This window comes from Tauraco erythrolophus, chromosome 15 (genome assembly GCF_009769465.1).
Source record: "Tauraco erythrolophus isolate bTauEry1 chromosome 15, bTauEry1.pri, whole genome shotgun sequence".
NCBI lineage: Eukaryota > Metazoa > Chordata > Aves > Musophagiformes > Musophagidae > Tauraco > Tauraco erythrolophus.
In genome coordinates this window covers 17,688,703-17,942,486 of record NC_141479.1, presented here as the reverse complement: position 1 = coordinate 17,942,486, position 253,784 = coordinate 17,688,703, and the positions used below count along the sequence as shown (strand labels likewise).

The following is a 253,784-nucleotide window of genomic DNA, read 5'->3' as shown; positions in this document are numbered from 1 at the left end:
GATTTGAATCACACTCAAAATCTTTCTACTGTCTCAGGATATTTTTTTTTACTATTCCCAAGGCTATCTTCAGATAATCAAAATGAACTGCAGGTTTGTTCTCCTTCTTGCTCTGTATTACTAAAGAAGCATCAATTTGCTGTCTGAAGAGACCTCTGAATTCTGAGAAGCCTCAAAGGCTCTGCAGCCAGCGTTGCTGTCTTCTTGCTATAAGATCAAGGAGATCACATTAGGAGGAGCCAAGTGCAGATGGTCAAAGCCTAACAATCCAACGACAAGATAACACAAGAAATGATGACATCAGCTTACATAAACTCTTACGCACTGACCTATACAAGAATTTAAACCAGCTAACTGTCTTTCTGTGAGCTGTAAAGAAAGTGAGGGGAAAATATGAGTAAACACAAATACTGAAACAAACGTTGGCTATGTCTAAAAAGTCTCAGTTTATGCACTTTTAAAACTTCATGGCTGTGTTTCTCCTACACAGTCTACTTTTCCTTACTCACACATCAGGTGGCAGGTATTTATGCACACACACTCAGGACACATCTTGGCACAAAACAGCCAAAAGAGATGCACAGACAGCAACTCTCACAAATATTAGCAAGTTTATGTGCATCAAACAGTTAATTACAAGCTTGATTACTCCTCAGCAAGATTATATACCAACAGGATGCCCTGGAACCTGCTTTTTCATCCATGTGCAAAGAAGGAATTATACCATTTTCATACAAGTAGCAAGAGCTGCTGCCACGCAATTCCAAACCTTTCCCCTTAACCACATCCCTGAGCAGGACAGGTTTAAACAATCTCTGGGCACATGCAGCCACCAGCCACAGCATCTCCTCTGGTTCTCTTCCTCTCTCGTCAGTCCACTACTCTCCATCACGAGCAGTTTCAGTTTCCGTGTTGATAGCTAATTCGACCATGTCACTTCTCGCTTCCCCTTCGTAACTTCTTCCAACCCTCCTCCCCCTCACCCCATGCCACTATCTCCTGACCTGCTCTTCACTGAAGAGCGTTCTTTTCTGCTCTCTCTCATTAATACCACAAAGCTGTCTTTCAACATTGTGTCACTAACTGCTTTCGGTGCAACCTGCCTGACTTTAGAGCTGTCTGGTGCAATCTTTCCAATCCCTTTTTAAATTCTACCACTGCAATAAAAACTTTTTTTCCTTTTTTTTTTTTTTTAAGGTAACAGAGAAGCAAACAACAGTCCCTTTTTACCTGCAGGGTGGGCTCTTCTGCATTGCCCACAGTGAACATGAGGTGCTCTAGAGCAGGAACCATGTCTCATTCCATGCATTACACAGATTATATGGTGTTTCATATCTATAAGCTTGTTATTGTAGTAAGAAAATGGAGCACCCTTTCCTTATAATACTGAAATATATATACACACACATACGGACACCCCAATCCTACAACCGAGAGGGAGCAGACAACTTTTAAGTGTAGTAAGCAACGGCAGATTTTAGCTGGAGCATAAGTGATCCTTTTTGACTCCCTGGAACTAATCAGATAATCATTTGAATTATTACAGGCTAGCATCTGACAAGGTAGCCATAGTCTTGTCTTAGAATCATAGAATCGTTAGGGCTGGAAGGGACCTTCAAAGGTCATCTAGTCCAACCAAGTCTAGTCTTGCTACAATGACTTGTAATAACAGAAATTAAAGGAAGGGAAAATAAAAAAATTAAATTAAATTACAACCTTTATACAGTGTCTGGTTTTCCGACAAAAAAAAAAAAAAAAGAAATCCTATCTTCTCACTTTGCTCTTTTCATTAAGAATTGTAATAAAATGCACATGCCATGATTTGGAACAAGGTTTAACCATTCTAGCAACACTTCACTGCAGTAATAAAAACCTCAACTTTTAAATGAGTGCAGTTTTTCCGGAGACTGTAACAAAACATACATCTGTTCTGCCTTTTACAGTACAAGGTGTAGCCGTAAAATGAAATATGACTTAGAAGAACATAAAAAGGAGCTTCTAGATATAGCTATTTAATAAAAGGCAATGCAGCAGGTTTTTTGAGAGATTAGCCCCTTATTACAAAGGAATCGCCTCTCAGAGGTGGCTTCTTAAACAGTTTCCGCTGAACACAAAATACTGAACTTCCCCTTTTAAAGTAGCTCTTTCTTCCAAAAACAGAGCGAACGGTGTTTTTAGTCTAAATCCTAAGTCATAAGGCAAATTTTTCACTTACTAGGAAACAATTCTGTAGCTGAGGATATCTACTTCATCAGTAAAAGGTGGAAAGAATATTGTAATATTTGATCAATCTAACTGACTGCTCCTACACTGTTTTGGCTACCTGCTCCAGTTTAAGAACAACGTCACAGAGAGCTTCCTAACAGTAAAACACATTACGCTCCTCAAAGAACTAATAGAAGCCCTTGATATTCGACTTAATCTTTTTAATACTAAGAGTCTCCTTACACCTAGCCGCAGGTGTCCCTCAGCCTTCTAACACCCATCACTGCACAACTATTCGAATCAACAATGTTTCTACCCATTCATGCAGCACAACTCCGTAATGACCTTCATTATCCCATTATCTGGATACCTCCAAACCAGCGGGGTATGAGCTACAAAACACCCTTCCCTGCAATAGAAGCACCGCTGCTTTCTGATCAAGAGTTATCAAAGTTTAAAGTAGAAAGGTCCAGCATCACTTACATCATTCAACAAGCAAGCTAATAGTCACAGAAGCATATCATAAGCTCTAGTTTAGACACAGACACCAATACATGACTCTTTCCCCTTGACTGTAGGCACTACAGGAGCAAAACTTTGATGGTGTCCTGTACCACATGCAGAATTGGGACCACTTGTTACTGTTTGTGTAAGAGCAGTTTCTATATATTTTTTTTATTGAAGACCCTGACTAATTGGGATTAAAAAGTCAGAAAGACTCACTACAAGTAACCAAGTGAACACCGACACAGAAAAAAAAACCCTACTTAGTCTATCCAAAAACCTGTATATTTAGTTTTACTTCATTTCAGTAATTCAGAGTTTCAAAAACAAACTCTTCTTATCTGAAGATCAGTCTACAACTCTTAAATCTCTTTGTGATAAAAACAAAGAAAGAGAGGAAAAACTGTAGCAAAGGCAAAATATAAAGGTACCAGCCAGCAAAGAACATGTAAGACTCTCTTGTAACTTCACTCACATGACACAGCAGGTGCTTTCCAGGCACACAAGGTCGACCAAGAAGTTCAATCCAAAGTTTGACTCTAGTCAATTTCTAAGTTTTCCCATGTGCTGCAGGCACCGAACCCTGCACTTAGGCAAAAGCGTTGTTGCATCCTCTTCCCCCACCTCTGCCTTTGGATGCATTTAGGACATCACCTCACCCAAGCACAGCGCTGCCACTATGGATATCCACCAGCAACACCAGTTCATTACCACGACACTAATAATTAATAACAATCAACACACAGCTCCTTGCGCAGAGCTCTGCGACACAGCTGCTGCCCTCGGAGTCCTGTGGTCCGGTGAAGGCAGGGAAGAGGAACCGCAGCAGGGCGGCTGCCCACCTGCCGCAGCCCGGCAGGGACTGAAGCCCGGCACCGGGGGAGGCCCTCACCCCCGGGCAGGGTCGTGCCCGGCACGGGGCAGCTGTCAGGTGCACGTCGACGCGGTGACGGCTTCTTTCCTTCTTCTCCGGCAGCCTGGCATGGTGCGGGGTCCCCTCAGGGAAGCGCCCCGGCTCCCTCGAGCCGACAGCCCTCACGCCTGGCCCTCTGCCCCTTCACCAGACCCTCCCTCACGCCCAGCATTCCTGCCAGGGCCAGGCCAGAACCGCGCAGCAGCCGGCTGCCCCGCCCCAGCCCCGCGGCACCTGCTGCCCGCCGGGGCCCGAGCAGAGCGGGCAGGCCGGGGCTGCCGCCGCCCCTCACCGCCGCGGGGAGCGTCCCGCCGTCGGGCCACCCCGCGCCCCCGGGGACGCCGCCCTCACCTGCGCAGCCACAGGGAGCTGCCTCCTGCGGCGACGTCGTGCCGGCGGCAGCTGCTGGTGGCGGTGCCGGTGCCTCAACTGCCCGCGTCCCGCCGCGCCTCTCCGCGGCTCCGACTTCTGCTTCTGCCGTCAGCGGGAAGGGGCGGGGTCACGTGACCCCCCGTGGCCACCTCCTGGCGCGCGGGGCCGGCCGGGCCGGGCCGGCCGTCGGTGTGCGGGCGCCGCTCCGCCGCTCGCCCGTCCCTCCTTGAGCGGGGAAGCGGGGCCGGGAACTCCCGAGGGTTCCTCGCCCCGTCCCTCCGCCCGCCCCGGGGCTGGTTCGAGGCGAGCTTCCTGCTGCCGCTGTCCCTGAGCGCCCCGGGCGCGGTCCCTCGCCCCTCGCAGCCGTCCCGCGGCGGGAGGGAGAGGCGCGGTGACCCCTTTGCCATGGCGGGCGGCACGGTTGCTGTCCAGGCTTTTGATAGGTTCTGCTGCTCATCTGAAGAGGAAATTTCACGAGTTTGGCTGGAATCGCTGAATGATTGAACAGTACCTTCAGGGAGTGAGTTTAGAAAAAGGCTTTGAAACTCATTTATGGGATCCGTTACGAAGTCCATTACATCAGAACCACCTCAGCTTACAACTGGCAATACTAGAAATATTTCCTCGTTTGGGATTTGGACACGACATGACAAGCTGTTTTCAAGTCAAGCCCACATACCGCCATGAAATCTGAGGTATCGGTCTTGTCCCAGACCTACTTGATAAATCTGAGGAAAATTCCTACATCCATAAGCAGAATATCAAAGTCATCACAAGGAACAAGTCATGCCAATTCAGAAGACTACAAAACAAATGCCTAGAAACCAAAGCTGGGGATGGTACAGTGTCTGCAAGGAACATTTGCCTGTTGCAGAGGACGCTCGTGGCCGTTTCTGCAAGGGCTGCTCCACCTTACAACAGCAGAACCCATGTTCCAAACGGAACGTGGTTCCCCAACACTGAGGTTAAGTCTGGGAGAGAGAGCTCTTCTAGCTCTTCATCTCCTCCCAACACTAGTAGCTGGCACAAAGGAGCGAAAAGGACATGTCTTTGAACAGACTAGACTCTAATCTAATCTATTCAGAGGAAAAAAGTTTTCCATAATTTCAGTCATCTTTATAAATTGTTGAACAAGTAGTCAAACATCACTTTTGATTAATACTTTTACCCTATACATGCAGAAACTACTGAAACAAAATATCTAGAATGGGGTAGTGACAAGAAGTTCTACAACAACCACCACCAGCAATACCTAGATGCTTAGATCAGAACGAGAAGAAAAAGTCCATTGTATCCAGCAAAAGCTATAGGCGCGATTTGGGAAACTCTTCCCAAAAGCAAACTAACAAGCCCTTACCATGGCTGAAAGCACCGAAGAGATTCAAATGAGTATGACTTACCAGGAACAGAACTGAGGAGTGCATTCAAAGTCTACCACCACAAAAGGAAAAAAGCCTAAACCCCAATACCTGTGAAAGGTGTGAATCATTTTAAATGCAAAATAAAAAGATGGCAATTACAATCTCATCTCTGTTCACTGTTTCATGAACCGTCTTGCTAAAGACTTTTCATATTTTTTCTAGATGCCAAACCTGGGAAAAATTTCCCTCTTTATAATGTGTGACGCAGTTACTAATTCACAGAGCAACATCTTACAGAAGACATGACAGTAAAAGAATGAGAATAGCAGAATATGTATCAATCACATCAAGGTGTCACTCCCATACTCTATTTTTAGCTCTTCATCTTTAAAGCCTTCGATGTTTCATGGTGAAGCTGCCTTTGAAATTACACAGATGGTGACAGAATGCTAGCGCCAAGTAGCCAACTCCCCCAGCTGCAAAAGCTAACACCAAAACATTCATAAGGTCAAAGCCACAAGGTACACACCGCACATCACAGAGAGCTGAAGGGTGCAGGTCATCCTGAGCATTTTACAAGCAGGAGATAACAGTATTCTCTGAATCCCAGCTGTCAGATCCAGGAGTCATCTGGGTATGTTGACAGTGAATCTAAGTTCCAGCAAATACCAGCCTCAGCCGCCCCTCCTGGTTCTGCTTCACTAGGCCGGGTACCAACAGTCTCCTCACCACTCATATGGCATAGCTTAAGCACAGGAACCACCCTTGAACAATCTGCAAGCCGCACAGGCACAGAGTTGACCATCTTTATGATATTCAGAGACTGCTACGGAAGTTGAGCACTGCTGCAAAGTATACCTACTGGACACTTTGGTCTAGACACTTCAGTGTTGTTGTGCCTCAGTAGTGTCCTGGAAGGAATCATAGAATCTACCAGCCACCAACATTCCCTGTACAAGCTTAGGCTTACCTGATAAAACTCTCTCTCTTAAAGCTGAAGAGTCATTATATAGTCAAAGAAAATATGTACATGGAGGGAAATCATAGCTGCTTTGGGGATCATAACACTGAATTCCGTAAATTGCTGGATGGAACAAAATCCTTAACAGCAAATCCGTAAAATAGTAACTTTTAGAAACACTCAGCACGTCACTACACCAGGAATAAGAATACTCAGACCCCCTCGCAATCACAATAGAAGATTCAAATTTACTGTCAGAATCAGCAACTCCTGCCATCCAACTTTCAAACCTCAAAAGGGGACCCAGGCAGACAACAGAATTTCCTGTAGAGTATGGACCTCATAGTCACAGATAATTACCAGGTGACATGTTAAGTCTTTCTTTTTTGAAGAAAGAAAAATAAAATATGTGTGCTGAGGAGAGATGTAGGAAAATTAGTTCTCTGAGTTGAAGAATCTGGCCCCACAAAGCCTGTGTGTTTAAAGAGAAGAAGGTTAGCCACAAGAATAAAATCTTCCTTTTTTCTTTTTTTTTAGCTTAACTTTCTTCTTATAATTTTGAAAGGCTCTTTGAATTGTTAAAAAATATAATTACAATTCATACTATAAGATCTGAAAAGAGAGTTTCGCAGCTGGGAGTACATTTTTACATTTCATAAACCCCTCAGAAAATGAATGTGTAGTGTTGACACTAATACTTCTTAATTACAGCATTGGAAACTTCAACCCTGTCTTATTGTCGTAGTTGGTAATGAAGTGTTGATTACTTCCCCTGAAGAATAAAGCAATGCATGAAAGAGAACCACAGAACGGGCTAGATGGCCTCATGGTTATAATAAATCATGGTCACAAAACTCTAGCCACTTCCTCACAGGGGCTACAAAGAAGATACAGCTTTTTGTAGAAGAAAAAAGCCAAAAGCATTTTGTCCAGAGAGTATTGTCCAGCCGTAGCAGCACAACCCAAGTAACGTACTTTACAGGGGACCCACCTTCAAACACGATCATATCGTGTGGCAGGTCCGACACCCTCAGTATGTCTCAGCATAACGGAGTTCAGGCTCCTTGCAAAGTGTATTCCTTGTAAAAAGTGTTCTAGTGTATACTTGGCTCCATTCTTATCAGAGTTTCATTTTAATCTGGGTAAATTATTGTCACTTAATCATAATATTTAAAGTAAATATTGATTTAAAGTAAACTACTTAAGTCACTAGTGGAAAATCTGACATGAAGGAAGGGAGGTTGCACTTTTAAGTAGCTGGCCTGTTGCCTGCTGCAATGTTTGTCTGAGTCCTAAAACCTTCAGCTGCTCCTCACCCTGTCCCTTGTTATTTGCAAGCACCGCATTTAAAAAAAAATTATGAGAAGTTACTGCCATCTGTCCTCATACACAAAATACAGTACTATCCCTTACAATTTCTGTAACAATTTTCATGTGTATATGTCAAAACAATTTAAAAAAAAAAAAAGAATGGAAGTCATTATTTCACATTTTCAAAGGCACCAGGCCCCAGGAGTGAGGAGGTTTGCCAGAGATCTCACAGCAGTAGCACACCTTTGGAAGAACATGTCTTCCAGGTTTTATCCTAGTGTCCTGACTTAGGAATGGTATTTCCTCATAGCAAAGAGAGCTATAACAGGAGAAAACATTTCATTTGTCAGAATTAGTTTTTTTTAAAGTTTCAGCTGAGCAGAAACTCTGCTGTGTGATTTGAGATGATCAATAAAAATCTAAAAATACATTTGAGGACATTCAAACTAAGTGTTAAAGTGTGTTTTTGTATATACGCCCTAATTAACTAGCTATTTACTCAGTGTCTTGGGCCAGTTTTGCTGGCTGCACAAGCACCAGTATATTTACAGGGCCTGCAATCACACCTTCAGATGAAAAGTTAAATACTGCAGCCACTGCATCCACAGTGATAAAATGCCAGCAGCTCGTTACCAGTACCATCGAGAGTGAGAAATTCAACATTACCAAGGCCTCAGCAGAACAGGAAAACTGCAGGAGGCTCTGCAGGGAACCAGATAAACTTTCTCCTGTGCTTTTTAAGCCAATAAAATGACGATCTTTCATAGAAATGGTGTGATTGCAGGTGGGCAGCACCGGGGGAAAAAAAAAAGGGCATTTGACAATAGTTTTGAATGAAGTGAGTTGCAACTCAACAAGAAGTAGTCCCGATCTCCCCCCTAGTTACCTTTTAGCCTTTCATTTCTTTCCCACTACAGAATAGCACCGCAGGCGAGTTTAGGAGAGAAAAGTGCTCTGTTACCATCTGCTTTAGCTACTTGCTCTCATTTGTTATCCCTGTGAGCTCGGAGAGGCATAAAGAAGGATAAGCTAAGGCAGGCTGGGCACAGCGATGAGCAAGGCTGAACTGGAGCATTTAGCCACTGCTCTGAGCTCATCACGGGAGCCCCGGTGCGATCTTACGGCGCGCCGCACTGCCAGGAAGAGCACACACCGAGCGTTGCTGCAACCTGCTCTCTCGCTGGTTGTTTCCAGTTTTCATCCCATTCTGCTGAAGTCGTCTTAACACTGACTTTGCTACTGCTGGTGGAAGATCTTCTGGGACTACTAAACAGACATAGCCCAGGTCTTTCTCTACTTTATACATGGCTGATTGCAGGGATTTGTTACTGTCTAAGGCCTCCCCTCAGGGCGCACAGGAAGGGAGGAGAAGTTCCTTGCATCTGTGCTCACTCATGCAAAAATCAGCTTTAATCCGTCACATGCTACATCAGAAAAGTTTAGAAAAGCCCTTTAGCTAATCAGAGCACTAGAATTAGCTGGGGATGGAGAGAGCGCACTGGTCCTAATACAGATAAGCATGTAATCATGTAAAAACACATGTCAAAAATCTCACTCAAATCAAAATACGATTGAAAAATTAATGATGTACTTGAGTGATATTTTCTGAATAGAGACAGAATGAGAGACACTCTTCTGGGATGCGCATTGCAGATGCGTGTGCCTTGGAAGTGGGTCCATCTGGTGTATCTCTAGGATCAGCATATTTGTATAGAATGCAAATCGTTATTGCAACTGCTGTTATCTTTATGCACTGTAGTCATAACTGAATGAGTCACTTAAAAAGGTCAAAACCTTCTGTTCTACTTTTTGTGATAAGCATCTTTTTAACATACAGTGTTAGAGACCCTGTGCGTCAACAGAGCAAGGTAGGAGTTGGTATTGGGTGAAGTACGACAGACCTTGGCACAGGGACCCTCTTATTAACATATTTGTTAACAATTTAAAAGAGTGAATAAATGAAGGAGAGAAAATTTAGATAATATATCTACTAATGGCTAAAATCCTGAATAAATTAGGTATTTGGGATAGGCGGCTTAAGTTTTCTAGTCTCTCAAACTGCCTTCTAGCTTGCACAACAAATCAGAGCAGCTGTGTTAGAGGCTGCTGGGTACTCCACTCCGGGGCTGGCGAGTGGAGATGTGATACTGCAACCTGTGCAAATTCCCTGAAGCCCATGGTCTATAACAATGGTCTTCTGAGTACCATGTGGAGCAAATTTAACTTTGCAGGTTCAGAAGAACCTCTGTTGGCAGAGAACCATTTTTCAGAAATTCAGGGAGATTCCAGCCACCACATGACATGCTCTATTCATCAAATATATGTTGTTATATGCAGGTAGAGTCGTATTATTTCACTTATCATATTAAAAAGCTTATATAAGAAGACTTTTGCAGGTCCCAACAGATTTTATTTGTGCTACAAAATCCAGAAACTTTGCAATATGTTTGTAAGTACCAGCTACCAACACCTTTTAATCAGTAATAACTGACTGAAAATCTGAACTTATACCCTGCACGAGCTGTTTTAAAAACATTAAACCTGAACTTTTCCAACAGAGAGAAAAACATAAAAAACAGCCAACTTACTTTCAAAGGAAAATTTCTAACATTTCTCTCATTTAACAGACAACAATGTCTAGAATGAAGAAAGAACTAGCAATGTGAATTTGCAAATGCTTAATTACCCTGATCTCCAGATTGGAGCAAATTAAAAATAGCTCGGTTATCTTCAGCTGAGCATCCAGGCCTTATTTGTGTGTGTTCCTAATGACATTACAAATTTCACTCACACATCCACAAAAATTGTTTCCTCCACATTTTTTCTAGATTGGATGAGTAATTTTAAGACACCATTCCCTCTTTCAAAGAAAATTATTTTTACATTTGCTTTGTGATTAAGAAATCCTCTTATGCTAGAGCTAAGCCACAGAATACTTTATTTTACAGGAGCGAAGACAAAAACTAGAATACAGAAGGCTCTGCCAGGTAATTTAAACTCAACTGTCTTCTCTCCAGAACCTTTCTGCCATACATCAGGAATTATTTAACCCCATTTCTGCAAAGAATAGCTGCCCTGCTGAGTCTCAAAGGCAGCAACACAGAGCTTACCTTTAATCCTGTGCAGAATAATGAATGATATACTGCTGAGATTAGCGAGTCAGTGTCAAACGGAGGTTTCTTCCTCTTTGTACTCTGATTCCACCTGGGCAAAAGCACACTGTTGAGACCCCTTAAGCATACAAAATTTCTAATCAAGTTTTCAGCACCCTGGGCCTTTTAGTTAATTTAAAATTTAAAAAAAAAAAACCCTGTCACCTTTGATGATACTCTCTTCTCCTTCACAAGGACAGATTTTGTTACAGTTGTTGCTAACAGGAGGGAGAAAAAAAAAAGGAAGTCATAAGAAAGAAAGTGGAACACTAATTGTGAAATGTGTCACTTCCAACCAGCAAGACTCTCTCCTCCTCTGCCGTCTTTATGGGCTGAGCTCTTTTTATGCTGTGTCCCTTGCATCCCACATTAATAATGTAGTCACTCATTAATAATGCCCCCACCTGAGACCAACGCAACAATTGCTAACAGTTTCTGGTTTGTCTTAGGCAAATTTTGAACCTTTGCTTTCTCCTTTCTAAACCTTTGGGATGCATTCTCTTCCTGTTTTTAAGTTTTCTCTGTAACCAGTGGAGTTCATAATTTACTTTTTTAACAAACATGAAGAGTCTTATGGACTCTGCTGATTCCAGCAGCTGGGCTTTAAGGAAAACATCTAATATCTTTACTCTGTAGAAAAAAACAACCAACAAAAAAACCCGAACAAACGTGAGAATTGAAAGTATTCATTTCTGTTTCAAGATATGCATTTATAATACATATATGCAGCTTGTGTTCAGCCACGTGCTGTCAGGACAAAAATGGCTTACATACGGAGCCGAGGATTTGAAAGTCAGACCAGAAGACAACTCCTGTTCATTATCTCAAAGGGAAATAGATTAAAAGAAGGTTCCCTTTGTCAGCAGCTGATAATTTGTGCTACTTTTATTTTTTGCTTTAAAAATAATGAAAATGCCGAAGCTAAATAATACCAGTTTTCTTTCGATCTATACTCAAATAATAATCATAATTTATAAATAGATCTATAGATAAATCTATTTATAAATAAGTGTCCTTTTTAACAGATTAAAACAAAATCCAAGTATTTATATAAAACCAGTGTTCAAACATGGCAAAACAGAGTTCATTTCTCCAGGTATTTTATGAAAACAAAACAAAACATGACACCATTTGACCAAAAAGAAAGCATACAAAACAAAACCCTTTCCCCTCCAAAAAAAAACCATGCAGAAATATAACTGGACATGTGGTTTGTTGTAGGACCTCTAAAGAAAATTAAGAAAAACCTGCTCCCTGTACGTGACAGGCACCAAGTTCCACTGGTCTGGCAGCACAGATGGAGGTAACACGCAGAGCTGCTGACTTGCTGACAGAAGTCTTCAGCGGGACGAGGAGACCTCACCTACTCCTGTGGAAGGAAAGCCTCAGCTACAAAGCAAAGACAAGAGCTAAAGTTGCTTTTTGGTGTTTTCTGTAGTCTAACAATAGTCAGACTTTAGCACTTGACGTTGCAATAGCAATATTGTTGCAGAAAGGGTATATTTTGCTAAGAAAATAGCCAAATTAAAAAAGCAGCAAAAGAAAAGCCTTGCTAACACAGAAAAACAAAAGGTTTTCAGCCTCCTCCTACAGTGGACATCAGTAAGGTGCTTTGATGTCAGGGGGGAGATCAGTCAACAGAATCAGAAAAGACCAGGGCTGGAGAAGCAGATGTCTCAAACCCTTCTCATCATGCATCACACATGTGCTCTGCTCTGTGTCTTTAGCTTACCTTCTTGTGAAGAGCAGCTTGCTGCCCCCAGAAGATAAGTGATAAAGTCAATGGGAAAGTAAGGCATTGCCAGACTGTGGCTATTTTTTACTTTTTTTTTTTAATCAAAGAGAGGAAATAATGTGTGCAGAGCAGCAGTGGTTCATACTGGGTCAGTCAGGAAGTGTGGGGCTGGGTATTTAAAAGACAGGTATTTTTGTTTCTGTTTCTCTCAGAGAACAAAAGCATACAAGAAAACTTTTTTTTTAGCTACAAAATGCAAAGTTTGAGTTCACCTATAGTTAGCTAAGTTACCAATGGATGTGGTGTTTTGCTCAAGAACGCCACTTCAAGTGGAATGCTTGGCATCTGTGTCTGCAATTACTATAGAAATGCAATTCTAGCTAAAACCAGTGCTCCTCCAGATCATAACACAGATAATAGCAGAAGACAGGACAGGAAAACCATGAGACATTATGAACTCTTTTCCCACAGGTGAAGAGCTGAGACATAATTGGTTTAAAGTTGAAGTTTCACTTACCTCTTCATCTAACGCTTATAATGAAAAAAGGCAGTCCCTGCTTCTGCTGTCCTTGTCTGCCTCTTGCCCATGTAGGGAAGAAAGAAGAGGGCTAAGGCATCTGAAAACACAAATCCAAAACTGACATTATGAAAATTGCAAGTAATGGGAAAGAGAGAATGAGCTGGAGGTATGTCTCTTTAAATTACAAAACAGCTTTTAAAAGAAACACCAAGTTTTGTGAAAACCTCCGTGATGATTAAAAAGAAATCCACGCTAACAATTTCTCTTGAAATATTCAAGCAGAAAAGTGGAGAGTAGAGCTGCCTTGGAAAAGCTATTTCTTGTTGACGTAACTTCTACAAATTTTTTTAGACCTTCAAACATCATGGCTTTATTTATGTGTGTGCTGACAACAAATTTGCTGCCTTCCCAGGCCAGTTCAAAAATGGTGTTTAATCATTCTATCAAAAATCAGGCTTTGCAGAAAAGTTTGGATCAGCTGAAGATAAAACAAGCTGAAATTGCTTCTCAGTGTGTGTGGAGCTCCTGCGTCATGCTGGTTTAACTGTACCTTCTTTTCATTTTTACTGTTCAAAGGAAAGATGAATGTTTAGGGGATAGGCTGGTTCTACCAGTGCAATGAAGATGTTTTCTCATTAGTCTCCCCTCGAAGCAGAGAAGACCAGCAGTCTTTCTGGATATATTTTAGTTGAGAAAAGACAAGGAAAAAATGGCCGTACTTCTTGTACGGAAGTGCTGGGTTACTGCAGAGGGAAAAGAAAGCCCAGGCAGGGTGACAATCCTAGTTGATTTTACAGGAAATGTTTTTTTTTAAGAAATTACAGACACATTTTTAGCAACTGATTTGCAACAACTTGTTCAAAAAAATACCCTAAAATCCCAAACACGGGCACTCTTTATTTCTGTAGGGTTTGCTACATGCCCTTGTGAACAGAGAGTGTAATAATAAAACAAAGGACATAACTGAGGCTGCGCTGTGGTTTTGTAGCATCAGGTCACATTTCAGACACCACTTTCTGATGTGCTGCCCTTGTGTGACCACTGTTGGGACATTTAAATTCGCATGAGAACGGTGGCAGCTCATTTGCTTGTTCATACTGCTATAGGCGGAAGTCAGAGTGGGGCTAAACAAAACTCTTGCAAAGTATCCAGGAGAAACCAGTGAACATTATGAAAAGCAGCTGGGAGTTCATTTTCTTTCCTTATTTGACCTCAGATTGGACAGCAAATATGATGGAGGTGAAGACAGGGTGAAGAGGACAGGGACATCTTTCTGCAGAAAGCGCTGCGTAGGCATCCTGAGACAACAGCAGCACTCGACTGTGAGCTTTTTTCAAGGGACTCGAAATGTCTCATTGCCACGTGGTCTTCCCAGTCACCTCACCAGAGCCCCTGCATGGGTGCAGGTGGTCTGCACAGCGTGTTTTGCGTGTTAGGACAGATTTCCTCTTGGGATCACAGCCGCAGCTGCATTCTTCTCTCCCCAGCTCTACAACTGCTCCTTGGTGACTTTGGGCAAGCCACTCTGTGCCTTAGATTCCCCAACTGTAAAATGGAGAAGAGGATACTTCTCTTTGCTGACATCTTCTTCCTTCAGGGGTACAGGAGACAGTATTTGTGAATACAGTATTTATCAGCAAGACAACACCACTACTGCTAGCATTATCTTTACAATTAACATGGCTATTATTTTACTGCTGGAATGGAATCTATGCTAACAAAAACTATGTTGCTGTATTTAGAAACTAGATCTGCATGAATGTAGCACTGAAAAAAACCAAGTTGTAGTTCTGAGGCCAATATGCCAACTATAGTTATCCATATTTCTATTTTCTCAGCCGCCATATGATAAAATCATGTTGGCAAAAAAAAAAGTAGTGTATTTTAAAACATCACTTGTTTATGGCAACTTTAACACCTTGTTTACTGGTTTGCTGAAGGCAAAGGATTATGTAATAGAAAGAACGTCAATATTACAGCACTGAGGTTTGAAATTAACATGATAGATCATATTTTAAAACAATACTGGCCCTATCATATATTTACAGACAATAAAACATAAGAAAACGGATAATTTATAGGTGCTGCCACTGAGAACATAACAAAAGAGGAGACTGCCACAGTAATATTCCTATTCATATATGTCACATTACATTTATGTGCTCCTTCTGTTGCATTTCCTCGCTGTGGAAGGCTATGGCAAACTTGCCCCAGCTCCAGTTCCACTCCTCCTGCCTAGAGCTCTCAGTTGTGATAAATCAACAAGCCTTCCTTCAGCTCCTGGCTGCCACAGTCTCAAACCAGTGACCCAGAAACACCAGTGAGCATCTTTGTGTTATCCAGATCCCTGAAGTTCTCTTCTCCCAGGAGGTTAAAATACTATCTATGCTATTTGTGAGCACTCTGATATTTGCTTTGTTCCACATATCAGGATTCATGCCCTTTCTTCTAGTACCATCTGTGCCATCCTCCCTTTTAATGATAAACTAGTAATGGCGCAATGAGCCCAAACGCACCAGGTGTTCCCATCATCAAGATCTGTTATTTATGCTGTGCGCTTCTACGAGCCACAAAGGCGGCACATCAGTTCACAGGGCACAGGAGAGACATGGCTGCTTTTCTTATCACTGGGCACTGCAAGGCAGAGACAAAGGAGCAACACGAGCTCTGCTGGCAGATGACTGGCAGTGTGTGCAGCTTATCATGCCTGGGCATGCGAACAGGACACTGAAATACAGGTAGGCTCCCCAGCCTCAGCATAACTCCTCCTCAGCCTCTCATCTGTCTCTGCTGTGTCTTTTCTCGGGTTTTTGCTCTGCTGCTTCTTCTGTGATACCACGATGCCACTCACTGACTGCATCCAGTATTAGCAGACTTTCTGCTCGGGATGCATTTGATAGGAATGTTGATACTTCAGCAAAAGTGTACGAGTTTCTGGCTTGGCTCCTAAGCGCCTTTCTTCATGCAGCGCACTCACTGCATCTTTCTGGCTGGTCTCTTTCAAAGGGGAAACATAATTGAGCAGCTAAATCTAACTGTATCAGCAAAGTCACCTCCAGACACCCGAACAGCCACCAGCACAAGGTCTACTCCAGCCCTCTGACAGCTATAAAACCTTACAACAACCAGAAAAGACGCTTTCTTCCTGTCTGTGCCACAGTCCTTCATTCATCTGTAGAAATGAAATTGCATAACAAAACCAAACACATCCATCCCACCTTCACCAGTTACATCTCCTCTTCCCAAGGATGCTCTGGTAAAACAGATCAAGGAACTAATCCAGAGTTACACCAATCGTATTTTGTTTGCCTGGCACCAAGAAAAGAGGGCTTCCTTTCTTCTGCCTCACACTTTATACAATTATGCCATTACAGTAGTTTTCAGGCTTCAAAATTTTGACTTTCTCAGTTTCTCAGTGATTTTTTCAGGTTTTATCACTTGACTCATCCGTGCAGGCTACTTAGTCCCTGAGCGATCACTTTCTAGATAGTTTACAACAAAGATGGATTAAAGATCAACTTAGCCATTAGCTCAGCTGTTTCAGTCTGCCAGCTTGACTTTCTCCCAGAGACAGGCCAGTTTAGCAGCTTATCTTCTCAAATCTGCTCTTGCACACGTGACCTATATTTGAATATGGCACGTATCCGTGATACGGCGGTTTTAGTCCTTTGCATGCTGTACATTAGTAGCCATTGCAGAACAAGCTTTCTCTCATTTTAGTAATTGCTACAAGAGTGTGCACACGGTTGTGCATCATATTGCAAATGTTATCTTGGGATTTAAGAACAGGGAGTTGAACAGTAAGAAAAACCTTGTAGTAAAATTAAGCTTAAATAAAGTGAAAGCAAAGGTCTACTAAGTTACAACTAGACATGGATGTGGGATACCATACTGACTACATTCACAGTACCAGAGTTTCTCATAGCTGAGAAGCAGACTGAATTCAGACTCTCTTTACAGTTTGATCTATAATTTGATACTTTTATAAAATACAATGTTTACTAGTAACAGCAGGAAGAAGATTCTAATGCAAACAAAATTTTTACTGTCACCATCAGGTTGGAACATCCTTCTTTTATATCTAGTCAAAGCAGGGCTCAAGGCTGTGTTTGGTCTTCAGGATGAGTAATATTTTCCTAGGTAATGTACTCTTGAGAGGTCTAGTGATTAACATTCTGATAACCTTGGCTAGAGAGCATTAGTGAAGAGCAAAATGACATTATAAAGGAAAAAAAATGCTTACCAAAGAGCAGACAAGGACTCCATGCCTGTGCAAGCGCAGATTGATAGATTGGTTTGTTAGATATGTATTTCAAGACCTTTCTTCCTGAAGCTCAGATTTATTACTGACCATGGCTTTGAACGTGTCGAAGTCCAGCGAGGATCGATTTTCCATATTACTGCGGAAAGGTAGCTGCAGGCAGTTTGGCAAGTGCTGATGTGAGTCTGTATTAACATGCACAAAGGAAAGATGCCCTGTTCAAACCATGCCTTTGCATTTGCTCCCAACAGGCTCATTGTCTTTCCCAGCCGTGCCGTGCGAGGGCAGCAGAGACTGTGGAACGGGGAGCTGCTGTGCGGGGGCTCTGCGGGGACAGCGGTGGCCCCGACCGGGGGGTGTCCCCGGCCACCCCGGCTGCCTTCGTGGCTGCTGGGAACAAGCTGTTGAGGGGACTCCTGCCACCTGTGCTGGACATCTCACAGGATGCAGAGGCCCATGAGGGACCAGAACCGGCATCCGGAGAATCAGACAGTAAGTAAGTCTCTACTGAGGCCAAAACATTTTAAACTTTTGATGTTTTTGATTTAGTTCTGATGGAAATGGCAAGAAGCACGCACAACGTACGGCCCTGCCTCAAGCCAGCAAATGTCATGTTCCCGAGCTGAAACATTAACACAAAAGCAGTTGAAACGGAAAATAATAACGTTTGAAAGCCTGTTTTAGAACAGGTGCATGTTTGCGACCCTCTCATCCTGGTTCCACAAACAATTAGTTTACTTTAGCAGCAAGTTTCTCCAAAGCAGGTACTGGGCCTGCAAATTTTAGGCCTCCCAAAAATTTGTAAACAAATATATGAAAACAGAGTAGAATAATGGGAAGTACTGGGTGGCCTTTGCGGTGGGCAGCACTACTCACCCCGCCTATAACAGAGAAGGGAAACAACACCGAGCAGCCAAAGCCTGCGCGCATCTTTCATGCCTTGAGTAGAAAAAGCTCAGCATCAATATTTTGGCTGCACCTGACCCTAATTTCCAGAGTCTTGGTTAAGTCTAGTTGACTTGGTGACACTCGGCAATTATTTTGCGGAGAAAGAAACGGTGTTATTCATCACCCCGTGAGGCCAAACCACAGCTCCAACCCTTTCCTTGCATATTTGTGCAGTTGCCATGAGGTGGAGCCATCCACCAAATCCCAACCACCACTAAACGGCTACCAAGAGCTTTTAGCTCTTTTTTTTTTTTCCACTTCAGCCAGGCTGAGCCTAAGCCTCCATCCAAGGTCAGCTGATTGTTGACAAGCACCGATAAATCAAGCAGAAAGCGCTGATGATAATGCTGCTCGTTATTGATCGAGTGCTATAGGTGATACTCAGGGGAGGGTTAGCTGTTCACACCAGTCACTAGGTAACGGGGTTGCCTCGGGATGCAGTCAGCCACCCAGAACAGAGCTGATGAGATAATGTTCTGGGTTTCTGTTTCAGTGGCTGTGTTGTGCTGTCCTGATTACCCTTGGAAAGGCCACTTTATTCTGCGGCTCAAAGAGGGCCATAGAAGTTTGAGTGGATAAACCCCAACATGGAGAGGCAGCTACAGGTACTTTTCTCTAAACTGCCTCTCGACTCTATAATCTTCTATTCCCCTATAAACCAAAATCTTTACCTTTTCTTACAAGACTACAGCGTGCTTCCTTTTACCTCTGTGCCCAAAGGACGCTGCATTTGCTGGCTGCCAGGCTGGATTGCATTGCTCCACCCAGAAGATGACTACGAGTGCCTTGGGAAGTGCCTTGTTTGCAGAAACTGGTGGGACAAAACATTTGAACTTAAATCCCATACGTGTGACGGCAGCACAGACAAGGATAGGTGGATATTTTATCTGCTCCAAGCCAAGCACCGTGATTTGGTTTCACTTGGACCACTCCACCTTGAAATAGCTATTCTATTCCTGGTGTAATTTTCTTGAAGGAAAATTGAAATCTGCAAGATTTTAATTTTGCAGGAACACTATTTTCCACTGAAAAACAAACCTCTTCAAAAAATTCCCAAGAAGGTCTGAACAACACGGCTGTGATATTGACGGATGTAAACCCTGCAATTGTGTGTCTTTCCATGCCTGGGATCTGTTTAAGCTATAAATCCCATCTGTTATGCACAAGGATGACTACTGAACATCCTGATAAGAGAGGTGCAATTTGTCTGGAAATATATCGTACAATAATGTTTTCTAATATTTGGTGTAATAAAGGAAATATTGTCATCAGTTACCTCACTGATATGTAACTTTCTGTTGGCAAATCTTTCACAGTAAGGTTATAATAACATCACTCTGGCATCTCTGCCAGATACTCAACTCTTTATTTTCTGTTCTGTCATATAAGCTGAGTAATTTATATGCCTGTTCAATACAAAAGGTGGTTATTATATGTTTGAAGAAAGAGATTTGACAATACCTGCCTTGTAAGAAATACCAACTGAGTCGTAGAGAGGAAAGGCAAAGGAAAATGCTGTAAATCAAAAGGTGACAAGGCAGTTTTCAGATGGAAGATTAGAAGATTGTTCAGGGTTCCACAAACAAATATGTTGAATTATAGACAAAAAGCCACTTTCCAGCATTTGTCCCCTGTTTCTGCAGTCCTTTTAGGGACATAAATCCCACTGAAGTCAAATCATGTCTATAAACTAAATTCCAAAATTAATCCATAAGTAGAGTCTGTCATGGAAATGCGTATTATTAGTTTCATTTGTACAAGATGTATAGATATGATTTCAAATAAAAGCAACATTATGGAAAAAATTACGTCAATTGCAGTTTTGTCTGAATAAGGAGTGCACAGCATGAATGCTCTCCCAAAATAACACATCTGCAGTGATCTAAGCGAAGCTTAGCTAACATTCCCTGCACTGTATTTTTACACAGGTAATTTTGTGTGACTGCTGAACCACAGCTCTAAAATGGCATCGATCTCCAAGCTCTGACAAACGCATAGCAAGGTTGCTCTACCCAGCGAGAAGGAGCAGTGATGGACTCTGGCCAGATGCCAGCGCTGCTCTTCAGTCCCTGTAAAGATGTGAGAAGATGTATTTTAGCTGATGGAGTGAAAACACTTTGCCGTTTGCAATGGCACGGAAAGGTGCCATCACAGGTCTGCCTCCTGCCGCACAGGCCAGCAGCCGGGCACGCAACTCGGAGAGCTTCAATAAGGCAAGAGCAGGAGGTGACAGAAAGCCCCTTTGGGTGTGGGACTGAGTGGCAACTCAGCTGCAAGGGAGCTGCAGAAAGCTGCCTGGCTCTGCTTTCCTGCAGATGACCAGGCTTGTTAACCCCAGCCCAGGATTCAGGGCACGGAACATCAGAGCTGGTACGTTGGGTGCCAAGAACTGATCATGTGAACTGCCTTAATCCCCCTGAGCAAGGAAAGGAGAATGCCTGAGCACCGTGGGAAAGAGCAGCTCGTCGTGACAAACATCCAACGTTGTCAATCTAATGCTGAACTCTTCTTAAGAGGCTGACAGGAGAAGCCCACCCTGCTTGTGCTGGTCCTTATTGTCCTGCTTTCTAGGGCAGTGCTGCTCTACCAGCAGCCAGCTCCTGGGCTGTCTCCATGGGGACTATCCTGTTGTCTCTGGGCTCTGGCCATCACTGTGCAGTCCAGTGGCCCTCGTCAGCTGCAGGGAGCGCTTTCACAATATCACAGAGGAATGGCAGCCCAAGGCACGGGAGGAGAAATTCATCCTCCGTTCAGCTTACCCTTGCAGCAGAGATGTTTCCCACTCTGAGACTGGAAGTCCAGACCTCAATTCAGGGAGCAAGGTGACCTTATTGTTAGCTTTCAGTTAAAACAGGAAGATCATTGCCCCTGAAGATGGAAGGGGACATTCCCTGTCTCAGAGCAGTCCACTTGGAAAAGGAAAAGCACTCTTACATTGCACAGGGGAGAAGAACGCGGGTCGCGGCTCTTTAGAAGAGGTGGCTGGGGCAGGAGCTGGTGGCAATGGAGGTAATCCTTCCTCTAGAGAACCTGCTGAAGCGTGAACACGCAGAAGTGGATTTCCAAGCCGAGCAATACCTGCTGTCTGGAGTGACCTACTTTTTTGCACGCTACGTGAATAGGGCCAGGCAATAGTTAATTCAGTGCTGAAAAATAAAACTGTTGGGCAGCAACAATTATCACATGTCTGGTGAACCTCATGAAAAACCTCACTGTCCCCTGACAGTGGTTACTGGACGGTATCTCATTTCAGACCTGTGTTGTGGGTACATATCTAGCGGAACACAGCCATTTTCTAAATGGAGCATAATCATTCAAGTTTGCTTATCAGATCGAACAGAAGTTTTTCTTATTACTATGCACAGTAATTTACCAAATGCAGAGTTTTTAATGTCATCTCATAAATCACAAAAAGATAAAAGGCATTTTCATGCTGAGGGTCCGAGCAGTCCAGTGCCTCTGGATGAGAAAGGCTGAGTGAGCGAAGCTCTCAGCAGGATAGAGCACACCATCAAATCCAGCTTTTCCAGCGGCCTTGCCGCATATCCCAAATCGCACCGGCTATGAAACCCTACCTGACATCAGGCATCACTCTTCACCTGGCCCTGTGCTCGCAGGTCTCCCACGCCTCTCCCCTGCCATTATTTTGTCTCATCTCAGCCACCAAACGCTCAGCTAAATCTGTACTGAACCGTCGCCAGCTGAGTTTTCGCTGAGATGTTAAATGTTTGTCACCCGTACGGGGAAGGGAACTAAACTAACAAGCTAATCACTCTTTCGGACTTTGAATTAGTTTCTAATGCCTGTGCTGAATGCCTAACAACTGTTTCAAAAGTTGGGCTTTGGTATGATATTTGCTGATACTTTGACTCTATATAGATTTTTATTTTGGAACAAAATCCCATTTCTTGATACATTGGCCAATTAAACTAAACAGCTCTCGTCAAAATGACCCCCAGTTACCAGCAAGAAACTTAACCCTGATGGTTGCATTTCGAAAGCCTGGTATGTTTTATCTCCCTTTTTTCCCTCGAATGAGATCCTGGCACCCTAATTCGCAGGCACCGGAGCCGATCTCCGCAGAGAGTCGCAATCAAGTCGACTCTTTCTTTTCAGCACAAAGGAAATCACATTTCTTTGAAACGCCGAGGAAATCTGAATGTGTGTTCCTGTTTAGCATGATTAAGGTGTCACATAGCACTCCCACGCACCCCGACACAGAGAACTTCTTGCCGGCTGCTGATGTCAAAGCAAATCAGCTGAAACACGGAGGGATTCTGAGAAACACAACTAGGACACGCCAGGCAGGCTGCCAACGAGGCACCCAGTGTCATACAGGCCTCCGTGCAGGGGATGGGGACAGCACAGTCATGTCCCCTGCCCCCCCAGCAGGTTTGAAATGCAGGCATGGGGCACACGTCTTTCACCAGGTAGGAATTCCTGCATGTGAGCTCCTTGTTGCTGGTTATAAAACCTTGATAGGTAACAGCAGAGGTACCTGTAGCATTTGGGAACATCTCCGAGGGGTGCAGTTCTTTGCTTTTGGATTTGCCTAAAACTTTCTTTGCTTGTGCTCTGTTTTGGTCTCGGCCACCTGGGACATCTCTCTCTATCCCAGTTCTGTCTCTCATTGCCCTGATGGTCCCAGCTGCATTCCTCTTGCTTTTCTTCAGCTCTTTCTTCTGCGTATTTTTGCCTGTGTCCTGTGGTTTGTCCGCTATTAACGTTAATAATTTAGGGAATTGTCTGCTTCTGCTGAAATCAATTCCTGTGCAACTTCTGCTAAGTGCTGGGCCTGTGCCCAAGGACCACTATGATGGGGCCCAAACGAGGCAAGCGAAATGAAATGAAAGCAGAGGAAAACAGAGGCTTCATCCTTCACCACCCTGTGGTGATGCCCACCCGTTGGGGATGCCCAACGCCTAAGAAACACGAGCCCCAGATTCCAGTTGAAATCCCTTCCTTTTCAAAGCTCTCCCACGTACATCACTCTGTGCCTCTGCAGGTGTTTGCCTAATGAAAATTGTAATGGATCAAAGTGCTTGCGCTAAGCTATTGATCCAAGTGCTGCTTTCTAAACCCCCTCTTACACCTCCAACCCACTGCTAGGAACCATCTCCAAGAGCTACACCAACCTTATGCAGAAGACCTTCTTTTTAGGCCATTTACCGTCTGGATGGTCACCCATTTCCTTGTGAGTGGCAGAGGAAGAAAAGCACCTCCTGTCTCAAGACTTAAGCCAGTGTGGACCAGGTTCTCCTTATTTCCTTCTCTGGCATCACACAACTAGACTGCTGAGGGCCAGATGCAGGGAAACTGTCAGCAGCAGAAGACATGGACTTTGTCTTGGAGAGACATTTTATGTTCTTAAGCCCAGGGCTTTAATAGCTCTGTGAGTGAGGCAGAATAAATAACAAGACAACATAGACAATGATTTAGAGACCAGGTATGCAGACAGTTTGACTAAGGCTGAGAGGATAAGTTCATCTGATATAACGTCACTGAAGTTCAACTCTCATCCGTGTTGTTGAGCCATACAGCTGGGCTTCTCTGTCCTTCCTTGAGCAGCATTTTAGCAGAAGAAGAATTTCTTAATTTTTTTTTTAAGCGGCTGGACTGAGACACCACCCCCAAAAACACACAGGCTGTGGCTCTCCCCTGACAACAGCAGACGTTGGCTGGTCAGGGGAGGACTTGTGCAAGGTCTGGAGCTTGGCTCCCACCAGGAGCTGCCAGCACCCCGCAAAGGCACCCAGCCCCAGCCCACTGTGCAGCCTGGCTCTTCCCACACCCCGGGGCCAGGAGGATTACCGGGAGCACAATGAGGATGCCAGCGTGCAAATCCCAGCCTGGGGAACAGACACACAGAGGAGGGTGTGAACACCCAACACTTCCACTTACCTCCTCCTCAAGGGCTTGGCTGAAGTCCCCCTGGGACCATAGGCTTGGATGATGGAGACCCAGCGCTTCACTCACCGAGCCATCAGCTGCCAGGCTTCAAGTTGTTCATTTACTCCAGCATTTGCTAATCGCTTGCAGCACCCGATAGGCAGAGATGTCAGGACACACTTCCCGTACCCAACACTTCCCCTACCCACCGGCGTGTGAAGTACTTGGAGGCTGGGCAGGAATGCGGTGCCTGTTGCGGTGGGTTATGGACAGAAGCCAGAGCAGCGTACCATGGTCACGTAATTAAATAACAAGAACAGATTAGGCAATCTCTGTGCTTCATGTTGACAAGCCTGAAGGAAAGAACAGAACATGTAATCAAAAGAAGGGGGTTTCTTTCTTTCTTTCTTCTGAAAACCAGACAATATTACAGCAATATAGGAGGTGGCATAGCATGCACTAATGCTGCTGCCCTGGGTATTTCTCCCTTGCAGGTTTGAGGATAAGACTGAGATCTTTATTGAAGTCCAAGGGAGCAAAGAACTGGAGGAGCTGGCACACGTTGGAAATTAAACACTGGACTGATTTAATGCTTATTCAATGGCTTTTGGCCCTCTGTTTGGCTCACCTGCACAAGGACACGTGTGGCTTTCTCACATCAGCAACTTGCAATCAAAAATCACCCGTAATGCCAGCTTCCTCCAGGAACAGACGGCTATCTTTGTGGTCTTCTTAATGACAGATCGGGCTAAAGAAAAAGCACAAATTCACAGCCTGCTTATCAGGAAACATTTCAGGCTTCCTTCTTTTGATGATTTCTGCAGAGATATTCCTGCTGAGTCACTGGGTTTGCAGTGTCATGTGCCAGCGGGAGCTGCAAGAGCTGCCCCCGGGGAAGGGGCTGCCTGCTGCGGCTGCCTGCCGTAGCCGTGGTAGGGGGCGAACGGGAGATGTGAGGAGCACCCAGGTGCATCCTTTGGGCTTCCTTGGCCAAAGCTGCAAGCCAGGATTGGAGTGAAATTGAACTGAAGAAATCATCTGACCTGTACATGGGGCTTTTTAGCTGAATTGCTTCACTGGCTTAACAGGCAACTAGACACCTTGTTATCCTGCTACCCACTTCCCTGACGCAAGGATGTAGTTTAGTGACTCGCCACCGTTCAGGTACCAGTAATGACAGCTGCAGTTTTTCCCCAAACAACTGATTTCAGATATGCAATTTGTTTAGATCCCATTAAAATAACCTGCTCCTCATTTTGTCTCTATGGTGCTAAAAACATCAATACCAAGTAACGCTTCTGCAGCAGTGACCTGGCTTACCCTGCTTTTGGGAATCATCCAGACAAACATGGCTCTTTGCTTTTTTCAATCACCCTTCTGAAGTGATCAGCAGAGACAGCCTGAAAAGTGACAACCCCAGATTGCTAATAAATGTCCCCAGGCTTTAGCAAAGCTGCTACAAAGCTCCCTAAAATTAGCCCAGCATCTTTCTTTTAGTAAAGACCTCCCGCGACGAGCGAGGCTGCAGGTATCCTGGGCTGCAACGAGACTCCCAGTATACGTGCAAAGAGATGTTTTGCCCTATTTAGGAAATTGCTGGCTAACTTATAGGTGACACTGTTCACTGGTGGTGTCAGTCGCCCCGACACCTTTCCGGTGAGAAGGCAGCTTGTCGCAGCCGCCATGTGTGTGGAGTTGCCTTATTTACTCTCCTGGGGTGGCATGAATCAGAGTTGAAAAGTGCAGTATGTTGAAGCCAGCCCCTATTCCCATGATGTGCGAGCGTGAGTCACTCAGCGGGGAGATTCTGCCAGGGTCCCTCCTGGGCGACCCAGCTCTGCTAAACGCGCTGGAAAATCCACGGATAAAAACAGCCCCGGTGACGCACGGGAGCCAAGCAGCCTCCGTGCCTTTTTGGGGAAGCTTCTGAACTGCCGCCGTTTCCTCTTGATCAATAACCCGGCTGGCAGGGCAGGGCTTTGAAGCAATCCAGAAGACACGGCTCGCTGCTCGCGCCGTCACCGCTGTTTCTCTCCGGGAAGGTGACAGGCTGGGTGGCTCCAGGCACAGGCAGGGGAAGGATTTCTCTTCCATGTGTATTTAAAGCCAGATTCTCCTGTGAGAGCTCTTGCTTAACAGAAAAGGTAACGCATGATGTGAAAGGGCTTTCTGTGGCATGTGCAAAAAAAATACTTTTTTTAAAAAAAAAAGTCCCATCTCAAGGTCCCACAGCTCACTTCTTTCTCTCTCGTCATCTCCTTTCTCCACCCTCTCTCCAGTAAATACCGCTTGTGGGGTTACCGTGGGAATTAGGGAGCAAACCAGGCTGCCTTCTGCAGCTAGTTGGCCTGAATATTCAAAACATTTTTTTTGGCCTTAAAACCCATCACTCAGCTGATCCTGTGCTTACTGGAGCTGATCCTCCAGTCCCTGCGACCCTCACAGTGAGGGCACCGCTGTCCTCAGCAATGGTTTCCACGCTATCATCCCGACTTGGGCTACAAAGAAAAGCCACTAATATTTCCAGATAAATATCTCATTAATTTCAACCACAGGCAGCCGTGAGTCACTTCCCTTTGACTACATTCCTCTCTTGTGACCAGAAATCAAGTAGTGAAGATCTGGTACTGTGTAAAATTCATAATTATTTTGAAAGGATATCAATAATTAGTCTCAAAAATTCAGACCTAAAAAAATCCTTCATTTTTTCCAGAGATTTGCTACTAGTTAATCGCCTTTGCTCCTACCACAGCTGCATAATAAGACAGAATAATTTTACCACAGAACTGTTAGATTTTTTTTTTAAAGCATCTTTCAAAGTTCAAGCAGCAGGTTGGGCTTTCCTTCTGTCTCTTGGTAAATCATCTCTTTTCCCCAAAAAACAAAACCAGTGTAAGGCAACGCTCATGCTCAGGCAGATGTTTCTCTTTTGCATGGATCGGTTCCCCATGAGAAGTAGTGCAGTGGCATCATTTGCCACAATAAATCACAGGAGCCTTTAAGCCTGTACTCGATATCCACTTAAAAAAAAAAAAACAAAAACCAAACAAAAATCCCCAGACTGCTTAATAATCACTCAGGCCTGTCTTAAAATATGCTAAAAAAGAACCTTTTCAATCAACTTTGGTGGGATTGCACCGAGCACGGCACTGAAATCAGGGCTTTATTCAGACCCAAACCTCTTGCCAAACATGTTGCTCACTTCAATCACTGCTCATTAGCCCACGGGTTCACCCTGGTGACTAATGACTGCTCATAGCTGGAATCAGTGCATTATGGGGGAATAACCAAACTTTAGGAGGAGTTTCTCGTTTGTACTGATGAAGGCGGGGGAGAAAGTGGGGAGGGGGATAAACACCGTTACTTCATCTCATGAACTCCCCTAATCTCTCTCAAAGGTAGTCCCCAATGCTGAGGGCTTTTAACCTGAATCACAGGAAAAAAATGACATGGAACTGGCCCGTGCTGTGCTGACACAGCCTCTGGGCAAAGAAACAGCTGCAGAAGAGTTTGCTTTGTGCTGTGTCTCAAGCCACAGGGGAATGCAAAACGTCCCACCTGCCTACTCCTCCATGGGTCGCCCCTCCAGCCACTCGCTGCCCTGGGGATGGGGCCGCACCACTGCGCCTTGCGGCGGGTGCTCCCCTGGGAAAGGAAGGGATACCACGCCAGGCCGGGCTCCTTGCAGTCCCTGATCCCAGCATCAGCCCCAACCAGGCCCCAAAAACCAAAGTAACTTCGCTCATGAGCTGATGGAGGCCAAGAGCTTTGTTTGAGCCTCTATGAAGATGTTGGAGTCCATCAACAGACATGAGGTGACTTGTGATGCCAGCAATGGCCGGGCACAGAGCCGCTGTGTACCCATGTCCCTACTGATAGCAGTTCTCCCTTGTCGTCCCCGGGATGCGCTGGCACTGCCAGCACAGCCGCAGGGACAAAAAGTGACCAAGTAACTTGCAGGAGGGACAGGGAGAAGGGTGCAGCCCAGAGCCCCTCAGGCAGCGGAGCAGGAGGAGGAGAAGAAGAAGGAGGAGGAGGAGGTAGGAGGAAGGCCCCGGGGCCACAGCGATAGCTGCGTGCTGGAGCTCGGGCGGGTTTCCTTGGCAGCCGCAAGCTGAGGGCGCTCACCATACCTAAGTGAAGATTTTGTCGCCATGGCAACATTGATGTCATCGGCTCTGCGGCGGAGAGCAGCGTTAACCTCAAGTGCGACTTTTTTTTCTTTTTTTCCCCCTTGGTTTGGGGTTTTTGCTTATTGATTTGTTTATTTCTCTCCGGAGGTGGCCCTGTCACTGGGGCTGGCAGCAGTGTCCATGGATGTCCACCAGCCCCAGACCCCTCCTCACGTCATTCGGGAGTGGCACGGAGCCCCAGCACTGGGAGCGGTGGGATGGGGCTGTATTTTTGAAATGGAGCTCTCAGCCCCACGCTCTGCCCTGCACGCACTGACTCCTTTCCCCAGCTGTTGCAAACCGACAGTACTTCCAAGGAAGATAGTTTGGATGTTCCCGAAACGTGAAGGAGGTGAGGGAGGCAGAGGCTTCACACCCGAGGAGATGCCTCCGTGCTCTCACCACGCAGGAAGGCACCAGCCTGCTGTCAAACCACGTTACGGCAGAGCCGCCGCCGCTCATGCTCCCGTCAGGAGGAGTCCGACGGACCCGCCGAGACAGAAATTCCACAGCTCTGTAGGGGACACAATGCCCGATGTGAGCATCCGACGGCTGCGCACCGGAGGCCGAGCTCTGCCCTTGGTGCCGGTGCGGCGTCACCCCAGCCCTGAACCAAAAATCTCTCTTCGGACAATGCCCGGCAAGTGGTTTGAAGAAAAGATTCATGAGGGAGTGAGACCTGGCTTATTCACCAACCTCTGTGAGCCTCGGCTCCAGGGATGGTTACCATCCCGATGGACAAATCCTCGATCCCCCTGGAGCCTCCTTTCACTTCCACGTATCACGGCTACTGCCATTAACAGTGGACCGTGGCAGAAGTCTGGGTCAGGCTGTTCCAGCCAAAAATATTCTACGTGTTACCCAGTTCACTGCAACGTTAAAAGCAGCATTTCACCTAACTGACAGGGCAGGAGTAACGGTACAGCTGAGCTCGGCTTCCCTGGCTGCCTACACAGCCCTCCTCCCTGACTCATGGGGAATTTTTGGTTTAACTGTGACTGGGTTTCTTATAAAGATTTGATTTTTTTTTTTTTTGGTTACATTGAACAAATCCTGCTTCTACACCAGCTCATTGTGCAGACAGAGTGGGATGTGCTCTCTTCTTACCAGGAAGGAGGTTGTGATGAGCCTCATCTGCCCATCTCCGGGTTTGGGGACGCTCACCCAGCCTCATCACTGTACGTCAGGGCTGGAGAAAGCACCATGTGGAAGGGAGATGGCTGGTAAAACAGGATCAGAGCACAACATAAAATCCTAGCCAATAAACTAGTTTAACAATATTTTTCTCTCTTGTGTAAATAAACAACGAGCAACCCAAACTTGCATCTTTCTAACACTATGATGCTTAACATGAAACACAAAGCATTCCTGATAAATGTGTTTCTGCAACCTTCAAGGTTCACGACTTTGCCTCTTAGTGCAGCAACAAATAACAAAATCCAGTTCCAAGATCTCAAAGCACCTGGCAAATGAGTCAGTAAAATCCGTTATCCTTAATGTCACCATAACTGGTAAAATATGGACAGAAAAGTAACCCTAAGCCAAGGTTTCTGTATGTGAAATATAATGAGGTATACTGCATACCAAAGTCACTAGCAACACTTTGTGAGACAGTCAGCAGGCCTCTGACCCCATACTCAAAGCAAACTTTTCAAAAGAACTTCATGTAATTTAATTCAAAGGCACTGATTTTATAATAAAGCCATATGTAAGGATGGGAGATTCTGGGTGGGGGAGACTCTGCTGAGATTTAGAAGTATCTCAGCTACGGCGAGCAATTCGACTTCAAATGTATGCTGCGTTAAAATTAAAAGATTAATGTTTGAAATTATATCCCAGCTGGAACAAAAATTAAGAAGAAACTGGTTACTATATCAACTGCCAGATCTGTGAAGAAAACTGGTTAATTTAGGTGTTGAGACCAATTCAGTGCTAGTACTGAACTGAACATGAGCTGTGAGCTATATTCTGATACACAGACCTTTCTTTTGATCTTGGTAGAGATTTGTAGAAAAAAAGGACATGTATTTACATCAGCAGTGCTATACTGACGAGGTTCTTGCACAACCACTGGGTCACTGTGAGATTTGTGTACATATATATTTAAAATCTGATAGGGTCTATTTTAAAAGTGAAAATATATTACAGCACTTGTTCTGGCTGGTTGGTGAAAATCATGAAAGTGTGACTGCCTAAAAAAAATAGTAATAATAAAAAAGCAGGTACCAGGCTAGCAGGAAAAATACCTGCATGTTTAATATTACTGGCAAAAAGGATATTCCAAGGTCTGTTATTAATAAAAACAGCTTACCGCAAATATTTACTTAAGATGTTCCCCAGTCAATAGAAAAGAGAATGGAAAAAAACCTGGATGGTAACATCCACTTGAAACAAATATCTTGATGCGTGTATGCTATTTAGTTGGAAAAAATCATTAAAAATTCACGACGCAGCGATGCAGTTGACTGGCGTGTTCTGATGGGCACAGCTGGCTGGACTTGCAGAGGCTGGGAGAGGTCAGCGCTGCCTTCAGCGTGAGAATGATGGAAACACTACGCTCTTACTGCTCATAGACGCGTAGGAAGTTTCAAGCAGCTCTTTTCCAGATCAGAAATCCTTGTACATATGAGACAAGAGGTCACTCCCACTCCCAGACATCAGAGGAGTGGAAATCCCAAAGTTGGGAACAGTCCCAGCTCCTGCTGTTGTCCGGAAGATAGCAGTCTTGAGCGCAGCTGGCGTCCATGCGGTGCGTTTGAGCCCATCGTTGCTTATGTCATACCTTCACCGCATTTAGGGATTGCTAGTCCAGAGTCCAGGTCCCACACAGATCTACCAACGAGGTCTTTCTGCTCACTCCAAAGACCTTCCCGCTGTATTTCCAAGAGGACTTTACCTGAACAGAGGCTCGCTGCTCTCTGGGAAGCATACGGAGTGAAGAATATCAGACACTTTGTGCTCAGTGCTGAGGCTCAGAGATGGAGCTTCTCCCTTGCTTGGCATGGGTGACCCTGACATGAGGACAAGGCCTGCTGAAAGCCCGTTGACACGGCTTGCCTGCTCTGGGGACACGCAGCCGGCTCGCAGGAGATCAGGGCACCCATAGACTTCAAGAGAACACTAAGCAACCTGCAGACCTGCCCTGAAGACAGCCCAGATGCTCCACACCTGCCCTGGTGCCACCATCTACCACATCTCCCCTCCCAGAACCAGGGTTAGGCAGATAGCCTCAGGTCCTCACGGACAGGGCTTGTTGGTAACCCAGGCTCCACCTTGCGTGAAAGGACCATGTGAACATGACATACCAAGCTCTTACCTGGTAAAAACATGAGCAGACAACTCTTCAGGTCAGCAGCTGTTTCAGCACTCCTCTCCAAGCAAACCCACGCTTAATTGTCAGGATCTTAGGCGTGTATTTTACTCTCTGAGCAACAAGCTGTACCCACCACCCACTGGAGGCAATCGGTACTTTGTGAGGTTCATGTCTGCGTTTGGTCTTCTGAAACTCAAAACATTATCTGTGAGCAGTGCAGGAAGCAATAGGAAGGTAGGACAACATTGGGTTTTAACAAGGACATGAGAAAATTGCTCCTGAAACATGGCAGTGCCGTGGCTTTGTGCTCTTTGGACTTGCATCAAAGCTATTGGGTTGAAAGCCAAGAGCTGTAGGTTAGACAAACCTCTAGTATTCACCGTCCCTGGGAAGAGGGGCTGCAGGAACCTCCCAGATGACATTGGGCAGCTTTTTAATATTTCTGGCTATTTAGGTCCAGAAAGGCTTTGTGAAGACCCTGCCACTGCTGAGGGGGATGGCCCATACGCAGCAGTGATGGCTCAAGGAGAAACAACTCAAAAAGCCCGACAGCCTCCGTCCGCTACAGCCGTCTTGCTTCAGCGGGGAAAAAAGGAAGGCACGGTTCATTCTCTCCATCGAGGGCCATCCTGCGAGCACTTCTTACCTTGGCTGGAAACACAGTACAAACACTCGTGTTTCTCCACGTCCTAAAGTCTGTTTTGTGGAACAGGACAGAAATAGAGATAAAAATGAGAGTACAGGAGCCAGGTAATGTAGGTGATGAATGCGACTCTTGGAACATCTGCGGGAACTGATTTCAAGTGGGGCCCATTTGTTTAAAAGCTAAAGAAGTTTAGCAAATGTCTAGACGACCGAAGCAGAGTTGTGAAGCTCCAGCTGGATTTTCTGCTGGCGTCCAGCCCACCCACCGGCGTGCTTTATCAAGGACAGCGAGCAGAATGCAAACGCAGCAGATCCCTCCATTTGGATGCTGCTCTGAAACACACCTTAATATACAGAAACCTCTTGTAGAGTCTGGAAATGCCCCACCATTTCCAGTACTCCCTACTTCAGGCAACCAGTGCAAAACCAACCCCATCAATGCAACTCTTTTGATGGCCCATGCGAGAACTCCATGAGCCTGCAAAGGACTAGGAACGGTGCAGAGACAAACGGTCTCAGGGAGAGATGCAAGAACCAAATGTGCAGAGACTCAGCTCTCCTCCTCTTCGTCCCTTCTAGGTGACGGTACCTCAACACCTGGTGACTGGTGGCAAACACCCACGAGTGCTGCCCGCTGGGCGCCACTTTGCCAACAAGGAAAGGGGCAGCGCCGAGGCACCGGAGCAGCACACAGAGCGAGCTGCGAGCGCGCGGCTCTTCGAGACACCGTCCTCCGTCAGCCGTCGTCCTCCGGCTCTGGCGTCTCTGCACCTCCCACAGCATCCTCACATCATCGGGGCGGTGAGAGCTTCCTTCATAGAAAACACGAAGCACGCAGCTAAAAGATATTCACTTACAGTTTATTTTTGCCTGAAATTATTTCACATCTCTTTGTACACAGCTACAGAACAGTAGTAGTAAACCATTGGTAAAAGCAACAGTGCTAAGGAAAATGTTGGCATAATTTTTCTGTTTTTTTTGTTTGTTTGTTTTGTGGTTTTGTTTGTGGTTTTTTTTCTTCTTTCTTCCCATACTGCATCCTCACACAGTTTGGGATTTGAAGGGGAAAAAAAACCTGGCACACTACATGAGACTCAATTTCTGTTTCATTTATTTAAAAAAAAAAAAAAGAAAGAAAAAAGAACATGATTTGGGTAGGGGTTGTCTACATAGCAACAAAGTTTAAAAAAACAAAACAACCCAAAACAAAAACAAACGCTTGGCTTCCATTGAATAAGATTAAATATATATATATTTATATATAAAAAATTACATTGGCTGTATGTGAAACCTTGAGGTGCTGAAGAATAAAATAAAGGTGTTAAACAGAGGCAAAACTTCTTTTTGGTGTTTTTTTTTGTTTGTTTGTTTGTTTTAAATAAGCAGCTCTGTACAATGAAGGCTCATTATGAAAAAAAAAGTCAACAGCATAGTTATAAAAGAAACCACAATTTTTAAAAAATTATCTTCTAAGCAATTGTGGAATTTGAAAAATGTAGCAGTCACATTTACAGACAGGTCAGAGCTATCGGATCAGCAACAACGCTATTTTTTCAGTCTCCCCAGAGGAACATGCAGAACGATGTGTGCCCAGAACAGGTACGGGGAGGGAGGGCGGAGAAGAGGAAGAGGGGGGAATAGAAAAAGCTGATGCACAAAACGGAGGGAGAGCTTTTTTTCCTCTTTTTGAAATACCGGACGTAAACAGAAAACAACCGAGGCGACTTGTAAAATCTACAGCGTTCTGCGAACAGCCCATTGGCAAAATAAACGACTTTTCCCCATCTCCCACGTTTAAACCTGACATGGTTTGAAAGACTAAAGAAAGTTTTCAGACTTGGGAAGGAAACGTGACTTTTATTAACCCCTGCGCCCCCGCCCCCCCACAACCATACCCCCCGTGATAGATATTTTCCTTCCTATTTGATAACGTTTGAGGCATTTTGAAATCAGAAAGACAACGCGATGAAGATTGTAACAGAGAGGGAGTATAATACAGTATGCGTTACTAAAAAGCAATTTTCAAGAAGGACATTTCCTTTTAAAAAAAATAATAATAACAACAAGACAGCAAACTATTTTATACAGTACTATACGCAAAAAAAAGGGTAAAAGAATTAACAATTCATAAATAAAAGACAGGTCCCAGACCTGTTATTTGTGAACCATTTTCTTAAATAGGTGCATTATGTAAATCTTATGTACAACAAAATTACTTTGCATAACAACTGCAAGGACACGGGGGGGAGGTGAAAATCATATTGGTTTTGGTTTTCTTCTCTTGAGATTTTTTCTAAGTTTGATTTTCTGGAGCGAAACTGGTGAAAGAGGAGTTCTGACTGGAGGGGTGCCAGCCAAGGAAACCCAGGTAAATAATGACAAATGAATTATTTTTTTTTCTCCACACAGCATAAAACACAAAGGCAAATAAAATCCACAAAGGTGTTTTTTTCCTCTTTATAATCCTCTTGCTGCTACAAAGTCCTTTTTTTTTTTCTTTTTTTTTGTTTGTTTTCTCCTTTTCAATTTAAATTATGTCGATTCCGAAATCACAAAGCTGAAAGAATCCGGCCGGGTCCAGGCTTGCCCCGTCCCCCCCGACACACGCAACGCCACTCCTCTACCCCACAACCACGACTCCTACCACCAAGTCCCAGGACTCACTGCTCTACAGGTATTAGCCAAAAGTTATTCTCCGGTTTGTTTTCCTCTGGTTGTTTTAAAAATCTTTTCCTTCTCACAAGAAGGAAAAGAGAAGAGTCAGAGCAGGGAGAGTTCACCATGCTTCAGTGTAGCGGACGTCCACTTCTTTCAGATTGGGTAGCTTAGCCTGTGCGGGAGGGAAGGAAAAGGTCAGAATTAATGATGTGTTCAGGATTCAGGAAAAAAAAGCTCCCATCAAATCGGTACCGTTGGCAAACCGGGAGGATTGATATATCTGCCACAAACCGCGGGAAGACGCGCTATGACCTCGGCCGTGCAGCAGTGAGCTGGAACATACAGGTGTTAATGAGGGAACAAGGTGCTGAGCCTTGATGGACACACAGCACTGAGTCACACCTGCGGCAAAAACGAGCGGCCTCTAGAAAAAACAGGCTAGATCAGGTCTGGATCAGACCCTGATCTTTACTTTTTATACAAACGCTTGGCGAAATTTGATTGTCTAACTCCAGCCATGAAGGCAGTGGGCTCAAACTGCAGCAACCGGTCCCTTCTCCAGCCTCCACACTAAGTCATTGCTTGATCTTTCCCCCCACGCATTAAAACAATTTGGAGAGCGTTAGCAACTCTTGGTGTCTTCATGGTCTCCCTTCCGTAATTCCACTACATTTGGATGCATTGTTCTTGAATGACCCTGCATGGGGCAGATGGGAATCGGCTGTTTGCACTGTTCCTACTTGTCCATCCCGTTTCCATGCTCTCTGACCATAATTGCATGGCTAATTCTCTCAAAACAAATAAACACGTTTAATTAGGCTGGGGCATAATTGAGGAGTTGGAAGTTTCTGGGAGTCATTATTACCTCACTCCTTGATTTATGTGCACGCATATTTTGATAAGAGCTAGTCATAATCCTACAGACAGTGCCAGCAAATAATTTTTCAGTTAGGCAATAATGACTTCAGTAGTGGGTGTTTATTTATTGTCTGGTTCAGCCTGCCTGGTACATACGTGGGTGTCTGTGTGTGTGCAAGCGTGTTTGGCGGGGAGGGGGATGGAGCCGAGAGGAAATGTCGTCACTGCCTTGTGCCCCAAATGCTCTCGCAGACCAAGGGGAGAAGGAAAGATTTGTATCAAAAATACGTTCTTTGAAGTCTGAGCTGTTCTCAACAGACCTACAACCATGTGCCCCAGGGAAAGAAACTATTACCCTCCCTCTGAACACACACAGGGCTCTGAAAAAAATGGCCACGAAGATAAATCTCAGCGAAAGAGGTGAGAGGGGAAAAAGTGACGCGCGCCTGTTTTCTCAGCTTTTTTAATTCTCTGCAATCATCAGGACTTTGCTCGCAGCCAGTTTTGCTGTTTGCCCTGGCAAGCTGCTTTCTTGCATTGCTGCTAAAGACTCTCAGTGCAATACCAGAGCGGAGGGAACCGGTTAGGAAAATACGAGTTGCGGCCTGACGTTAGTGGCAAAGGGGCTGAGAAGCAGGGGTAAGGCTGGAGGAGCCTTTCCATAGGCTCGATTTCGGAGCCCTGGGCAAAATATAGCATTGACCTTGATTGTCTGTAAATCAGACAATTGTCTGATATTTAAATTGCTTGGGGCCTGATACAAGCTCCATTGTGTGAACCCAGCTGCAAGCCAGCTGTTAACTCCAAGGACAACTTCTTTGCATATACAATTGTGACACAAGTTTTGAAAACTTTCATGCTAGCAGCATTGCAACTGAGTCCCTGGGGGAGCCCTGGCTCCACAGCCAGAACCGAAGACACGCGTTTGCAGTGAATTTTGAAAGCAGAGCCGTTTCAAGACTTGCCTCAAGTTTGAAACTCAACCCAAGGCTGCGACCTTTTTGAGTAAAGCTAGCACAACCTAAGGCTTCAACACACAAGACAACACATTGTGGAGTTTCATCTCGAGCGCTTGGGTACGCAAGGTAAGGCTTTGGGAGATGCGACTCACGCAACACCAGAGTGAAGAAAAAGTCCACGTGAAGTCATGAAAGCCAACGCATCTCAAGCAGTCCTTGTCTGAAACCACTTGGGGCCGTTCCCCTCCCACAGTGACATTCTAGTTCTTTACACCATTTTGCCAAAGCGGTTGTAAATCCGCAGTACAAATGGTAGCACCAGTATCTTACATGTCAAACTTGGGAACTGGGCATTTGTGCGGGTGTTTCTGCTTAAAGCCCAGTTCCAGTCCAAGAGGTGTCAAGATAAACTTGCACCTTCCTCAATGCTTTTAATTCTCCCTTTGCATTCTGAATCAAAGCTCCGTAGCGCTGTTCACCCACACTACTTTTGGTCCTGTTAACAGTACAGGACATGGCTTTGGATGTGTGCACTAGATTTTACCTGTCTGCATATCCTCATTGGAAATCAACAATATTCTCCTATTTATGAAACCTTTAGTTGATAGCACTGGCAAAAAGATTCAGTTTCAGTTCCATCTCATACTCATCCATTCAGCATATTAAACGTTTCCTGAGTGCAACAAAGCCAGCAACCTCAGAACGCTGTTTTCAGTCATTATCTCCCCCAAATAATCCACTTCACCCTCTTCAGGTGACTTTCATGCTACCCACCCCATGGGGCCAGTTGTCTCTGCACTATGCACTACCACCATGCACTTGCTCAATCTGCAAGTTCTCCTGGCCCAGCTACTTCTCATCTTTAGGGGATGCAATTCAGAAATACCTTGAGATCTTCGTAGGTATCTGCTGAAAGTTTGGTACTGTTCATATTTAAACTACACAGGCTCTTCATGGCTAAAAGAGAAAACACACAGATATTTATGATCATGCTGCATTTTCTTAAAATATCAAGCTTACAGTAGGTCAGAGCATAAACAAGACATGACTATGTGCAGCACTCCCAGGAAAAAGCTGAATAGTGTAAAATATAGAAGTACAAATGGATAAACAGCTGTTTGGGCCCTCATCCAGGAAAATGTCCCTATTTAGGAAGGACCATTAAGGATATGCTTAAGATCGCTGACTTCAAAGGAGTTCAGGCAACTTTTCATAATCAGTTTCCTGCACGTTATTCTCAATAGTGCCCATTCTCAGTGCTCTGCATGGTGCATGCAGAGGCCACGCTGATCTAGCAGTCCTCCCTCTCCCCTCCCTCCCCCTCATTTCCATTTTGGGCTCCAGTACTTAGCAGAATAGTTTCCTAAGATGAGCCATAACTACTGGCCTGTCTGGCACGTCTGTGTAGGATCAAGCCTATTAAAGGAACCCTTTAAACGTAACAGGCGAGGTTTATAATACGCTACTAGACGGAGGAAAGGGTCTTATTCTGGCATGTTGAGCTGCTCTCAGAGCACAGGGGAATCCTGAATGCTGCTTAGATGGCCCCACTCTGCCTTGCCCCACTTAAATAAGAATAGCGAGAGTTTCGCCTCCCCAAAAAAGAAGGAACAAAAAACACCAGAGAGAGCATGAAAACAGCCGTGCACGGTTGCTAAACTCACTGGTGAGTTGCTACACGACTTTGCAATCTTCCCCTCCTGCACCACAAGGTCAGGCTCCTACCCAGAGGAGACACCCACAGCAGGGTGTGAAAAAAGCCAGGAAGTCCCAGGGCAACAGGTCACCACATGCGATGGAGACAAGTGCCATCGGTAAAGTCGGAGGCAAGAGCCAGAGTACCGTCTGGGAGGACGAAGCCCACACGAGGCCACCAAACGTCGGCAGGTTCAGATCACCGTCCCGCTTCCCCTGCCTGCAGCTGAACGGCCCCTTGGGCGGGCAGGGAGGAGGGAAGTTTAAACCCAAACACAACCACAGCCTGCCCTAAATCCCTGCAGAAGCAGCGCTGCGGCAGCCGAGAAATCAATCTTCTGTCCGAACCCACGTGAAGTCCTCTGAACCCACATAAAACTTTCCTCCGTAGCTTATTTCGGTCACTTACAGCTAAGTGCCAGCAGCCCAGCGTCCGTGACGGGAGTCTCGCACAGGTTGAGCACTTGCAGCATGGTGAGGTGCTCCGACAGAAGCCGCAACCCTGCATCTCCGAACTGCGGGGGGAGAGCAAAGTTCCTCTCAAACGATGCATGAACGTCATGTGCAAAGAGGGCACAACCGAACGAGGTTTGCAGATGAGCCCTCAGAGCCACGCTCAGATCGTTTACCACAATCCCAAATGACAGGAGAGAAAGCAAATGGTTTTATCCCTATTTTGCAGATGAGGAATGCAAAAATTAAGTGACTTGTGCACACTTAACCACAGGCCATCATTTAATTAGAACGGTGCCTTTGAAGTCTGGACTTTGTATGAGAGAGCTCCCATCCGGGCTATACAAGATGGTTACAGCAGTCTCAGCCAGTTCCCAACCAAATCACACAAAAAAAAAGCAAAATGCAAGTGGTATTAATTAGCTATTTTGGTCTCAAGAACAATATACTATTGATTGGTAATTGTTCTATTGACTCATTTCATTTCTGTTGTTTCTAAATTCTAGATTAATGAAAACCAGGGTATCGCAAAAAAAAATGGAATCTAAATATTATTATTGTTTTAAATTAAATCATACAAAAAGCAGGCTTCTTGTCCAGCGCAATCAAACTCATTTTGAGCAAGAAGCATCAAAGTTTTCAGATCCAAAAGTTACATTGTTAGGACAAATCTGGAGGAGATACAAGACAGTCTTAAAATAAGCAAACAATCAGATTCTACTTCATATTCCCCATACAAAAAGAGGAAGTTTATGGGATACAAAAGTAGTTAGGAAAATAAAACAAGATATTTACATGATATTTGAGTGAAAAAAGAATGCTGTTTTTTGTGGTTGCACTGAGAACAATATTTTCAGCGAGCATTACAAATAGATGCTAACAGAAAATGGGGAAAACTTATTCCGTGGAGAATCTCAGAGACCAAAACCAACAAGCAAACGCAGAAGATGAATTTAATTTTAAAAGCTCTTTCAATTAACAGCTGGATAATTTATGCAGTTAACTTGACCTCTTTTTGCTTACAAAACAACCACATTCTCATTGTAGTTTCCTTCTATTTAGTCATTATTTGAGATTCTTTTTGTTGCTGTTGTTTTTTGGTTGGTCGGTGTTTAGGGCAATTCACTGCCTACACTGCACAGACTCTGTGTTTTGCTTGACCAGATAAGCGGCACAGCATCATTTTTTTCATCCGAAATGGGTGAAAGCATAAGCACTTCTTAGATGAACAGAAGCACATGTACTGTAAAGTAAAGAGTATCAACAATGCCTAACTGGAACATTCAACCCAAGATAACAGCAACCCTTTTATAATTAAAAATAAAATAAAAATTAAAAACAGAAAAAAAAAGGAAAAAGAAAAATCAGCCTCCAAGATGAGCTAGATCATAGAAAGGTCCTGTAAAAATAGTACGAGGTCAGCAAACTCATTCTAAGGAAGCCTCTTCACCACTCTTCTTGTGCTGACGTAATGTGAAATTTCAGAATTAGTCAGCATTGGTTCCTGCTCTGAGTTTCAGTCTGCAAAGCACTTACCTGAGTTGACCACAGGTTCAGCTGCTTGAGTGAAGGCAGTTTAATGAGGTGCTCAGCACAAGCGCTTGTCACATTGGTAAAGGCCAGGCTGAGGTTTTCCAAATTTCCAAAAGATCCCGAGCTTAGCAAGCGGGCCAGGTCCGCATCCTGAAAGCGGACAACAGATTGATAAGCAAGATGATTGACTCCTCAGCCTGCAATCATCTGCAGTGGTGTCACTGCTACTGTTATCTAGCAAGAGCTGCACAACTCTACCACTTCTTTACAGTAATAGAGAACCACACAGTTTCTCTTGTTTGTTTGTTTGGCAAGCAGCTGGGCTCTTGTGACAGCGTTGCTTCATGCACCCTGGGAAAAATGTATCAGGACATCAGGACAAAAATTTTCTTTGAGTATCTATCCTTATGAGACACGAAGACTTCAGAGTCCGAACAAATGTTGAAGATGGGTCTTTTATCTTAATGAAGATTTCACTGGAAGTTCTAGATCCAAACTGTGTTCAGGAGGACCATTACCTGGCCTCAGTGAAGTTAGTCTGGGTTTACACCAGGCTTAACTGCAACAGAGATGGGTCTCTTTCAGACTTTCATGTCTAAGATCAAATTGGACGTCGTGAAGTCTGCTTTTTTAATGCAAAATTCTGCCCTCAAATCTACCATTAGATCCTACAGTATAAATCTGACAGTCTGATGCTTGTACTGGCATCGGAAACTGCTGCACAGACCCAAGAGCAGAAATGTGCCCTTACTTGCACGAACTCCTGTTGTGTTGACAGAGCAAGTGGAATGGCTCCCCTCTCGACAGACCAAAACCACTGTGCCACATGGCAAACATAAATCAAGCGTTTAAATATGGAAAGACAAAGCTTGTTTTTCTATTGACATGATTAACTTACTGTGGACTTGGATGGCAGTGTTAACCTTGTGGGACCACCTTTTCGTTGCTGTAAGAGAGAAGATATTTTGGTCAAACAAGTTGCCATTCTATGTTTCAGACCAACCAAAGTAGATCAAGCTCCTCACTAGAGCAAACCCTGCTCCAATTTCAAAGCTCCCTGCCAGCCCTTCCACCTCTTCCCTGCTTTTTCTGCACTGACAGATTTTTTTCTGTGTGCTAGATGCAGGCCTGTTGCTACCCAGGGGACATCCACTAACCGCAGCTCGTGGTCTTCGTGCCACGGGTCAGCATTTTGCCTGATTCAGGCTGCCATTATTTGGTTACTTTCACTAAAGGAAACAGCCTTAAAACGCTGGACTAGGATAGCAAAGGGAGTGAGACCGTGCATTTGTTTGACTTCTGAAAAAGCATACACTTTCCAGGCTGGGAGCAGGGGTTAAGGAAGACAAATATAAATCTGAAAGAGGGAAGAGGAAGACTGTAGGTATGTTCACTTAGGTGAAAAAGTGCTAATGAGAACAGATGTATCTTCAATAGATCCTGTCTTTAAAATCAGGAAAAAAAAAAATCTCTTCCTCATGAGAACTAGATCTAAAGACCATCTCAATGAAATGTTGTGAATGTCAAAGCATTAAGAAACGCTGGCCAGCACTAGAACCATTTGCTACTCATATGTCAAAAGGTGGCAGAATTTGACAAGCTGACTTGTAAGATCTTAAGACAGCAGGATTTCACCTTTATTCTTTCACACAGATTCCAAGCAGGTTACTGAATATCGTTCGTAAACGTAGTATGGGATGAGACACATCAGTAAATATCACACAGTATATATATTCACAGTAAAATTCTCCAAATACTGCGCCCATCCTGTTGTTAACTGGGAATTTCACACCCTGCTTGTCTTTCTTTTGTACCTCCATTTCTGGAGAGGACAGACCACAACGTGCTATGGCAATACTGCGTGCAGGGCAACATACCAGCTCTTTTAACTCCCTCTGCCTGTCACACAGCTGTTCATACATTCTCTTTCCCACGTCTGTGCTTTCCAGGGTAGAGATGATCTGGAGCTGGGTGTCGTTATTATCGATGATGTTGTATTCCAGCATCAAACACAAAATCTAGCAGCAGAATGAAAGAAGAGTGGTCACTGCAGTGCTTACCGTCAATTTCTTCCAAATATCCTAATTACACTGGGCATGCTAGTTTAAATTACTGGGTAGGTTTATAGAGCATGCATTATGCAGGCTAGATTAGAGGATCATAGCAAAATTTACTGACCTTCCAACACAAGAAACCAATTTTTTATTCGTAAAGAATGAACTCTCATCTCTGAAAGTCAGCCTATCTATCTTGTCTTCCATTAGTGCTCGTTCCTTCTGACTGAGAGGTGCAATTACTTTGCATCAGTCCTGGAAGATGGCTTCATGCCACAGCCCTCTTCAGAACAGGTACAATCGATCCAGTATTTCCCAGGTACACTGGCTAGACTGCAGATTGGCAGACCTGGGACATTACACATGAGCAGCAGAGCCAAGCAGTTCCCCAAGTGCTGGATTTTCTGTCCCTAAGTGCCGGGGTTTCTGTGCAAGCAGAATGCATGTGAAGTGTATCCAGTCTATAAGGCAGGATGGGGAAAGGGCAGAGAGGCTCTGAGAGAAGATGACACCGGGAGCTTGCTGCTGTGGCCAGGACACCCCCCGTCTCACTGGGAACACATCTGACTCACTCCTGGGCAAGGGGCTGCCAGGAGCAAGTTAGACACTGGGAGCTGAGTCCAGTGAGTCACAAGGGCTTAGGACACAAGCTGCCCCTTCCATGCTGTCTTTCCTTTTCAACTACATACCATGCCATTGCAATTAAAATGCCAAGTTTTTATTCTCTCCATAATTTTAATTATTTTTAATGAAAAAAATCAAGCAACATTATATTCAAATTCATGCAGCACACACTTTTATTTACTGGATTAAATTAGCACGCACAGATCTAAGTCAATGAAAAACTGGAACTCCTTCCACCTATTTAACCACCCTCTACTTCCATTTCAAATATATGATCACATTTACCAGGAAACTTCTTTCAAGAAACCCAGAAAAAACGTACAAACTATTAGCACTACAAAAATAACCAATCATAAGCAGAAAAAATGTGTGTTAATGCAAGTAAATAAGGTTTTGTAAATGCACTTTTTGTGTACCGCTCCTTTAACAGGTGGTAAGACAAGCATCAGGCATTTAGTCATGGAAAAGCCTTGTGGTTCTGAATTCTGACCCCTGGCCACAGCCTATGCCATCACAGCCATGAGCTTCCCATCTTAGATTCTCCAACTGATTTATCACAAACAATCTCTCTCTCCAAAAATTCTTGCACCCACCTTTCACATAATTCACACTCATATCTGCAGAACAATATTCCGTTCCACTTAATCAAGAGCAACACAGCTGCCCACTGCTCGTGTTTGATGCCACACAAACCTGAACTCGGCTTCTCTAGTTCCACTAGATCTAATTCTGGGAAAGGCAATGTGAAACCGAATTTGAATACTGCTCATAAACCTATATGACCACGTATGTTTAGGGCTTACCTCTACCATTGTCTGGTTACCCCTCAAAGCCAGTAGCATGCAAGGTCCTAATTTATTTTCAGCCAGTGAAAGCAGGAACTTCTTTGTTTTATAGCAGGATCCCATTAAAATATGAACCTATTTGAGAAACAGAGTTAAAATTAAAGGTGTAAGCCTAAGAAACACATTTACCTCTGGAAGAGACGTTGTTACACAGCCAAACAAGTGTATTTGCAACAAACCTGAAGAAAAGGAGGCCCTCATTATCATTATGGTTGCAGCTTCTCAACAGCTTTATTGCTGATTGGAAGTGACTTTTTGAAAAAGGTGATGCCTAGTGAGATCTGAGGGAGCAGGTAGTTTTCCTCCATGAAGGAGCTCAGCCAACAGCCCAGAGGCCTGATATAGGCTCCCCAAGAAACATCAGAACAGCTGTGCAATTGCCCCCGTTCCTTGTAACAGGCTGAACCCAGCCCCAGGGGAACCACAGGAGATTTTGCTTTCGCATCCATTTGCGGCTCAGTTTCTCTGGAAACGGCAGCTGGTGAGCAAGGGTTGTGTGGGCTGGATGGGATGTCTAGGCAAAAGGCAGTGGTGCTGGCAATCTGCTGGCTGAACACTGGCCTTGGTTAAGGGGTAGTGATGGACAAAATCCCCTGTTCAGAATGAACAGACAGAGCTGAGTGGGAAAAGAAGGAAATGCCTTAAGAAAATCCAGCAGTCCTGAGCCTTAAGTCAGAGATGATTTCATGTGCTTTTGGGTCATTATCTTGCTTTCCCTTTTGCTCAGTTTTCCCTGAAAGGAAAGAAATGCTGAGAACACCGTCTGAGTAAGACTCCTTCAAATCCACTAGCTGACAAAAGTGTCCTGCAGACTCTCTGCTAGCTCCAGAAAGCATCAGATGATAGCACGTCATAACACCTATGGCAGAAACGCACCACTGCTTGTACAAATCAAATGGAAGAGTGTCTTCCCACAAAAGAGGTTGGCAATATTCTTTCCCATTTAAAAGCCCTACAGATTAGCTGCACAGAATTTTGGGTTCCTAGCTGAAAGTCTTACTTTATGGCCCAGACTGCTGATTCACCAGCTTGCTGACAGAGCACTATGTGAGAATTTGTAGTTTCCAATGACCTGGGGAGTAAGAGCTCCACTATATAGACTTGACACCACCACTACTCTACAATAAGCTTGTAAATACATTCTGTGGTCCCCCTGGTTCATGGTATTGCCTGGACTATGTTCAAAACTGCTGAAAATATCACAGCCACTCCATGATGGGGTCAATTCAACGTGAATCATGTGCTATCATGCAATTTTTCTTCCTCGTGGCTTTGTTATCAGCAAGGCCTTTAGAAAAAACACAAAATCTTTTTTTCTTAAGTATCCATCAGCTCAGGTGGCCTTTAAAACCAGTAAGCTTCAGGCCAAAAAGAATTTAATTTCATGCAGTTATCATTAAGCTTTTTTGGAGGTCTTCTTGAGCAACAGAAAATACTGACGCTAACACTAATGGAAGGTCCATCTCAGAACAGGATGTTTTTCAAACTTTATGGTTAGTCGTTAGCAGCTCTTTAAGTATTTATCGACATCCTTGCAAAGGGCACAGAGTACTGCATATTAATGTGTGTTATCATTGTGCCTTCTCATGCACACCATCTCCTGATGCTCATAAATGTCTTGGACCACAAAAGCTCTCAGGAGAAATGATACAGTTCTGAAGAAATTTTCTTTTCAAACATAAAAGATGTAGAATCAGTGAAGAGGGATGAGATCTTTGGTGAACAGTCTTTTTCCCTTATCTGTTTCAAAGGTACCTGATCCATCTGAATTTGAGTTAAGAGTATAGACAGACATGAGTGTTCTTTATGTCCCAAAATGTTCTGCATGTGGGAGATGCCCAAAGTGTAGATCTCCCCAAAAGTCACTTCACTGTATACCCAACAGCCAACTTCAACAAATACTTTTCCCCTTACCAGGGAAAGGAACTAATATCATTTCCATCTTACTTGCTATATAGAGAATTAATACACAGTGAGACCTACATGACTTGACCCAGGTCACGCAGGAAGACAGTGCCAGCATCAGTGACTAAAACCTGTTATTTTCTGTCTAGTCCTTCTAAGAGTTACAAAAGAAATAACTGTGGGAAATGGAATGTTGGTTTCTAATTATACCTCCCCACAAGAATGTAATTGGGCAGAGAAACTGGTAACCCACTTTTATATCTATCTATCCATCCTCTGATTAATTCAATGTTACTGTTAGTTTTAAACTCCAGGGTAGCCTATAAATTAAAACTATAGGTGTGGATGTGCAGAGCAGTCAGTCTCCTGTCTCCCAGTATTCCATATGCTCTGAGAGAGTTTTTTCACACAGACACACAAACACACACATTTATAAGCACAAAAATACATACGTATATATGCACACACATAAATATACATGCATGGTTTTGTGCATTACACTACTAGTGGAAAAACACACCAAAGTTCAAAAAGAGAAAGTTCAAAAATTGCGACTGCAAGGAAGTTCAATGGATTTGGTGATGCAAAGATTTAGATTCCCTGGTCAACACTTGTGGTTTACAGAACCACGATTTTCATAATTTTTTGACAAAAGCAAGTAAATCTTGTTACTGCCAACCACGCATAAACTACTTACTGCAAAGAAGTTACTAAACTCACATTATTGCAGACACGTACCATACTGGCAAACAGCTCTCCATCATCATCACATGCCACTCCTCCAGGGCTGTAGAGCTGGAACCAGCCATCTTTGCCAGCCCGCACACTCAGCAAACACGAGTGGACCTGCCAAAAAGTGAAGACGTGGGGAAGGTTACAGTTCCTGCCAATAATCACCAGTATCTCATCTCCCACACTGGGCCAAAAGAAGTAACTGAAAAACCAGGGACTGCTGGAAATTTTATGGTTAATATTCCAATCTACAGAGCTGCAGGCAAGTCTCCACCCACAGAACCAATTTTTTCAGTATAAACAAGGAGGGAAGCTGTATCATTGTTAATTGCACGGCCACCTTCATTCCCTTTGCACAAACCAAATACAAAATGGCTTAATCTAGAACAGCTCCTTTCACTTGGAAAAAAAACAACATTCAAAAACAAAAAAAGACTCAAATTTCTGAGCTTCTGCCATTTTCCCCCCATCCTCTCAGCATGCATATCTATACTCCTGAAGGGATCTGCATGCCAAGTGCAGGGCTGATGGCTTGCTTGTTTGAATCATTAAAAATTCTTACTACTCCTGCTATACTAAGATTTGACCAGAGTCAGGGCGAAGGAAGTCCACAAGGAAAATTCAACAGGGATACATAAGCCAGAAGTTGCACAGAAGAAGTGGCACCAGTGAGCAACCATTGAGCAAATGGTTGCTCACTGGTGCCACTGGTGCTCAAATGGCACCAGTGAGCAAACCATTAGTTTGGCGCACTGCAGAGTTTACTATATCTAGTTCCACAGTTTAACAGAGGAGCCATAATTAACAATTAAGCACTTTTTTTTTTTTTTTTTATTCTCCCACCCTCCCCGCCTTCCCCGAAGAGACAGATGTTCTATTTCAATTTTTGAGGTCTGTAGGCGGGAGGTAAAGTCCATGCTCTTGCCTTTGGGCATGTAACACTAGTGACAGATAAAATCCTGGTGCCATTCCAAGACAAGAAGGGCTCTCTTATCTAACAAGGATGACTACTGCTCACAAAGGCTAAAACCATGAACACCAGGAGTTCTGGGCAATGATGATGACGACACAGCCTCCTCACCCACAGTTTGGGGGAGCTTTCTTCCCTTTATGCCAACATTAAAAATAAACACAGATGAGAGGTTCCCTCTGACTCAGCCAAAGCTGATGATGTTGAACAAGCTACACGTGCAGCTACGAAGCAGTCAGCCACTGTGAGGCTACAGCTACGCACTTGTTCCAGTAACACACCTCCCACCTCCTTTCTCCTGCTAATCCATGAGATTTATGGGGTCATTTGCACACAATGTAACTGAAACATGGCTAAATAAAACCTGTTATTTTGTAAGCTGTATGGATCCATGGATTTTGCTTCCCTTTTTTTTGGATGGAAGATGAAAAGCTTGGAGAGATTCAACAGAGTGGGGAAATCTTGCTGGCTGCAGCATACTGTGGGGCTAGGACATCAACTGGTGCCAGACAAGGAGGTTACAACACATTCATACTGAGACAGTGTGTCCTGAGTGGCTCAGGAGTTACCCTCCAAGAGACTTAAGCACAGCAAAACCACGCCACGTTTGGAAGCAAACTACCTAAGGACAGATCTTCTGAACAAGTATACTTGCAATCCCTCTGACTACTACTCTGTGTAAACTGGCAGCAAACTCACTTCTTGCCTCGGGTCTTCTGCAAATCTCTGAATTACGTATTTCAGCTCCCTGGAAAAAAAAAGGTAAAAGGACAAGAATAAGTAGCTGCTGTTTGCAGTATTCACACAAGTGTCACATTTCTCTTGGATTACACTTTAAACAATATATATTCATGCACTTTAGAGAGAAACACGTTGAACTGCTTCCACAGGAAGGAAATATGAGGTCTAAAAGAACACTGTTTATTCACAATAGCCTAGAAAAGCTTTTGGAGATGTGCAGTGACAAACTCGTTTGTAAATTCTATCGGCATCCAGTGTCTTTAGTCCTTGGGCTCCTGCTGTCACAGTAAATTACAAAGAAAACTACATCTTTTTATTGCTAACAGAACATGCTTACAGCCCCTCACAGATCAAAAACGTTAAAGACACAATATTGAATAATGCATCACTGCTATTATTGACTAGTACAAGTATTTTAAGTTATTACCCCCTTCAACAAAACAAGCAAGCCCCACAAACTTACTTTGTGAATTTCTCATGTGCAAGAGCCCTGAAATTTGAAACAGAAAACAGAAGAGCATGAGGATTTGGGAGAAGGAAGGGAGGGGAAAAAAACACACCAAAAAAACAAACAACCACTTTCCAGTTCTTTCCAGATAATAAAAGGATTTGCTAAGCAACTGCAGCACAGAAAGCCAAAAGAATAATCTTTCCAAAAAAGATCAGGTAAAGTCTCCTTCATTAATCTAGGGTGGAAAAAACGAAGGGGTGAGGCGGTGGAAATCACTTGGAACAAATATCGTAGCTTTTCTTGAGTCCTGTCTTAGACAAGGCTCTGACTAACGTCAGTGGGAGCTTTGGGTCAGAAGAAAGTAAGTAAAAGATTTACAATACAGCTATATAATTACAAACAGAATTCTGGCTACCTCCAAGAGCCAGGTGAATTCTCTAATTGCAATGCAATTAAGGTATGGTCACAACTAATTAACATCGTACATCAGTAAAGCAATTAATGGTCATTCTGTGAAGTGCCTTGCATCATGGTGTGGTTTACACCTCCCCCAGGACTCACGCTTGACTTAGGTAAATGATGTCTCTGTTGCCTATCTCCGAGCTCTCACTGTAGCCCAGGTAACCTGGCACGGAGTATTAGACCTCTCTGATTCAAGACATCAGGTCATTAGGGGATGTGATAAGCTAGTAAATTGTACAATTATAGGTTGTAATGTTTGTCCGTGGAGGTCTGCATTTTATAAACACTGCTGTTCATTAATAGGTTTCTGAGGGAGCTTGGCTGATCCGTAGGGTAGCTTCTTCATTTAAAGCAAAATACAAATGATACGAGTCTCTCTGACGCCAGGAAAGCATCCTCCTCCACTAAATCTCTCACTTTACTCTCCTCCTCACCAGCTTTCCGCCTTCCCTGTCTGCCTGTCTCTAGTTTACCATTTTTCTCTTCAGGATCATCTTAGAGAAATGGGGAAGGAAGATGAATACGGAGAAGTCTTCACGTTCCTTCGCATCAGACAGAATCAATTCTAGATTCTAAATCACTACTAGAGGCACAAAGCTCCTGTTACCATCAGTTTTTACTTGACATTATATTTCACCATAAAGCAACAGTAACAAGAATAGCCCAGTAAATACTAAGACAGTGCAAACTTACTCCTTGGGAAATGGGATGGGCTGAAGCAAGCTGGCCAAGGCTGGTCTCCAGTCATCATAGTCTGACCTGAAAAACGAACATTTTATTAATAGGTTAGCAAGTATTAAATATGGTTTGTCAACAGTTAATTCAAGGAGTTAAAAGCTTTTTACTGCAGGCACCAATAACCCTTCTGTTTTTTTGAGACACTCTAAAGATCTATGGTGGCATTTCCTTTTCAATTTCCAGCACATTCTCCACTGAGGCACAATAAATCTGGTATTTACAATGACCTCCAGAGAGGCCTTCTTTATGTCAACTTGAAGACATTTGCTGTTTGTGAAACCTGTTGACATTTAATCACTAAGTAATACTTTCATCTAAGTTGGTACAGCAATTACCAGGCCATTGCTATTTACAGCTCTGTTCTGCATTTAATTGGAATATTTTTAATTTTTTTTGCTATAAGACATAAGCCTGTTTGTAAAAACAAAGACACCTCCCAATCCATTTTTGACCTTCCCACAAAGGAATGGGTCAATTTAAACAGAAAAAATTTTTCAGCTTAAGAGGCGAGAGACTAGAGACGGAAGCGCTGTCAGAATTATTAAGAGCGAAAGAGGACAAATGAGGATAACCACAGCAGAGAGGTCAGGCCAGTGGACCCAGTAATAAGTGTCTCCTCTTTGTTGTGTTAGCACCAACAGCTCCCAGCTGATGCATTTTGTTTTCATCTCTGCTGTCAATATACAGAACTCTCCTTCTACGAGGAGCCATCCATATGGGCATGCTCATGTGAACTAGGATAAAGGGAACATTTTGCTCTACAGCATGCACTGGTCAGTGCAAAGGCATCTGGCAGCGTATCATCTCAATCTACCCGCAGAACGCCAGCTGCTCGAGCGCACGTGGTGAAGCAGGTACGGCTTCTCATGTAGGAACGGCGCTTGGCACACTGCCGCCCCTCCCCTCCAAATGATCTCAAACATTTGTGGTTAGTTAGCACTAATTAACTGCCCTACCAATGCACGGCACAAAGGGTACAATCGCTGTCGCTGTAAGATGGATGACGTGAAGAACATGGAAGGTAAGAGAATTTGGCAAGTCAGCACCAAAACAGGGCACAGAACTCCACCAGCCAAAGCCCAGGTCCCAGCGCTGCCTGCTGGGCCACTCTCACTCCAGCTAATATCAGTGAGTACGCACAGAAGTAAACACAGTAAGTCTCATACAGGGGAAATGCCTTGGGATGTCTGTAGAAGACAATGTAGAAGAGCCTCCTGTCTCCTCTTACTGCTGTTACCCTTTGGATTTCAGTTTTAAAAGCCAGATTATTGACTGCAGCTCACTGTAAACTTGGCACAAAAGTATGATGTTTCTTTAGGAAGGAACGAAGTGTAATGTTCTCAAATGGACGGTATACTGATAGCATTAGAAACAGACAACATATGCCCAGGAAGCATTCCAAAATAATGCATTTTTTTTTCAAAGAGAAGGTTCTAGCCCAGAGGAACTGAAGACTGACACATTTCCAAAAGTCTTATCCATTTTTTTGACCCATATAAACCAGAGATTTCCATAAATTAATAATACACATGACGTTTGTCCACAAAGGCATGTTCATGGACACAAAGAAAACTTATGTCCAAGAGCAGAGTATTCTTAAGAAGCAGCATGCAGAGAAACTTTAATTGAAGGGATAATCATGTTGTAAAAATGAACCAGGGAGGCAGTTATCACTTGCCCAAGAGTAGCATGAGTTCAGGTTACAAAAATGTTTAGTATCTCATGCAAGTAACCAATCCACAAGAACAACTGTGACCTGAGAGTAGCTTAACATATTAAAACCCAGACAAATGCCATACAAAGGCACTGTGGGATGGGTTAGTAGCTCTTCTTCCATACTGCTGTGCAAAAGTTCCAAGTTCAATACAGACACTTTTCTTTCCCACGTCAGGTGCAACCCAGCACAAAACTAAATGCCTATAATTTCGGTTGGCAACCTCAGCAAGTAGTCCTGCCCTTTTCATGGGTGCGTTACCAGATAATGCTAGCACGTACTTTCTAGTCATTTCCTGAAATCTCTCTACCAAGAGGTCAAGAACCACAACACTATGTTGAGTTCAGGGAGGTGTCTCCTCCCCCACCTGCAGTTGTTAAACGACCATAAAAGCACTTAGATAACAAGGCTGGGACTTAAAGGCAGGCAGTTCACCAACTGAGGTGGCACTGGCCAGGCAAAAATCTTAGTGCTGGTTCTCTTCAAAACACCAAACAAGTAACATTTGAGTGCCTTGGCAACGTCCTCTAATACATATGACTTGTTTTATATTCCTCTTGTTGTCTTCAGCATTTGAAGTATGAAGCATAGCGCATGTGAAGCTACGGCAACCCAAAAAAGAAACCTCACGCTCACGCCAGTTGCGCTAGAAGCCATTGAGCCTAATTTTCTCCTCCATCAAAAATTGTGTTCTCTGGTCTAAATTAGGAGTGACTCTGAGATAAGGGATGTTACACTAACCTGAAGCAAGCTCCATCACAGATAGAGCACTGTGTGATCACCCACTCAACAAGGTTCTTTCCAGAGAGAAAAAGCCCTTTACCTGCTTAGACACCAAATAAACAAGGAAGACGAGCAACTTTGTTTAGTGCCTCAGAATAGTGAGACATGAAGTAGGACTTCATTACAAGGGGTTGTTTTTCCACTTTCTATGTGTAAAGTGAGTATCGTGAAACACCTGAGGATGGGGCTTGTCATACAAACTGAAACGAGTCAAGGAAAACTCTGACATAGCACCTACAAATCTTTCCTTACAGAAACTTAAAAGCTGAGACCCACTTGGAGGCTTAGTTCCTGTGACATCTCAGGTGAAGTGTTACACCACTAGAATTCCTCCTTCAGCAACCTGGAGAGTCGTGATTAGCAATAATGTGAACTAATCAATTTTTCATGGCTGATTTTCAAAGGAAATTGCAAGAGGAAGAAAAAAGCGGCTTGGTAATAGGACCAAGTGAAACACTGCAGACAGAACCGGACAGTATCACTCTCTGACTGTTCCTGGAGCTGGGAGTTCCATATGGCATCCATTCGCAGCGCAGGGCTGTGAGAGGGCATGGAAAATAAACCATAGCCTGTTTTCCTAGGCGGAGAAGAAAGAAAGAAGATTGTCTCCAATGAAATACATAGAGTTTGGTCACATGAGTGGGACCTGAACATCAAATCTGCACAACCTGTAATCCCTTCAATCTGAGCTAGGAAACATGAAACAAACACAGCACAAGAATAAAACTAAACTACTTATTAAAAGCCTACAGTGTTTCTCCTCCTCCCACCTATTCCCTTTTCAAAAACATTTTCCTTCTGTCTGTGCTCATCTCATCTGCACTCTTCTTTCATTTCAGACAGTTGCTTTTTTCTTTTTTTTTTTTCTTTTTTTTTTTTCAGCCCATTCAAAGCTCTAACACAAGACAGAAGTGTTTGAAGCAGGGAAAGAAAGATTAGCTCTGGCTGCAGTTAACAATCACCACAATGGGCCAGACAAAGAGGCCATGCCAGGAGGAGGAGGGAGCACAGAGCTACAGGGAGACCTCGGGAGAGCGCCTGTGACAAACTCCCTTTGGAGCTCTTCAAAGGGCAGTGGGCTGAACGCTCACGCTCATCACACAGCTTAAATCCCAGGATCGGCCTTATACAAGCAGAGGGGGAGGAAGACTCCCTGATGTACTCCCTGGCTCTGATTTCTGCAGGATTTGCAATTTTAGGTGAGTAGCACAGCAGCCAACCTGCAGCCTGATCTATGGGCTCCTGGGCGGTGTATGCCAGGCTGGAGGTCAGGGTGCCAGGCTGGAGGGAGGTCAGGGTGCAGGGCTGGAGGGAGGTCAGGGTGGTGGGCTGGAGGGAGGTCAGGGTGGTGGGCTGGAGGGAGGTCAGGCCAGGCGAGTGAAGGCTGTCAGACAAGTCACCTGCTACTGCACACAGCTTTACTTACCCAGAAACCTTTTTTACGGGATCGGCCAGAACATTGGCCAACCACAATAATTAAATAATCCCTGACTGCAGTGACACTGCCTTTGGGCCATCGTCGCTACCGGCCTGCCAACATCATACATTTTCCTTCCCCGGGATCACCTTTCACCAAAATGAAAACCTGCCCATATGTCATGTGCGGCACAAACAATCCAAAACATATCAGCAGCCCAGGGCAACCCTGATAAACATGACATAAGAGAATCCACTTGGGATATTCAGAGCATGCCACTGACCTATTGGGGAATGCAGAGAAGGCAGGGGAAGCTCCAGCGGGTGCTTGCGTTTGGAACGCTGTCGGTCTTATCACTGAGAGACTGCGAGCCCCAAGCCCTCCGCTTTTAGAGGATTATACAGAGACAAGGAGCAATGACTTGGAAGCAGCTCGTTTCTCCAGCTAAGAAGCTTGATGAGATCAAAAATCTTTTAGGTAACTCCTATAATGAGATGGCCAAGCCCCTAGGCATGCATCTTATCCTTTCTTTCCCTGGCTCTAGGTCCAACTCCTCTGAACCGTGTGACACAAGGTCTAGCTGAGGACTCCAGGGTAGGCTGAGAAAAAAACCCAGATCCCTTGTCATATAAGGTACAAACCTTCTACCTGCAAAACATTGAAGTGTCTTTTCAAGTTCAACCTTCTTTTGAGTTGGGCTTGCTTGTTTTTTCAAAAGAAGCAAACCATTGAAGGGCCCTGGAGAGGTCCTGCCCTGGCTGCAGAGAACAGAAAAGGCTTCCACGGCTCACAGTTGGCACCACAGCATCGTGCTCCAAGGAGCCGACTCTGCCGTGGTCACACAGACCCCAGAGAGGGGTACGAGTGTTCAGCCATCTGGAAGGACCCTTGCCACTACAGGTAGCCATGGAAACAAAGAATAACACAGATGAAGGATGACAGCTTATGATACATCATCATCACAGCGTCCCTAAGAGGTGTCTGTTCTTGCAGCCGGTTTAGTTTGCTGTTTGTTGATCTGGATTTCACTGCGTTCCCCCCATACACTGAGTGTTGCCACAGGAATCAGTGGGGTCCTTCAGGTGACACGGAGACTTTGAAGTTATCCAGTCCAAGGAGGAGGCCACGCATCCCGCTTCTCTAACCGCAGTTGTGCTGTTCAAGCACAAATTCGGCTGTACAAGAAATTCTCTAATGCATGGAAACATCAACATGCAAGTAGGAGCTGGACAATAAAAAGCTGCTCTTAGAGCCTCTAATTTAATATGATGAACAGAAAGATTTCAATTAATTTAGTGCATTTTCTACACACCAGTTTAAGACTTGTAGCATTCAGGAGGCACTGACTGGCATCAATAACACTATGAGACACAGAAGATTGATCCACTTTTGAGTGCAGGACAAAAATGCCACGTTCCACCAGAACCTGTGTCTCCTTTAAAATCTGCCCAGACTTTGGGTCATCTGCCATCATCTCTAAAACTATGATTTCCCCTTTAGCACGCAGCAGTTGCGCTCTGTTACTCAAACACATTAGAAAAAGGGTCAAAGACGTTCTTAGTGCTGTGATAACAGCCACACAGATGAACTTTCTAATCTTCACATTTAGCCTTCTGTGCAAAAAGAGAGGTATTACAGTGATCATTAAATAATTGCTGTTACATTTTTATCAGTATTAGAAGTGCTTTTTTTCTCCAAAAAAGTAAGTATTGTGTAGGAGTTAGGTGAACGATAAAATGTCCTCTGCTGAAGATGCTCTTAAGAATTCTTATTTGCCAGATTTTCAATAATTAAAATATGCCTAAATAAATTACTCCCTGCTGCCCTAAGTTAATTATGTAAAAAAGATATCATTGTTGGCGACTCTTGTTTTGAGGATGATATTAAGTCAGACACCTAAAAGAACAATTAAATTCAATGCTAAGCAACTTATTTATGTTTGGCTTACCACCGTTATTAATAAGAACATTATATTAGTGACTGCCCGCTGAGAGCTCAGCTCCTGGATAGCAGTTGGTTTATAATTAATGTTTTCTTCCTACTGGCATGTTCTTCAACTCTCTTTCTTCATATCCTTGTTTTTTCGAAGTACAGTAATAGTATTTAGTGCATCGGAAAGCCTTGGTTCAAGAAGAGTTTGAGCATGCAAGGAATCAACATCAAAACAGCATTATCTTTCATTTCTGTGAATAACTACTAGCTCTTCTACAATGCTTTTCCATCACTGGACAACATTCAAAAATCTTTACCTATATTTTACGGATAAGAAAACCGAGGCACAAAAAGAAGTGACTTATCTAAAACCTCCTAGTAAGCCAGTGGTAGAATCAGGAACAGAACTCATTTCTGCATTAATGCTTTCAGGTCCAGAAAAAACGTCAATGGATGAACAGGAACAGAAGGGAACCCAAATCAGTGGAGCTGCAACATATACCAGCCATGGCTCTGCCTTAGAAACCGTCCTGTATTCTCCCAGGTTGTGATTTCTCAAGCAGGGTGTGGACTCTGGCAAGGCAGTCTGAGGAGGGATGCACCGATTCTGTAGCATCGCTGGTCCTTTACTATACACACCCTACAGGTTTCACCCTTCAGAACTACCACTACAAGCTGAAAAGGGGCACAAAGCTGCTCCACACCTACAACCTGTGCGATAACAATAACAGATTCCCATTTTCACTGCTGCTATTGAAGAACTTGATTTTTAAAAAGACAGCAAACACATCCAAAAAATATGTTATTTTAAGGTATGGCGTGAAATAAAAGTTCTTTGTGTAGGAAATTATATGGGAATTGAGACCTGGCATATCAAATGTTTAAAACATGGAGAGTGTGAGGAAGAACATGCCCATTCGTGAATTTGTTTATAAGTGTGTGTCAGCTGCATGATGAAACCAAAACCGTCAATGCTTAAGTGAGTCAGCATCCAAGCCAGCATCAGGATTGAGAGAGTTCATAGTGTTTATGGAAAACATCTAGAGTCAAGGGGATGGGAATAAATACACGATGTGTTTAATGTAGCACCTGAGTGCGTGAAGACTTAGAAGCTACCAGATGAAGTAAAGTCAGATGCTGTACTTTTTTAATGAAAACATTTTTAAAGGCAAAAGAGGCTGGGCCAGGGAGGGGAAAAAATCCAAAAATTAACCTTCAGCAACTTTCTGCTCCAGAATCTAATGGGAACAGCATCTTGGATTGACCTGTCCTGTCTAGTTCTGAGTGTGCACTTATGTATGCATTTCCAAGCCAGCTCTGCAGTGAGTGAAGGAACTACGTTGCAAATTGGTACTACGCATTTTGAAAAAAAAAACAAACAAAACAAACAAAAACATGAGACAAAACTTTCACAAAATCCTCTATCGCAGCAGTTGGACTTCATTTAAATCAAGAGCATAAACCCAGATTTGCATTTTATTTCAGTGTAGCCACATGCTCATGGCTTACAGCAGAGTCCAAATTTTGCCCACCATGTCTTGTATTCTAAAAAACTCAACTATTACTTCATTAAGCCTTACATTGTTTAAAAATAATTAATGTAGAAATATAACAGTTTGCCCAAAGACATACTGCAACTCAGTAGCAGAACCCGCTGTCAAAGTCAACAAAGTTGTTTTGGGTTGGTTTACTGTACTTCTATTATAAACTTCCATTCTGCAGCCCCCCCTTTTGTGTTACTACTTTTCATTTATTTATCCAGGAGAAAACCAAGCTCTTCCCAAAGAACTCTTTATTTTATACTCCTCTTGAAGATATTCAGAGGATTTGCCTCCCAGGAAACCACGAAGCCATCATTTTGTAAAGGCTATTTGAGCACTAATACAGGCCTGCTGTACCAAAGCAACCAGTCGACAAATAGAGGCTCCACTCAAATACCAGTAAATCTGAACAAGTCATAAAACTTCTACAAAGATGTAAAGGGAGAACAGCTAAGTGAAAGACACTGCCCTCATCCAACTCCTGCTGAAGCCAGGGGAGTGGCACTGCCTATCCCTGCACAAGCACTGAGCCTAGCACAGACCTGTCTTTTCTAGCTCTGTCTCGGGCAATCCCAAGAGCCTTGGAGGAGACAAACAGATTTATTTATTTTGTGGTGGGCAAGAACAAAACAGAAACCACTGGCAACAACATCCCGTCTTCTGCAATATGCCTGAGGCTCACCGTACAAATAAGTTTTCCGTTTTCATCTTCCTAATACTATTTTTAGAACGTATTGGCAGTGCCAGATGTCTCTTTCGGAGGCTGGGCTCTAGAGCTGGAGTTAGATTTACAACCATGTGCTTGCTGGCCACAGATGTTGAAGATGACAGGCCTGTGGGAAAAGCCCTCCATTGTTAAGATGACATTGTTCAAAAAGCTTTTTAAAATAGTTACTCACAGCATCTTGAGTATTTCAACATAACAGGCAAGGATCCTGTCTGCCTGGGCACTCAGCTCAATGCTCATGGTGCTGCAGGTAGGACTGACCATCAAGCAGTCAATCAGGTTGGGCTCGCTGTCATTGCCGACGTTGGCTGTCATCTTCTGATTAGCGGTGTTGTTGCGCTCCACTTCCACGTGGATCTCGTTTGAAGTGACAATAACTGGCTTGAGACGGGATTCAGTCAAGGTGGCCTCTTGAGAGACCAGGTCAGGACTTGTGTGAAGAAGGCGGAGGGGGAGATTAGGCTTTCGGTCACACTGCTGCTGGCAGCCATTCCGAATTTCCTTCAGGCTTGGCGAATTGTCTCGACTGAATTTTAAAAATAAACAAATAATTTCAATAGACGGACGTAACAGCAGAGAGAGTGCAACACTGAGAGGCCAAGAGCTTTTGCTATTTCCCGCTACATTTCACCCCAGCCCACCGGACTGCTTTCTCCTCTGTAATCAGATTACTGAAATCAATTAAAAACATTAAAAGGCTCCAATAAGACTGTTCTGCAGCCCCTATTCTAGAAGGATTTGAGCTTTTCATTACTCTAATTGGCATGTCAGTTTAGTACAAAGGTGAACTTTCCCATCCAAGTTGTGCAAAGCTGTAACAGAACCCACATCCAAGTATGTATCTGGCTACAGTACATGCCCAGACATTTGTCTGCAGCCCTCACATCTGGAATTTTTGTCGGACACTAAGCAGCCCCTGTCCGTGCTCTACCATGAGGGAAGTCAGATGGGCATAAAGAAACATGAAAAATAGCAGAGAACCTCAGTTTCTACTGGAAACCGGCTTGTGCGTCAAGAACTGCAGCATCTATTTTGAGATAAGTCAGGAACCAAAATTTTCCAAAATAATGGAGACAGCATTGGGAAACCAGTGCAGGTTCAAAGCCGTAGATACACAGGGATTTACACACAACCCCTTCTTCAAGATCTCACCTTTCCCTTTGCTTTAGGTGTAACACATACTTCGTGTGCCAGAAAGGGAGCAAAACAGACACTGCTCTGAGTAGCACTTAATTCCCAGAGACTCTTGTGGAGCACTCTCATCTTCTGCTGGTCTAAAAAGGCTGGTTACCGCTGCAGTCTGCCATACAGGAATACCTCAACAGTGGCCAAGATCAGCACGCAGCTAGCTGTTGAGCTTCGTCCTGGAAGTTACTGCAGCTTGCAGTACTTCTGTACTGGGAACTGCCAAGCTCCTTCCATCACCAGCACTGACCCCATTTTTAAGCATGGGAGCCAAAGATGTGCAATAGACAATTCTCATGCTCGCTGCCTCCAAACACGTCACAGTGAGTACCAGTGGATGAAGGTTCAGCATCTTTCTGGTTTTCAACCACACGAAGTGTAACAAATACAGTCACATGTCTACAAAAACATGCATGTGATTAACCAGTACTCCCACATGTAACGCCAGCAATGAGCAGAGTGAGAACCAACACGCTCTCACATACCCACATCATGCTCACACGGATCTTGCTCACAGATTTGGAAGCGAGTAACACGCGGTCAGCTGGGAATTCATACTGACCTGTTGATAAACTCCTCGTAACACGAATAAATGGCTGCTAAGCAGACAGCTACAAGATTTGGCAGGACCCTGGGATGGGGGCATTGTCCAGTTGGACCATGCATGCTGAAAAACAGAAGCCAAGATGACATCATTGTGAGGAAGATTTTCTGTGGGCAAAAACAGTCAGACAGAACGGGGTGCCAGAACTGGGTAGACAGCCCTGGGGAATCTTCAGAAGGGCTCTAACAGAGAGTTATTTTAACCCTGTAAAACCCTACCCAATGGCACTAGTTATGAATAAAGCTAAGCTGCATCCTCAGTTTATTTGATGTGGTATCTCTACAATACCCCCAAAATCTCACACATGACTGAGCATTACATGGTTGAAAGTTAATGGGAATCTCTCTGCAGAAGCTGAGTCTACACCTATAAAAAGAATGTACATACAGCAAAGTCCACTTGCTTCCAGCATCTGACTAGGGAGAAAACTCTGGCCATATTTGAGAATTAGTTAAAAAAACCAAAAAATAAACAGAAAACGTCGGCAACATTGCCTCATGGACCCTTCTGATTTATTTGCTGTTTGCCAGTACCAAAAAGCACCAGCTACTCTTAACAGCCAGTAAAGAGACGAGCAGGGCTGGGAGAAGTAACACAGCAAAGCATGTACACAGGACTGGAAACACACCATAAATTAAATGTAACTAACCTATGAATAAACTTCTTCACCACCTCCATTCCAGCATTCAGCTCATTCAAAGCCAGAATATACTCCTGAGTAAACAGCCGCAACCGAGGACACTTCCCAAAATCCTGTCCAAAAAGGAGAGACTCAGTGAAGACGGTGAAACATGCCTGCAATGTACATCAAAACCGTGGGTTTTCAAAAGAAATCAACTCAAACACAACTGAATTCACTTTGCTATTATGCTGACAGCTTCAAGAGCACAGTAGCACTGCATGCTGAAGTAATGTTCTTCCCACTAATAATGACACGCTTTCCAGTTGTCCTTTCCCCCATACCCACCTTGAAACAAAAGACATGTTTAATGAAGAAAAAAAAAAAATCCTACCTTCACTTACATTTCTTTCGTACACTTCACTTTATAGCTTTCATTTTGAAATGCATTTTTTATTGTTTTGCATTTTTGTTTCCACTCATAACTGCAGTTTTTTAGAAATGCAGCTCAAAAATAATTTTTTAATTCCATGTTTGGCATCGTATCTGTTCTGGTTTTAGAGAAAATATTTTTGATATGCGATCAATAAGCGGTCAAGTATAAAACCAGAGATCAGCTCTTTATCCAGGGATTTTACTCCAGCTACAATGTGAATTTGACAGGTGAGCTCAACAGATACTTGCTTTAAATCCTGCAGTAGGAAATGCACCTGCTAACTGAAATCCTGCATCTCCTCACATCACCTGATATTTTTAGATGTGAAAGGAGTAAAATCTGCTGTCTGCTGAGTGTTATTCCACAGCACATTTCTTCACATTTACACAGGTGTAACCTTATTACACAGGTGTTACAGAACTACAAAGCTAAATTTCCAAGTGGTGAAGGAGGCCTACTGAGGACAAACCAGCCCTCCCAGTTATCCCTCAAGCAGCTGGCTGGGGAAGAAGAGTAATTCTAAAAAAATAAATGGCAACAGAAATCTTAAAGAAATGCCACGAGCTGTAATGAACTGGTGGTCTGTAAAAGGGAAGATACACTCCCACAGCACTGAAACCTTCTGTTACTTATTTTGGTTTCAGGTACTTCTATAGCACAACCTATATTAACATCTCATAGGTTTTACAGCTAGAGAAAGTAATCAAAAATGTGAATACAATCCTCGGCAGAAAGACATCTCCTTCAAGTCTAAGTGTCACTCTTTGCTAGTGCTGAATGGCCACCTGGTAACTTCACCCAGCAAGGAGACTGTGGGTGATTCCACAGTTGGTATTACAATTAGAATCATTAAACTTCTAACAACTCCTTCAGGCAGGTGCCAATACACTTGGTTCAAGGGCATGAGACTGTCTGTGCTTTGTGTGTCATTTGGTGCCATTTAATTTCATGAACACTCCTTGCAAGATAGCTTTTGCAGTTGCAATTTATTTATTAAATTTTTCAACCTGTGTAGGTATCCTAACTGAAGGGAGAATGGAAGTCCAAGAGATCACAAAGAAGATGTCATTGCTGACTGCTCTAAAATAAAATATCTCTCTAAATATAATATGATGCCCTGCCACCATATCAGGTACGAACAATACACACTATCAATATTGTTGGCCAGGTTGGATGAGGCCCTGAGCAACCTGATCTAGTTGGAGATATCCCTGTTCCTTGCAGGGGGGTTGGACTAGATGACCTTTGAAGGTCCCTTCCAGCCCTAACGATTCTAAGATTCTATGATTCTATGAAAAAACCCCCACTCTCAAACAATAGTGCTTATATTCAAACATTTGGGCTGAGCCTTTAAACAGCTGAAATCCAAAGGTACTGAGACGTTGCCCCGAACAACTCAGCCTATAATAGTCTCCAGTCCTGCATGTAACTGCATTCTGTCCTCATTTTATAGGTGGGAAACTGCGGAACAAAACTTGTTGTGAACTTATCAAAGATCACAGAGCAAATTAGCAGCAAAGGTGAGAACAGACAGCTAGGTCTCCTGCTCTAAGCACACCGAATCGCGTGGGGCCTCCTAAGGTTATGAAGTTTACTGCCAACAGCACTGTCCCCCGAAAGGATAACTTTATTTATACGCACACACACACAGATGTTCTCTAAAAGACTATTCAGTACAGAAGTCCCTGGAGAGCTGTAAAGTGCTCAAATCCACTCCAATTAATATATGGCACTGTAAATTCTCTGACTACACACTGCGGTACAGGCATGTTGATTTTCAATCTGCAAATGTTAAGTATGGTAAATATACCCAATTCTCTGAAGCTAACCAAATACAAGCATTACACTATGCATTTAGATTTTATTTGAGACCCCTCAAGAGCTCTGGATGCTTTAAAAAAATTACTCCGGAATCCAAGAATAACATTTACAGAATACTTCATTGAACACTACAGAATATTCAAAAATGTTTACATGTCTGCGCAGTGCAGGCACAGAGCCAGGAACACGACCTTTTTGCCATCTTGGGCTTTCTACCTAGTTCTGTAAACTCAAGGAGTTAAAAACTAATACCGTTGTAAAAATAAGAAACATGAACTGTTTTCTACTGGGTTCATGCTATACACAGCAGGACAGTGGATGGTCTCTAAAACTGTATCAGTTAGTGGAAAGAGGTTGATTGTGTAGCTGCAGAGGTACAAGATCCATCCTTGAGATCACAGCCAAGTCAACTGCCTGAAATATTTTATTTTTTTTATTTGTTACTCTTTGCCACAGCACTGCACTGTGTAGTAAAATTTCTTTATGTAACTTAAAAACCATGGCAGGAAATTTAATATGCCACAAAGGATGGAGGGCTGGTAAACACCCAGACTTCTCTCAGGAAAGGAATACGGATCATGTAAGAGTATCTTCAGAGTTGGGGTGGTGGGAGGACGCAAATCTGGTGTATTGGGTGGAGAGAGCAAAGCTGGCAGGGCAGTCTCCTAGCATTTATTTCAATCACTAGCAAGGAATTGATCAGCAATGAGAGAAGAGAGAAAGCCCAGGAGAGAACAACCATAAAATGACAGAGTAGACGATTCCTGGAACGAGGAGGAAGAAGAACAGCAGAAAAGGATAAGTAAATTGAGGAAACCTAGGTAAGAACTCATTGGGCATGAGGCTAAAGAAAAATGAGAATCCAGAGAGCTTGGGGTGTCTGAAAGAAAAAATGTTGAGGGCCTCAGCTCAAAACCAACAAAGTCCCTATTCTGATTTTGTTATTTAATTAATTTTAAACCATTATAACTACAAGAATGGCATGGAGGGGATAAATAAGAGCCAAGAACCAGGTGGGAAAGACCTGGAGCCGCATACTCTGGCACTGCTGCCAAAAGAAACGTTCCTCGAATCATGGTTTTGCTTAGATGCTTTTTAAAGTCCCACTGAATGCTTATGATTTCTGCATTTATAAAGCAAGACACAATTGCATGTAGCATTCACAGTCTGGGGGGTAAGATTTAGATATCACAGTGCTTTGTTCACTATGGGCAATAGGGCAGCTGCTAATTACAAAAAGTATCACAGTAAAACTTTTCCAAAGCGTCTAAGTTCCTGTAACACGTGCACTCACCATGTTGTGTTTGAGAATCCTCTGTACCACTGGGGTGAACACTTCTATGACAACCATGGACCGCGGGCGCTCTCGGCAGTGCTGTAACAAGCAACAAGTCATTTTGTGAGCTGCAGAAATTATGAAGATGGCTTCACACCCCACGCATGGATTACCCTAAGATTAATTAAATCCAAGGGCTAACTTAATTTCTTCTGAGATTAGGGTGCTCATAACACTGCTCTCTCCTATGGATTTGCTGGCATCTAATAGAAGATTACCATGGGAGCTTAGGAACTCAAAGAGTTCCTTCCCCTACTGCGTATTCTTCACAAAACTCACTGGAATGTAGTATTTTTGAGACTTGTACACCTTTTGTCAAATTTGGTTGAAACTTGTCAGCAGTTTTAAAAGTAAAGAGGTTGGATACAAAAAGATATGTAGAGGCAGGCAGTGTCATGGCACAAACCTCCCTTCCTTGGAATCCAGGCTAAAAACCTGAGGTGGATCTTGGAGGGTTCCAACAAGTCAATCTCCCATCACAGGCTAAAACACACCATCATAATGTATCACTTAGAGCCATTTAGATTGGGAAGGACCTTTGGAGGTCATTTGGTCCAATCCCCACTTAAGGCAGGGCCAATTTTGAAGATACATCATCCTTCTCCGTTTCAGTTCTGAAGAGGAAAAGTCCGTAATGTGCCCACTTCTGATCAATTTGGGCATGAGGTAGGGAGTTAAAGAAAAAAATCAACCACTCTCTCAAAGAACTACACTCATACACAACTATGAGATTTCAGAAAGCAAAGCTGTTCTGATACCTTGCAGAAGAATTCACAGAGGTCAGGAGGAGGATGGTTGTTTTCCAGCAAAGGTGCAATTGCCTTTGAAAAAGAAAGAGAGAAAAAAAATTAATTACAGGACTACAACTCAAGTAAGCATTTTGCAGGGAAGTATTTTCCTTGGGGAAAAAAAAAAAGCTCACTTTTAAATACGAAGGACAAAATCATCAATAGAGAAATTAGAGGTGGGCTGTGTGTTTATTTTACATGTAAGATCAAGCACATCTCTGCTATGAATCCTCTGGAAAATGTTGCTTTTAACTACACCAGTATAAATACATAAAACATGGCAAAGTAGTACAATTTTCATAATGGTTTAAATGAAAACAGGAGCAGACAAATTGTTTTAGGATGTAATACAGCAAGGATGAATCTGGCTCACTGTTTTCGTTGTAACATCTCCATATAAGAAAAAATTGAAAAACACCATACACAGACACACACACTCCCTTTATGAAAGAGTTCAAGCCCTTTTTGTGAGAAATAATTCACTAAAAGTAGCATAGCACTGTTCTTACCCTGGAGGACGCTATTCATCAAAATGAGGCATCTAACTTTGTGAAAGTTGAGCTCAACCATTCCTTCTTGGCTGCTACACAAACCAATGTGCTTATGCTCAGTAAATACGTTAGAGGTTATACACCTGCCACTGAGGGTGTAACGAACTTATGTTGTTACTTCCTTTGTAAATTAGAAAATGGTACCAGAACAATGTATTCTCTCTATGTGATGGTGCCTTCGGGCTTTTCCAGTCTTGAGCTAAAGGGATTCCCAGTACCCATTTAAAAGTAAGACTCTAAACACAGCAGCTAGGACATTTTGTATTAAGCAACTGAACACCAGATATTTTATCTGGATGGCACCTAGAGTTTTACTAAGGCAGCCTGCTTTGTTTTTTGCCCTCCCTCTTGTCTCCTTAAGGATTTCAGCCCCGGAGAGTCTACTTGCAATGACTGTTTCACAATAGACACTTTCACATACAAACCAGCCAAGATTAAAGTGAATTTTAACAATGAAACCCAAGCACATCTGCAAAGATCTGTTTTGGTTACACAAACCATTTGTGAAGTCTGTGTTCGTTATCGTGTGCCATTCTTCTGCAACTGCTCACTTTTCCTCTGGTGGTGGTCCAGCAAGTGGACCGATGGAGAACAGGACACTATTCAGTGAGACTAGAATATTCTCACTCCCCATCAAACACCTGAGCTAAAGATCTTCCTAGACTCCATCTTTTGGAGTGTTTGCTGCAGGACCTGCCAAACTCAGGAGCCACGTATTGCAAAATCGCCAAGTGTTTATACCTGCCCGGTAACTGTCAGCATCGCTGCATCAGAGGTGTAACTGGTTGGCTGTCATCCTAAGAAAAATGAGCTTTATTATTTCAGCCCAGTCCTTACCGAATGTGGGGAATAACCCCAACAGACACTGTCAAGCAGGTCATGGCTCTGCTTGTGCAGCCAGCGTGGAGGAGTGACAGCACGAACGTGCCCTCTGTTTTCCTTACGTGCGCTGCGCTTAAAAGCAGCAACTTACTGTCTCGCGTTGCCCAGTTATGGCAACGTGTGCTTCCCCTTCCTTAGCAGGAAGGGATCCGTTGTAATATCCATCTGTTCCAGCACCATCTAGAGAAGGAAAGCTGGTTCCATCTGCACAGCAAATCACTGTGTACTTTTAAGATACTACATAAATACACAGTATTAGCAATACTTCCTAAGAATAGCACAGGTTAGCTGTGTAACGGCAGTGAGCTCCGAATGCCCAGAAACTGCCATACCCTTAGTGGTTCGGGCACAACCTACAGAAGGGCAGGACTTGAACTGAAGAAGCCATCACCCAGAATTGCTGGCTGAAAGGACCTTCAGAGGCCACCTGGTCCAACTTTCCCTGCTCACAGCATGGCTATCTTACATCTGTTTTTTTAAAAAATCCTTTCCCCAAAACAACCAGTTGTAACTGGAGGCCTGAATTATCCTTGGCACTAGAGTAAAATGAAAGCTATAGCAGATCTTAAAGAAAAGTAAATGCCACTTTGGAAACTTATCTGTGACTGATTCCAGCTAAAATGGTATCTGAAGCAACAGTTCAGCACAATTCACACCTACTGACAGCTACATGCCACCTTGTCATTTTGCAGAAAGAGTCACGGAGATGTGATATGATGAGGTGGTGGTGAGGTTCTAGATTAGATTACTGGGAAAATCTCCTGGAAATGGCCAGTGACAGAAATCAAATTACGGTGATGGGGAACCGAGTTCCACCTCTCTGATAAATCGTTGAGATTTTGTATTTTGTGGCACAAGGAAGAGAGCTGCCATTGGATTCACTCTATTTCTATGTCGAAATAAACTCGACCTATGCAAAAGAAATAAGTTGAAGAGAATGTTTTCATAAATCAAGTAAGCAAGGGGTTAAACTGCAGTGACACATACACACATCCACACTTACCAAAACAATCGCTTGCTCACATACCATCAGCAATGGAGACATTCTGTATATGGCAGCATTAGCCTCTCAGGAAACTACTAAGCCTAAGGGTTTTATAGGGCACATCTGGAAATAATGTTTTTTGACTATTTAAAGTATGTATATAGATATGCCCATTGCACTGTGCAGCCTAGTAAGGAGGCCATTTTGGGAGACGATTAACCCTCAACACGCTGCACTGTTTTATGTAAGTTGACAAGGAAACTTTACTGCTACTCATCTACGAAACAAGAAAAGAGGAATGACAAAACCACACAAAAACCAGTAGAACAAATGGGTTTGATCCTGCCCAAGTTCACCAGATCTGGCGTAAACACTTCCATATTTGCCGCACTTCACGGGAGCAGAGGCAAGCATTTACAGAAGCGTTACCAAACAATACAAATTTGTCCTCAGACTTCAACAGAAAGATACTCACCACAATAATGCTCTCGTGGTCTTGAGTGGTTAAGTTGTTGTTCTGAAAGAGTTGAACAGAAGAAATAAATGAGCAAAGAGTACTCTGAGTTGGCACATCAGCATACACAGTCCTCTTAGCTACCACCAGGCACAAGCAGAAAGGCTCAAGACTACCATTGCTTATTTTCAGAACAGAATTAATTGAATTAAAATCACTCTCTTAAAGAAGTTGGTATACTATTTGCTATGAAGGGTTGTGCAAGCTTCTACTCCCTCAGCACATTCAGATTCAAGCCACACTAGCCATGAAAGCTGAGCATACAAACACCAAGATGCCCGAGTAGATCTCAATCAACTGGAAAATTAAAGCCAGCGATATGTTTCTTAAAAATGTTTTCTTAAGACAGGCTGTATGTATCTACAAAAATTAACAAAAGGATTGTTGTGGTGTTGTATACCATTTGTTGGTAGTAAACTAACTGCTGCGGTCTTCCTGAAATTCCTTCTTCAAACATAGAACCAGTAAAGGCCAATAAATTTACGGGAAGTCACCTATGCTACCATCTATGCAAAAGAGTTGGCGTTTGGCTTTCTCAGCAGCATGATCCATTCAGAGCTTACAAAGTTGTGAGTTGCTACAATCTTTGCCTTCTGCAAGAAAAATAGCTAGCAACTTTTTTGCTCATTGCAAATCTTTGCATATCAGAACTAAAACATTAAAAACCTGCTTGGCATTACATTTCCTGTCCATGAAAAGTTAACTATTTGAAATAGATGCTATGTGAGGAGGATAGATACCTCTGAAGAAGTAAAATATTTTTCTTTGACAGAAATGGTAATAAAAAAATGGCTGCACAATGAATTTATTGGTGTATACATATTGCTATAAGAATTATCGGTCATGGAAACAAAGCCAATGGAATAGAAGTCAAGGGGAGTTTTACCACTCACTTGCAATAAGACATGAATCGCACTCATAATAAATTTACCATAAATAATCAACAACAACAAAAGCCTCAAGAGAAACATGTTTTGTTTTGTTTCTAGAAATCTACCTAATATGGGTCAAATACTCCTTCCCAGCAAGTACAAATTCCACTCAAGACAGCAGAAGTCACGAGCAGACTCAAAGGCAGAATTTTGACAGCCCAAGTTAAAATAAAACCCACCCACCAACTTTTAACTGTTTTTCTCTCATCTAAATGTGGAAATGTGGAAGTGTCTCGCAGGAGCACTACTGAGGTCTTACCTCTGAGAGCAGTTTTGAGACAATCTCCAGTGGTGCTTGGTGAATGGAGTCATCCTGAAGCGGAGACGTCAGCGCCATGTCCACCAGCGTCCTGATCTCCTTCAACACCACCTCCCAGCGGCTGGGGTTACTGAGCACCTTCTTGTACTTGTAAATCTTTTTCTGCAAGAAAAATGAAAGGGTCACACTGACACCACCATAAACTCCTTGAAAAAAATCGACTGGATACGTGCCTCCTACATGCAACCATCAAGTGGGCTGCTTTGTATTTTCAGTTTTGTCTTTTCTGTTTGTCGAAATGCTGTATTTAAAACACTTAAATGGAAAAGAAAATCTCGTACGTCTAAATCAATTTCTTTTGTGGAAGTAATGAAAAACTGTGACTCCATTTTTACTTTAAAATAAGGTTTTCAAACTCCAGAGTACCTTTCTTTCCATCACCTCCTCTTGCAAATACCTTATTCCTCAGGCTAATAACAGATACCTGCTATTACACTGTTTCCAAACCTGTAGGTTCTTTTTAAGGGAGTTATAATTAAGAAAGTGGGGGGGAGAGAGAGGTCATCAAAACATCATTCTACAGACACTTTATTCTACATTGCTAATTGGCGAATTCACATTCAGAATGAATTAAAATCTATTTTATCAAAGTGAAGAATTCCAGTAGACCCACAGGCTTTTTTGTCCTGTCTTAAAGGATTCTAGAAAGTCATGTTGTCACCCTCCAATTGTAACAGAAACTAACTTGCGAAGTCTCCAAGTCTTCCATGCAACAGCATTTCCACTCTCAAGAAAAGCATTCCAGACTGCCTAATCCTACCTGCCCCAGCCCTCTGCATGCCCCTGCACTACTTATGGCTGTGCCCAAGCTACTCCACTGATTGCCTTGTCCATAAACCAGCTGGATAAGCAAAAGACAATTCTTACCTCCTTGGCAGCCATGTTGCCACAAACGACTGGAACAGAGGCTGTTTATTATAAATAGTATTCTTTAGAGAAAACCCACCCTCCCAAATTCCCGGAGGTGGCTCGATGAAACTCTAGAAGTTCAAGGAACCGATGACGAGCATCAAAACGCCACTCCCAAGGACAACATGAAGCACACACTAGGACCAGGAGAGGCTTGACAAAGTGAGCAATGCTGGAGGCAGCGCGCGGCCACGGAGCTGCCAGGGAAGGAGTTGTGCTGGCTGGTGGAGAGCAATCACCAGGATAGCACAGCAGCGTTTTGCTCAGTTCACATGCCCTTCCGCTCCTCTCTGTGCACGAATCTGCTCCTCTGGTTGAAAAGTCTGGATACATTCTCAGGTTTATTAAACAACACAAGCTGGGCACTTCTCTGTTTACATGAAAACATCAGTGTTTTGCACTAAAAACGGATCTTGCATTCCTCGGTTGCATTTCCAGGGAAACCACAAAAACTCCCCACCTTGTGCAGCTTGCAGATTCAGCTGCACAGTTCAGGCTATATACATCGTCAGTGCAATCTAGGCAGTGGACCTGGCAAAGGGTCGGTCTGCTTTGGTTTGTTCTGCTTTGCAGCTACATGGCATTTCCCCCTCCACTCGCACAGGGCAGCCCCTGCAGGGACCATCTGAACAGGCTGGCTCTGCTGATCAGCCGCTTCCTTCCCACCGTGGCAGCAGATCGACCACTCAACAGAAACCACAGTCACCTCTGTACCCCACCCGAGACATGGGAGAACAGAACAATACAGAAAAATACAGACTTCAGATGCCTTGGGTTTGTCAACACTGTTAGAGGGGGGGAGAAGAGGGTGACACTGGGATGACATGTGAAGGCTGATAAAGCAATCTAATTATCTTTTTAATTAAATTCATGTGAGTACAAAAGCACGCTGGCAGTAGTTCGCGTTTTCAGTGCATTTTAAGCCATCGAAAAGCTAAAGGAACATAAAAACACACGCTGCGGACACTACCCAACGTGTTTGGGATTTCAGAACTGAGCAAAAATCGTCGTACTTCTGAGCTCCTTGGGGCAGAGAGGGTCCACCGGCGTTCCTAAGCTACCAGCACTACTTTTAACATCACTGATTTCTTGGACTCTTCAGGAAACTTGAATCATAGAGTTTCATTTCTCTTATTCATGTAGTGCCTTTTTTTAGGGTCTTTTTGTTAGACCAACTCCAGCGCTAAATAAAATCTAAACTTCAAAGCCAAACAGCCAGCTTTGTAACTTGAAGCAACTCCTTTCTGACTAATTGAAGACACTAAACAAAGCTAGCTCCACAGATACTTTTTCCATGCTGAAATTTATTCCTTGGTCCTGTACTATGAAGAAAGCAAATTCAAAGCAGAATTCAAAGCTGGATAAAAAGTGGGGGGAGCAGGAAAAGCTAGACCACTGGATTACTGTACCCCTGCCTGCAACGGGCTGCCTCTTACTCGCGTGAGTTAAAACGCGATTTTGGAGAGCGGCTCCTTCAGTCTCAGTGACAGCTGCTGAAGGAAACCCTCTTGCCCAACAGGACGCTGCTCAGACAACCCTACCACAAACATCTTTCTTCCGCTGTCAAACCCACTCCTGCTTGGGGAGAGGGAGGAGCAAGGGACATTTCCTTTCCCTTTTAGAGATGCTCATTAAAAATTAAAATTCTGAGGATGCTGACGTACATAAGAGAAAAGACAGCAGGAGCTGTGCTCCCTGCTGTGCAAGAGAGACCTACAAAAGCTGCTGCTCAGACCAGGCAGACAGTGACTCCAAGGAATATCAGAGGACAGCCACCTTCGCAGACACTTCAAGCCTGCTGCAAGCAGAAAATCCAAATTTATCAGTCTCTGCGTCACGTTCTCAGCACAAAGGGTTGCGCCGCACTGATATCCTGAGCTGTAATCTGCAAGCGACATTACAGAAGTCTTGAATGATGGTGGGAAAGCAGCAGAAAATAAATAAATAAATAGAGGAGCCATCCCCAAGAGGGTTGAACTCTGCTATCCTGAACCTTTGCCCATGGTTACGCTGCTGTTTTTCTCAGCGGAATGCTTTTCACTGTTGAGCGCCTTGCTGAAAGCCTCAATTAAAGCTTGAAACCTATCAGTCGGTTACAGAAGCAATTTGCTGTGTATCAGCAAGCACTTAGCCAACACTGAGCCATCTGCTCTATTCTACCTGCGCTGACTCCAGAGGAAGGAGAAAAGATCGCTCACGAACTTAAAAGCAAAGGTGCCTGGTAAAGAGACCCGTATCGGAGAACAGGCACATCAACACGTGCGAGGAGTTCGTTCCCCCTGGATGTAGGTGTAAAACATGCCTTCAGTTGCCGAAAATACTCTCACAACATTCATCATTAACAGTGTGTACAAGAAAAATACTGGGGTGGGAATCCAGTCTCACTGGGATTTCACTAAAAGCAGCAGCTCCTGCGACAATTTATGTGAGCGAAAATAACACATGCCAACTTGGAATTTGACCCTCCTAGTTACTGACCAGCCAGAACCACACGGCTAGCGTCATTCCAAAAATCTTGCTATGCTGACTTTAAAAGCAAAACCACTGAATTTAATAAGTACCCAGAAGAAGGAGCATGGGGAATAAGTGACACTGACAGGGCATCCTTCATTCTCAAATCACTGTAATTAATTAAGTCTTACAGAAACCCAAAGACCTAAGTCTCAATCTTCTTTCAGAGGAGGAGAAATTGAAGTCCACATGTGAAAAATTAATTTTCCAGTGTTATTAAGCAAGCAAATGTGACAAAAATGTGTAAGCAGTGGTTTCTCCCATCAGTGCTCAAAAGCTCCTGAACACTGCTGTGAACAGAAAGTTCAGGAGAGCCTAGGAAACGTTCAGGTTTTTTTAAGTAACATGTTCATGTGTTTTTCTATCCCATCACGGCCTCATCCTGTAGCCCTTGCTCACATACCGCTTCCTTGGGCGAGAACGATAATACTGATGGAGTTGGTATCTAAGAAAAATGGACTCTAATGCACAGAACTGGAAGGCATGGAACAATTGCCTTTTCAGTCCTTTCATGTCAGGAACATCTCAAAGCAGCCAGCACACCTGATTCAAAAAGGGCAAGATGAAACTAGCCTTCTTGATGACCAAATTTCATCCCTGCTTTGCTACTGGTGGCCAGGAAACGTTCTGTACTCTTGGGAACCTGTCTTTCCGTCAGCAAACACTACCTTCATTCCATTAAAAAAAATTAATTGCCAACCCTAACTCAGAATAGCCTGTTAAATTCTAGCTCTCTCCTCTTCAGCCCTTTCCCGCGCAACAGCACGCAACTAATCGCTACTTCGTTGGAGAAGCTAGAGCTACAGCAGGAACGGACGCCGACTTTGAGGGCTGCATGTGCCAGCAATTGTTTATTTCTTGCTGAGCAACGAGGGCAGTTCCAGGGAAAGGGAAAAGGTCAACCTCCCGCACAGAGGTCCTCCCCAGCTCATTGTGGGGATGGCTGAGCCAAGCTAGTGTTACAGTTTAATGTTGACGGCGCTTACGTGAAATGGAGGTGGCTCTTGCTAGACGCGAAGGTACAGGGGAAAAAAGAACATTGAGAGCAGACATCGGAATGGTTCTCTCCACTGCAGCAGAACATTTTGTTAAAATGCTGCATAACAAGAAACGGGAAGAGTTGCTTGTGATGTTGAACACACAGGTTTGGCTTGTCCTACAAAGCCCAGGAGCTGTACCGTGTATTCTTGAGCACCACCTGCTGGCATTTTGTCTATTAACTTGCTACCTTCATGAAAACAAGGACAGCATCACATCCCCAGAACTCAGCTAGATCCATATTCTGCTTTTAACACCAGCAGGCATCGCTTACTTCACAGTATTCTGAAAAATACCTAAAGATAACTTGTTGCTAACAGAAGTTTCTCTGATAGCCAGAAATGCGCTTAAATCACCAAGTGGATCTACTGAAAGCCTCTGAACTAAGGTCCTACCTGCAACATTTACCAATATGAAGAAAAAACCCACAACTTATCTGCAAAGACTGAGTCTATAAAAAGTCCCATTGCAGGCAAAGGGCTGGGGACGAGACAAGACTATAGAAACTTTTCCAAACTGGAGACTTCAGACTGCTCATGCTGCAACACCAAACTCTTTACAACCTTCTGAAGGTTTTGCACAGAAAAACTAACGTGCAGCTCTCTAAAATAGCTGCAAAACAGAAGCAGTAAACTTTTGCACTATAAAACGTTCTCAGGTTAAGGTATTTTCTGCATTCTTCATCTTGACCAGTATTAAATGTTCATGAAGCGCATCAGCTTCTCTGCTTCGGTTGCTTCTCGGAATGCAATCACCTCGGTCGAGACTCACTTGCCCACAAGCTCCTTGCCACCACAGGCCAGAGAACTTTTAGGGAAACGTTATAAGCTACACACTTCCTTATTCTCACTCAGGTAAGGTCTAAATAACACTTCCTTTTTGCCCATTCATATAAAAAAGATCCTGACAAAATCGCCATTATTTATTGCACTGAGATTGGCACCCATGAATCTATGCCTTAAATAAACACATCAAGTGACAGTCTCTGCCCTGAGCAGCTCACGGTCTTGATGATTAAAGGCAAGAAAGAGAAATAGAGCAAGAAAACTGAGGTGATTTCCTTGAGGTCATATGGCAAGTCTAGACCAGAGCAGAACCGAGGTCATCTGATTCTTAGGCCTTCATGCTAATCGCTAGATCGTGGTGGCCCTCAGTAAAAGCACCACCGCGTGCACTGGGGCCACAGCAAGCAAGCTGACTGTTGCCATCCTCTTGCTGTGCTTCCCATCGCAACATCTTCCCCTATCCTTTTTTTCAGTCTACATGCATTCACCTGTTTTTTTTGCCCGCCCGTGTCTATCACCTTGCTCCAGACCCCAGCTAATCCAGGCATGAACCCCCGAACGCTCAGATCAGCACTGTTTCAAAGCTGGCAGAGTTCATCAGGTTCAGCAAGTGCTGACGTGGGTTCAGTTGTTACTGATACACAAACTGGAACTTCCCACAGGCGCAGAGTTTGTCCTTTGCTCAGCTACCACTGGGACAGTACCACTGCAAAGTAAAAGAATGCTGAAATAAACAAGATTTTAAAAGGACGAAACACGGACAAGATGCATTTCTGCTGGGACCAAGAGAAGTGCCAAGTGGAAGCGGGACCAGGGGGCTCACACAGCAGCCTCCTCACACACCTCCCAGCATGACACTGGGCAGCTGCAACATTAATGCACTGAAGAACTTGCTCCCGAAGAGTATTATATATCTATATATATATAGATAGATATATCTCCACTTCCTTTGCACACAGCTGTCACCTGACTGACCATCCTTCTGGGCTTCTGCTCTCCGATGAGGTCAAGACTACTGCGAAGATACCCTTCAGCAACAAGGGGAGATGAGAGGATGAAAAAAGAAGGATATTCTATCCAAGGGAAAAAAGAAAACTAAAAACACTGGGCAAGCAGGTCTTAAATTTATGGGCTCCACTGAAGACAAACCTGTATGCAAATCCAGTGCATGTACCTTCAAAAACTGAAAGCAACTCAAAAATTGTGGCTTCCTTCCAGCCCCCTAAGCAGGGCAGGAAGAGGTCATCTTTGGTTAACCTTTCCACTACCGAGCAGAGAATCTGGGCTGTTTTTGCTGGTGTCTTGCCTTTCTCCCAAACCCCTGCATACAGCCCGTGGTCACTACGAGGCAGGAACGCAGCTGGCGGATCCAAGCCCAGCTCTCCTCACGCCGCGCATTCGAGATGCCGTTGCCCCAGCTACAAGAACGCAAAAGGCCAACTGTGGCTCCAGCTGCGCTTTGCATGGGCGAATGCGGTTACTATCGTAATCAGACCTGTCCACAGGGGAGACGTTTTTTGGCACGACCGACTTCAATGCATTCCCTGAAACCCTCCATCCCTGCTTCCATTTCCTTTTGGCAAACACTCCCATTCTTCAGGCCCCAGTTCCAGCACCAGCTTTACACTTCAGGTTGGCAAAACATCAGCTTTCATCCTGCACACAGCAACTGCTGTTCCGTATTTTTCGTATCGGAGCCAAGCCGGGGTTTGTTTTTAACGTTGCTTTGGCTATGCGGAATTTCACTATGACTGCAGATAGGTTTCCAGCAGAAGCACAAGCCACTCCTTACTTGCAAAAAGTGTTGGTAGAGACACAGTTGCGATCTTGGGTTGCAAATCCCATGTAACATCTCCCCAAAAGAAGATATATTTTAAAATTTGTTGTCCATGGGTGTTTGAGCGTTGTGGTTTGTTGTTTTTTTTTTTTTTTTAAGCAAAAGTCACACGACATCTCTCTCTTCTGATCTTGGGCAGAAGGAAAAACATCAACAGCTTCTTCAATACGGCTGAACAACACAGTTGTTCCACATGTACAGGAAAGATCTACCCTAACTGCAGGCTGCTGGGGTTTAAAAGCCCTCCTGAGTTGCTTTAAAATCTTATGCAGAATGAGTAAGAAAAACCTTCACATTGAGGTTGCTGGACTCATGGAATTAAGGCAGGAGCCAGACACCCTGCTTGATGTACAGCACTTTAACAGCCTCTGACTCATCATCAGAGGGAAGGTTTCAAACATGTTTAGGCACAACTACATCCTCCTCTTGCAGGACCTCGCTGCTGCCTGCTGCAGCATTTTTGGCCCTTTTCTCCAGAGCAGCAAATGCTCAACACGGACACTGTCTGGACGTTGGGATCTCAGTGTTCTGGCACAACCCACAGTTTCCAGAGAGGGGCGAGTCTGACATGCTCTTGTATTTGAGATTATGCGGTATGAGCTGGAGTCAGCAAAATCATGTTCCATTTAAATAAAAAAAAAAAAAAAAAAGCAGTATACTAGATGAAAAGCAGGAGTATGTGTACCATATACACTCCACATCTTCCAAAACCTTCAGCGGACTAACTGCATTGCAGTGCATGGAGGGAAAAAATAGTATTAAATAAATAAACTAGAGCAGGCACTGTACGACTGTGGAGTTTAGCGTGCATCCAACAGAAAGCAGAAGACACAAGGCACTGTGACATTAACTGCCACCTAGGTGCGGTCCTTGCTGTGTGCTTCTCTCTGCAGCGACCTACCATTACTGACTGCACGACAGAACGTCTCTGGCATCAGGCTGAACTGATCCAGGTTCCAAATACCTTTACATTCATGCACTTTATATTCCACACATGATGGCTGTCTCTGTGGAGCCTAGTCCTTGACATCCACCAGCTCTCAGCCTGTGGTGGGAATAAATGACTTTGCCACTGCAGAGAAGAGAGAGTGTGCAGGAAAAAAAAAAACACAAAAAAACAAAAAACGAAACAAGCACAATCTTATCGTCATTGCACTTTGACCAGGACTGCCAAAGAAAAAGCTGTGTGCAAGGCCACCATGGAAAATAGCCAGGCAGCATACCTGCTGTGCAGAAACCCCCCCACTCTGACACTGCACCCTTCTGATCCCACTCAGGCATGAGAGCACTGGTCATCACCAGGAAAACAGGATGCTGCCTCATCTGCAAGGCTGCAAAACATATGCCAGTAATTTCAGGCACGTAAGAACTCTGATCAGAAGAGCTTGCCACCTGAGAAACCACCTCAAATTGGGATTAAGTAGCTACTATCGCTACACACTGTAGTAACTCTTAACAAAAGATAATCTCTGAAAGAGAATCCACTCCCCTTCTATTTTCTGGGAAACGCCAGTAAGCTTAGGTAGCACTGAGTAGCACACAAAGCAATTACTTCTTCCCAGATATGCAAATCGGATTAAAAAGACACGTCATCCCTTTCCCTTGCTACTCTCCACTGCTAGCAGTGGGCACCCTCGGCTTCTCCTGCCCTCCTCCCCTCTCGCTAGTCAGCAAAACCTTCCAAATGCACTTTTACCCACCTGTTTCACTTTCTCCTCCTTGGCAAATGCTCTATTTTGCTGAGTTTCTGGCACTTCAACACCATAAATGGCTTTGAAATTGGCTTCTCTCTCTTGTGCACCTGCATCATCAATGTCGTCAGCAAGAGAGATGTGCACGGCTCGAGGAACATGTTTGTGTTGGAAAGCTGCTGCAGAGCCTTAGGGAAAGCACAGATACTGGATACTGATGTGATGCTCGCAAGCATCTTAAAAGGACTTCGGAAAAGCAGGGTATTTCTGCCTTCGGATTACTGGGCTTTGGAGCTCTGAATTTCCCAGTTTCTCACAGGGAGATACCAGATTTCAGAGCAGCATTTGCATCTGAAACAGTCCCATCACTCTGCTGCATGTTTTTATCCCACATCTTATTGGGCCACATCAGCACCAAACCCCAAACCTCCTGCAACTCCTTAGCCTACCAAAATGCCACTGAATCTCTGCAATTTGCTTGTTTTCTCTCTCCTTTGTACAAATGCTCTGTGTGTGCAAGACTGAATCAAGTTTCGCAGCGCTCAGTTTTCTGATCCCAAGGCTGGCTTCCTCGCAGACCATCAGAGACCACTGGGGTGCTACCGAAACCACTGCCCCTCTCGCGTTCAGAGGGGGCTGATGCAAAAAAGTCACTTACAACAACCCCATTGTCCTTGATGGATCTTGCCTCTGGTGACACAGCCTAATCCAGTATTCCCATCTTAAATATTACAGCAAAGAGCATCAGAGACCAGGCTATGGTAAATAGTTGTGATGCAATGGCTTCTGAATGAAGACAGGGGAATAAAGGGCATACTTTTACTAACATTGTTTTCTGATACTTTTTTTCTAATTTTGAAACAATCACTATTCTGTGAAAAAGAGACAAGGAGGTGCGACAGAGAAGCTGAATGCGTGACTTGGAGCAAGACCTGGGGCAGATGATACAGGCTGTGACACTTGCAACACGCTGTTTCAGGGTTTTTTTTGTGGATATTAGCAGCAGTTTCATAATCCTCTAATATATTATATATATTATGATGAACTCAACACACTAACTATATTGGAAGAAATAAACTTACGGATAAAACTGTACAAGAAAGCAAAGAGATACTTAAAACACAACCTAGATCCCCTTTGCTCCTTCAGACTTACATAGGTCTGACACCGAGAGTCCTCTTAACATCCATAATGCAGAACTGAGCCCCAAGACAGCAGCTTAACAAGGCACTTAGCATGTGTCAACTCCCAGTTAGGCTTTCACACCCAAAGCTTTGTGCGAGGAGGATAATTACACTCCTGGGAAAGACTACCAGTCTCGTCCTGTCTTCATAAGAGATCTCCTAAAACCAGATTTTTCTGCAGCCAAGAATCAGAACGAGAAGCTAATTTTGGTGCAGCTCTATGTTATGACAGCTATGGAGGAGAAGTTGTAATTTGGTGAAACCAGTGGTCACCATGACCTGGAAGTTCTGAATTGCAAAGACTTAGTCATAAGGTCAGCCCTGGAATAACACAGAGGAACAATTCACCAGGACAAGAACCAAGGATCCCTCTTGGCCAGAAGTTCAGCATTCCTGAGAAGCAACATACTCCAGCAATTGTATTCTCTCCAGAGCCGAGACGCAAGTACACAATAACAAGCTGACCTGTTTATTCAGCTGTTTTTGACACCCCTCTATCTTCAAATCTAATATTAGTTTGAATAGGATAGCATCCAAGCCTAGAGGGGAAAATTTAGAGCTGGTCATGACTTAGCTAAAGTAAGATAGAAAATAACTATCTAGTTTCTACTCGGATTTCACCAGTAGGCCATTAACTGGCTGGAGTTCTGTCTCCTCCAAAAAAGCCTGTTTTGGCAATGCAGGAGGCAGCTACGGGTATACAAACCATGCGTGTGTACGGCGGGATGAGGGCTGAGCAGCTCAGAGCAGCGGCTCAGATCCAGGCTGGCATCTCAGCATGCTGCCGAGAGCCTCTTTCCGTTGGACAAAATGACAAAGTGCTGCACTGACATTAAACCGATTCGTGTTAAACCAGCACAGACAGTCATCAGCTGCTGCAGACGTACCTTATGGGAGAAACCTGCTCCAACGCCCCCAGAAAGAGCAAGGTATTTCCCTAATCCAACGGCAGTGAAAGTTTAAAAAAAAAAACCCTAACCACTCTACCTGTTCCTGTTCTTAAAACATCACCAGTGATTCATTAAAAAATAAAAGAAAAAACTTTCTGTCTAGATCCAGTTCTGTCAACATCTTGTCTGTTTTTCATCTATTCATTTCCACTTCCCAAATTGAGATCAATGCCTTTTTGCTGCAACAGCACAGTTACCTCTAGCAAACTGAGATCTATCTCAGAAACAGAAAACAAGGTCAAGGTTTTTCAAGTGACTTCTGATAACAGATGGCCTAAGACTGATCAAACTCACGCAGGAAAATGAGGGAACCAATGGAATTCACGTGCTCACAAAGATGTCTTAAGCCAAAAAAAAAGAGAAAAGAAAAAAGAAATCCTCCACAAAAAAAAAGTGGGAAAAAGTGGTACGGGAGAATACTTGTACTTATGGCCTGCCTTTTATCCATCAAAGCAAGAAACTTGCTCCTCCAAAACTTGTGTGCTGTCAAAGTCAACAAGGCTTTCAAAGCCCTGAGGCTTTGAAAGGCCAAACTTAATTCCACAGCTTAGGTTCCCATCAAGATATTATTGACTCTTACACAGACACAAAAGGAAAAAATAAAGAAGAAAAAAAACAACAACAAAAAAACCACATTGGCCTAATTGTATCACAGTTATTACTGGTTTCACCTCAAAATAACAGAAAACGTGAACTTCTGTGCTCTGTGAATGTACCTTGGGTTTTCAGCTAAAGAAAGCAAAGAAATAGCCAAGACAATTACAGTTGCATGTGCCATGTAACCACCAAAGAGAGGGTCTGAAGTCCAGGAATTACCACTCCAAAGAACTGCTGAGCTCTTCAAATAATACTCTTACTATGCAGCACAGTACAGGGCTACTGAATTGCCACGGGGTATCAAAGCTTCCTCTCTCAGATCACAAACTAGGTGATTACATACAAATGACAGACATGGGCCTTTTTAACCATAACTAGAGTGATTTTTTTTCCTGATCTCATAGTTTTAAGGCATGATTTTACTAACATTTAAGACTATAAATTTCTTTAATGTCATCATTTAAATTCTATATAAACCCCACTCCTGTATCAGCACTATTTTTAATCATTACCATGGTGACAACACCGTAAAGGTGCTTTACACAAGGAAGGCTTTACCACACTCTCGAGAACAGTTTCTCTCAACTTAATTTTTTGCAGTTATAAAGCCCAGAAAAATAACTCCCTCTGAACTTTCATTGTTAGATACAAAAACTGATACTCACCCACAGCTATTGTATAAAAAATATTTGGTACTAAGGGACAAGGAATTCATAACCTGGACACAGTAAAGACCAGAGAGCCTCCTGTCATTCAGGTCAAGTGCGACAATCAGTCCCTTTGCAATTAATAAGACTGCTTGTGCATGGAAGTATCTTCTTCCTTGAAGATACAGACACAACAATCCCTGTGAGAACCAGGGAAGTATTAATCCAAAATTAAAGCTTTGAACGAAGGCCAACATTACTTGGTTTAGCATTCAACGCAAAACATTTGCAAATCCCAAATGACAGCATCGTTTCCCAGTTCATGGGAATCAAAACATGGTGTCTATGTAGAAAATGACTTTTCAAACAAAGGTAATGTGATTGTTGACTGCAAGTCAGGCGTGCATACGCGTGGTGGGCTGCACAAGCACGAGCACAGACAGCAAGATGAAAGAGATGACTGCTCTGCTCCGCTCAGCACTTGTGAGACCACACGTGAGTTCTGGGCCTAGTTTGGGTCTTCACAGCTTGGCTGTACAGGCTCTTAGCAACCTCGTACAACTGCAAAGTACACCCTGCATTGAGTGAGGAAAAGGACGTTGTGGGTGGGGAGAGGACCGGATGATGTTCAAAGGTCCCTTCCAACCTTAACAATTATACACTTAAACACATTGGCACTGTCCCTGCTAACAGATGGATAAAATCCATAACCAGGCAGTGCTACTCATTAGGAGATAGCCAAGGACTGGTCAACAGCATCAGTAGGAAAGACAAGGTATAGGCAAGCTTTTCTAGAAGATCCAGGTCAGAGGCACACAAAGCTCGGCTTGAGTCACGCTTCACTGCAGACCTAGCTGTTCTTTCCACATTGTGTCAATTCAGGACATTCCCCCAAAGGCCCTCAACTAACATGTTTCACTGCTGCATCACTCAGCTAACTAGAAAACACGAGCAACCCACATCCTACAATGAGGGCGGTGTTCAGAGTTTACTATCAAGAACGCTAAAAAAACGCAGCATGCCCTGTGTAACCTTTAGGTGTATTCCCCCAACAAACGTAAATCCATATCCATACTCAGTATCACAAGAGAAGACCTAAACACCTCCACAGAAGACCTCACTGATGTCTTTTTTTAACTCAAGTACAACACGGTACTAAATAGTCAAGCAGGTCTTTTAATGACTAATACTTCAATCATGTGGCGTAGTAGGGCTCAACGTTTTCTACAGAAGATCATACCTGTATGTGCTCAGCACTACAGAAACACACAGAAAGCTCTTAGCCTAAAGACAGCAAGATATAAACAAGCAACAAAGTAGATGCATGCTGTCTGGGAAAATGCCAAGGGTACATATTTGCTTATTTGTGTGTGTCTCAGAATTACTAGTCACAGTTCCCCTCAAAGCCACGCTTAGCTCTATTCATCCCCTACAGAAGTGGCTGGCTGCGACCATATCTAGCCTAGATCCAGAAAGGGCAATGAACTGCATGTGTTATTCTTTCTTGTATATTCACAGAGAGTGTTGTTATCTTTATTGATACTCTGTTATGACTTATCAGCTTCCAAATACCAAAGATTACGTATCATGGTTTCAATCCAACCTCCTTGGTTGAAAGGAACGTTCCTTACACAAAGGAGTAATGATTTCTTTCTGTTTGAGGATCTGGACGATTGTTAACACGTTCTGTTTATTCTCTGCACAAAGATAGTTTGGCTTAGCTATAACCCGAAGGAAATCAGGATTTCTAAAAATAGGCTGAGGTGGCCAATAATCCTTTAGAAGTTGTGATACACACTGATATCCAGATTAAATGAGGAATTATGAGTAACCCTTAGTGGGAGGGTTTGAAATGGAAAACCCAAAGAGAAAATGACTACATAAGGAACAGTCTGTGCCCACATCCATGCTCTCTTCAATGAGCACACTATCCAAGGAGAAAGACGCATCTAAAAAGCTGCGTAAGCGTCTTGACAGCCACTCAGTTGGATGACACATAAAACCTCTTGGAGCTGGATCTAAAACATGGATAATTATGTGTTTGGCTTTCTTTTATTTCTGTTTATCTGTAGCATCTCTTTTATTATTCTCTGGGCTGAAGAAATAAATTATTCTTGATTTTTATTTCAATGTTTGTCTCTAGAACAAAATTATTTCCAAGGTGCTAGCTGGCAAATCGCATTTCCACAGTGTGTTAATCCTTAAAGCTCCCCAAAATAAAAGCTCTCTCACAGACCTTAGCACCTTCATACAAGACCGAAGGATAACCAGTATGTGCCGGAACCTAAAGAGCTTCCCCAAATATTTAACAACACAGCTATTCGCTGAGCCTATCCATTCTCCAGGTAGCTCGGATTACATGCAGCATCTGACTCTCAAGGCTTGAAGCCCAGGAAAAGGGGCCAGAAGGATACTGACAGAATATGAATCTGCTTCCACAACTGTAACTTAATTATTCGTGTTTTAAGATCTAGGCAGGCAATCCCCACTGCTGGAAACTCTCAGAATATCAGTTTGCCATCTGTAAAATCAGTTCCTCCAGGGAAGGGGAGGGCAGGGGAGGTGAAGGTCTCCTGCTCCACCTACACCTAGTGTGGGCTCTGGGTTCAGCTGGACCCCATAAATGCTTCCACTACATGAGTATGAACAATAGCAAGCAATAGCAACCTCATCTCTGTTGAACATTTTCCCCCAAATAACTGCTTCGGCTATCTGCACCGGTTTGCATCTGTGTTCTACATGCCCACAGAAATGTTTTGACCTATTATTTGTAAGACCACTGGACAAATATATCATTCATCAGCACAACCACCCAATTATAATACAGCTGCGGTGATCTCTCTGCCAGCTGGTGCTTTGTGTAAACGACCCATTCCAGAAGAATAAGCTTCCTGTTTTTTTGTGGGTTCCCTCACTACCTGCTTAATCATCACACCGTACAAATTATGGAGTGAGATGAACCTTGGCACCTGGCTCTTAGAGTCATAGGCGGTGGTGCTAGTAAAGTGATAAACTTCACTAAGGTAGACCATGTACCTGCACTCCTCCACTCTTCTTCTAGATACACTGCTTGTCTCGCCTCTTAGTTCTGTTGTGATCTCACTTAAACCTACCAAATATCAACCGAAGTGAAGAGCAGAAAGTTACCGGGTTCTCCTCCTCTGAACTATTTAGCAACAAAACCCATCAAAACTATCTACATTTTAGCAAAAAGGAATTTGTTAGTGTGAAGTACCTGGGCAGTGACTAAACCCTGTCACTGTTCTTATGGGAAAAAGCTACTTGCTATTCTTGGTAACGGGAAGGTCTTTCAAATCTAGATAATGTATCACTTGTTTTTCAGAAACGAACTTAATGGAGGTGGGGAGGGAAGCAAGGAAGCAAAAATAAATTCTACTTTGCAACAAGTTAAATTACTCAGAGTTTCCCAAAATGAGAGGCTTGGTCAGAAGCATTGGAAAGTTTAAGAAATACTCCTTTAAAAATAACTCCCACAGAGCAAAGCTCCCTCTCCGTGACTGCAAGGCATGTGAGCAAGCCAGGTTATTCTGTCTAGGCTTTTTTTTTTTCTTCCATAATTTAATTGATGGGGTGGGTGGTGGTGGGGCCAGGTTGCATCTTTAACGCTCCTTACTTTTTTTCCCCAGAGTTGCACCTCCAACCCCGACTCTCCCTGCAGGAGCAAAGTGGGCACATGCCACCAGCACACTGGTACCACAGCCATACTGACTAGGGGCAAGGTACGAAATCAAATTCCACCATCGTTTCGGTCCATGCTTTCTCTGATCACACCTGCCTGCCAAAGCAGAAGGGAAAATAACGGCCACATGGAGATACTGCCTCTGCATGCTTTAAGCTTTTTGTTATCCTCAGGAGTTGCAAAGGAAGCAAGACTGGCTAGGCATTGTGTTAATGATACTGTCAAGAGGCCAAAATAAAGTGCCACACCACAGCCCAGCCTTCTGCTATCAGCACTGCTGTCCCACGCTCATTTAGGCAATCAGGGTAACAGGCTGGAGAATACACCAGTGGTCTGGAAAAGGAGATCTTGACACTTGGCTCTTACTGATAAGAACCTGGATCTGCTCAGAATATGATTCTGCCAGACGCTGGTTGCTACACAAAGCACACCAATACCATAGTTTTGCCACACAGCTATTTTGCAACTATCAAACACACCTACAACAAAACCAGTTTGGTGGGAAGGACCTCCTTGTATTTTCACATGTGGTTGCTGTCAGCAGTCTGAAATCTTGATAAGCCACACAACCAACCTGGCTGACTTCACTGAAACTCTGTCAAAGACAAGTCCTGAGCTGAAGAGCTACTGCTTGTGTTTCCCCCCACACGACAGGAGAGGACAACCATATTCAGCATCTGGCCAAAACTTATTTCCAGCTTCATCAAAGGTCCATACAGATTCCATCCAAAGGTCAGCAGCTACAGTTTTCAATGAGGAATGTGCTGCTTTTGAGAGACAATGCTGTCACTGTGACCCACTTCCCCTACTCAGGGCAATCAGTCCATTGTTCCCACTGAAAACGAGAAAGGGCTCAAGACCTCTGAAATGGAAACTGCCTTTAAATCCAAATCATCCTAAAGCATAGACACAGACTGATGCATAACAGATTGAAGCTACTAATTAGCTACTACTAATATACAACTCTAAAAGACACCCTTTCTCCCTAGTTTCTCAGAAAAAGAAAGAAACAAACAAAAAATCCAAGTATCCCAAGAGCCCAGATCTGACTGCAGTCATTCTGTAACATATTACACATATTACACTTCATAGTACAAAACCAAAACCATCCCACCTCTGTACCGCTTAAACGCGGATTTACTGGCTGTCTACTTTTTGAAGCCAATCACACCTTGATAAAGCTGGGCTATGTAACAAGTTAAATTGTCCATGGCATTCACGATATGAACAAGTTGAAACTGCATAAATGTTCTGATTTAGGGTTTCTGTAAGACTATCCATTCAGGGCTCTGACAATGAAGGAATAGGGAATGTTAGAAAGTATTCTTAGAGGCAGACAAGGAAGACAGTTAAGTGCAGAACTTACCTTCCACTGCAAAGAATGGAACCACTGATCCCTCAGGTAACTGTTTGCAGCCTGCAATAAACAAAAGTTACAAACAGAATCATTAGTTTCTACCAGTGTTTCAGATCACCCAGCCAAAACTAAGCAAATCATCCATGTATGCCCTAAAACCAGTAAGGCTCCACTCACCGTATTCTTCTGAACTTTCTGACCCTGGCTAACTTCACCCCTAGCCTCATCGGAGTGAGCGAAACTCTTTGCACAAAGCTGCAACTTTACATTTTAACTAGTTTACTTTCACAGAAAGCAGAGACACGAAGACCTTGCTGCAAATGGAAAATACTGAACCAAAACCTTACAAAACGTTCACACTTTCCTATGAAACAGCGTCCAACCCAAAGACTGTGAAAAATCCTCCCTGATTTCAATCAGGTCTTGGTCAGATCTTTCATGTCTGTAGGACATTTGCCTTCGCTATTAATCATTGAGCGCAGAGTAAGAAGACAGGTTGACATTTTAGCAGGAGGGGTGGGTTTTTTCCATACTCTAGTTTCCCTTCTTGTCCTGTTCCTCAGCTGCCCTCGAAGCAATTCAAATAACATCTTAGCTCTTTCAGCGATATTAAAACAGAGTGAAAAGCATAACACACAGACGTGCAGACACACGCACAGGCTCTTTGCAGCAACGGCATAAATGTTGCAATAATCACTCCCAGCGATCACCCATTTTTGTTCATATTAAGTAGAGCTGCCAGAAATCCTCAGTGTGAAGCCAGGTTCGTAGCCAATGAAGGAATAGTTCAACACTCCCAAAGGTCAAAAGGCTCGGTATCAAAAAATATAAAAGCATTTGCAGTGACGTAAATATGCATGCCTTAACAAGGTGACCTAAGTTTGAAATATTTGAGTGGGTAGAGATGCCCTTTGGCTTTTCCAACTCTACCTCATCGCTGCCAATGGGCAATTTTTACTTACGATTCAAAATGTTTTACACAACCAGTGAAAACTACAGCACAGTCTATAAATCCATGGTTGTTTGCAGGGTTGTTTTTTTATTTAAAAAAAAAAGAGGTGAAGTTCTTCACTAGCTAAAAAAACACATACTTCTTGCAAATGAAAGCATCATTCAACAAATTTCACTCCCCAAGACCTTTTCAGGTAAGTATTCAAAATCCACACTACAGAATGAATTTCACCTCCTGAAACTGGTTCAAGTTCACTAATAATGGGACAAATACTGGAAGTGAAAATGTAGCATGGTTACCAAAATCATGTTTAATCTCAAGGTCAGATACTGATGTTTTGGTGGCATAAATTTGGACTGATTTCTCTGAATTAAATAGAATAATGCTCTTTTATATACATATTATATATTATTTATTATATATTATTGAGAATCGATCGCTCCTCCAGTAGATCTCTAGACAATAAATCATAGAATCATAAAAGCACAGAATAGTCTGGGTTGGAAGGGACCTTTAAAGGTCATCTAGTCCAACCGCCCCCTGCTATGAGCAGGAACATCTTCAACTAAATCAGGTTGCTCAGAGCCCCGTCCAACCTGACCTTGAATGTTTCCAGGAATAGGGCATCTACCATCCCTCTGGGCAACCTGTGCCAGTGTTTCACCATCCTCACTGTAAAAAACTTCTTCCTTACATCTAGTCTAAATCTACTCTTTTTTAGTTTAAAACCATTACCCCTTGTCCTATCGCTACAGGCCTTGCTTGAGCATATACACTAAGCAATAGCAACAATAATATTGCAAGTCACACATCCATTACTTCCTCAAAAAAAAAACAAAAACAAACAACAGATGCAGACTGAGTATATAAAAGCTATGCAAACTAAGATACTGTTATTTAAATTGCTAAAATCCAAAATATCTTAGGGAGATGAAGTCCTTCTCCCAAACGGGCAAAAGTGCAACCTGATTTAGTCCCTGGTCTGACCATTACATGACTTGAACCAACAATGCATTGAATTCTAAAGTAAGAGCAAACACCAAAACCCTAAATGGGAACTGTTGGGAACTGTTATTCTCCTACTTTTGGGATTCCAGTAACTACAGATTGTAAGACCACTACAAATAATTAGAAAATACTATATGTAGGTAGATTGTGCAGCCGACTGGAGCCTTACATAAACTGGATGACAGAAACTACTAATGAGGACACCAGCATCAGGCAGAGGTAGAGACACAAGTGGACTGCAAATACTGAAGGAGAAAACAAAACAAAGAATACTATAAAAAGGCAAAACCAAAACCGGCAGAGGAAAGACTTGTATAACTTGACAGTAGCAACATACAAAAAGCATTTAACAAGTAAAATCAGCAAAGTGACCAGGCTCCAAGTGTGGGACCAAGCACTGTCTACACATAGCCTTAGCTATTGCAGAGGTGAAGCGATCAAGAAAACTTGCATCCAGATCTAGGTTAGGAGTTGGAACCACTCTCAAACTAGAAAATCTCAGAGCTCAGGCTCTTGTTCAAGACCACTTCCAAGGGAAAACAAAGACAAGACAAAGCGAACACAAAAGTGGAAAACAAACCTTTAGGGAATCCTCACACTTCTAGTTAAGGATCTGGACTCAATGGTAAGAGGAGCTTGCAAAGTCAACAGTCATTTCACCAGCACTCTTTCCACAGTGTTCAACACAGATAGACGAACGCATTTAACCCAACCACTGTTATCTGGATGGAGCTGTCTGACACCAGCACTCCCCACTTCTCCCAGGCAACAGAGACTAATCCTTCCAGTGCACCCTTCCGCCTGCCTGACTCTGGCAAGCTGCAAAACCACAGCGATGGGCAGGAAACACCAGATCTTCTGCAGAGGATAACAAAGAGCTTGCTCTTGCACAGCATCCCTTGTTCCTCCTTCCTCTTTTTCAGGCTTACACTGAGAAAGAGACTATGGGGAATATTTTTTTCTTCCCAAAACAACTGGGAGCTTCATAGCATGCCGGGATGACATGTCGAGCTGATGGCCACTTCTGCACACGCTGACTTACTCAAGCATACAGAATCATAGAATGGTTTGGGTTGGAAAGGACCTTAAAGATCATCTAGTTCCAACCCAACAGGTTACTGTGCGTAAAACTTGTGAAGTTGGGAGCAATGAGCACCAAAGCATTAGGCAGTGGAGGGAACTACAATTCATTTATAGAGGCTGCACACACATATTTACAGTTTTATCTGATATGCATTCCTGGAGCCCAGCGCTTTTGCACTGAAGTCATCACTTCCTGGGAATTGACACCTACATTTTTTTACTCCAGCTGAGGGCATAACCTACTACATTTATTTAGCTCTAGGGTACAATAAAGAGGAGAAAATGAGACACAAAAGGCTTCAAAACAGGCTTTCCTTAGGCATTCTGACTGCATAGGGAAAGTTTTTCTTACTCTCAGCCTTGCCCACGTGGTGGGCCCGGTTCTATGTCACTAACCTTACAGCTACATTTTCAACTTAAAAAAAAGATTCAATCTGGAAATGTTTCACCTGCTGCTGTTACAAACAGTCAATGAGACAGGAATGAAGTACAGTGGAGATTTTATAACCTAATTATGTAAAATAATAGTTTGATCCTCCTGGGTGTTTGGTATGTTTAGGCTCCAATTCTGCCAAGAATTTTGTTCCCAAATGCAATGGCTTTAGCAGAGTTGTGGGTGGCCCACGGTCCAACTGATTGGAGCTTATTGCACAATCAAGGCCTCCCATTATTTTTGTACAACCACAACACAGCAGAAAAGTACTTTAGAAAACAGGAAAATGTGGCAGTAAAACTCTTGGAAGGTGCAAGAAGATTCAAACTACTTGTAGTTTATTTATTTATTATTATTCCAATGAGGAGGAAGAATATCTACTTTACAAATTCCCACTGTAGGCAGTACTTTTTTTTTTTTTTTTTAAGATTAGTAGATCCTGTGTTCTGAAGGATTTTATATTCTAATATTTGGGGTCTAAATGTTCAATCAGAGAGAAAAAGCAACCTAGGATCAGCTGCGGTACCAACTTTACTCATAGGATTAATTCAATCAGCTTCAAAAAGACTTCTCACAGGAGGAAAACTGTGAGAGATTAAATGCCTGCATATACAGAGCTTTGGTCAACATGAGTAAATTTACATCTCTGCTTAAAAAAGGAATTATTTTTCTCTACCCTCAAACTACTTATTTCTTAGCCAATTAGGAATGCACTTTTTCATTAAAAAGCAGTGAACTTTTTAAAAGCAGATTTTCTTTTTGCTCACAAAAACAGGCAATGAAACACTTGTTTCATGCCAGTGCTACAGCCCCTGCAGTAATATCCCCCCAGGCAAGTAGGAGATAAAATAGGAACCTGTGTGCTGCTGAGAAACAGAACACCTGAAACTCTGCAAGAAACCAACCACTCCACAAATTATAGTGCAGACCTTTAGCTAATACAAATACTCACAGCTCCACTGATACCAGTATGTCTACAGCAAGAAGCATCAGCAGAACATTTGTCATTTCCACCACACTACACGTCACGCTACCAAGTTCCTTTAACGGTAAGCTGTCACTACGGCATCCCTCTTTACTGGCATGTGCCTTACTCAGAAGACTACAAGAAGAGGCTTGTCCACGTAGCAAAATGTTCCCAGATTTTTCCTTGCAACAGCATCCTTCATATATACTCTCCCCTAAGGGTTTTTGCCATCTGAAAAGATGTGGCAATAAATGGGATTTGATGATCCGGATTCCGGTTTTAATCTTAGTGGTTTCATTCTGTTTCTCTTTCTCTCCCTCGCTAGTTCTCTGGTCAGCAGGACGGGGCTTTGTTATGCTTTCCTCCAGCTGATACTCATTACTGGGACTCATAAAATATTGCAGGCTTCTCTAAAACCAAATTATTATCAGCAGAGGGGCTCAGGGCCACAGAAGTCGAACCCCCACAGCACGCACGCTTCTGCCTCACACAATGGTTTTGCACAAAAACCTTTACGTTGCTGATGCACATCTGAGTTGCATCTCCACAACATGGACGTGCCTGCAAGAGAAACCTGCCTCTCTTCTGGCTTGACTCAAGGTACAGAGTTGCTCGTAATTGCTAGGAATGCCGTCTTCCTCCTGAAAATATTCCCTGCCTCTGCTGGATTCCGGTTCTTGCATGACCTCTCCGCACCAGCAACATCAGCCGGACTTGCACGTGAAACAAAAGCCAGGTTCTCCAAGGAGACTAAAATAAAACGTTACTAAAAAATCCAGTGGAAATATTTACTGTGGGGACTCCCTGGCAAAAACAGTGTGCTCAAGCACAGAGCCGAACGTGTGACTGTTGTGCCTGTCAAGGCTTCCTGTTCTGTTTGTTTTTCCTTCTGACTACCCTTGATTGCCAAGAAATGAATAAAACAACACTAGTGGCAGGGATGGAAGTGGCAGCGTTAAGGCATTTAGGACCCAGTCGAAAGAAAGGACACCACGGGAAAGCAAGCAGTATTATCACGACTGAAATACAAAAAGGCTTTTTCCTGGGATTCCTTCTCCATTGGGTGCTAAGCAGCTTTAGAAATTATACCCTAAATTTTTTTCAATCTCTTTCAAACGGTTATTCCAGTTATTTCACTATCAATAGCAGCATCCTCTTCGTAATCATCCACACCACACCACAGCCGCACACTGTGCTTTACCAACGGAAAGCAGAAGTTTAGCCCAGCACAAGGAGGCTCAGCTATTACTGATACTAAAGAGCTCACGCTTCTTCAAAGGCTAAATTTAGCTCCTATTTCCTGGTCTAAAGAGCTTGTGGCCTCCGAGCCAGCTTCAGCAACACCTTCTTTCACACCTGCTATCCCAATTGTAGGAAAGAAAAGAAGAAAAAAAAAAATCTGTGAGTTAATTACTGCTCGTCAGGATCACGGACCACATCATTTGGCAGCAGAAAACACAGGCCACCAGCGTGTCTAGAAAACTGGGCATCCATGACTCCCACAGGGGACGATGAGAATCCCCAAATGCTGGCAATGAAACACGCCTGTCCTAAGACAGCTGTGCTTGTACAACAAACACCGAGTGGGAAGCACACGCACAAAGATCCCAGACCAGATTAAGCTGTTTGCTGATTGAAAACAAAATCCTCCTCTGAAACCCAGGTAGACACGTCCTGTTATCGTGATCCAATTTCCTAAGAGGAGCTGCATCACCTCCGGCACCGCTTGTCAGATTTCATGTGTTAAAATAGGTTGGGATGGGTCAGTATTGCTATGGGAGGACATCAGGATGATGTAAGGAAAGGTAATGGCACTCTTCCTTCTCTGACTCATTACTGTGCAGTAATAAGCCAGAAATAGACCTTGGTGACAGCAGACAGGGGGGATGAGAACTTGAACATGGACTCGGACTCTCTTGTGGCATTTGTCATGCCTAACACAGACAAATACACAAAGGATGCTCTAACACCACATGCTGACATCCTCCCACAAGGATTGCTGGAAATGAATTTTCCATCTGAAGGAAACGTCACTTGTTCAAAATTTGCTTCTGCTTCAAATCAGTAAAGCAGAAGTTAGAATTTTAAATCTTTCTGATAAATGAAAAAAATCAGGAAAGCCTGTGATTCAGAACTACTAAAATGTTTCATTTTATGTCAAACCATGTCAATAGTATCCCATAGTATTAAAGAATTTAAAATACAGCATGTGTAAAAACATATATCAGAATATAAAATTGAAATCAATCAGAAACATTAAGTAAATCAGAGGATAGTCAAAACGGTTTGTTTAAACATTTTTCAATATATAAAAACCTCATTTAGATGAGGTCTTTGGGGGGAAAGACCCCCAAAAACCCCTCAACAACAACAAAAACAGATTTCACCAAAAGTGCACTTCAGAAGAAACAGCACTGGGAACATGTTTTGGACTGTTTTATTTGTTCCACTATCATACACTTCCTGATACCAGCGTCGGACATTACATCAGAGCGTGCTGCTGCTCCGACTAGCAGGGCAGAATGACTTTATGAAAGATCAGAAGTCCCAATTTCCCATAAATGTATTGAAGTCTCTTGGAAATCTGGAAATAACTGAAGTATGCAAGGGCTAATTTCTCAGCATCCCCGTTTCCCAGCACCTCAGTGAACATGTCTTGGATACTTAGAATCTGTCACATACACTAGAGAATTTCTACTGAACTCTACTACTAGATAAATCCAGTTTTTGCATCTTGATTTCATAAGTACTCTAAACATAATTTTTAGTACTGTTTTGGATTTGTGAACACACATTACAACTGTATAAGGGAAATCTATTTTTATACTCCCTCCAATCTGGCCACATTTGATGAATTGAGACACTACCAAGCACCAAGTCATACTAAAAACATTTTTAAAGTTTGTATTTTCAATTACGTTGAAATTCCCAGAGAGTTATAGTGTAATCTGATCCAGTCTGCTCAGTCAGTCAGCAATAAACAGAACAGAATCCCAGCTCACTCCATTTTTTTTTATCGGTCCCTATGAGGTTATGTAAAGACATGGATCTTTTCAAAGAAAATACCAAAGTATCCACGCTAAGATGTTACTCTTCTCACAAACATAATTATTTGTGTGTTTGGTTTGTTGTGTTTTGTTTTTTTTTCTAAAAGAAACAAATAGCAGGCTGATCCAGATTAAAGTCTGCACATCCTACCAGTTTCCTTCAAACTCAGCAGGGAGCTGTAGGTTCAAACTTTATCTTGTTTCCTATTAAGCAGGCCTGTAAAGGCAGCTACTATAAATTACAGAATAAAGACTTAGAAATGAAATTTGGAAAGGCAGATGTAACTATTCTAGCTGTTGAAATAGATACTAACATAAATGCTAGCACCACCAAGGAAATCTATGGAAAAAATAGAGTCAAAATTATCACAGGAAAAAAATGAAAATCATCCAACTTGACGAATGAGTTTCTTTCTAATTAATTCAATTAACAGATTAGGTGAGGAAGATTTCTTCAATAATGAGGACCCTAATCTAGCTGTTGGGAAACCATGGCTCGTCTTCCTGCCTTTCCCAACGTCACGCATGAAGAGGCTTTTCAAACTACAGAATCAGGACTTAGGTGGACTTGCAGCAGCCTGTCTGAAATTCAAACTCCCTATACTCCCCGATAATGCCTAAAACCAGTAAGTCATTTTGAGCCACAGAAATTTGCTAAGCACTGAGCAGAGGCATGTATGCATGGTCCATGTGCAAATGGGACACACACCTGTGCTTCACAGGCATGTGAAAATACCCAAAATGCCACCTCTGCACCACGAGAGTCCACAAAGTTAGACGTTCTCAGGCCATCCCAAACTTACTTAGCTGCCCCATTTTCGGATTAAAATGGGGGAATGGCTGCAGCCCCCTTGTGCAGCCCCAGTGAAGTAAATGAAAAGGAGGTCCAGAAATACACTCCACAAAGGATGTGGCCATAAATGTTTCCATGTACACCTCTAACCGTTTCAGAGTGACAGTGTATTTGCTAAGTCGAAAATCAGCAAAACCTCATGATATTTTTATGACATTCCAAAACCATCCCAAACTCCAAGCACAGGAACCACGTGAAGGGCTGAAGTCAAGTGCTGTGTCTTCTGAGCTGCTGGTAAACAGCTTTGTGTATGGACAGACCCATCAGCATGTCTGAAATGAAGGCAAAGGAGAGCTGGACCTAGCTGGACCTAATATTAGCATGACCTAGTGTTAGTCGTATTGGCTTCCCAACTCAGAGTCAACTTTGCTCTTCCACATTTCTACAGAAGTCTAGAGTATGGAAAACACAGACCAGCTTGGCACCTAGTCTTGGGTTACTGAATGATGCCACTCGAGTTATTTTTCTCATGATCTGCAGGTAGAGTCATTTCAGAAGAGCTTTAACTAAACCCTCCCCGGATACAGATGGTGTCACATACTTTGTGGCCCTACATGGGCTTCAGCAAACAGTTCACCACCAAGAAATAACAAAATGCTGGACTGCACATGCAATGTGTACCATGATTCCCTAGGACAAAAGATCTGGCAGACATGGTCATTACAGTCACTAGTGTATCATTCATAATGTTCCCATCTATTGGACTACATTTTGTGCAAAAGTGGCACAGTTAAATTAAGTGTGTGTGTGTACACATCCAAATACACAAGCTTGATTAGGATCAATCCTTTGAAGTTGTTCATACTTTTTCAGGAAAAAAATATCCTTTTTAATTTTTCATGAGTTATCCGGAGTTTAAAATTTCCTCACATTTTCTGCAGAAGTTGCTCACCCAGTCTGGTTGCAGTCCTACTTGCACGAAATGCGTATACTCAATAGTCATGGCTGTATATTCAACTGAAAAAGTAAATTCCCAAAGGGTAACAGGCAACAAACTGTCTTTGAAACAATGTTGAGAACTGTGCTAAGAGTTAAGTTGGAGTCAATTCAGTCTTTTTAAGCTATGGCTGTTCAAAGTTCTTTGGGGGCCAAGCAGCTGGGTTTTCAGTTGCTTTTCTTTTCCTACTTTAAAGTAGTTTCAAAGCTCAGTGCTGTGGAATGCTCTTCTGTCACTAAAACTTGCAATGACCTAAGGAGTCCTACAAAGCCTCACAAGTGGATGAGGAAATCAGGAATAACGTAAATGCAGTATCTTCTGTTTGAAAACAGCACTTAGAGAACTAGCCTATGTAGATATCCATATAAATACACTGAAATCTTGCAGTGAAGATCGAATATCTTTTTTAAAAAAAAAGCATCTGTCAGTTCCAGTGCCAGTTACGGGTTTTCTGTATGAACTGAAGGATGAAATTTTTGACTTGTTTCAGGCAGGAATAGGACTACATGTGAAAATACAATTGTTCCAGGCCCACATCAATGTGTCTTTCCACAGAGCACTGTTTTGATACTCTGTGGAAGCTTCTTGCTCAGCAAGAAGAGTCAATATCCTTGTGGCTCAAAATTTCCATTCTGACAGTCATTAAGAGTTTCAGAGCTATCACCCTGAGCAAATTTTATGAGGTTAGATAATTTGACAGCATTGACTTCTCTGCCTTTTCTGAGTCCATTTAATTGAGATTTCATGCATAGAAAACAGAAGTTAAAGGAGACTCATAGTAAGAGAGAAAGAAAATTGTACTTCTGTGTTTACTGTACCTGCAGTAAGACAGTACCCCCTGGGATTGTGAGCTGTAAACAGTACTTAGGGGCATTCTCCCAGGAGAGCAGTTGAACATCTTCAATAGCACTGTAGGAAATGGAGTTTTCCATGTACCCAGTTGGCTGCAAGAAAACAAAGGAGAGAAAAAAGGTTTACTTACTCATCAGAAGTTTCACAATTTCAAAGTAAGAACAGCACTATCAAAATTACTCTTGGTTTTGAAAATACCTGAAAAATATCTAATTGGAAAACAAAATTCCTACACAGGCCATTCAACAGAGAGATCCATTCAGCCACCTTCATCCAACTCGTTCAAGTGTTAAGATTACTCACGTAAAAACAAAAGCAGGCCAGACTTAGGTGCCTGAAATACAAAAATGTCAAACTGCATTTGTTCTGGGCCCAAAATCAATGGAACCTACTTTCAAGTTGAACTGAGCTATGAAGGGGTCTGGGCCATGCATGTGCTATCAATGTATGAAGAATCATCTCAATCATGCAGACGGACCAGCAGTGTACTATATTAAGGTAGTTTTATTCCATGCATTCTTGTTCTTCTCCCTGGTTGCAAGGTTGATCAAACACCTCACCAAAATCCAGACTGCTACATTTGACAGTGGTTCTCGGAGCTCCAAGATGCAGCCCTCAGCTTTCAGACCGGCTCATCTCAGCCTATGCAGAAGTACTAGTTTCCTGCACGGATTGCTGATGCCCAGTTTAAAGTGAAAGTCACAATCAAAACATAAATAAGTAACTGTGCTTTGAAATTACCTGTACAACATGATTTGATAGTAGTCAGGAAACAAACTTAAACATGAAAATCCTTATTAGTATTGCCATAATTCTTAGGCATTACAGAAGTACAATTATATCTGAGATAAGTTGAAATATAGATTTATATATGCAAGCATGCATAAAATTATGTCCTAAATATGAGTAAATATACAGTTATAGCTGTGTATCTATTGACTATGCGTACACATCCCACACTTTATGCAGGTCTTCATGATTTTTAAGTAATTTGAGTATTTAACAGAGGTCCTCAACAATATCATTTACTTCACTTCGCTATAGAGTAAGCAAACTGATCCATATTGCTACGTCAGAGAAACTATTTTCACACAATAATGATTAATCCCACCACATGGATAAATCCTTGGGCTGGCCATGTCTTACAAGAGAATAGAGCTCATTACATTTATGAATTATTTTCTCTCTATTACTGGTTTACATACAACTTAAACTTCTCAAACTTACTCCCACTGTGCCCAATACATAAGTTATTTTTAACTGACAGTCTTGAAATAAAGAAGGCAAGGGAGAAACCACATCTATTTCAGGGCCAAACAGGGCCAACTCTTAAAATCACATCACAGGATTCCTGGGGGCGAGTGCGAAATAAGCAAATTGCACTGGGAACGTCTCTACGTCTAATTGGTACAACTTTCTTCCGTAAGTTAAGTAGGTGGTGCATCTGGAAAGCCTACTTTGAAGTTATACACTTCATACATGTTCACAAGGCCATAAATGTCATCCGCCAAAACGCAATGACAGGTCACCCACCTTTGCTGCTACAAAAAGTCAGCTGTCTTTTCAGCAAGAAAAACCCAGCAAGCCAGGGAATTGAACTTTAATATCTTTTTCAGTAACATTTGTTGCGGCAGCGCTCGTTTGCCCGAGCTGAAAACAATTTTCGCTGTCTCTTTTAACGAAAACCTTGTTATGCAGGAAGTATGATAAACTTCTGCTTATTCATTTACCCACAATATTGTTCTACATTAGCGACTGGAATCCCAGTGGCTTAACGCCGATACTGTACGTCATGCATTGCCTACTGGAGAGTAATTATCTCGTTCTCACAGGAAGCCAAAGGCCCAAGATCCTTCAGTAATCAGCATTACAACACTCAGGGAAAAATATGAAAACAGCCAGCATAAAATCTAGTATGCTCAGGAGGCAAAGTTATCAAAAAACGTGCTCTGAAAGACTGCAGAAGGGAGAAATCCAGAACCAGCCGATGCAAATATAAAATGAAATGAATCAAAGCAATTTAAATTTCTCTCTTAAGAAGGTGCTGACTGCCCTTAATACCCTCCATTAACTTCAAAGAGGATTTGAAGAATTCTCACAGATTCTGTTCCCAAGAGAAGCTTCTTCTATACCTTAAACTTTCCATTTAAACAGCATTAAAGATGACTGATCTAGTTCAACCACAGCTCGGTAGCCATACCCAAGTGACTTTATCCCAGGCATAAACAACTTCTCACAGGACAGTCCTTTTCGTTATGGAGAATGAAGGAACAGAGAGTTCTGCAGTTTGTAAAGGATGGGAAGACTACCTCCTAAACTGTAACATGGAATTACAGATGGTTAATCTCTCCAAACGAAAGTGTTACACCAATGAGCATACAATCCCACTGTCATACTTTCTATCGAGCCATACCACACACAAAGCTTTACTACAGTTGTTTGCTGTCTTACTCAAAAATGAACAGCCCAAATCTACTTTAATCGCTATAAGGAACGTCATACGCATTGTTTCTGTTTTAATGAAAAACACCATGTTCTAGGAAGTGAAATATTTTCAGTTCTGAAAACATCTGCAGCTTCACCTCTGTTTTGCAATCGAAAGAGTCTAAAGCGAAGCGATTTATGGCTCTATAGAGCTCCTTGAAATGGTACTTCTAGATGCTGTCAAACCCTGATGACCATGCTTCCAGAGAAACGGTCTGAAGAAGCACTGGAACAGAGCTGTCCTCAGACCTGAGGCCTTCCCAGAACTCACGAGGCCACGCCGTTAGAGGCGAAGGTCAGTCCCACACAAAGGTGTCCTTTCCCTAATCCCTGCGCACACACCGATGCGAGGATGAGGACGGAGCGGTGTTCCCCGGCTGTGTTTTCTCAAGACGGAGCACAGTTCAGCCGTTTATCAGGAAATGGCCTGAGGTAAAACCACAGCCTGAGTCACCGGTTCCTCTTAAAACACGGGCTATTTTGACATTCAGGTACGCGAACGTCGATCACGGTGAATCATTGTGGTCGACAAATAAGCAGTGCAAGTGCAGCACGCTCTCGTGTTCCGGCCCGTCTTGCTTGCACGTACCCCCAGAAGCTGCATCTTCACCCCCAGGTCACACCATGGGAAATTCGAATTAGAACAAGACGCGAGACCAGAAACATGGATTCAGAGATTTGACAATACCTAAAATGAGACCGATCCGCAGTGGGTCACCACAAAGCATCTGGCATCGACGCTAGCCTTAAGCACCATTCCCATCTCCATCCGCTCACTTTGCCTCTGTCCATACAAATATTTGTCTGGCCACGGTGTCAAGCAGATCAGGGAACCCATCCAGCTTTTGCCAGATTACTTTTTAGCTCTTTCAGCCCCGTTTCTAACACGAAACAGACACTAGTGTGTTAATATAACTTAGGAGGAAGCATATCATTGGGAAGGGAGTGAGAAGTAAGGATGTGAATATTTCAGTCTAATTCATCAAGTTCGCTTGAAAATGCCTTTATTTAAGCAAATAATAATTCTTATTTTTATAGCTGTCGTTTTTGAAAGGAGATTTATATTTCTTGGCAAAGTCTGAAACCTATCAAACGAAGGAAGATAATGCACTCTTCTCATTCACTCTACAAAATTAATCCTGACTTAGGAAACTTTGGCCAGAGAATCTACACATGTCAGCTTACAGATTTACAGTCACAGTTTTAACTTCTGGCTGTTTGCTGTTGAACATGTTCTGAAAAACTGTAAGAGACTCATAAACGAAAATGAAATTTATTACAACAAACAAAAACCTTAAGTCAAGGAAACGTTTTTCACTTCACATTAGCCTTTAGCCTCCTAATGAAACATGCAACTGCTCCATTGGGAAATCAGGTATGTTTTAACCTCACTGAGAACTTTGTCTTTTTTAAATTCCATAAAGATTTATTAATCATATAGCTTTGAAATAACTCTCTACCAGAATAGCCACACACCAAAATCTACTATAAATCAAATCTTAGGGGAATCCAGTGCTCCCAAAACTGGAAGAACATGTAAGCTCACACGTAAGGCTAGTTTTCTCTTAGCGTTTCTGGGAAAAGAAGGCAGCAGCAGACTACTCAATAATGCAAAAATCTGCCCGCTTGTTTCCATGGGAAATTCTAAAAGGGAAAGAATAAACATGACGTCCATTGTTAATATGAGGCCTGTATGCACTTAGTCATATAATAATGTACTAAATCTTCAGCTGCATATTTTCCAAAGAAAGTGTCTAGAAAAGACGGATTCTACAAATAGAGACAGCTATTTGCATTAAAACATATTTAGACTGACAACTCCCACCAACACAATAACAATGAAGAATGATTTTCCCAATTAAATACTCCAGATGGTGAGGGAAAACGGGGCTATTCCAGACCCTTGCTGTCAGGTGCTTCTTCCTCTCTTGGTGGCTCTTAAGAATGAGCCATACTGCTGTAGCCCAGGACGACGAGCATACTGTATTACCTATAAGTTCTCCACATTCAAATAAGATTCAGTCCTGCTGAATAACACGTAGGAAGAGTTGATTGCTATCCAAACTTTGATGGGGGTGGAGACTATTCAGTTGGCACATTGAAGGGTAATGGACTCTGAAACTGCTGAAAACAATGGATTATTTGAAATAAATCTCTGCTAGGAGACATCCATGGCTCCAGAGAATGCCCCTGCAAACGTAGCTATTTCAGATAAGAGCAATTAACATCTCTGTTCATTAACTATATAAGCTATCAGAATACATTTATCAAGTTAAGCAATTAGTAGTACTACGCCATAATATGCAGCACAGTACAATTTGTCTCACTCTTGATATGGAAGAATTTACTGCCATGCTCACTTGTCATAATGACTTGAAGGAGTTTAAAGTCAATGCTAATCTGACGGAGATTAACGTGATAAGAAAACAGAAAGACTAACAGCACGGAGACAACTCTGCCCAAAACTGCCCAAAGGAATTTCTGAGATTCCTTGGAACAACATTCTCATCTAATCCATTGTACTTCCCAGACTCCTGGCCTGCCCATCATCACCATTCCCTTCCCACTCCTCCCAGTAAATAGGAGGTTTCAGGACTGTAAGAAGAGACCTCACTCGCTCTGTGCATTGGGAGCAGAACTACATTGGGTGAAAATGCAATCCAGGCACCTGTGAGAAAGGGATCTCTCAGTGGGGCGAACCTGAATTATTTCTGCTTGGAGCTGCTTTGTTCTCAGGTGTCTACAAGTTCGGTAGCAACGCTTGGTGGGGTTTTTTTTTGGTTGGTTTTGGAGCTTTTTGATGCATGGAAACAAATTTGGACACAGTGGCCCAAATCTTTAGTGAGGCTCTATCCATCCGTGTCAGCTGAAGCCTAAGAGTGTACCAGTGCATAGTTAATGATAGGAAAAAGAGGGAGGGGTTTGCCTACCACATTTATTTGTGTGTGGGTGACTGTGTGTATAAACATCCATGTGTGCGTGTATAAATGTACACACACATACACTTGTCTTTCTTTATAGCTACACAGAGATAAAAGATAGTACAAACGTATCTCATATTTCCCTACACAAAAATACAGCAGCAACTGTCACATGCTTCACGCAAAGTAGCTCAACTTCAGTAAGTGACACGATTTAATTAAGAAAGGCCAGATCCTCAGTTGAGCTGATCATCCAAAAGACTTCAGTGGAACTTCGCTGATTTATGCCAGCTGGGAATTTAACTCAGAAACTCAATGGAAATTCAACCAAATCTAGCTTTGCAGCAAAATTGTGCATAGATCTCTTTCTCTCCTCTAAATATTTAAGACAACTGGGACTGGAGGCTGTTGCATTGATTAACCTTACAAAACTGATAGAAATGCAAGAGCTGCCAGTAAGAAACAGATTACCCCAGACCATGCAGAAAAAATACACCTTCCAATCTGCAGTGGGATTAGTGGGAAGTATCAGTTCTGCGGAGCTATGAAAACAGACAAGCCAAAACTGTTCATCAAAGAGCTGATAATAAAAAACTGGCCTCAATATGGCGACTTATGAGCTACAAAATCTGCGAAATCAGTGCAGCAGACACCAGCAGAGGAAAGAACTTCAAATAAATACAGATCCAAAATAAGTTTAAAGCACAGAACAGAAGTTCATCATTAAGAAGAAGGGAAAATAAGGTCATGTTACGAGATATGTACCACAACAGGAGAGTCAAATAGTTCTCTGGCTAGCTTAGCATGACAAAGGGAACTCTACCGGCACTTCCAGTAGCACTGAATGCTTAACCAGTTGCAGTGCTGGTGTGCAAAAAGCTCTCTCTGAGGTCAAGCCTATATAAGAAACATCATCTCTTGCTTTCAAACCCCTAAGAGGGATGAGAACATGCTGCAAGGTGCACCTGCTCCACTGCAGACCTGGAGGCTGACCACAGCTTGCCACCGAGATGGCGGCCAAATCTGCCAGATCACTGGCCACAGGCAGGAAGGCTGCTCCCAGGCCAGGGACTGGGAGCAGGAAGGGGAGGGAGCTGTGTTTGACACAACTCGCCAGACACAGCGACACTTTCACAGACACCGGCCTGACTCGCCTGCCAGGTGGAGCGACTCTGCCTGGAGCAGTAATTCTCCAAGGGTGTGCTGCAGCCTTCGACCCCTCCCAATGAACGTAAGGAACTTGAAAAGAAGAGTTACTATGCCCCACTTACCCACCTAGAAGAAGAAAATCTCAGTTAAGGTTGTAGCTGCATCATGCTCTTGATCATGCCTTCAGTGACATGAGAAACCTGAGAGATGTGGGAAAAGAGCTCAGACTTCCTGACTCCAACCATGTGAATCAGCTCCAAACACATCCTCCTCCTTCTCCAAAACTGCATAACTCATTCATAAGAAGGACCATTCCTTAGCAGGGTTCACATTCTCCGTCCCTTTGCATTTAGTCACTGCACTCCATGACATCCTTCCTGGGAAGGAAACAGTCTATAACCTTGACGAGACGGGTACGTTGTTTATCCACCCTCCTTCAAATTGCTTCACAAAGGAAGGGACACCACAAGCCAAAATACAGCAGGTACACATCTTCTCACAGCAGCAGCAGTAAGTAACAAGAATAACAGGGACTTATTGCAGAAGACTATACACATGCGTACTTCTGTAAAACAACTGTTAGAAGAATATTGGAAAATCCCTAACTTTTGCCCAGAACATGAAAACATCTAGTGACTGCTAAACAGATCTTTGCTAAGTCACCATAGCAACGATGATGTGACAGAAAACAAAACCGCATCCACAAACCGTTCCTGAGTCAAGGCTGCTCTCTACTTTCAATTCTCTTTCCATAATCAGCCGTGTCACACGCCATGAAATGTATCGAATGCTGATAAACCAGAGAGACCAGAAAGGGCTGGGTGGAAGGATTTCCGACATAACGTATGCTAAACTAAAATGCCACCCTTTAACGACTACTTTAACCAGGGGCAGACCTGAGAGCTGGAAATGAGAGATCATCAGCGGATTCCAAATACAAAGTCAGCACCTGGAAAATAATCAATCTCTTAAATAACGTGGCCAAACTGACCTGTACTACAAACAGGAGATCTCTGCTCAGTTCTGGTTTAGGTAATGACAATAGCAGGTTTCTGTTGCATCTTGTCCTTGCACTTATGGTGGTTTTTACTCCTGGTTTACAGATCTCCAAACGCCTGTGGTTCATTATCTCTAATAGGTCAACAAAAGGTGAAGAAGGAAACCGCATTTGTTATCAGTAGGGTCACATCCGCTGTGCAAGGATCTGCACCTCCCATGGAAAATTTTAGGGTTTTACAAGGCAGCTGCAAGGGAAGCAATACATTCACCTCCATCACCTGTGTGTGTGAAGTCTAACCCGAAAGGTGATCCGAGTATAAAATACTGAATTGGTAAGAAGCTGAGATATCCAGGATCCCGTGTCCCATTACAATTGTAGAATTTGACTCATGGACTCCACAATTCTGACAGTTCTCACCACCACCTTAATGCACATCCCAGCTCATTTCTTACTACACTTTATTTACAAGATCTAGAAATTAAATTGTTGCGAAGCTAAACATCACATAAATATGCTAATATATAAAGTTCTTATTCTTTGTTCAAACAAGCATTCTCCAACACTACTTTTCCTGTCCATGCCTTTTACCTGTAGAGCCATGAAACCCTTAGACACTGTAATAGTCAAAGGGTTCCATTAACAATTTTTTCCTTTTCTTTTTAACGCACTTTTAATCCTGCAGTTCCCAGGATCCAATCTCAATCTGATGAACAAGTACAGGACAGGGAGTGCAGTAACCCAACTACACTTCTGAGTTCCCAAAGGGAAATGCCCTATTCTGATCTTTTTTTGAGAAAAAAACATCAGGTCTCGAGTTCTCAGCAAAATATTAATACAGGCCTCTGCTGCACATTACATAAGGGAAAGGACATGTAGCAGAGCCTTCAAAAAAAGCTACAGACATTCTGTTAAGGATAGTCTCACTAAACTCTTGCTGTTATTAGGCGAAAAAAAACAGGGATCTCCTGAGGATGAGTCACAGCCACTTGGAATCACCTTCTGCTACAGGAGGAGGTGGGAAAACATGTTTAAAGTGCCAGTGTTTTGTTTCACGTCTTACCTTCAACAATAATTTGGAAGGCTCTGCACAATTTTAAGTGAGATCCAGCTCTCATGTCTGCAGCAGTGATTTCCTCGCGATTTTGTGTCTCTCAGCACTACAGAATGACACCCTGACACTAACGGAAAGTGTCTTTTTCTTCTGTTCAGCAGGAAGTCTTTTGCAAAATTGTGCTTGCACACTCCTGGCCCCACCCATAACCTCCTGCGCTGTTGGTCTTCCTCATCGTTTAATGACTGACTGTTTGTACTGGAAGGGAGTGTTGCTATTTAAATAGAGGGTAACTGAAATATGTGCGGTGCTTCCATGGAAGGGAGATGGTAAGGGAATGGAGGAGAGAGCAACTGCAGTGAAATATCAGAGTAAATATTTGAGAAAAGCGTCAGTTTACTGGCGAATGCATAATGGAGAGGACACAGAGCACCAGTTAGAGCCTACATTACCTTCGTCAGCTCCCTTACTATGCAGAAGGATACACCGAAGTATTTAAAGTGACACCTTCTCTTTGGTTTAAAAAAATAAATGAATTAAACATTTAGCTAACATCATAAAGGCATTGTCCTTACAGAGAATGAAGTGGTATGAAACTGGCATACCCAACTAGCAAACTTTTTGTTTCAATACAACACTAATTAGTCTAGCAAGTTATTTTTCGGGATAGTTAAGAAGAGTGCCTAAAGTGAAGCATGAGTACCTGCTTATGAAAGGTGTTGTTATCACCATCTCAACAGACACACTTTGAAAAGCAGAACAAAGAGCAACCCTGCAATCAGGCACTGTGAAACTGGCAAACTCTCTTATCTGGGCGGCTCCTGAAAGGCTGGAGAAGAATTCCAAGGAATTGCAATAGTCCCCCCAGGGATTGGGATGCATGCGGCTCCAAAGAGATGCACTTCCAGAGAAGCTTTGTTTACCAGAAGCTAATGCATCATGCCTTGCTCTTCTCTCCGACACCATTTTTTCAGGAATCTAAACCGCCTCAGTCCTCCAATAATATTTTCTGTCCCAACTGGAACAGAAAATAGCCCTCAACAAGACACAGTCCCTTATTTCCCCTGTATCCTTTGATACAGGGCTCACATATGGGCAAAGAAACAGAAATACGTGCCCTCCCTGCCGCTGTTTCACGAGACCAGGCAGAGGCTCCCACAACATACCACACCACACCATGCAGATGTCTCTGAGTGATGCAATTTTGGAAAGAAAAACAGTTACTTACTCAGCCAGCAGCTACTGATGCACGTCTGAAGGTGAGAAGCAACACAAGTGCTACCAAGGCTGCGGGAAAAATCAGACCGCTTTCTGGACTTCCTCTGCCCATTTACTTGGCATTACTTGTATTTGCAGACCATAGAGGGCCACAATGCTACTGCTTAAAGGGAAAAATTATGCAGCACACTATCTATCAACACAGAGATGGCTTCTACAGTATCACTTGAGAGTTACACGTTCTGTGAACAAACACCCTCCCAAAAAAGCAGCTTTGCATATTAGACTAGGTTGACTCCCCTACTCCCTTCCAGTCTCATATCGAAATCAGCCTTAAAATAATTCCAGCCTTTTGGACAAGCTAGACCTTCAGGTTGTGCCAGCACAATGGCTGCAGGTTTCCCTCCCACCCTTGGCAATTACGTTTTGGTTTCCAAGCTCAATTACATTGTCAAGTCAGCTTTCCTGTGCGCAATTCCACAGCAACATCCTTGCCCTCTGTCAAGATTATTTTATTAATTTATTTACTATCTCTAAAGGAAATAGCTCATTTCTACAAAACCTTAAATATTGCAAACACAACTTTGTAGACTGAGTTTTCTGCTCAGGGAGGAAAGGGCAAGAGAAGCACACCATTTCAGAGCTCTGACCTCCACAACCAGATTTATAACTATTACTCCAAGAAATTCCTACTAAGGAAATCTGAATGGGCTTCAGTGAACCAGTTGCCCAAAGATAAGCTAGCCACAGATTTTTCAACAGAAAGGCATCAGAAAGTCAATACTACCAAAGTACATTAACATTTAACGGTAAATCTGAATCCAAACCACCATGGATTTACAACTACCACTGAGTGTTATGATGTGGACTCCAAACATTGATCAAAACATGAGTTGCATCCCCTTTATGGCACTTTGGTTTTAGCAGAATACAAAAGCTTTGAAATTGGAGGTATGTTTGAACTATATACCTGAACAAACACCATGGGTTTTGCCCACTTCTGCTTGCACCAGCTTTACCCAAGGCAGGAATGGAAAAAAAGGACAATCATTCCTGCCCTCCTCTATGTAATTCAAATCCACAAATACCACCAAGTCACTGTATGACACCGCCGCTGCACAGCACACAACCGTAGCGGTGACTGGGGAAAAGTCCTGCTCCCTCCAACCCACAAGTCCGGCTCCCTCCAGCTAAGGACCACTCTGCATTACACACCCATCCCACCTCCCCTACTGCAGGGGATCAACGACACAACACGCCAGCCCTAAAGTACAACCAGTCACCCGCACTCAACTGTGCGCAGATTTGTTTCTCGTCTTTCAGTTTCTTAACGTTTTGTTTGATAAACTCAACTCTCACTAAACATGGCTGAACAAAAGGTATATATGAACTTAGTATCAGCTTTCTTCCTTCTAATTGCTTTGGCTACCTAGTATTACAGCATTAACAGAACCTCGTGGCACTCTTATGTTTGCAACTATGGAGAAAAATCTGGGTTATCAGAAAAACAACCCGAGCAGAATTAGTAGGAAGAGTTGAGCATCAATAATGTAACAGCTTCATTTTCCTACTCACATTTTCCCAGATAACATTTAAAGACGAATGCTTAACATAGAGATTGTTTATCAATCACTTCCCCGGAGACAAAAGAAATTGGTTAAATATAAAGCATCTTAAAATAAGGCACGGCATCCATGTTAACCTCTGAGAAAGGTCCAAGTGATCGGCAAGCTTCAACTACACATTATGAAGGCATTTTAGGGAAGTATTATTATTGGAACGGAAATACAAAGCTTGCACAATAAAGTAACCTCTGCCTTTTTCTCTAGCCTGCATCCTGCTGAGAAAGACCTTTTTGCTTTCTGTTTCTAAAAAATATACAATTTTAAAATACGTATCTTTGAATTCCAAATCAGACTCTCTTCTTGTTTCCTTGCAACGAATTACCAGCTCTTACTGGAAATGAATAACACAGAAACCAAAATCAAATTCAACACTATAAACACTGTAGCAGATTATTTCCAAAGACTCCAACATTTTGCAAGATTTTGGATCACTAAACCCAACTCAAAAGTTCAGAAAACAACCTAGGAATATGCTTCTTTCCTTCAGATTTAAGTTCAGAACCTTAACCTCAAATCCCGTTCTTTGCAAAATAAAAAAATCAGACTCAGATCCAAAGTACTGATACAAAGTTTCAGTTTAATCCACATCCTAACACCTCCGCAGCCAATCCTAATAATTTTCTGCCAATACCTCTCTCAAAGTACAGATCAAAGGCTTTACTGTACATTCAGGGCCATTCCTGTGATGCAAGGATTAGGCATGAAGCAAGAGCGTCATATTTTCAAAGGTGCAACTGCCTGTAAGCGTATCTCGTGCATATCAGAGCATTACGAGCTCAGGCACAAACGCCAGTGCCAGACAAACCACACCTCTGAAACTCTTGTCTTGCCTCTCATTTTCCTTCTTATCTCATCTAAGCACGCTGCTTCTACACGCCCAGTTACAAGGAAGATATACCTAGTCATCAGCCCCTCTGTTCTTTTATTTTTATTAATATTTTCATCAATATTTTCAGTTACTTTCCAGTATATCATTCATTCGGGAGGTTACTACACGGAGCTGGAAACACGATGTTCCAGCCTGCTGCTGTGACCCTGCGAGAGGCAGCGACGCAGCAGTAATGCCCCAGTGGCAGCAGATGTATTTCGATGTCACTGAATTCTAACCACACACATAATCCAGGCAGTAATCTCGGGTTAGATTAAATATATCATTGTCAGTCCAGAAGTATTACACCCGATTCTAAATACACAGCTGCAGACGCACACAAGATTCAACAATATTGCAAAGAGAGTGCTGTCTTCAGGATGAGTACGAGCCTTGGTACTTTCAAGAATAAAGGCTGCATCGTGAAGCACCAAATTGGTTATTTCAGTAGCTGCACGAGGCTTTACTCATATGAAGAAAGTGAGACATAACTGTCCTTCACTTGAGCGAGTCATTCTTCACTTGAGCAAGTCATTAAGAAAACTGCTGGTGCAGATCATTTAGAAGTCCAGATCCTGCAGACGCATTTTGAGACAAGCAACCAGTGGTTGCAACAACCTTCATCCCATGAGTAAAGAACTGAGATTCAACCCCTAAACTTGTCATCTGTTCCCTCACACTTTCATGAACAGAATGAAAAGCTAGTGAACTGCAAATTACAACTCAAAGCAAGACTCACTGGATGAGGTTTTAAAGACATCAGACTAGACAATCACAATGTTTCTTCTCAGGCGTTAAAAACTACTTGACTAATGCTGTGCCCATTCTGTTTCCCTAGCAGGAAAAAATCATGCTAGGACAAAGAAGAACGGCAACTGTATTGTCCTTCCTAAGAAGAAAGTACCACAGGCTCTCAACACTGCCACGACAAACACACAGAGCTATTGACAAGGCATGTTACGAGAACTGTCCATCAGCCTTACCAGGCACAAAAGCATAGACAGACATGTCAGACCATTAAAATGTTGGATGAGAAGAGCTGAAGATGACACTTTTACTGCCCAAAAATCGATGTTTAAGGCATACACGCAAAAAAAAAAAAAAAAAAATTGTACATTTCACTAGTTGCTGCAGGATGAATGCTACCCTTGACTTTGCTGGTCCTCTTAACTTCTGAGTATCCTGATGCAGTTCACAGTTGCTGAAGGTCTAGGTGAAAAAACTCACAGCAACTGAAGCTTCCTGAAATTTATTTTTTCCTAATAATCTACATCACACAATTGCTCCCCACAACACTTCATTAAAATGCCTTTGAAATGACCATTTTACAGGAATCTTGGATGCAAGTTATCAGAACATTCCCAGAGATGACTCCAGCTGCTCCCCAAATCAGACGCAGATTATCAGCAGCTTCTATGCCATTATACTTGAAGTTTGGACTCCGTGAGATCTTAGTCATCTCATGAACCATTTTAATGAATTAATGACATTCATTAATGTGCACTGACATTATCTGAAGACAGAAATCAGCAGCTCAACCATCAGTACAGCTTTAAGAAGGCTGAAACTGAACCAGGCTGAGGACAGGGATGACTCAGGTGATGCTCTATGTGACTAATCAGAGGCTGACACTTTTGTCTTGAGCTGTAACCAAGTCTAATGCTCTCCACAAAGGAAAGCATCAAAGGTGTGAATTCAGACTACAGACAGAATTCAAGAGGCTAAAAGACTCCCTCTGAGTTATGTAAACAGGAAAGTAGAGTAAATCTAGTACAGTCACATGCAACCACAGTATGGAAAATGAGAAGTACACACTCCTGCATCTTCCTTTTTCTCCTGAATGGCCTCAAACTGCTCTAGGGATATGATTTAAACCATATGTGAAACCCAAGAATTTAATAAGATGACATGAATCTTCGTTTCCCCAATTCCCATGAGCAATCAAATCGAGCCCAGGAAAATCCAGCCTCGAGTAAATCAGATGCTAAGATCCAGAATCAGGTGCCCTGGTTTCTGTACCATGTTCCAGCCCTGGCATTTTACAGCTGCCAGAACCAGGCCCAGCAAGATTACTGCCCAGAAAACAGACATTCATGTGACAAAAGCCGCACTTCTGATCTAACTTGCTCGGCTGGCCAGGCTCACCCACATCCTGCTAACATCCAATGCTACCCAGGCACAGGCTCCTCTGTGCTCATGTTTTGATCCTAACAGAAAAATCTTACAGAATGCACGATCTCAGAGGTTTGAGATCAAGCGGGTTTTAGCACAATTTAAACTGGGGTTTACAGAATTGGCAAAGAGCAGCAGTAGAAGTCATCTCTCAGAGCGTAAACAGGAGTCCTGTCCTTTCCCTTAGAACCCAGATTCACTGGAGCGACTGAGACAAAACTAATTCCATGCTAAAGAAGTCTATCCTTCATAAAATTCTTAGAAATACCCTATGAAATACTACAGGTTTTTCTTATTTGTTATGTTTTGGTTTGGGTTTTAATATTAATTAGTGCTGTATAATGCACCGGAGACCCAAAGCTAATGGCAATCACAGCTGCGAACACAGTCACTCAGCTACTCTCACCAAGATTCTACAGTTCACAAAATACGAAACCTTACCAAGTGAACCTGTCAGTTTTTACAAGTCTCTTCTTTCACTACATTTATCTGAAACAATATTTAGAGATGAGTTCAGCACCACCCATCAGAAATGATATAAGCAGAGAATGAAAAAAGCACCAAAATGCCAATCAAATTAAAAATTTGCCATGTTGTTCTTTTTTTCTAGCAACATACATCTCCAGCAAACGGGACGGTAAATTTGCAAATCCAGTGGGACTGATCAGAAATTACACCTTCTCAGATGTTGGCAAGAATTCATCAAAAGCATGCAACAATATCTGTCCTAAAAGAACTACGTAATCTAGGACAACTTTCTAAGGCCACTGTTCAAATATCAGCCTTAAATTCCTGAACAGGGCAAGAACACTGAAAAAATGAAACCACTGATCTGGCAAACGTAATGGCAGGTCTTTTGTGCTCTCATTCTACACTGCTGCTCTTTGTAACTCGTGCATAACTCATACTCACAGAAAACTGAAGAGTAAAACCACCATATGGTGACAAGGAACAGAACTGAAAATAGTCCCTTGCTAGATGTTTTAATCCTCTTCTGTTAAAACAGTGTGTCTGTATTATGCTGAATAACTAACTATGTGTCTGCAGAATCAGGCTCCTTTTTCAATTATGAGCTAATTATTTCAATACTGCAAAACAGAAAACCGAGTCACCTTTCCTGCTCAATTCAACTTCTTTATAAATTATTCTCAAAGAGCAAATGAGATTTCTCACTCCAGTTTTATTCCAACGTGATCAAGACTTACTCCTTCCAGCTCAGAACCTGTAACACTCTTTCATTTTAGGCACTATTAGAAACAAAAGGATGCCAATATTTTATCTGGCAGTCAAGCAAGCCTTTGAAGTTTGATGTCTACAATGTCAAAAGACAAGTAATTACAGAACTTAATTTGTGCAGACGAACAACTGTTTAAAAATCGGCAAGGAAAATTTCAGCAACACCCAGTCAGGATCTGGGCTCTCTGAATGTATTCCAGTAAACCCTTCCACTTCTAACCAGAATGTGTCTGTACACAAGGGTGTGAGTTTGAGATAGTGACCTTAAATACACACAAGAGGAGTTTAGCATCCACTTTCTACATGCTTAAAAAGAACAGGGAAAAAAGCATAGCATACTTTTCAGATGTCACTGTACATTTTTGGACAGCCTTTGTGAATGCTCGCTTCTTAAGCTCGGGTTTGCTGTGCTTGGCAGTCTCTTTTGTGTCTTTTGCAACACTGCACACACACAAATGGCCTGTGGTTTCATGCTTTGCTTCCCATTTAAAACTAACACTTAAACAGTAGCTTTATTTTTGTTAAATAAAAGCTTTTTTTTTCCTCTGAATTCCGACATCTATTTCTCTTTTTCAACATGAGGGGAAAATGATTTTTTGCAACTGACACCAATCATTCTTAGGAGTAGTATTTTGCCTTTGTCACTTTCATTCACTAACTCTCACTTGCGTTATTCTGCAACTTTTTGTGTCGTGTTCCACAAAAGCAACAACAGCAGGTAGCATAATGTTGAATATTGGACAGTAAGCTCTGATGACACCCATATTTCATTTCTGAGACTTCGAACTGCAAAGAAGAAAGCTTAGGTAAAGAACACACAAAAAGAACCACTTTTTCGCAAATGAGGGGAAAAAACAAAAAAGAAGTCAGATGATTTCTATATATGGTTGCAATCCATGTCCTCCTGAAGGCAAGGTGGATTTTTTTCATCATCCACGTAACATCAGACAAAGCCTGTATGGCTGACAATCTGTTTCGGGACAACAGACCCCTCGCGATTCCTTTGGGGTGTTAACAGCAGCTCGCTCCCCGCATTCAGCTTTTGACTTCCTCGGCAAGCTCATGGCCAGCGAGCTGCCGGGTACCACTGCACGTCAGAGCGGAGACAGCCCCAGCAACATGCAGACAACTCCATCCAGTGCTCGGCCCTAGAGGCAAGCCTCCCTCCAGGGAGAAGTCTCACACGTTTTACACACCCACCGAGCCCCCACGTTCCAGCCATATCGGCTCCTCACACCGACAAAGCGGCCAAGGGTGGAAGGACTTCGTATTCACTCCCCGTATCAGCGCTACGATGCACGACTTTTCTTCGCAGTGACGTGGTCTGCCGTCCCACCGACGGCTGTGAAACCACTTCCAAGCACAGAGCTTCCTCCCTCACACCGCCTTCCCGGAGCGGCGAGGGGAGAGCCGAACCCTGCAGCTCGCACTCCCCAAGTGCTCCGGTAGAAACCCAAAGACGTCAGCAACTGGGCTTTCTGCTCCCGATTCCCTGAGAAAGCAGAGAAAAGGTCTGCAGAGAGCAAGTCTCCGATTTCAGGTTTGGTGTTCAAAGCAGCCTGACGCGTGTCCAGCATGCAGGAGGATAACGGCTGACCCTGCGAGCAACAACCTACAGTTACTCCAGCAAGCAGTGTCACCCAACCTACGGAGCGCCCCTGTAATCTCACAAACATCTGCAGCTAAACACAGCCCAGGGGGAGAGACAGACCTTTTAAACAACCAGACCTGAAAAATCAGAAGCTTTTTAATTGCATGACAAGGGAGAGGAGCCGATCAGCTGCTAAGTTAGACCAGCGTGTTACTGCATTTCGGGCAGCTTTGCCCCAGCTTCCAGCAATCTATTCTCCTGATTTTAACAGGCTGCTTTGACCTTTAAGGCTCTTGAGGGTTTCTAGGTTTCATACACTTTCCTTTAGGCCATGCCTTAGACTGTATCACCAGCTACTCACAGACTTTCTTGCTTAGCTCATTTTCAAACATTTCAGACTGAAACATATCAGACACAGAATTTGCCTTCTTTCTTCAGAGTTACTTTTATACTCGACCAAAGGAAACTGAGTGTGTCAAAAACAAAAAATAAAAGACCCAAATCCATCTCTTGCCACAGATAGTCACTTTGTCTTTATTTTGTATAAAATAGTGAAAAAGGCATAGCCTCAAACTTGAAGAATCTGTCAAAATAAAATCATTTCACACATAAGACGTCTTATCGCGAAGCAGCACGCAACAGCACAGCTTAGTTTGTTTTCCTAAACTGCCTGAATGAACTTGGCAAAAGTAAGGATGGCACCACTCATAACGCGGTATCATACAAGTTTATGTGTCATTTTTACAAAGCAACCACCCAGTCTGCAAGCTCCACGTCCTTACAGGCACAGCTAACCCTAAGCTTCTCGACTAACATCGTCCACTTACCAGCAAAGAGAAAGTTTCCTTAAAAAAAAATAATTAGGGTTGCTGGGATCAGACCTCCAGAAGTGTGGCACACTGTCAGAGCACAGTCTGGGTATTAAAGGGCAGATACCAGCAACATCCTGAACACAGGGCACCCAGCTCATCCCCCCTGCATGCTGATACTGCCAGTATTCCTGTAGGCCACTTACCACCTCATGCCAGAGAACAGAACTTCTTGTTTTGACCAAGAAGTCAACAGACTTAAGTGCAAATGAGTTCAAACAATGTTAATAGTTCATTTAATTCAATGGCAATCAGTTAATAAATTGTACTGGGGTCAGCTTTTGATGAAGCACAGGCTTGGATCATAGAAGATGCACATCCCAACCACCAACATGTGTGGCAGTATGGACTGGGAGTGCTTCACACAGCGAGAGCACAAGAGATGTTTCACTGCAAATTACATAGTGGTGGAGAAATACGGGAGAAACACATAGCCTAGGACAGGGGACAGCATTCGCATTGCTGCTCTTGATCTGAAAGCTCTTGTTACGAATGCAACACTGGGGCTTTGCAAAGTGACAGCTGGCTATCAATGAACAGAAGGAAAGCAACGTCATTCAGCCTCAAAATCTCTTTGTCTATCCCACTTAATTTCTTTGTGCGAAAATCTTGGAACGCAGCAAATACAAAGCCACCACATATTTGCCTCTGTAGGAAAGAGACTGGTAATAACCACTATCTAGCACAACCGCACTCGGTGTGGACTGTCAGTGATGAGCAAAGTCAGAACGAAGGAAAAATCAGGTCAGGAGTGTTGAAGCACCTCTGACCTTGCACGCTGTCCCCAGTGAGCAAGGGATGGGATGTGTAGTAGTGGGAGACTGTATTGTTGCTACTCCAGCTCTGTAGATAAACAGAAAGATTTGACTCTGGAAGCAGATAAACAAACATCTTTCATCAAGACTAAAACAGATACATTTCAGAGCAGTGTGCAACTGCTCCTGATCCCTATCAGAAAGTCCCCTTTAGATTTCAATTTCAGAAAAAAAGATCAGCTTACACACTGCAAAACAACATTTCAGCTAAAAACCACTCTCCACTTAGACAAGCAAAGCCTTGGCTAACCATATGTGGGATTATTTACCTACGTCACATATCTGTATGTCAGTGAAACCACTGTTTCACCAGCCACTTTCTGAAAAAAGGCATCAGAAAGAAGCTACTGCTGCAGAAAACTAAATGCAACGTGACTCTCTCTGCTCCCCTACCATCCTACTGCCAACTCTACAGAAAATGGGAGGTGCCACAGGCATCAAAGGAAATATAAAACCCAACAGAAAATACACACCTAACTTACATGCAACAGCAGTCTCCAGAACCACAAACTATAACGCAATCTGAGAGGCTTAGAAGAAAATTACATACGACATTCATTCAGTTAGAAGAAGAAAGGTGAGACACATCTCCTAGAAAAAGACGGGCACGCCGGTACGCAGCACATAGCGCAATGGTACGTAAGTAGGCAGTAACGGTGGGCACTTGTACAAAGAGTAAGTGCCACTTAGTTTGCTGGGACTCAGAAGACCTTGCTTCCCCTCGGGGTTCAGTCACTGTCAGGCTGGGTATTCGCTTTGCTTCTCTGTGCCCAGGTTCCCCATCTTCTAATATGAAGGAATTTTCTTTGTAAGGCACTTGGAGATCCACAGATCAAAGGCACAGCAGAACTAGGTCAGACAGTGCTGATGTATACAATTATCTCTGCAATTTACATGGCTGGAAAGTGTAATTAGAACTCTAGATCAGTTTTCTCAAAGGTTCAGAGTAAGACAAGGTGGTTTTGATTCCAAAATACAAGACATACATTTGCACTTTGGTTTGTATAGTTGCATAACAACTTCTTAAAGTAAATGCTGCAGTTTAGAAGAAAGCAGAGGACAAATCCAGGGATTAGCTAGCAGCTGCGTCATTTCCTATGACCTATCTATTACTTTACAAAAACCTTTAAAAAAAAAAAAAAACCACCACACACACCCCCCAACACAAACTTCCTGTACTCTAACCACTGAATGAGCAAGCACAGTTACACTTTAAGAGATCCTCTGAGTAGCTGCACTATTGCACAAGCCACTGCATACAACACCCAAAACCCAAATCCCAAGTTGTCGGTTTCTTTCAGTGCTACCTCACCGTAAATCTAAAAATACGGTCACACGTACCAGTGAGACTGGGCCAAATGGTTTCTCTTGAAAGAGACGTACGCAAGCTACTGGCTTTACGGCAGCACGCAGCGATAACGCAACATACATGTTTCATCCTTTCTCTTCTTATAGAACCAAATCCCACAGGTTTGCCTGATTTCAATTACCAGTAGACACAGCACAAAAACCACCAGCACAGTTGGCAGCAGCTGGCGCCTTTTCAAAGAGCATCTGTGGGGAAGCCCAGAAATGACTGGCATGGGATCTCTTAGAGGTGGTCTCGCCACAAGGGCAGAGCACTGCGAGGAAACTCTTTTTTCCAGCCCTCTGCCCTTGCTACATGCAGATGACATCACTTGGCACGGCTGCCTGCAAAGCGCCTTCACCAGCAGTAATTCCAGCCTTAGGAACATACCAGCCACTCATAACCAAAATTATCAGGCCCCATCTCCAACGCAGCAGCCAACACTACCTTTGAAGTGGAAACTGAAGCCCAGGGCTTTTTCACTGTGGAGGAGGGTGCGGACAAACAGAGGCAGCCTTGGTTCCTGGAAGAGGGGACAGGAGCACGGGAAGTCATGTATGGCTGGGGAGGTGTGACGTGTGGTTGAGCGCAGCACTCGCTCTCCTCTACTTGCACCCCTTTGCACAGAGTACGTTTACCACGGGCTCTGATGCTCGCTGCAGGTATGATGGAGACTGACAGCTTCTGCCCAGGAAATGACCAAGAAATGCAGCCGCTTGCAGAAGTGACTGTTGCTTCACCCACATTTCCGTAGAAGAGATGGTCCCACAATCTGTTCCTCCTTCCCGTCTCTCCAAATTGCAGAAGGACAATACATAACAAATGGAGCAGAGACCGATGTTACTATCTTTCCTTTTTAAAAGCTGGCCTTAGAGCTGGCAGCATGGTAGAATCATAGAATGGTTTGGGTTGGAAGGGACCTCAAAGATCATCTAGTTCCAGTCCCCCTGCCATGGGCAGGGACACCCTCCACTACGCCAGGTTGCCCAAAGCCTCATCCAACCTGGCCTTGAACACTTTCAGGGATGGGGCATCTACAACTTTTCTGGGCAACCTGTATGGTATGAATGATGTCTCTAGACAACAATTTAAAACACAAAGAAAGTAAGTAAATCTCAGTGAATCCTCCCAGAAGTTATTAATTTCAGTGGGCCGAATTTACTAGAGGGGGGAAAAAAATAAATCTGTGAAGCAAAATTCACCCAGAGCTCTTTTTCTTGTCTGTTATACAGACGAAACCGAAAGCAAGGATGTTTTACAGGCTAGTGATACGGTGAAAATGTAGGAAAATGGACACGTAATCTTTCCTACTACCCAAAGGGTTAAAGCTAATCTGGATGATCTCCAGTTGCATCAAGATGATAAACTCAAAATGAAAAGGCTATGTAGAAGTCTCTGTTGGAGCCCTGATTTTTTCCTCCTCTATCTCAAGTATGTCAGCTGTTACTGGAATTTATTGGTTAAATGGCAGCAGAAGACCATTTAAGTAAAAAGAAGCAACATAACCACAAGAGAATTTATTTTATGATTTGCAATGAGGTGCAAATCCTGCCAACCACTTTAAACAATCAGAGCAAACCTAATTTCCCCTCACTGGAAGAACAGAGAGTATATAAATCCAGAACAAACAAAAAAAGGTCTGTCTCACTTCTGATCCACACAAACTTTCCTGGTAGCAACTCTAATATTAGAGTCATGGTGTCACTCCTGCTTTTTTGACAGGAAAACTACGGCACAAAACAGTCATCTCTTCTTACACAGCAAATCAATAAGAAGGATAAAAAAGGATGTCTTGCCCACAGGTGCCCAAGATGCCGCATGAACTTTTCCCAAAACTTATTTCCCCCAACAGCCCAGGTGTCTAGTGCCATCTGAGACACAGCAGGACCCAGAGGCCTCTGCAGAAGGGCTCAGGTCTACAGGTTGTCCCATCTGCCAGCCTGTGTATGTCCTAGATATCTTTACGTATATCAATGGCCCCTTGGTCTTATGTACAGGTAACAGAATCACATCCTTTGTACCTACTGTTCCACAAAAGTTATATAACTGTGTAGGACTGCACTTCCCTCTTTTCCCCTCCTTGTTTCAACACCATTAAACTCTAAAGAACACTAAACTAAAATGAAGGTGACAGACCAAGGCTTTCCTCAACGGGCTGGCACTGGGGAAATTAAAAATAACCTGTTAGAGACGCAGTCGTACACACCAGCTGCACAAATCAGCATTGAAATCCTCCTTTAGTACATTTGGCATCTGTCAGAGAACAAAATAGGGAAAATAAAGCAGCAGAGCCTTTAAAAGACAGAGCACTCTCCCAACACTGTTTGTGGCCTGCCTTTTGTTAAAATGTTTATTTGTGTTGATATATTTAGATGGATTTTAAATGCAAACGCTCCCTTCCTCATGCCGATCTTTCACCGAGTCCACTGGTTACATCTGTTAGTATTTATACAAGAAACAACAACAAAAAATTTGCAGCTCTTGCAAACATGGGTAACCAACACATTATCAAGTGTGCGATTGTGGTGCACTTATACATTCCTTGTGGAGGAGATGAAAAGGCACCAGGCTGCAATCTGAAAACACCACGCAAGACCAACTGCTCCAAAGAACTCCAACATCAAGAAGTCTCCGCTGTCCCACGGGAGCTCAGCAGCTTCCCTCGGTGTGCTGGAGCCTGCGGTGCAGCCCACTGCAGCTTGGTCCCAGGAGTCAGCAGGCACTAAAGGTGGTACTCAGCTCCCTACGCATCCAAATGGGTGCTCTCAATTTCTCCTTCTGACTCGGGGCAGGACAAAGCAAGGGACACATTGATCTGCTGCTGTTTACGCCAGTGAGCAACTGATCCAGATGGAAGCACGGCATCACGGAAGTTCACAGAAACACGGTGGTCACACCCTGATTCATTACTTAAGATAGATACCTGATGTCATAAACATTGATTTTAATTAAAGGAAAAGGATACATCAAAAAGGGCTTTTCACATTCGTGCAAGTCCTCACAGCAAAGCCTACACCCAGGAGTCCTGTCTCTGCTAGACCTTTACTTCTCATCAAAAAGACAAAACTACAAAACCGGGAAGTATCAGCACCTGAGCCTAGAGCTACAGGTGAGGAACCAACCCTGACCATCCCCATGCACGTCTGAACCAGCAGATTCAATGGTGCACACCACAAGGATGGGGCACTTCCCCACCACCCAATTCTGGTGCACAAAGACTGGCCGCCAACGGGCTATCCCAGAGAAATCTCTTAATCCGAGAAAGGAGTGAAGTGAAAAAACAGAGGGCAGAAACCTGTCCTCCTCCGCCCATGGCTAGAAAGCTTGAGCCAGAAAGGCAGAGGTGAGCCCACAAGCAGAACCGAAAGGCGGACCGACCGCACCAGGGCTGGTTGCTGAGGAACATGGGAATCATTCACAAACGTGGTTGTTCCAACAAAGGGCCTCAAAATTGTGGTCACTGTATATTTACTCAGTTGCTTTATCTACTGTAGCTAAGACGGCGTGTTTGCTTCAGTTTTTAAAAGTACAAAGTACCCAAAAGGCAGGAGCACCACAGCGAAGATAAATTAAATAAATAGACAGAAATCTAAAAGAAGACTCACCAAGAAGAAGTCTTCACCACCTCACCTGTGAAAACAGGCACCGCAGTGTGTGCGGAGCAGAGGTCTGCAGGTCAATGGTCAAATCCCACTGATCGTCCTAAGAAACAATTCCTTCCCCCAGCAAAGATTTGGGCTTGAAGCATGGGTGATACACTTTTATGTCTAGCTCTACATTTTTGGGATGCTTGTATCATGAATTGCCGTCATCCTAAGAGGTCAGTGTCAAGAGGAGAGAAATTATCCGAAGGTCAGCACTGCCCGTAAGTAAACAAAGGAAGAGAGACCCACATCAGGAGGCAGGGACACATATTAGGGTTCCCACTTGTGCACAGCTGCTGCCTCTAACAAAAATTGATTGCTGCGTGATTGGAAATGGCTGCGTACCTGGTCTGAGGGCCAGTCGGCAAACGCACAGCATGGGTGTTGCTTCCTGCCCAACTTGTTGTAAAAGTTGTTGATTGGAGATTATGTTTCTTGTTGTCCTTGCCGCCAGCCTCTAGCAAAATGCTAACTAAGTTTTCTGTGCAAAAGATAAATGAGTTCAAATTCCACGTGTCAAAAATCCCAGTAGGAACCGCAAGGCGTTGACGAAGAACAATCAAATGAGCAACGAGTGTAAGAGACAGATTAGACAACTCAGGACATCAGATTTCTAGGCCTGCGATTAACCAAAACCTCATCACAACTCCTAAATTAACTTCAGTCAAAAAAACTACCGTTAGCCCATCAAAGAAAAGGGGGATAAAAGGGAAGTAGAGTGTGCATGCATACGAGGAATAAAGAAAATACCTCAGGGAAAACAGCTAGTTAAATTGATTACCTTGTTCACTCAATCTTCTAAGACAAAGACTAAAAACTCAAACAGAAAGCAGAAAGACTCATTTGTATTTACTTCACAGAGCCATGTTCCACTCTCCAATCTACGACATACTTGAGACGTGGCCAAGTTTCTTGTAATCAAACATTTTTTGAATTCCCCATTAATTCTGGGTGATTAGAGATTCGCACTCATTTCAGCCAACAGGACCCAGCTATCTAGGATACAGACTCCTGAAATCCCCATCACAATCAGGCTTAGAAGAAGATATATAGTTCCTATGAAAACGGCTCACAAGTATCTTAACGCGGTCACCCAAAACTGGAGTCATGCAACCAGCCAGTGGCTTTCAGAGCTTATCTTCCAGTGAATCAGTTTCCCCTCAATTAAACCAGGCTATTAAACCTTAACTGTAAAAGGAGCTATTCATTAAAGTTTTGTCACATCCTTGGATGAAAATGCCCAAAACAGATGTGAAGAGTTACGAGATTTGTGCTCACAACCGGATCAAAAATGAACGCAAACAATTACGGTACATTTGCACGCAGCATGGGAGATTCCCCCTCCTCCCACCTCCCTTCATGCTCCAGTGCTCCCTTTTCAGGGGATGGCAGCTGTTAGCAAAACAATGAAGGAAGTGAGAGGACAAGAATATTTACACCAAGAATATAAGATTAGATCTCAGCAAGCAATTTTCTCTCCGACTTACACAGGCCAAGTACTCATGCAGATATATATACACACACATAAGGATTCTGGAAGAGAGGATCTTCGGCACCATTTGCATCCTTATAATCATAAAAGCACAGATCACTCTTAGTCAAAAATTGTTAGAAGTTACTAGATGTTCAAGTTCATTTTGTAATTACTATTTGTACACTAAACAGTAAAATGATGATAGTCTCCACCCAACTCCTGTATTGGTAACGCACATCATAATAAAGGCCACACACCGCAGGTGTGTGTCAAACAGTGGATAATTCTTCCTAAATTTATTTCTAACGTACTTTCTCCAGAGGTAATGTTCAGAACCAGATAAAAGTTAGTGGAAATGGTATAAATGTGGACATTCTTTTGAATCAAAAGTGTACAAAGTATAATTTACAAAAATCACCATTGGTCAGTTATATGGAAATAAAATATTAAATAGATATAATTTTGTAAAAAACAGCTCATGACAATTTGTTGTACTTCGAAGAACTGAATTCAGTATGATCCCAGCTACCGTATAAATACTTTTTCCTCCCACAGCAGATGTACTTTACCATCATATGTGCTGGAAAACACGCCTACTTCTGAAAGGCTAACACCTTCTTCTAATGACTGACAAAAATCACAATCACCAAATGACCTGACCAACTTGAGCAAATGGTGTCCTCAGCAACCACAGAGAACACTGTGCATTTCCGTTCATACCCTTCAGTCTTCTCTACTCTTTCCTTGGTACTCTGCATTGGTACTAATGTTCACATTAGCATTAGCTGGAGTCAAACATAATCCATATGCTAAAACAGAAGTACCATACCCCAAAGAAGCCTACCTTGTTCATGTGCAATCTTTGTGCCAATCCAAGAACCTTCCTTAAACATGGGCAGACCCACAGTTCAATGGCTGAATTCATCTCCACCTGCCCTGAACTGGTTAATGGCGTGTGACATGGAGAAAGCAGAGCAGGAGGAAAGGGCTCAACCGAAAGCGACAGAGTGGTATTTCGAATGTAGCCGATGGAGCAATTAAATAGTCCCATACCTGAGTTTGCTGGGAGATCTATTACACAGCTTGTGACCTTCATCAGCCCAGACTTTTATCAAAAGCCATTTTATGAGAATGTCAGAATGCCATACCACATTGCAGCATTCACATCAAGCCCGTTCTCTTTGCCTCTCTCTCTCTCGAAAACTGAAAACTTCATACAGTGCTGAAAAGTTTGTGAATACATCTATAGTCCAGCAGATACTGGAATATGAAAAACAAGAATTTTCTGCTCATATTTCAAGGGAAAGGTTCCCAGGAGATGAATCAGACGTGTGTAAGCGTATGAAAAAAGCCTGAAAAGTTTGTTCACGTGCCCAGATAGAGTTAAAGACACAGTAAAGCACTCCCTGCCCAAGCGTATCTTTACTGGTGTGCTCAGGCCATGGGTGGTCCCTCAGAAGCCCATTTGTCTATCCACAGTAATTAACAACTCTTCTGTGTGCCTTTGGTTTTCCACTCATCAGAGAGCCCTACCCAGCAAGGCAGCAGTTCCTGGCAGCTGATGCTGGCACTGAAAACAAAAAATACAGATGCCAATTTCTCAGCTCAGTGAAAGACGGTGAGAGTAAAGCCAGATAAATTGAGCTGTCTTCCTCTGAACGCTCCCACGTGAGGTCTCTTCCCACCACAGGTCTACTGCCACCAGGCAAACCGTTTCACCTCAGCAGAGCACTTCACTTTTAGAAAATAAGTAAAACATTACTACTATTAAACTTTACAACATTGCCTCATCACAGACACTGGACTAGGGAGAGATTCACCACACATTCTCTTTTCACACAACTGCAGATATTTATACTGGCTGATGAAGAATATGGGTCAGGTTGGGGCCCAAACTCCATAGATCTCTGCAGATCCTTCCCAACCGGCTCAGAACAGCCATTTGGGGAAAGGCAGTAAGAAAAACCTCGCTTTTCAACATGCTTTTACTGGCAACCATTTACCTATTTATGGTTAAAACTTCCAAACCCTTGTGTGGTACATGGCACAAGGCTTGGAAAGGCAACACAGCATCCACGTTAGCAAGCCAGTGAGCTCAAATATGATATTACTTGTGTCAGACTTGCATATTAGTGAAACTTTGCTGGTCTCAGATGAGTTTGCAACAATGAGCAACTAGTTTCCAAACAATGAATGGTGGAAAGCAACTCCTCCCTATGAAGTCAGTTCTGTAACAGTTACCACCAGTCCAGGAACTGGAAGTACATTCCTCTCTTGAAAAGGAAACAGCGCTTGTTAGCAGTGTCCGGCAATACCCTCGTTAAGAAAATCTGAGATTTTAAACCCAAAATTTTAGCTTTCTAGCTAAAAGGCTAGTACAACATGCCAGCTGGTCTTGGGCACTGTGCAGGGTATTTTAGATACAACTGGCACTATGATATGTAGCTACAGAGGCCAGTAGAATCTGCTTTTCTCTTCTGCAGCCCCAAGAAGAACCCTTAGCCTGACATGAGCTCAGGGAGATGCTCCTTGGGATACAAGGTCATTGACCCACCTTTACATTTTACTTTCATAACTCAAGGCTTGACAAAACAGCAACCCTGAAAGCTGATCTGACATCAACAAGTTAATCCTCTCTAATTGCAGTGTTGCCTCCAAAATTTAATATATTACCTGATGAAGAGGGGAGAAAAAAAAAAACAACTTCTCACACGCACACAGGTTGCACCACACCTTTCCCAGCAGCATGGTGCTAGGAGGAGACGTGCGTTTTAATGTACCTGGTGTTTCAGCATGCAACTGAAGAGTCATGCCTTTTTCTGGAGCACACTGGTAAGTGGGTTGCCAGTTCCACGTCGTTCATTGTTATTTGAGCCTCAGTGACAAAAGGCTGAAGTGACAAAGCAAGGAGCAGAAACCCCCTGCTTCAGTTTTCAGTCATGCCTGGTTAAACTTGTTCTTCTTTTTTTCCTTTTTTTTTAAAGGGAGAATTCAAGCAAAGTTTTAGTTCTAAAAATTCCCAATAATAAAACTGTAGTTATCACAGCACTCTAGTTAATCTATAATCTTTACAGGAACAGTGTGGCAAGAATATATACCTATACTGAAGTTCATAAGGTTGAATTTGTCCTAACAGAGCCAGAACTGGATGAACACTAGGTAGCCAAAGCCCTATTCCTGCTGAAAACCTTAGCACTGAAGTTCCCTGAGCTGATCAAATTGGTTTTATTTTTAAAGATAATTTGGTGTTTGGAAAATGAACATGATAGAGTTGCTTCTGTAGCTTACATGAGCCAGCACAACATAAAACAAACCCCTGGCCGAGAAGCCAACCTTGAGGTTCTTTATTTAACCTACAGTCAGTGAAAACAGACTATTTCTCTCAGGCAGAGTCGTGATCTAACCCTCCTCCGTCCTATTTCTGCTTTACCATTGCCCCCTCAACTGGGCTGGTTCAACCATTCGCAGGCCTGAAAGGTAAACGGGATCAGGGCACTGATCCAGGACAAAAATAATCCCCCTCTCCGTTTTTTCAGCACTGATGAATTTCTTGACCTCACTCACCAGGCTGCCTGCAAACAGCTGGACCACCCAAGCAAAGGATGGCGTGGGGGCGGAATGACCGGACAGGAGATCCAGGGAGCTTTAGCCAGCACTTACACAGAAACAACTTTTCAGCTGACAGCTTTTTTCAGAGCAGCGATGGCCTTTTCCACCAGCTCAGAAACATCTCGGTCCTATCACAGTACCCTCCTCTAGAGACAAGGAGACTCCCTAGATTCACACATTTCCTTTTCTAAAACTTGATCCTGCTTTAAACTCAATTTCATTTCTTTGCACGGATTTATACTATAGAGAATTTGTTTCTATTTCTAGTCTAGTATTTTTTTTACAAAGCACTTGATTTTCAAGCATTTGATTTGGCTTCACAGGACATACTCAACTGGTTAGCCAAGGAAGAGTCAAAGGGCTGTGACTGGCAGCATCCATCCTCACACAGTATTAAGAATGACTAGGGGTATTTTTCCCTGAGCAAAGATTTAGAGAAGAATGAACAGCCAAACACATATACACTGGATTTCTACATGTGCAGGACCAGCTATTCAAAACTGCTGAGCGGCCACCAACTTCTGATGGCAACAATGCTAGTGGCAACGTTGCAGACCCTACTGAAAAGGCAGCCACCACTGAAAAGGCAGCCACCGAGTTCAGATAAATGCATACCCTGGTTTCCACTAATTGCTCAGCAACTCTGACAAGACACAAATTAAAACAAGTACCCTGGGCAACATTTATTACAACTAGCTTCATATTTTACAGCTTCTAGTGAAATCTGTTTGAAAGGTAACTACAATTTTTCACCTCTTACCCAAAACAAACAATCTGATGTGGTGAGGTCAATGAGTAATTTCAGCTTCACGTTCACACTACTCAAAATATTGAGCAGCTCCCCAATTCTACAGTATTTTGTCTTTTTTAAAGAATCCAAAGTCAAAGACTGGGAAGAAATACAAAGACACCACGCTCAGCTACATGCAGAAGCACAGACAGGAATTAGCATCAGGGTATCCCACACCATTCAGCACTGGCAGCCTGCTGTCACAAGCTTTGCTTAGGTAAATGATGAAAGCAAGTCAAAGCCAAAACCAGAGCAGAGTCCACAAAAAATGTGGAAAAGCAGTTGTTTTCCCCTACGGTCAGGCCTGGCTGTGAAAGAATTTTAAGTAGCAATGACCTATTTCAGTGTTTTATCCTTTCCAAGCCCAACAAAAGCTGAGAACACAGGATCTGTGCTACTCAAGTGATAAAGACGAGTAAACTACTCTATCCAAGCATCACTGGGTTAGTCAACACAGTTCAAACCTGGAGCAGCGTGGCGAGATGTAAGAGCCTGTTTTAAACTGTCGTTGGAGCAGGTTATTGCAAAAGTAAAAATTCCTGAGCAATCTAAACCTCTATCTGCCCACTATTCAGAGACAGCACTGCTCTGGCTCCCACCAGTCAGGTACCTGTGTAAAAAACAGACACACTACCTGGTATTACATAAAGACCATTTAGACACTGTTTCAAGTGTAGCAAAGGAAACTGCTTTGCTTATGCTGCTGATGCTTATCTCTGCCCAAACCAAAAACCCGGTGTTAAATTTAACTGTTGTTCGAAAGCACATTTTAGCATCCACGTAGGAAACTGCAATAGTTTTAAAACACTTGTCTTAATTCAAATTATTTCAATAGAGAGCAGTTCTCAACCTGTAGAAGCACAAGTAACATTTTCATAAAACATTGAGTGTTCTCATGGATACATATACATGCTGCCATGCTCCTCTATTCACAACTGCACAGCCAACTTTAAGAAGCGCAAAAGCAACGCACATTCAGCAATTGTTTCCATTCAAAATGCCTTTTGTAATCCAAAATTAAGGGGGAGAGGGTGTGCGCATGGAGGAGATGGGGTTTCCAAATAAGGATGTTGAGCTAGAGACCAAATTTGAGAAACACTGAGCATTCTGTAGCATTCCCCATCAGCATCTCCAGAGAGCTCCGCTTGAACCATGAGCTAGGACACTTCACCTGCCATCCTGTATTAGCACATCGAGGCACATTTGGTTTCAAAAGCCTCTGCACTTGTGTATTTGTATAAAAGTCTTTGCATTATTTAATAGAGAACCCTGAATGCACATACACAACCGTTGCCTGCCGACCTACAATGAACTTGTAGACATGTTGATTCTATCTGTTTAACAGATTAGGTTTGCACTGACAGATGGACAATGCTACTGTTAAATTAATTAAAAATGAATACCATTAATGTTGGATGAGCATGAAACAAATTACCTTTGAGGTAAGACATTTCTAAATAGAGGGAAAAGGAAAGCAGTTAATGAGGTTTGAAGATAATAGCTCCTAGTACCTTTAAAAATATTTACTTGCAATTTTTCGTTTTTCTTCTGTTTTTCCTTCAGCAGTGCTTTTACTAGCCTATACTCCTGTATTATCTATTTTATTTGTGTTAGCTAACTGCTAGAGTACTTACTCAAATTTATAGAACATAATGGCAAGCCAAATCATTTCAAATGCCCCTTTCATAGAATATAATGTACTGGTCAAGATTTAGAGAACTATTAAAAATACATCCAATCACTCCATTTTCTACCATTAGCTTTCTGTTAGCAAAAAATCAAATTGGTATCTCCTTCAGTTTCTCCTAACCAGCATTCTTGCAAAGCCCATAGATCACTTCAGTTCTCCTTCCCGTTCTCCTTACATTTCTGAGGCAGAAGATTTAGGCTTATGGGTAACATGCAGCTGGTAAATTTTTCTGACATCACTACCCACACAATTTTGTGAGCGCGCCCATTGAACCATTGTTTGCAAGCAAGTCTTCAAAATTACTAACCAGGGTAAAAATACTTCAGTGCCAAGAAGTCAAGCTGAGCTACTCATTTCTTAGTATCCACAATTCAATTAGCTGCAAATACCACACCAGCAGCAAACCAGTGCTTCGATTTCTGCTGGCACATAACTCTATAAACTCATTCTAGTGTTTGGACTTAAAACAAGTAACTTCTCCTCTGCATAAATCAGATACTGATACTTAGAAGTATCTTTCCAAATGAAAGACAAACGGGGGCGAGGGGAAGATCAGGAGTATTTTAGGATCTGTTATTTTAAATCTGAACTATAAGATCAATTGCTACTGCAATTATCAGTTTTGCAGTTTTATATCCAACAATGGAAGATTAAATATACAGTTACAGAAGAAAACAGTATCTCTACAATGATACCCAAATACTAGAAATCTGATGTATGCTGCAAGCCTACAATGAAAAGAAACTAAAAAATAAAACTTTCAGTGGTCATGGTGGGCAAACCAACCCAAGGAAATGAAAGCCCAAGCTATTAAAAAGGATGTTGCTCTTGACTTCAGCGGCAGCACTTACATGAATAAACTTTGGTCATATATATATAAAGGGCTGTCACACTCGTTTTATTGTTCATGATGATCAAGATAAACTGGTAATGGATGCAGAGTTCTGTGTATTTTGGCCCCAGCTGTAAAATTAGCTCAAATATAATGTTTTGAGTTCAAGGTGGTAAAAGACCTTGTAGTACACAAGCTGCAAGGGTAGGTCACCGGAAGGCAGAGAATGACAAGGAGAATACGGGTAACGGCACGGAATGTAGCAGTTGCAATAGCTCAATCCTCATAAAACTTTGTTTCTCAGGACATTCAATGAAATTTAAAGGAACTTTTGCAATCAGTGTCAATGGTAGACACACGCCACGTTTTGGCATCTCCTGAATGTCTACAACACAACCAGCTTTTTACAGGTCCATGTATAATTGATTTTGGTATTCTGTGTTTCTGCTCAAAATGGCTCAATTTCAGTACATTACTCAGCACAGCATTTAATTAAAAACATTTAAAATTACTGACAGGTTTTTTAAAATGTCTTTTCATGAAACTCTTTTCCCTAAGGTTGTAGAAAGCGTTTCTTCTGTGAGGGTAGGGAAGGAGGAGGAAAGGAGACAGCTCTCAGCTCAGTTTTCTGGAATATTTGTTTTCCTAACTACTGTTTTTCATTCACTTTCTTTGGCTTACACGGCCATATCCCCACCTTTTAGACACAGTCCCAGAGCATTAGCAGCTCTGGGCCCAACTGTTCACCCATGCAGTCCAAGGCAGCATGTTGGTACTCTCTCCCTGGGATGAGCTCCGCTGGGAACACTGGACAGGAAAGGCATCTAAACCACTTCTCACATAGGCTCTTCCTCTGGCCTCTTCAGCTGCTGAACTACCTATGAACTTTGCTGCGTTTGACATGTGCCACACTGAAAAAAGTAAGAGAGAAGTTGTTAAACAATCACTATAGAGATCAAAGAGCCATCCGGCATCACTATTGAACACAGATTAACAAAGCCTGTTTGAACTCCAGTTGTCACAACAGAATTTAGACCAATGACTCGGCTTCAAAGGTGAACTTGAACAACAGATATGAGCAGGTGAAAGGCATCACGATGAGGTCATCACCCTATTTCACCACAGAGCAGCCCCTACATACACGGCAATACAGCTCACATCCTTCAGTCACATCTGGGCCGAGTCTTGCATCCAAGAAGCACTGATATCTGAACCTTCATCGTTAGTTTGCTCTTTGGCCTCTGATCCAGGTCCTCCAACATGAATATTGATAGTTGCTGTGGAACCACAATTATCTGACATTCTGTTTGAATTTTCAGATGGAACAAATACTCAGTGACAGATCAGCAAAGGGACCGAGGTGACACGACTCTGCAGCACCTAACTTCCAGGCACACGGCCTCCCCAGATCACACACACTGCACCAGCCCAGGGCTTTGTCGCCCGGTCATGGCAGTCACCTCTCACCAAAAGGTGCCTGTGTGCAGAAGAGGCATTTCTAGAGAGAACAAAACCTTCATCAGATGTGATCAGAGGTGCGCAGACGCGAGAACAGGCTGGTAGTTTTCTTGTGAAGTGAGCTAATTCACTTACACCCTTGATGCTTTAATGTCTTCTGGGTAGTTACAGGGAAAGAGTATAAATAAGAAAGAAAAAAAAAATCCCAAAGATGCAATTCAGTTGTCAAAAATAACAACCAACTCTGCTGTATCCTGAGACGCACCAGAAGCCAGGCAGTATCAATGCCAGTAGAGATCAATACTCCCACAAAACAGTGTGATGCTATGCCTAGAAAGCAGAGGGAGCAGTAACAGATATCTAACACACACAGAAAGAAGAATAGCTGAGTGAGTAGTAACAACGATTGTACCATACGTACAAGTAATTACTGTCAGGACTCTATCTGGATCAAAAGTTTGGCGATTGTTCCACTAGCAGAAGAATCTCCAAGTTAAAACTGAATTTTGAGCTACGAGCCAGTACCTCCCTGTAATTCTCCCTTCTCCTTCCTGTACAACCAAGCACTTACCTAAGGGTTTTTTGTTTGTTTGTTTCTTGCTCTTATCCTGCAGGAGAATTTTGATTCACCCAAGAAATTTTTATTCAGAGGTACAAGCAATATTATTTTGACCACAAACAAGCCCGCTTTTCACTTCCAAACTATTCTGTGGCATCTTTTTTGTGTTCACAATAAATATAAATAAAATAAGATAAAAGGAAAGGCAAACAAACATGTAATCTAGGTTTTTCTCTCTCAGATCCTAATGAAAAGAACAGAACCAAGTCCTGCACAGCTGTAAAGTTTTCAGGTGAAAAAATGGAGATTGAGGATCAAGTTTTGTTCTGTCCAATCTCCTGCCTTTTATAAAGTTCTTATTAGTGCACAAAAAAGATCATGCACAAGGAGCTAATTAACTGTACTTTCTCACCGCTGCTTACCTTGCAATAACTTCTCTATGTAGAAATGTCCTCAGAGCAGGGACTCGAAACCAAGTCTCCCTCAGTGCACAAGAGTACCTTGACCAAACTGAATTCTCCTTTTGAGATGACTCCTTTCCCAGCTAGAATTGCCTTTCCATTGCTAGAATTGACCCCCGTTACTCCCTGGCAGAGAGGGAACATAAGAAAGCCCTACTGATGGGCTCAAACGTCCATCTCACCCTCTTCCTCCAGCACTGTCAATCAATGTACCCCTAGGGAAGAATCTGAGAATAGGGAAACATAGTGATTTCCCCTATAATACTTTTTCAGCCTCCAGCAACTCATGGCTTCTCTGGAGAGAAAGAAATACCACGTAGATTGGTCTCACTATGAAATCCCTTCAACTACATTTAAAAACAAACGAAAAAAAAAAGTAGGCAATAAAAATCAAGGCCCAAAAATAAGTTGTCAGGTTTTATCATACCCCCATTGTAAGATACTTATTCCTCCTCCCACAGTAAAACCATCTTCAAGGCCAGCACTGCAATAACCCTGGCACACCCTGGAAATTATGTACCATGCACTCAAAGGAACAGGCCACCGCTAGACTTTAGTCAACACATGGAAAGTGACCATTTTGTTTTTATATTTCTACTCCTAGCATGGGGCTTCTTGCTTAGAGTGGTAGGTTTCAAATGAATATGTCAATATTGACCAAGAGAAGCTGGTTTTAATACAAATTATAACTAATTGCTGCTTCTTTTTTTTTAATTCTCTTTTCTTCCTTTAAATTAACTTAGGAACAGCTGACTGCATTATTGCATTTCAAGTTAGGACTCTGTTTTTGAACACAGGGACAAGTCAAGTTCTGTGGAGTAAAAATAAACAAACATATAATGACAGAATCTTTTAGGTTGGAAGAGGCCTTGAAGATCATCAAGTCCAACCGTTAACGATGTTAACACACATACGTCAATGTAATGTTAATAATGCTACAGTTCCACCTGTACAGTCTTCTTTATCATACTCACAAGCTCAAACTATAACTCAAGTTTCATCTTCACCCCATAATGCTGGTAACTCATCAACCGCTTCCTGCTGAGCCAGCCCCTCAGCTGGGCCACTTCCCTCGTGTGGCTCCTGATGTCTCACGCTGGAGTCACTCGTTTCTCCATCGGAGTTCTACGACATGAGTGTACTCATTTAAGTGACTATTGCATTGAAGACGAGCCCAAAAAGGTGCTGCAAGGGCATTAAGTGACTAATACTTTCATAATCTATTGTGCAAAGAGTTAAAGATTAATATTGGTGTACAGGAAAAGAAACTAAGGTGGAAAGAGAAAATAAATACCACTCTGAAGACTACGTACAGGGTCAGCTGCAAATCAAAAATTCCTAGTGCATCACTCAGCTAGGCACACAAATTTATGATCTTAAGACATGCGAACATTACTTATGGCCTAAGAGATCAACTGCAAGTGACCAAAAGTAAACACCCACTCAAAGGTTTCGTGTTCAAGCAGAATTAATAACTGATTAAGCTAAAATTGCTTAATTAGAAAGGCAAGCAGAGTCACTGCCTATTTTTGAGGAACCATGGCTAATTCTTCTTATGTATTGAGGACTTGATACAACATTGTTTTTCCTCATGCATCTCAACAACTCTTTCTTCACCCCTCTGGCATTGTTTTTGATTGAAATCATATGCCATTTCTGGTTCACCTAAAATTAAATCAAACAGGAAATAATGAACACATGCGTCTGTTATAGACCCTTCAGCGCCTGAGGAGCATGAGCTGGAGTGAAAAGCAATCACCAAGGTTGGAGCTTTTCCGGACCCAACCCCACTCTGTGTTAGCATTGCTTGTACAAAAGGTCAATTTAAGAGGAGACTACACTGCTCAGCGAGCACCAGCCCCAAGAAGTCAGGATTTGGACAGCAAAGGGATAAATCTGAGATGGTAGGGGTGGGGACCCAGGCCATGTTCATTTGTTTTTCAACTGCCTGCCAAGTTCCTGTGCAGGTCAATATCTACAAATCACGTTCTCAGATATCAGGTAAAACCTGGTTAGTAATCAATACTAGACAGGAATACAGTATGCCTGAAAAGGTTTTAGCAGTCTTGTGTTTACTCCTCATACAAAAAAAATTACTCTGTTTTCATTTCATAGGCTGATTTACTAAGTATAACTGTATCCTACAGTGACGTTAAGTTGGTGTGTTTTTTTCAGTAAAATATTAATAATCTGGACTATCTTCTGTTCTGATCAGAGAATTACTCAAGAAGCTGAAACACTTGGTTATTTATGTGGCACAAACAAATTTATCCAAGGACATGTATTCTTCTAGAAGGAAACAACCAACCTCAAAACACAAGTGGAAAAATGCAATGTCAGCATCGTATTGTTTCCTGAACTATTCTATATTAGGTAATACATTATTTTCACCTAGGATACACCTAAATCGTGTAATTACCACAATACCTCACCTAAAAATGGGAAGACGCCCACCCAAGGTCTATTGCTGTTCCAAGATGAAGGGAAGAAAAGGGCAGGCATATTCTTCGAACAGTACTACCAGCTTCAAGGTTTTTTCACATCTTACCATAAATATAGCACCTGAAACAAACAGTGAGCATTCAGACAAGTCCCTGGCAGTGCGTGTGAGCAGCTGAAGAAAAGTTGTATTCAGTGGTGTTAAAGTGCAGCGAGGGAGAGAAGCAAGATTAAGATTAAAATAATAGTGAAAATACTACGAGGCCATTGTATCAGATCAATCCATTAGAAGGGATTAGAGAAAAAGAAATACAAATAGAAACCAATGAAACATTCTCATTTACAGTACTGTACCAAAGACAAGTGACTCCATCTCAGAAGTGTATGAAAATCTCTAAGGCTTCAGAGACAACTAAATTAGGGATTTCTAGCGTGCGGGTCTGCCTCATGTTAATCTATTGTCAGACAAGTTGAACAACAAAAGCATTACTGTGCTGCCAAACCTGAAAACCATACATTAGAGAAAGCCAAAGTTTTAACAAAATAATTTTGTGGGAGCTGAGGGATTATGAAACAACTCCAGTTTTGAGATCTTCCCAACAGGCCAAAAAAAGCATTTAATGAATAAGTTAAAAATCCGTCTGTAAAATAGATTGCTCAATGTACAGAACATAAATAAATGGATTATGTATGTAGATCATTTATGTAAACAAAGACACGTCATTTACAAACAACAAATAACAGCTACAAAAGAGGTTTTTTTATTTTAAAAAGTCCTGTCTCCCTGTCATTGCAACTTGTGCTCCAGAAATCCCATTTGCATGGCTTCCATGGTAACTCTGCAGTCCTGCTCATTTTTACAAATAATGATCCAGCCACAAAAAGAGCAGCAACTCGAGGCTTATTCTCAGGCCAATCTCAAAAGCCATGAAGGAAAAGAAAAAAGAAAAAAAGGAAACCAACAAAGTCTAGAACCAGACAACTTTATATTGTTCAGCATCAGCAGTGAAAACCATAAGGCTCTTTCAAAACAGAACAACAAACAAGCTGATTGGGGGTTGGAACTAGATGATCGTTGAGGTCCCTTCCAACTCTAACCATTCTATGATTCTATGATAGAGTTAATAATCTCTTCCCATGGTCAATACACATAAATACAGCCTCCTGCTGAGGTCCTTGGTCATCTGCCATACATCTGAGAACAGCAGCAGCAGCAAAAGAGTCGTATCACGTAACAGGCAGGACCTCACTCATCCTTTTGCCGGTTAGATTCAAACTTGGCCTTTATGCAGGGTGTAAACCAGCTGGTAAGAGTCCAGGGTTTTGGAACGGGCTTTTAAGGATTGGTAGTGACTGGGAGAACCCTGCGCAAGTTCAATGATACCTCCTTTATGGCATGCAGAAAGGTGAAAAAGCCTTTGACCACAAGTAAACTATGAGGAAAGTTATGCTTCTGCTGCCTTTTATGTCTCCCTATTTAAAATACTTAATTGTTTTAAATGGCCTCTTGGTTGCATGTTCAGGTTCAAACTTTGGTCATTATGCTCAGGTAATGAATCAAATTCCTCAACCACATTCTTCTTAGCATGTGTTTTTGCATAATTATTTCTTTTGTAAAGACTACCAACCGCAGCCCTAACACAAACACTGCTTGGCTCTTTTTTCCCAAGAGATGTTTAGTTTTTGACGATTTGCAATGCAGAATCACCTCGATTAAGAAGCATGCTTTAAAAGGGAGGCCACTCGAATTTACTGAAAGCACCCCATGGTTTAACGACAGTCAGTTAAGGGAGCAGCACTATTCGCTCTACTCCCCAGCCTTTTGACTAAGTTTAACACAGAACAGGATTTATCATTCTGTCCATAAAAACACAGCCAAGACTCCCAAGACACTACTCCAAAACCGCAACATGTAATAATTTATGCTCCCCCAACAGTCAGCCTTCAAGTGCTTGCGTAAGAGAAATTCTATAGGATGTTTTAGGTATTATTATTTCGAACTCAGAAAAACAATGCTCAAGGAGTCCAACCAGCAGCTATGGGGAGAAACACCTGCGAAAGGACTGTCACCATCTCACAGTGTCCCTGTACATTTCTCAGATCTGCCCAGGAGAAAATTCATCAAGTGTTACCAGTCTGCTGAGCTCAGTGAAAGGCAATAATATGGGGCATCTCTATAGTCAAAATATCAAAAATTGGAAAAAGCCTCTCAAATAACAGCGTGGGCAACAGCTGAAAAGTCTTTACATACTGAAAAGCTTCTGGTCACTATCAAAGTAGGCCAGACTCAAATGGGATATGGCTTAAAAGCTTTGTTAATTAGTAATTTCCTCATCTCCGGAGGTTTTCATACAGTTTCAAGCTGCCTTTTAAACACTTTTAAAGTATCCTTGCCTTACAAAGAATGATCCTGCATATTTTTAAAACCTGAGTTCTATCAGTTGGTCTCCCTGTAGCATCTAAATCTATAGGTTACATACACTCAGGACTATCACCAAGACCCTACAAAACGGTTACAGAAAGGCAGCCCCGCTGGAACCCGCGCTGCCCAAGAGTATCCATGCTCCATAAATGCCTGATTTGAGTCGCGACTACATGACTGCCCTTTGGACACTGAACAACTAAATCTGTAGAGTATGAATTACTCTCGGCAGCCACTGAATTCATCTGACAATCAAGGGATTTTAGCAGACTGGTTTAACTGGATGCCTTTACAACAAGCTTTATGCTGTTGAAGTCAAGTAAGCTGAATTCCATCCCAAGTCTTTCATCTTTAGTCAGCAGTCAGACAGTAAACCTGTGCACAGCCCAAAGAAAGAGTGAAGGGAAGGAGAAGATATCAAATATTCTTCTAGTAGAGACATCAAAAAAACATTTGGAGATTTTTAATTTTTAAACTATATTTACAGCGTAGATTGTTTCCTTGCATTGCTCCACAGCATCCACTAATAAGGCACTGAAGGCAGTAAATCTGGATTTCCTTAGACCTTCCTTTCTTTCCTTCTTTTTTTTAAATATAGGCAATCTGCACTTTGGGGGAAAAAAAAAAAGCCACTTAGTAGAAGAGTTGCTATCAGGGAAGACAAGCAGAAGCGATTAACCACTCAAAAAACACTGTCCTTGATGAGAAATTTGCTTGGGGCAAAACAAGCAAGTCTTCAAAGGCTAGTTGGGCAATGGGTGGAAGTATCCAAAGCCCGAATCGAGAGGGCTGCAAGGCTGGTAAAGAAGTTTGATTTCTAGGGTGACAATGCTAGAAAACATCAGGTAGTCCAGAAAAGCAACCAATTCTGCTGGAAGTTTTTGAACTCGCAGGTCTGTACAACAGCCAGAAAGGCAAGAAGGGAGGGAGGGAAGCAGCAGGGATCACGTTTCAGCCCTGAAGTATCTCATCTCTTTGACCCTCTGCATCTGATTCCAAGCTCAAAGACAGTTCTGACGTCCAAGGTGTCACCCTATCTCCAATTAATCAAAGGAGAGCCCTGTTTAAGTAGCCCCTTCTCAGGAATCCCATGGCCTGTCTTGGAATTTGATCTCTGTCATAGCTGTCAACAGATCCACTTCTTGCTTCTCCTTTGCTTTTTATCTCAGGCGGCTCAGTAAGCCTGGAATGAAACATGCACAGACAACGCAGAGCAATACCAGGGCTTTTCAGCAGGAATGAAGCATCATTTTTTTGCTACAGTGAGTAGTGATTAGCTCATGCAGCTGCTGAGGAGAGAACTGCTAAAGATATGTTAAAATGCTCTTCAGTTACCACGTAAGACCATGCATTGCTCACAAAAATCGAGGGAACATTAATTAAACCCGATGATCAAAATAAATACCTACCAAGCTCTATTTCATGAAGCCTAGTGTTTTCTGATCTTGGATTTTTCAATTGTTTACCAATCCATCAACAAACCTTCCCGCAGTGCCCCCACGAGTGCAAAGGATCTGATCTTTAAACAAACTGCCTGGAGAGACCAGTTTGATAAGCAGCAAAGAAATAATTATGCCATTCAGAAATCAATTTATTCTCAGGCAGAAACATATTGCAGCAATTATCTTAAATATGGGGTGAAGTCCATGAAAAACCACTGATCCAGACTTTAACACAACCCTTTATTTCAGTAAGGTCTGAGAAAGCCAACAGTATTACCATCTCTGTGTAAGAGATTAAAAGCGAGACTGACATTTCTTTTTCAGTGACTTTTGATCAAAACATGCTTAATTGTGTAGAAGAGGTCTCCGCTCCCTGATAGTTATAGCTTTCAAAAAACATCTTTAGGAAATCAATGCCCAGCCTTTCCAACACACACCTAACCTTTGTCCTGTCATTCACTGCCATGCATCTTAGATAAACACCATTTCTTTCCTCACAGGATACACCCATCACATGCAAACTGCTGAAATAAAACCTTCACAGCCTGAAGTTCTAAAAAATTGTTTGAATTTTTTCTGTACCAGAAAAGCAGGAACTCCCCCACTTTTCCCCAAATAATCTTCTACCCAAAATATCTCAGTCTGATCTAAATATGTACACTGTGCAAATCACCACAGCACTTTGTGGTCTAATCCTGAAAAACACCAAGGGCTTCCTGTAAGAGCTGAGTACCCTCAACTCCTACCCACTCACAAGGGAATTTAAGAGACATAAATTTTGAAGTTTAACTGAGAACTGCAGGCTGAAAATTAACCTTACAATAAAGAAAAAAAAAATCTGCAGGTTGATCTCATCCTTAATCCAACTATACAGCTGCACAAGTCAAGCAGGTGTACAAGAGGGATGGGACTGGATGGCAATTTTGGGGAAGATAACCCTGCTGTTTCCAGTACGGATTAAGTCAGGCTTAAACCAAACCATGAAATTGCATCCTCAAGAACTTTTACAGTTCTCAAGCCCAGACAATATGTGAGAGAAACCCAGCATCAACAGGAGCCTTACACATTCCGCTCAGTACCAGTAACACTCCTTTTGATGTTTTTGGTTGGTTTTATTTGTTTATTGAATTGGAATCATCACAACAGGACAAAATAAGATAGAAAAGGATAAAAGAAGGCAGCACTGACCTTAGAAACATATATTTGGGTCTGATAATGATCCAACTATGGAAACGAAAAAAAGAGATAAAATTCACCCCTCTATCTCCATGCTCACTCTAGTCCCAATGTGAATTCTGGAGAGGAGTCCTTCTAATTGAAGACCTGAGCAACATGAGAGCTTCGGTTGAAAGAAAAAGCAAAACAAAATGAAGCTGGCTATGACAGTTCACTATAGCTAAGACTAAGCAGGGGGTTTGCTTGTTGGTTGGGGTTTTTTTTCCTTTTTTTTAAAAAAAAAAAAGTCTGTGAAAAAAAGAGATGGCTGTGAGTGAGGTTAGAGGTAGCCTCTCAATTTGAATCTACTTCCTGAATCTTTTGACTAATAAACCTTTCACCTTGCATGTCTCACACAATAGTTCACAAAGGAGAGAGCTGAGACCTACAAAATGAGAATTATATGAAAGGACTAACCCACTTCCTCTCTCCTGACATCGCTCACTTGCTAGCATATGCTTATTCAAACACACATTCAACTGGCTATGTGTTTTCTTAGTTGTCCACAGAGGAGAACATAATCTTACACTTTCACACACATTTTAACTAAATTAGAATATTTCAGTTCTCTCTTGTAGTGTTGTATTTTTATTTGCAATATTTTCATTCATTTTCCCTATGGAAACACCTTCTGTTTTGTGACAAGCAAAGGAAAAGACTGACTGAGGAATTTATAACCAGTTCATACCTGAGAAAAAGCTTAATAGCTTATCCAACCTCACTTTGCTCTACTATTTCATTTGGAAGCTGGTTTTGCTTTTGTTCTTCCATTATTCAACCCCTGTTATTAGGTGATTAAGCATGGAAAAATTGCCTCCATCTTACCGATGGCAAATACGAGATATTAAAAGTTTATGTTAAGTCATTTTTATAGCCAAGAACTCCTTGGATCTTGTGGCTGCCCCCTCTCCTGTTTTTCCTGTTCACCTTGCAGAATGTTACTGCACATGTAGCCTCGCTCTTCTCATCTCAAGCAGGCACAACACATATCACACACAGAAGTCCTGAAGCTAAAAACCCCTCTGCTACAGTATTCGTCACGGTGAAACTGTGAGCCCCTACTACAGCTCTCTGAATGTATCCCACCAGGTATCAGTCTCTCCCCACTCCTGATCTCTCAAAGGATACCCGGTACAGTAGCATCAACCCACTGGGAAATGCGGAGTTAAATTTTGTTAAAACAGGGCATTCCCCTCCATAAAGCTGATTAATGTGCTGAAAACCCAAAGCCAAGACACTGAGAACGGGAAGCAGAATTACCAAACGTGCGTCACTGATTCTAGGTTCCTCTTTTCTCCTGTTGCTGAATGACTGTAGCTTGCACGTTCTCAGGGCACAAACTTGAGTAACAGCAAGAAAGTCATCCTCCAAATCCACTGAGCTGAAGAACCATCATAGTTTTTGGCAGAATTTCACTAATCGGTCAGTTCAATGGAAAGAAAAAAAGGCTACTGTGGCCAGTAAGGAACAACATACTCTGCAGCATTTTAATAAGTTAAGCCACTACAACTTGCCCAGCAGAAACGTCAAGAGGTTTTGTTTGCTTAAAGGAAACAGTTAAAGTAGCTGTTACAGTATTTGCAGTGACTCTTTCCCCAGACTCAGAGCTATTAATGACTGCAATTCTGACTAGAGTGTGATTTAGCAATAGTCACGTTGACCCCGTACAGCGTATCATGGGACCATACAGCTTCAAAGCACTCAGCAAATATTAACCTGGTTATTCCCGAGGACACGGAATTTTTATTTCTATTTTTCAGGTGAGGAAAACGAGACTGAAAGAGAAATGGTACCACACCAAAGCATCAAAAGATGGAAAGACAGAACTAGTTTGGGAAAAAACTCTAGTGGCGCTCTCGCTGATGAAGCATCAGTTCAGTAATAAAAATGTCATATTTTGATTGCAGCACAGCGACTTGCTTAAATCAGCCGTGGTATTTCAGTGGTACTCACATTGTGCATGGCTTGTGCAAACCAATACTAAAGGTCAGTGTATTTAACAGCTACATAAAGTTAACATTGTTTATTGAATGCTACTGGCCTAATGCTGTAAAAAACACACAAATAAAGACACAAGGATTTGCTCAGGATGACCACAAGCACAGCAAAACCTTGTTCAGGGTGGAAGAGAATGAATGCCCTCAATTCTTCAAATAATACAGTGCTATTGAACGTCTACAGTTCTGGTCAGAGAAAGTTTCCCATGTGCAGTAAAATTCCTCCTGAGGAAAAAATAGCTTCATTTTCTGAAGGTTCCACTCCCAGTGTTTATCATTCCTCTGCTGCTGTTTGAAGCACCCAGACAAACAGAACAAAAATCTGACTCACTGAAACGGAGAAAACATCACGCCTGACATCAAGTTCATCCTCTGAGTTAAAGCAACTTTTCCAACCAGAATTACTCTTCGTTTTTATTCCTTGCAACAGTTCCTCCTAACTAGGTAATTTCAGGCAAATACGCAACACTTGCTTTCTTACTCTCCCTTCAATGCTGGGAAGGTATACTATTAATTTCCCCTCAGCTCTTACTAGGGGGTTTTCCAGTTCATTCCCCAAGGGACAGAAATGTAGACTTACCAGTACAACTCTTTAGGAAACGGTCAAAAATGATGCTAATGAAATTAAAGAAACGCTCCTCTGGTACCATATGGGAATTAATAAACACATATTCGTCAGGCAAGCTGAAAACCTGCTTTCTAAAATGCATCTCAGACCTCCAGAGACAAAGAAACAACGAACAAGCAGCAACAAGAAAGTTATACAACGTAGAACTGACAAGTGAGGTGTTTTAGCAGTACTGGAGATAGAGATACTGACTGATGCTGACCTATTTTCCTGGCCTTTATTACGCATTCGTATGTATGACTGGAAAAACAAATTAATAATGCCACATAAGACACAGACAGAGGATCAGAAAACACCTTCACCGCTGTATAACAAGTCACCCGTGACTAAGAAATATCCTTTTATTTGAAATTCTTCAATCGATGAAACTGGGGAGAGAAAAGGCTGAATGAGGCACTACAGTTGAAGACTGAACCTTATTTTCCAGTAGCACGTAGTTAAATGCTTTATTTCATGTTTGTAGAAGGATTTGAAGATATAAACCTGTCACCAAGTATTAGAAACATAATTTCTCAAAAAACCTTCATGAGGAGGGAGAGGGTGTTGGAACAATTCAATAAAATTTCTTGAGCGTTTCCAGGAGTGAATATTCTTTTAAGAACAAAAAGAATTCATCAGCTTTTTTTTTTTAACCTTTGTACAACTGGAACACAACTCAACTTGAAAAGCCTTAATCACCAGACGTGTCTGTAATAACTGGCTTCCCATGTCAAGAGAAGGTTGAATCTGGGTTAGAAATGTCTCTATACAAGACCATCTTTTTTTCCAATATTCATTCAGTTCCAGTGTTTAACTTGGACTTCTGAAGTTCTTCTTCCACTCCTCATTCTGACATAGACTTTGGATTTGGTTTTGCACAAGAGTATATGGCTTCACTTCCCCGCCAAAGACACACAGGTAATATTGCCCAATTATAACACGTACCTTGAGAGACCACGTCATGATTTATCAGATTCGCTGGGGTAACAGTCCACAATCGGTATCTTAAGAAGTGGCAGAACTACACCAGACAACCTTAATGAGTACTAATAAACGCCCCTTTGTAAGACACCACATCAATAAGCAGTGTGCCACTTGACATGTACTATACACAAAGCTTCTGAAATATTCCAGAAATATTCTTCCTTGTAAATTACACTTCCCAGCAGAAAAACAAAGCACTCTCCAATAATAACAACTGTTAGAAATCACGCTCTTTAGTGTATACGTTACTTACACACTAAGCAAAACTATTCTTCAGAGCTAAGTCTCAAGATATAATCCAAAGACCACCAGTGCAGCCAATTCAAGCATCCCCCAATTTATTGAGGCTTTGCATCAGGCTTCCACACTGCAGTCGTGTGTGGCTGCAGCTCAAGACCAAGGTCTAAGGATACTGTAGGCATTTACCAGCACAAATAGCTCTGTCATGATGAAATGAGTGTTTGCCAAATCACTTCCTAGCGCACGTCTACCTGACTTGATAGCTTCTTGGCTCCAATTCTGCACATTGCAGAGCACTCCTTTTCTAACAGGATTTCAGGCTATGCAGTATTTTGCAGTATCAAGACCTACAAGTTCTAGCTGTCGATTCCTCAGGATCTTAAATTCATTTTTAGCATGCTTGACACCTACAGTTTCATTTCCACTTGGGACTGATGGAAAGCAAAGTCTGAAATTAGCACACATCTCCAGCAAGCTGCTTTTCTAAACACATTCCCCAAATAAAAACAAATGAAATACAAACACTAAAATTCAAATAAAATAAAACCATTTTCTCATCATTTCAGAAGAGTCTTTTGTCTCCAGTACAAACTCCTCGCCTTCATATTTTCAGTTTACATTTCTATAATTCAAAACATTTTGCTTTTGCTTGGCAGGCTTTACAAATTCAATTTGCTAAGCCATCAGTCACATATACAGACTGGGGCTTCCTAGTGGGTAGCTGTTCTTACCGGTATTATTTAAATTCCCTTCCATTGACCTAAAACCATGCAAAATGATACCAAAGCAATTTTACAAATGTAAAATTGTAAAGGGAACCCTTAAAAAGTCAGGGGTTTTTTTGTATATATCTACTACAAGTCATTCAAATGGTGGTAGCACAGCTTTTTGAACACCCAAGCAAATTCTCATTGTATTTTACAGGCAAACTGGCCACATTAAGTACAGTTAAAATGGACTAATTTGTGAAAACTGCTACTGGCATATAGCGGCGGCTTTCTGTTTGCACATTAACAGTTGCTGCAAAAGTCTCAATGGAGTAAATTAGACTTACGTGCATTAAGTTGACACTTTAGAACAAACATCTACAGCTTCTCAAAAAAAGAAAAAAAATCAGACAAAAAAGAGATTCCACTTCTAGTTTCTCTTTTGCACTCAAAACCTAAAGCAGACTTCTTGTTATCCCGTCAGTGACCCCCACTACCGTAGCAATGGCTCTGCAGGCTGAGGTAGGCTAAGCAGGGTATCAGTGTCACAGTTTACTATCACCGAGATGACTACATGTGTAAGAAGCACATTCTTCCCATCACTGCACTTACTCCATAAGGAAACCAGAAAGGGCACCAGGCCAAAGTCTGGTAGTTAAGCAGACACACTATCAGGTTTCCCACATTCAAAAATCTTGCTGCCAGGGAAGCACGAAAACTGCTTCCTACACCCCGGGTGGCAGAAGGAAAATTAAGCGAAACCTAGGCAAGACCATTATTCTGCCGATCCGCACAGGGCTTTTAAGATTTTTATCTAGCTGGAGTCTAGTTCTCAAAACACAGGAGCTTCCTCTTATCACCCAGCAGCTCTTTCATTTTCAGTCTCAGTTCTTTTATCATTGTCCCCTGACAGAGCTTTATCTCCAACCATCCCTTTTTCGAAGCCCGTAAGATCTCCTGAGCAGTTTTTATCTATGTGCAAGCACACACACAAAGGTTGTGCCCACTGCAGCATTCTCCCAGCACCTCTGCTTAGCCGTTTCCAGCAAGTCGCTCTGGGCAGCACTGAAGGAAAGAAAACCTCCCGTCACTCTAATATACACCTCCTCCTCTGGCAGGCTGATTCCCAGCTCCTCCAGGGAAGAGCACAAAAATCCACCTTTACCTTCACGTCCTTCCTGATGTGATAAAGAAGGGAACCTAACTTCACATATCCAGGTAATTTCTGATGTGGGGTGTATCATGCAGATCACAGTGTTCAGGCTGAGGATGCTGTCACAATTTACCAGCAGCAGAAGACTGGACTGAGTCAGGAATTGGTTTCCTGGTCCCATGCCAGTGAGCTCAGCAGGTCGGCCCTGACGGAAAGGTCACTCTTCAAAACAACCAGGTCCAGCCCCTGCGCAAGGAGCCAACAGACAGAGCAGAGAGGCTCTGACACGGAGTTCAGATGAGGTCCGCACTCCGGGGAAAAAATCCCTGCACAGAGCACAAGCAAAGGAAACTCAGAGTGACCGGTCAGTCCACGCCTGATGTTCTACCCAGAAAGCAAAACAGTCCCGAACGTCCAAGAGATGAACACCAAACACGGCATCTCACAGGAAACGCAGTCATGTGTATACAAAAGCTCTGTCAAGTGATGAAAGAATTACAAGACATACCAGGGCTGAAATCTCTCTTTTTATGGCATTTCTCTGTAAAAAAACCTCATTTACTGCTGTCCCTGGTATTCACCATTGCATAACAACTTCGTAATTGCGTGGTCAACTGCTACTACATAGCATGTGAACGTGCTGGTGAACATTTAGCTCAAGTCAGAGCATTCATCATGAAAATCATTACTTATTTTTATGCACGTGGCTGTTCTAGCTACTTCTGAAAGGTAAGTTTTGTGCTCTCTGGCCCCAAGGCAGGATCTATTACCAGTCAGAAAGACACATACTGGCTTGAAGACCAGAAGGAACAAAACTGATTAATAAAGTAATCCTACTGGCCCAGATAATATGTAATACAGTCAGGCAAGTAAACCTTCCTAGCTGTGTTTCTACCAAATAGGGTCATTGCTACTCCCTGGTTAAAAAATGATCTTTCTTTGAGTCTACAGAAAAGCTTTATATTAGTATTCCCTGAGCAGCCAAATATGCATATACAATTGTAATGAGAATCCCAAAAACATCAACTGAGGCCAATAAAGAGCATGACGGGAACTCTCATTCCCCACTGCAAGCCAGCACTGTTTGAACTGCCTCCAGACTTGCGCATCCTACCTGTTTTGACCACTATCTGTATCAAGGATGATCAGCTACATCAAAACACCCAGCAGATCACACACATTTGAGGACCCAGTGGAAAGCCCGCTAAGTCAAAGGAAAGCTTCACATCAATTTCAGTGCAAGCTCGGTCTAACAAGGGCTGGACAACAGATACGGTTTAATTAAACTTATCTGAACCTGGCCAATCAGAAGATAAAAGCTAAGAATTAAACCAGCAGATCTCAAACCTGCTGATGTTCTGCAAAGAATTTGTGTGTCATACTGTTAAGTCTCCTTCAGTCCATCAACTATACTGTTAAAAATAACACTACCTTCCCATTACTTTTTTCCCCACATAAGCTGCTGTGCTGTCACTAGAATGTTAAACAACTACAGGTGGCCCATGCAGTCACAGTTTATTTGCATGTCAGGCCAAGTTCAATGGAGTGCTTAAATACAATGGAAACAAGTGCTTGCATAAGGAAAGACAAACAGTCAGTTTATCCTAGAACTTAGTCCTGATGTTTTGGGGGTTACTGGGTTTTTCCTATCTATAATTTCTAAGACATCTAGGCAGAAACATTTGCAAACAAGCACTACAGAGTATTTCCTTTGGTTGCTGTCTAATTGTTGACATGATGCACGCCTCCAAATAAATCCTTCTCCAGTGTGGCCGTAATGTGCATCCTGATCCAACAACAGGAATCACGATGAAGAATCACAGCACTGGCAAACATCACTGGTGTTTTAACAGGCACCAGGTCCCAAGTAACGCAGTTGCTTCAGCTGCACGGATGTCGCGCAAGCCTCTGTTTAAATACTGCGAAGTGGTAATCTCCTGCTTTTGCTACTTTGAAACTGAGGAGGCAAAGGAAAATATTTGAATGTGCAGTCCTGAGGTCAGAGCTAAAGTTTGATTTGGGTTGGTTTGGATTAAGGAGAAACGTCCAAGAACAACTCGCTGATTTACTTTATTTCAGGACTTGGCACACAGCTTGGATCAAGTTCAAAATCCAACGACACTGCGCCAGAAAACGCTAGAGAAAGAGCAGAGATAGGAGACATCTGGACTGTGTTAGGAACTTAGAGCCATAAAGTCCTTTAAAAATATTCTCTGCTCATGTTGGGACTTCTCTTGTTTTTGTTTCAAACAATCCAAATGTTAAAACTGTGTTTCAAATTAAAAGTAAAAAAACCAAAACCAACAAAAACCCAAAGCCTTCCCTCCCCCAAGAAGGGCAACCTAAGGCAATTACAAAAGTAAAAACAATATGATTTTAATGACCTCTGATGAAAAGTGAACACTCCTACAGTGAAAGTAGTAATTTCCAATAGCACTGCATCAATGCTCCTACAGTGAAAGCAATAATTTTCAATATTATTGCATCACTGCAAACTTCTCACGCAAGTAGGACAGCAAACGTGTCCTATAAAAACATGGCCTCTCTGATCATTTAATATTCCTGCTTTGACACACTGTCTTAACCTACACAGAGCATACTGAAAACAGTGGCATTATCCAAAAATCTTCCTTCTGTCTAAAATGTTGCGGTCTGGGTTCTAGCATATAACTGAAAAAAAGTATTTTAAACGGTCATTTAATTGTTTCCATCTTAATTCCACACATTTGGCAGCAGTCCTGCTGATCACTTTATAGTTCCTTAAATACAACGCAATCAGTTGTGCACTCCAGGAAGGCCCTTACAAAAACAAATGAAGGAGATGGATTTGGGAAAAGAAAAAGGTATTGTCAATTTTGGGTATTTTTTACAGAACTGAAAGAAATACAGGAGAAACTATTCAGAGAGCTCTATCAGAAAACTGAGTAGTTTTACAAATGAATGTCTCAAAAATTCCAGTTGACGATGCCTAATTGATTAACCCTTAAAATAAATACATACAGTAAGAAAGCCTGTTAACACCATCTCTCGGACGGGAAACACTCAGGGCTCCCAAGCACTTCGCCCGGTGGGCTGGGAGTCAACGGCAGAGCTGGAGGAGCACAGAAGCTCCTGGCCCCACGGTCCCTGCTGAGCTGACCATTCCCTTGGTGAGAAGCAGGAAACGGACACTGTAACTCTGGCATTTTGCTTGCCTCGGGTAAACCAACTGTTTTGCTTTTATTCAATGCTTTCCTCATCTGCAGCTTTCCTAACCGGCTGGAGTTGCATGACAGCCAACGCCAGCAAAGTGCTGAGATCCACAGCACAACATGCACGTAGTGTCCTCACCTGCATCAGACTGCACCTCCGCTAACTGGAGTGAATGAGTCCCTCTTCGTCTTCTGAAGATGAGATCAGTTGACAAAGCACTGTCTTTAAAAGAATATTGGGATGATTTTAAGATCCCACAAAACACGGGTCAGGCTAGCAGAAAAGGAATTTCTCTGCATGGAAACTGTGCTTCCCAAAGGCTTGTCGCATGTGAAGAATTCATCTTAACTTAAAATATTTTTCATTAAAAGCTAAGGCAATTCTAGCCAAACCTGTCTTCCAATACAAGCTCAAGCAGGACACCCAAGAGTGAATAACAGGCAAAAATGGAGCATCAAGAGAAGAGTCTGCACAGCTGAATTCAACACTATGATCAAAGTCGAGGCTCAAATATATTCAAACAGGTTTGAGTGGAAAGTCCTTAAAGTATCCTGCAACAGTGAAAACTTCCACTAAGGGTGGCCTTCATTTAAAAAGATGCTACCTTTCACCCTTTCAGTTGTTGGGTATACGTAAAAAAAAAAAAAGCGTCACGATTTCATTTATTCCATATTCTTGATTATTTATACCAATTAATAGGACAGAGTATCCCATTCTTCCAAGTACATGCCTTGGCACAGCAAGGACTATTCTGCATTCAGCAACATGCATCATTTCCGGCAGTCCAGCTCCAGGAATAGAAAACCAAGGAAAGCAAGACAGCCAGATAAACAAATCATTCGGATACCTGAAAACCCTGGAGATACTGTAGCTATTGTCATTTTACAACTAAGCTCCTTTGAGGCATTCTGACAGTGCCAAATGTAGATGAAAATAAAGAATTAGTGGGCTTCTTGGAAGTAAGAATTCACAGAATTATGCTCATAAGCAAACAATCCAGAGACTAAATTCTGCAAAGGACATTTTCTCCTGCACTGAATACCACCTCATTCAACACAGTACACTACATTTGTTCGATGCTCAATGACACACCTCATTGAAGATTATCAGTTGTGTTGTCTGCAAATTCTTCGGTATTCCATAGGTCTGGTGGCTGCTTCTACCATTTTCAGTCATCTGCACCAGCAACACTAAGTGTAAACTTCTACCAGAACTGTATCACAGCACTTGACGTGCAGCGCGGGAGGTAAGACTGTCAGCTCTCATTCATAATATTGTATTTCAAAAGACAAAGAGTAACACAAGCACAGAAATGACAGACAAACTACCTGGTAAAGACTGCACATTAGAGTAACATCTCTGCAACCAATTAACCTCAGCCGTGACGGTCCCAAAAAGACAGCTAGGCAGGAAAGTTCTTCCAACCCAATGGAATTGGGCCAAATATAAAATCATCCTCCCCCCAAAGTCCAACAACAAACAAAACCTCTTTACTGCAGCTAATATTTCTCTCCTGCTTTCCCATAATAACTCAGAAAGCCAAATCAAGGAGGACAGATGCAGGCCTGAGCTATAAAATCCAGATTTCATTTCCTATCGCTCCCCTCCCCCAGGAGCTCAGGGGTGTTTAGATTCTGGGCTGTGGTTTAAGTCCATCTGTGTTCTTCAAGTATAAACATCTTCATTGAAACCAGACTCATCCTGCACAGCCATTCATTTAGTGAGCTCATCTGTGAGAGACACGGACTGGCACATTTCTATGACAACCAAAAAAAAAAAAAAAAGTAGCAGCTTGGCACAAATTAAACAGCTTTTTAAAGCCTCCCTATTGTTCCTGAGGCTGCTTTCTCTTCCTCTAGCATCTACAGTTATCTCAGATATACTGCCCAGGACATTAGCTCTCCCAAAAACGGTCCTCTTTCCATAGGGAACCAGAGGTATTTTGTAAGATTTCAATGTGGGGAAGAATGCTCAGAAAATAAAAGAATCAAAACAAACGGAGTATTACCCTACCTAGTTCTTAACTGAATTAGACATACATGTACATCCTAAAGAGACAGTCCAAATAGGGACCCTGAAAGTCTGAACCAATGAAGTGTTCCCCAAAAAATCCTCTCTTTAAACATGAGTCCAAGTAGCTTGTTTTGTTTAAATATCTTGCTGTGGGTTAACTCTTGATAAGAAAAAGTAAAAGTATAATTTTCTCTCCATCAAGAACACCAAAATTCAAAAACAAATGTCACCATTTGAAAACCATCATTCTTTCACTTCCTAGATCTCAATCTGGCTTTTTTGTTTTTACACTACACCATCCTAATTTAGATAAATAAATAAATAAACAAACAAATAAAGGCAACAGGGCACATGATGGTTATTTCAGTATAACCAGTTCAGGTCAATGGTCTGTTTTCCCACCTAGTAAAACTAGATATATACAACAGGGAAAACATAACAGCATCTTCTCTTCACAAGGACTTCATTTCATGATACACATGATGATGTAAAATTATGCCATTTTTTCAGTCAAGATATAGGCTTCAGCTCAAGCAACTGATAACGCTTTCTTAAAGCTCTGATTATTTAAAAGTCCACAAACTAAAGCAATTCAGCACCAGAGGAACAAAGCAGCTCTTTCTCTGACACAGTTGCCAGTCAATGCAGAATTCACATTGTCCTTATGTTTGTTATTCTATCCCCTCGAATCAGTGACTGCCAGCTTACACAATTCATTAATTATAAGTAGTTAAGATTGTTTTTACTAGTATGGTACAGATGCCAAATCACTCAGTGATTCCCAACAAGAGCAGAAGATGCTATGAGTAAAAACAATGGAATGGACTCCCAGGATCTAGACGTGCCAAGGCACAAATACAATGCCAGAAGAATTTTATTTTTTTCACTCCCATTCTCTCCATCTTAATTTTTTGAGACTTAGTCTCAGCTAGACTTCGCTGAAACAGGCAACCTGTTGGATCTTCCACTAAGACTCCCTTTGTTCGCAATAGCTCGCGTGATGTGACCACAGAAATAATAAATCACAGGAATAAAGAGATTTTTTTTTTAAGTCACAGAAACCTCAAGTGCAACTTTGTCTACTACGGTCAATTTTTTCTCCTGGCATCATTAAAGGCTTCGCAGTCACATATAGACTGCACCCATCAACTCAATGATTTTCATCTCGACAGTGTTTTGACTTGATCTTTTACTCAAAAGTCATTTTGTTTAATTTGCTTCAGACATTTTTCCACACACGATTCAGAGTAGTGATGCACTGCCAGGCAAAGTACTGAAATGTTCCCAAAGGCATAGATGAAGGAAAACTCAAGTTATTAGTGGATCTAAAAGGTACTTCTTATTACTTAACCAGCTTGCCACAGACAAAGAGCATAGCTAATCTGTTATGGATGCAAGCTGGAGTCACGCAACTGCAACCACTGTGACCTCCTGAGGGAATTAGATGCTAGAAAGACAAAAGGTGTCCAAGTGCAGCCCTGAAGTCTCATTGATTCTCCCAAATCTCATGATCGCGGCGGCACATAAAGCCACAGGAAAGGGCATTGCCTGTCAGAGACCAGCTCTCCTTGGTGAAGGATCATATCAAAAGCTGAAAGATACAATCACTTTCAGAAATTCTTTACACTTAGAAATTCAATCAAGATGCAGGAATCTTAGTTTTGACTAATTTCTAGTCAAAATAATAAGAAAAGTGCACCTCGGTATTTTTTAACAAGTAGCTACTAAAGTCTTAAACTGTACTTTTCTGTGCAACATTTCCCATGTCAGGGATAAAAACTCAGACTGAAGCAGTGCCTTCAGAGGCCATGTGATAAACTATGGTGAACGTCACGGAACTCACTCTGTACTAGCTCTCACCTGGACCTGCAACAGGCAAGACAGTCAGAAATACAGGCACCTAGGGAAAAACAGAATTAGGGTACATCTGGCTCTGAAAACTGAGGTATCGCACACAGCAAGGCTCATTTCCGTAAGTGCAGCACATTCCCCTCTCCAGTTTAAACCTGCAAATGGTGGGCTGCACTGTTTTATTTTCTGCTGCCTACACAATGCATCAGATCTGCCTACTAGCAACGAGCTACTATCTGCAGAAGTACGTTCCCCAGAGATACGTATGCTCCCATCCACTCCGGAACCAGCCAAGACCACACAGTATCACGTTGTATTTCCAGCTCTCTGCAGAGGCATCCTATGCCACGTCCTGTCTCTCGAATATAAAGATACACCACTCCTTCCAAGACCAATGCAATCATCGCAGATGGTGATCAGTTACAAACAGGAAACATCCATCCTTCTGCTGCACTTCACGGAAGAAAGCGGCAGCAAACAGTTCCCTCCTCATCTCCACTGCTCAATTCTGTGCACTCAGAAATCCACGTCTTTACACTGCCGCCTCTGTCTCCACAGACGACAGGATGGCAAGAAAAAATTCAAGCTACATGGCAACAGGTTCAATAAAGGATGACATGCTGGGCAACATATGCAACCTCTTTTTACAAAGGTTAAGATCTACTCAAAACCAGAAAGCTCCTGGTTTTTGCTACAAGGATGAGACTTCCAGTTCCCTGATGAGGAAATGAAGTGATGTGACATTAAGCAGCTCATGAATCTCTTCAATTAATGCATTCTGCACAACGGAGACTTCCAGGGAATTATCTGCAACCACAGCAGTGCCTCATTCTCGCTGCCATGTCCCCGAGAATGAGTCACTTCAATTCCCATATTCTTGCTGCAGGCAGAGAGCTAAGGACTATTCCCTGTCTTTGTTACTCAGGCAAATGGTTGTAATCAAATGCTGAAACTACTTGCACAAAACTTTAATTAGGGTTACCTTATTTTCTGCAACTATTCGAGTATAGTTATCGTCAGCTTTCCACTCTTCATGTTGATTAGGGCTTATGCTACAGAAGATAACATTTCCATCCCACCATCTTCAGGGAACAAGCAAAGAGCATGCCATAAAATGCAGAGGGTGGCAAAGAGAATAAAAACCAGTACCAAGATAGCCTGAACCGCAGGAGGCTTGCAAGCAGCACATCTGCAATGCTGAGATATAGTAGAAATCCACTGCAAAGCTATCCTGGCACAGGACCCTAAGTTGCAAAGGCTGAAGAAACCAATATGGGTAGACCACTCTGGGACCCAGATCTATGACCAAGATCAGCACCACTCCATGGTGAGATCCAGGGCCACTATTCTTATTTCTGAACATCAGCCCTTTCCGGAAATTCACGGGGAAGTGGAAGGAAGAAAAAGAGAGTTTTGAGATAGATGGTATGCCTTACTGCTCTCCACTATATGAACGATCAGGAAGGTCAGCTACACCAGCAACAGGGCTCTCCAAAGCCAACAAACTCCATTTAAAAGAAAGTTTATCTTTATTAATTCGTTTGGGGGACATAGGGGTGGGACTGTGGCTGGTTTTACACATTTAGGGATACTGTAATTTTGATTTACAAAAAAAATCCCAGAAGAGACACAAAAATCTGTGTCACGAGTGTTTTCAAACTTGAGAAAGCCTTTGCTGAATACAGCTAGTAGTCTGTATGTGCTTCATGTAATTTGCAAACTAGAAACACTGGAATTTTAGGCCAGGAGGGTGTCATTGACTAATGGGGATTCTCCCTTCCCTCTGGAGTATAGGTTTATAGAAGAGTAAGATCATGTTCTCCAGGCAAGTTTATATGAAATGATTCATCTCTAGCCAGCTGCAGTCAAGACAGCTGCTTGTTTTCATTTCACTACAAGGAGATTCGCCCCCTGTTCCCCCCTCCAGTCTCCAAAGGCAGCCAAGATTAAAACCAATCATAAAAAGAAAACTTCGACAATTTCAAAACAAAAACTTAAGAAGACGGGTAAATTACACTGAGGCCACAGATGCACCTCTGCCCCATACGAAGCACTCCTAAGAAACATGAAGCGAACACCAGGCTGAGGAAGCCCCATTTAATCAACAGTCTATTGACTTAAACGCAGAGACATCACCTCTGTATCCTGTGGTTTACATGCAGATCTGCCAAACGCATGAAGGTATTTCTTTGTTTTGAGAATCCCTCACACATTCCACATGGGATCACGCAGACGGTCCTCATGTGGTCAAACAAAGTTTGTGAACCCATGCCGTTACAGCTTTTCCATATTAATCTGCACTCTGGGCATATATCCAATTAAAGCCTCACGTATAGATCACTAGGTTACTAACTTGGGGGGAGGGGAAATAACAAGCTCATGACTGCATGATTTACCACTGCCTGTGCTTTCACTTTTACAAGCACAAGTCTTTTTTAATCTAGTCTTACTGTAAATAAAGACCAATAATGCTTGCTGAAGAAAAACTCGGGTCCCAACATGCTGGAAGACAGAGCAGCTAACGCTGAGCGCGTTCACATTAACACTAACTCCAGTGCAAAGAGGACGAGGTCTGTTCACAAAAACAGGAAGTAAAGGGGAAAACTTCACAGTGTTTGGAAACAGCATGGCATTGTTTGCACAGGCTTTTCTTACAAATGCAAGAGAGGGGGAAAAAAAAAGGTAATGTGAAATCTGAGCACAGCAACAGCCTTAGACACAAGGGTCTCAAGATAGCAGCTCTCAAAAGATCTCCAGGTACAGACTGTACAGGCAAGAAGATGCACAGGGTAGAGGTTTTTTTCTCCTACTTCTGCTAAAAAAATCCGACAAGTAGAGAGACAACCTCCCAAACCCTTGACTTTAAAGCTAGATAATGTAAGGCAGCACTGCACCTTTATCTCAATTAAAGCGGGTGTGATAAATGAAGAGGTACTAGAAAACACACAACCCACCAAATGTAAACATTTCCATTATTTTGAAACTGCATTCAAAAGGGAAGAAACAATGGCATAGCCCTGGCTGTGGGCCGCCCCAGAAGGCCATCTTCACCTCACGTTAAGAAGCTGCCTGTGGGCAACATCCTTTCAAGATGAGTCAGAAGGCTCCAGTCAAAAGCACACGGCAGTAACTAACTTGGAGACCTCCCTTTTTGGCTGGAACACACAGATCTCCGATCTCTAATTTGAAGCTGTTTTGTTTAAATTTTTCATATCATCACCTCTCTTCTTTCCCTTCTCTAAGTCCACTCAGGCCATGCTGTAGTACCACAAACACATACAGCCTGCACAATATATAGATAATGCTGCCTCAATCCCAACTCACCCCAGGTTTAAAACCAACCAACCTACACACCAGCCCACAGGTTTAAAGCAAGAGAGGATTGGTCCTAAATTTGGGCAAGCACCAAGGAGGGCTCAGTACTTTCCCATGGCATCTGTCTCCATGAGGGAGCAGCTTTATATACGGTCAACTCCCCCGATAGATTTGATTTCATGAGATTTAAAGTACATTAGTCAACCCAAGTCACAGGGGACATTTGAAATAACTTACAATAAATCAGAGAAGATTAATTTCAAGGGAGGCAGTGACGTAGCACCAAAAGAGGCATAAGTTAGTGTTAGGAAAGAAGCCATTAGCAGTATGTCTCAACGTCAATAATTTTTTCACCATAGACACGAGAGCAAGAAGACGTTACAGTCTTCAGGCAAATGCTGGGCTCCGAAGGCAAAACGGTTACCTAGAAGGGGTATGTCAATATTTAATACCAAAGTGCATGCCTGGTCCTGCACATTTCATTTAATTTCAAGGTTTTCCAGCTTTATTTCCTGTTTCATTCACAGTAATCGCATAAGATGAATTATCTAACCTTAGAAAATGTGGTTTCAGTCAGACAAGACACGTCGACTATATCCGTACTTTCACCTTCAGCAACGAAGTTCTGTGCCAGCACAAGTTTTATGTTTTCTTCAATGTCCACATTATTTGGTTGCAAAGTAGTTGGGATTTTCAGAGCCAGGACTCTCCTCTGGAAGAGGAGGAAGCCTGGGAGCCTGTTTTGCGCATCAGAATGCCAGGTTACTTTTTAACTAAAAAATTTAAAAACTTTCCTCAAAATTCACCGTAATAGCAAAGAGGGAAAAAAAAAAAACAACAAACAACTCCAACAGATCTGAAAGAACTATGAAGAGTTGAAAGAAAAACCAAACAAAGTAATGACTAATAATTTGCACTTGCATAATATCTTTCATCAATGCTTGTCATTTCCATATACCGGGAAAGAAAACTGGCTGCATTTCATAACAAAAACGATTGGGAATACTACTTCTAGCCCCTACTACAGAGCTGGAATTGCTATTCCTTCTGTAAGAAATATGTGAAGAAGTATCAATATTCCTGCACTGAAAGAATAAGCTGAAGCTCTTTTTCCAATTCTATTAATTGTGCTACTATAACCTATCTACTAAAGGTAGAAGTTTACAGCAACTGCATAATTTTCTTCTGGTTTAAACAATGACTGAACAACATCTGTAACATGATGTTGTTTTCTCTTTCTCCAGACATAAGAACAAACCCCTCTGTTCTACATTACTGTTGGATAAGGAACATGATTGCTTCATTGAACATGATTCATCTTCCACAAGGAATTAACAGGTACTCAATCACGAGCATTTCACTACTGAGTAGTAAGACAAGGACACGGATGGATCTCATTCAACACAGCCCACTGAAGTAGATGGAAATCTCCTCTGCTGAGAAAGTAAATGCTGTTCTTTAAACACTCACTGGGCCTGTCACAGTTTTTGTCCCCTCCTTCAGAGCCAAGATACGAAGCGAACTGTTCAGATGACAGAACACCACAGCTATAGTCAGAGCATCGGGGAGCCAGAGCATCCAAGGCAGGCACGCACTCACAACTCTCCGTCACCAACATCCAGTGCCCTGCCTGGCATTCTAACAACCAGGGCAAAGAAATCTCTCATTGTGCAACTACCTTTTCAAGCTGCCAGGAACAACTCAACACGCAGATCTCCAACTAGAACAACTGCATAGCTACCAGAAAGAAGTCTGCAGAATTTCATTAGCTTACACCAATGGCTGATAGATCCACTATTTAAGAGTCCACATAACTTTCAGTTTCCTATCTTACAGCTTACATTGTAGTGGAGAGAAACATGGTGTTTCGAGATGCCTCTGCAATCATGTTCTTCTCAAGTGATTCCTAAATTCAAGAGCTCAACATCAAAAACTTTGTGTAGTAAATCCAAGGTATGAGAAGGGAGACAGAACTGCCAATCTTTTTTCAAAAACAGATCGCGACACCCTGCTTCTATAGTAATTTTGCAAGATCACTCTCATCCTGGAAATTTCAGTGCAGTCAAGGTTTCCCTGACTTACTCTCTACTTCTGAATTCAAGCTTAACAGCCTCTAAAGCAAAAGCAAAGTGGTAGGTTGTCAGAAGTGACTATTAAGAGACTACACAAAGCATGCCCGGCGCAGAAAGCAAGAGACTTGAACTGATTGGCACCTGGTTCCCTGACAGGTATTCTCCTTGCAGGAAGATTGAAGGGTAGTAAGAGCACGACACCCTGGGCCACGTTCTGCAGTCAGTCACTCTCCCACACTTTTAAGGGGATTTACAACCATTAAGAAAACAAATACCCATCAAAATCAGGAGGAAATTTGGCCTGGCGGCCAAAGCAAAGAAACTCCATTTCTCCTCCAGCTCCTACCAGTGATTATGCCATCATCCAAAAATCATTTTTTCTGATTGTTTTAAAAGCCAAAAATAATCCCTCTTTTTTTTTTTTGTTCACAGAAGGTCAAACAGACATTCATATTTATGGAAAAAAACTACACACCCTTAGTATTTTGATTAAAAAGCTGGATTCCACTTGGCAAGTTTCAGAAACTTTGTTTTAAAAAAGTAGTTTCTACTTTACTATTAATAATGCCCATCCCTGGAAATGGATAACAAAGTCATTCAGTCTTATTTTAGGTGCTTGCACAGACAGAGCAAAAACATAGCCTGCTCACAACATGCACTAATTGCATTACAGTAGCAAACAAAAAACTCCGTGCTACAACAGAACCTCATTACAACAGGAACCAGACACGATAAGAGACACCTGCCAATCCCAAAAGCTTATATTCAAATGGCCAAACCAGACAAAGACTGGGAGGAAGGGGCAACTGCCATGTGAAAAATAGCAATATCACAGCTTTACCATTGAGAAGTATCTGCTCCATACTGTTTGAAACATACTGTTGGGAACACATCATGGGTATCTTCAGTAGGTTCAGGAAAACAAAAAAAAAAAAAAAAAGTTTTCTGTTAAAAATTATCTAAACTGTCTACCTGCACATGTATTTACCTTACACTGCTCAGTTAGATGTTAATTTTCTATACACAAATAAAGAATGAGGTGACTTTTTTGTTTACAAAATTCTTGCCTTACCTTTGGCTTAGCATCACCAGAAATCTCATCCATAAAACATGCATAGATATCTGTACACTTCAAAAATATGTACAACTTATTTCTAAGAAAAAAAATATTATTTATTATCACTCGCAAACGCAGTTTCTCTTTAGGCCTAAGAAAAATGTTATATACAATATAAATGTAAAATAATTGTATTTAGGAATACAATTATGTATTCTCAAAAAACCTCTGATTTAGCTTAATCTCAGCTTTCTTCAAGCAACATTTGTTGTACCACATGTGGCATCTTTGTAAACAAAATCTTACAAAACCTAAATCCATTTCTGTGGTTTAAAATTTAAGTTTAAATTTTTTCCAAAAAAAAATATTTTATTTCATTCCACATTTCTTTAAGCACTGAAATCCAAGAATCAGAAGCCCTGTAGTGATAGTTCCAAGCATTCAACATTCCATTCTTAATATCGTGAAATTAGAGATCTGGAGTTTGAGAAGCACTGGATTTCCTTTTCATTATTCATCTTTTTTGAAGCCCTGGTTATTACTCTTCTTCTCAATGAGAGTGAAAGCAATTCTTCCTTTGAAGTTTATCATCCAATGAGAAAATCATGCAATCTCTCAGTCACAGGAGCAAGAACTTTAGGGAAACTGCAACATACTTTGAAAAGTGCCAGAGCTCTCACTCCTGAAACAAGCTGTAATTCTGGGTAGACAAGGGAGAGAAACACTTCAAGGGTGCACAAAAGGCTTATCCCGCTTAAAACCTCACACTTTACCACTGTCTCCAAAGTGAAAATGGCTACGGATGCAAATATCAAGAAAGACAACAGCAGAAGCAGCAGCACTGTCTTCCTGTACCTCCCAGAAACTGGGAGCAGCTGCTCCTGTAGCGGATTCACCCTCATGCAAGCTCCAGCCAGGACCACGTACACAGCAGTATTTGGCAAATTTCAATACCAAATCGGGGGAACGAGATCCATTTGCAGTAAGCAGCACATTTTTCTTAATAAATCTCTATTGTCCAGGGAAGAGAGGCAGGAGAGATCTGGCACATACCCCGTGGAGCAGTGGGGGTGGCTGGCAGGACCTTTCTGGGAATCCTGAATGGGAAGGGTGTGCACCCCTCTCAGCAAGCCAGATCCCGCTTCCCTGCACCACTGACATGGGCTCGCTCTCCTCCCACGGTACTTCACCCTCCAGCTACGGGGCCATGAATTAAAAAAATAAATAAATAAACTAAACAAAAAAAAAAAAAATCCCCCACAAAAAGCTTGCCCTGTCGGTAATTTGCTGATCCACCACAACTCTACTCAATAATTAAACATTAATACGCTGCAGCAAATCGCATGCGTTTTCCCCAGCTTTGCAGGAGATGGAGGTGGCAGAGGAAACACTTGGTGCCAGGGTCTGTCACGTCTTGAAGACATTCACTGCTGTCCTCACCAGGGCTATCAGACTGCGGTGAGCAGCCCTCATCAGGTTCTCTGTCCTCAGCCCCGGTGTTCCCCACAGAAGAATGTAAAGTCACAAACCAACTTTCCACCAGGACAGTGCTGTCTAAATGTTGGCATAAAATGGGTGAAATAGCAACAGCTTCTATACCAGTTCTGTCTAACAGGGAAGTTTCCAGTAAGCTCATAAAAGAGCCACTTCTAGCGCAGGCTGGTCAACACCTCGAGATCTGCCGACCAAGGCAAAAAAGCAGGGCTCAATTTTTCGACTAACAGTAGTCAACCATCTCCCCCAAGCAGCAGCCAACCTGAAAGCCACACGGTGATCTTTCGCTGAACCTTTCTGACTTTCTGAACAGCACATCCTGCCATTCACGTTACAGGCAGTGAATGGTAATCCCCCTCCTCAAATTACCCTACTGATTTCAACAGAGCGAGAGCAAGAACATACGTGACCCAGTGTACTTCCAGTTCAGGTTTTAGTCATTGCAAAGAGTTTCTTGAGCTCAATTAGTAACAGGCACACACCTAGCAGACATGATCAAATCCAGAAAAAACAGATGCCTTTTTTCCTAAGTTTCTAAAAAAAAACGAAAAAGACTTAAAATTATTTAAAAACACACTGAAAATTCAGATTAAAGTAGAAGGAAACAGCCTTCACCATAAATTCACACCCTGGACACCACAGTCTGCGACCTGGCGTGTTACCTGCTTTCGTATTTCCCATTCTACTGGCCCTGTCCCATCAGTTATGGGACAGCCCAAGAAGCAAAGTCAAGAAATCACTGTAAGTACTAGAAACGCCAGTACTGGTAACATCAAATGTCCACAAACCCTGAAACAAAACCCCCTCCTCCAAAACAGAGAGAGCATTGTTAAATTCTCCTTATTTGTAAACCTGTTAAGTGAATGCCTTTTAATTTAGCATCTGCTTCTGACTTCTTCGTGTTTTCCTCCACAACCACAAGAGCTAAACTTCACTCACCACTGACGTGTTTGGTCATAACGTATGCTTTTCAATTGTCTTTTCCCTTTCCTGGTATTGCCCTTGCATTCTTAAATATTGTGCAAAACAGGAAAATTTTACGCAATGATTTAATAATACATTGGTTTTGGCAGCAACTCCAGCCTACCATGTTTCCCCTTCTCTTCTTCCTCAACAGCCTGGCGGACTATATGCTGAAACAGATCAGTTCCCTGATCCAGGGACAACAAATCTGCAGAAGGTTCGCACTGAGGAAGTGTTCGCCAGCCAGTTCACACAGATTTTCTCAACTTGACCCTGCAAACCGTTAAGCGCGTACAAAAGACAGACAGACGCGGTGTGGCACAGACACAGAAGTGAACAGCACAGGCCAGGACTACCTCAGACAGCATTCCTGCCAAGGACACCGCATCATCAGACTGTGCAAAGAAGTTATTTTATTGAGTACACAAGCACAAGTGCTCTGTATGGATTACACGTGCTAAAGTATCAATCACCTTCAAACACGCGACTGTGTATGGAATTAAGCACTACATATCTACAAACATATGCAGACGCAGAACAAAACTGATGCAGGTAGCACTGCTCAAAACGCTAATAAACAAGCCATGATCTACCCATGCAACCCACAATCTAATTACTTCTAAAGACTCCAAAAGGCTTGAACTATTTGAGGTAGGTCTCTTCTTTCATAAATCCTATGTGGGGAGATGAGTAAAACCCTATTAGTCCAGCCATGCCTACTATCATATAAGGAAATGAGAGAAGCTGTTTTATTATATCACGTTAAAACTCACTTGTTTTTAGAACTTCAAAAGTATGAACAAATTATATGCAATAAATTAAACAGTTCCATAAAAACACTCCTGTCCATGTACTAAACCTATCACCTTTTTCCTCCAAAAACGTCCCTCAGTGCAGTGTACACAGTTCTGTCAATGATTTTGGTAGGACCAAGGCTTCAGCCTCTGTTCTCCCACCCCTGCTAACAACTCAAACCTAAGCTTGCAAACTAGAACGTTGATGCAGATGGGACTCTCAATCTAGCCTTTCACCTCTGAAAAACTAAACATCCTTTTTGTGTCTCACAGAATCATATAATTGCAAAACATTTTGGGTCAGAAGGGACCTTTAAGGATTGTCTAGTCCAACCCCCCTGTCATGGGCAGGGATATCTTTCACTAGACAAGGTTGCTCAAAGTTCCGTCTAATCTGGTCTTGAACACTTTCAATGATGGGTCATCTGCAACTCCTCTGGCCAGCACATCCTTTCCTAGAAGGACTACACCCCAACTTCAATGATCTAGAAGACTCTTCCCATCGCTACTTACGATGTTTCACTACAAAAGAAAAACAACAAAAGATGACCTCCCAGCTCCATGAAGGTCCAGCCCTGTGAGGGATGCTTCCCTCCTCCAGTCCCTGCTCTGATGCAGGATCAGGTCCCCATTGAGGACCAGAGGCAATTTAGAAGCTTCCTCTGGGGGACTACTACCACCACATAGTGGCTAGCACCACATCTTTAGTCCCCAGCCAAAATGAAAAACGAGGCAGCAGAATTTCTGAGTATCCTTTTTATTTATGCTCCTAAACATGTAAAATTTACTGGCTGGGTGTTAACACTAATAGCCTTAAGAGCTCTCACTCTATCAATGAATATAGCTTCTGTTTTCATATTTTATATAAGCTCTGTGACATATAAACACATACCTTAACACCACTGACTTATAAATACGCTTTTTAACTACCGTAGGAACTATATATTCAAAGGAATGTTTGATAGGCATTAAACAACTTTAAAGAAATATCATTTTAGGCCTTCTTATGCCAAGCTACAAACTAATATAGCAATAAAATAAGCTGGTCACAACCAAGTAATATTCCATTAAATCACCAAGTCTTCAGGAAAATTTGGGTTTCGTTAATGCAGGCACATGCCTTCCTTCACTTCTGAAACAGAATCTTAATTTCAACAGCATAGAAAACATGGAGCAATTTGTTCTCAATTTGCAGAGAATTCTAAGTTATCATAGGCTGTATGCAAATTATGAGACTCAATGCTCTTTCTGATGTGCTTGAAGGAAATACCTGATTGATAGCAACAGGGTAACACAGAATAGGCAAAAACATGTACATGGAAAACCCACAGGTACCACTTCTTGTCAAATGAAAACACTTATTTGCAATAGTAAACAATAAGAAATATTATTTTTAAATAGTAATTCAGCATTCCATTGTTATAACAGACCAAAAAAATGAAATTGCTTTGTTATTTTTGTGTTCATACTTATTTATACATGTAATGATAGTAGGCCCATCAGGCTAGTTTGAAGTCACATTCATAGAGGCCCATCAATAACACTGGACTTAAGGACAGCACCTGGTATACCAAACAAACTGTTTATTTTAGTTTTTATTATTATTACTATAGCTAATTCATAATCATTTTATTTGGAATCTGGATAATGCTACAATAATCCTTTTCCAGGAAAGCTTTAAAAAAATTCTTCTTATAAGATTGTTTTGAAACTTCTGAGCTCTGCATAATACTTCCCACTTGAGCTAATTGTTTTTCAAGGGAAATTTAATTTTAAAAAGTGTGTTTTTCTAACTAATGGCAACCTGTGCTAAAGTAAACAATTAATCTGACTTGATAGGAATTTTTGCTCTATCTTTGTTCAACGAAGGAAAGATATGTAATAGCATGCTGAAACCCATGCAGTAGCAAAATTGTTGAATTTTAAAAAACAATTAGAATACAATTTTCTACTTCACTTCTCCTATTTGAAAAAAATCATTCTGCTTTGCCTCATTTAATATTAATTGGATATGTTCTTGTCTCTAGAAGAAAATATAATCCACTTACATCCTTGTTTCAAATATATTTTTTATTAGCTTGCTTGTCAATAAACTATTGTCCTCACACATCACTTCTGTGCAGAAAAAAAGTTTAAAAGACACTCAAATCTTTTCAGGATCGCCACCAGCTTTGAATATAACCTTACATTACACTCAACTTACCTGCAAGGCAAAACAAAGAAACACGAAATGGGCATGAAAAGCCAAAGTTTCCACCTCCTTGCGGGATATTAATGAGTAACTTCATGGTTTCAATTATGTCTTATCTTCCCAGATGGGAATTAGAGAGGTCATCCCTAGCCAGCGAAAATGAATCACTTATTTATTCTTTCCTTGTCTGCTGCACATACATATGTATCACAAGTCTTTCTTGCAACCCAGTACTTTAAAACCCATTGTCTTAAACATCTACTCCCAACTGGTGCAAGAAAAAGAATGAAAGAGAAAGCAGGGTAGAGACATGAAACGGACAAGACAGAAGGATATTAAAGGCATGGAAGTTCAGTTATGATGGCTACTTTTAAACTACTGAAAATTAAATTGTAACATTTCTGTTGAAGATAGCCATACAGTTACTCTCCACACACAAAAAAAAAGAAAAAAAAAATCACACAAGGAATATTAAATTGGATTTTATTTCTTTGTTTTTACTATCACTGCCCTTCAAGCTGCGCAAGGACAGATCTCACAGGAAAAAAAAAAAAAATGTAAGGGTGCTACATTTGAGTTTGGTAGGTGTTTATAAAATAAACATTATTCCTCCCAGGGGGCAGAAAGTCAGATTCATCCCCAGGCAAGCTGTTGTCTGGCAAACAGAGTTTCTAAGTATCAAAATTTCCTACTGGGACTTCAGCATTTACACTTAAAAAAAAAATAAAATACAGATCTGTATTTACTTTCACCAAAAAAACCTTAACCAGAATGAAAGCCTGGACAAGATGTGAGTGAAACTGTACTATATTTAACTCATTCTTTAAGAAATGAGAAACACGAAGCAAACAATGGAAACAACACGTAAATCAGATAAAGTCCCAACACCTACAGCTCTGGGACTCTCCACTCCACAAGCTAATACCTTTCCATTAGTTAACAGTGCATACACCTATTCAGAATACAATTACTATTATTATTCTTTTTTTATTAACATGGACTTATTTTAATTGAAACAGTCGCTTGTGATAATGTCAGATGAAGCACTTTGTAGAGAAGATTATTTTTTTCCTCCTGAAATTTTGCTGAAATAAGATGGCCTAACCCTTGTTGCATTGCACTCTTGCATAGTGCTTCTGCTACGGAAAGCTATCTTGTCAGCACAAAACATGTCACTGCCTAATTAAACAATAGAAGTAGTTACCTCTCACAAAAAACCTGTAGGTAGGGTCTTATTATTCAGACTTGTATGTGGGCACATACAGTGTCTACTAGTGGAAAAAAAGGCAGATGAATAATCCATACACAAACTAATGCTAACTTCTATATTGCAGCCCAGGCACTGACAAGTAACAGCTTGTGAGAAGAAGACTTTAATTCAAATATATGTCTTAGGCGACAATAAAAGGGATAGAAAGTGCCTAGAATTAACAAATAACTTATCCACTCTACTCAAGGATATAATTTGCCAGACCTGGATTTAGCTGTCATTACAACTTTTGCTTTCAAATGCAAAACAAAGTGATGTTATTTTCCTGTCCGATTTATATATGTTATATAGAATGCGGTAAAACTCGTCATGCCAGAGGATTTGCAAAGGGATGATGTGAAGATTAATTAGTGGCTGCTCATAAAGCACCCTGCCTGTGGAAAGCCCTGTGTGTAAAAATGACCTTGTTATCAAAGTTGTTGAGTGCTCCCGATGCTCACTTTCAATGGACGGCATAGATATTTTCTACAGCTCTTGAAAACCAAATTAGTCACATTTAAATATCTACCTACAGTTTTGGCATTGTGCCTGTACCCCACTTCCATAGGGAGTGGGGGTTAAACTACCACTTATTTTGTTTAAATCACATATTTTCAGCAAAAAAAAACCAAAAAGTAAAATCTCAGTGTCATAGAACCAGTGCCTGAAAGATACCTGCTAAACGTACGTTCAGGCAACAAGTGAATGTGGATATTATCCTAGTGCCCTAATTACTCCCTGGAAACCAAAGACACTACTTGAAATAATAAAGCACAGATATTTCTGCGAACAACGGTATTTACTTGGTGAGTTAGCACTGGAAAAAAATGATAAGGTGTTAAGACCAAGCACGAAGATCACTGCTTAACAAAATGGAGCCTGCAATGGCACGTACAACGTTTTAGTATCTTCTTGCTATTTATATACATAAAATAATTAGGAATCAGAACACCTTAGCAGTAATTAAAGCACAACCCCAGGAGACTTCAGACATTTTTTCAGAGATGGTATCTCTGGTGACAGCTTTGCCAGCGAGCAGAGTTTGACATCTCCTGTACAAACACAACTTCATGCCTGGTATTGCCACACTGCAGAGATGAACGTCCGAAGCATGACCATGCCCCTCTCTACCAGTATCCTTCTCCTCTGCTCAGAAATAACCGGCTAGGGATACTGCCAGGAAAATGCCTCATCTCCACTGATACTCAACTTCCCCTCTACGCTGATGGTATCTTAATAAAATGAACTGCAAAAACTCCTTGTGCTTGTGTCTTTCAGGGGTTTTCTCCAGCAACGATTGACCGAGTCTTCCTTCTCCGTTTACACAGTAGTTCTACCAAAGACAGAAAAATATTCCCTTGGAAACATCCTCGACAGCCCAGTGGAAACGGTAAGCAGAGGCTTTTTGTGTCATTGTGGCACAAAAAAAAGAGCTCCGTGAGAATAGGCAGCTGGCCTACCTGAAGGTTAAAGTAGCTCCCACTGAAAACCTGCTTCGAATACTCCACAGCGGAGCATGATGCAGGAGCGACATTTACACACACTATGTGTCTGCATAGCAAAGTGTGAAAAAAATCTAACCTCTGAGCACAGCACAGACTCGATGAAACCAGTTTAAATACACCATTAACAGAAATCTGCACAAAAGCCAATCCAGTCTCTCATATCGCGAGTGTCCTATAGGAAGGCCAGAATGAAGCCATTGAGAAAAATGAGACGTTAACATATAAATCAAAAAAGGCCACGACTGAAGTACTGAATGATTAAAAGCCAGTGTAAAGCATGTTTTGTCAGTTTCGTTAATCGCTATTAGACAAAATTTGGGTGTAGTCACATCACATACTATACAAATGTTCAAATAATACTGGCCATGAAATTTCGAGTTGTACATGTAAATAAAAATCATATTTTTCAAGATTGTATCCGTCTATGGTACATCTTTTGTACTGGTTTTTTTTTTGTACTCGCATTTTTTCTCTTGTATCCTTTCCAATGAGGAAGAAAACCCTGAAGGAATCTCTCTATTTTGCGATCACGTTGCCAGTGCCCGGGCAGAGTATGTGACTGCCAAATCAGAGCCCCAAAACCAGGCCTAAACCAAAGCAGGGCAAGGGCTGCCCAAACCCCCAGCCCTCGCTCTCGAATTAAAAGCATCCTCCACCTCCCTCACCTCCAACTTGGCCAACGTGCCAGCAGATATCTGCCGACTTGGGTTTCGGAGAGAAATGGCTCAGTGTGACGATTTCATGTCGGTTTCATGTTGAGAGGGGAGGAATTAAAAAAAAAGGAAAAAAAAAAGGGCAAAAAACCAGTAATAATAATAATCATCATCATCATAATGGAGGAACACTGGACTTGCTCGAAAACAGACATCGAAACTGCAAAATTAGACATCCCTAGGATTACAAAGAAGAGGGGGAAAAAACCCCCACAGGCATTCCGGGATTCACTCACGCCGAGCCCCCCCCGCACACACCGGCGCCCCTCGGGGGGGACCCCGCACGGGCCGGCAGCTCGGCCACCGCGGCACAAAGGCGCAGGCATCCCCCCCCTCCCCCGCGCCTCCCCGGCGGCCCCGGCCCCGCAGATGCCCCGCGGGGCGGGGAAGCCGCCGGGGCCGCGGCCGCGCTGTGGCCGCCCCCCGCGGCGGTGGCGGCGGGCCCGGCCGGGCTCTTACCGTGGCCGAGGCGACGCTGTTGTCCGCCAGGGTCAAGTGGTGCGGCTCCCACCGCCGCAGGAACTTGGAGGTGAGGATCTTGCTGAGAAACGTCCGGGGGTGCCGGATGACACACACCTGGATGTCCCCCTCCTGCAGCAGCTTGTACCTCATGCCGTTGCAGTGGAGCAGGGCTCTCCGGCACGGCGCGGCACCCATTTTATTCCCCTCGGGAGCGGACATCTCTCCCAGCAGCGGCTTGCTCTCCTCGGTCTGCCTGCGGTCGCTGCCCCCGCCGGAGCCGCCGGTGCGATCCATGGCAGCCCCGCGGGTCGGGGGAGTGGCGCTCGGCGGTGGCCGGCCGGGGAGACCGGTCTCTACGGGCGGTAAAGACGAGTATGCTAAATAAAATTTTTAAAAAACTAACAAAAAATAATCCAACCCTACGCGGCGGATTAAAAAAAAAAAAAAAATTGCTGAAGAAAAAAAAAAAAACTGTCAGGGAAGATGGGGGAAGGGATTGAACCGCACCGGAGAGGGGGAGAAGGGGGAAGGGGGGAAAGGGAAGCGATAAAAATCCTTATTCAAACTTCAAAATCCGCCCCCGGCGGGTCCCCCTCGCGGCTCTCAGAGCGCCGCGTCCATGCTCCCGGGCGGGCGCCGGCCGAGCGGAGGGTCGGCTCCCGGCGGGGGCGGCAGACAAAAGCCGCCGGCGGCGGTGCTGATGGTGGGGGCTCCTGCCGGCTGCGGGGCGTCCGGCCGCGGCTCCTTCCTTCCCCCCGGGGCGTGTGCGCGAGAGCGTGCGGCGGGCGCGCGTGTGCATGTATGTGGGTGCGGGTGTGCGCCCGTGGGTGCGGGTGTGTGTGTGTGTGTGGCGGGAACGGGGGCGGCGGGGAAGGGGAGGGGAGGAGGGGGGGGGGGGAGGCGTGTGTCCACGCGCGCCGCCGCCGCGGGAGGAGACGGCGAACGGAGCGAGCGCTGCCGACAGCCTCTCGCCGGAGCGGCTCCGGGAACAGCCGATTGGTTCCGACGGGGGTCATGTGCCGCCCGCCCTGACGTCAATCGTGGCGGTGCCGCCGAGGGCAGCGGCGGCGGCCGGGAGAGGTGCGCGGGAAGCGCCGCGCGCGCGGCCGTTGCGCCCCTCCCCTTCTCCCCCCTCTCCTTTTTCTCTTCTTCTCAGAGGGGCCACGTCGTCTTCCCGGCCCCCTTCAGTCTCGTCCCACGGCGGGGCTGCCCCGCCGTGGGACGAGACTGAAGGGGGCCGGGGCTGGGAGATGTACGCGCACACCTGCGCGCCCGTCAGGCGCCTCCGCCATGAGGGGAACCCCCAGCGCCGCGGGGGATAAACGCGAGGGAAAGAGGGAGGGATAGTGCGGTAAATCTCCCTTTCTTCCAGCCCCCGCGCTTGGCAGGAGCCCGGGGAAGGGCGGAGAGTGGGGATGAGGGAGGTGGGAATGACCCGTGGGGATGAGGGAGAAGGGAAGCGAGGAAGTGATGGCGCGTTACAGGTTGGGGGGGCTTGGGCGTGAAGCTCTTGTGCAACCGCGGCAGAAAACAAGAGGGAAGCCCCATGCCTGGTCGCTGTCGCTTCACCAGTGGCTCCCACTGGTGCTCCTTTTCCTCTGGGGAAACTGGGAGCTGCTGTACTTCGCTGGGAATGGCAGGGGTTGGTGTGCGACCTTGCTGTGCAGGATGCGGAGTATTCTCACATCATCCACGAAGCAGAACAATTGTTTACGAAAAAAAAAAACCTAACAAAAAAATGAACTCCCTTCTAAGACCTCTAAACTGCTTAATAGCTCAGTGATGCTGTGTGCAAAATGGATGCCACGTCAAGAGAAATGGTACCCGTTTGTACTTGCCTTTTTTTCTCGGCGATTTAAAGGGTAGTTCAGATCTCGTTTCCCCTTTCCTCATCTGAACCACCAGGCTAGGATCGAAAAAAAATTACATTTCATATAATGCCATTAAACTGTGGAACTCAGCATAGTGGGTATTGCTGAGGTCCAGAATTTAGAAGGAATTTACAGGGCTGCTTTACTTGGTGCTAGCAAAACATTCGGAGAAAGTATAAACCTTCATGCTTTAAAGTTTAAGCTCGTCTCTAACCGAGGGAGGTTGGGAAAGGGATGCTTGCTCCGTGACGAGCCCATTATTTCGCAGCGCGTACCTGCGGCTGGGTGTCTGGCGGCATCTCGTGCAACAGCTCTCAAATGAGAGGTCACCGTGCCAAGCGAGGTGCCAGCAGTTACGTGCGCAATTGTGAGCCTGCCCGAGAGGAAGCTCTTTCATCGGATACGTTCGCATCACGAGTCGCACAGATTATCTGTTGGAGGGGCAAGCTGCAACTGGAAGCGTTTGGGAGCCTTTGCCGTAAAGCCTTTTGTAGTGGCTGCTGTCAAAGACAATACGTGACTGGCTGGACCACAATTACAGTGAGAATGTCCATCACGTGTGTTATTATAGAGCTGTTGTGTTGAAATAGGCTTGCATTTGACAGGAGAATTGCTGTTTAAACACTTTCAGGAGGGAAGGTTTTTGTAACCTATTGATTCCTGGCAAATTCGAGAGATGATTTTGTTGCACGTTAGCATTAAAATTATTTATAAAAAGCTGCGAGGTCTCTGGAGTATTCCTAAGAACCAGTTGATAGAATGATGCAGAATTATGCAACTGGGCAAAGGTTAGGAGAAAGACACTCGTTTAGTGACATGAATAATACAACCAACAGGAAGACAAAAATCTCTTTTATAGAGGTTCAAATTGTCAGCATCTCATAGTCCTGGTAGTTAGTTACCTCCCGACCTTAAACAAACTGACTGGTTGTTACGCACTAAACATTACAGGCAGTTCCCACAGAACTTTTTATACCGTATGCTGCTAGGGGTGAATGACACATGCATGTACACTGAAATAAAACCAGATCTACTCATACCTGTAAATATGTGTGGATCTGCAATAAAAATAATAATAATAAAAAAAACTTGCAAATCAAATTTTAAAAGGACAGCTTTGTTTAGATGTAAGCTTTTTTTACCGCAGGAACTGTCTGTTTTTAGGAGTTCTTAGGGTGCCTGGTATGAGGGAGACCTGTCTTTGTTTGACCCGAGGCACTGTTCTGGTACAAACAATAATAGTTTCCACAGTGGGACTTTCACATACACTCACCTGCACCAGCAGTTCACTCAGTGAGAACTGCAACCAGTTTGACTTTTGGTGAAAGTTTGTGCAAACTAGCCACCTGCTCACACCATAAGTGTCACCTCTGAGAGCTGCCTGCCAACACGAGGATGATATGTAAAGAGCCAGATGTTCTTAAGTGAATTTCCTGGCCAATCAGAGCAGATGTTTTCCACTCATGTTCCACAGAAGGTAGCCAAAAAAAGCAAGACTGGTCTGTAGCGGTCAACCCATGAGTTACCTGAAAGGATCCAAGCCTCTGCTGGAAATCTGCTGTTGGAAAGTGTTGAAATCCACAGAGATATTGCAAAAGCACAGCGCATCAGGCAGCGCCGCTACTAGCAACCCCTGTCAAGGACAGAGGTCCGAATCCTCAGCGTTGCTCTGCATCTGCAGCTCAGACTGAAGCCACGCTCTCAGGCTGCAGGTGTTCTCTCTGAATTAAACTCAGCACAGAACGATAAGATCGAGGTATGAAATCTCACGTTGCCTGCCAGAACGGGGCAACCAAATACCCTGTCTAGACAAGTGAAATTGAAACACGCTGCACAGCTTGCCGAAACGCACGTTGGCCATCCAACCTGCAGTAGATGGCTGGTATGTGACCCAAGGCTGAACGCATTAAAACAAACACTCCTTCTCATGTCCCTTATAAATTATACTGAGCAGAAGTTGGATGAATTGCATTCCCAGCTTTGTTTTTCGAGACTTCCTCTTCTGGCTCCATGCAGACCAATAGATATCTCAGGTATACATGCTTGGCAGCATTTCAACGTGGTGTTTGAGGACTGCTGCATGTTTCATTTTTCTCTCCAGAATCTAATTTTTGTGAGTAAATCCAACCAGAAGTTAATCATGAAAGTGGGACATAATCGTTCATTCATATAATATACACTGAGCAAATAATTCATAATAAATAGCATATCAGTGAAAATGTACCTCTAGCTACTCACAAGGTGCTTATGGGCATGCTATGAGTTTTGAATAATTCAAGAATTTGTAAGGTTTTCTGTGAAATACTTCATTTCTGTGCTAGAACAGAAACGCAGGCTTTGGAAATGAAAATTGAGTTGTTTATTTATTATCATTGATATTACTACCAAATAGAAGCTCTTTTAAATCAGGGCCTGCAGGTACAGGTCAAATTTAAAGGGGGAAAGAGAGTGTCAGAGAGACTGGTCCTATTCTGCAGAAGTATCAGTGCAATTGGACCAAAATGAGAGTGGGGCTAACAGGGAAGCAGGCAGAGGTTAAGATGCTTCCTCTGGAAGAGAAGTCAGTGGCAGGAGAACAATTCAGGTCCACCTGCCAGTCCCGTGCCCTGCTCCTGAGCTCTGCCCTTTCATTTGCACTTTGTTGTATCTTGCCCTTTTTTATTACTCCCTGCCATTTCATAGTAGGTTTTGTAAACAGAAGCATCACTTACAGAAAGACACCGTAGCCTGGGAAACTGGGATATCCCCACCATGCAGTTTAAGACAGATAGACTTCTGGGTAAGCGACAGAGGAACAGATTTAGACTTTTTTCCCCCTCCTCAAAACTAATTCAGTTGTGATCTGTGTTATTCGGAATATTCATCTCCTCAGTTATATGCCTGTAAAACCTGGAAGGCCCATAAACACAATCATTTGCAAATTCCAGCTGGGACTCCAATCCTAGCAAAAAACACTTCTCATGCATTTCCAGCATTTGATCTCTTGCTTGTCTACGCTCAAGTCCATTCAGTGTTCTGCAGAGGTCATTCCTGGGTGCCAAACAGAAGCACTGTCCTGACATACCTTCTTAAGCGTGGTAACACCCACTTATAACCATGTGGTAAAACAAAAACAATGTGATATTCTGAAGGCAAAGGCAATTTGTGAGCAGTGCTCAGTGCCAGTAACACAGGTTGCATAGCAGTGGGGGGCTTGGAAAACCCATGAGGGCACACTTGTGATGCCAAAACCTATGCAGGAAAAAAATATTGCCTAAAGGCACCTTGCCTGAGAGCAAATCCATGCAGTGGCTTTATATGGCATATGTGGGGAGTAACGGAGCAGCTGTGGCAAGGGCCAGGTAAAAACATTGAGATGCCTCAACAAGGGATGCGCTTACAGAGCACTGTATCCAAAGGGACTTTGCTGGATTTGTAGTGCACTTTCAAAGGGAAAACAAGAAAAAGGAATAAAATAAGACCTTACTCCACCTTTGAATTATTCCTAATTTATTTTGCAGAATCTGTTACAGTATGAACAGATGTTTTGGCAAACCCTTTCCTCAGTCAAAGAGGGAAGAAAAGAAATCTCCTTTTGTTGTCTCTCACTGAAATTTTCTGTCAGAGGCTGTAAGGGCTTACCACATTTATGATTTTTGTAACACAAAACAACCCACTGCTCTTGTTTGCTCAACGCGTCCCTAAGAGTTGTCTGTACAGGGATGCGCACAGTTTTTCCAAGCAGCAAAGCAACAGGAATTCCCAACTTGTATTCAATATCCTTTTAGACTCTTACACTGCAGCTGTCCCTCTCATCTTTGAATCCTCGATGCATATTAGAGATAATGGAGCTTTCTTCCCTTATTCACAGAGGTGCTTCGTGGATTATGGAATTCATTAGTCAATGCTTGCAAATTGCCACTGTTGACTCAGAGCAAATTCCTGCTATCAGACTCACTAGTCAGCTCATTTTCATAACAATGCTGTATTGTTAAAAAAAATACTTTAAAACAATTCTTTAGTGAAACTGGGGAATACAACACATTCAAGCAAGCATATAAAACATAAAAGAGATGCTGTATCAGTAATGCTAGAAGTCCTGTATTTGAAGTTTGTTTAAATTAATCATCATGGTGGTGTTAAGAGGAGTCAGCAAGCCATAAAACTTTGGAAAACAGATTTGTTTCCCAAAAGGAGTGATGGACATTGAAAACCTAACTAGATAAAGATTAAAGAAACCCACCCTGCCAGGAGCAGTTCTGTATTTGCCCCTACAGGAAGGAAGGACTTGATTAGGACACCATTGATCACAGACACATAAGATTGCATTTGCTTGCAGGCATCTCTTTGATCACCCACCTGTCCTGAGCCTAACATCAATTTTGGAGGATGCCACTCAGGTGGTAAGAGGCAAATCAGACTCTGGTGTGAACTTGTAATTCTCTGATATTCAGATTTTTACTGTTCTCAGGTTTACTCAGCCTCTGTGGTCTTGTTTTCCCAGCTGATGCACATTATACTACAGGGCTAACTGCATGCCACGCAGACTCTGGTGGCAAATGTATCTTTGATTCCTGGCTGATATAATGCACACTTTTGAGTGCATGATGCAGAAATTGTACTTTTTTCTGCCTGTCATCATCAGATGTTCTGATGTAGGGGGATGTAGGATGAAGCTGGTGGCATCAATTGCTAGAAGGAGTCTGCCATCTGCTGATCTGAACAGCGCTCCAGTCTGACTTTTACCTGATCTGATATTAGTAGGATGGAACATTCTACAAAGTAGATAAAATATATCTGAACAGAAGCAGCATTAATGTGCTTACTGTGGTGACAGAATTTATTTAAGTGGAAAGAGGAAGCCTCAAGTCTATAATCTCAGGTCTAAGTCTGAATTCGGCAAACAGAAACAAAGAGGCAACTAAAATAAACAAAGGAGTAGATAGGAAGGAAATAAGCAGAAGATACAAAGAAGAGGGGGACGAGCCTGAAATCTCTTTTCTGCTTTGCTGCACCCGATCAGATAGTGCAGCTGAGGTATCAGCTGTCCTTTCCCTGCATTCACCCTTCTAAGGACAGCAGCCCCAAGTGGTAAACTTCTTCCCTAAGAACCTCAATCTTCTTCCAGGGCCACCCACACACCCAGAAACGGAAAAAGCCCTGGAAAAAGAACAGCTCCCAACGAAATTCGTTAGGCTGCCGTCTCTTTTTCCTTTAGTGCTTACTGCCATCAAGACATACGTAAAAAACTATCAGTTGGCAGGATGTAGTGAAAAGTCACCACTTCCGTTAGACCGTCTGCATTATTGTTCCCACCCCCAGCTAATATTTCCTATTTCATCAATAGGTCACATCCTACCAGTCATTCCTAGTTGTGAGTGTTCGTCAGTCCAAACTGCTCTGTTAGCTCTTAACACATACGAAATATCACCATAACACAAATAAGCATGAAAAGTCAAAGGGAAATGGGATATGATGCAGAGCTGTGAGCTTGCCACAGTAAGGTGAAGTTTCCCCAAAACAGAGGAAGAACAACTAAGAAAGAAAAAGGTAGTCCACAGATTAGGGAAGTATAGCTTCACTCACTGAACCAACACACTGGGGAAGTGAAATTAGAAGTTGATGAAATACTGAAAGACTTGGGTTATTTTTTTGAAAGGCTAGGGGAGAAAAAAAAGCAGAATGGAAAAGTGTCAAGTATTAGCAGGATTAGTAGCCATGGATTCTCTGGTCAAGAGGTGTCATAAAGGAAGAAAGAGAAGATAAAATGACATCCTTAATTATTGGGGTTTTATCATTAAATTTCTGTGTTACAATAGTTTCAAAACAATGTTACACAAAAGGCAGCTGACACTCTCCCACTTGTCTTTGGTCCTTTCCTAACATCACCTTAGCGTCAGCAGGGTTGTACGGTGAAGTAGGAACTTCCGTCCAATGACAGTGCACATCATCCATTGCTTGTGACCTTCTAAGACCATCCTTGACACAAGAAGTCTAAGAGAACAAATACAAAGGACAGAGAGAAGCATTAGTTTAACATAATTATTTTTCATGGTTTACAGATTCCCAGATACAACTAGAGAAATCAGCTGTTTGGGTATGCTTCAACAATTATACACCTTGTGATTTTCATCTGTCCATCAGCTAAGCAGAGTTGATTTCTTGCAAGTATAACATCCTAGGAGGCTTTACAATCCAAGGGGAAACAGAAAATAAGAGAATGGCAGTGACTTGCTGAGGACAGTCCCTGGCTGACATGCAATAGAGCAAGACGATGACAAATCCAAGAGAATTATCTGAAAAGGACAGATGGTCAGTGATGGTAGATTTCACCCACGTGGACAGACTGTACCATATACCTAGAAAAAATGCATCACATATCATAAGCAGGAGGAAAAAAAAAAAAGAAAAAAATCATGCATATAGCTTTGATAGTGCCCAAGGCTGTAGCTGACCACAGAAAACAGAGTTTCTGAGTCACAACAATATTGCAAAATAGAGACATTTTCTTTGAGCTATAAATCTGGCTTTCAGCATATAAGGTTATTTTTCTATAATATGAAAAAGAACTAAAAAGAATACATCTTGATTGAGCTTTTCTTTGATGCTAAAGTTTTAAGATAAAATGCAAACCAAGGCATTGTAAGGAAGAACCACCTATCTAGCACCAGCTCTTGAAGCCTTTAGTAAGACCTTGAGTGTTGGGGATGGTACAGCTGCTAGTGACAAACAACTTGTGAATTGGTTAACTCCATCAGCAAATTGCACCAAGGTAGATATCAATTTACATTTGTTTACCACATCCACACAGGTGATGGGAGGAGAGGGAGGAGCTGCAGGAGTTAGTGGATGTGTGGGCAGCATGGAGTTGGGCTGGGTTCTCATTATCAACAGCAGCAGAATAAAGGCATTCTGTGTGCACCAGGTCCTGTTTGTGAGTACAGACGGCCCGGCGATTGGCCTGCAGTCAAGACCAAAGAAGATCATTACGGTTCTAAACACTTTCCGAATTTTAACAGTGAAACAAGATACAAAGAAAATGTTGGGTGAAGTTAGCAGGACGGGTGTGCTAGGTAGAAAGGTGCAAGTAGGGATCACGGGGCTGGTTTAATGTGTTTAGAGGCTTCATACCATATAACTTATAACTCAGTACAAGCATATTGAAGATACAGGTGAATCCCATGGTTCAAGGACATCTAAGGAGATTACAGTTGGCTTAGCAGTAGTTTTTAATGAGAAAAACCTGCATGTGGGCCAGGAAAGAAAGACATTCAGCCGGTTTACTTCATGCAGCTGCTTCAGTTAACTTCTCTCTGTGAGTGAAATGTCCTTAAATGGGTGTGGGGGTAACCAAGTACCAGCCCTTAATGAACTACAGTATTTCCTAATGCCCCATACACCGAGGACAATGGGCATTCAAGAAAAAGTCCATTTAATACATTAGGAGCTGTGTAGCTGGGTTCTGGGAATAATTCTTCCCATGATTGTATGCAAGGAATTCAGTTTGCTTTCATATCTTTTAGAAAGAAAAAAGGAGCGTGAGGCTGCCCGGAGGAATCAAAAGAGGGAGTTTAGGGGTGCAAGTTCCAGGAATCGTTCCTTGCCTGGGAACAGGGGGTGATTTGAGGGAAGACTGCTATGCTGTTTTCACAATGGTTTTGATTACGAGCTCACACTTGCTGTGCAGCAATTACCATTTCCTAGGATAAGTCAATTAGTCCCAAAGAGTGAATAAAGAGATATCATCACCTTTAATATCTGGTTTTCCACATGCTTTTCCAAAATTCACTCTTGTGGGCATCAATGATGTTTTCATTTATCCACCAGTAAAAATGCAGCCCTAACCCATCTGCCTGTCCCTCTGTGTATATATCTGGGTAATTTAATAAATGCTTCTGGGTGTTGATTTACGTCATTGTATCTCTGTATAAGCCTGACTCTGTGAGCATCCATTGTTCGTGTTTTGTGTGTGTACGTCTGTGTGTCTGAATGTGGTTTTGTTTAAAATTTTTCCCTAGAAAAACCAAGGAGTCAGATGTTTCATGAGGTTGTGAGTTAAAACCAAGGAAAGGAAGGAGGAGACAGTGAGGGATAATTTACAGAGAAGAAGGGGTAGATTTGGCTACAGTTAATCATCTGCCTCAGTGTTCACTGGAGAAGATGAGGGAGTTCATTCTAGACATTAAAATGTCTCAGGGGAGGATCATATAGATCATGCTGGAAGAGAGATGGAAACAGCAAATTATCTAAAGGCTGACATAGTGGTGGAGCCAGGTGTTGTCTGATCCCAAAGCAAGGATAAAAACAAGGAGAGAGAACTTTTCCAAGGTATGCCCAGGATTCCCTCAGAAACTGTAAGCAGAGCAACTGTGGGCAGAGACAGGGAAAATGATTTCTAACCCCTGTCAGTGAGGTAGATCTCTGAGATACCGGATTAATTTTGAGCCCATAACCTGGTTCCAGCTGTAGTTCCAGCTCACAGGGAAAGGTATTATTCTGAGTCAGAATGCAGAACAAAAGAATATTAAAACCGAAATAAGTGCAAAGTTTCCCAACGTGCCGGCATCCCTTGAAAAATAAGCCTTAGTAATAGCCCAGGAACACTTTCATAACATGAGTCTCCTCAAACCAACAGCAAAAGGGTTCAGATGGATTTTCCAGCTCCGGTGCCCAGATCACTTTGCACACACAGCTTGTTTTCCTGCACTTGAACAATCGTGGGCCTGACTCACCACCCCTCCGCTGCACTATTTGGCCAGTTCAACTGCAGCATAAACAACTGAACCCAGTGGCACCTCACCAGGGTAAACACGGGGAAGCAGCAGTGGCCCCATGTACAAGACACTGACATTCTCCATTTCTAACAAGAGAAAGGTAATTCCTATTTCAGAAGCTGGTAGGTACATGGCCTAAGACCACAGATACAGTCACTGGACATGTCTTGATATATCAGAAATTTTCGGCATTGGTGGCCAGGTGTTCAAAGGACAGCAAATCTGCTCACACCAAGCTTGTGTTGGCCTTTGTTAGCCAGACACTATGAACACAAAAATGTTTGTACAGGGAAGTGCTGGGTATGTTATCTACGTCCTCCATGACATTTTGGCTGTGATCCAGCATAGTTCCTGAGAAACACCTGGGACATTTTCTATATATCCTCCTCTACAGCACAACTCTTCTCAATAGTTCTATTAGACACGAGTAACATCAGCCCTGATTGTTGCATGCATTTCCCAAGAGAGGTAAAACAAACTGAGGAAATTAGGACTTACATCCTCACGTACAATCCTTCAAATGAAAACTACCTCATGAAAATATTTTCTGCAACAAAGTAGTATCTTCCTTCTTACAGAGAAAAGCATGACTCAGCTTTTGAGACAGTTGGACACTTAGACACCAGCTTCCCTATAGAAAATCCCACTAAATTCGTAAGTCTTTGATGATCCTGTTCATGCTTGTCCTTTTCAGGAAGTTTTCCCCGTGTTCCCAGATACATTTCCCCTAATTAACATCTTCCATAAAGTAATTTCTTTCCACAGCAGGCTGTCAGCAGCCCCTACATTTTGCCCCAGCCTTCTGCCTGGCTGGGGTGCAGGTGGTGACCCCTCTGCAGGGACCTCCAGTGCCAGCAGCCCCGGCCATGGGACACATCTGCCTGTAAAACCCACTCGGTCATTCTCCCAGCTCCCAGATCCGTGCGTTACGAGGCGGTGTGTCAGCCAGGGCTATTGTTTTTAACAGGAAGCAAGTTTGGCCGCCTCTGTAATTTAGATTGTGGGCAATAAGCAGGGGTGTGGCGTGCAAAGCAAACAAGGCAGGATCAACAGCTCTTTGCACTTCTGGACAAGGAATAGGTATGGCGGTGGCCCACAGGATCCCGTCCCATATTGGCTATGGCTTCTCCTCGTGACCACAGCCAGGAGTGAAAAACCAGAGTGTCCTCCAGGTTTTCGACTGGGGAGTGAAGATAAAAGTCCAGGCTCCGTGTTCTGACAGACCTTTACGAGCTAAACATCTTGAAATGAGATTACAAGCAAAAATTAAGAACAGTCTTCTCCTTTCAATAGGTCTTTAAAAACAATAAGCAGGCTTTACTGTAAATTCATTTATTTACCCTCAGAGTGCCAATTCTCAAGCTGATATCTCCTCTGTGTACCAGGATATATATAGATCTGAATGTGGCAAGAAGACAGAAAGATTTTATTTATTTTGCGTAAGGACAGCAATGTGGGGAACTCTTTTTTCCAGGAAGAACTCACATCAGAGAGCTTGTTAAAGAAATACTATGAGGTAAATAAAATCCAAATTATATTTAGCTCATAGGAGGTGACAAATAGTAGTCAGGTCGACTATTGCCTTGCTGGAAGTCAGTCAGAAACCACTGTCAAATAGAGCACAAAAATAGAGAGAATAGAAGACAGCACATGTATTCAAGATGGGTCTTGCATTTGCTGAAGCGAGCAACGTTTTGACATTTATTGCCAGCATTTTTTTTAAAACTAGTTGTGAACGCAAGGAAAGGCACCTAAAGTCATATCCTGGCCCGTGTTCTGCTGAAATCACCTAAACCATTCAGTTCTCCAGAACAGTCCAAAAATCCCTCGCACTGCTCACGGGACTGCTAGTAGCAAACACACAACCTGTGTCCCTCGTCCTGCTGGATCACCACCTCCAAGGCGCCGCACGCATCCTTCTGTACCTCACCATGGCCAAGTGTGGACATCACTCCCCACCACAGCAGCTATGGATAGGGCAGGCTGGATGACGCATGGGCAAACAGAGGAAACTTGGAGGTCAATTTCCTTGCAAAAACCCAAGCCTGTGACAAAATTGGCCTAGACGTCAGTGTGGCAGCATGTATTAGGGATGAGGCAGCCATAGGCATTCAGATCCCTGGATCCAGATGTTCATTTAATCCCTAAGAGTCCACATGCAGGGCTGAGCTTTGTGCGGATGGCCTAGATCCATCCAGTGATCAAACACACTTTAAGTCACTGATAAGGCAGAGGTGCCTCCTCTCACCAAGCACTCCCTGTCCTCTTCACAGCTCCCGTCTGGGTCATCCCTTCCCACAGGGCGAGTGGGTGCTGCAGGATCATCATTCTTTCCTGGCACAGCAGCTAATCCTCCCAGCCTGCCCGCAGAGAGATAGCTGGCTCTTTGGGAAGGAGCAACCCTGTGAGGGGAGATTTTTTAACCTGTTCTTGCCTTGTTCCATGTAAGGAAGCCACAAAATCTCTCTCACTGAGGCAGATGATAAAAATCGTCTCCTTTGTTCAGCAGTACAGCAGAAAGGACATCTAACCAGAGCAACTGGAACGTCACTTCAAGAGGTATTAAAATTTGCAAGCACTTGCAGTCATTTATGTGCACTCGATCAAATGAACATATAATTATCAAATGATTCCCCCACTTCTTCTTGGTTGTTGGGGTTATTAAGTAAAAGCAAAGGAGTATACTGCTCACCTGAGATAAAAGAGCCTGCAGAAAGCAGCCTGTGCTACATTAGACTTCGCTATGCTGACAGTTGCTGTCTGCCGTCAGAGCTCCTTCTCTAAGCACTTGAGCACTGTAAAGCCCTTGGGGGCACACCGCCTCTGCCTACAGACAGATTTGGGTGAGATTTTGGAAGAAAGGCTTGCATATGAGTAGTGAGTAGCTCGTGAGCACAGCTGGAATGCCAGTTTCCTGCTAGACACACACACACAGATTTGGTGACCCTGTGTTCTTTGACAAAAAGAAAAGTGACCTGCAAAACCCCAGCAGTTTGGTATCTCAGAGTGGTGGGGCAATGCAACCTGTATAACAATAACGAGTCATTGGGAAACAGAAGGATAATGCTCCAGGGATCTCCTCCTCAGGACAGACCTGCAAATACGCTGGAATAATTTGCATTCCACAGCTTGCCTTGCAGAATCCACAGATAAAAATCAGGCTTGGCATGGCTAGGATAACTGAGCAATATTTAGCAGCAGAACAAAGAACCAGCTGGGACAGCACATACTTATTCAAATTCAAGTGGGCAAGTCACCTTGGGCAAGATGGTTACTTCAGGATTGCCTGCACAGGGAGGTTGGTGCTAAGTAAACCAAGGTTTGACTGCATAGCCTGTAAATCCAGTCCAGACAATGGTGGTGTAAACAGCCCAGCTGTTCTCAGAGTAGTGGATGAGAATTGGCTGTGGCTTTTCTGGCTGTATGAGAGCAGAGGTCCCCAGGAGCTGGGGAGCTGGCACAGCCACTTCCTACTTCTGCCCATGGCCTGACACCTTGGCTTGAGCAGCTGCTGTAGATGCCGCCTGTTCCCTCACCCCTTGCAGAAGTTACTGCCCCTGTAACAGGAACTGGAGAAGCAAACCTTCCTCAGCTCTTCAAGCCCTCCAGCCTTTCTTTGCTGGCATGATTATAAGAAGTGACATGAAAGCTACATCGAATTTGGGATGAAAAAGCAAGACAGAAGTAGCCTGCACAGAACTCTCAGTCTAAGCCACCAGGCTGTGAACTGACACAAATGAAGCATGGATTCAGGTCTTATTATTTAAGGCTCAGGCTATAAATCACAACCAACCACTCTTTATTCCTGAAAGTCACAGGTCTGGGTGACACTGCAGTCTCTTTCTCCAGTGTGGCAACCCAAACAGCGACGATCTTGGGGGAAGCAAAGACAAAGGCAGCCCCAGGAGATGTTTACTGATAGTGATTTGTAGGTACAGCTTTGCTGAGCCCTTTTAAGGGAGGAGAAAAAAAAAATGAAAGAAAGGAAGAAAATATTAGAATAGAGCCCATGAGGAGCAACAGAAAGGGAGCAGATCACAGCCAGATGCACACAGAGCTAAAGGCTCTGATCAGACTTCTCTGTCCCTGCACCCATCAGACATATGACCTGGCATGCTAATACTGAAAGAGCACCAGAGGAAGTGGGATTTGGCACCGCGTGCAAGTGGCCATGAGCCGGATGCACTCGGTCCATAGTACATGACCAAGGCCATGTGTGTTTGCAGCACCATGGCGTCCCCAGGAAACCCTGGCCCTGGCTATGTCAGCTCTGGCATGCACGCTGGGGCTTGGCCAGCACCACTTGCCAGTGCCAGAGAGAAGGGATGCGTGAGGCTATCCCGCACCGCCCACATCAGCAGCTCTCCATCCCCTGTTTTGGGAGCGAGGCCACCTTTGCCTGCGACAGTGGCCATGTACAAAGTTTTTCCCACTGAGTGGCTGCTGTGGGTTTCCCTGTGGCCTGGGTGAGGGCGGCTCCGTTCTGGACAGAGCCGCGATGAAGCTGATGTGGCAGAACAACCCCGCTGCCACGTGGGAGGGCTGGATGCCGCAGCAGGAGGACTTTCAGAGGGCAAGCTTGAGCCCGGGAAGTTTTGTGAGCCACCAGCACTTCTAAATTTTCCACCCGTTGGGGATGCTCCAGGTTTGGTGCGTGCCTTGGGAGACTCCTGGTAGGACATGGCACTCTGAGCCCCAGGACATCCAGCAACAAAAATGGCATTCGGGCATGACTTATTTCGCATGGTGAAAGTGAGTTTACATACAATTTGCATACTACTTTGGGTGAGAAGTCTCAGAGGAGGTTATAGTGTCACTTGTCACCAACTGGCCTTGTGAAAGCAAATTGAAACGTGTGAATCTATGGAAGAAGCTTGTTTAAATCTCTAAGGGAAGGGACTCGGCCTTCCTCTAGCCATCAGAAGCGCAGGGGCATTCACATGGGGTTCGTTTCCCTGGAGAACGTTGCGCAACATTTCTGCTGAGCAGTACAAGAGGATTAAGATGACCGGAAGAACAAAGAGAGTGAGCAGGGAGGGCTAAAGGTGCTGGAGCGGTTTCATCTTGTTCACACTTCCTCCTTCCAGCAGCATCGCTGTGCACTGAACCATTGAAGGCAAGATCTCTCTGCATCTTGCTTGGCCCTGTGGCAAAAGGAGACATCCGTCTGCCTCTACAGCTACGGGAGAGTTTCAGAGCAGGAGTAGTGCAAAAAATTACTCTTATCTCACAGAAGCAGTCGGCTGACAGCAGGCTTTTCTGTGTGTCAGAAGCTCTAAGCAAAATCCTTCCAGTCCTGATCGTATCAGCCACCTGCATGGGCAGCCTTTCCTCCCTTCCCCTCATCTACACCCTGTCGTGGTGGCTCTGCTCCCCCAATAACATCTGGAACTATCACAGGTGCTTGAACAGCCCCCTGCTAAGGAGTGGTGAGAGCCTCTCAGTCATCACAGATTAGCGCCGCAGACCAGTCAGTTTTGTTTTCTCCTGTCTAAAAACGGGGAACAAGACAGAAGCATCTCTTCCAACGTATGAGCTGACTTTGAAGTCAAGAGATCAGAGGATGATCTGGAACAACTTTCTGGCACGTTCAAAGATCTGCCTGTCTCTAGCCTGCCAGTCACACAGGTGGTGCAAAGAAGGACAAGGACCAGAACTGAGGCCACCAGGGACTGATTCTCTGTCCTCGTTGCTGGACCATCTGTCTTCATCTCTGCTGAGTTTCTTGTAATAGTTCACCAGCATTATCGCTCCTAACTGCTACCTGCAGTTCCCTTGCTGATAAGCAGCAGGTAGGTTACTTGCAGTTGGCCAAAGCAAGAACAACAATTAACTGAGGGAAGCAGATAAAATTCTAGATGCATTTCTGGCTCCAAACAATATATTGTCCAAACAGAACTACCTTTGTGACATTTTTTTGGCATGGAGAAAGTTTAAACTACCATAATTTCAAGTTTCTAGGACATTTTTGTTTGTAGGAAAAAAAATAAATGGTTACAGTTTGAGGCCCCCAGTATAAATAGAAACATCATATTTATGAGATTAGGATTTAATATTTTTAGGTAATATTTGTGAATTTGTTGACATTAATGATTTAGGAGGACTGCAGTGCAGAAACACTAAATCTACTTTGTGCTTTGGACAAATCACTTAATCATTCTGATTCATGGCATCCAGCGCTAACGAGAAGAGTCTCTTACGCTAAACTTATCACACATGCAAGCTTTGTTTTGCCAATCAGGACTCTGCCAGGAAAGTGCAAATACCCAAAGATTATAGGCAATGGTAACGGGTGTAGCAATAAGGATGATCTTGATAATTACGTACCTTCAAGAGAGAAGAGAAACTTGTTTTGACTTGCAAATGGAATAAACCTGTCATAGCTGTGGTAGGAGTCACCCAGGCTGGCAAGAACTACTTTTTTTTTCAGATCTCTTTAATAAACTAGTACAGTGGGGGAGCGGTGGAAGAATCTGTGAGTTCTGCTGAGAACGCACTCCCATGGTCCTCCAGATTTTCAGATTGCCTGATCTGTTCTGGTTTCCACCATGTGGTATTCTAGGTCCAAGGAACACTTCCCTGTCTAGCAGTCTGCGACGTTCACAGCGGCCTCGCAAAGTCAGACCAAAGATTTTGCAAAGACAAAACCTAAGCATAGCTCTAAACATTTGTTGGATTGGGGCCTTACTTTGCAACGTTAATGCTGCTTATAACTCGGGGTCAACCCCAAGAGCAATGCTGACATCGCATGTTGGAAACGAGGTGTTGATTCAGCCCAAGAAATTTTATGGAAGATTCCTTCCTTCCAGATTTCTCTAAAAACAGCACAGGGGTATCGATGCTTGTGGCTGTGACGAAGGCTGTTTCCTCTATTAAACAGTGTTATTCTAGCGTTCTCCGACTCAGATAACTGTCTTTTCTAAATGGTTAAATGCAATCATAAAAAAATAAAAAAGAGGAGATTTTTTAACCACAAATCTGAAGTATATCCACGGAACTGAACGTCTCAGAGAAATCCTGTAGGAAGATGTTCTCTCACCACACTGACAATGACAGCAAAAGAGCGGAAACTGAGAAGATGTCTAGTTCAAATTGCCTTCTACAGACAAGAAAATAATTTGGAATAATATTATACCTTCTTTTTCAAACTCAAGGATAAAGTAGGCAACAGCTATGCTACCCCTAAATTATTCTCAGCATCTATTTAGGCAAGAAAAAGTTAATCGTCTGGACCTTTATAACAATGCATTTGTACAATGAAGAGCAAATCCAAGGAGCATCTGTCATCTCAGAGAAGAGTCTGAAGGTGATGCCATTCTAATTACATCAGGTCCAAGGAATAGGTTAAGTTAAGGAAAAAAAGGAGCCCAGAAAGCTGGAGTGGGCAGTGAACAGCAGGCAGCAGGAAATTATTAGATTTTGGTTTACATCAATCACCAGACTAATATTTGGAGGATATAAAATGCCATTCAGCATGGAGAAAAAGTTGGGAAACGCTGTAAACATTGAACTGAATAGTGGTGCGCTTGTTTTTGACGCTGACACTACATCTCTGAATGGAGACAAATGGAACGTGTCTGCGTTTGAAGCCACTTTTCCAACTTAGGAAGATATTACGATGGCATAATGTTATTTCTGTACCAAGTAGTGAGTCCATCCCATTTCTCTGAGCAGGGGCTGTTTAACCTTAGCCACTGCCCCACACCTGAAGGGTTTGTTTCAGAACGTTCTTCCTCAGCCCTTTCCTTGCCTCATTACTGAACGTGTGGGTTACACAATCACTCATCTGCAAACCAGTTTTGTTTTTCTCGTAGCTTGCACAACCTTCCTGTTCTCTTTAAACAAGTACAAGGGAGTGGGGGGGGTTCTTTTCCAACTTTCGTTGAAATATTCATTCTAAGATGGAAAATTCCAGGGAGCAGTTACAAAAAGAGAAGGCTAGATTACTGTACATCAAAGGGAAGCAGCATTTGCTAACTCCTTCATTTTACGTGAATGTGATTCACAAACGGCTTGATGAAAATGGAAAAATGATTGAGGAATCACCCAGGTTCTGACAAAAAATAAACTAATAGTAACAACCTGATTTCCATGAAAATGGGCTGGTCTCCAAAGCATCTGCCAAGACCAGGCAACGTGGTGCTTGCAGCTTTCCTTTGTTTGCTCTTCAAAGCAGGTAGAGCCAGGAACGCTCCTGTGCCTTATGGCAAGCTCTAAGATGTGGTACGTGACTTTCAGATGAGGGAATTTCACATTTCTCCCTGAATATTTCACACTTTAAGAGCAAGGAGAACAGCATAGACGCAGCTGAAATGAGGAGGACGTGAATTCAAAGACCAAAATTGATTCTTCAGCATTAGTCTGTAGTATGGGGGACTGAGAGGGCAATTAGAACCAACATGAAAGAAGATTTAATTGCAAATCAGCGAAACTTGCTGAAGCACAGATAGCAAGAAGCAAAGCATCACCACACCTGAGGTCCGGGCCCTTCGCAGAGGAGAGCATCGCACTCAGCTCCCCGGGCAGCTGATGGGAACTGATAGGCCCTTCCCAAGGAGACACTCAGATCTCAGACCAAGCAGTCCCAGGGGTGAGGGGAGCGTCTCCCTCTCCCCAGCGCCTGGAGTGACTCACCCTCAGACACCACTGTATCAAGGAGAAGAAATCTAGGACAAACCCACTCAGCTGCTCCGTCAGGTCGGGAGGAGCAGCACGGCACGGCCCTCCCCATCCCTGCAAGGTCACCGCATCCAGCGACGAAGGAGAAAGCGAGGCGAGCTGCGAGCGGGCACGGGGCCGTGCCTGACCCGCTGCTCAGCCGCTCGTGGCGCAGAGACTGAGCAATTATTTCCATGTATGGGCTACAGCTTTTAAATCCCAGACTCCAAAAAAGAGCGTGAGCAGGAGCATTGAGGGCTCAGCCATCCTTAGCAAAGGTGGCACTGGAGAAGGGCAGGAGGGAGCCTGGGAGGGGGGATGGAGGAGGCCGATTTTGAGGAGGTGGGCAGCAGCGCTGGAACGGTTGGTGGGAACAGGAACGGTAGGAGGCACAGCGGTAACACCCTCAGCCCGTCTCTTTGGTCAGGCACCTTTTAGCATTTCAAAGCGTTTCTTTTCTTTGTGACTCCTACGGCTGAGTAAGACAGGCAAGTGGGTATTGTCGGCATCAGCAAAACCCCTCCTGCCCGGAGAGGCGTCCTCATTGTCTGTCCTGCAAGCAAACGGCATCGCGTCTCATTTGAAGGCTTTCCTAGTCCGGGGGCAGGATTAAGGAACGGGATCACAAAGCCGGCTGTGGGAAACGACAGGGCCCTGCTGCTGCCACTGAAGGAACCCTGCACTAGTGTCCCAAGCCCAGGGCGGGCGTCCCTGGGCACAGGTGTCCCTGGGTGCAAGGAGGGAGGGGGCCCAGAAGGGACACCTGCACCCAGTGGCCACTCTCCTGGGGTGGCCGAGCTCAGATGGGCACTGCGGCAAGTGAGGGACATATCCAGCCCCTTTCTGAGCAAAGCACCCAAGACAAAAAGCAGCCCGAGATCGCAGGCACCCGATGTGCTGCTTGTTCCAGAAGCAGCAGGGTGGGGTGGAGGACTGCGAGGGGAATCTGCTTTCCTCTTCGAGACAGAAAACACCAAAGCTGCCCTGAAACATTAAAAGCTTCTGGACAGGCTCTTAGTATATTTAAAAAAGCAAACCAGACACATTTCAAAGCACTCTTTCCAAAGGTCTTTCCTGAACGTACATCACATGCAATGGAAAAACACTGCACCTCTGGCATTTACTATTTTTCACCTGTGACCCAGGATTGATGTCTATTTCACTCCCTGATTTAATTCGACGTGTTTCAGCAAGAAAAAAAGCCTTTCAGAGTTTGGAAAGGAGTTGGACAAAACTAAAGTCACGCTCAACACTTCCCCTTCCCTGGAGAGATAGGAGTGTTGCTTGCCCTTTCCTGACGATAAGCATATCCTGGTGGTTAAAAATACATTTTGCTCTTACCGTAAATTCTCCATTAGCCAACTCCTTCAGCCCAGCCCACGGTGTTGGGGTTCACGATTCCTTAGAGGCCACACGTGACAGAGCTTGGCCCGGGCGCGTCCAAATACACTGGAGAAGAAGCAAAAATAATAGGTCTGACCCTGCTGCCGTTGGCTTCACCTGGAGCAGCAGTCAAAATCTGTGGAGTGGCAACAACATTCCTCTCAAATGACTTGCACCTTTCCCAGAACCCCATGGACTCTGCATTAATTTTTGACTCTGCCTTTACAGCAGTTCCAGACAAAATTAAAAGCTTGGATTGATTTCTGAGCTGCAATTAATTCTTTGCCTAATTTTACTGTTTCCAATGATCATTGTGCCAAAGGGCTGATTTAGCAAAACAGAGTTTAGTGAAAAGCAGAGCTTGCTGCTTGATCTCAGATTCTGGAGGTCAGGAGCCAGTTTACCTGCTCTGCAAAGCTTCTTGTCCTTCCCACATCACCTCCTTTCTCTGCGTCACCTGGAAAGCCTGCTCTGAGACGTGGGCTCTGCGAAGGACGCAGATGCCACCTCTCAACGGAGGAGGCACCAGCCCTGGGAAGAGCTTGGCTCAGCAAAGCTGGGGCTGCTCATGCACCCGGACCCCTCCACCACAGCTCCGACGTGCCGCGAGCTTTCGCCAACTGCATCGCCTCTCCTGGCATGTTCCTGCCAGGAAAAAGCTGGTGAGAGACACTCTTCTCTCAGGTTGAGGTAGAAGCTCGTGGACAACTGTGATTCCCTGTGGCACAGGCATCCCAAGTCCCGTTGCATAAACTCAGTATGTGGCCTTTTGACAAGTACCTCGCCATTAAGGAGGCAGAGGGAGGCCTTGCTCCCAGGTGCTGAGAGCTGCAGCTGAAAATCCTGGTTAAGGAACCGTTTCTGGATTTCTTCTGTGGTATTTTAGGAAAAAAAAAACAAAAACGAGGAGGTAAAAAGAGGAAGAAATGGAAAATTCAAGTTATATCTTCTCTGTGCGTAAAAGGTAAAGGAAACCAGGCAGCAGCCCTCTTCCCTTTCTGTTAGGATTCCAGGCTGTGGAATACAGATAAATCCAAGTTCACTCTCCTGTCTTTGTTTCCAAGACTCGGCAAGACAGGGGAGATAGGGCAGAGCCCATCTACGCGGCCATAACCATGGGAACACCAGCAACACGGGTAAATCAACACGTGATTCCCTATCGCCAGCCCGTGTTTACGCTGGAGGGCTCGGGCTTTCCGCATGGAACGGGCTGGCGGTGCAGGACCTGTGCTTCGCTTCGTATGGCTGTTGGACTGAGCAAGAAAAGGGGTTTATTGAGCAAATATCCACCTTTCTGTCCTAACACCCACCGTCTCTTTTAGAATACGTGTTTACAGCACCCAGTTTGGCACTCTGAAGCTGTGGCATGGCCTTCCCCCTTCTCTCCCCTTTGCCCAAGCGACCCCAAACCTCAGCTTTTCCTTCACTCGTCCCTCATGTTCGGCCTTGCCTCAATGTCCTTTTATTCAAGAAAAGGTAGACAGAGATCTGGGTGAAATAATGCATTTTCCAGAAGACCAAAAGGTACAGGACTACTGCAGCGGCTGAGTTTACTGCTGTCGCCGCAGTCGTACCTACAGTCACAGATGTCCGGATCCTTCCTGCTGGCAGCCAAAGCCCTCGCTTGGGCTCTCCTGCCGCGGCGGAGGCAGCACGGGCAAAAGGAACGGCCGACACACCAGTAACGGGAGAAGTGCAGCACGAAGGGAGCGTATTGCTTAATTTGAGTTGCAGCTGCTTAAAAAAGTCCAGATCTCTGAACTTGAAGAGGTTACGTACGCGCCCCACAACGCAACTGAGGGTCGCCAAGTATCTGGCAGCCCTGGAATGAGCTGTTTGTACCCGCCCTTGGGAGCAGTTATGCTTCGCATATTTTTCTCCTCTGCTTTTAAAGGTCACATGAAAGCAGCAGTATTTGTGAAGGGGACGAGCGAAGGTGACTGCAGGGGAGAATGGAGACCTTCAGACGACTGTGAGAGCTTTCACAGGTGAGCAGAAGCTCCTTCCCACTCCCATTTCTCCCAGACTGGCCATCACCACCAGCCATGGCCCCACAGCCGTAAGCGTTTACTGCCCGACAGAGCCGGAGATGGACTGCGCCCGCCTCCTCTTACTTCCTTAGCCTTTCCTCCTCCATTTATTTCCTTTGGGTTTTCCCCTTTGATTAAAATTCTGGCATGGAGGAATGTTTAATAATAAAACAGATAACTCATGGGAGATGATATTTATAAAATCTACTACTTTTTTTTTTTCTTCTCCATTTTTCATAAGACCTTGAGAGAAAATCATGAACTACGTTCTTCCTTTCTTTTAAAAACAGAAAGAAAAAGCAAAAGGAGCGGTAAACAAGTTTTCAAACCATCAATGTTTTATTTGGTTAGTTTATTAAACACCTTTAAGACAATTAATTTTGGTCTGTACCCTTCTATAAAATAATTCAAGTTCTGAACAAACCTCCAATACATAAAGCAAAGTTACTTTTACCATACGCAAATTTCAGATCAAAATACAACACTCTGTTTTCTTACATTTATAAAACCCGGTCAAATACAAACGACATTAAAAAAGATAAAACACTTTCACTGATCCTTGGTACAATATTACAGCACAATTTGCACAGTGGCAACTAAGTCCCCAAAGCACAAGTCAAATACTTTAAAAAGGGAACCTCCCTTTTGTCACCCAACATTATACTGAACACGTAAACGAAGCGAGTGCTACTTAATCCAGGAAAATTCTCGTGTCCCTTTTCGTATTGTCTGTCAGCCACAAAGCAATTCTGCGAGGGAGGCTACTGGTGAGTAACCACGCAGCTTTCCTGCTTTGCTGTTACAATTTCATGTGCAACTACTCCATGAAAATAAATGGATGGAGGTGGACCAGACTCCGCACTGGGCAATTTATGGCAACTAAAGTAAACCAAGAAATGTGTATTTTTCCTAATAACAGATCATAAAACTCTTTTTAAAAAATAAAAAAAATCAATACCAAATTACCTGTGGGTACAATCGGAGTAACTACCTTTTTCTTCACTTTCAAGACATCTAATGTAGACACAGAGTGTTTTCATTTGTCGAGAGTTTGTTCCATTGCAAAACCCAGTGTTTCAGCAATAGGTCAAAGTGCCATTAAAATTGCACATTTTTCTTCAATTATGAGAACACATGGTAGCATGCAATGTTCGTTTGTTCCTACGCCTAAAAGCTCGCGCTTACACTAACCTATGAACGGTGTGGGATCTCTTAAGAAACAGAAACGAGAACAAAAATTAAAATACAAATGTAAAACGATAAAACGGGAGTGTCGGTTGACAAACATTCCCAGGAAGGTTCTACTTATCAGGCCTTACAGTAACACCTCGAGAAGAGAAAGTAAAATCAGAGCAATAACAGAAGGGTCTGATGTATCAAACTCGGGTTATACTTTGCATAGGCAGTTGCACTGCAGTGCAACTAAAGGGTATTTTTGCCCGCAGTTCTGCAAACCCTTTCTTTGTTTCCCCCCACTCCCAAACCACTAATTTTACTTACAATTCGATTGTAAGTTCCGTTACTTTAGTCTCAGCTAATGTGAAAATGTGTACATAATTAAATGGAAAAACACACTCATGGCTCAAACTCTCCCCCCTCCCTCCCCCAAACTCATGTCATATCCATTAGGGTACCACACACTTTCCGAAACTTTTCGTATCTGTTAATGTTAGTATTATCCTGACAGAATGAAGGAGAACTGCATACTGCACAAATAGTATATATTTAAATAACCCTCAAGTGTAAACAATATAGGATGGAAACAGTTGAAAAAAATCCCAGTGAGGTACAGCAAAAACTTAATTTGCTAATTTAGTGGTTTAAGTGCAATTGAAACACTGCATACTGCCCTTCTGCAAAAGATCTCTCCATGATTAAGCTACACTACTAGGCTTATTCCCTTAAAGCTACATACCCATGCTATAACTCATTATATTGACTTAATGCAAACATTTGTGGGGGAAAATTAATTTACAGGGTTAATTCAAATCTTTTAGTATTCAAAAGGAATGATAGTAAAGGGACCAACCATGGAAAATGTGGTAATACACGTTTTTAAAAATATTTCCAATAATTCCAACACAAAACAGCAAGTATAGTTTGAAAAATGCATAGAAACCCTGTCAATACAAAAATCCCCACTAAAATTACACAACTAAGCAATTTTAATCTAAATATTTTATGTGCTTTTTCTATAAAGGCCACTTTGACATACAAATACAAAAAAATTTACATTTTTCCCCAAAATAAATTATTTGCTCCTCAATTAAAAATACCGAGTATGGAAGCATAACAACCCTCTCGCATGCCAGCTGCTCATCTGCAGTGGCGACTTCCGAAGAAGAAAATCTCCAAATATTTTCAATTACCAAAGGAAATACGAAACACCTTCAGCTTTTGTTCTGCCTAGGAAAATCCTGGGGTTAGGAACAGAATAGGCTGAATCCCTTACACTGTATGTGCTGGGGAGGGAATGAACATGCACAGATACCCACAGAGAGATTTTTCTGTTTGTTTGTTTCCCCTGTTGTGCACTGAAAACCCTTTTCGAAATCAGAGAAATAAATCAAAGTTAACCTGAATTAAAGAAAGACAAAATAGCCAATGGAGTTAGGAGCAAGAAGCAGTATGAGGTACAAGGCAGGTGAAGTAAATGACAAATATAGGGAAACTACTCAGCACAATGCATGTAAAGGTGAGAAGACATGATCAACTGGTAGAGAAGAGCTACTCAGGGATGTAGAAGCAGGGGAAAACCGTGTACCGGTTTTATTAGTATTTAACAGGGACGAAGAGGAACACAAGGGACAAACTTCACTGGAAAAATGAAGCAACAGGAGAACAAAGAAGCTTTACCAGCAGCCCTGACCACAATGGCATTTGTCTCTGAACTGCTGTGGACGCAGCAAAACCAAACTCACCAACACACACACAAGCAGTGGAAATGAAAACTTACTTGGACTGGATTTGAGACGTCACGGGCGTTCTTTACTGTAAGCACCAGACCCACAACTGAACAACACAGGAACATAAAAGCAAGACCTACATCTGTCTGGAGGGGCACAGCAGACCCAAAACGCCCGACAGGCTGTAAAGCAAAGAGATGCAAATGTCGTAAAGTGGTGCAGCGGGTTTACAGGACAAGCTCCAAGCCACCACAACACGAGACTGACAGGAGAGATGCACTTTGACAGCATGTCATTCAGAGTCGAAACATCCAATAAAGTGACCGGCAAGGCAAGGGCAGAAGGAGGAAAACCAGTGAACAAGAGTTGACTTAGACACAAGATTCTTGGGCAGCCATTGCGTACAAGTTCTCCTGACCTTGGACCAAGGACTGGGTTTGGAAGGACACGAGAGCTGCGCGTCTTCTGTATCACAAGGAATTCAGCTCTCTGGTGCGCTATATTGCATAGTTTGACTGAGGCCAAAGAGCATTCATGTCTTACTTTCCTTGTTTTTAACAGAAGTAACTCAGCACACTCAGGTCAGAGCATTCCAAAGCCTGGCCCCAAGTGACTCATGGATTCACTTCTAAAGCAACACAGGAAGATTTTGGGGTGGACACATAAACACAGAATCACAGAATGTTTGGGATTGGAAGGGACCTCAAAGGATCATCTAGTCCAATCCCCCTGCCGGAGCAGGACCACCTAGATCAGATCCCACCAGAACGCGTCCAGGTGGGTTTTGAACATCTCCAGAGAAGGAGACTCCACAACCTCTCTGGGCAGCCTGTTCCAGTGTTCTGTTACCCTTACAAATAAAAGCACAAACTCCTTTCCCACACGAAGCACAAAAAGACCCACAGCAAACGTACGCACATAAAAAGCCTGTAACAGTAAACACATCTGCAATACAGAAGCCAAAGCACGACAGCGAGATGGCGGGAACACACCTTGCTGTCAACCTGCACGCCAGCCATGGTAAACAAGACCAGGTGAGTGTTTCTACCACACCACACCGATGTATTTTTTTTTTAGAAAAAGCAGCAATATATTCAGACAATATCCTGGTAATTATCAAGATCTTAGGATTGACAGAACAATGAACCTTTACGAGCGCAGCAGCAATGTGGCGTTACGCTCCAATTACCCGCTTATTACTTGACTCACAGAATACAGATATCATAATTGGATTAATCAATGTAGTTATTTCATTCTGTTATGCTAAAATAGAATATTTTTACTGAAAAAGTCATCATTCATGTAATATGCATTTCAGTTCTTTAGCCCAATCTGACAATATTCATGGTACTCAATAAACATGGTTTACAGAGGGAAAATTCTGAAGGCAGAGCATCTAAAGTGAATAAATTTTTGCTTTTTCCTTTTGAAAGCAAAATTTAAACAATCTCTGCTTGTCAGGCTCTCACTTCAGATTACTGGACAGTAAGCACACAAACTGGCACACAGTTATACATTTCTATTTTCTCAAAAAAACAAAGCAGAGGGAAAAACCAGGTGGCCAGGAGCTCCCGAGTTATGTAGGCCAATACTTGCCATTCCACCCTGCACAAATAGTTCCAGAGCCCCTGATGTTTTCAGATTTAAATACACCACATGCAAAATATTAAATCTCCTGCAACACTCAGCCCACAAACCTTTACATCTTACCCTTATGTAAGGGACAGGGTGGACTCATCCTTACCCATGCTGCCAGGGCACAGCTGCAAGGCCCAGACTGCACAGGCCTGGCAATGAATGGTGCTGCTCTTCAGCTTTCCCTAAAATAAGTGGATCAAGGATTTGCAAGCTCAGTAGGGTCCTCCGTGGTCCCTCATTTATTGGCTTTTTCCAGACAGTGCTGCAGGTAATGCAGATACTCCTCATGAAGGCCACCAGCTGTGGTTCCTGGATGACAGCCTGGAGGAGTTAAGATGGTCTGGAGGGCAGCAGCCCACATGTGAAGTAGGAGAATGACAAGACGGTCTCTGGACTCTTTCCAAAAGGCTAAAGAGCTCTTAGATTAATGAGACTGAGAAATGCTACACTCCTGGGACTGTGAAGCCTACGAGAAGGCAGTAGTAAACTGATGACTGGAGATGGGACAAGTTCAGACATCAACCCCCTGATCTTCCTGCTGCTTCAGACAGGGCAGGAGTATGATTTTTTGTGTCCTTCACAGAATGAAAAACTATTAGCAGTGTTGAGTTACCAAATCCCTAAACCAAACTGATGATACGGATTAAACGAAAATAAAGACAGCACAACAAGGACGACAACAAAGTTCCTGCACAGGACAAAAATTCAGCTCTCTACTCCATGGCTTGCATCTGCAAGAGCCTTCTCCTCAGATCTACCAAGCTGATGTCATTCTAGCAATGGCAGCTGTCGGTAGCTTCCCTCCTTCTCCCTCCTGACCACCCATGGCATGGGGTGGCTAAACCCCCCGGGGCAAACAGACCCTGCCAGCCACGTGCCTCTGAAACGACGGCTGGACAGACAAGGTCTGGGGCAAAACCTGTACATGGCCCAACATCCAGATGCTCCGACAGCTCCATAGGTCAGCGTGTCCCAGACATGCAAGGAACAACACACGGCCAGGTCCTGGGACCGAGCCCAAGAAGATTAATATTTATGGAATAGCCACCATGATGCCAACAGAAGGCTCTGGAATTAGCAGCTAATTGGTACAGTCTGCAGAGACATGAATAGCTCCTTGTTATATCCCTACTATTTGTGCATGGCCAGTAAAACGTTTGCTACATTTAATTCAAAGGTCATATGAGCTGCTACTTAAAATTTTAGAGGAAAATGTTCCCTGTGAAGCATTTCTTGGTTTTGCCTTTACAAAGAAAGAAAAAAGGCAGCATTTTCCCATTACATTTTTTATCATTAAGGCCTTTGACAGTTTGGAAACTGTCTTGATGAAAAGGGATGTTTTTAAAAAAAGGATTGAATACTCAAAATCAAACCCCCAGAGAACAAACACAAGCTGATTATCAGCTTACATTGGTACTTTAAGGAGTCAAGCACAGTGTAAGGAATTCAAAAATATGTCAAAATAGCACCTTTAGAAGCAGAAGAAAACTTTTTTTTTTTTTAATTCTTCAAGCTAAGCAAAAACCTGCATACTTGAAGATTACAAAGAAATGGGCAGATACATAATCTCAGGTACGGAAGGTGGGTATTTATTTGGACAGTTTTTCCTCTGTAGGTGAGTAAATGGGGAACTCCATGGGAAAAAAAATCTAGATTAGACATTATAAAAAAAAAAAAAATCAGTGAATCTCTCTATTGAGATATTGGATCAAGTTCTCAGGCAAACAGTGCAGAGTAGAGGCTGAGAGAAAACCATCTGATCTGTCCTCAAAAGAGTAGAGACTTCCATTTTTAAAACAGATTTTTTCCTAGTTAAAAACTGTCAGGACAGTCTTTCAATTGCTTCTCTCATTTACAAGTATAATAGTTACTTTCAAGTAATATAATTTTTTATTTACTTTTTACAGCAGCTGCAGGTCAACCTTGGTCTTTTTGTACCGAAACATGCATTTAAAATGAAATTAAAGTAAACTGTCCTTGGACAATGGCATCATTCTGCCCTGCTTCTTGTCTGCTTTTAGTTTTTCATTGAAGGACAAAATGTAATTTAAAAGAAAACAAAAAAAAAAATTGACAAAGTGCAAAGAAAAAAAATGAGGTAGCTGGGAATAGGGGCTTTTCCCTATGGACAAGGTGGCAGACTTCCAGCCACAAGTAACACATTCATGGGAGTGGACTACACGTGTTCTACCTACAGGACCACTTACAGATGTTCAGGTGATCTCTAACCTGCTGACATTAGTTTTACAAGATTGATGAAAAGTCATTTCATCATGTATCAAACACTCTCCCCACATACACTGAGTAAACGATGCAGGAATGTACAAAAAGCCAGCACAGAGAAAAATCAAGTTTGTGTGGATGTCCTCCATCCATGGGAGCTCTTCCTAGTCATCATCAGCAAAAGCAATGCATCAGAAGTAAATCTGGGGCAAGAGCAAAAGCAAAGTCCTGGTTCTAAGACCAAAAGACAAAACAACTGAGACCAGAAAGCAGTGTTATGTGCAGGGTATGCCCAGAAACCTGCATCTGATGTTTCCACGGGGCTTGGGGAGCCAACTCTCAGCCAGCCACAGCCTTGAGTCCTCTCTGGCACGCGACTCGTCTGCAGCCAGGCAACGTCCCCACCGTGTTGCCAAACACCGAAGGCAGCAAAGGGTGGCAATTACACGAGCTCTGTGCCAAAAACGGCCTCTTGCCCTGTCGGATAGGCACAGCAAGGCCATGGTGCAGTATTATAGAGAATCTTGTGGGTTCACTGATACTTTTTCTCCCCCTTTAACACTGTAACGCTACTTTCTAGGCAGTCCACCAGAACAGAGCTTGCTGTTTGTATCAATTAAACTAAGATATGACAGAATACTCACCATACATTGCAAAATACAGTCTCAGACCCTTAAACAGAAAAAAAAGTTTCAAATACAAGCAGCATGTCATTGGGTTTTGGAAGTCAGGGAGAAAAAAAACAACACTTAAAATTGACTTTGCAGCTGTTTCCCCCAGCAAACAAAAGCTAGAACAGATCCTGGTTTCTGTAAGCAATCCAGAAGAGCCCTTTGGACTAGTTTAAGACTAGTTCTGAAAGAGTTTGAGAGAAAGTATTTCTTAAGAGGATAATCCTTGGCTTCCCTTCAGAAAGAAACTTCAACAAGAGCTCTAAAGAATGTCAGCTCCGTTCAACTTGACTGCCTTGCCAGATACCCCAGTGTACTGGTTTACTTATTCTAATAATTAAGCAGATTTCGCTTTTTAAGACCTAAAAATAGCAAAACAAGCAATGAGGATGATAATGCTTTCCTGCTATCATGTGTAAATTAATAAAACAGATGCTGCCCAGCCGAAGCTTTAGCATGTGAGATCATCGAGGTGCGAATCTCAAGGACAGCCAGGGATAAGGTTTCTGTAGCATGCTGCCTATCTCAGGCTGAAATTTAGACTTTCCAAAATGACTCTTGCTTGCTTTCCTCAGGTGCAATATTGTTCCACAGGTTTGTTCTATTCTGAAATTAGTAGAGGTGGCAGCACGCTAACAGAAAGCACAGAAATTACACTTGTAAAAGGAGCCCACCTTACAGCCTGCTTAGATGATATCTTTCAGGCTCTGATTTGGTATAGAGCTACGGATTAAAGAAATCTGCCCTTGACCAAAACAGAGGATGTCCTAGTATTAACCGAAAAGAAAGGAAGGAGGAAAGGCAAAGAAAAAAAATCAAGGGCATTAGGTGGTGATTCAAAAGCACCTAGTATTTAAAAAAAAAAAAAAATTGCATTTTCATGTTTTATCAATAAAATAATTTTACTTACACTGGGGATGCTTCTTTCTATCCTATTATTGTAATTAGATCCATCAGCCTTTTTCAAAGGCTCAGTATAGTCTCATTTCATTATGAAAATTCAAGGGCACAGGTAGGCAACGGCATTAAGCATGTTCATTTACTGATGTGCTCTGGCAAGTGTTCATTATTCTCATGAAATCCTGCAAAAATACTGGGCAACGAGATTTAGCCTTTTACATTGAAAAATTCCAGTCTTCCTGCTCACTTGAAGACATTTCAATACATAATTTCAAATAACCTTCAAATATTATTCTAAACAAATCCTTTATGCATTAGAATTATTTTTATAAATAATAAGCAGCTACTGGGCATAAGCTGTTTTTTTGAAAGTATCTTTAAGATGTTGTATCACCAATAAATTTACAACATAATCACCTGTTGGTACCAGTTTATAACTTCATTCTATTATCCTTAATCCCCTTTATCTAGTTAGGCACTTCGCATAGCTTTAGTCTATTCTTTTAGCTTACATATTAATCAAAAATTTGAGAGAATTGATTACTGGAGTACAACAGCAGTTGGATTACAGTGTCACACAGGGCATGGCTGATCAGAGATGTCACCTTAAAGCCTGGCTGCAATCCTTTCTATAGTAAGGAATTTCCCAGAAAAAAAAAACAACCCAAACCCATAGGGATGATGCTGGAGAGCAGATGCCTGACCTACCAATAAACTTCAGAGCACACAGATGTGACCTCTACAGAAAACGAGTGGTGCTTCGCCCAAATCTTACCGGCTTTACACTGATAACTCCAAGCCTGCTTTTCCTGGTTCACCTTCCCAATCTCAAGTAATCGGACAGATCTTCCTTGGCTCTCACAAGCAGCGTGACATGGAAACACAGACCCTCCTGACGCAGCTCTCAACTCCAATAACAAACAAGGAAGAGCAACAGAAAATGGCAAATGTCAAAAGGCTACACTGACGAGTGAAACACAATCTTGAACTCGTTCCTTAATGGTAAAAGGAAATACTCCAAGTTAAGATGGAAATGGTAGCTTCGAACTGCAAAACAATGTAACGTAATAATTAACACCCCTCCCATCCCCCTGCAGAAGCTGTTTAACTCCACAGAGTTCAGAGAACACAAACCCCAACGCCTTGATGCTAACACGAGAGGCAGAAAGGATCCGTACCCCAAGCAAAATATAACTCCTTGGAAAGCATCGCTGCGAGTGGCACCACAACGTACGTTAGTCACAACCTTCAGTATGCCTGTGTCCCAGGGTACAGCCACACTTCCTGAGACACAGCTTTCCTTCTGCAGATAACATTAATTCAAACAAATCACACTTTGTCTAAATATTTATAATTTTAAATACTAAAACCTGTTGTCAGCTGCCATTTATTATATACTTGCACAGCACTGGTGCTCTAATAAGGAGCCAAGCGTCCATGTGCATCACATGGAGTGATGTCTCAAGGCAGCTGTGAAGAGTAACACAAACCTGCAGAACAGTATTTAAAAGAAGTAAAGATTTACAGTGTTTTAAATAGCATTAATTTTTAAAAAAAAGACCAACTGCTCTTTTTTGGAACACAGTGAATTTTAAGCACCTCTATATTTTAATAGAACAGTTGAATTATTGTTATATACAGAGGAAACCAAAAGTTTGGCACTTGTTAACAACTTGCATTTGTTATTGCATCCTGCACGGCAAACTCGCGTAACCAAAACCCACGTGGGCTGTATGGCCACAGTATTTATGGAACTGACCAGAGAAACTGTGGTTAAAACAGGGAAAAATGCTCCCTAAACCCCTCACTTTTGTACTTCTTTTTAACCATGTCATGCAGGCATAAGAAATATTGCAAAAAAGAAATTAAGCTGCCTGGTGTTTTCCGGAAGGGGAGTTTATAAAGCAAGCCCGGCGCTTCAGTAGCTTTGATGAAAACACTCCTGCTCTCAGCAAGAACTCCGTGTCAGAAGGCAGGCTGGGTGACCTGCAGGTTTTGTGCAGTCAAAGCAAAAAGGAGACAGCCTGCCCACAGTTATCAGTGAGCTGATTTTTATAAGTTCACCTTTTTTTCAGATTCACCGCTATCCTTTCATGTAATCTCGTATTAATTTGCCTTAAATTTGAAGATGAGGTACCCTCGAAGCTGTGGAAAGTCACTTGACCAGGAACAGCTGAGTAGATACAGCATTTTCACAATAACGAGAACTTAAGGAATAACCGATAAAATATCTGAGGACAGGCAGACCTTGCCGTGGTATAAAAACCAGAAGACTCTTCAGGATGCCTCTTTTGCAGGTTATAAAAACAAAAAGGATGAGAATTTGAAATCCAACACCAACTCTTTAGGAAGGTGAGCATCTCTCAAGGCCTGGTAAGGAACGGAGACCAGGGGAGGTGTGGGCTGCCCTAAGAAACCCAAGAGAGAGATTTTATGAGAGCAACAGCACTTGATACCTTTGCTCCTGTGATAGCTCCGCTGTGAGGAGCAGCAACAAGACTACACGTGTAAAACAAGCACAGAGGACGCTGCTGTGTGCTTACAGTATTTTTTTTTCTCCACTTGTACAGTCAAACTTTTGATTTTATCCACAAATTAGCAATTCTAGATTTTTTTTCAAAAATAACCTGTGGCACATGGAAGAAGGAAGAGGAAACTTTTCTGGGAGGAATTGTGGCAAGAGGTGGAGAGAGCAGAGAAAGAAGTCACCACTATTCCCATCTTCTACAACCCCTATCCCGTATTTGATGTTTTTCTGATGACAATGGCTGGGGTTTGTCCAATTCTACAGCAGGGGGGAAGGAAAGGACACAGAGGCCCAACCCAAGTCATTCAAGCCTGCAATGTGACCCAACTGGTTCTTGTGGGGCATTGTTCTGGGTTTGACTCAAGATGTGACCACCTGAGACCTGCAGCCAAGGACACAGCCCTGACCTGATGCGCAGTGACCACCAAGCTGGTGGCACTCTTCAGCAATAGACGGTCTTGAAACCAACTTTTCAATGCTGTGATGAACTCACAATCCCAACAAGGCACCAGTTCAGTAAATTAAAGGGAAGGTGCCTAAAAACCTGATCCTTGGAAGCCAGCAGACTGCAGAGACAGCTGGCTGGGAAAGTAATTCAAAAAAGTCACCTGTGGAGGAACCGTCTGGATTTAAGAGTGCCGATTCACGAGCTGGAAGGAACTAAGGTAGGATGGCGACTGTGCCAACCAAGGACAACTTCAGTTTTTGAACTGCCAAACCACCTAAAACCTCCAGATTGCAAACGGAGAAAATTCACAGGTTGCTTCCCATGTGGTTCAGCCATCATATGCACGGGTACGCAGCCACCAGGAAAGAGGGATAGCTGGGCTGGGGGCATGTACCAGTGAGCCCAGTTCAATCTACAGCTGTTTACAGGTTCAATACGCTCAGGAAACTGGTGATCTCCCTCCACTTGGCACCTCTGGTATCAAAGCCTCCCTCCTCTACTGAAGTTGATAATTTCTTTCCTAAGAAAAGTCAGAGATCAGCTATCCCTCTCTCATACACCATCGCCTGCACAATCAGACTCTCCCTGGAGAAAGGAGTGTCTTGGCTTCAAAGCCTTGCTCCAAACTGGGACGCAATCCAATCTGGTTATTGCACATCCCAAGAGACACATTCGTCACTGGGCTTGCGGATCAGAACTGGACAGACATATGCACACAAGTCAGACCCTGAAAGATACACCCCTTCCCTCCTACACACACAGAGGCTAGAACATCTCCTGGATCGACTCCATAGACAAAGCAGATGGGGAATGATCCCCATTCCCTTGAAGCAAGGCCAAGGAAGCCAATTTTGAGATCTCAGGAGCGCCCAAATCTTCAGCTTAAGCATGCACCTGAGACTCCAAGAGACAATGTCTCTAGAGACTTGGTCCCTGACCATCAGCCACGGAGAAAGTGATCAGTACACATGTGCTAAGAAATGCAGTCTGTAACTGTTTCAGGTGAAGAGGCTTAAACTTCTTGGTCAAATCTCACCAAGTGTATTTGCAACACACTCCAATTACCAGCAGATTTGTTTGCTTTACTTGTTTAAAAAAAAAAGTAAGAATACCTACTGTTAATCCTACTTTAAGTGTAAACATTTGGTTCAATAACTTTAACGGCAAAACACTGCTAGAGTATATATAATTTGGATTTATTATGTGCATTTATTACTTAGGTATTCTGGATGCTGAATGCCCTCAAGTGTACTGGGAAGCTACAGGGACTCAAGAGATAGCAGCCTGCAATAATCTGAGTAACATTTTCAAAAATTTTCTAAGCCACTTAGAAAATTGAGCTCAAAAGTGAAATAGATACTTAGGAACATTCATCACTTTTGAATATGGGAGCTTGGCACTTCGTCTAAGAAAAAAAATTGAACGATGTAAGATTTTCAAAAAAGGGAAGTTTTATATCTAAACTAACAGCACTTGATTTATTTCACAAGACGGCCAAGGATGGAAACAGTGGTTCACATTTCTGTATGAAAGCATTATATACAAATTTAAAATCTAAAGACATATATATACACACATATCAAGTTCACTGCAATGCATAAATATATAAACTTTTTAATATGCCAACTAATATAGGTCAGAAAATTGATGTATATAGTTCAAGTTTTGCAGCACTTCAGCATTGTAAAAAATAAAAAAAATAAATAACAGACAATGGATTGACTGCTGCCCTCTTTTTTTTTTTTTTCTTCCCTCCCACCCCTTTGCTCAGAATCAGAGTAATTCCAACCACACATCAGTGCCACGGAAGGACTGAGCAGAAGCAAGTTTCAGAATGTCTCCTCAAGGACCATTTAGTGAAATATAACTATTTTGTACTAGTCTGGGACTGTATTTCAGCATACCTAAGATGATTCAATAAAGATGATCAAGGATTACACTAACACAACTGAGGGCAGAGATTGACTCGTCTGAGGTCCACAAAGTTGCAGAGTGGAAAGTATTATACGTAGTTATAATACTGGTTATACAAAGTCACTTTTTCTGAAGGGCAGGATCTCTTATTTCTATTTCCATTTCTCCCATTTTATTCCTTTTAAATAAATACAGGTTACGTCCCACCCATCACAACAATAATGAAATTAAAAATTGAGGTAAAAGTGTTCTACCAGCTGATCTTGACTACCAACAAAAGTCAATTAAATATCCCTACTGATGTGAACAAGACTTAGTGAGAAATTAAATGCAAGATGCTAAATTCTTCACTATAACCACACCATAAAACCCACCTTTCAAAGTCAGACAGCAGTAAACAAGACTGTACCTTAGCATGGAAATCATTAGTAAACCAACTTTTGATCCCAATATAAAGTCGCTGTACAAATTTTCCTTAACTCTTAGTCCGAAAAATCATGTTTTCTGCAAAACAAATATATCCTTGTCATACATCATCTTTCTTCTAACAGAGATAAAATGCACCTTTCTATAATCCTCAGTCTTAAAAACCATTCTTAGTTTGCAAGCAATCTGAAGTAAAAAAGGAACACAACCTATTTTCTTTAATTTGTCAAGTTTTGTTGTCTGTTACCAAAAGCAGCAACCATCATTAACCCTTCCAAACACCGTTTCCCTTTTTACTTCACAAAAACAGCCAAAGCCCACACAGAAATGCACGCCACCCACCTGTACACCAGTTCATCAGGCTATTCAAATAACAGCGTAGAAAAAACAGTTTACTTCTCTGTAGTATACTGTATCCATTTCAGATTAGTCCATTTTAAATATATTAAAAATATTTGTAGGAATGAAAACATTGCAAATGAATGAAAAACCGTATGTACACACCTCCACCATTTTTAGGCACAGACCTTAACTTTTTGAGGAGGGACTAGAAATAAAAGGTGCAACAACCAACATCTCCTACGGCAATACGGTCAAACACCAGTCTTTGCAGTATACCAGGGAGGTTGGTTATCATATAGCTTCTGTGTATTACAGCTATCCAGTCCGAGATAGCACATTTATTCTTATCAGCTCCCCTCAGGGGAAACGCATCTTACATCTTTTCTGCTTTTCAGTAAACTTCACCAAAAGGAATACCAATTCCCACCAGTTTCAGACTCAAAAAACCTCCTTCAATACCACGGTTTAAACTCCAAACGATTACGACTGAAGGTGTTTCCTCAATCCCCCCTTTTATTTTCCCCCCTCTCTTCTTTTTAATGTATACTTAAGTTATTTGTTCCCGAAACAAGAACTGAGACTCAAGCTTTTTAAGCATTTAAAACAAAAACAGTTACCATACCAAAGCACAGCATACAGTGTAAGTTTCAGCTGTAATTTCTCAGCTTTTCCTTTATATAGAGCTATATTATGGTGGACTGTGCAGAATTCTTCCAGTCTCCTCCACTGTCAGCATACGGCTCACGGAGAAGGTACGCGAATGCGGAATAATCCTTGTTGAAGCTGCAGTCGAAAGAGCTTGCAGTTTGCGATCCGCAAAGCTGCGCAGCCAGTACGGCGGAGGTCCGATGGAAACAGCGGTTTAGTGCGTTGCCAGGTTCCCGTGCTTCTTTTAAATTCTCTGACATAGTCATAATTTGTACCTGAATTCACACATGCACAAAAGAAAGGTAAAATGCTTAAAACATACCGTAGCTATCACCACATTTAACTTCCAGTAGGGCAAATGTGTGAACAAGAGCATGCACAGAAACTCAAATCAGTTTCTGGATATATGGCTGAAACTATTGTCAAAAGGAAACGGTGACATTTCTTATCTACATAAACCCACAATCTGGAATTTTGCTCTTTCATATTTTGTAGAAAGCCCTGTTACACACTCATACGTGCATAGCCATGAAAGCACGTAGTCTTCCAAACGTCTTTTACAGCGTGTGGCCAGATGCTGAAAGCTCTGAGGGAGTAGGAATATGTTTGTTAGCATGTGTATATGGTTGGGATTTAGAGCTAAGAGCCACTATTGCATCCGTGCGAACCAATGGACGATGTCCCCTACGTGCAGAACCACCCGCTTACTGCGACAAAGATGGGAAAAACAACCTCAGGCACTAACATTCTTTCTTATGTTTATACAAATGCAGTAAGATACTTTTAGTCTTGATCTCTCTTGAACTTCAAGTACTAATCAACAAAACGTTTGTAGCACTGAATTTGTTTCTAAAGAGCTCCAACGTACAAAACCAACCTGAGCATTTCTGTATGTCCAGCATAATTCCCCTGAAGACAAAAGTAACTTAACAGAACATAGTCCCAACCTTTTATTCTAAAAAAATTCGGTCTCGTTAGTGCCATGTATTTAAAAGACTGGAAGACAAGCAACAGAAGGTTATTAGTTCTAATTCTGACCTGTATCGAGATCTCCAATCACGTATATGCTGGCTCCAATGGGCACGGCTCCATACACGAAGGAAGAACTAGTTGGGATACATAGGTTCTGGTCATTTAGATAAATCCACCTGTAAAAATAATAATAAAAAAGCCTGGTATGTAATTTTTATTGAGCACATTAAAAGAATACGAGGTTCTTTTTGCAACTGCCGCCTTTGAATCAGAAGCAGAGTGTACAAGTTAATTTGTTATGTAAAAACTGTTGGGAACATTATCTAGTGCAGGACAGTCCTGGCTTTTCCTAGCCCGGAAAAGCAATTGGTACTGCTGTTTGAGAAGCTCAGGATACTTCATCCTGAAGTTACTTTATTTCAGAATTGCTCCACTCATCTGTGTAATCTACCTGGAATAAATTCTTATTGCAGCCACTCAATGTGACCTTCTGGAAGAGAGCAGGCATATAAGAAAGCCTCTTCTACAACAGCTACGTCAGTCAATTTTCCCTACAGAGAAAATGTTAGGCAGCTTTGTCTTAAAATCAGCAGAGTCATAAAAGCATATATGTCTTAACAGTCCATACTAGGGGAAATAACAGATTGCTATATAGCAAGGTGTCGTTATTAAGAAGTGCCTTCCCCCATATAATTCCCTAACTTCTTTAATTGCGCTGTATAAGCAAGGAGAAATCCCCAGTCCACTAAGAAGAATGCAGCACTTGGCAATGCTTAACTTTAAACAAGGGTTAGAAGACTGAAAATCAAAATGGTAAGAGATTTTGGGAAAGAAAAGCCCTTTACCTGGAATTGAAACAGACCTTCCCCATCACGTATCAGGCTCTTTTCAATCACTTTCTAGCTCCTACTATAATCTTACAAGTCCTCTCTATTCACTTTAAGCATATTCTCATTTCAGCATTACATCTGCCTGATCTTTCTAACAAGTGAAAAGCAGTTTTCCATGTTGAAGTATGTTCCATGACTACGTACTTACCCCACTTTGGAAATCGGGTAAGTACGTAGTCATCATCCACATGGGATGCTGGCTTATAAAGATGCTCCATTTATCTGGTGTTGCCAGCATCCTCTCTATGGTTCTGAAACAGATTTCTACAAAATGCTCCTGCACTTTTGCAGATGCTGTCACAGTTACTATTTATAGACCCTGAAGACATACAAATCAATGCTATTTTCGGTGACTGCTCCTAGATATTTTATTAAATAATTTACAGAGAACAGCAAAGTTTGAAAAACCTTTGAAAAGCAGCCTATGTATTTTCATGGCCGTATTTGGTTAATTTGAGAGAAAAAGTTAGGAAATATCCTCACAGATACTGCTGATCTTTGAACATTCTGCATTATCTTCACTCATGATTCAGTAAGCCTCTCTGCTGGCACTGGAGAGGCTGCTACATATCAATCATCTTGGAGAGAGATCAATTTGTAAAGGCCAAATGAAAGAAATAGCTGTCCATTATTTTGTCTGTGCTATACACTGGAGGATTAAGATTCCGCAGAAAGCAAAGGAATGGTCTGTAGCTGTCACAGAGGACGAGAGACGAACTGAGAACAGAGAAAAGTCCTCTACACTGACTCAGAAACTGTCACAGAGCAAAACACCTTTCACCACATCTCATCAGCTTCCCTTCCTCACTGTGGGAAGAGGACACAGCGTTTTTGCTGCTTTTTAGCACCAAGTTCCCTAGAACTACGAAAACTGAGTAAGTGGCAGAGAAATGCAGGAGAAAGACTGCAATGTCTGTCTTTTTTTTTAAAATACTAAATATAATATTTGACTATGTTGAAGAAGGAAAAAAACCAAAATTAGATGAGTTTAGCTACTGATCAAGTTTGAGCTTGGAAAATGTGAACTTCAGGGGTTTGTTAGCACCAGATATTCAAGGTTTTGGGGTTTAAATAAAAAAAAACACAAGAGTGTGGGACCCAAGCATTTTCCTATTGCACATCAAGAAAAGACAACACTAAAGTATCTGTAGTTGCTTGTGAAAATTCATTCCCAACCTTTCTCAAAGCACATACTTTAAAAAACAGGCACAACTTTTCAGGAACGCTTACAGCAGCTTTAGCAGTTAAAACTAGGAAGGAACAAAGACGGGAAGGGCAAGGGGTCACGTTTCGTCAGAATTGGACTCAGCTCCAGCTCAATGTGGGTTGTGCCTGCTGTTTGAACAGCATGGAAAAAACACCGTGACCAAAAATTCACCATCTTCAGGAACTGGAAAACACTCCTTGGAACATAACTCCTGCGTACTTCCCTGGGATGGCTCTACTCAAACTGAATCCAAGAGCAGCAGGGCAGAAGGCAGGTACTTCTGTAACCATAGACAGAAAGGATTGCTCTGAAACTGAAATATGCTTCCACTAAAATTTAAAAAAAAGAGGAAGGAATCTGGATTTTTTTTTTTCAGTCTTAAAGTGATATCAACCCAAAAAAAAAATTTACCCACACTGCTGTAATTAAAAAGCAGGATAGTAACTGTTTTATTTCCCAGTGAGAAGTAAATAGAGACGCGATACAGAACCAACGTATTCCAGACGCATCACCTCAAGCTCAAGCCAGCTGTGAAAGGAAGCCTACAAAGGAATGAAAATCTTCTCCCTGTTCCTCTCATCTGACAGCACTATCAGTCAGCCTGTTAAGTTTTCTCATTATGTTTGCATAAGCACTTTCTTTTAATGACTTTCCTGCACACTGAATGGGAGAATTTTCCTAATTACACATACTATGTTACAAGATTATTTAGTTTACTATTTACATACTGCTGGAAGCATTTCCTTATTTTTACGACGTTCCAGCAGCAAAAAGAATACTTTTAAGGAGTTTTTACCAAGTATTGCTTTTGAACAAGTATCTCTCGCTTTTATTCCCTCAATAGCTGCAAATTTTGATAATGCTTTTGAACCAGGAGCTCAGGAAAAGAAGGACAAAAGCCTACCCCACGTACAGACCACCAGTGAAAGGCAGCAGTGGCTCTACTCAAGGACAGAGCTCCACCAGCAGCTCTTGCAAAGAATCCTAAAGCAAATTTGTGCTTCATTAAATATTTCCAAAAACCCACACTGAAAAGAAAAAAAAAAAAAACAAAACAGTGTGTACAGACATCATCCAATTCTCCACACATCTACGTGATGGAAAAAGGGATGCTATAAATTATGAACTCTGGTAGAAGGAAAGACTGACCCATCAAGGTCTTGAATACGTAGTTAAGATTTCCTGCTTTTTATGGAGTAGACCAAGACTGGATCACTGAGCGAAGGATACCCTTACATCTCCATCTCCCACTGTCACATTTTTTAAAATCTATTTTTAGCTTGATCGATATTTTAAAAAACAGGATACAATGCACACAAAGCTCAATCTATAGCCTTTGGGAAATAAATCTACATCCTGAAAAAACCTGCAGTCTGACGTACATATTTTCTGTCCTCAGTTCACTTAAATTCACTCATGCACACGACTAAGAACAGGCTGATAAAACACTTATTAATTGAAAAATCTGAGTTACAGAAGTACTTCAAGTATAGAGAATTATTTTCTAGATTATTCTGTCCACATTTCATGTTACGCAACTGTTCTGTCTCAATTTACTTTATTACTTGTTTATACAGTATAGTATAACAGGAGTCTCAATGTTTATTTTTTTGATCATGTAAAGATCTCAGTATATCCCTAGTCTTTAGAAAAGCTGCATCATAGTTAAGAATTAGTAACAGTCTTGAAAGACTATGCAGTTATTCTGGAGTAAGTTACTGTTAAAGTACGCAATATTAAACAAGTTAAACTTCAGTCCTTATTCCAATTCAAGCTAGAACTATGCCAGTTTATAAGAATTTATATGTTTATATACCAATGTAAGTACATACTTAGACATATACACTAAAACCCATAACTCAGATCCTCAAGGACTCTGGATGACCAGGATGATGCTAGATCTTCTGTTCTTAGGCAATTAGAGCTGAGACACATGAAAAATTATGCAGATCACACATGTGTACATTGCTGCACGTACCTGTAAACCAACAAAATCTGATGGCTGAACTCACAGCACCAAAAAATCCCTTCCATCCAAAAAGAAAGGGAACATGATGGAGTTCTGCACTTACTTAAAAACAGCCGGAAAATCTGTCGCTCATTATGAAGTGTGCAATACTGATATGTAACCATTAAAAAAACCACTATGATGAATTTCAGTTTGAGACTGCTAGAATTCCTACACAGTGCTTTTGACCCACTGCTGCTAAATGACCTTGCAAACATATTCCTCCTTCCCACAAATCTCTCTTAACCCAACACTTCTGGACTTCTGTCAATAATATATACACACAGAGTCAATGTGATATTTCAGCTTTGACAGTTCCAGTATTATTCCTTCACTGTCACTACAAAGAGCAAATGCTGTGGAGTCTGAAGGTGCTTACATCCTTCATGATGATTTTCTGAAGCTGTTGGTTTATTTATTTCAGGAACTACTGTTGAGGAAATAAACACACTTATCAATTACAAATTAATCACCTTGTAGCAACTGCATAATGTTTAAGATAAAGAATTATGTCTTTGTGTGTCTCACGTTAACTATTCACTAAGGAACTGAGAGAAGTATTTTTCATCTATGGTAGAATCTACAGCATCACTTATGCTTTACTCTTGAGTAATGATGCACAGCAGAGCATGTGATACCCAGTGCAAGTGGAATTGCTTAACTAATCAAACACACATTGGTATTTAGCATAAGGTTTTCACAGACTTGAGAGAAGTGTACTATTTAAGCTTTTATCCTTCACTCAAAATAAAGTGATGGAGATTTGTTTTCTGCTATTTCTGAATCAGCCCGGGAAACAATACTCTCATGTTTTCCAGAGAGTCAACTTGCCTTCATTTGGTATTAATTTGATATTTGTGAAATACTGTTACAGAGAAATTATGGTAATTTTCCAGATTCAATCTTACTTCAGAGAAGAGTATCAGACAAGAAAGTATTTGATCTCAGCATTTGGCAGGCACAAATATTTGCTAACTGCATTTTGAAGAGAAGTCCCTTTATGGCTACTTTCCTTCTTTCCCACCTTGGTACAACTGCTCTGGTCTCTCAGTCCCTGCCACAGCCACCCTGAAGGGCATCCACCCCGCATGGCACTCTGAGAGCACCACAATTTGGGGTAACTGTTAGAGCACTCGAGCGGGAGTGCTACACCATAACGCGGTCACACTGCACCCTCTCCTGGCCACCAGCACCCGTTCTGCCTCCCAGGGCTGACAAGGGGGGCCTTCCAACACCGGAGAGCACAAACCCCAGCTCACAGCACTCGCAGTAAAGGCAGCGGACATCATCCCAGTCTTCACTGGCCCTGTTTCTGAAGGAAAACACACTCCCTGTGAACCGCCTGCAGTGAGAGCACAAATTCACACCAAATTAAGTTTCTAAGCTCAAATCCTGTGCAGTGGCAGAGCAGAAAGGCAAAGTGTGAGTACCTCAGCAGCCCTCAACGCGTGACTCCTCCAGCACCTCGAGACTGGGATCACTGGCTGCTGCCTCACCCCCCTGTGCCAGCGCAGCCCTCGCGCCACGCACAGGGCGCGCGGGGTGCTAGAACAAGACCTAAGCAACTGGATTTTTATTAGAATGTAACTTGAATCCTGTAACACCTCTGGGATGCCACCAAGCAAAGACACAAACAGAGGCGTCGGAAAGGCGGTGGGGCCGGCAGCTGTGCGGCAGTCAGCAGGTGGCACCAGGGACTCACCTGCAGCACCTCGGCTGGAACCTCCCAGAGTTTTCAAACTCCTCTTAATGAAAGCTCGATCTGTATCAACCAGTGAAACAGGTTTACAGCCGCTGGTGAGGAATCCTGAGCTATTATATATCACCTTTTGAAGAACAGAATCCCCCTGGAAATATTTCAGGCAAATCAACTAGAAATAGCAAGTAGGAGATAAGGGAGCACTTCTTTCCAGAATTCTTTCACTTTCAAAGACCTCTTGCCAAAAAGTTAATCAGCTTTTAGCATTTTCCCACGCCCCCATAGGGCTAGAAAATGCTAGAGAGCATCAGCAGCAATAGCCTTTCTTATCTGTCTGCTTCCTTTAACCACTTTGAAGAGTGTTTTTTCCTCCAGCTTCATTTGACTATAGCTATTTAGACATCACTTTGAACAACACAGAAGACCTCTTCACACAGAAATTAAAGTCTCTTTACATCCACATCTTGCAAGGAAATTACATAACGAACTTACATCTACTATTCTATTTTTGTGTGCTTTTATACAGGCCACAGTCATAAACCAGTCTTGATCTTGTAACAGAGACATGTTAATCTCCTCCACTGTCAACATGCCTTGAAATATCTGACCACAAAGTCTTTTTTCAAGACTTTCTTTCATCCAATTTATAGTTATACACAAAACAAAAAACAGTGGAGGAACCAAAGCTTGTCAGTTATGACTGGAGAATAAGGTGACTATACACAAAATTCTGCCTAATGTAACATTTTGAATAGTTACCACATGTAGTAAGGCGGATTCTAATATCAGAGCCAAGAGATAATAAATTAAATCATCAGAAGCAGATTCAAAACAAACAAAAGGAGACTAGCCATGCAGAGTGTGCCGAGGTGGCTGTGGAATGTAGAGCATCCATAGTGTCTTTCCTGTGGTAAAAGCCTATACGGGTTCACAAAACAATCAGCTACAAATGCTTGGAACAAAAACGCATGAAATTTCTTATCTCTATCTTAGGAATTCCCTAAACTGCAAATCCCTGGAGACAGGACTGGACCATGGAGAAGTATCCTTGTACACACACTCCTCCAGGAGCACTTGGAGCCTAGGGCATGACTGGGGCTGGGGGCCAGCAGTCCCCTGCACTTGGGGAAATCGCAGGGTGCCGGGGAAGAACCAGGCAAACTACCTGTATGCTCAAGGTGTTTCTCCTGTTCAGTGGAGCTCAAGACTGACATGGTGGCCCAGGACTTTAGGCTTGGCATCTTACAGGGACCAGCCACTGAAGCAAATTGGACCTGTGGCAACAGCCATACCGGATCATAAAAGGTAAAGTGAGCGACAGAGATGCACGGCACAGACCTAATACGCTTTGAAGTGCTGGAGCAAGGAGGGTGGAACAGACAGGTGAGTGTGTAAGGCACATGTTTTCTATGTTCATGGCTGCAGTTAGTTACCTTTTAAACTCATCATGATAAAATTCAGATTTGCACGTCACCATCTCACTGGCTTGACTGTCATCACGACTCCTGACCCCGCCAAATACATAAAGCTCGGATGCAACTCCACAGGCCACTGCTCCAAATCTGAGAATCCAAATGAGAAAAAAAAAAAAATTTGATATATCAAAACCATTTTACATATCCTTCTGAACTTTCTCCATTTTTTCCTCTTTTTTTATTTATATAAACACACACACACTCCCCTTGTATGTTCAACAAGACGAGATGAGTCACGAGCAATATTCCCCCCTTCCATTTTCGCTCACCTTCTCTCTTTCAGGGGACAGATTGCTGTCCACTGCTGAGTCCGAGGGTCATAACACTCAACAGATTCAAAGAGTTTTCCGTAGGAACCTCCACCCATTGCATAGATTTTCTTCTTCATAGCTGCATAGCAGCCAATCTTGTGGAAAAAAAAAAGTACATCTAAAATTACACACAGACAGCATCAAGGGCTCAAAACTAACTCTCTGCACAGACACACACGTATGTATTTGGGTTGCCTGTACCACATGTCAAATGATGCCATGCATAAAAATTCTCAGTCACAGTTTTGTTTCAGTATATAAATTAAGAAGTCGCTTTCTCTCATTTCATTTTGAGACTATTTGTTACAGCTTCTGCTTGAGGCAAAAGGTTGAAATACATATATATTGGCATTAACTATCTAACAGTAAGTAATGCAGTAACATCTGACAGTTCTTACCTTCCTAACCATGGTCAAGTCTGGCTGCTTGGTCCAAGTCCGGCTATAAATATCATAGCTCTCCATAGAGATTAGCTCCCTTTCACCGTCCTCACCTCCCAGAATATACAGAATTCCATCAATCTCTACCACACCAAAATTATGTCGTGCCTAAGGAATATCGATACAGTCAACATTGTAAAACACAATTGTTATCAAGAACAAATCAATACTATCTGTTCTTCAGCATATCTGTCTTCAAAGTGATATCGGTGTTATGTCTGGTTTTTGTTTTGTTTTCTTTTAAATGGCAAAGCCTTAAACTCCAAAATAAGATGATTGATTTCTTCAACTAAACAAAACAAAGGGTATTCAAAGAGGACAAAGCAGCAAAAGCAAAAGAGATCCCACAGAAATCTAAGCAAGCTTGGCCATATTTCAGTTTGCATAGTAGTGGTCTCCACAATGAAGCTGTTGCTTTCGGGTCTCTACAGCCGCAAAACTCGGATCCATTATCTGTGAAAAGGCAGCTCTTCTGTTTCCTATGTATGAGCACAGCTACCCTCAGTCCTACTCACAGCAAGCAGGAAACTTAACGCATCGTAACTACAAACACGGGCAAAGCTACAGGCCTTTGCCAATCAGACACTTTCATCTTGTGGCAAATGCAAATTTCTTAATAAACACCTTATGCTGATTTAAGAAGATAAAAGCACAGGTGTATTAAGGATCTATGTTTACAAATAATAAACTGTTACTTTTTGATGGAATGCAAATATGAAGAAGGAAACATTAACTCAAACCAAACAAACATAAATATGTCTCTGCAAGCCAAGTTCTGTACGTTGGCCAGTCCTCCATCCATCTTTTCTGGACAAAGGGGTTGGGCTGTACATGTTAAGAGCTTTCTTGTCTACAACACAAAGGAAATGTATGCATATTTTTAGAAGGCCAGTATTTCCAGAATATTAAGTATATTACATGATTCCATGTGGAACTGCTGAAATTTTGTAGTTCAGCTTTACAGCTAGCTCTTCGCTAATAGTTTCAGTTTTCCAGATTCGGAAGTCATTATCAGACCACAACTATAACAAGAGGATAGAAACAGAAGGAAGTCTGAAGCGTGATTTTGAATGTGAAAGATGCAAGTGACTGGAGATTCAGACTAAAATTTTGCAGAACAAAAGGAACATTTTTACAAAGTAAAAAAATCAAATCTCAACAGTTAGATAGTGATCTTGCCTCATTCATTGGTGGTAAGGAACTCCATGAATTGGTATCTGGATCGTATTTCTCTCCAGAGCTTAGCGTTCCCTTGTTTTCATCCTGACCACCAAGCACAAATAAAAATCCTTCTGTAAAACAAAACGTAATGTCATCTTAAAAACAGGATTCACATCTGTACAGTGAGCAAGACAACGTGACTGATGAGCTGTATCCTGGAATTTGTTAAGAGATTCGGACCAGTCACAGGTCAAACTCTGGACTGGAGAGGGTAAAGCACATATTTATACCTGGAATCAAGTCTACCACTGTAGATAGTCTTCAACATATTCAGTGATGCATAGCTAGAATTTACTTAAAACATGAAATACTCCTGGAGAGACAGATGTAGCAGATTCCCACAAAATATTGCAGGAATAGTGATTTTAAGACACTCAGATGACAGGGATTTTCACAGAATAATGTTTTGGGCAGACAAAGGGGAAGCATGAAATAAGCCCAGTGCAGTCAATCTTTAACAAAAAAAATAATATAAACCGTTATCTCAGATTCTGAGGCACTGGTAAGTTTTCATAATATTGACTTTACAAATACAAAGTTCCCCTTTACCTGCTGACAATACTCCATGATTGATCCTTGGAATACTCATAGGAGCAAGTTCAATCCAGAGCTGTCTATTGGGATCATAAAGAGGACACATACACCGCATCACTGAGGTTGGTTTCCGTGATCTGAACACGGGGCAGGGAGGGAGGGAACAAACAAAAACAGAAAGACAAGACAGAGTTTTACGAGTTCACTGTTAACAATCTGTGTCCAAAATTTGCTTGTTCATGATTTAATACGTATTCATAGAGCATGGCATTTCCCTGGCAAGGAGAAGACCCTCAAACCACATATGTGTCCATTTATTTTTGTACTGACTGGAGACACAAAAAGCAGATGCACGTCATTCGTGCCGTATCTGCTTATAACACTTTTTATGAAGGAACTTTGAACAAACTAAAAAGAGCTGACACAGAGTATTAGTATCACCTGAGCAAAGCGATCCACAAACTGACGTGCAAAAGGTATTTTTTGAGTATTTTATTGCGCTTCTGTAAAGAGCAAACATCTAAATGCTAAACTTATTTAAAAAGGACAAAACCCTCCTCTCTACTGCAAGGGCTACTCAAAGAAAGAAAAGGATTATTGTGTGGAACAAGAATTTTCAGCTGGTATCTCAGAGGCACCAATAAGGACTTTTTTTTGGAACCACAGCTATTATAAACAAAACAGTTAAAACACACATTCGTTATTTTTAGGATTTATTATAGACTTTTTTCAGATCATCAGAAAAGTGTTTCTCCAACATTCTGTGCTTGTTTTGAGTAAAGCCTATTCAGTTTTGTTTTGTTTTTTTTTTAAAAAAAACAACACCCAACACTTAGTGAACAAACAACACATCCTACTTTAAGTCTATTAGAAGCTGAAAATTATCACAAAACAACTATTTATTGCTGAATCATTCACAGAGGTATTTTAGGTGTGTCTGACCAACTTAAACCAAACCCAAATAATAGGGTAATAAGCCCATTCAGTGCACATCAGCTCTCCGCACTGTTCTCAGACGTGCCATGAAAGCTGGACACTTGTACTTTTATTTTTTATTTTACCAGCTGTGATGACCTATGGTGTCACTTCACACTTACACTCGTTCTTCTCCCCCGACAGTCACGATACACTCCGAGTAGCCCCGGGGCTTGAAGGAGGCCAGCATGGCCTCTCCCTGCTGCGGCGGCGTCAGGGGAATGTTGTTGCATTCTTTGACGATCTCCCGTACCAGGGGTTCGCTCATCATCTGCTCGCGTAAATACGCTGCATCTAAGCCTGAAACCCACACTGCAGACATGACATCCTTCATGTGAACCTACAGAAAGAGATAAATGTCAGAAAATCCCCCAAACTTTACAGAACGGCATTAAGGCACTTGTACACATATATGCTTCTGTATTTATCAAAAACTTAAAAGATTATTTTTGGTATTTGGAAGTAGTAACAAAATCTACAACGCAATGTTATGAAGAAAACGCACCAAGTCTTCAAAGTTTTACTACAAATGTGCTACTTACTTTCTCTCTACAAAACCAAGATTACATCATCAAACGCCAAAAACGTGTTTGTGGTTTGGGTTTTTTTTTTATTAATGCCTATTAAATACTAAAGGCAGCGAATGATACATCATCAGCACAGCTTTTGCAGTACACCCTTACTGCAATCCTCCTATCTGCACTTCAGGCTAAATGCAACTAGTTTTGTAAGTGCAGGATTAGTCCCAAAAGAAATGTACCTATTTTAAGCTTCCATCGATTAGAACACACACACCAATTTGGGCCACATTCAAAATATAAACATTGAGATGTCCTGACCTTTCTCGATTCTGAATCATGGGAAATCCACCTAATCACCGCTTCGAAGACATATCTTTCATTTCCAACATTGAGCTTTTCCATCGACAGCACTTCTTTCAGTTTTTGAGGAGTCAGTTCCAAGAATTCCTCTGTGCTGCTGACATCCCGAAAGTGAGTTTCCAGATACTCTGAGGCAAGGTAGTGAACATGATGCAAACAATAGTGCAGTGCAAAGTCCCGAATACCAATACAGTTCTCAGCAGCTATGCAACCTTCTAAAAACTCGCAGCAGAGAGTTTTTAAGTCTGTAAGCAGCAGGAGATCAGCTGCCTGTACCACATCTTGGATAGTTTCTTCATTTAGCCTGATCTGCAAGAATCAATTTAGAAGTTATAGCTACTATCACTCATTTGTTTCACGACATGTCCACGTTCATTACACATTCTCAGTGGCTGAAAAATGGAGCATTAATGCCAGTGTAAAAATTACAAGAAATTGATATGACTACTACACATTTAGAAATTAACTCAGGGATGAAAAGGCATTTGCTTGACAGAAGGCATCAAGCAGAATTTTGCGCCTGAAGTAACCATAAAATTGCTCACCTAGTCTGGGAACCTAAAATGAATTTTTCTGCAATAAATATGTACTTTTTTTAAATGCATGTCCAGAAGAAAATTGCAAGCCACATCTCCCTTTTGTTTTTCTGCTGAAAGTTGAACTCGTTCAGCAATCTCAATCTGGTTCCGAATAAATCGGACACACCAGCTTTGATTCCTGGTAAGGCTCCTGGCACAGAGATGTGAAGGGGCACGCTGCCAGCGGCAGGAGGCCGGAGAGGTGGCCACAAGGGTCAGCAGGGGAGGCTGCCCAATGTACCGCAGTGTTCAGTGATGGGGTCTCAATCTCTATGGCCATCAAACCAGTTCTCTTTTCCAGCTGTCAAAGACTGCATGTTTTAAAGCACGGTACTGAAGGTAGCCACAAGTTTTAATACAAGCATTTGACACTGACTCTTTCAGAGTCCTCCTCCACCGCACGAGGAGAGCAGAGACAACTCCTGCAGAGTGTATTGCCTCTACTCCACATGCACGGCCCCAGCATCATATATCGCTTTGTGGAAGTTTTATCACAAAGCTTTAAACCTTGACAGGTTTATCTTTCAGGAGAGCAGTGTTAAAACCCAGGTGATTTCGCCAAATAGTTTACTTTCCATTCAGGTTTCTTTAATACCATACCTGCCCACTGAAGATGTAATCGAGTATCTCTTTCATGATATCAACAGATATCCCTTCGAGTTCAATCTTGTACGTTGAGCCATCATCCTTTGGAGGATTATAATTCAATTTTGTTCTAAGAGAGGAGAAAAGAAAAAAAAGCTCACAACCTGGGCATTGCTTGCTCTCAGTTTTCTGAAGAAACAAGTGCTAGCTATGGATCATAGAGATGTTAAAACTTTACAATATGATGTGAAAATTGTCTCTCAAATTAGTATGAAAAGGGTTTGTGTACAGTCTCTAATATCGCTCATCACATTTCCAACCTGTCAAATATGTTAGTCTCGCAAACTACCCATGGCATGAAAGCGCCAAAGTAATTTTTTCCCAGCTCATTCATCACCAGCATCCAAAACCTTCACTCAGAACTTCAAACAGAATGGCAGCTCCGATGACAGGTGAAACAAAAGAATTTGCTTTGATAAAGGTGGGGAAAAAAAACCCACAACAAAACCAAAAACACTTTACCAAGAAAAAAATATTACAGTGAGCAGATGTGATGAGAATACACACTGGCAGCACAAATATTTGGATTGCATTACCATTTTGTGTAGTTTATGATGTTATCAGCCTAATGCTGTGCCTGGCTGTAACTTAACTGCTCGCTCACAGTAGGAAACGACGCATGTGCTGCTCAGCCGAGCTTTAAATATTCATCTACATCAGTGGATGCCTCACTTATGAGCAATTTCTTTAAAAATACCAGGAACACTTTGATGTGCCTTTGGACAGAATGGAGGGGGAACAAGGGAAAGGACGAGGAGGTAATAATAATACAGCAGACAGCTTTGCTTTCCATCATCTGTTCGTGGAAACACTTTTTCCAGGAAAGACAACTTTAAGTGTTCAAAAGGGTGCAGTGTCCACCAGTTCAATGAAAACAGACACAAGAGCTAGAAGATCATTCTGAACATTTTTTTTCAGACTTTAGGCAACGAAGAATACATTATACAAAGACCAGAAAACTTGTTTCACTACCTCTGTGTATATATAGATATCTACATCTATATATCACAGCGCATTAAAATAGAAGCCTTAAAAACATTTTTAGATTCATTTGTATATCTTCTTAGATATAATTAGTTCCTTCATGTAAAAAGCTGTAGCTTTGCTAAGCTGGAAGCGTCCAGTTTGTCACAGTCACCTGCTACCCACACTCATACTAAGTAAATACATAAACAGGACTTAGCTGAGGGCAGATTCTGCTTCGTTTACTCATATCAGAATAAATTAGTTTCTCACAAAATAACCTCACATCAAATAAAACCCTAGTCCATAAGGAGCTATTTTTAAGTGTGAATAAAGGCAGTAATTTTAGCCCTGAAGTTAATCATATTTGTGGTCTTGTTTTCACATTGCTTTTCTACACTGCAAGAGACCCACTGCCAGCGAGCAGAACACTGCGGGAGATAATGCTGCTCTGATGCACACGCACGACTGTACGAGGTCTGAAGCTAAGCTGCTTCATTCGAGGTTTGTACAGCACCTAGCCTAAGTTATAACACATAAAAATAACAACAACAATATAATACGGCTTAGGAAATTGTTTATCTCCTAACATTTGGAAGGAGAGCAGAAAAATTAAACCCGTTTTCTAAACAGTCTCCACGACCTTCAATAAAGCACGTGCTGCAATAGCAGCCACTCATTTGCAACTTGTCAGCTGAAAACTTCTGGAACTGAATACACAGCTTAAGCAATCCCTTACAGCGTGCATCTCAACTCACACCATCCTCGCCCACGTGGAATAAGCATTTTTTAAGCCCGCAACTCAAAATGAATGAAAGACCACATAGACACAGACTAACACGTTTTCAACTCTAACCCAGCATCAAGACATCTTTACACACATTTTAAAGCCTATCCAAACTGCCTCAATGTTAATTATGTCAACTATGCTCGAGTTTTGGGTTTCTTGGTTTGTAATGAAAGCCACATCTTATTTCCTGGGATGAAACTGCGTTTTATTTTAATTTAAAATAAAACATATCAAGGTTTGCAGCATCTGTCTTCCTTCACCAGAAAAGAGACAGTCAGGTGGTGACTGTATTTCATACATATCACGTACCTGTGAGTAGCTGGCACGGTCAAACACACAGTGGTATCTACACTGAACCTAGGTAGTCCAGCACATTGTGGGGCTTAAAACAGATGCAAAGCATGTAATAAACATGTTGCATGCCAGCACTAATGGGGAGATTAGGGAAGAAACTAGTGCTACTTATCACTAACTTTCATCTTAGCATCACCTGTACACACCCAAGCTAAATCACCTCTTGCGTGGACTTTACACTGACACCTCCTAGTAACAAGAAAGTGTTGTGCAGAGTTTTTGGGTCTTATCAGGCTAGATGTTCTAATTACCGTGTACTTTTTTAGGCATCAACAGTTGTTAACCTGGAAAGAAACAAACCAACCACTGATGCAAGCCCAAAACACAAACTCAAAGAAGGAAAACAACCTTGAGAACAAATCGACTGATTTCAAAGTTACAGATACTCGTATGTGGGCAAATACTCACCTAATGCAAATGCATCTAAGCTCAGACTAAGATTTGTTCCTGTCATATGTCCTGAGAAGCAGTAGTTTATCCATCTGTCACACAACTTTGTTAGTTAATAAACTACTAGGTTATTTATTTTGGTACAAAGATTTCTGAGCTATGACACGAGAACCATTCCCAGAGGGCAGCAGGAGGCAAGTACTGCGGGATGGCTACTGGCTGTTGGGAAGAGGGGAGGAAAAAAATGATGCAAGGACATATTGTAACCAAGTTTGGGCCTGGAAAAGTTGAAGATAGAAAACTGTGAGTCTGATGTGGAAAGAAAGCTGAAGGAGGAGAAAAAAGTAGGAGGTACATAAGTGGAGGGCAAGGAGCCATGCCTGCTCTTGCATCAGCTGTACATGCACCTACACCTTGCTAGCAAACCGAGGTCTGGGCACCCTTGTCAGAACACCTGCAACACACAGAATGGGAAACTTTCAAAACACATTTGTTCCCAGTTCAGAAAGACAGAGCAGACAGCATGTTGTGAAATACTTAACCCTGGTCCTCTATCAAACTTCATTTAAAAAAAAAAAACATGTCTCTAGCTATGTTGAAGCAGAGGTTTTCCAATCTGTTAGTATCCCAAGAAGGAGAATGTTTTCTTTCCACCATGCTCTTCCTCATGGTGATTTATTCAGCAGAAAGCTGGAAGTGGCAATCAACAACCAAGGTGCAGAGATGTGCCCAGCTGCAGCATGGCTGCTTCTAACACACACGAGATCCTCCTACTCTGCACAACATTTCTGATGACTTTAAAAGTACTCTAAGTTGCCAAACCAAAGCAGAAAAGGCTGCCTCAATCTTCCTTAATTCAGATGAAAGACCAGAATATCAAGATCTAGAAGGAAATAAAACCTCCACGGCCAAACAGAAAACCCTTTATGTGGGAGCAGAGCACAGCTGGGACACATACAGAACTTGGGGAAACACAACAAGGCAACTTCTTTTTCCTGTTTTCTTAAGTGACTTAATTTTGAGCAGCTTGGCTCCATACACGTTTTAAAAGCAAGTTTTCAATTTTTTCATTAAGAAGATCATCATTGTAAGTTGAAATTTCTTCCAGTAACATAAATAGTGTTCTGTAAATGCATAACATTCATCCCAACTTCTTGTACCTGGTCAGGAAAACTGCTTGGCACACTACACCTTGAGGAAGTGCCATAAGAACAACCGGGTTTATGTTGTGTTTTGATGTTGTGTGTCTGTGTGACAAATTTAGAATCTGCTCTTCCACATCACTAAAGGAACACAGTCTTAATGAGTCATCTCAAATGACACTACATAAGACAGAACGAGGAAAAAACTTCCAATACCTCTTCTGCATACGTAAGCAACAATATAAGCAAGGTAAACAGTTAAAATGAAAACAGGGGCTTAAGAACAAATGTTGGTATTGCTAGGAGTCACAGTTTCCATCTAACGACATCAGATTCAAATAATTAAAAAAAAAAAATCTCAATAGAAAATTTAAGACTGTCCACAGTTCTTGTTAAAATTAAGGTGGATCTTCCAACTTACCTGTCATTTTGAAAGAACAAAATAAAGAAAAAACACAGTCATACTTCCAACCTTACAGCCAAGTCCCTGTGAGACCACTGTTGTGGGACAGTTAAGATGTATGGAAAGCACATGGAGAAAGGGTCCATGTGTCTGAAAACTTGTTTTTCTGGTGTTTTACAGTTGACAGTTTACAGGAGAGGGAATAACAATTTTTAAAAACCCAAACAAAGTAACAAACAAAATGAAAATCAAAACAAATAATTGAGCTGCCACTGTTAAGTTTGCTTTCCTGAGTCAGACATAATTCTGTGGGAATACTTCTATCTTTAAAACCTCTACCTTATTTGTGAACTATTATGAAAAGATAACCCATGCGCGTCTACAATAGTGACATAAGTTATAAAAAGAACACCAGTATAACTCTTGGAACGCTTTAATCCTTACAGCACTGGTATATTAGTACCTAAACAGGTAAAGAAAACATCTGTTAGCCAAGACTGGGTCTTTGTAAGTGAGAATGCTCTCGACCGCGTTCACCTCAAGCAGGTTTATGACATTTACAGTGAACAACACTTGGAAAAAATCTGGGAAACAAAAGACAGACGCTTTGGTTTTGACGCTTTGCAACACACAACTTTTACCTGCTCTCACGTCACCGCGTTGCAAACCAGGCAGTTTGCTGACCTACTTAGGCAGCTGCAGCGGGATGTCGGGAACAAAACTGCAGGAGACAAAGGGAAACACTGGTCTTTCTGAAAGGAGCTGTCTTGCCAAATTAATGATTTTGCCCCAGATTAACCGTAAGGGCTAGTCTACACAAGCTTTGCCAATATTGCCACATAGCAAAGCTTAGTGTTAGAGTAGCAAAGCCATCGTTCCAAACCAGAGAGTAATAAAACGGGGTTTTGATGACATATCCTTTACCTGCACCAGTGTTTTGGCCTTCTCCAGAGAGCATTAGCACTTTAAAATGAAGTTATAACTCCAATAAATGTTTCCAGCAAAGACATGCACCAAAACTAAAACACGCTCACCAGGATGACTCAGTCCCGAACATGACAAGTGCGTACTTGGAGATTTTGCATCACTAAGGAGAAAACTTTAAAAATTTTGCTTTTGATGTAAACATAAGGCCAATTTAGTCTCCTCCTGATCTGGGCTTCTTTATGTGGGTTTGAGTCTTTCAAGCACAAGCTTTCCATGTTAAATCTAATTAAGTCCTACCTAGAATTGACCATTTTAATGGTGAAGTTTTTTCATTTGTCTGCCTTTATTCCTGCAACATTTTCCTCTCATGAAGGCTGGTCTTTCTGCGTGCAAAACTCCTTAATAATCACACTATTAAACAGGTCAGACACAAAAACATGATGCAGCAGTTCACTCCACCCACTGCCATCCTCCAAAAAGATATTTTACAACCAAATCAGAAGGTTTTCTTTGAGGTCGCACCCTGGCCTTTAGCAGCACACATAAAAGAGAGTCTTCACCACACCCTGCAAAGGATGCCAGCTCTCAGAAGATTTTGGCTATGCCTCTCATATGTCTCTCCCCTTAAGATTATCTGTAACTGCAACTTCAGGTCTCAAGGCAAAGCAGTCCACCTAACACTCAGCACAAAAACCTGCAGAAGTTGCTCTGCTTAGTTTAAGAGAAACAACAACTAGGAGAAACTTTCTAACAGATGAAAAACTGAAGTTGAAGTCAGGCAAAAGTGTAAGGCTTCCCCTCCACCCCCCAAGAAAGAGAACAAAGCAATTCCTTCAGCAGCAGCACAGGGGACATGGTCTTCACCCAGTAAAGAGCTTGTTTACCTTGAAAATCTGAAGTTACTCTGACTACACTGAGCTCATCCAGAGCTAGATTGTAATCTCAGTTGGAAATCTACCCTCAACCAGCACATCTTGTCTAAACATGCGAGCTAGCCCTAAGTAGACAGAACACACACTTGACAAACACAATCCCCAAGAATGGACCCTTGGAGCTTCTCAGCAGCAGACAGTACCTGCCATTTCATCTTACACTGGGGTGTTTTAGCCAACTTGGAAAACAAACGCCCAACTGTACCAGCTGAGCTTACAAACAAGTCGATCACAAGCAACGCAGACGAGCTGGCTGCTGGGCACCGAGGGTTCCTGCCATGCACCTTGCATGCAGCACGGAGCAGAGTTCAGCCAGATCCACACGTGTAGCCATTAACATTAAATATATTTAAGAAATGCAGTGCTGTGCAGTGTGTGTCTAATAATCCAAACATCCCTGTGACTTACTGAAATCGTATTTGGAAAACATCAGTGAGCCTGCTGAGAAAACTTGGTTTAATCAGGTTCTTACACCTCACTTGTTTTTGCAGTTAACACATGGGAGAAATAAGCATCAGAGTCGGAGAAAGATTTTGACAATCGCTGGTAAGTATCAAGTTGAAGGGACAAAATTACAAGTATATGAGCAGTATCATGGGACAGCTGGATGATGTGACAAGCACTATGTTTCTTTGGGAATACAACATAGGAAGGCACCAGAACCCTGGACACACTGGGATCCAGAAAACAGACGTCTGCAAGACTATCACGGAAAAGTGATGACATGGCCAAGAGGAAACAGGGACCAGCAGTGTGGATTTCACCCGCGCAAGAAGGAAGAGCCAAAAGTCTGCAATTCAGAGCACTAACCGTGTCCATAAACAGTAACAAGAGCTGTACTAGGCAGCTTAAAGTCTTTCAGGAGATGTAAACCAACATGCCTTAGGACATAAACCAGCCACTAACTACATGGTATTAACAACGTATTTCCTTGATAGGCAACAAGCAATTTTGGAGCTGTCCAGAACTGGTTTTTTTTGTTGTTTTCTTGGAAACATTAAGCAGTGGCACAGATATAATACAGGAGGCAGACAGGAGACTGGATACTCCCCTATGTTAAGGTATTGCTACCCTGCTACTCAGTACCAGGACAGAGAGAAAGCTTTGTGCAATATATGAAATAAGAGGCCTGAACAGAGAGCTAAGAAACAAATTATTTAAAACTATTAGTTACTTTTTGTATTTGTCAGTTCACACGAGGAGGAAGTTCCTTTTGTAACTGCAGCCGAGACCAATACGAACAAAACAGGTTCAAAGAAAAAAACCAAAAAACTAACACATAAATCAAGAAGTCCAGACTTAATCAACTCTAGATCTTTCTCCAGACACATGAGCACCTTCAGAACAGCCCTGCTCCAGCCACAAAATACATTTTAAAGTGTGCAAGAAAAATTATTAATAAAAAAGGTTCTTTTAATGACAAAAGTTTTGCCAAACAAGGCAATTAATGCAGGTGTAAAGGCAACCTACAAAGTACAAATTACCTAGACATCCCAAGCAGCTCCATCCTGCCACACCTCCTTCCACCCCAACTCGCCTCTTACATCAGGCATGCAGATGAACTGCGCATCTTCAGATACGAAGAAAGGCCAAGAAATTCCATCTCAAGTTCTCCTGCGTAAACAAGATGCTCTGATTTCCAGTTCTACCTTTGCCTGGCGTGTAGAAGCAGCCCAACTGTATTTTCCTACTATTTTTCCTGGGTAAGAGCCTCGTTGCTTCCTCCCTTCAGGCCATTTTTAGGGGCTTGTTGGAGCAGGAATATAATTAACAACTCCCCATTCAAGCCTGGTATAGTGCTTTTTGAATCTCTTTTTAAACCATATGCCTTTAACATACCTGTAACATTATTGCCCTTCAACTACTTATCCAAACATAACACGCATTTAGGCACTTCCCCCCAGTTATGCCAGGTAGACCATTTCTGGACAAGGCAACTATTTTGATTTATTGCTTCCCAAACTCAGAGACCTTACAACTTAGTTGTCACTAAAACATCACAGACAACATTGTAGTTTCATTTTCAAATAAAAAAAAAAAAAAAACAAACAAACCAAAATTATGCTGAATTTAAAAACCAGCTTTAACAGTCTGGAAGCAAATTCTGGCCTGATTTGTTCCTGACCTCTTACTGCCAGGGCAGCCTGTAAAGTTCCCAGGAGACTGCCAGAAACAAACTTTCTGTAAGAAACCTTGAAGACGACATGGCTTTAGATCCTTCCCTGATGGGGCAGTTACCACAACGTGGCCCTGCACGCACAGTGAAGTGGGAACAAGCCCTGGCACAAGCACAGCCACTTGGCTAAACCAGAACTGGAGAGCACTGGGTCCTGACAACCAAATACCTCCCAGCTTCAGCAGCGGTATGTATTTGTGATTTCAGTACTAGTCCCAAATAGAAGTTTTAAAACACTATGAAAGCTCTCTATAAATGTCAATAAAAACAAACGGGTATCAGGAAATAAGCAGCAGAAACTACTGGCACGTGTTGGCTTCCACCTCGCCTTGCTCTACAATATTTATTGTCTAACAAGCTTAACAAAAACTGCCAAGTCGCAGCTTTTCGGTGCGCTGCAGAACAGACATCCCACCCCACTTCTCACACCAGCGCCCTGCGATGCTCACAGACAAGCCCGCACAAGGACAATGTCCTTCTCATGGGCTTCACGACAACTCAAAATGCTCCAAGTGCCAGCACACAGAGGAAAGGACAGGAGTTCAGTGACGGGGGACGCGTCCCATCACATCTCCATGGAAGTCTATTTTGGGCACGGGCAGAGAGGTTACGGCTTGGTGGCTGTGCAAGGGTCTCACCAGGGCTGCAGTGTTTTAGGGATGTCAGAAGGTGGACAGCACAAGCGAGAAGATGCAAACGCAGTCACGTTATTTCTGACCAAAACCACTTTACAAGAAGTACAGCTATCTACAAATAAATGGAAAACAACGCGAACTTCATCTTACATTTTTATTTTGGTGCGACTATATTATCCTCACCTGGAAAAAGTCGAAACTATGGTTACTGGTCCATTGCAAACATGGGGAACATACACACATCCATCTGTAATCTGTTCACACAGATGGGCAAAAAACAAAGACAAAACCCACTGAGATAACAAAACTGTCTTAATTTCAAATACAGCAGCACAATCCCTGCATAACAACATTAAGTTCATCTAAGAATTTGAGCTTAACTACCCTCTTTGTTAAGGTAGTTCCCACGTGCTCCCTGCGATACAGGCAAGCAGACAGTAAGGTAGCAAAATTTTAGCAAGTTTCAGCTGGCCAGGAGCGACTCATGCCAGACAGTGACAGATCTGTTTGGATGAGAACATCTGCTGCTGCTGCTGAGGATACCAGGAATACTTGGATCCAATCTATCCCTGTAAAAGGTCTGCGGATATATGCTACAACTTATGCCCAACTTACTACTGCAAACATGGTTTACTCTGGTGAAAGCACTCTTATGCCACCCTAATTTACACTGGGCTCACAAACTAAATTAAACCAGGGCAAGAGAATTTTATCTACATTAGGGCAACTGCCAGGACAAAAAGTGCTAAAAAAAAAAGTGCAGGCTTCTGGCTGATTTGTTACAGAAGAGAAAAACAAGAGCTAACCTGGCTCAAATTTAACTTCTCTGGGATGGATGCACAGCAACATCCCTTTGAGCCAAACCACGCTTTGTCCTACGGCATTCTCTTCCTGAGGAATCCTCCTTTTCTCAAGCTCAGGAACACACCACAGTATGTTGGAGATATGCAGGAAGACTTCTGTGTTTTGTAAATGACAGGATTTGCTCCAGGGGCACACAGAGGGATTAGACAAATCTGTACATACAAGGCAATTCTGTCAGAATTCACACAGCCACCCCAGAGAGCTACGAGCAACATGGCATTATGCAGTTGAGGCAAGACCTCAAAAATCAAATGACCGCAAAAATTATAAGTCTTACTGGTCCCACAGACTGAAAATTTATTAATGAAACAGCCATTTTTTTTTTTTCTGTATTTGCAGAAGCTAGCCTATGGACAAGAAAGGCAGACAACAGCAACACTTTCACGTGTTCCTGCATCCCCTTCACGTCTTTTGCCCTCTCCCCGCTGAAGTTGCCATTTCTGAGCTGCACGGATAATCCAGTTGCCAAATAACTAGAGGGAAGCCACACCACTATAATTTACAAGTATCCTACTCATAACCAGTCAGCCAAACAGCTTCCATGCAAAACTAAAAAACAGGTAACGCTCCTCTCTCTGTGGCTACACAAATCCTTCAGCACACACAGACTCTGCTCACACCCAACCACCCCCTCAAAAGTCCATGCCTACTTATTTTCCTACTCACACCCTAAACTAAGCGTTCATGCAAACCCGACACAGCTTCTGAACTCGCCCACCGACTTGCCCACAGCCACAATACATAACGACACAGCCAGATCCAGAAAACACCAGGCCAACTCACACTTCCCCTGCTTCACTGCTAAGTGTAAGTTTCACATATCCACTCATTTTTCTTCCAAGTTTTACTTCTGAAATTAGTTAATGGATTTTTCTGAGCTTTATATTGGAATTTTTCAAGTGAAAGCTAGTCAGATCAATTGGCCTTTGGTGACTAACAGCCTCTAGTACTACAGCACACTTTGAAATAATCTACCCTTAAAATACAAGGACATGAAATTCTTCAGTCTCCTGCAATAACTCGCTATATAGAAACCTAAACCAATCATTTTATTTGCAAAACCAACACTCAAAATAAATGGGACTTGCATAGATGAGGTATAGGGTGGAGATCAATTTTATCTCCAAAAGAGCCACTGAAACATTACTTTTGGCTGCAAACGTAATGCTCCAACATCGGCAACCTACCTGACCGATTCTACCCAATGTGAAGACCAGCTGGGCTAAGAGAGAGATCTGGAGTGCTAAAAAGAAGAGAGACAGGCAGCAGGTAAAAATTAGGCTCTGCAAAGGTAGGCAATACAAATGTGTTTCTTAATGTGCCATACAAGAACTAGGTACGTGTGTTTTTGGTTCTTCACATCTTGCAAGCCTGAGGAAAAAAGATGAGTAAGCTTAAAAAAAAAAAACCTAAAAAGGACTTAATCATATTTATATATTAATGCATGTAACCTACTTTCACACATAGCTAATGAGTTCCTTCATGGGATTCAAACCTGAACAATACTGAGTTTAAAAACCCCACAGCTCTAATGACTACAAGTTTTGTTGCTAACTTAGTTTTGTCTGGTGCTCTTACACCTCACACACACTTAACTCACATTTCCCCAGTACGTTTTCAGAGATAAACAACAAAACATAACACTTCAAGATGAAATTCTGTGCAAAGGTACTTCTCCATAGAATAATTTACAATATCTTTTAATCAAGCAGTCTTTTTCACAGTAAAAAGCTGCATGTTTCCTGTAAACTCATCTTGCTGTTATAGCAGAACAGCAGATTTTCCAAGAATATGACCTCCTTCCACCTAGAGCAACCCTTCTGAGCCTCAATTTCAGATATGGCACACAGTCATCTAAATCAGCATCACCAACAACCTCAAAAGCATTCAGGCGCTTTGAAGAGTGGCGAATCAATGGCTCATTTCGATGTCATGTCTTTGATTTGTCTTTCACCACAATCTTCCAAAACTGCTTCTCAAGACAAGCAGTGAAAAAAACTATTATTAGTACTTAGGCTCCGCGGTGCCTCTTTTGCAAACTCTTGCTGATCTTCCTTCTGTGTGATTTTTACTTCATTTTATATCTCAGCCCTGCTAGCTCAACCCACACAGAGATCTGTTTCTTTAAGTCTGTTCACCATCAGCACCTATTTAAAAGTCAATCACCGACTTTATATTTCATTTGTTTTTAGTTTATTTTTGTACTTCAGAATGTTAAAGTTGGACTACAACAGTCACCCCAAACACCATATTGCCTAAAAGCAGATGATGACACGACACTGAAGCAGGTTGCATTTTTTTGGAGGGTGGCATGCAGACTCCTCGCCTCCATCCAGGGCAAATATGCAGATTTTAAGACAGATTCCCAGAAAGTTACAACTGGAAGGAATGCCCAACCACAGGAAAAGGTCTGCTACAGACTTATGATAATCCTGCGTTTAAGTGATACTGAAAGATGTGCTCCTACTTTATAGGCCAAGACAAAATTAACATCTTTTTTACCTACAAATGATAGGACTTAAAAATAAAAACCCTTCAGAACTGACCGCTTGCACGTTTCGTTTACCCTCTCTGACACCTTGATACGCAGTACAAAAATCTTCTTATGGTGGGTATATTCTTTTTACTTGATGTCATTGGGCTCATCACTACTGAGTGGGATGGAGAAGTTCAAATCGCTGTCAACGGCTGCAGCAGGACTTTTTGTGAAATGGGTTTCACTGAAAACACAGTGCAGGAAAAACAGTTTGCCGGGCCACCTCAGAAACCATGACTGTGCTAACGCAGCTCGTCCTCCCCAGCGCTCGCTGTCAAACTGCATAGTTTCGCCTGCACATGCTGCTGACACCCGCTGCCAAGCGCAGCCAGCTCTCCTGGCATGGCCGGGCTCTGAACCGCTGGCAATTTCCGAGCTGTGTTCTTAGATGCCGTACCGGGAACAAGAGATGGGCAGACAAGCCTTTCTTTTTTTTTTTTTAATTTAAAAGCTGATGTACTTCAGAACCCATGCACCACCTGGAGCCCTGTCTTGCTAAAAGACATTAAGAAGAAAAAAAAGGGAAAAAAAAAAAGAAAAAGAAGCTCCTGAAGTGCTGGCTCGGTGCAGCGGCCGGTGACAAACCCAGCACCTCCAGCAGACACGGTACGCGGCTCCGCAAGCGCCGGGCAGCGGCGGCCACCGCCGGGGCCCGCGGGGCGCTGCCCCTCGGCCCGACGCCCCCTCGCTGCCCTTAAAAGTTTATTTTTTCTGGGTCGCCCGTTTCCGCCAGGCACTGGGCAGCACTTGAGCTGTTCGGGGCGGGATTTTTTTTTTTTTGCCAGTGGGTGAAACAGCCTTTTCAAACCTGGAAAAAGCAGCGGTTTGATACCGAGAACACGAGTGTCCGCGGGGGGAGCGCACGGCGGCACCGGCCCGAGCGGGGCAGGGGGCGGGCCGAGCCGCTGCTGTCAGCGGGGCGCTCGGGCAAGCTCCGGGGCCGGGCGCGCACCCGCGGGCAGGGCAGGGCAGGCCCGCTCCGCCGCGCCCCGCCGCCGGCCTCCCCGCACTCCTTCGTCCCTAAAAGCAGCCGAGCCCGCTCCTTACGTAACCGCGACGGCCCCCCCGGCCGCCCCCCCCGCGGGGAGCGCGGCCTTCCGCCCACTCGCCGGCTGCGGGCCCGCTCTCGGCCCCGGCGGGCTGCGGGCGCTGCCGCCGGCCCGGCCGTACCTGATGTAGGGGCTGGCGGCCGCCAGGATGTTCTTCTGCACCGGGATCTCCTCGCCCTCCAGCACCAGGTGCGCGTCGCAGAAGCGGCTCTCCTCGCGGAAGGAGCTGAGGGCCCGCAGCAGCCGCGCCGGGTGCTGGGGGTCGGACACGGCGCTCGGCCCCGACATGCTGCCGGGCCGCGCCGAGCTGTGCCGCGCCGCGCCGGGCCGGCCGCCTCAATCACTGCCCTCACACCATGGCTGCCCGCCCGCCGCTGACATCATCTCCCCGCGCCGCCCCGCCGGGCTCCGCCTGCGGGGCGGGAGCGGGGGCGGCCCCGGGCACCCGCGGGCACCGCCGGGCACGGCCCCGGGCACCCCCGGGCACGGCGGGCGCTCTGCTCGGCCGGGCCGCCCTTTGCTGCGTGCCCGCTGTGGCGGCAGGCGGGGAGCCTGAGCTCAGCATCGCCTGCGAAATTAGCTTGCTTTTTTTTTTTTTTCCCTCCGTTTCTTTCCCTCTTGGCTTTAAAATAGGACTAAATCCAACCTTGTCTTTATTTTTTTTCCCCCGTATAGGAGCTGGAGGTGAAAGTGAAAGGCGTTAGCATGAGAAGAAGAGAATGAGGATTAAATACAGTGAGACTTGTTTCGATAGTGCTGCTTTCCGTAGCAGCCAGCTGGAAATACGGCCTTTTCAGCAAAAAGATTTTCTTCAGGACTATTACAAGATTTTAGGCCATATATTTAATGTGCTTAATTGCATATTAGGAGATTACTTGATTCCATCTGCTGCTGCTTTCTTTAGCAGCATCCAGTATTTAGTGAAACTCGATTTGCGCAGTGAAAGGGTTTGAAAACTGTGATCCACTGTGCCGACAGTTCAGTCAATGCTGCCAGGATGGGGCAAACACAGCAGCACACCCTCTGCTCTGACAGTCAGAAGTAGGATTGGATTTCTTAGGCTGTGAAACACCCAAAAGGACATCATGCCTTCTGTTTCTCCACTGGGAGAATTAAATTTTTGGAGGGCCCGATCTAGTAAAGCTGTGGTGGTTCACATGCTTTTATATTTGCATTTCTTTAAATCAGCAATGTCAAAAATACATGTCTTTGAAACGTGGACAACTTAAAATTTTATTTTATAATTTATCCTAATGTCGTTTGATGGTGTCTCCAAATCATTTTCCTACTAGGAAAAAGAAAGGTGTCTGGAAATGTCCTCATAGGAAAGAGAAGTGAATGACTTTACAAAGGCAACGTTGTCCTTCTGGAGCTAGACACAATGCTGGTTTGTTCTCCAGATGGAGATTTCGGCTGGGGCATCTGCAGGCGTAGACCCCAGCAGTCAACACGCTGCACCAAGTGCCGCTTGTGAAGAGTGCGAACAGCCCCGTTTATGCCAGGGTTTGCAGTTCAGCCCGTGCTCAAGTGCTTTCTGACTGCGCAGGGGTCACAGAGAGGAGTATCGTGTTCTCGGTTTGTTGGGCAGCTTTGAACAAGAATTTTGGAAGCAGAGGATGTGTTTCACATCCTGGTGCAATGGAAGGCCTAAAAACATACTAATCTGCATGAAACACCAGCAACTTTGCATTGTTTGTTGTTATAACATACCTATTTAAAGATATTAGAAGGCCACCTCTTCTGGCTTGGGTATAATTATCCAGGATGTCAAGTGTAGAATGAGGAAGAGCAGAAAAGATCCAGAGGACACACCCCCAGCTCTCTTTGAGGGTAATGAAACCAGAGAGCGCTCTGCCTCTTGCACTGCTGGTGAAAGATGTATTTTCCTTGTTATTAATACTTTGGTAATTGCATACCCAAGGGAACAGTGGTTTAAATTATTGTGAAAGCTGTCATGGAGTGGCCTGGTTATTTAAAAAGAAAAACACTGGTTTGTTTCTATGCTTGCTGCATAGATTGTTACGTCGGAAAACATAGTTGTATTTCTGGTTTTTAACATGTCCTGGTAAACAGTGTTTCTGCTGCTTATGTGGGGCAATGGGACAAGGTGTAACAGATAATACCCACTTCCAGAGAACAAATTAATTATTATGCCTTGTTATTTGCTCCATTTAATGAAACCTGTTGATAAAAAAACCCACCCAAAACAAACCACTCTACCAACTCGAGGGTCATTTGTAACATCTTTGAAGTAATTATATGTGTGTGTACCCATGGCCTGATTCTCTTGCTCGACTGTGTTATTTTCCTTTAATGGAGCTATCTATCCTTACTATTTTTATTTGCAGTCACTAAATCTAGATTCTTTTTTATGCCACTACAATAACTCCACTGGTTTTACTGGGCTAATTTATGACTTAAATTGGTGCAAAAGAAAAATCAAACCATTCTGTCCCTCCAGATTTCATTCGTAGCGAAGGATGTCAGAGAAGCAAACCAAACCACAGACTCACTACCGTGTGCCATGTTACCACAACAAAAAAAAACCCCTCAAGCCTTGCAGCCGCTTGGCAAAGTGTCTGTGCATTCCTCCTTGCTATTGTCAGCCTAGACATGACACAGTGTATTACTATATTCAGCGTGTTTCATCAGATTACTATTGCAACTGCTAAAAACATTCTTGAACAAATTTGTGATTAGCCATATGGTTTTATCCATATTGTCTCTCCCACAGGAGGATACTGGGATTGGCAAATCCAGATTTACATCACTGTTTTTCTCTTCAGGTTGACTACAAACTTGATGCTAATCAAATCCTGTGTAACACTGACCAAAGGAGTACAGCACACTTTGTTTAAAAAATCATACCCAATACAAGTTCTTGTAATTTATTTCCTGCAGTATTTCTACATGAACATAAATATTTGCTTTCTTAGACTGAAAAGAACAAATTGATTTGGTTTTATGATGAATATTCTCCTATCATGTCATCTCTGCCAGTAAAAATTAGTTCCTCAGAAGTCAAGTAATTCCTGTATCCAAACTCATAATCATCTGAAAACATAACACTATAAATTCTACAGAAGAAGTTCTTGAGACAAACTCTTAAAAGGAGATCCATAATAATGGTTAGACTTTTGATTCATTACCACTTTATAATTCCAGAAATATTTGTGGAGACTTGTTAAATCCAAACTTTTCCAGATTAAAAGAAACAACTCCTCAGCTTGTGTCTTTTGCCAACATCAGAAGTCAGTCTTCCATTCCAGTACTGATCCATATTACTTACAATGATGGAATTCAATTTCTTCTTTAGAAGATAAAGTCCCCTTAGACAGTAGTGGTAATATGCCTGGAAAACACTACAGTTGACTGTTTCTGCAGACACACATTACTGAAGTGCTTATTTCCATTTTATGGAATATATAAATATTTGAATGTCCAAAACTGCATATTTTAACTCTAAATCTGACCACAGTGACTTTTTTTTTTACATTAAAAATATGCTACATATTCTTTATACTTACAGACTGCACAGACTTTCACAGAGAAAGGGAGGTGTAGTTGTTAACAGACCAAACAAGAACTGTGGATGATGGTTAGTTCAATTCCTGCTCTGCTGTAAACATCTTAGGTAATCACGAACAAGTCACCAAAGCCCAGATTCTCATGTGATGGGCAGATAGCAAATGACAATGATTTCATTCTCTTTCCTTCCTGTAAAACACAGTGAGCAGCAGAGACACTGTGAGAGTGCATATATAAAAGTGAGAGATACCCGAGTAGTGTGGTGATACTCACAGGACCACACGAACACCTAAAATGGATGGATGTATGCCTAGTTTTCCTCGTCAGTAAAAATGCCTCCAACGGTAACGGTAGCTACAATAGGAAAATACAATTCAAAAGAGAAAAATCAATGGCCCAAATCAGAAAACAGGAATACCTCAGGGGATCAGGAAATGCCATTCCTATAACAAAAACCAGTCACGGTGTACTTGGCATTTGAACTCTGTGTTGAAATGTGCTTTTTAATTGTGATTAGGAATGAGAGTTGTGTACTTTTACCAGGAAGCACTTGTTACAGGCAGTGATAAACCCATGTGAGAGCATGGATGCTCCTAAGCAAATGCTTAGCTATAGCAACAATAGCTTGTAGTTTCAGCTACTGTGTGGTTCAGATGAGGTCTAAATTAGGTCTTTCTCACCTAAACAATTTGTTTTACAACACGTGTATCTGAGTTCTGCTAGAAATACACTGCTTTCCTTCATATACATATTGTTATTAGCGGAGAATATTAGCAATATTAATAAATACTACGTTTCTGTTTATCTTTTACACCATGTAATCATCTCATTACATGAAATGTCACGTCAGATATTCTCCTCAAGGAAAACTGATTTAAATACAAAATGCTTAAGATTGAATAGCACTAAAGTATAATTGAGTGCTACATAAAAACATATGTTCTATTTCAAGTTACTTGGTTTTGTCAACATAAAAGGGAAAAATATGCTATGAAATTATTAGCAAAGTAGGTTTTTTTAGGTTCTAAATTAGAAGGTTGTAGCACCTCAGTGTAATACTTTGGTTATCATGGAGTTTAAGAAATCAAGCACCAAGAGAATGCACCACCATGAATTATTAGTATCATAGCAGATAGTTTAACATGAGGTTATCTGGCAGGAGACAACTTTCATCATGAGTCTTGAAACAGTCCATGAAAGTTACACGACCTGCAAACATACGTGACTCATGCCATGCATCACCCTATAAATACAGTACTTCATTTGCTCAGAAAGCTATATTCTACTCAAATAAAACCCTTCTTGTCTTCTATTCCCTGCCCACAAGTTGTATTCAACATTAGCACTTAATACTGATCATTCTTCTTTCGTAATAGTTATGGACCAGCTGTGCATGTAATTATATCTAATAAAAGTTATTGCTCTCTCTTATAAGAGGTTATATCTAGTTATTGAAAAGATTATATTTAGTCATTTCTTGTCATAAGGTAAGGTTGTTTCTGAGTGATATTATCCCACATTCAGCAGAAGGATGTCTCAGTCTGTGTAACTGGATAAATAGCATTTTACTCAGTCTCAGTCTTCACGTCTTTCTCTGGTATAAACATTCCATGCAGGTCCAGATGCAAGTCTACATCTACTGTGGCTCGGCACAATTCTTGGAATGTTTTAGCATCCAAGACAAGTAGGAAGGGTGCTTTCTTTGGATCAGACGTCACAATACAGGTCAGAACAATACCTGTGACATACAAATGAAGAATTAGAAGCACATACTAGTTACATCAAGCAGAAAAGATAACACTGTCAGGAAACAATTCTTGTTTCCTAAGAATTTTAGGACATAAACTGAAAGTGCTCACTAGATCAAGAAGTAAACTGAGAGTGCTAAAGAACTAATGAATGCTTCTCTTCCGTGATTTTTTCTGGTCTGCCTGCAGTTCATAGGAAAGGAAAAAAGCAAACCAACACTGAATTTTGTGCCTGGCAGTTTTGGGACTCATCCTTTCAGCTATTTGCTATTTGCCTTTGCAAGGAGTCACCTGAGAACAGAACCGGGTCAAGATTCCAGGGATACTTGCAGTGCCACTTCATGTTCTCATCTGTAACAACACTGACTTTCCACAGCTCCAGCTGCTCCAAACTATTGATAAATCCAGCTCCAAGTGTCTCTCTGGAAAGTCTGAAGCACTGGTTTTATTGTTTATGGCTGCCTTGGGACATTACACAAGCTGATTTTGGTCTATTGTTTCTTTGGTTTTTTTATCTGCAGGAGTAAAATGACTGGTGCTAATTTTAATCTCACAGTGGAAGCGTCAGCCCAGCTTTCTTGATTAAGAACAATGGAACTTATAGGATTTAATGCAAAAATCATGAAACCCCAGCTTTCAGAATGTTGTCATTATTTTACCATCATCCTCTTCTCTTGCATCAGGGCTGGGAATGAAAACAGGCTCAGATGGCCAGCAGTGGTCCTCTTCCCAGTGGAGCATTTCCTTTGTCTGGACATTAAATTTTGCAATCTAAATTGTTGTGACCAGAAAATAAAGATGTCAGTGACCCAGACAGTGGTTTATTCCAAAGGTACAACATGAACTGGCATGGGGGACCAATGCTAAGAGTTAAAGAGCAACAAGGCATATGTCATCACAAGAAGGAAACACCTGGAAAACGTTAAACTTTGCAGTCACATTGAATAATCACATAATTTTATTTTAATTTAATTTCATTAGATTACAACTGCATCTTTCATTTATGGGCTTTAAGTATTTTACAAATTCTAACGGATCATGAGAGAGCCTTCACTGTAAATCATGTCCTCACTACAGAGAGGAAGAGTCCAAGGCCCAGAACATTTAAGTGACTTGCACCAAATCACTGCGATTCTGTAGTAAAGCAGGAAAAAGAAAGGGAAAATTTAAACTTTCTGTCTTCTAATCCTATGAATTATTTTCCTTTTATTGTGAACTCAATATTTCTCAAAGCCTTCTATTGTTAAGTAGGGTATATATGCCAGAACAAAGGCTATTAATAGTGATATGTAAAGATGAGGCAAGAATTCCACAAGATACTGGTATTTACTGAAGGAACAGAATACAGATTTTAATCTCATTAATGGGTCAAGAGTCTGACCAAACCAATCACCAGTGGGGATGCATGGCATTTGCAGTTCAGGTCAGTTCTGTTAAGGCCTTTTCTACACCCATACAGATGCAGTTACATTCTTTTCCCTTTTGACCTTTAGTCAAAATATTTGTTTACACAAAAATGAAACTATTCAAATGACTGGAGGAAGAATTTGGAAGAACTCTCCCTTCTAACCAAGATGACAGCAATTTCACTGACAGGCTTCACCTAAGGATTATACATGGTTGTTGTTGTGCCTGCATTCATTAAAAAGCAACTGATGTGAAAAAAAAAAATCTTCTAACAGCATTTTTTATTATATTTAAGTCAAACAGGGATTATCTACACTAGAAATCACAAACTTGCAGATTTGTTTGAACTACTGTCAGATGTTCTGCAATAAATTTTCTTGCATCATGCAGAAATCCAGCTTTATTTTGTAATCAGTTGTGGTAATTATGTACAGGAATCAACACTGAACTCAATTTGCACTTATGGTCACAGAACAAGGATTATAAAGAGTAAGTTTATCCATACCATACTTTTACCTTCAATTATTAATACTTTTTATCTAAATCTATTTGTACTCTAGGCTGTCTCCTGAAAAGTTGGCATCACGCATACTCAACCGAAGCATTTGCTACCCTCTAACACAGAACTAGCTAGCAAAAGATAAAGCTTTCTGAAAAATTAGATATTGTTGTAATATTTTTAATTGATTAGATACTGTTGCAATAACTTTTTTTTTTTTAGTTAGGTTTCCTAAAGGGAAAAAATATTACAGATGTATGTCTGTCAATACTTCTTTTTCCTACTGTCTCCTTTGTAGCTCTTGGCGCATTCAGCCCAACTTAGCAGAACAGTGAAGGTCTCAGTAACTATTGTGTTCAGGAGACTTAGTGGAAACATAAAGCTGGATAAAGAAGCCTGAGTTTATTAATACTTTATGAGAGAAATGGTACAATGTGAGCTGACCCTTATAAGAATTTAGGTATTTCATGTTTCTTTGCATGTGAATGACTGACCAATGGGAAAAGTTTTGACAGAAACACATACACTATTGAGTACTTGAAAATCCAGCCTCAAGTCACATGTGTAAGAAAGCATTTGTTCTGCTGCCTGTGGAACTACGTGTTTTTAACAGCTGATAATAATACTCCAGATTTTCAACTAGTAAAATGAAGATATATTGTTTCCATAGTTTGGAAACCCAGTGAGGCTGTTTCAATCATACAAGTAAGCTAACGTGCATGTCCAGCTTTTCATCCCCCTGCTTTCAAGTACTGAAATTTATGAACATAGAAACCAACTGCAGTGTCATAATTTAGAAACTTCAACTCGATGTTGAAAAAAAGAGTTCTGTTTCTGGCCTTAGAACCACACACTTAGAGTTTGCATGTATGAATGCAGATTAGGCTATATTTTGGGCCAAACTAGTAAAGCATGGTCTAGTTATAACTGCCTAAATTTGATGTGTGTTCTATAAATACAGTTCTTTGACTTTGCAAATGTTAATTATACCTTTGTAGGAACTGGCTTCCACTGGACTTCTGCTGCAAAGACATACTTGTATTTTTTGCCATTATAGTCGTAATTGATGCGAGGCAGTTCTATCCCTGGGTAAAATAAAGATCAAGACTTAGGAGTAAGAGAAGAAAATAACTCAAATGTATGTTTACATATGCCAACCTTCAGGAAGTTTTGCCCTGTGAAAAACCTTGACAGTATTTAAAACAGGTGTTTTTATGTCTGTGGATTTTTTATGTCTGAATTTCTAAGAAGCTGAAGATAGATATTAACACAACATAATTAAGCCAGGGTTGTTGGTTAAAAAATGACAATTGTTCATTCTTAGGGATTCATTATACTAGAATTTAGGAGGGTTTGTTTTGCTTTGTTTTGTTTTTTTCTTTCTTCATAAATACATGAGATGTAAACATCTGAGATAAAACTGGATGCTACCATTCTAAGAAATTACTTTTGCTTTAGGTAAATATTCCTTACATATTCCTGTTATTATTTCCTGAAAAAAGTTTTAAAATCCACTTTCAAAGGCAATCTTTATAAAATACAGCAATAACTGAAGTTACTATTTATAACAGACCTATTTAACTAAATTTACTCTTGTAACAGGTAGACTTGAAAGCCATATTAATAGTTGTAAGATCAGACTTGGGACCCTGTATTAATACAAAACTGATATAACTTCAGACCTTTAAAGGATATCACTCTTGATAAATATCTATCTGAGAGTTTCAGGGTCATAAGTTAGTGGAGAGACTCAGAGGAGGGAAGTAAAGAAAAGAAAGATATTGTCAATAACTACGCTAAACATATTAATTGAAAGTTTAATTTCTCTTAGCTTTATAAAGATCTTGCATATATGAACAGCTCCTAGGCATTATTAGACTGCACCTATGTGTGTGTAAGAGAACACATTTGAGATTTGTATAATGGATATGTCTCACCTTCACACAGTATTTCAGGTTGGCAATAGATGCTGCCATCTTTCTCTTTTATGGCAGTTGCGGTAGATGGAAGCCTGACTAAATTAGAACCTACTTTGGCATCCTGAAAGAGACAGATGCTGAAAAAGTAATGTGACTCTAAGAATATGCTTCTAATTTACATCTTTCATCAGCTTTGATATTAATATTTACAGTTTTGGGATTAAACCAATAATCCAGCTTCAAGAAGTTCCTTCGTATGGCATTTATCTTGTAACATTAGATTCTGACCTTTTCATTGGAAATCTTGTTATACTCAGAGGATTTTTATATATCACAGAGTAATCATTCTGAATCACACCAAGCCTTTAGAAAGGTTTAGATAGACATGACTATGTTCCAGAAGCACAATAAATGGATTACATAGTTTGTGAATTTCATTAATGAAGATGAGATTCAAGGAATTAGGTATCAAATTCCCACTAAAAGTCATCAAGGTTAGTTTTTTTGCACCTGCTATAGATCAAGTGCAGAAATAGGTGTAATGCACTCTTGTTTTTAATATGCTATTGCTGAATTCTTAAGATTGCAGGGTAGTTTGGATAGCTGGTGTGATCCAACACATCCTTTGTCATTGCTGCATGATTGTTTTTGAGACATGAACAAAGCAGCAAGATTCTAGGATGCAGAAAGAAGTATTATCCATTCCAAACATATCAAGCATTAACTTGCCCAGGTTGCTGGGCAGTATGAAATCTCGTTTGCAAACAATGATGTAAAATGATGTTTTAAATTAAAATGAAAGATAAAATCTTTCCTCTTCCTCATAAATCTCACACTTAAATGAAATCTTCTCATTTCAATAAAACTATTGCAATAATTGAGAGCATGAGTATATTACATTTAGGCTTCCAGTAAAGTGGAAGAAACAGATTGTGCAAAATCTCATGCATACCCTTCCAGTCAACAGCCAAGTTGATACATCTGCTCGTATTTGATATCATCTTACCAATAATCTCACTGGTAAGGAAATTACATATGTTCAATAGCTGGTTCACCAGAAAGGATGGTATCAGAACCTAGATCCATGTAACTGTACGTCCAACTGCTTGTTGCCATTTCTCACAATACATACACAAAACAAAACTCCTGCACACTTTGTGTATGTCTTATTTTTAAAGAATTAGAAATTTGCACATAAGGGCTGGCAATTAATAATTCACCCATTATTCACACTGATGTATTTTAAATTACTGATCAAAGAACACATTAAAAAGCCATTTTCTTTCTACCTTGTCATACTGCAGAGGAACAACAAATCGCTTGCAAGTTGGTATGGAGGTAAGCTTGTTGTTCTCTTCAAAGTCTGTACTCAGTTTTTTTAAATAGAACATGTCATATAAGCTACTGTCTGTATAGGCAATAATATCAAAAATAATGTGGCCATCCTCTTCATAAGCATTTATATGGTGAAAAAGCACCAGAGCATCGGTATAAAACTTGGTGGATACTTCTTTTTTAGTCTTCTTGTCTACAAAGTGAAACCAAGTCTGAAAGATAGGAAACATTATTTAAAACCGTTAATGATCAATAAATAGTTATTTAGGAAACTATTTTCTAATGGTAGCCCTCAACATTCTAATGTATTGTCTGTTTCTACTGAAGCATATTAAGAACCAGGATTTGCTGCTAGGAGACAAGACGTTCCAACCTGAAGATCAAATAATGCAGGAGTAAAATGAGCATGGAAGTGCTTTAAACTCATTTTACTGTTGCAAATTACTATTTGGGCTAGGCTGAGAATTGAAGTTTTCCAGTACTAGAAAACTCTCTGCTCTATTTTTAAGTTAAATAAATCTGCCTTAGTCCAGAGTCTTCATAGTGTTCTGTCCTGCTGCTCACTTCCCCAGCATGCCCCACTTATTGATGGCCAAAGCATGTGGGAATAAGGTCCTCAGAAAACAGGTTTTTTCCTCAGTTGCCACAGTGAAAGACTCTCCTTCTGTTGGATGCAGGCTCTTCCACCAGTCTGGCTCTCCTTTCTGATGCAATGGATCTGGAGCAGATCTCTTCCATAACAAACAGTATTTTGTTTGGACCAGGAGCAACTGTATGTGGCTGGGATGCTACTGCGGTTTTTAATTTCTCTGCTGGCACACAATATTTCTAACAATGCCAAACTATCCTCTTGCTCAAGCACTTCAGCATCAGATATTTATTTGTGAAATATTGGTTACGGGAGACAGTATTTAAAAAAATGCAACTTCTAAAAAAGAGTGTGCAACATGAAAGTCAGGGGTTGAAGAAAAATGAGGGATTACTGAAATTGATGAACCAGATGAAAAACAGAACAGTGTGGGAGAGGTTACTGGCCTGGCTGACTCCATTACTCAGCATTAGGAAAAATACCTTCTCTTCCTTGTGATAGGCAAGGCAGGACGCCCAGCTCACACCTCGGATGTAAGCAGTTGCCATTTTGACAATATCCAGTTTGAGTGGCTGCTCTATGAAGATAATGTAATTTTCTGTGATTCCAAAGCTATGGTAGTAGCTTGGGTTGAGCAGAGAGCGAGAAGGGATGGAGCATACCACTTCCAGATGTTTAAAACAAGATTTCTTCCTTTCGTTTTCTGAATATAAATGATAAAAAACAAAATTACATTTATAACAAATTCCAATACAATCTTGTGCTTGGATTGCTCCCCTGTATGACGTAGGAAAGAACAGGTTCATCTCAGTTTTATTTGCATTTTCCTGTTAAGAAAGTTGTTCGTTTCCTTCTGCAGCATTAACACAGAAGTTTGCATCTGAGTGAAGCAACACAGTAATATCTCAACGCCGGATCAATTTAGACAGAGGCCTCTCATCTTAGTATTTGATTCTGCTGGTTACTGTCTTCAGAATTTCCAGCATAGAGGAGAAAGATGTTCACTTCAATCAGCAGCTTTACAAGGGGATTCAAATGCCTCCATGTTTCTGAACTTCTAAGGAGATCCTGCTTGTTCTCTACCAACTTTGAGCCCCAGCTAGAAATTACAAACTTATCTTTCTTTCAGCTGTGGAAGGCCTCTTGACTGTTCAACCAAGAGGGCAGACATCACATTAACAGCTGATTTTAAAAAATACACACAAAAAAGTAATTATCTTGAAGGAAGGAGAGCAAGTTATTTACTCTGTAAACAAAGGACAATATTTCAGCAAGGCCTGATGTAGTCCAGGTTAGAGAGGAATTAACTCTATATTAGGTATTATTTGGTATTATGCTTCCCTGTAATCACAGTATCAGCATTTTAAGAACATTTTCATGTATGAAGAAAATCAGAATTTACAACTTCAAATTATATATACTGCCCTATAGATAAAATTGTTTCTGTTCATCCTTCCTATACACAGCACAATACAGGGAATGGTAATTCTTCTAAAAGAGTTAGTTCACTCTAGTAATATTCAAAGTAGAATTCTTCTAAAAGCAAGTTCTTCTAGAAGCAAACTGAAATACCCTGTTTACACAGTATTTGAGATGAACCTTTGTAATAGCCTGTGCCCAGACAGGCTAAGTTGTTAACATTGAGTTCACGCTAAGTTAAAATCAAGAAAATGATTGCCATCGGTTTCTAGAAGAGCTGTATCACCACCCCTTAACGTCAGAAGAAAACAAATTGCTAACAAGTTTCTAGAAAATACTGATAGAAGACATATCTTACCTGGCACAGAGGGAGGAATCTTAAATAGCATGTATTTTGTCTTCCCTTTATCAACTATTGAAGTACCCATGTTGAGAACGTTTCCAGCACTGTCATAGTGTGGGTGAGAAGTTGCCACATTTACAGCTATGTATTTGCTGTAGTCAATCTGGAAAATGTTACAACAGGAGATTTTAGAGATGTGTAAGAGAATTAAAATTTATCTCAGCTAACACCACAAATCCACCAGCTTTTTAGCACTGGCAGCCTCTTATTGGTGCCCTATTTTCAAAAGGCCTTGACATTTAAACAGTTAAGCCAAATTAGTTATGTAGGTACCCAAATGATTTCCTAATTCAAGGTTGAAACAACTTACATAATTTGAATTATATTCACCCCTCCCTTGCAGTCACATAACATAATGGGAGGATTGGCTAAAGAAGTTACTCTGCAAATGCCCATTTCCTCCTGAAAGCAGTTTATTTAATAGGGCTATGAGTAGAGCAATCTTCTGGAGCAAAGAGATTTGTATTTGATTTAAAGCTTGGAAATTGTACTCAAACTGTACTCCATGCTAGAAAAAGCTCATTGCATATTTCAATATGTCAAGAGTTTGTTTTAATAGCTAAGTAATATCTTGCATAAGGTACTTGAAAAGTAGTCATATAACTGACCTACTGAATTGTTAATTATGTAAATCATTTGATAACTACAGATGCATAATAATGGGAATAATTCAAAATAATCACGTCATAAGCATGATATGTGGTATTATTCCTGCAACCTTGCTAGATATGTACAAGTGACATTGCCTAAAGCCCAGCTTTTCCCAAACTACTTGGGATTTAATTTTGAACTCATGAGTTCTTGAACGATGTGGTATCTTCACTATTTTGTTTTACCATGATTTCAAAAGTAAGGCAATAGTAGAAGAAGAGGAGTATCTTTCCAGTTAAGGATCCTTATGAGTCATCCAGAAACTGTATTCATTAGCAGATAAGGAACCAGCATGACCGACAGTCGTTTATACCTTCTCTAGTGTCTCCAGAGTCTGCGGATTAATTTTCCAGATGAAGTTAGTCTCACCGGTAGCATAAAAATCATCCCCAATTTTCATAATGTTGATCAGGCAGTTGTCTGTGAACTCGGGAATGGTGTGAGACATGTATGAGAATGCCCTGTACAGAGGGAAATTTGTGTCGGTTCGTTAGAGCGGCAGAAGCTGTAGTAGCTCTTACCCCGTGTGAAGCAGAAGTCACCCCAGCAGTGCTGGCTGTGCACAGCAGCAGGGTCGGGGAGTCTGTCTCTCCCCTCCTGTGCTCTCTTCTGGTGCTCCTACACTGCCTCCGTGGAAAGGGTGGAAAAGTGGAGGAGACCAGCTTCTCCAACACCCTTGGCCAGGACAAGGGCTAAGGACACGCGTGCAACTGTTTTTCCATGCACAAATGGGCATGCAGGTCCAGTCCTGCTGTCTGCTCTAACACGTGCACTGGTTTGCCAGGATGGGCTAACTCCATGCTCTCCTGTACACACCTTGGGAGAATTTAGCCTAACAGTTTCTGCCTAAAAGCTGGTAGGTTTTTCAGGGTATGCCTTCATAAAATAGATGGACTCATATACTCCCTGATGGAGTAATTTTGTTCCTGGTGTTATCCTCTATCGCAATTATGATTTCAAAGAGGACCCAGCTTCACATGTGGGCTTGACAGTTTTCCTTATTAGTGTAGGATTTTATCGTATTCACCTGAAACCAAGACAAAGTTGCTCCTATCTCTTTTGAACTTAAAATGCCAATGTCACCCTACTACTGCTGGAAGAGGGAAGAAAATCGTCTTATCTCAGGGTCACAGCTTATATCATATTAGCAAATATCAAATTCAAGGTCATTAGAGGTGGTTCAGCCAGGAAGAAGAGCTGGGTGTGCTACTTGCATTTGTCAGGGAATATCCACCAGCAATTTTACAGGATAGGTGATAAAATGGTGGCTCACACCTTGCTTCGCATACGTGGCCTGTCGTCCTTTCCAACGGTATGAAAGCAGCTACTGCACTGATCCCAAGTGGTTCTGACTTTGAACATAAGATTAGCTAAGGCCTGTGGGTGCAGTCCTTCAAAGCACTGCACATGACCTAATAAACAATTGGAATTTGTCATCACTTTATTTTTTTTTGTAAAAATGATCTTTAATCCAGATTTTTTTCTATTTTTTTCAGTTATTGATGCTTTTCTTCTTTTTGTTGAATTAACTTTGCATAAATTCCTTCCCCATCTTTTCCTTTCTTGCTGCTTCTCCCCTTACAGAGTATCATTTTTATAAATTTATGTGAAACACTTGAAAAATTTGTTTTTTCAAAATTACAATGAAATCTACTTGCAATAGTGAATAAAACAGCTGATATTGCTGATAGAATGAATTTGAAAAATTTGCCTTGGGATGACCCATAGAGCACACAGTGCTGAATATATCTCTCGGCCTTGTCAATATTTGGCAATTGTAAATTTACGAAACAAATTTCCTGTTTGTAAATATGTGTCAAGGGAAAACAGAAAGACACCTGTGCTGGAGAGAGAAGTAGACAGAAGAATCTTATTGGAAAAAGCATTGCTTACTTGGCAAATATGTTTTTGCATGGATCTGGATAAGCCATCGTTCCAAACTCAGACACCACAATTCGATTTGCTTCTATATTGCACTTGTACGTGTCACTTCGGAGATACTTACTTCTGTAGTAAACTTCACCTGACAAAGGCCAAACAGGTTTCAATCACATTTCATACTGAGTTCTTTAGAAAATTAGCATACATAAAGTCAGAGAGAGATTTTCTCAAGCAGATGTCCTTTAGCTAAGAAAAGTTTGCAACAAAACTTCCTTCCAACCCTAACCATTCTATGATTCTATGATTCTATTAAAACCAAGAATGCTCCTAACTCTCTGGTTTGGAAGGCTTTCTCTGCTCTCTAAGGAACTCAGGACTGTCCCTTTAGCTGCTGAGCTTGGTAACAATTTGTCTAGCTTCCTTGGTTCCCAACACATTTGGACAATACTAGGGGACTGGGGAGAGGGAAGGAGGGATTTGGATAAACTCTTCCAGTAAACCAAAACAAAAATGTAAAAAATATTAATTATGCATCAATGCGTGGCTGGTGGTAAATCTCTTGTATTGGCAAAATTCAGTTATAAGAGAATAACAAATTTCTTGAAGAAATCAATGTCTATCCTAAGCAGTTTAATGGACCACTATATTTGAACTAACTGAGCTCTGTTTGCTCTAGGTAAGTAAAATATACTGGCAATTTAAAAAACAATGGTCTTTTTTTAATAGGTTATTTTATTAAGGACGTAGAGCTGGACAGGCAAGGAGATCCTGCAGTTGCATTAAATACCTCCGATCACAGAAATGGAAACTAAAAAGTAAACACTAGGAATGGAATGACAGGAGTAAAACCCAGTTCTTTTACCGATACTTTTTGCAGCAAGAATCTAGATGTAAAACATCCTGCCTCGCACTGTAAAACAGCTGAACTGATAAAAAATGCTTTAACTGAAAACAAAAAATGAAATTATTTTGGATAGAGGAGCTGCCTGTTTTCCCTCCATAAGGATGACGAGTAGAACTCCTTGCAGGGGTGTCATGTGTACGTAAGCGAGGTTTGGTATATGAAGTGACACAGTGGCCCAGTTTCTCTCCTAGCAGCTGTTACAGCTGCAACCAAATCCTAAAAGGGGAATGTTAAGTCTTCCCTGAAACTAGGTTGTTCATCCACAACAGAAAAACCTCTGGATATTACAGTACTTTTGGTTGATCTCATTTGAAACAGTAGAGGTTTTCTTGCTGTGGGTGGAAGTCAAAGGCTGCCCTGCTGCGACCTGCTCAGAGCTGGTTGCAGGATGTCCTGCAGCACAGACAGTATGGAACTTTGGCACTCCAGGGAAAAAGGTAACATAACCCATCTCTGATAACAGCCCTGCAGAGATACTCCTGCCGCTGCTGTGGAGAGTGAGGTGCAAGTGTATGTCTGGAGAGACTTTCCCCAAAGCAATTACCACCTCACCACATATGCCACTCTGCAGATGGAACCTGCAACATACTAAAGCTAATCAAACTCAAAACGGAATTAGCAACATAAGGCACCAAGATTCGGGTTGTTGAGCTTTTTTAAATCTGATATGCAACAACTTACCATTTTTAAATGTAAAGGCATGCAGCAGAGCCAAGCCATCAAACCAGTGGTTATACTTTGTGTCTCCTATTGTGTGCATCCCTGGCCCGTTTCGGAGAAGCATCCCTTTCAACCAAGTGGGCAACTGACCTATAAACAAAAAGGAGATACCAGTATCCATTCATTTAGGTGAGAAACATGCTACAGGACAATTTTCCTTAGTGCACAGGCTTCATATAGGCACACAGACTATGGGTTTAAGTCCAGATTTGTAACAGCAGATAATTATGCTGGAGTTTTGGTTAATGAAAATATGACCTGCTCAACAATGTGGCACTAGTAATATTCCACATGAATATTGCTATAGGAGATTACTATAAGAAGATGAGATTGCTGGAATGTAGTTTGCTAAATATCAGGAATTAAATAAAGTTGGAGCTTTCTTTCCTGCACTCAGATTTTAAAGTGATACATTTAAACCCTTTTACTTATGCCAGGAAAAGCTTGAGCTTATCAGCAATAAGCATATTTTATAGGTTATATGACTTGCATTGGCCTTTAGTACATCAATTTAAACTCCAGGCTAAATGAATTCCAGTAAAAATTTCATTAATTAAATTACACAACATAATGTAGTGTCATTTTGGGAGTGCTTTTGTGACACTAGTCAGAATGCTGGTGTTTTGAACACAAGTAAAGGGCAGGAGTATTTTCTGAAAATACATGAATACTATTGAACTTTGAATATGAAATGTTCCTCAGCCAGTTCCTGGAAGAAATACATTATCATCTGACACACAGAATAACAACAATTAAAGAATGTCATTGGGGTTAAAGAGCTGAACAAAAGCATATCAGATAATAAATTAGAAGCTTCACTTGCTGCTTTGTGTGTATGCCTCCTGAGGGAATTTTTAAGATCACACACTACTTTTCCACACTATTCCTGCACTGAACATTGTCTCTGCATAAAAAGCTATTCAGAACTTTTAATTCTCCTTATCGTTTAGTTTGTGACCTCATGTTGAATATGTTGACACACTTTCTTATTAATACTCCCTTTACAACAGACAGGAATATTCTCCCATGGAAATATTCAATTTTGTCAAAGCTGATGCCGTTGCAGAGAGGTAATAATTATTTTGCTGCAAGACCTTCTGAGATCCTAAAGGGACTCTGGCCACTTTCTAGGAGAATATTTCCTGAATTTTGACATTTTTATGTAAGGGAGACAAGGATGTTTGCCATTTCTTCAAACAAATGGCATTAAGGACACAAGGAAAAACCATCCAACTGCAAAGGAAGGATATGGAGTAAATGTCACCTTTATCTAAAATACATTCTCAGTCAGGCTAACCAACTAATATTGTGTGCCACAATATTCACACAACTTCATTAGGGTTACAGTTCTGGAATACATGAGGAAGATAAAAAATTGTTGACACAATGGATGGAGTTTCATATTATTATCATTATTACTAGTAGTATTACTACTAGTTCTAGTATTACTACTACATTCTAGAAGAGTCTTGAAAACCAAACCTTACTTGCCTTTCTAATACGAGTAGTTCCAATGCAATAATTATAGTACTTTTTTGTATAAGATGAACAAGGATTAACCTTTAATACAGATAATTGCACAAAACTTGAGTGACTAAAAATAGGATTGAGAAGACAGTGAGGAAATCACAAGTTACCAGAAGAAAAGAATCCTTCAGAGAGAATAGGATTATGATCTTAAGAAAGTATATATTCAAAATAGATACGTAATTTTTTTTTTTTGGCTGACTACTGAACATTAATTGCCGAACAAGTTTAGTCTATTTATATATATGCCTAAAATACTAAAATACAAGGTTTCTCTTCTTTCCACTTCCCTTTCTACAGTTTGCTGTTATTTGGCAACAGGAGATCACAGGCTTTGCTATTTCTCCAGTACTATGGGCAACTGCAGTGCAGTGAGAACAGTCTTTTGTGCTCCTACCCTCCCACCAACGCCATTTATGACTGTAAAACTGTGCGATGAGCAGGAGCTGCTGGTCATGCCCCAACCAGCCTTTCGCTAACACTGAGTTGGGCTGACTGCGCGTGATCTTGCTGCAACCAGTTCTTCTTTCCCTGCGGTGAAAATGTAACACTTCTGCTGTGTCTGAGGTCTCGTGGGAATTTGACCCAGTAAGACTATCTTCTGCTTTGGGGCCCGTTATTCAAGAAAAGCAGATATTTCTGCAATTTAATGAACACCTTGCAGCTGATAAGCCTAAAAATTTTGTTCAGAGATTATTCTTCTATATCAGAATTATGATGCTCAAAAAGTTCCAGGACAGGCCAATAAAATATTTTAGCTGGAAGAGATAAACAGGGAAAAAAGATGATCTTCTGTTTAAGGCACTATTAGACTTCATGCAGCTTCTGAAACTTCTGGTGTAATTCAGTGTAATTTCTGGCATAATTCAAATATAAAAAGCATGGAGCAAAGTGTCCTCTAGTGAGGTTTTCAGAGGAAAATTCACCTTTGTGGGAATTAAGAGTTTCTGTAAAGCACATTGGGTACCAATAAGCATCCTAAAGTGCTTAAATTGCTTTAAAAACCCGGACCTTGTATCTTTTTTGCTTCGGACTTTTATCTAAAGTGGAAATAATGATACTTTTCTGTACCATGTGAGGACACAAAAGTGACACAGTAAAATCTCCAAATATTTGGAAGTTTATGAACCATCATAGCAATAGAGTCTGTAGTTATCTGCACAGTAATCACATTACTGTACAGTGTTTAGGAGAGCACGGGTTAAATTATGACAATAGAAGTATGGGGTCACATTCACAGTGTACATACTGAGTAAAAAGGAACCAAAATACTGACAGATCTCAGGGTGAGCAAAATATTTAAAGAGGTCATAGTTCTCCTTAGTTTTCATAATTGGTAAATACTGAATCATCATTACCAATAAAGGAATATTTTAGTTACTGAAACATGCAGTCTTTGTTCAAATAAACCCTTCCATAATTCAGATCAGGTCTGATAAATGGTTTGTTTGCAAACAACTTCAAATATTTCAATAGTGAGTTTTTTCTTGAGAAAAAAATTGAAAGGCATAAAAGTACCACAAATTATAACAAAGCACTTTGTCTGACTTGAAACAAAATCTTTTCCAATTCAGCCACCAAACTGAACAACAACAACGTAATCATGCAAGTTTTAATTGTTGTCTTTTTAAATGTTGTACTTGGGAAGTGACTTTAAAATTGCCTGCCATTTCTTCGACTACATACTACAAAAAATGCAGCACATATTTACTAAACATGGGTTCTCAGCAACAAGCCTCTCACATAGCTGTAGCAAAAAACTCTTCTGTAAAGTAGAAAAAGCAGTAAGATTAATAGATTGATCAAGCATTCATCCCTAGAGAGCCACTTTAAACTATCTCTCTGAAGGATACTCCGCAGTTTTTACTGTATTAACTCCTGAACTCCTGTATTAACTCCTCCCTGTTAGTGGTACACACTGGCATCCATTACTGCTGCTTTTTTATTTGGAAGTCCTATTGTTGAAAAGTCCCGATTTCAGTGACCCTCTCCAGGAGGCAAGGAATAGTGTGAGCAGATGGAGGGTAGGGAAGGGTTACCAAGAGGAGAAACCGAAAGCCTGAGCCGCGCCATGGGGGAGGCGGTGTCACGAGATTAAATCCTGAGAGTTCAGTGAATCCTGTTCAAACAGACTTGTAGGAAAAGTACACAGAAATGCCCATAAAGTGAGAAAAATCCCACACCGGGGCACAAATATTATCTGAGATCAGTCTTTTAAACAAAACTCACTGATCAGTCTTTTAAACAAAACTCACTGACGTTTCTCTCTTTCTCAGCTTCCCCTTTCGGTGGTGTCGTGAGCGAACTAGTGTTTCAGTGTTTACACGTTTCAAAACACCGAAGCAAACGCACGTATGAGAACAGATTTTCTTTCACTTACCTTGCACCTGAGCTTTTATCGGCTCTGGATGTTCTTCTCTATTTCTACCAAATATCGCATCCATGTCTCATGGAATAAACAGTTTCTGTGTCCTCTATCCAGCGGCTCCTGCAGCTGCAGTGGTCTCCTGCTGTCGGGGCTACGAACAGCTCCTTCCTCTTATGTATAAAGAGAAGGTCAAAGTGCAACGCGAGCGGGTGGCGGGAGGCTCATAGATTGGCACTTTATAATAGCTGATCTTTAATCCCCAGCACATACACTACACTACTTGCACATTCTCATTACAATTAACTCTTTCACTGATTCAAAGGAGAAGTAAGAAAAACGTAACTCACCTTTTTGCTCCTTTATGAACCTACCTGAACCTACCAGCCACGCACACCCAGGAGCCAAGTGGAATGAAACTGAAACATCAGTGTCATTTTTAGACGCTGCATAGGGGTGCTTGCCCCATTTGGCAGGAAGGGAGAGAAAAAGAAAAGAAATCTCTACTCACTGTTCTGAATTTGGCTCTTTGGGAGTGGCAAACACTTCAGAGCAGGGTGTCATCCTTTTCTTTCCATTCTGTGAAATTTAAACTGGGCTATTCTATTAATTTAAAAAATACCATCACTGAACAGTCATGTGCTGTATTTCTTTATATACAGGCTGTGTCAGAGTGAATCTTTGAATTAGACAACTTTTCATGAATAATCACTATAACATATTCTTCCATATGTGAACTGAATCCACTCTGCAAAGGTATGGCAAGAATCATTAAAAATAAGAGGGATTTTTAACTTCCCACTTTTGTTTCTAGATAAGGTACTTAACTGAGTTCAATGTTGTTAATTTTAAAATCCTCTGAGAGAAGAATTATTTCAATATAAAGCATGTGATTGCAGAGCAAATCATAGGCTCCATTGAACATGAAGGATAAAAAGACTCTTTGCACAATTATATATTATGCAATTTCATATGAGGTTACCCTAAAATCCGATTTTTTTCAGCTAAATTACCATTGTTCCCAAAATGCTTTAACATCTTTTCTTAAGGCTGACTGATCTTTTATAAATATACATATTTGGTTTATTTAAAACAGAATTTGTGCTGCACTTGGCTGCTCTGACACACTTGTTATACATTGTGCCTCTCTTCCTAACCTGTTGTCTGTTTGACGGCCTAGCTTCGCTTGGGAAGTTCAACAAGACAGTGTGCCCTTGTGTCTGTTTGGAAAGCACTGGCAGAAACAGGT

At 42.3% G+C, this 253,784-nt stretch overlaps 3 protein-coding genes across 5 annotated transcripts; all 3 read right to left on the bottom strand.

Moving 5' to 3' along the window:
• Positions 1–34,778: 34,778 nt before the first annotated feature.
• CMIP (c-Maf inducing protein) lies at positions 34,779–167,599 on the bottom strand. 2 transcript variants are annotated; one of them, XM_086620789.1, is made up of 21 exons: positions 167,303–167,599; positions 96,331–96,456; positions 86,242–86,292; positions 68,967–69,128; positions 67,737–67,778; positions 64,814–64,876; positions 64,014–64,094; positions 60,493–60,596; positions 59,802–59,906; positions 58,227–58,580; positions 49,896–49,961; positions 48,753–48,779; positions 48,248–48,296; positions 46,567–46,692; positions 43,900–44,016; positions 42,296–42,436; positions 41,317–41,364; positions 40,422–40,568; positions 38,842–38,947; positions 37,624–37,694; positions 34,779–35,092 (listed from the first exon to the last, which is right to left on the bottom strand). In XM_086620789.1, exons 1-21 carry the CDS (start codon positions 167,597–167,599, stop codon positions 35,039–35,041), a joined length of 2,337 nt encoding a protein of 778 aa, XP_086476915.1. In that variant the 3' UTR covers positions 34,779–35,038. The 2 variants fall into 2 exon arrangements, with proteins under 2 accessions (XP_086476915.1, XP_086476914.1); XM_086620788.1 differs by having other exon boundaries at positions 46,585–46,692.
• Positions 167,600–204,736: 37,137 nt separating this feature from the next.
• Positions 204,737–231,928, bottom strand: GAN (gigaxonin). Of its 2 annotated transcripts, none has more exons than XM_086621095.1 (11): positions 231,760–231,928; positions 218,435–218,565; positions 217,215–217,565; positions 216,498–216,715; positions 215,416–215,537; positions 214,825–214,937; positions 213,604–213,753; positions 213,164–213,300; positions 212,853–212,981; positions 205,682–205,791; positions 204,737–204,918 (listed from the first exon to the last, which is right to left on the bottom strand). In XM_086621095.1, exons 1-11 carry the CDS (start codon positions 231,926–231,928, stop codon positions 204,737–204,739), a joined length of 1,812 nt encoding a protein of 603 aa, XP_086477221.1. The 2 variants fall into 2 exon arrangements, with proteins under 2 accessions (XP_086477221.1, XP_086477222.1); XM_086621096.1 differs by having other exon boundaries at positions 218,435–218,549; positions 231,762–231,928.
• Positions 231,929–236,703: 4,775 nt separating this feature from the next.
• On the bottom strand, positions 236,704–252,614 carry BCO1 (beta-carotene oxygenase 1). The gene is made up of 11 exons (XM_009992007.2): positions 252,551–252,614; positions 248,605–248,733; positions 247,032–247,161; positions 245,452–245,599; positions 244,443–244,590; positions 243,148–243,368; positions 242,031–242,288; positions 240,760–240,862; positions 239,813–239,907; positions 237,576–237,687; positions 236,704–236,906 (listed from the first exon to the last, which is right to left on the bottom strand). The coding sequence occupies exons 1-11, from the start codon at positions 252,612–252,614 to the stop codon at positions 236,734–236,736; spliced, it is 1,581 nt and encodes a 526-aa protein (XP_009990309.2). The 3' UTR covers positions 236,704–236,733.
• Positions 252,615–253,784: the final 1,170 nt, after the last annotated feature.

Bases quoted from the DNA above. Each gene is read 5' to 3' on its own strand.
- CMIP (XM_086620789.1), bottom strand. From the start codon at position 167,599: ATGGATCGCACCGGCGGCTCCGGCGGGGGCAGCGACCGCAGGCAGACC. The intron at 96,457-167,302 runs GTAAGAGCCCGG...GTTTTCTTGCAG, and splicing joins ACAGCGTCGCCTCGGCCACG to CCAACTGGGTACATGGAAAA. The intron at 42,437-43,899 runs GTAAGCCCTAAA...TTCTGCTGCTAG, and splicing joins GTAACCAGACAATGGTAGAG to ATTTTGTGTTTGATGCTGGA.
- GAN (XM_086621095.1), bottom strand. From the start codon at position 231,928: ATGTCGGGGCCGAGCGCCGTGTCCGACCCCCAGCACCCGGCGCGGCTG. The intron at 212,982-213,163 runs GTGAGCGAAAAT...TTGGATTCTCAG, and splicing joins TGTCCCCTGAAAGAGAGAAG to ATTTGGAGCAGTGGCCTGTG. The intron at 204,919-205,681 runs GTCAGAATTAGA...GTGTGAATTCAG, and splicing joins GATTGGAGATCTCGATACAG to GTACAAATTATGACTATGTC.
- BCO1 (XM_009992007.2), bottom strand. From the start codon at position 252,614: ATGGATGCGATATTTGGTAGAAATAGAGAAGAACATCCAGAGCCGATA. The intron at 247,162-248,604 runs GTAAGTTGTTGC...GGCCTTTGTCAG, and splicing joins TGCCTTTACATTTAAAAATG to GTGAAGTTTACTACAGAAGT. The intron at 243,369-244,442 runs GTAAGATATGTC...ATTTATATTCAG, and splicing joins GATTCCTCCCTCTGTGCCAG to AAAACGAAAGGAAGAAATCT.